The 259,379-nt window shown below is 48.8% G+C and overlaps 2 protein-coding genes and 1 non-coding gene across 9 annotated transcripts; all 3 read left to right on the forward strand.

Moving 5' to 3' along the window:
* The first annotated feature begins 35,925 nt into the window (after nt 1–35,925).
* CAPN5 (calpain 5) lies at nt 35,926–183,929 on the forward strand. 7 transcript variants are annotated; one of them, XM_073335238.1, is made up of 15 exons: nt 35,927–36,116; nt 50,473–50,673; nt 54,390–54,490; nt 84,500–84,676; nt 121,970–122,101; nt 147,757–147,965; nt 152,579–152,771; nt 154,996–155,189; nt 156,419–156,496; nt 158,973–159,168; nt 159,932–160,054; nt 161,089–161,285; nt 163,659–163,780; nt 180,215–180,351; nt 181,500–183,929. In XM_073335238.1, the coding sequence occupies exons 4-15, from the start codon at nt 84,515–84,517 to the stop codon at nt 181,680–181,682; spliced, it is 1,926 nt and encodes a 641-aa protein (XP_073191339.1). In that variant the 5' UTR covers nt 35,927–36,116; nt 50,473–50,673; nt 54,390–54,490; nt 84,500–84,514; the 3' UTR covers nt 181,683–183,929. The 7 variants fall into 7 exon arrangements, with proteins under 7 accessions (XP_073191359.1, XP_073191353.1, XP_073191369.1 ...); XM_073335258.1 differs by lacking the exons at nt 50,473–50,673; nt 181,500–183,929 and adding an exon at nt 180,881–181,490 and having other exon boundaries at nt 35,926–36,116; XM_073335229.1 differs by lacking the exon at nt 50,473–50,673.
* LOC140905658 (U1 spliceosomal RNA) lies at nt 130,316–130,479 on the forward strand. The gene has a single exon (XR_012156903.1). It is a non-coding gene; the product is annotated as a U1 spliceosomal RNA (small nuclear RNA).
* Nucleotides 134,085–135,929, forward strand: OMP (olfactory marker protein). Its single transcript, XM_073316501.1, has one exon. The coding sequence runs from the start codon at nt 134,196–134,198 to the stop codon at nt 134,673–134,675; it is 480 nt and encodes a 159-aa protein (XP_073172602.1). The 5' UTR covers nt 134,085–134,195; the 3' UTR covers nt 134,676–135,929.
* Nucleotides 183,930–259,379: the final 75,450 nt, after the last annotated feature.

A 259,379-nucleotide genomic window follows, 5' to 3' on the forward strand; every position in this document is an offset into this window, starting at 1 on the left:
CAGAGGAGTGGAGTGTTGGCTGTTGAACCTTTCCCTTCCCTCCGAGTGATTTCTGAGGGGTTATTCACAGGAACGGAGAATCCTGTTTCCTCTCTACCAGAAGGAGGAAATGGACCGAGGGAATCAGTATCAAATTCCCCCTTGGCCCTTGCTACATAGTGCATGCTGCTCTCTGTGACTGTGCCAAAGAAACTCACAACCATGTGCATTGCACAAAGGAAACAAACTGCCTTCCCCATAAGAAAATGAGGATGATCTTGTGCTTAAGGTACTGCACTGAGACTCAGGTGTACAGGATTCAATTTCTGACTCTGCCATAGACTTACTGTGTGACTTTGGGCAAATCACTTAGTCTCTCTGTGCCTCCCTTCCACTTCTTGAGGATAAATCAGTTTGTGAGGTGCTCAACTGCCCTACTGATGGGGCCACATAAGTACCTGGAGAAGAAATCCACAGGACTAGTTGTTTATGCCAGGTCGTCGACAACAATCTCTTCTGACACATTCTGATCTGTTCAGCAGACTAGTTAAGAAATGTGTGTTCTAAGGATTTTGGTGTAAATGATGAATGTGTCTGTGTTGCATTATCTGATGGCAGAAGCTGCCAGTCCGCAAACACTTTGAAAAGTGCCTCTTTTAGTAAATATCAGTGCTAAATGTATATAAAGTGAAGAAAGGCTAGTGGGTGCTAGGGAGGAAGGCTGCCATAGTGGTTAAAGGCACCATTCAGGGTGCAGCAGACCTGGGTTCAATTCCCTCTTCCACCATGGACTTTGTGTGACCTTGGGCAAGTCACTTAGGTCTGGTCTACTCTGCAGAACTGTATCGATATAACTGTGTTGCTCAGTAACAGGTGACCTATACTGACCCTAACCCCTCTGGTGTAGACAGGGTTATGTCGGCAGGAGAGCTTCTCCTGCCAACATAGCTACTGCCTCTTGGGAAAGTGGATTGGCACAGCTGCACTGATGCAGCATTTTCAGCATAGATGTGCCATTAGTCTTGCTGTACCACAGTTCCCCATCTGTCGGATGGGCATAACGGCACTGCCTTACCTCCCAGGGGTGTGGTGAGGATACATACATCACACAGTTGTAGAGCATTCAGATACTATAGACAAGGGGGCCATATCGCTACTTAGATAGAAGAATCCAAGTGTCCACAGAACTGAATCTCCTGTTGACAAGCCTGTTCGATAAGACGTTGTATACTGTAGTGTATTTAAAGAGAGATTCTGGAGCCAGCACTGTTTAATGGATGCCAGCACTGTTTTGTCTTCATTTTTTACTGCATTAAGAAGCAAAGCCAACTCTAGTCTGAAGCGGGTACGTGAACACAACTACTGCATTATGAATGACCTTGTTAAGAGATGACCATATTTTAGAGCAAAGTTCCAGGATTTATGCAACTGGACGAAGGAAGGGGGTGTGCCGGTGTCTCTGTATGCTTGATCAGTGGTTTATCTGTGAGCGGCAGAAGTCGAGATGAATTCTTCCCCTTCCCCTCTATACTCCATTCCAAGGCTCGAAGCATTCAGCAACCTGTATATCTTAGAAATTTTGATTATCTTCTTTCTGTGGATTGCATGATCAGTTCCTAAATTCACCACAGCAAGGTGAATTTTGCCTCCCAGCTGCAGCTTTATGACCTTAACTGGGTTGTGTTCTCCCTGCTTCCCTACCCCCACAATCTGCTGGGAGTTGAACAGATTAATTACTGGTAATGAATCCATGTGCTGCAGATGACTGATCCAATTGCTGGATAAACCTCACCCACCAGAAGAGCTGGGACAGACTTTCTACATCCAAGCCTTCAACCACATGATCTGAGCTCTTTAGCTTGTATAAAGAATAAGTCCCTTAGCCTCTCTGAGTATGTCTACAGAGTAATTATGAGAGTGATTCCCATCTTGTGCAGACATACAGGTGCAAGCTCTGCTCAAGTCAGTGGGCTAAAAATAGCAATGTGGCAACAACAGCATGGGCAGTGGCTTGGGCTAGCCACCTAAATCCATACCAGGGGATTGGGTGGGATTGTACTCTGCCAGCAAACCCAAGCAGCCACCTGTACTGTCTAGTCGTAAGGCTATTTTTTGCACACTGGCTCAAACGGAGCTAGCATGTGTATGTCTACCTGAGCTGGGAATCATTTTCCCAGCCGCTGTGTCGAGGTACCTTCTGTAGGCCTGCCAATAGAGGGTGAGCTGATCGCACACAAAACCAGAACATTTATTATCAAGGCCACATGTACCTGCAGCGAGGTCTCTGGATGCTGCAGCACTCCAGTGCAGAAGGCTGGGGATTCTGTGGAGGTTTCTGTTGGATGTTCAATGCGGAATTTTGTAGTGACCAAACATACCTGCCTTGCAGAAGTTTTCAGGGGAGAGTTTGACAGCTGGGGCTTTTGATACAGAGGAGGCAGCCTGAGACTGTGGGGATAAGCACATTTAAAGGGATGTTTCTGCTAAATTGAACTAACCTGCCTAAACCCCCTGTCCAATCCCCCAGAATGATGCAATTCCCCCCAGAGGTAATGAGCACTCACTGTTGGCACAAGCAGTCCTTCGTGGTTCCTGTAACTGACAGCGAGGTTTGAATCGGTCTGGGTCATGCCAACTCAGCACTCTTTGAGGCGGCCATCTTGTTATCTTCGGAGCCCAGCAGAGCATCCACAATTGTAGCTTGAGCATCTGCCCGAGGCGGAGGCCACCCAGAAGCCCAGGAAGGAGGGCACCGATGCCGAACCTTCCGCTTTGCCCACGAGTGTGTCCCATCCACTGGTGTCAGCCGGGAAAGACGTGGCAGCACGGGAGGGTAGTGTCTCCCCTCCACGGGAGACCCTCCCCTCCGAGACCCTTGAGGAAGCCTCTTCTGTCCTGACGCTACCCGAAGCCCCTGTGAACCCCGAGGCAACCGTTGTGGCGGGTGCTGGCGGGGAGAACCCCGGGGCGGCGGAAAGTGTCCTCTTCTCCATGTTTGAGGAGATCGAGGCCTTAGATCTGACCCCGGTCGCCTAGGGGGTGGACTACCTTTTGCCAGCAAAACTCGATCTGGGCGACCTCACTCCATCCCTCTTTTCCCCATGCTCCCTCCCTTTAACTGCTGCTTCCGCTCCCACCTCCGAGGAGCCCCTGGACTCCTCCACCAACCCAGCCACTGATGGCACCCCGCTGACGACCACCGAGCCTGCTCAGGTGACAACCAGTGCCACGTGGTCAGGGCACGAGTCGCCAGGGGCACCCCCCGTTGGTGCGGAGCAATCGACTTCCTTCACGGGCGGGGGCCCTACAGAAGATAATCCACCTCCTGATGCTGTGGCCGCTAAATCCACCACAGAGCGCGCGCCCAGTGTCACTGAGAGCTCCCTCCCCACCCTCTTAACCCTTGAGCCTGATCAGGAGGCACCACCATCTAGCTGCTTGCCTCCCGAAACCCAGAACCTCGCCTCTGCTCCTGCCCCTACCCCATCCAGTTTACCTCCTCCAATGTCATTGCCGCCCCTGGGGCTGTTTCCTTCCCTTTCCCAACTGATGGCCCCCAGGGAGCGGCCTTTGTGTTCTCTTGCCCCGACCCATTAGGAGCTGCTATTTTCCCTCCACCGCCCCTATCGCCCCAGAGCTTGAGGTGGACCTAGAAACTCCAGCCCATCAGGCACCCCGTCGGGGGTCCGCACCCTGCTTGTCCATTTTAGTGGACCACAGGGCTGCACCAAGGGCACCGCCGGGGAACAACCGGGAAACCGTAACCCCAACCCGCCCATGAGCTGCGAGAAGAGCTGCGGAAGTTTTTAGAGGATGTCCGTGGCTCCCGCAACAAGGTACAACTTGCTTTCCAGCGATGGGGGGGACTTTTCTTAAATCCTCCAGGCCACAAGGGCCCTCATGGGGGAAGGTAAAAGGACGGGGAAGCAGGATGCCACGGCCTACTGGCGGGTCCGTGTCTTCCGTGAACAATTACTCACCTGCAGAATGGGTCATGGACTGCTGCGCGGCCCGCTGGGAGATGTGAGCTTCCCTGCCAGTGAGGACCCCCCCCAACCCTCCCCATGACACCTCTCACCATTGCAACGTTGAACACCCGGCGTTGTAGGATGGCTCTCCGCAGGTCCCAGGTGCTCTCCTTCCTTCGGGAGGGAGGGTACTCTGTGGTTTTCCTGCAGGAGACCCATACGGACCCAACCGCCAAAGACAGTTGACGGCTGGAGTGGGGGGACAGGGTCTACTTTAGCCATGCCACAGTTCGACAGGCTGGAGTGGCGACCCTGTTCTCCCCTGACCTATGGCCCAAGGTGCTAGGGGTCACCGAGGCCATGCTGGGTCGCCTGCTGCATCTCCAGGTCCGTATGGAGGGGCTCGTGGTTAACCTCATTAACGTCTATGCCCTGACATCGGGCCTGGAGCGGCTGCAATTCTACCAGCGGGCGTCTGCCTTCCTCGGCACCTTAGATTTTCACGAGTTCCTGGTCCTGGGAGGGGACTTTAATACCACCCTTGAGGAACAGGACCGCTCGGGGACCGAGCAGAGCCCGGCCGCCGTGGACACCCTCCGGGAGATAGTCGAACATCGCTCCCTAGTGGACATCTGGCGCGACCACCACCCGGATGACACTTCCACGTTCACCTTTGTCCGGATGGAAGCCCATTGGTCGAGCCACTTCCGGTTGGACCGCATTTATTTATCACACTTCCATCTCTCACGAGCCCACTCCTCCAGCATTCGGCTGGCCCCATTTTCTGACCATCATCTAGCCACCATGACAGCCTCCCTCTGTGTGGAGAGGCCGGGGCTGGCCTACTGGCATTTTAACAACAGCCTGTTGGAAGATGAGGGCTTCGTGACGTCTTTCTGGGAATTCTGGCTGGCCTGGCGAGGGCAGCAGCGTGCCTTTCCCTCGGCGCAGGGATGGTGGGGAAGGTGCGCGCCCGGCTTTTCTGCTGCGACTACAACCGGGGCACCAGCCGACGGAGAAATGCGGTGATAGAGCTGGAGAGGTGTCTGGGAGCCAGCCCCGAGGACCCGCTCCTCTGTGGAGCGTGCCAAGAGAAGCGGGAGGAGCTCCGGGCCCATGAGCACCATCGGACCCGGGGCACCTTTGTTCGATCCCGCATCCTCCTCCTTCGGGAGATGGATTGCGGCTCCCGCTTCTTCTATGCCCTGGAGAAAATTAGGGGGACCAAGAAACACGTCACCTGCTTCCTGGCAGAAGATGGCACCCCCCTCACGGAACCAGTGGAGATGTGTGGGAGGGCCCAAGCCTTCTATGCAAGTCTTTTCTCCCCAGATCCAACTGACCCTGGTGCTTGCAGAGTGCTCTGGGAGGAGCTCCCTACGGTCAGCGCGAGCGACAGAGACCAGCTAGAGCTGCCTCTCACTCTGGCCGAGTTCTTGGAAGCCCTCCGTCGTATGCCCACTAATAAGTCTCCAGGCATGGACAGGCTGACCGTGGAGTTCTACTGCGTGGTTTGGGACGTCCTTGGCCCAGACCTAGTCACCCTCTGGGCCGAGTCTCTGCAGAGTGGGGTCCCCCTCTTTCGTGCAGGCGAGCAGTGCTCACCTTATTGCCAAAGAAGGGGGACCGCCGCGATTTACGAAATTGGCGTCCCATCTCGCTCCTCAGCACGGACTACAAAATCGTAGCGAAAGCAATCTCGCTGCGGCTAGGGACTGTGCTGGCGGACGTGATCCAACCAGACCAGACCTACACCATCCCGGACCGCAGTATCTTTGATAACCTATTTCTGGTTCGGGACCTTTTGGAACTCGGGCGTAGAGAAGGTCTGTCATTCGCCTTCCTGTCCCTAGATCAGGAGAAGGCGTTCGATAAGGTGGACCACGGGTACCTCCTGAACACTCTGTGAGCATTTGGCTTCAGACCCCAGTTTGTGGGTTTTCTCCGGGTGCTGTACGCCTCTGCAGAGTGTCTGGTTAAGCTCAACTGGACCCTGACCGAACCGGTCAGCTTCGGGCGAGGAGTACGGCAGGGGTGCCCCCTCTTGGGCCAGCTGTACGCTCTGGCAATCGAGCCCTTCCTCGGTCTCCTCCAAAGGAGGTTGACAGGGTTGGTGCTGCGGGAGCCGGAGCTGCGGCTGGTCCTGTCGGCGTACACCAATGACATGCTCCTCGTGGTCCAGGACTCGGGCGACTTAGCGCGGGTGGAGGCTTGCCAGGCCATTTATTCAGCAGCCTCCTCTGCCCGGGTCAACTGGGTCAAGAGCTCTGGCTTGGCGGTAGGAGACTGGTGGCAGGCGAGCTCCCTCCCACCCGCGCTTCAGACCATCCGGTGGAGTGCCGGTCCGCTGCTCTACCTCGGCGTTTATCTTTCTGCCACGCATCCCTCTCTGCCAGAGAACTGGGAAAATTTAGAGGGCGGGGTGATAAAGCAGCTCCGGAAATGGACGAGGCTACTCCGATGTCTCTCCCTTCATGGGAGAGCGCTGGTGCTTAATCAACTAGTCCTGTCCAAGCTCTGGTACCAGCTCAACACCCTGGTCCCGGCCCCAGGTTTCCTGACCAACCTCCGGACATCAATTCTGGGGTTCTTTTAGTCAGGACTGCACTGGGCCCCTGTAGGGGTTCTTCATCTATCCCTGAAGGAAGGAGGACAGGGCCTGAATTGTCTCCACACTCAGGTCTGCGTCTTCTGTCTCCAGGCCCTACAGAGGCTCCTTTATAGTGCAGGCAGTTCGGCGTGGAGCATACTGGTGCATACCTTCTTGCGCTGCATCCGAGGGCTCCGATATGACCGGCAGCTCTTTTATCTCTGTCCAGGAGGTCTTCCACGAGACTTCTCCAGGCTGCCGGTCTTCTACCAGGATCTCCTCTAGACTTGGAAATGGTTTTTAATGACCAGGTCCGTGGCGGCCACCGAGGGGGCAGATCTCCTCGCAGAGCCCCTGCTACACAACCCCCAGCTCTGTGTGCAGGTGGCGGAGTCCTGCTCGGTGTGCCAGAGCTTGATCCTGGCAGAAGTCACGAGAGTCGGAGACCTCCTGGACTACGACCAGGGAAACCGGCTGGATCCCCTGACGCTCACTCGGCGCATGGGGCTCTCCAGACCTCGTACCCCCCGGCGCGTACTTCAGGAGGTGAAGGCCGCTTTGCCGCCCGCTGCTAGAGCTTACCTCGATCTGGTCCTGCTCGAAGGCACGCCCCGCCCACCCTCTACCCCAGGCCTGCCGGACCTTTTAATCGGACCCCTGCCCCGTAGACCCAATCGACCCCCTCACCCCTTTACGGCGAGCCAGCTGCATGAACTGTAGCCGGTATGCTTCCAAACCGCGCCAAGGAAACATCTATACACGCTTGTCCTCCACACCCTTCACGCCCTCACCCTAGTGTCCCGCCCCGACACAAAGTGGCGAGACCTTCTGCCACCTTTGGAGGGTGAGCAGCCCCGGTGGGCCACCCTATATTCCACCTTGGTTCCGAGGCCCGTCGGGGACATCAGTTGACGGCTCCTTCACGGAGCTGTGAGCATGGGCACATCCTTGGCGCGGTTCACCCCCATCCCAGATACTTGTCCCTTTTGCAGTGTGAGGGAAACCCTGGCGCACGTATATTTGGAGTGCGCCAGGCTGCAGCCCCTGTTCCGGCTCCTCACAAATCTTTTATTATGTTTTTGGTTGCATTTTTCCCCTCACCTTTTTATTTATGCACTCCCCATCCGTGGCCTCACAAAGTCACGGGATCTCTTAGTTAACCTCCTCCTGGCCCTGGCTAAAACGGCCATCTATAAAACCAGAGAGAGGAGGTTGGCTGATGGAGTTTCCTCTGACTGTGGGGCCGTTTTCCGATCCTCGATCCGTTCACGTATCCGGGCGAAGTTCCTCTGGGTGGCGTCCACTGACTCCCTTGATGCTTTTGAGGAGCGGTGGGTGCTGTCCGAGGCTCTCTGCTCGGTGTCCCCATCCGGCTCCCTTTATTTTGACCCTTTGATTGGGGGAGAGAGTAAGGGGCCCCAGCCCCAGCCATTGTTGCTGCGGACACCACCACCTTAGAGGGGTCCTTTCACACGTGGGTGCACGTGCCCCCCCCCCGGGTTGTCCACCCCACAGCCTGCCCCTTTTGTTGGGTGCTTTCAGCGGAGGGAATGGTTGGTGACACTTGGGCGTGGCACCAGGTAACTCGAGGGGGTGGCAGACCTCGAGAGTCGATGAAGCCCCCTCGCTCTGGACCACCAGGTAACTCGGAAGGGTGGAAGACCACAAGAGTCGAGGAAGCCCCCCGCTCTGGGCCCAAGCAAGCTTGAACACTTCCCTCCCCTGAAGCTAATGAGAAAACAATTGTTATTGGTTGCTGTGTTACAAAACAAAACAGCATATGCAATGTGTAAGTGTGTTATGCAAATGAAAAAAACACCTTTTTTTGCTTCAAAAAAAAAAAATTTACTCTTATAGACATCTGGCCCGACCCTGTCACAATTGGTATAAATGCTTAATGCCAGGAGAGCTATTCCTGTGCAGGAAAAATCAACTCCTAACCAACAGAGCTATACCGGTGCAAAACTTGTGTGTAGACAAGGTCCAAAGTAAGAAGGCCCTCAAACACTGTTCAGGTCTTTTTTTGTCCACAGTAAAAAAAACAAGAAAGGACATAAACCCAATTTTTAAAATATCGCTGTAGGTTACTTTCTAAAAAGTGACCTGCAATGTTTCAACATAAGAGCGGCAATGTTTCAAAATAAGCCTTTCCACCCACCCCAAATGCTTGGATTCCAAGCTGACCTAAAGTCCATTTTTATATTGGGTAACAGCAGGACCCCAAATCCAGACTCCCCCAGAGTATGGATCTGAATCTGTCCCTCATCTTGCCATCTCTGTTTGAAATACACTATTTAACATACCGGATCAGTGAGTGAGAAACGAAGGGGCAGACTTTAAAATGACCAAAAATATTTGAAAACACAAAGTGTTAAGCCCTTGTGACCAGAGATGCCCGTATCACAAGAAGTTTCTCCTTTGCTTTACCTGCCTAACTGTATGACTACAACCCCGTTCTCTGAGTGCCCCCGTAACAGTCAGATACTGCTCCCCCCTTCCACGGCTTGAGGAGACTTTGTTGTCATCACCTCCACGTGGGGGACCCAGGACCCTGACCTCAGATGCAGAAGGGACGTGAGGGCAGGCGGTTTTCCACATTTTTTGGTAAAGAAAGTATTTGTAACTTTTCTGCATGCCCTTCATAGGCTGTACCAGCTGAGGGCATGGCCCGTACCCTGTAAGTAACTTGATTCAAAACCATGTAAGAGTGCTTTGCTCCCCACACAGGAAAAGGGGGAACCAGCGCTGGTTTATCTAGGACTTTGTATCCTGTTTGTGTTCCACAAGGAGTCTCTGCAATTCCCTCCCCGAACATTCTCACCTACTCCCATTAACTTTGCTTTCCATGGCCAGAAGGGACCCTACTGACCACCACATAGCACAGGCCAGAGAACTGCTCCCAGACATCCCTGCTTTGAGTTCAACAATTGCACTAGTGCTGGACTTTTATAAAAGACCCCAAGGGATTGCAGATTTCTCACATCCCTTGGGAAGCTGTTCCAATGGTTAATTACCCTCCCGGATAAAAATTTACATCTGTTTTCCACTTTGAATTTTGTTGAATCTACTCCCAGCCACTTTGGAATGGTGCTGCCACCTACTGCTAAAAAACAGGAATGCGCCACATAAAGCAATTCAATGGAACGTGTTTGCAATGAAGATAAAGACACTGCCCTCAGAGGGCTTTTACACACATTAACTGCCCCTGAGGAATCATAGAATCATAGAATATCAGGGTTGGAAGGGACCCCAGAAGGTCATCTAGTCCAACCCCCTGCTCGAAGCAGGACCAATTCCCAGTTAAATCATCCCAGCCAGGGCTTTGTCAAGCCTGACCTTAAAAACCTCTAAGGAAGGAGATTCTACCACCTCCCTAGGTAACGCATTCCAGTGTTTCACCACCCTCTTAGTGAAAAAGTTTTTCCTAATATCCAATCTAAACCTCCCCCACTGCAACTTGAGACCATTACTCCTCGTTCTGTCATCTGCTACCATTGAGAATAGTCTAGAGCCATCCTCCTTGGAACCCCCTTTCAGGTAGTTGAAAGCAGCTATCAAATCCCCCCTCATTCTTCTCTTCTGCAGGCTAAACAATCCCAGCTCCCTCAGCCTCTCCTCATAACTCATGTGTTCCAGATCCCTAATCATTTTTGTTGCCCTTCGCTGGACTCTCTCCAATTTATCCACATCCTTCTTGTAGTGTGGGGCCCAAAACTGGACACAGTACTCCAGATGAGGCCTCACCAATGTCGAATAGAGGGGAATGATCACGTCCCTCGATCTGCTCGCTATGCCCCTACTTATACATCCCAAAATGCCATTGGCCTTCTTGGCAACAAGGGCACACTGCTGACTCATATCCAGCTTCTCGTCCACTGTCACCCCTAGGTCCTTTTCCGCAGAACTGCTGCCTAGCCATTCGGTCCCTAGTCTGTAGCTGTGCATTGGGTTCTTCCGTCCTAAGTGCAGGACCCTGCACTTATCCTTATTGAACCTCATCAGATTTCTTTTGGCCCAATCCTCCAATTTGTCTAGGTCCTTCTGTATCCTATCCCTCCCCTCCAGCGTACCTACCACTCCTCCCAGTTTAGTATCATCCGCAAATTTGCTGAGAGTGCAATCCACACCATCCTCCAGATCATTTATGAAGATATTGAACAAAACCGGCCCCAGGACCGACCCTTGGGGCACTCCACTTGATACCGGCTGCCAACTAGACATGGAGCCATTGATCACTACCTGTTGAGCCCGACAATCTAGCCAGCTTTCTACCCACCTTATAGTGCATTCATCCAGCCCATACTTCCTTAACTTGCTGACAAGAATACTGTTGCCATTTAGTAGTGATCTGAACCGGTTAGCAGTTGATGGCTAATCAGAGGACTAAGTGAATGTAGTGAGTGGCAACCCAGTTCTTAGTGGGCAAATGTCACAAACCCACCACCACAATGAGCGCTATTTGTCACTCCTGCGGGGGCTGTTGGTAGAGAAACTAGGGGCTGAATGGAGTATGAAGGCCAAGCTGCCCTATCAGCCCTTCTCTTTGGGATTCAGGGATGGGGCAGGATGGCATTGCTACTGCCCATTCAGCTCCAAGGCTGTTGGTCCAGGACCTTCCATCAGCACTACAGTCAACTCAAAAACTCTGGGCACCTTGCTGAACTATGTGAAGAAAGGTATCTCATAACTGGTAAGGTCAGTTCCATATTCCTGTCAGTGCTATTTACCCCAAATAGCCAGGAGAGCCAGAAAAACAATTCCAAAGGTAGGGGAGAAAATGCATACCAGTGAGAGACTTCACAAGCTCAGTCGTTTTAGCTTATCAAAAAGAAGAGCGAGTGATGACTTGATTATGCTGTATAAGTACCATGTGGAGAGCCAATACCAGGTTATCAAAGGACTATTTTAATCTAGCAGAGAACAGTATAAGAAAAACCAATGGCTGGAAGCTGAAGCCAGACAAATTCAAATGATAAATAAGGCACAACTTTTTAAGAGTGAGGATGATTAACCACTGGAATAGACTACCAGGGGAAGTGGTGGGTTCTCAAGCTCTTGAAGTCTTCAGATCAAGACTGGATGCCTTTCTGCAAGAGATGATTTAGTCAAATACAGGTTCTTGGTCTCAAACAGTGAGTAACTTGACAGAATTCTATAATCTGTGAAATACAGGAAGTCAGAGTAGATGGTCCAATGGTCTCTTCTGGCCTTAAGGGCTATGAAATGTTGAGACGCCGGCATTAGCGCTATTAGTAAGCACACTATACTTGTAACGTGAGTGTAGTTTTGAGCACTGTCAATATATTTTCAATATCCGGATCTATTTCAGAAAGACTCCATGTAACTAACAGCTAGGATGTGGGTATGACTAGAAGGCAAGAATGCAGCTGGATCAGTAAATAGAACACACAAAGATAGGCTCCAATTGCTAGACTGACCAGCAGAAATCTCCCAGAAACAGGGTCATCCACACCTTTAAAAACCAGGGGGCTTGGTGCTAGCTAGCCCTACTGGATTGTCAGGCCTAGCTGGGAAGGGCTCAGATGTTTTATCCAAGGGTCTAAGAGATGTCAGATGGAGCAGGCTGCAGGAAGGTGGTTAGCTCCTATGGCAGGCCCTGGAGAAGAGACACCAGGGGAGAGGCCTCTGAGTCCCTGCAGCCTGCTTTATTTGTGAGGGGTTTTTGTTGTTGTAGAAGATTAAAACTGTGCCCTGATGGACGGGCTGGCCATCCTGTGGGCATAGTGTGACTCATCCCTAAGCTGGGGAGACAGGCCAGCAGCCCTTCAAGTGGTGGAGAACACGAGCACGTGACTGACCTCCAGAACTCAGGGGAAATTGAGGCAGCAGAAGAGAAAACAAAAGCAGCTATGGAAAAGACTGCTGCAGAAGTGACAGCTGAGCCGGGGCAGGGGAGAGGGAAACGTCTGGTGGGGTCCCCCTTTGTGTTTTTTTTTTTTCCCTAATGTGAAAGGGAAAAGATGGAGGATGTTCTCTGCCCAATGGAGGTGGTACAGCAGCACCAACAGGAACACCAGAATCAAAGCCCCAGGCAATTCTCCCAGAGGGCCAGCAACAGAAGCAGTTTCTGATGCACTTTGGAAGTGGGCTCCAGAGAGTCTTGTTGAGCCTAGACAGGGAAGCTCAGGTAGGCCTGGCCCTGGGTTGGTGAAGTTGGGTCTAGAAAGTGACCCTGAGGCTTTCCTCACTATCTTTGAGCAAATGGCCAGTGCTTCTGACTGGAAAGAGTTGACTTGGGTGGCCAGGTTGGCCCCTTTTCTGATGGGATAGGCCCAGGCAGCATAATGAGCCTTGAGCAACAAGCAATCTGGCTCGTGTCCTGAAAAACCCCCCAGCCATTTTAGACAGGCTGGGACTGACTCTGGAGGCGTATTGTCACCTGTCCCTGCTTGAGACATTTCCATGGGGAGCGCATCCATGTCTAGTAGCCCAGCAGCTGCGGGACCTCACTACCCGTCAGTTGTGTCCTGATGTGCTCTGTAGAGAGAACCATGGACCAGGTGGTTCTGGAACAATTTTTGCAGATCCTGTCTGTGGGAGCCCAAAGCTGGGTAAAGCATTTTTGGCCATTGTGTGTGGATGAAGTGGTGGAGAGAGCAGAGGCCTACAAAGGCGAAGGCAGCTGAGCAGCATGCTAGATTGGAAGTGTCAGAATAGGCCCAACCTGGGGAGGCTGGGGCAAATGCTCAATGGGAGAGGGTCCGGGGTAGCCCTAGATGTAGGGTTCAGAAGGGTTACCTCTCTCCTCCCCCAGTCAGCCTCACAATCTAGGGGAAATTCCCCTTGGGGTGACTGGGAATTCCTGGTAAGAGGTTACCAATATGGAAAACCTGGACATGGTGGGAGAATGCCCATTAATGGAGTGAAACTACGTGGAGTACTATTTCAGCCAAGGGGGGAGGCAGGGAACCCCTGCTCATTTTCTCCCCTGAGTGTATGTGAGGCTTGTCAGACCACCTTAGAGGAAGGACCACTCCTAGTGGGCTGGTGGGACAGGTATTCAAGCCGTGCCCTTCTGATGACTGGGAAGTGGGCGATGGCCCTGAGAAATGTGGGGCCCTGTGAATGAAGAGGAACAATCCCTGGGACAGAGAGTCAAAGAGGGGCGAATAGTGTGTGAATGGAACTGGGTGAGCTCTAGGCACCTGGAGTGAGGCAGGAGAGGAGAGGTGTTCTGTCCTGGACCAGGATACGGGGGAGGGATTGGACCCAAGGGCCATATACAGTGGGTCTAGCGAGCACCCTGAGGATTCTAGTGGCCAATAGGAGGCAGACACGACCTGATCCACACAGAAGTGTCAGCTTTCCAAGGGACTCCACTATTAGCAGCACACGGTCTAGGGCAGCTCTGATTTTCTTCCAGTAGAAGGCATGGGTACATATACACATTCTCTAGTTCAGTTGTTCTCAACCTGCATGGCTGAATGGGGATAATGGGTCCTTCTTCTTGCCTGAGCAGGTTCTGACTTCCAGCCCATTGCTCTAACCTCTAGACAGCAGCTGGAACTACTGAAAGCATGAAATACAAAATGGGCCAAATACTTCGCTAGTGTACATTGCCAATTTTTACCAGCTGAGTATCTGGCTCAAAATGTCCATGTGTGAGAGAGAAGGTATTTATGACACAACTTAAATTAGATGAGAGTCTGTTAATTACACTTCAAGCTGTTCATAAATTGTATCTTAATGCTGTGTGGACACTCCAAGGCATTAATGCAATATTAATGCAATGTTATATTTACATGCTGTAGACTTGGCTTATTGTTAGAGTGGGATGCAACTAAAAAAAAATGGATGGGCATTTTTTCAAAGCAATAGAGATACAGCGGAGCTCATAATTTCTAATAAGATTCACTCTAGAAAAACGGCCTTCCACAAGTCTTTATTATATCACGGGATAGTATTTTAAACTGTGACCTGTAACTTGAAGCAGAAGGAACTGGATAAAAGGCCAAATTCTGATCTCAGTTTCTCCGCTGTAAATTCAGTAATTCCATTGAAGTCAGCATTGATTAACACTGATATGAGATCAGAATTTGTCCCGTTGTCACAGAAATGCTTGTTCTCTGCAGTCAGATCTATGTGAAAAAGGCTCTAACTTATAGCTTTGCCTTCATCGATTCTCCTTAGATTCTGGGTTGGTGAATGGGTGGTGAAAATGAGATTTTAAAAGTCTATTTGCTGGAAACTGAAGTTTTTCAAAGAATGTTTTTCTGGAATCCCAGGGCAGTCCCTGTAGGAAAATCATCTGAAAGGCCCTTGGCATAACTGCATTTAGAGTCAGCATTTGTTAGGTCTGATTCTGATCCCTTGGTGACATAAATCAAGAGCAACTGAAAAAAGGACAAAATAAAGAATTGGGGTTTTTATCCCTGTCTCCCTAAGTCATGGGAGTGGAGTTAGTGATTTCTTTCATCTTGTTTGTTTATTATGGAAAACCCAGTGTTTGGCTATGATGGAAAACTTATGGAAAAAACAGGCACTGAGGAAATCTCTCCTGAAACTCTATGTACACCACAAGCAGAGGTGGATTTAAATCAAGGCTCCCCATGCTGATCCCTTTGTGATGGGAGGTCAGCTCAGTGAAGATGGGCTGATTTCCAGCACTAAATATGGCCTGTAGATGGAGCCAGTTACTAGATGCAGCAGTGAGATGCGTCCCTGATGTTGCCAGTCTCACTATAAATACATAGCAAATTAGAAGTTTTTTGTGCTTGTTGCTTTTAACCTGTTAAGCACTTACATACCACTGTAAAAGGTGGCTTTAAAATACCTTGGATAATCTTTCCTATCTGCTTTTTCCACATTCTTCAGTAGCCTGTAATTGTTATCTAGAGATCCCCAGTGCTTCAAACAGCTAAGGCTGAACCTAACCCATGATATTGACATATGTGCCTTACTCTGGCATGGAGCCTCACTAGTGTTTCAGGAAAGATTATTTTTATCATATGAATTGTCCTGAATTATTTAGTCAGGACAAACGTGCGCTCTGAGATCTTATCTGCTCACGTACCATGTTGGCCTCGTGTGAGGCTTATGACATGCCCACAGGACATTCAGTTGTACAGCTGACCATCTAGCATTGGTTATGTGTAATTCAGTCATTATATGTTGTTTCCAGGGATCCGCTGCTAATGTTTTCAAACCTGGAAACTTCTGTGACATGTTGTGAAGATCATTCCCAGCTCTCGAAGCTTTAATGTCCAAGTATAAAGATGCCACGTGGAGGCTCGGCTCATAGAACACATAAAGAACTGTGACTGAGATCTTTTCTCTTAAAGACTGCATAATTTTTCATCAGCTGGGTTGCCGGTGTGTATCCTTATTACAGTGTGGAGGCAACTATGACAGAAGAGGTATTTTGTTCCATGCTTCCTCTTCAAGATCACGGCGGCTCTGCCTCCAGAGAGGGTGGAATAACTCTAATCTTATGCTTGGGGTTCTCCTTCTGTCCAGACATGGCAGTGCTGTGCTGATGTAACCTTGGGGTGAGCTAGAGTTCATTCACTGCCCTTCTCCAATGCCTAAAAAACCACAACTCCCATAGAAAAGGAGCTGGAGACCCAGAGTTCAGGCTCTAAGGATTTTCAGCAAGGATTGCACAGGGTCAACCTCCTCACATTCAAGTCTGAAAAGGAACTAAAGAAATGAATTTAATTAAATAACTTTATAAAATCTTATGATAAAGAAACAATCTAATTTTTACAGCATGACATGGCTATTTTATAATCCACAGACATTATCTTCAGATTTTAATTTTTCTTTATTTATGTATAACTGAACAGTTCAGTCCCCACAGAAACACAGTGCGAAGAAACTGAAAGTTCCCAAAACCTTAGGTTTAGTTCATCTAAATCTCAGAGTGTTTGATCACCAAATCTATACAGTTCGCAGAGTCTAAAACATCTTCCCTCCATTTGCTTGCAGGAATCTTCAGTTGGAATCCATGCAGACTCTTCTTCTGCTGAAATCACTGCTAGCCAGTCAGCTAACTGATTAACCAACCACTCAGTTAAGGGTATAGATTTAAAGAAAACCCTGTTACAAGAAAATACAAAACTGAGAATAGCAAAATATAAATGACTCTTTCCCCATTACTGTACTACATTTACAGAAAAGTTGGTGAATTGCACGAGTTGAGACAATTTAACTAGAGAACGGTTTGGCTAAAATCAAAACAACATTCAAAGCATACAATTAAAATAGAAGAAGTTATTTTTCCCTTCCAGTTTCCCTTTGCTATAATTAATATTGCCCAGGCTTCCCTCTTAGAGAGTTAGCAATATCCCTAACCTGCTGCAAAATGCTTCAGAGTTAGGGACAACAGCTTGCTGCCTGCTCCTGGGCTCAGCTTCTCCCAACTCAGCCAGGGCGGCCCCCTGAAAGGCAGCTGTCCTGACCACTTGCCCTCCTGGAGTCTGACCCCAGCAACAGGGAACCTATTGGAGCAGACCCAAAACTACCACACCCAATTCCAGAAGCTTCTGGCTGTGGAGTGCTAAATCTGCCTAGCAACAATGACCCAGACACAGCTGACTTAGGGTTACCGTATTTGAACATTCAAAATAGAGGACACTCCACATTGGGGTGCTGTCGGTCCCGCCCATAGTCCACCCCCGCTCCTCCCATGCTCCACCCCCACTCTGCCCCAGGTCCTGCCCCCTCCCCACTCGGCCCCGCCACCGCCCCCCTCCTCACCCCCTGGCCCTCCTCAGTCCCCCACCCACCGCTCGCCTCCTCCCACCTGCCTCTCACCACCTCACTCCCCTGCCAGAAACCCCCATGCCCGCCCTGAGAACCCCCTCCTGCCGCTGGCTCGCTGCCCACCCACCCGCCGCTGGCTCCCTCGCTGCTCGCTTCTTCACCACCACCCCCCACTCGCCTACTGACCCCTCCTGCTGCAGGTCCCTCGGCTCCTAGGATCAAGGGCAGCCGAGGGGTCTCCACGTGCTGCGCCCGCCACAAGCGCGAGCTCCGTGGCTCCCATTGGCCGGGAAAAGCGCCAATGGGAGCTGCCGGAGCCGCAGGGCGGGGCTTGCAGGCGCTGGCAGTGCACAGAGAGCCCTCCGCCCCCCCCAACCCGACCCGACCCTAAGAGCCAGAGGGACCTGCTGGCGGGCAAGGTGGGGAGTCCCGGCGTTGCTTATCTGGGGCGGCTCCCAGGAAGCATCCGGCAGGTCCCTCTGGCTCCTAGGGTCGGGGCTTGCAGGCACCAGGAATGGGCAGAGAGCCACCCGACCCTACTCCGCGGCTCCGGCAGCTCCCATCTAGGGTTACCATACATCCCTATTTTCCCGGACTTTTTTAGATATTTAAAAATTCCTCCCAGACAGCGATTTAAGAACTAAAAAGCTGGACATATCTGGGAAAATATGGATGTATAGTAACCTTAAACTCACTCCTATCTCCCCCAAATGGGTCTCTTAAACAGATATCTCCCTATTAGGCACATGGGTTACACTGAGTTCACTCTACCATACAGCAGCGCTTCCTGCTAGTGAGAGGGTGCCCTGGACTCACAAGAGGCTGATCAGCATGGCCAAGAGCAACAGAAAGGCCTATTGGGTTTTGGTTCCTCACTAGCTCTTAAATAAGCAGGCGTGAGGTCCTGCTTTCTTTCCTGCACTTACCCAGTTATTTTTTCAGGGGCGTAGGGGGTCAACAGATCCACTTGTTCCAAAATTCCAATTCATCCACATGATCAGGTGCAGGGACATTAACTAGTCCCCAGTGAATAAGAGGCTAACTCCAGTTTACCTCCGTCTGTGAGATGAAGAAAGGGACTGAGTGACTGCTGGGAAGGTCAAGTTGTGAATAGGGGTCATGGACCTGACTGTGACGCATCCCCTTTGATATTATCCTGCCTGGCTGCATAGAGTTAAAGGCTGTTAGAGGAAATGAAACTATGCCCAAGAGAAGACACCTGGGGTTAACAACTTCAAGGGAGTTAAGATAGCAATAGCTGGGCCATGAAGTGGGAAGATGGGCAGCTGGGTGTCCAAGGCTCAAAGCCTAGAAAGCAAAAAGACCACAAACAATTAAAAGGACTCCCTGGAACAAGGAGAATGTGGGGAGCAAGGGGGGTCAAGGGGCCATGGAACTCCCACTTTTGCAAGTGGACAGGCCAGGCCCCCTGTCCCTCCTTCCCCCCGAGGCCCCATCCTCTGGCCAGGCCAGAAGCTGGAGCCCAACCCAGGTAAGAGTGGCCCGGGGAGCCTGGGCAGCTGCAGGGGAGCTGTGGACCCTCTACCTGGCTGGGGAAGGGACCAGAGCAGCCCCCGGCCCATGTCCCTGCCCCTGGGATTCCTGCTCAGGGCAGATGGAGGGTCCATGGCTCCCAACAGCTGCCTGGGCAGCTCTTACTATGGCCTGGCTCTGGCTTTTCAGCCCCTGAGGCCTGGTCCCAGGCCAGGCCAGAAGTCGGGTCAGGGTAAGAACCACGCAGGCAGCGGTGGGAAGCCATAGACCCTCACCTGCCAAGGGCGGGTACACAGGCTGGGGGCTGCTCTTAGGGAATCATAGAATATCAGGGTTGGAAGGGACCTCAGGAGATCATCTAGTCCAACCCCCTGCTCAAAGCAGGCACAATCCCCAATTTTTTTTTTTTTTTTTTTTTGCCCCAGATCCCTAAATGGCCCCCTCAAGGATTGAACTCACAACCGTGGGTTTAGCAGGCCAGTGCTCAAACCACTGAGCTATCCCCTTTTCTTGGGTCCCCCCACTCCGGGCAGGTGGAGGGGCCCAGGCTCCCTGGCCCAGGCCTGGCTTTCTGGCTTGGCCAGGGGGTGGGGCCTCGGGGGGAAGAGGAGGGGCAGGTGTGGGGCCTTGTACCCCCCGCTCCCACACACACACTTTTAGGAAGAATCCGTTGCCCCAGGGCGGGGAGTCACGGGCGAGCTGTGCTTGAACTAGTCCACTGAAAATAGCGGTGTAGCTGGGGTAGCCTGAGTAGAAACCCACCTGGATCCCGTGGGTACGTTCTTGGGGACTAACCTCAGCTGCGACCTGTGCTACCCTGGCTAAGCTGCTCTATTTAGCACGCTCACTCATGTGCACGCTAGCACATGTCTACCCACACTGGGAACCATGCTCCCAGCTGCAGCACAGATGTCAATAAAGATCAATTAGAAATGGAGAAAGTACAGAGAAGGGCAACAAAAATGATGAGGGGTATGGAACAGCTTCCACATGAGGAGGGATTAAAAAGACTGGGACTGTTCAGCATGGAAAAGAGATGACGAAGGGGGGATATGCTAGAGGTCTATAAAATCGTGATTGGTATTGGAGAAAGTGCATAAGGAAGTGTTATTTATCCCTTCACATAACACAGGAATCAGAGGTCACTCAATGAAATTAACAAGCGCTGCATTTAAAACAAAGGAAAGGAAGTACGTCTTCAGACAACGCATAGTCAATCTGTGGAACTCACTGCCAGATGACGATATGAAGGCCAAAAGTATAACTGGGTTCAAAAAAGAATTAGGTAAGTTCATGGAGGTCTGGTCCGTCAATGGCTATTAGCCAGGGTGGGTAGGGTTGCAAAACCATGCTCTGAAGGGTACCTAGCCTCTGTTTGCCAGAAGCTGGGAATGGGCGATGGGATGGATCACTTGATGATTACCTGTTCTGTTCATTCCCTCTGGGGCACCTGGCATTGGCCACTGGGCTAGATGGACCATTGGTCTGACCCAGTGTGGCCGTTCTGATGTACCCTGACACAGAGAGAGAGAGAAACTGGAGGGTCACTTTAGTCAACTGCTGTCCCAGGCTCCCCAAGGAAAAGGGCTTACAGGTGCCGAACATCGTTGGGCCTATCAGGTAAAGGAGGTTGGGAAGCAGGAGGGCTGCAGTGCAGAGCTCCAGGCAGGGTGGTAGGACCGTGTGGTTCCACCCACACAGGGGTGAAGGTAGCGAAACCTTTCCCCAAAGGGGTGCACACAGGAGGGACAAAAAGGGGGCTGAGGCGCAACTTGTTCTGTAACCGTGACATTGCTTCTCCCACTTCCTGAGGGCGTCAACTTGCTTGTGACCTGCCAGCCATTGTGGGCCAGACCCTGCCACTGTGACCGTGCTTATTCTTCTGAGTCATTCCACCAGCTCCGCTGAGCAGGGGTTGGGATGTTGCCAAACGCCTTTCCTTTTTCAGGAAAAAACAGAGGACTGCATGGTGCTGCCCATCCCTGTGTTTGTATGTGGTCTACCCAGGCTGTGAGCTTCTGGAGGCTGGGAGGGTGTCTGTGAAGTGCCCACAGCAAAACTGATGTGGTGTCCCTCCCATTGTCAGGAAAGTTGAGCCCGTGTTCCTCTCCAGTTCTTCTGCTTCACAAAGAGATCCTAGGCTCAGCAGAAGCCTCCTCCTTTCCCACAGCTGGGCTCTATGGTTGTGTGATGGGAGGCGAGCAATTCTGTAATGAGTTTTCCCATGCCTGGGCGTGGTACTGTCAATGGAAGAGAGCTATTCTGCTCCCTTGGTAGTATCTCCCCAGTCCCCCATGAATGGAGGGAATTCTGGCAGTGCTTTAAAATCTGGATCTCAATTCTGTGGGTTTGGCACATGTATTTTAAACATCTCTGAGTTCAGGACATTAGAATCTTGGGGGTGGCTTGGCTCATTGCAGAGCTAGCTGGAAAATCCTTATTTGGATAGAGAGCCTGCCCCTCGTGAAAACATCTAATTCCCACAGTCCAGCAGTGCTTGGATCTGATTTGGATTTGGGCCCATCCCTCCATTAAGGATTTTTATTTTGGGCTCAGACTGATTTCTGTGAGTGTAGTTTCCTGACTATTTCTGGATGAAATAACAGTCTGGTGGTCTATTGCAGATGCCCACCACGCCATCACCCTTGTTGCTTTCGCCTCTAAACTTAACCCAAACATAAGCGCCGACTCCGTGGGTGCTCTGGGGCTGGAGCACCCAAGGGGAAAAATTGGTGGATGCTCTGCACCCACCGGCAGTGCCCCCAGCCCCACTCCCCCCGGCTCACCTCCTCCTCCACTCTGCCTCTGCCTCCTCCCCTGAGCATGCCGCGGCCCCGCTTCTCCCCCTCACTCCCAGCTGTGTCGCGGCGGCAAGCGCTGGGAGGGAGGGGGGAGGAAGGGGAACGCGGCGCGCTCCGGGAAGAGGGGGTCTGGGTTGGGGATTTGGGGAAGGGGTCCAACAGGGGCCGGGAGGGGGCGGAGTTGGGGGCGGGGACTTTGGGGAAGGGGTGGGGATGGGGATGGGCAGGGGCGGAGTCAGGGCGGAGGCGAGCACCACCGGCACCTGGAAAAGTTGGCGCCTATGAACCCGAAGACTCTCAACAGGCTTTTCTCCAGTTTCATACTGGAGCTCTGCGCAGTCATATTGCTCCCTTACACACAATGCAACTCCTCCACCTTTCCTCCACTGCCTGTCCTTCCTGAACTGTTTATACCCATCCATGACAGTGCTCCAGTCATGTGAGTTACCCCCCCCCCCCCCCAAGTCTCTGTTATTCCAGTCATATTATAGGTTGTTACAAGGAGGAGGGAGAAAAATTGTTCTTCTTAACCCCTGAGGATAGGACAAGAAGCAATGGGCTTAAATTGCAGCAAGGACAGTTTAGCTTGGACATTAGGGAAAATCTTCTTAACTGTCAGAGTGGTTAAGCACTGGAATAAATTGCCTAGGGAGGCTGAGGAATCTCCATCATTGGGGATTTTTAAGAGCAGGTTGGACAAACACCTGCCAGGGATGGTCTAGATAATACTTAGTCCTGCCTTGAATGCAGGGGATTGGACTAGATGACCTCTCGAGGTCCCTGTCAGTTCTATGATTCTGTAGTTCCTTGACTGTGCCAGGACTTCCAATTCTTCCTGCTTGTTTCCCAGGCTTCTTGCGTTCGTATACAGGCACCTAAGATAACTAACCGATTGCCCTACTTTCTCTGTATGAATCAGGAGGCCTCCTCTGTTGCACCCTCCTCCTTGTGTTTCCTCCCAGTATCCCACTTCCCCACTTACCTCTGGGCTTAGGTCACCACCCCCTGGCTAACCTAGTATAAAGCCCTCCTCACTGGGTTAGCAAGCCTGCCTGCGAAGATGCTCTTCCCTCTCTTTGTTAGATGGATTCCATCTCTTCCTAGCAATCCTTCTTCCTGGAACAATATCCCATGGTCGAAGATCCAAAGCCCTCTCTCCGACACCACCTGCGTAACCACACATTTACCTCCACAATTTGATGGTCCCTATCTGGGCCTTATCCTTCAACAGGGAGGATGGACAAGAACACGACTTGTGCCTCAAACTCTTTTATCCTTCTTCCCAGAGCCACGTAGTCTGCAGTGACCACTCAAGGTCATTCTTGGCAGTATCACTGGTGCCCACATGGAGAAGTAGGAAGGGATAGCGGCCCAAGGCCTTGATCAGTCTCGGCAGACACTCCGTCACATCCTGAATTTTAGCTCCAGGCAAGCAGCACACTTCTCAACTGAATCCAGCTGGAATAGCCAAGATAAGTAGAAAAATATAATTACCCAATTAGAATTTAGCAAGGCTGTGACCTGCGGGATGTTTACACTGTACGCGAAGTTGTGATTTTAGCATGGGTAGGTAAACCCTGGATTTCAGGGTATTAGAAGGTCCCCTGTGTCTCAGTGGGCTGCAGCACTGTTTCCTTCCTTGGCCTCTGGCACGTTTCCTGTCCCTGACTGTCTGTTACCCTTTCATGCAAAGTAGCGCCTACCATCTGCCCTGGATGCCCAGGATCAGCGCTGACCCCCTGCAATGCCCCAGTTACTTATACACCAGAACTCCACCCTAAAGGTGAGACTCCTCTGGTTACAGTTTGACTCTCTCAGGGGCGTGCGGCTGTTGTGAAGCAACATGACCTCCCTCCTTAGCTCAGAATCTGACATACAAGCTGTTACACGGAGAGTGGTCTCTCCCTCATAGAGCCCTGCTTTTGTGACCTAGCTGTCTCCTGCCTCACCCTTCCTCTTCCTGTCCTGCTCAGTGCTCCTCCTGTTCTTGTGTAATTGGCTATTGAAATCCCCCTCTCCCTCGGCTTCCCTTGTTTTGTCTCTTGGAGAAATTTCCACGGCTCCTTCCTTCTCCCTCCTTTCAGAGGAGTCACCTAAACTGGTTTTCTCAGGACTCTTCCACACTGTATGCTGTTGGATTGTGAAACTCCCTGCCACAGGATGCTGCTGTAGCTGAGAACTTAGCCAGATTCAAAGAGGGACTGGATGTTTATGTGGATAACAAGACCTGTATGAGAGTAAATGATAAAGAAGCGGGTTTGGAAGGAATATTAAACCTCAAGTTCCAGGGTTTAAGGTGATTTCTAGCTATTATGATTTAGGATGAGACATTCATGTGGGTGGATGATCCCAAACATGGGTTCCTCTCACTTTCTTTCTCCTCTCACTTTTTCTTCAGAGATAAGACACTGGGCTAGATGAATCCAAGGTTCGATACGATCTGGCAGTCCCAGTTTTGAAAGCGCTCCCGTCACTAATGTGCAGTTATAATGAGAGCACCTAGGCTAGACAAAATATTGTAAAGCAGACACAGGCAGGGAATGATATTCATTCCTTCTGCTCTGAGACAGATACGTCACTGAGTCCTAAACCCCCCTCAGGTTATCTGTCTGGTGTGTACCTGCCATAGGACCTGTCCACAAGGGTGGATCCACATACATGTTAGGTACTCATGACACAGCAGTTTTCATAAATCAGCCTGACAACATCAACCAGACTGTATAAGTTGTACAGACATAGCCCGAATTCACCACATCCTGTAAAAAGTGACTGTGACATTAGGCCCCATATTCGTCATAGAAATATGTTTATGATATGAAATGGCATAATGAAGACGCATTTGATGCAAGATGGGTCATGTGAGGTATCATTGGAAAGGTTTTGATTTACTGAATGTGATTATCCAATTTGTGTGCATGTATCATTTCTGTATCTGAAGTCAGAAATATAGACTATATAATCATTACAATGGTGTTTTCACCTGGGGAAAGCCCACCAGACAGCAGGCAAACAGCCTAGATGGGCCATTAGGAAGGACAATAGGACTTTGCAAAGACTAATCTCCCCCTCAATCTTCTTTTTACAGACTAAACAAACCCAATTATTTCAATCATCCCTCATACGTCATGTTTTCGAGACCTTTAATCAGTTTATATCTTAGGTTCTGTCTACACTTAAAATGCTACAGCAGCACAGCTGAAGTGCTTCAGTGTAGACACTTAGGGCATGGCTACACTTGCAGATGTAGAGCGCTTTGAGTTAAACCAGCCTTTGTAAAGCGCATAGGGAAAGCGCTGCAGTCTGTCCACACTGACAGCTTCAAGTGCACTGGCGTGGCCACATTTGCAGCACTTGCAGCGGCATTGGGAGCGGTGCATTATGGGCATCTATCCCAGCATGCAAGTGACTGCAACGTGCTTTTCAAATGGGGGTGGGGTGGGGTTGAGTGTGACAGGGAGTGTGTTGTGTGTATGTGGGGGGAGAGAGAGTGGGGTTTTGGGGGGGCTGAGAGCATGTCAGCATGCTGTCTTGTAAGTTCAGACAGCAGCAGACTTCCCCTTCCTCCGCCTCTCTCTCTCACACAGTAATGGTTGCTTTGTCTCGGAGCAGATAAGAATACCAGCTGTCAGAAACAGAGCTTTGAAAGGGCATATCCGCATTCCTGCAGCGATTCCAAAACAATGACAAAAGTGGCCACTTGATTTAATGGGATTATGGGACGTTTCTGGAGGCTGATCAGAGCGCAGTAATGCAACACCTCGTTCACACTGACACCGGAGCATTGCAGCGGGGGTGCAGCAAACGTTATTCCACTTGCCGAGGTGGAGTACCAGGAGCGCTCTAGCCGTGGAGTCAGAGCACTCGACGTGCCTTGCCAGTGTGGACGGGTAGTGAGCTAGGGCACCCGGGGCTGCTTTAATGCACTCTAACTTGCAAGTGTAGCCAAGCCCTTTCTACAGTGACAGGAGGGTTTCTCTTGAAACTGTAAGTAATCCACCTCTTTGAGAAGCAGTAGAATTCTTCCATCAACCTAGTTCTGTCTACACCAGGGGTTAAATTGGCTTAGCTAAGGCTTTGTCTACACAACCCAGCTTTTCAGCGACACGGCCATGTTGCTAGAAGTTGGGCAATGTAACTGCCATTTGTCGGCACTTTTGCCAACAAAATACTTCCCCCCCCCACGAGTGGGGTTCGTGTCGTCGACAGGAGAGTGAACCGTTTACACTGCCACTTGCTGCAGCAAAACTTGTGTCTTTCGGGGGATTCTTTTTAAAGCAACCGTGAACAACAAAAGTTTTGTTGTTCAGTTGGCAGTGTAAACAAAGCCTAAGTCTCTGAAGGGTGTGGATTTTTCACACTCCTGAGAGACGGAGCTATGCCAATGTAACTTTTCAGAGTAGCCCAGCCCTTCGTTTGCAGTTGTTTTCTTTAATAAACTCTTCTGTTTAATATGGGCTGTGATTCCCTGTCATGACGGGCACTGTGTAATTCCTAACTCGTAATGCACGGAGAAGATTGCTGATACTAAACAGCTCTTAAGTCGACCAAAAAAAAAAAGGGGGGGGGGCAGAACAACATTCAAGAGCTGGGAATTGAAGTAATCACACCTGGAAATGAGATGCATGTTTTCAACAATCAGAGTAATTAATCTCTGGAACAGCTTCACAAGAGATGCGATAAATTCTCCATCATTGGGAGTCTTTAAATCAAGATTGGACGTCTTTCTGTAAGAGAGTCCGTTGTTCAGCCACAAGTTTCATGGGTTCGTTGCAGAAAGCACTGGGCGGAGATCCATTACTTGCATTACGCAGGAGGTCAGACTGATGAGCGTAACGGTCACATCTATGAATCTTTCTCTGCGCTGGTTGGGGGGCAGAAATTTCATTGCTCATCCAAGAGGTGCTTCTAACAAGATGCTTTCCTTGCTGCAGTTTTCCGGCATTTGAATGTAATGCTCTTGCTCTTTTTTGGTCTAGTGGCTTTGGTGGAGAAAGCAATTAATCCATTATCTTTGCCATGAGTGATGCATCATCACCTGGAATGACCTTGCCTAGCACTTAGTTTTCTTAAACATCTATTCTTGACCGGAAATAATTCAGAATCAGGCAAATGACAAGCTCTAGGGAGGGAGTCATTTAAATTATCAGCAATAAATACATAAATCCCTCTGCCTCAGTATATCTGAGTGCCTGCTTAAATAAATCAAGTGACTAGGGAACTGGGCTGCTACCTTTATAGGCAGAATAAAATAAATTCTGTACTTCCCCTGTTCTATAGCCTCCATCACCATAATTTTGGAGCACCTCACCATCTCCAATGGATTTATCCTCGCAACACCTTGGGAAGGTAGAGCAGTGCTATTATCCCCATTGTATGGGGAACTAAGGCACAGAGGCTCAGTGACTTGCCCAAGGTCACACAGGAAGTTTACAACAGAGCAGCGAATTGAACCCATATTTCCCAGGTCCCAGCCTAGTGCCCTAACCACTGGACCATCCCACCTCTTATTGATGTTCTATGGGGTTCTATTGAGGCAAATAGCCCAGTGAGCTTCAGAAGTATTTTTAACAGTGAGGATGATTAACCATTGGAACAAACTACCAAGGGAAATGGTGGATTCTCAATCTCTTGACGTCTTCTGATCAGAACTGGATGTCTTTCTGAAAGATGTGCTTTATTTCTTGGCCTGTGAAATGCCGACTGCCAAGACTGGAAAATCTGATAGTTCCCTCTGGCCTTAAAATCTACTAATGAAGACCAAATACTTGCGGCTGAATCATAGAATCATAGAATATCAAGGTTGGAAGGGACCTCAGGAGGTCATCTAGTCCAACCTCCTGCTCAAAGCAGGACCAATCCCCAACTAAATCATCCCAGCCAGGGCTTTGTCAAGCCTGACCTTAAAAACTTCTAAGGAAGGAGATTCCACCACCTCCCTAGGTAACGCATTCCAGTGCAGAATTCACCCCGTGCAGAAGGCCCTACTTTGAGAACTTAAATGGTGCACAGGTCTTGTGTTGGCCCTCTGCATGGGCAAATTTGATGACACATGAAGGCTAGAATAGCTACATAATTGCTAAGTGTTAGTATTATTTACTGGGTGTGTGGTTTTTGAGATGCGGACAGATGTCCACTGGGACCGGCTGGAAAAAGCAAACATGCTTAATCTTTACCTTAGCGGGATGCCAAAAAGGGCTGGAGATTTATATGGATAATAAAACCAGCCAGAGATACAATAGCAAGGGTTTAAACAAAACCAAAATACAAAACCAATTGGGCAGGATTTTCACAAGTGGCTGGTGAGTTTGGGTGCTCTGCTTGAGACTCCTTAAAGGGGCTTGATTTACAGAAAGAGCAGGGCTCTTGCCCTCAGAAAACCAGGCCCCTTTAAGGTGTGTGAAGTAGCATCAAGATACCCAAGATCACTAATCAGTCTTAGTCTTGTCCCAAGAGTTTTGGAAGACTATCAACCCATCAGGCATAAACCAACCTATAACTAATGTGGCGTAAGAAGAAACATCCCTTGTGCATACAAGTGACAGAATGAACTGTCACTGGGTGTTAAAAAACCCACAACCAAGGCCCAGATTCTCAAAATAATAATAATAATAATAAATTAATTAATTGATTTCAATAGACATTAGGAGTCCCAATACCTTTCAGGATCGGGTCCCAAGTACATCGAGAAGCAGTTGTAGTAGTGGACTACCCCAGGAAATCAGGAGTAGGGTATGGTTCAGTTGGCTGTCATTAACCACCAATGCTTGCAAAGGTTGCTGGGAGTGGGAGGGGTCTGGAACCTACATGTGGCCAGGTCTACACTAGAAACTTACATCGGTATAACGACGTCACTCGGGGCCCCTGAGCGACACAGTTATACCGACCCATCCCTCGGTATAGACAGTGTAACATCGGCGGGAGAGCTTCTCCCATCAGCATAGCTACCTCCTCTCGAGGACGTGGATTAACTACGCCGACGGGAGAACCTCTCGCGTCAACGTAGTAGCGTCTTCTCCGAAGCCCTACAGTGGCACCATTGCAGTGTTTTAAGTGTGACCTGCCCCAAGAAAGTCCCATCTTACGCTGCCAAGCTCCCTGGGCCGGTGAGGATCCTCTGGTTCACAATGGATTAGTCCATAGCTAACACTGCAGGGTACTGGCACCTCCATCTGTAGCCTCTGGTGCTGTCCCTGTCAGAGACGGGCTATCCGACGAGGTGGTCCCTTAACCTGATCCAGAATGCCAATTCCTATGGCAGTGCAGGGCCTGATTTTCCTGTCACACCAGTGTCGTTCAGAAATAACTCTCCTAAGCCAATGGAGTGACACAGCTCTCAGACAGCTGTGAGGAGACTCAGGCCTTTGGGGCTATTGCTATGACTCCAGAGCCAACAGGGACAGCAAATATTTATTCAGGGAAGGAAGAAGAAACCTGGTTCCTTGATTCTTTAAACTCCCTGAAATAACAGTGAAACGCCCTTGTATTTGCTGAATGAATCACTTGCTTACTACCACCCCTCTGCCTTATCTCATGTTTGGGCTTAACTCTGGTTTTTCCCTATTACTACAATTAACCCCTTTTATGGATTAGCGTTTAAGTGATCATATCTCTTCCCCTTTCCCTACTGAACAGCATCCCATCATCTTCACTTGGCCTCTTTGTAGGCACATTTGTACATTGCTCCGGAGCGACAGGACGTCACAATAATTTTCATTTATATGTTATTTGTATTGTCGTAGTGCCTAGGAGTCCCTTTCATGGACCTTTCAGGTTCCCAATGCACTAGGTGCTGTACAAACTACTCTTGGGGGAATTCTGTGCCACTGCGTGGGCACAGAATTCAGGTCCCTCCACAGATTTCTTTGCTTCCCTGCAGAAAATGACAGGGAAGCAAAGGGAAGCTGCAAGAGCCATCATGCACCCACGTGGTTTCCGGGGACCAGAGCAGTGGGGCTGGGGATGCCCACGGGTATAGTTTGGGGGGGGCATTGCCCCCCCCCATTCCAGCACCCCGGGCATGTGCCTATTTTCAAGCAGGGGAGATGTCTTATTGTCTTGGATGGGGCTGTTGTGTTGAATAGGGGCCTGAGTGCAGTTCCTGCTTTAAGATTGCTGGAGTAGGCTTCAGGGAGGCGCCAGCGGCTTTTCTCAGCCGGAAGCTCGTCCTTCTCAGCGGGCTATTCCTCTGAAAAGGAAAAAGGCTAAAAACAAATGACTTGAAATTTCAGAACAAAACCTCAGACGTGTGTGTATATCATTTTTATTTATTTGGTTTGCTGGTGGGGGACAGGGGGGACAGGGTGATGGAGGATCGTAGACTCTTCTTTACTTTCCAAACCATTTCTACAGTGGGCTAGTTTCCCATGAAAAGAGATGGACGCTCCATTGCTTGCCATCTTTAAAACTAGAGTGGACAAGACAAGATCAAGACTAAATCCCACTTCCACTTAACTCAACGGCAAAACTTCCATCGAGTCCTGGGTTGCTGATGTGCTGCACAGTATGTCTCCTTGGAACAGAAAGATCTCGGTTCTCTCCTCACCGTCATTGCAAAGATTTCACGTTGGATACCTCCTGAGGTAATAATCTCCATTAACTGTTAGCAGCACAGGACCCACGACATAGAGGAAACGATCTGATTTTATCCAGCAGAGGGCAGTGATAGCCTGTTCATCACAGTATGCCATTTGGAACAATCCTGCTCTGGCAGAGATCTAATCTCATGCACTTATAATTGTCTTACTGATGCTTTATTATAATAATTCATCATTAATAAAATAATTAATGGCTCTTATACAGGGCTGTTCATCAGCAGATCTCAAAGCACTAAGGGAGGGCGGTATCATTATCTCCATTTTATGGATGGGGAAACTGAGGCACAGAGCAGCAAAGCAACTTGCCCAAGGTCAGTGGCGGAGCTGGAAATAGAACCCAGACCTCATGAGTCACAGTCCAGTGCTCTATCCTCTAGGCTTCACTGCCACGCATATAATGCTATTCATTGGGCTACTTTTTGTAGATGTCCTAAAAGGGGTTCGTTTTCTGTTTCTCATTTCTCTGATCATTATGGTGGTAGCTGGAATCCATTTAGTACAGCTACCTGGGCTAGAAACTCCAGTCTAAGGCTCTGCCTTACAGCTAATGAAGCGGGAACCAGTGTCTGGCAAGAGGGTTGTGTGGGCAGAGTTGCCACCTGTTCCAGATGTTCTGGGATTGTCCCACAAGCACTAGTTGTGGCATTCATGGGGTGTCACGATCAATTTCAGGACCTGGATTCATCAGCCCAGTGTTGTTATGTGCTGCCATAAAGGGTGGGAATGTTGTTGCCTCGGTAATGCTGTTCAAACTGCCCAGGGAGCGGCAGTGCATCACTACTAACAGCAGATCAGGCAGCCTGCTCTCCAGCAGTCCTGGATGTTATTCATAAAGAAAGACCACAGACTTGATTCATGACATCTGTTTGTTACTTCCCCTTGTTCCTGATATCTTGGACAAAACACCCCTATTCGTTATTCCATCAGACCATCTTATCTTGTCCTAGATTGGGATGTATCTGTGCTGGAATATATGTACGTAAATATCTATCACCTAGTAGACTAGAGGCAACTTTGCCAAGTTCCTGTACTGAACAGTGAACTTATAAGCATTTGCTTTAATATGTGGCCTGACGTGGGTTCAAAGCCTCTTGTTCAGGCCTCAGATTTTGCACCAGGCCCCGTACTCCAGGCTCTGTCTACTATACCCTTTACAACGGTTGCAGCCTTACAAGATAGTATTAGCTCTTCTCTATTCTGTGGTGAGTGGGTGTGTTCTGATGGGTTGTATTCATTATCCCCCGCCATTGCGGTAGATTTGGGTTCTTGGGCTGTCCATTTTCACATCAGCTGTGCACGGCTGGTCTGGCTGTGCAAACATCCCGACACGACAGGCGAGTTTGTTAGCACTGGTTCATTTGCAAACACTTTGTCCGAGGAAGGTTGGTCTGGTGGCTAATACACTGGGCTGGGATCAATTTCTGTCTCTGCCACCCCTCACGGTTGGACTTTCTACAAGTCATTTAGTCTCTCTATGTTCAGTTCCCCAGCTCTAAAATTGGGGTGATAATCTTTCCTTCCTCCCACCCTTTGTAGGGCTTGTCTGTTTAGATTATAAACTCTGGGGGCAGGGAGTGGCACATGCTATCTGTTTATACAGCACAAAGCCAGCTGGAACCTGCAGTTGCTCCCATTATACCAATGCAAAAATAACTTTCCACTGCCAGTGAATCCCTGATGGGAATTTGCAGCTGGATCCCCAGTTACTCCCCTTCTTGTATGATCCTGGTTTAATATGAGATTTTGGGTTTCCCTCTTCTGTGTATCCTGCAGAGATCATCCTGTGTTGCCTCCTGGATGTGCTTTTCATAGAAATGTAGGGCTGCAAGGAACCTCAAGAAGTCAACAAGTCCAGCCCCCTGTGCTGAGGTAGGACCAAGTAAACCTAGACCATCCCTGACAGATGTTTGTCCAACCTGTTCTTAAAAACCTCCAATGATGGGTATTCCACAGCCTCCATTGGAATCCTATTCCAGAGCTTAACTACCCTGAGAGTTAGAAAGTTTTTCCTAATATCTACCCTAAATCTCCCTTGCTGCAGATTAAGCTCATTACTTTTTGTCCTATTTTCAGTGGCCATGGAGAACAATTGATCCCTGTCCTCTGTGTAACAGCCCTTCACAGATTTGAAGACTGTTATGAGATCCTCTCAGTCTCCTTTTCTCAAGACAAAACGTACCCAGGTTTTTAAGTTTTTCTCATAGGCCAGGTTTTCTAAACCTTTTATCATTTTGTGTTGCTTTCCTTAGGACGCTCTCCAATTTATCCACATCTTTTCTAAACTGTGATGCCCAGGATTGTACACAGTTCTCCAGCTGAGGCCTCCCCCATGCCAAGCATAGAAGAATCATAGAATCAGAGAAGATTAGGGTTGGAAGAGACCTCGAGGTCATTGAGTTCAACCCCCTGCTCAAAGCAGGACCAACATCAACTAAATCATCCCAGCCAGGGCTTTGTCGAGCCGGGCCTTAAAAACCTCAAAGGATGGAGATTCCACCACCTCCCTAGGTAACCAATTCCAATGCTTCACCGCCTTCCTAGTGAAATAGTGTTTCCTGCTATCCAACCTAGACCTCCCACACTGCAACTTAAGACCATTGCTCCTTGTTCTGTCACCTGCCACCACTGAGAACAGCCGAGCTCCATCCTCTTTGGAACCTCCCCTGCTATCAAATCCCTCCCCCCGCCCCCATCTCTTCTACAGACTAAATAAGCCCAGTTCCCTCAGCCTCTCCTCGTAAGTCTTGTGCCCCAGCCCGCTAATAATTTTTGTTGCCCTCCGCTGGATTCTCTCCAATTTGTCCACATCCTTTCTGTAGTGGGGGGCCCAAAACTGGACGCAATACTCCAGATGTGGCCTCACCATTGCTGAATAGAGGGGAATAATCACTTCCCTGGATTTGTTGGCAATGCTCCTACTAATGCAGCCCAATATGCTGTTGGCCTTCTTGGCAAGAAGGGCAAACTGTTGACTTTTATCCAGATTCTCGTCCACTGTAATCCCCAGGTCCTTTTCTGCAGAATTGCTGCTTAGCCAGTTGGTCCCCAGCAGTGCATGGGATTCTTCCATGCTAAGTGCAGGACTCTGCACTTGTCCTTGTTGGACCTCATCAGATTTCTTTTGGCCCAATCCTCCAATTTGTCTAGGTGACGCTATCCATACCCTCCAGTGTATCTACCTCTCTCCCCATCTTAGTGTCATCTGCAAACTTGCTGAGGGTGCAATCCATCCCATCATCCAGATCTTTAATGAAGATGTTGAACAAAACCGGCCCCCAGGACAGATCCCTTGATATCGGCTTGATACCAGCTGCCAACTAGACATCGAGCCGTTGATCACTACGCATTGAGCATGATGATCTAGCCAGCTTTCTATCCACCTTATAATCCGTTCATCCAATCCATACTTTTTTTAAGTTGCTGGCAAGAATACTGTGGGAGACCATATCAAAAGGTTTGGTAAAGTCAAGATATATCCTGTCCACTGCTTTCCCCATATCCACAGAGCCATTTATCTAATCATAGAAGGCAATTAGGTTAGTCAGGCATGACTTGCTCTTGGTGAATCCATGTTGACTGTTCCTGATCACCTTCCTCTCCTCCAAGCACTTCAAAATGGATTCTTTGAGGACTTCTCCATTATTTTTCTAGGGACTGAGGTAGGCTGACCTGTCTGTAGCTCCCTGGATTCTCCTTCTTCCCTTTTTTAAAGATGGGCACTATATTTGCCTTTCTCCAATCATCCGGGACCTCCCCCAATTGCCATGAGTTTTCAAAGATAATGGCCAATGGATCTACAATCACATCAGCCAACTCCCTCTGCACCCTCAGATGCATTAGATCTGGCCCCATGGACTGGTGCATGTCCAGTTTTTCTAAATAGTCCTTAACCTGGTCTTTCACCACTAAGGGCTGCTCACCTATTCCCCCATGCTGTATTGCCTAGTGCAGCAGTCTGGGAGCTGACCTTGTCTGTGAAGACCAAGGCAAAAAAAATCATTGAGTACTTCAGCTTTTGCCACATCATCTGTCACTATGTTGCCTCCCCCATTCAGTAAGGGTCCCATGCTTTCCCTGACATTCTTCTTGTTGCTAACATACCTGTAGAAACCCTTCTTGTTGCCCTTCACATCCCTTGCTAGCTGCAACTCCAGTTGTGTTTTGACTTTCCTGATTACACCCCTTCATGCTCAAGCAATATTTATTTTTATACTCCTCCCTAGTCATCTTTCCAAGTTTCCACTTCTTGTAAGTTTCCTTTTTGTGTTTAAGCTCACTGAAGATTTCTCTGTTAAGCCAAGCTGGTCGCCTGCCATATTTGCTCTTCTTTCTGCACATTGGGATGGTTTGTTCCTGCACCCTCAATAAGAGCAATGCAATTAACTCCTGTATCTTACGTGCACCCCACTCCTGTTAATACACCCCCAGTATATTAGCATTTTTTGCAACTCAGTTCAATTTGTGATCCACTGTAGCCCCTGCCCCCAATCCTTCTCAGCCCTGCTACCACCTCGCCAGGTATTCCCCATTTTGCAGGGTGGTTAAAAATCAATGATTTTTTTAAAAAAAAAATCAAAAAAATCAATTTTTTAAAATTTAAATTGGATTTTTTTGATAAAAGTTTTTTCCTCAAAAAGCATATCTTAAGATAGATACTTTATAGCTCAAAGATATCTCATCATGGAATAGGGATTATAAATTCTAATTCTATAGTATGAGACAATATAGTCATGGAATGTTTAAGAAAAGTTTTGTACATGAGTTCTAACAGTTCATGGATTAGGGACCCAATTTTATGGGGTTCTAGGGGCTTCTGTATAGATCATTTAGGTTAATCTTTCTATCTACCCAGTGGGACTCAGTGATCAGTCTCGACGATACCATCAGAGATGCTTCCTTTTGCAGTTCTCAAACTGTGGAGTTGTGTCTCCAGAGATAACATGCTTGTTAACGGCAAAAATGTTTTAACAGACCTCACCCCTGTTGTCCCTCTGCAAATTTTTGTACACCCAGTCAATCCCCTACCTCTCTCTAAAAGTGCAAAGTTTCAAAAAGTTCAATGAATAGAAGATGGGTGGGGGCAGAATAGATCTGGACAAGGAGAAGAAGGCGGGAGATAACTGTGAGAAGGGAGGGACAGGCAGTAGAAACAAAAGTGAAACTGCTGCAGCGGCATAGTCCAGAAGGCACTTTTATGTAGAAAATCGAGGATTAAATCGAGTCTTCCGGACTAGTGATTTCAATTAAATCCACGCTGCCATTTTGTAATTGTGCTTCTCATTTTATTCCTTCCTAAGTGCAGCGCTTTTCACTTGCCTTTACTGAATTTCATCGTTCAGACCCATTGTCCAGTTTCTCAAGGACACACTGAATTGCAACCCTCTCCGCCGGCAGGCCCGCAGCTCCCTCCTGTGCCCATTTTAGAAGTGTAGGCTCCCCCTAATTATCCAAGTCATTAATGAACACAGTGAACCGTCCCGCCCCAGGACAGACCCCCTGTGGGATCCCACCACCTCCTCCCAGTTTGGCAGCAAACCCACGGATCGCTACTCCTTGAGCCCGGTCCCGCAGCCTGCTGTGGAGATTGCACCTGGATCTCATCTCCCTAGGGTGCCCGCAGCCTGGCTGAAATCAAGTGTCAGGTCTTCTCCCCCACCTAAAAGCCCCAGGCGAGCGACCTTAAATCCCAGCTCAGAACAGCTGTAAAAGGGGGAAGTCACTGTCCCAGCCCCCCGCGCTGCACCTGATCCTCCCTGGACACACACACACACACGGCTCCCTCCCTGGGCATGAGTCTCAGCCAGCGCAGGCGCAAGCTGCCTGCCCCCCCGGCAGCCCCTCCCCGTGGAGGCCGGGCGGCGCTGCCGCCTGGAGCCGGCACACGGCGTTGCAGCTGCAGAGCGGAGGCAACATCTGGCCGCTCCGCCGCTGGCCGAGCCGCTCTCGGGACAAGCCCAGCCAGCAGGTGAGGGGCGCAGCGGGGGCGGGCCGGGCTCTGCTCTCGCAGGCTGCAGGGCCACCCGCTCTGGGCATCAGACCCAGGCACGGGCGCCCTGGCCATGCACCGGGCGCCCAGCTCGGCAAATGCACCGCCGCGGGGAAGTGGCGTGGAGCTGGAAGGGGCCGCTGCGGGAGCCAGCGTGTTGCCATTTGCATGGAGTGTCCCTCCCCCAGCCTAAAAATCCTCCTCCAGGTGCAGGGGCGGGGGTGCCTGGCTGCCTGGGGGGCGGGGGGGGGATGTTTTCCCACCAAAGAGCCAGCGTTCAAGGGCAACGACTAGAGAAATGCGGAGTCTGGTGCCTGCCTGGCTCCGAGGGGGGAGGGGAGCATCCCCCCCCCCCGTGTCTATTCTTCTGCGGCTGGTTGCGGGGTCTCCGGCTGGGTTTCCATGTGTTCCCAAGTTTGCGGCGTGCCTGTCAGGCCGCAGGAGCCGCAGAAGTGTTCTGCCTCCGCCCTGGGCTCGGGCAGGCTGGTGGGTGCTGGGTTAGGATCTTCCCTTGAACTCCCCGGTCAAAGGGCAGCTCGCCTCAGGCCATGAGACCCTCGGCACACGGCAGAGCAAGAGCTCTTGGAGTAAGTGGCCTTGCTGGTGTTTGCCCAGGGATTTCATGTGCGCCCCTCCCTGCAGCCTGTGGGAGCCTTTTCCAAATTTAAACACCCTATCCACTACCTAGGGGAGGCAACAGCCATCGCCATGCCAGCCCACCCAGCGCGAATGCAGAGCCTAAGGAGCTGATGCTTGGGGTAAAATGGCGAGGGGGAGCTGTTCTGGGTGACAAGGGGAGCGGTCCCAGAGCTGAGGGCCCTCTGCTGATGAGAATCCCCTGCCGCCAGAGGTCCCCAATTCAGGAACACTGCATAGCTAATTAAGTACCTAACTTTAGATAGGAGTATTCCCACTCAAGTCAACCGTGCTCCTGTGCTTCAAGTTAAGCATCTGCGTAGGTACGTTGCTGAACTGGGGCCTTAGCCTCCTGGGACCGTCTACACAGCAGAAACACCCCGAAAGGCAGGGAGTCTGAGGGCCTACAAATAGCAGTGCAGACGTTTGGACTCGGGCTGGAGCCCAGGCTCCGAGACCCTCCCCACTCGTTGGGTTTCCAGGCTGGAGCTGAAGCCCGAGCTTGGGCTCTGACACGGGCAGCAGCCGCTAGCAACAGGGGAACATTTTTGGCAAAAAAGCCTAATGTAGATACCCATCCGGAGACCTCCATGCACTGTCCTGTGTTAGGGCAACTATGGGTCCTGCTGCTGCCTGCTCTGACCAGGGGTCTGATTCACGGAGTTGCTGAGCACCCCCACCTCCAGCTGAAGTCAGTGGGAGCTGCACCCTGCAGTGTGTGACACCTCTGAAAGTCAGGCCCCGGTAGTTAAAATGCCCGCAACTACCAGCCCTGCTACTGCCAGAGGGAAACTTTTGGTAAAGAAGCCTCAGATAGACTTCCCCTTAGACAGCTAGGAGCCAGGTACGCTGCCCGCTCTGTAGGGATCACAGGTACAAATGCACACAACTAATTTACCTGCCTTGCATGTCCTGCAGGGTGTGGCTTACATGCTTGGCACTCAGATTTATCACCAAGAACAGAACTGCCTATTCGCTCCTCAGTGTTCTGAGCTTTGTGGTGAGGGAAAGTAAGCGGTTTGTTTGGGGATGGGGTGGGGGTGAATAATCAGACACGAACCAGAGGTAAAAGCAGGGCAGTGATCAGGAAACTTCCTGTTAAATTCTCTGGCTGCTTTTTCTTGCTGCATCTGTCTGGCTGGAGTAGGGAGGAGGACAGGGAAAGTGCTCGTGGACCACTCTGAAAAGAGGTATGTTTCTGGAAAGGGGCAGGGGCGTGTTTGTGTGTCGCCACATGGCCGAGCTGGTGTTTTATCTGGCAGGTGGCGGTGTTCCAGCTGCCTGATTTTTATGGCTACACAGTTGTGTAACCAATAGAGATTTCAGAGGGCCATGCTGTATGTGCTGGTGCTTGTTAGCATAGCAATCTTCCATGGGGCTGACTTTGTGCTTGAGTCAGCACAAGGCAATCCTCTCTCTAGGTAACCGATTACTCTGGCTGAAATCACATGCACAAGTAACATCTCCTGCTGCGAGCGTCTACAGCCAGATCATCCCAGGATTGGACCCTTGGTGGTGGTCATGATGGAAGGTCAAAGACAAAAGAGCTGGCACAGAGCTAAGAACCAGGGACCCTGGCCAGATGTGTGTCTGTCCAGCTGCGTGGCAGATCCACAGAGAAAGGCCACTGGCTGCTGTTCACAGCTAATGAATTTAGTCTTTCTGCTTAAGCTGTAGAATCTGTGCTTTGAAGCTAAAGACTGAGGGTTTGATTCCTGTTGACGGCCCCTCCAGAGAGCTGATTATCCTTGGAAGAGGTGCAGGTGGTGTACTTTGTAGCACTCAGCTGAGCGGAAGGAGAATCTCCATTAGCTGTTAGCAGTACAGGGTCTATGACCCAACATTGAATAATTATAAATATTTGTTGTAGAGGGGAGCAGTGTGCGTGCATGTGCATGGTTGCATGCACACACACACAACAGTATATTACATGTTTGCTCTCTAGCTATGCACATATTACATGCATGCTTCTTGTTTGCTTGACTCGTAGGGTAATAGTTATTCCTGCATGCATGGGATGTCTTTTGAAACGTGCTGTTTGTCCAGACTCCTTATCTCTGGCAGGAGAGAGTGGAGGAGTAGAGAACTACCTAGCTGAAGAGCACAGCAGAGGTGAAACTGAAAATACAGGGCTGGGTTATTCTTGAGGTAGCTCTTGTTACATCACCATCCAGAGAAACAGGCCATTTTGGTGACTTGTGTGAGGAAAAAGAAAAGGAGGACTTGTGGCACCTTAGAGACTAACCAATTTATTTGAGCATAAGCTTTTGTGAGCTACAGCTCACTTCATCAGATGCATTCAATGGAAAATACAGTGGGGAGATTTATGTACGTAGAGAACATGAAACAGTGGGTGTTACCATACACACCGTAACCAGAGTGATCACTTAAGGTGAGCTATTGCCAGCAGGAGAGCAGGGTGGGGGGAAAACCTTTTGTAGTGATAATCAAGGTGGGCCATTTCCAGCAGTGACAAGAACATCTGAGGAACAGTGGGGGGTGGTAAGGGGGAATAAACATGGGGAAATAGTTTTTACTTTGTGTAATGACCCATCCACTCCCAGTCTCTATTCAAGCCTAAGTTAATTGTATCCAGTTTGCAAATTAATTCCAATTCAGCAGTCTCTCCTTGGAGTCTGTTTTTTGTTGAAGAATTGCCACTTTTAGGTCTCAGAGTAACAGCCGTGTTAGTCTGTATTTGCAAAAAGAAAAGGAGTACTTGTGGCACCTTAGAGACTAACCAATTTATTTGAGCATGAGCTTTCGTGAAGAGCATGAGCTTTCGTGAAGTGAGCTGTAGCTCGCGAAAGCTCATGCTCAAATAAATTGGTTAGTCTCTAAGGTGCCACAAGTACTCCTTTTCTTTTCACTTTTAGGTGTGTAATTGAGTGACCAAAGAGATTGAAGTGTTCTCCGACTGGTTTTTCAATGTTATAATTCTTGATGTCTGATTTGTGTCCATTTATTCTTTTATGTAGAGACTGTCCAGTTTGACCAATGTACATGGCAGAGGGGCATTGCTGGCACATGATGGCATATATCACATTGGTGGATGTGCAGGTGAACAGCCTCTGATAGTGTGGCTGATGTGATTAGGCCCTAGGATGGTGTCCCCTGAATAGATATGTGGACACAGTTGGCAACGGGCTTTGTTGCAAGGATAGGTTCCTGGGTTAGTGGTTCTGTTGTGTGGTTGCTGGTGAGTATTTGCTTCAGGTTGGGGGGCTGCCTGTAAGCAAGGACTGGCCTGTCCCCCAAGATCTGTGAGAGTGATGAGTCATCCTTCAGGATAGGTTGTAGATCCTTGATGATGCGTTGGAGGGGTTTTAGTTGGGGGCTGAAGGTGGTGGCTAGTGGCGTTCTGTTATTTTCTTTGTTAGGCCTGTCCTGTAGTAGGTGACTTCTGGGTACTCTTCTGGCTCGCTCTGTCACGTTCACCTGCACATCTACCAATGTGATATATGCCATCAGGTGCCAGCAATGCCTCTCTGTATTTCTTCTGAGGTCCCTTTGCTAGATAAACCACTACCCTGCTGCTGCCCCAAATTATTTAGTCTGTGCCTGGCTTTTACAGTAGCAAGCTCAGTCAGAGGCGCTATGATACCAGAATTGAATATGGAGTCCCTGAACTGCCCATCTATCTAAGGTTCTTATATGGCTCCCATTACTGCGGTATCTGAGTGCCTCACAATCTTTCAATGCATTCATCCTCCCAACACCCCTGTGAGGTTATGAAAGTGCTGTTATCCCCATTTTACAGACTGGGAACTGCAGCAAAGACAGGCTAGGTGACATGCCCAGGCGCACACAGGAAGTTTGTAGCAGAGCAGGCAATCAACCCTGATCTCCCACGTTTCCGCTGCTGGTCCTGTGGGCCTGCCTGTGCATGCATGAAACGATTTAGGAGAAGACCCTGTACGTCTGAAGTCAGCAAAATTCACACTTTAGGAGCATAAAGGTTGGCATGGCCCATGAAGGGAAGGGCACCGTGGAAAGCTTTCTGCTCAAGGCATATTACATTTCTGACTTCACATTGTGCAAATATTATTTCACTTCTGGCACCCTTGTGATGTCCAGCCACATCACCTACCTAAGGGACGGCTTTGAATTTACCTCTTTATAAAACAATAGAAACACCTAGGAAATCAAAACCTCCTCACGTTAAGAGCCTGTTAGATTCCCAGGCTTTAGGTCGGGCCCTATGAGAATGTTCAGATTGTCCTTCCCTGACTTTTGAGTGCAACCATAGCTCTGGCCACTGGTGCATGTTGGTTACCAGACAATCTCTAGTTACAAAAAGAAAAGGAGGACTTGTGGCACGTTGGAGGCTAACAAGTTTATTTGAGCATAAGCTTTCGTGAGCTACAGCTCACTTCATTGAATGCATCTGATGAAGTGAGCTGTAGCTCACGAAAGCTTATGCTCAAATAAATTGGTTAGTCTCTAAGGTGCCACAAATACTCCTTTTCTTTTTGTGGATACAGACTAACACTGCTGCTACTCTGAAACCTGTCTCTAGTTACATGCTCACAGCTGGTTATTTCCAGGAGTCCCTGCCTCCTTCCCTGAGCACTGTCTACCCCAGGTTCTTTTCTGCAGAACTGCTGCCAAGCCATTCAGTCCGTAGTCTGTAGCAGTGAATGGGATTCTTCCATCCTAAGTGCAGGACTCTGCACTTGTCCTTTGTTGATCCTCATCAGATTTCTTTTGGCCCAATCCTCCAATTTGTCTAGGTCACTCTGGACCCTATCCCTACCCTCCAGCATATTCTCCCCCCCCACCCCCCCACCCACCCACAGCTTAGTGTCATCTGCAAACTTTCTAAGGGTGCAATCCCCAGAGTCAGCTCCTGTAACTCTGGCAGGGGGATAGCGGCCTCTTCCCTTCCCCCCTCAACTCTTTGGTGCTGTCAGCCCCTCCTCACATCTTACGACTATCTCAAGCAGAAGTCTCCTCTAACTGCATCCTATAAGATATGACCCTGGGGGTGAGGTCCTGAGCATCCTTATCTTGTGCTCTGGGGTCACAGGGCTAGTTTGGCAGGCTCTCTCTGCAGCATCCCAAAGCCTTGTGGGAAGTTCTAGGAGCATGGGCGGCCACAGGCCTGCTCTACAACACAGGGATAAAAGTCCTCCACCCTCGCTAGGTCCCAGAGCTCAGGCTGCAGCCCAAGCATCTACACAGTGATTTTTCAGCTCTGGTTGACCCAGGCCAGCCGCAGGTTTTATCCCTATGTAGACCTAGCTTTAGGGGCCTCGACAGTGCTTGGATGCAGCAGGGAGAGCTGCTCCCGCTACCCTGACTCAAGCACTTCCAGTTGATTAGAGACAATGGGCCAAGATTGCACCAGGGGAGAATGGGGGCAGCTCTATTGAGTTCTTTGGCACTCCCTTCATTTGCACCAGCTGAGATTCTGTGTGTGTGTGTCCCATCCCTCCCATTCCCCACTGCAGCAAAGTTAGCCCTTTCCTGCCTTTAGTTTTCTCATTCACCTCATTGCTATGTATGTAGCTGGGGCCACTTTAATACTGACCTTGTGCTAAATCTAAAGCAAACCTCTGCTGGAGTAGCGTCATTGTGTTAAACAGTAGGCCTGATTCTCCAGCCTTGGGATATGGGTAGCTCCCCTTGATTACAATGGAAACAGGAATTACTACCTTCATGCTTCTGACCTAACTCTTCTCCACCCTTTTTCTTTCAGCAGGGGTTTTTCTCCACCTGCCCCAAAAAGCAAGATTTTTCTTTATTGGGAAGAGACTAGGGGTTTTGTCTACACTGTGAAGTTGTCGACAAAACTTTTGTCTTTCACAAGTACTTAAAGCCCCCCCACGAAAGACAAGTTTTGCCAACACAAGTGGCAGTGTGAACACGGCTTTGTTGGCAGGAGCGCTCTTGCGGAGCTGGAAGTATTTGGTTGGCAAAAGTGCCGACAAAGTACTGACAAAGAGCATTTACATGCTGACTTTTAGCAACAAGGCTGTGGCAACACAGCCTTGTTGCTAAAAGCTGCATGGTGTAGACAAGCCCTAAGATATCCTTTTTTCTGTTTCTTTCCCTTTAGATGTAGCCTGTTAATCTCCCAGGCTTCCCCCTCGCGATGTGGATTGACACTTACCTTCTAATTTTTATTGAACTGCTGCTACAAATCACTGTACCTGTCTTGGAATTACTGTGGGGTGGGGAGCCTGCATCCTTAGGGCTAGAGAAGATACCTTTGCAAGGCATAGTCATACTGACCCAGGGGTCTAGCTGGATGATGATCTGAGCATGGGACCTGTTTGTTGAACCTGATCCAACTCCTGTTATCTTTAGTGGAAGTTGGACTGGGTCCTTGGTCTACTCTGGAGCAAACGTGCTATGTATATTTATGGTGCGTTATAGATGGTTTATGATACTCTGACTTTTTCCCCCTAGAAAGCATCATACAATGTAATGTCTTTTTCTATCCCCTGACATGCCCAGAGGTGGTGAATTTTTATTACTTGTGCCATTTATTATCCCACCATATAATTTTATCCTGCTCCCTTTAATCATTCCAGGCAGTGTAACTCTAAACCTATTTCTTCACCAAGTGTCCTAATGCTCTGGAGCAGGAGAGTGGGGTGGGGGGAGAGAACCTTTTGTAGTGATTTGTGTGCATAAAAACATCTTTATGCATCCGATGAAATGAGCTGTAGCTCACGAAAGCTTATGCTCAAATAAATTGGTTAGTGGAGTACCCAGACCAGGAGAGGGCATTCAGGTAATTTGGGAAAGCCCTTCCCTCTCCTTCGTAGTGTCAAGGGAGGAGATCCATGCATTTGTGACCTCCTGCTGAGGAACAGAGAGGGGGATTTGAGAGTTTGTATCAATAACTTAAGGGTGAACCAACATTAAAGGGATATTATCCCCAAACTAAGCATTATAAACACAGGTTTCAGAGTAACAGCCGTGTTAGTCTGTATTCGCAAAAACAAAAGGAGTACTTGTGGCACCTTAGAAACTAACCAGCTTATTTGAGCATAAGCTTTCGTGAGCTACAGCTCACTTCATCAGATGCATCCTGTGGAAAATACAGAAGATGTTTTTATACACACACAAAGCATGAAAAAATACCTCCCCCCACCCCACTCTCCTGCTGGTAAATAGCTTATCTAAAGTGATCACTCTCCTTCCAATGTGTATGATAATCAAGGTGGGCCATTTCCAGCACAAATCCAGGGTTTAACAAGAAAGTCTGAGGAACGGGAGGGGGGTTAGGAAAACAAGGGGAAACAACCTAACCCCCCTCCCGTTCCTCAGACGTTCTTGTTAAACTCTGGATTTGTGCTGGAAATGGCCCACCTTGATTATCATACACATTGTAAGGAGAGTGGTCACTTTAGATAAGCTATTTACCAGCAGGAGAGTGGGGTGTGGGGAGGTATTTTTTCATGCTTTGTGTGTGTATAAAAACATCTTCTGTATTTTCCACAGGATGCATCCGATGAAGTGAGCTGTAGCTCACGAAAGCTTATGCTCAAATAAGCTGGTTAGTTTCTAAGGTGCCACAAGTCCTCCTTTTCTTTTTGCGAATACAGACTAACATGGCTGTTACTCGGAAACCTATCTTATATATATATTCAGCCCCTCCAACCCTTCAACAGCAGCTTCTTGCCCCAGGAAAAACCCTCTGGCAGCTAAGGCCTTGCTAAGGAAGGCATGTCCCGGAAAGCCCAGCACAGTCAGTCTGTGCAGAGCTGGTTTTACCAGTTTTCTAGGGCTGTGTGAACAGTGCTCCAGGGGGTACCGGCTGGCTTACAAAGCAGCCAGTAAGCAATTAAGGGCTTGATCCTGCAGTTCTTACGCAAGTATAACTCTCATCAAAGTGAGTGGGACACTTGCTCAGGTGAAGGCTGCAAGATCAAGGCCTTATGCAAGGTGCCGAGGTGCCTTGCACCTGTTGCTGGGGTCTAGCGTCAGCCCGTGCGGCTATGAAGTCGCCCAGCTGATCATTTCCTAGGCCAGAAGTGGGTAAACTACGGCCCGTGGGCCACATCTGGCCCGCGGGACCGTCCTGCCCAGCCCATGAGCTCCTGGCCGGGGAGGCTAGCCCCTGGCCCCTCCGCCACTGTTCCCCCTTCACTGCAGCCACGTGGCCGCACGGGCAGGGCTCTGCGTAGCGGGGCTGCGTGGTCATGCAGGACAGTGCGTCTGGCTCCAGCTGTGCGGCTCCAGACATGCTGCTCTGAGTGGCATGGTAAGGGGGCCGGGACCAGGGGGTTGGATATGGGGCAGGGGGTCCCGGGGGGCAGACAGGGAGCAGGGGGCGGTTGGATGGGGCAGAGGATGGGGAACGGGGGGGTTGGATGGGGGTAGAGTCCTGGGGGGTGGTCGAGGCGGGGGGGTGTCCTGGGAGAGGACGGCCAGGGGACAAGGAGTAGGAGGGGTTGGATGGGTGGGGGGGTTCTGAGGGGGCAGGAAGTGAGAGGGGTCGGATGGGGGCGGGGGCCAGGCTGTTTGGGGAGGCACAGCCTTCCCTACCCGGCCCTCCATAGAGTTTTGCACCCCGATGTGGCCCTTGAGCCGAAAAGTTTGCCCACCCCTGTCCTAGGCTCTTCCTGGCGATGTCTCACAGCAGGGTGCTATTTATATTGGGGTGGGGTGAGGCGAGGCAGGGGAGTGAACAGAATTAGTGGTCATGAGAGAGTCTGATGTAATCCAAAGCAAACTTCTCCAGTGCCTAGGGAAGTGAAATTCTCTGACTTGTCATGGGTAAGTCTCAGGGGATCCTTGTGACATGCTTGTCTTCTGTAGGGTTGCTGCAGGCATGTGGGGTGCTTAGAGACACTCTCTGTCCTTTCTAGGCCCAGGTGGGACCCTGTCATAAATATAAAGGGAAGGGTAAACCCCTTTGAAATCCCTCCTGGCCAGGGGAAAGCTCCTCTCACCTGTAAAGGGTTAAGAAGCTAAAGGTAACCTCGCTGGCACCTGACCAAAATGACCAATGAGGAGACAAGATACTTTCAAAAGCTGGGAGGAGGGAGAGGAACAAAGGGTCTGTCTGTAGTCGTCTTGGCCGGGGACAGAACAGGAATGGAGTCTTAGAACTTTTAGTAAGTAATCTAGCTAGGTATGTGTTAGATTATGATTTCTTTAAATGGCTGAGAAAAGAATTGTGCTGAATAGAATAACTATTTCTGTCTGTGTATCTTTTTTGTAACTTAAGGTTTTGCCTAGAGGGGTTCTCTATGTTTTTTTAATCTAATTACCCTGTAAGATATATACCATCCTGATTTTACAGGGGGGATTTCTTTATTTCTATTTACTTCTATTTTTTATTAAAAGTCTTCTTGTAAAACACTGAATGCTTTTTCATTGTTCTCAGATCCAAGGGTTTGGGTTTGTGGTCACCTATGCAAATTGGTGAGGCTTTTTATCCAACATTTCCCAGGAAAGGGGGGGTGCAAGTGTTGGGAGGATTGTTCATTGTTCTTAAGATCCAAGGGTCTGGGTCTGTGGTCACCTATGCAAATTGGTGAGGCTTTTTACCAAACCTTGTCCAGGAAGTGGGGTGCAAGGTTTTGTGAAGTATTTTGGGGGGAAGGACGCGTCCAAACAGCTCTTCCCCAGTAACCAGTATTAGTTTGGTGGTGGTAGCGGCCATTCCAAGGATAACGGGGGTAATATTTTGTACCTTGGGGAAGTTTTGACCTAAGCTGGTAAAGATAAGCTTAGGAGGTTTTTCATGCAGGTCCCCACATCTGTACCCTAGAGTTCAGAGTGGGGGAGGAACCTTGACATGGTGGCACAGTGGTGGGATTAACCTGAAATCATTTTGAGATCCAGTTGAGATTTTTTGAACTAGAAATACAGATTTTAAAAAGGAATTTTTAGGAAGTCCAGAAGGCAGCTTTGAAACTGAAAGCAGCTTGGTTTCTCTCTGCTTTGTGGCCAAGCAGAGACAAAAGGGGATTATCTTGTGAATTGCAGGTTTTCTTTGCCTGGAGGCAGGGTACTTAACTCCTGCAGGGAAATTCACAGTCTTCCAACCCAGAGGTTTTTTTTTCTTTTCTTTTCTTCCTAAAAGTAAATAGGGGGTGTGTGCTCTACCCATTTGCCTGGAGACAAAAGTGGCAGGGTTTTTTTTAGGATTTTGATTTTTTTTTTTTTTGTTTTACAAGGAGCACAGGTTTGAAAAGAAATTTTTTTTCTTCTTTGGGCTGGGTAAGCAGGTTTCCAAGTAGTTGGAGGGTTTTTGCTTTAATTTGGGCCCAGAGCAGAGACAAGGGAATTGTCTTTTTCTGTAGGCTGACAATCACTATCAGAGAATAGGTATTCTATTCCAGCACAGCAAAATTTTACAGCCAAGTTTTGTTTGTTTATTTCTAAACCTCGGGTGTAAAGTTAGTTAAAAACAGAGAGGTTAGAATGGCCAAATCCTCAGCTCGACTACAGCTGGAATTAGCCAAATTTCAGGCTGAGGAAAAACAAAGGGAACATGAAAGACAGATAGAACTCATGCGGCTGAAGGAGGAGGAGAAGGAAAAAGAGAGGAAGCATGTGGAGGAGATGGAGAGGATAAAGGCCCAGCAGAATATACCAACAAACCCTAGCAATCCTTCTCCAGGTACCACTTCCCATCCCAGAAAGTTCCCCACCTACAAGGCAGGTGATGATACTGAGGCCTTCTTAGAAAACTTCGAAAGGGCCTGCCTTGGGTACAACATCTCTACTGACCAATACATGGTAGAGCTGAGGCCGCAGCTCAGTGGACCCTTAGCTGAGGTGGCAGCTGAAATGCCTAAAGAACACATGAACAAGTATGAACTGTTTAAATCCAAGGCGAGAGTCAGAATGGGGATAACACCCGAGCAGTCTCGTCGGAGGTTCAGAGCCCTAAGGTGGAAACCAGACATGTCATTTACCCGACATGCCTACCACATTGTAAAACATTGGGATGCCTGGATATCAGGAGCAAGTGTTGAATCTCCAGTAAATTTGCCCTTCCTAATGCAAATGGAACAATTCTTAGAGGGTGTTCCTGAGGAAATAGAAAGATACATCCTAGATGGGAAACCCAAAACTGTAATTGAGGCAGGAGAGATTGGAGCCAGATGGGTGGAGGTGGCAGAGAAGAAGAAAACTGGTCGCAGTTGGAGCGGAGACCAGTCTCGTCGGAGGTTCAGAGCCCTAAGGTGGAAACCAGACATGTCATTTACCCGACATGCCTACCACATTGTAAAACATTGGGATGCCTGGATATCAGGAGCAAGTGTTGAATCTCCAGTAAATTTGCCCTTCCTAATGCAAATGGAACAATTCTTAGAGGGTGTTCCTGAGGAAATAGAAAGATACATCCTAGATGGGAAACCCAAAACTGTAATTGAGGCAGGAGAGATTGGAGCCAGATGGGTGGAGGTGGCAGAGAAGAAGAAAACTGGTCGCAGTTGGAGCGGAGACCAGAAGGGACCACCCCAGACCACACCCTATTACCGGGGGCCGCCCAAAGCCCCACCTACCTCCCAAAGAACCCTCCAGACCCCTTATCGTCCCACCACCCCGTTCTCCAGCAACCCTCCTCGCCCCAGTGACCCGTCAGCTGGACGATGTTTTAAGTGTAACGAGCTGGGGCATGTAAAGGCCAACTGCCCCAAGAACCCCAACAGATTACAGTTCATTGCACCGGAATCACACCAGAGGTCCACAGGCCCAGATACCTCCCAGATACCCTTGGAGCGGAGGGAAACTGTGAGTGTGGGTGGGAAGAAGGTCACCGCGTGGAGGGACACCGGAGCACAAGTGTCAGCTATCCATGCTTCCTTAGTGGACCCCAATTTAATCAACCCAGAGATCCAAGTGACGATTCAACCCTTCAAGTCCAACTCTTTCAATTTGCCTACAGCCAAGTTGCCTGTCCAGTACAAGGGCTGGTCAGGAATGTGGACTTTTGCAGTCTATGATGATTATCCCATCCCCATGCTGTTGGGGGAAGACTTGGCCAATCATGTGAAGCAGGCCAAGAGGGTGGGAATGGTCACCCGCAACCAGGCTAAACAAGCCGTGAGGCCTAGCTCTGTTCCGGAAACTTCTATCAGGACCCAGTCAGAGGTGATGGACCTGGACCCCAGGCCAATGTCTGCAACAGCAGTAGTGGATCCAGTCCCAGAGACCCAGACGGAACCAGAACCGGAACCAGCCGAACAACCAACACCAGACCCCGTGTCAGCACTGAATCCAGTACTTGCAACCTCAACACCAGAGGGCCCCACCGAACCTGAACTGGCAGCAGCCGATAACCCTACACAAGAGGCTCAGCCGGAGCCTGAATCCCAACATAGTACACCAGCGGAGAGCGGTTCACAGTCAACAGAAACAGCTCCATCCCCTATATCGCTTCCAGAGGGACCAAGCCTAGGTCCACAATCCCATGAGGAACTGATGTCTCCAGCATCAAGGGAACAGTTCCAGACCGAACAGGAAGCAGATGAAAGCCTCCAGAGAGCTTGGACGGCGGCACGGAGCAACCCACCGCCTCTCAGCTCTTCTAATCGATCCAGGTTTGTTGTAGAAAGAGGACTTTTATACAAGGAAACTCTTTCTGGGGGACACCAGGAAGACTGGCATCCTCAGAGACAGTTGGTAGTTCCAACTAAATACCGGGCCAAGCTCTTGAGCTTAGCCCATGATCACCCTAGTGGCCATGCTGGGGTGAACAGGACCAAAGACCGTTTGGGGGGGTCATTCCACTGGGAGGGAATGGGCAAGGATGTTTCTACCTATGTCCAGTCTTGTGAGGTGTGCCAAAGAGTGGGAAAACCCCAAGACCAGGTCAAAGCTCCTCTCCAGCCACTCCCCATCATTGAAGTTCCATTTCAGCGAGTAGCTGTGGATATTCTGGGTCCTTTTCCGAAAAAGACACCCAGAGGAAAGCAGTACATACTGACTTTCATGGATTTTGCCACCCGATGGCCGGAAGCAGTAGCTCTAAGCAACACCAGGGCTAAAAGTGTGTGCCAGGCACTAGCAGACATTTTTGCCAGGGTAGGTTGGCCCTCTGACATCCTCACAGATGCAGGGACTAATTTCCTGGCAGGAACTATGAAAAACCTTTGGGAAGCTCATGGGGTAAATCACTTGGTTGCCACTCCTTACCATCATCAAACAAATGGCATGGTGGAGAAGTTTAATGGAACTTTGGGGGCCATGATACGTAAATTCGTAAATAAGCACTCCAATGATTGGGACCTAGTATTGCAGCAGTTGCTCTTTGCCTACAGAGCTGTACCACATCCCAGTTTAGGGTTTTCCCCATTTGAACTTGTATATGGCCGTGAGGTTAAGGGGCCATTGCAGTTGGTGAAGCAGCAATGGGAGGGATTTACACCTTCTCCAGGAACTAACATTCTGGACTTTGTAACCAACCTACAAAACACCCTCCGAACCTCTTTAGCCCTTGCTAGAGGAAACTTAAAGGATGCTCAAAAAGAGCAAAAAGCCTGGTATGATAAACATGCCAGAGAGCGTTCCTTCAAAGTAGGAGACCAGGTCATGGTCTTAAAGGCGCTCCAGGCCCATAAAATGGAAGCATCGTGGGAAGGGCCATTCGTGGTCCAGGAGCGCCTGGGAGCTGTTAATTATCTCATAGCATTCCCCACCTCCAACCGAAAGCCTAAGGTGTATCATATTAATTCTCTAAAGCCCTTTTATTCCAGAGAATTAAAGGTTTGTCAGTTTACAGCCCAGGGAGGAGACGACGCTGAGTGGCCTGAAGGTGTCTACTACGAAGGGAAATGTGCTGGTGGTGTGGAAGAGGTGAACCTCTCCATGACCCTTGGGCGTATGCAGCGACAGCAGATCCAGGAGCTGTGCACTAGCTACGCGCCAACGTTCTCAGCCACCCCAGGACTGACTGAACGGGCATACCACTCCATTGACACAGGTAATGCTCACCCAATTAGGGTCCAACCTTACCGGGTGTCTCCTCAAGCTAAAACTGCTATAGAACGGGAGATCCAGGATATGTTACAGATGGGTGTAATCCGCCCCTCTGAAAGTGCATGGGCATCTCCAGTGGTTCTAGTTCCCAAACCAGATGGGGAAATACGTTTTAGCGTGGACTACCGTAAGCTAAATGCTGTAACTTGCCCAGACAACTATCCCATGCCACGCACAGATGAACTATTAGAGAAACTGGGAAGGGCCCAGTTCATCTCTACCTTGGACTTAACCAAGGGGTACTGGCAGGTACCGCTAGATGAATCTGCCAAGGAAAGGTCAGCCTTCATCACACATCTCGGGCTGTATGAATTTAATGTACTCCCTTTCGGGCTGCGAAATGCACCCGCCACTTTCCAAAGACTTGTAGATGGTCTCCTAGCGGGATTAGGAGAATATGCAGTCGCCTACCTTGACGATGTGGCCATATTTTCGGATTCCTGGGCAGACCACCTGGAACATCTACAAAAAGTCCTTGAGCGCATAAGGGAGGCAGGACTAACTGTTAAGGCTAAGAAGTGTCAAATAGGCCTAAACAGAGTGACTTACCTTGGACACCAGGTGGGTCAAGGAACTATCAGCCCCCTACAGGCCAAAGTGGATGCTATCCAAAAGTGGCCTGTCCCAAAGTCAAAGAGACAGGTTCAATCCTTCTTAGGCTTGGCTGGTTATTTCAGACGATTTGTACCGCACTACAGCCAAATGGCTGCCCCACTGACAGACCTAACCAAAAAGAAACAGCCAAATGCTGTTCAGTGGACCGGAAAGTGTCAGAAGGCCTTTAACAAGCTTAAAGCGACACTCATGTCTGACCCTGTACTAAGGGCCCCAGACTTTGACAAACCGTTCCTAGTAACCACAGATGCATCCGAGCGTGGTGTGGGAGCAGTTTTAATGCAGAAAGGACCTGATCAAGAATTCCACCCTGTAGTGTTTCTCAGCAAAAAACTGTCTGAGAGGGAAAGCAACTGGTCAGTCACTGAAAAAGAATGTTATGCCATTGTCTACGCTCTGGAAAAGCTACGCCCATATGTTTGGGGACGGCGTTTCCACCTGCAAACCGACCATGCTGCACTAAAGTGGCTTCACACCGTCAAAGAAACTAACAAAAAACTTCTTCTGTGGAGTTTAGCTCTCCAAGATTTTGATTTCGACATCCAACACATCTCAGGAGCTTCTAACAAAGTGGCTGATGCACTCTCCCGTGAAAGTTTCCCAGAATCAACTGGTTAAAATCGTCCTTGAGATGTGGAAAATATTGTTAGTCTTTATGTACTTGGTAGTATATTTAGAGATGCATGTGTCTTATTAACTCTGTTTTCCTAGAGCTCCAGGAAGAAATCCCAGCCAGTGTTTCACCCTAGCTGAGATTTGGGGGGCGTGTCATAAATATAAAGGGAAGGGTAAACCCCTTTGAAATCCCTCCTGGCCAGGGGAAAGCTCCTCTCACCTGTAAAGGGTTAAGAAGCTAAAGGTAGCCTCGCTGGCACCTGACCAAAATGACCAATGAGGAGACAAGATACTTTCAAAAGCTGGGAGGAGGGAGAGGAACAAAGGGTCTGTCTGTAGTCGTCTTGGCCGGGGACAGAACAGGAATGGAGTCTTAGAACTTTTAGTAAGTAATCTAGCTAGGTATGTGTTAGATTATGATTTCTTTAAATGGCTGAGAAAAGAATTGTGCTGAATAGAATAACTATTTCTGTCTGTGTATCTTTTTTGTAACTTAAGGTTTTGCCTAGAGGGGTTCTCTATGTTTTTTTAATCTAATTACCCTGTAAGATATATACCATCCTGATTTTACAGGGGGGATTTCTTTATTTCTATTTACTTCTATTTTTTATTAAAAGTCTTCTTGTAAAACACTGAATGCTTTTTCATTGTTCTCAGATCCAAGGGTTTGGGTTTGTGGTCACCTATGCAAATTGGTGAGGCTTTTTATCCAACATTTCCCAGGAAAGGGGGGGTGCAAGTGTTGGGAGGATTGTTCATTGTTCTTAAGATCCAAGGGTCTGGGTCTGTGGTCACCTATGCAAATTGGTGAGGCTTTTTACCAAACCTTGTCCAGGAAGTGGGGTGCAAGGTTTTGTGAAGTATTTTGGGGGGAAGGACGCGTCCAAACAGCTCTTCCCCAGTAACCAGTATTAGTTTGGTGGTGGTAGCGGCCATTCCAAGGACAACGGGGGTAATATTTGTTACCTTGGGGAAGTTTTGACCTAAGCTGGTAAAGATAAGCTTAGGAGGTTTTTCATGCAGGTCCCCACATCTGTACCCTAGAGTTCAGAGTGGGGGAGGAACCTTGACAGACCCCCACTGAGAGAAGGTAAATTCCTGTCAGCATCCACTGAGCGTACCTTGGTTCCTTTGTTTAAAAGAGCCGTAGCTGGGGTTCTCCACGCCCCCGACAAGGGGAAGGTAACATAGCCTCACGCAGCCGGCTTGTGTTTATTTGTGTCACGGTAGCAGCAGGGGGCCCGGTCGGAGATCAGGGCCCCATTGTGCTAGGTGCATAAGTGCACATAGTAAGAGACAGACCTTGGGGAGGTCACCGTGCAAACAGACCCCAGACGTATTATCTCCTTTCTACAGGTGGGGAACAGAGGGTACCATCTACACTGTGCTAAAGTGATAAAGGAGCCCCGGTATGGCCCCCGGCTGGCCCAAGTCAGCTGATTTGGGCTCGTGGGGCTTGGGCTGGGAGGCTATAAACTTTCAGTGTGGACGTTTGGGCTTTAGGACCCTGTGAGGGGGGAGCCTGAATGTCTATACTGCATTTTTATAGCCCTGGAGCCCCCACCCTCCTGCCAGCCTGAGTCAGATGGCCAGGGCCACCCACAGGTCTTCTATTACAGTGCCGCCATGCCCTGAGGGTCTGAGGGCTTGTCTATACGAACTTGTGTTTGTGGCAAGCTGGGGTGTCAGTCTACCTCGCACTAGTGTGCCATACACTACGTGTCCATGTGGGTCCTGCTGCCATGCACTAAAAGCTCCCTCGTGCACTTTGATCCACTCTGCTTGGAAACAGGAGTGGACCAAACTGCACTAGGGAACTTGTAGTTTGCAGCAGAAGGGTCCGCACAGACACCCAGGGCAAGGCAGTTACACCTCAGCTTGCCGCGAGCTAAGAGATTGTACAGACAAGCCCCAAGACTGTGGGTACGTCTACTGCATTGTACACCCAGGTCTGTGGACTTGTACTTGTATACTTTGTGTTCCCAAATCCGAGCTTGAGTGTCCACGCTGCCTTGTAAATCAAGGTTTACAATTTCTGGACGAGGGTCACACAGCTGTACGAATACGTCCATACTTGACTATGCAGATCTTCTGACTCAGCTCTGTGGCGTGAGCTGTGTCCACACTGCAAAATGACCGGGTTTGGACCCAAGTCATAGTGGGACTTGAGCACTGATCCAAGCCCTAGCAGAGTTCTAGGACCCAGGACCTGAATGCTTGCTGGCCCGTGTTAGGCTCATTCATGTGTGGATGGAAAGGGGGCTTGGGCTCAAACCTGAGTTAGAGCCTGGGCTAAGTGTGGACATAACCTAAGTGACTTGCCCAAGGTCACACAGGGAATCTGTGGCAGAGCCAGGAATTTAACCCAGGTCTCCTGGACCGGGTCCAGTGCCTGAACTACAATACCCTCTTCCCCTCTCTCTCTCTTAGGGACTGTTGTGTGAGGAACTCCTGACCCCTAGGAACTATTGCTCAGATGTCAGCCTGACCCAAAATCCTTGATCCAAACCAACTCCCAAGCTTTATGACAGGTAGGTCCCAAGTTTGCAGCTCAGATCTCTCTCTCTCTCTCTCTCTCTCTCTCTCTGCTTTTGTTGTTTGTAGGTCGCTGTGGGTCTTTATGGATTCTGTAAAATGTCCTGCTGACTTCCCTAGGAGTGGGAGGAGGTGCTGGCCATGCTAAATTGCTGTAGATTAGCAGAAGTCTTTGAAATATGATGAGTTAAGCCCTCTTCACCCTGGCCCATGCAGGTGGCTGCTTCTTATCCACACAGGGATAAGACTTCTGTGGAGTCCTGGAGAAATCTTTTTAACACCGCCTACAACGTTTATTCACAATGGCAGGAGATGGGACACTAGATGGTGTGAGGGGGAGGGCTCTGAGTTACTGCAGAGAATTCTTTCCCCGGTATCTGGTTGCTGGGTCTTGCTCACATGCTCAGGGTCTAACTGGTCTCCATATTTGAGGTCCAAAAGGAATTTTCCCCCAGGCAGATTGGCAGAGACCCTGGGGGGTTTTCACCTTCCTGTGCAGCATGGGGTAGGAGTCACTTGCAGGTTTAAACTAGCGGAAATGGTGGATTCTCTGTGACTTAAAAAGAAAAGGAGGACTTGTGGCACCTTAGAGACTAACCAATTTATTTGAGCATAAGCTTTCGTGATGCATCTGATGAAGTGAGCTGTAGCTCACGAAAGCTTATGCTCAAATAAATTGGTTAGTCTCTAAGGTGCCACAAGTACTCCTTTTCTTTTTGCGAATACAGACTAACACGGCTGTTACTCTGATCTCTGTAACTTGATGTTTTAAAATCATGATCTGAGGATTTCAGTAACTCAGCCAGAGATTAGGGGTCTATCACAGGAATGGGTGGGTGAGGTTCTGGGGCCTGCAATGTGCAGGAGGTCAGACTCACTAGATCATCACAATAGTCAGTTCTGGCCTTAAAGTCTGTGAGAAGCAGCCCGTCACCTGAGTAACTGTTTGAGGCCTGATTCTCTCTCTAGTTACATGTGGGAGCAAGGTGCCGTGTGGCTGTCAGGGAGGTGGCTAGTGCACAAGGCCTGCAGGGGGGTTGCTGCTGTGTGGTTAAAGTCTCAGTACATGGAGTTACTGCCCCTTTATAAACCTTCCTCTGTTCACTCAGGTGACACCAGAACAGGTAGGTGACTTTTGCTCCACTAAAGTTGCCCCAGAGTTGCTGTAAAGTGAATGCCCGTCATTGGAAGGGGTGGTGAAAGGGAAGAGCTGGCCTGTACCCTGCAATGATGTACAGCTCAGATGAAGTGAGCTGTAGCTCACGAAAGCTTATGCTCAAATAAATTTGTTAGTCTCTAAGGTGCCACAAGTACTCCTTTTTCTTTTTGTGAATACAGACTAACACGGCTGCTACTCTGAAAGCTCAGGGTGGGTGTGCTTAGCAGCTAGCAAAGCCCACGCGTGCTGCTCTGGGCCGCCATGTTGAGGGGAAATGCTAAGGAGAAGCCTCAACAAACCCGTGCAGGAAAATGCCCTGCCACACTGCAGCCTGGGCAGGGGTACGGCATCCTGCCATGCCCACAAATCCTAGGCGAGGGCACACGGCCACGCCCACATGAGCTGTGCGTAGGTAAGGGGAACGGCTCCTTAGAGCTACGTAAAATGTGTCACGTGGGGGCAGGGACCTGGGCGGCCCATTCCCAAAGCAATGTGTCACCGCGTGCGGTGCGGCCCTTTGCCGTAGATGCCCCCCAGCCACAAACAAGGCTATGCCCCCGTTGTGTCCCATAGACAGAGCCTGGTGCACCTCCCGTGGCATGCCACTGCGCATATGGCCTTAACGTGATAGGTATGATCCTCAGACACTCTCCTCAGCCCGGTACGTTCTCCCTCCATCCTGGCTGGGGTGGCCAAAGAATAAATGCATGGATCCGTAGTGGGAATGCAGGCCCTGCTGTCCAGCATGGTGTGAGCTGTGGAGTGCAGAAAGGGCAGGAAGAACTTTTCAGCCCGGAAACTGCTGTAACATGGGCTGGGGCAATGTACGTTGCAGGCCCCCAGTGAGAGTCTACTATGTATGCATCTGATGAAGTGAGCTGTAGCTCACGAAAGCTTATGCTCAAATAAATTGATTAGTCTCTAAGGTGCCACAAGTCCTCCTTTTCTTTTTGCGAATACAAACTAACACGGCTGCTATTCTGAAACCTATGTACATAGTAGACTCTCACCGGGGGGCCTGGCTTGGGGAAGGTTTTACACTAGAGTTGTTGGGTTAGCCAGAACCATCCCCAAACACTGGGAGATGGTCTCACCTGGATCTGGACTTTGTGACTGGCCTACAAGGGTTGAGCTAAAACCCTGGATGCAGAGATCCTGGAACTCTGGGAATGTCCTGAACCAGAGGACACCTCCCTAGGTCTATAGTGCTGCATAATTTAACCAATGGGAAAAAAATTCATGGCCCTGCCACACCTGTGGGAGGAAAACAGCTGAGGGCGGTCCTGCAAGGATGCAGAGCTGGATAAACAGAGCATGTATCGCCATGGTGACTAAGCCAATTTAGATATCTATCAACTCTTAATTAGGGGAGTGCACCCATTGTAGTTACGCCAAGCCTGTGTTGGCATTGGGCAGTGAGTCACTACTAAAGGTTGAGCTGAGCAGATGCTTCCCCATGAGTCTGACAGCTTGGTCTTCGTTGGCTCTGTTTTCATTTGAAAGAAGAATGAAACTCTCTCTAGCCTTTGGAGTTGCAAGGAAAGTCTTCAAGATGTGACCTGCGGCAAGGATGTCTGCCTGAGTCTGCAGACAGCCTGGAACTTCCTTGTATCAGGAGCTGCCGTGGTGTGGTATATGTGTCAAATGCTGTCCATTGTAGTGGCTAGTAATGTGCCCTATCAACTCTTCAGTGTTGTGGTCCTAAAACAGTGACCTGTGATCTCTTTGGCACTGAGCTAGCAGCATGGATATTTACGGCTCTGTAAATGATTTTTACAATAGTGGGACCAAGGGTAATTGGAGGTTCAGCGTGGGCATAGCCATGTGCTATAGTTTATCTATGCTAGGAATTCTCTGGAACAGTGAAACTTCAGTTATCTGAACCCCAGACCTCTCAGTCCTGGTCCCCAAAGTCCATTATTTCCACTAAAAGCTCTTCTGCCTGACCTGAACCATTCCCCTTGCCCTCATGCCTCAATTATCTGAACAGTATATGTCGAATGTCTAGACCAGCGGCTCTCAACCTTTCCAGACTATTGTACCCCTTTCAGGAGGCTGATTTGCCTTGCATACCCGCACGTTTCACCTGATTTAAAACCTGCTTGCTGACAAAATCAGACACGAAAGTACAGAAGTGTCACAGCCCACTATTACTGAACAATGGCCGACATTCTCATTTTTACCATATAATTATAAAATAAATCAATTGGAATATAAATACTGTACTTACATGTCAGTGATCATATATAGAGCAGTATAAACTGGTCATTGGATGAAATTTTAGTTTGTGCTGACTTTGCTAGTGCTTATTATGGAGCCTGCTGATGTATCCCCTGGAAGACCTCTGAGTACCCCCAAGGGTATGCGTACCCCTGGTTGAGAACTACTGGTCCGGACTGGTGTCTGTAGGGGCCCAGTCCTGCTCCCTTTGTAGACAATGAGGCTCTTTCCATTAGCTTTAATGGGAGATTCTTTTGCAGTAGATAATACAAGTGTATGTTCAGTCCACACCTACAAAGACAACATCCCTGTATTGCCAAGGGTAACCCATATGGGTACTAACAGGGAGTTCCTGGGAAACCACCACAGCCAGGCTGGACATATCTAACAGCTTGTAAGTAACACAACTGGCCTGTATTCAAAGCAAAGCATAAGTCAGGGGATAGCTAGTGATTACAATAGGCTAATAAGTAATCAGGTCTGCTAGATGCCAAATGATCTAGACCATAAGCTCTTTAGGGCATGACCCTCAGGCTGAACTGAGACTCCGGGAATATCACAGTCCCATTACCCCAGCGCAGAAGAGAGACTCAAAGGCCTTTTCCTCTTGGGTGTCTTTAGGTGGTGAACGGGTGTGCGTGTCCACACAATCTGAATGTGGATGGGAAGAGATGTTTATATATAGGGGGTCTGAATATCCTCCAGGTCATAGTCCCCAGCCCCTTTTCCTCCCAGAATATAATTATCCAAATGCTCGTTTGTGACATTCCCTTGTGTCTTGTCTCAAGCCGGATTGAAAGCTCTCTGGGTATGGACTGTCTCTGTGTCTGTACAGTGAGGCCTGGAAGAAGATTCCTGTAATTTACCAGAGCTGTGATTTGTTACAAGCCCTGGGGAGTTACGGGCATGCTCAGAATGTGTGCTTCGTGGGCTCACTCTCTCTTTTACGGCTCCTGCTGCTGCTTGTAATTATTAACTGGCTTGTCATGAAGCAAGTGGGTCAGGGCTGCCAAGAGCACAGAGGGAGGAGATGAGGAATTGATACGCCAAGAAGTGTATTTTCCAAGGGAGGTTTATCCAGCTGCAGAGCTCAGTAATAGATGGTTCTTTACTGGTTGTATGCTGCATCTTGAGCTCTAGATCAAAAGTCATAGGGGTGAGGGGGAATCATAATAGCTTCTCCCAAATTCTGATATGTGCGTAGGGCTTTGGAGCAGCCCTCTAGGCCACGTGTGCTGTATATACAGCCTCTGTGCACAGCAAAGAGGAACGGTCCTCGGAGGTGGGCCATTATGGCCTCTCCGTTGGGGTGTGCGGGGTGGAGCCAGAAAGGAGAAGGAGCCTTCCCGTCACACCAGGCTTTAGGGGAGCTAGGCAGAGTGTTTGCTTCCTGGGCATTCAGGGGGAAGAGCTATGCTCCATGCCAAGCTCCCGCTGCAGATCCCTCTGATACCTGAGCAGGGTTAATGGGTTAGTTCCCACTGGGGCTACTGCCCGGCTGCTACCGCACAGACACAGCGGGTAGCTAATGCCAGCATTGTAGTGGGGGGTGGTTTGGGCATCTGGATGTGCAGAGATGTGTGAAGCACCCTGCTCCTACACAAGGCACAGGAGGAACTCCTTCCCCTTCCCCTGACAGAACAGCTGGGAAGGAAGGTATGGTAATTCCTGCCCTGCACAGGTTTCTCTTGTGTGGGGGAGAGGCTGTTGCCGACAGGCTTAGCTGATCCAGACAGGTTAACTGGGCTGGAAGGAGCTGGGAGTTTCGTGGAAACTTGTTTGCTGCTTTGAGCTTGGCTTTTGCCTCTTCCCAAGGGTTCCCCCTGAATTTCAGACTCAAAGAACCCCCAGATCTCCAAAGGGAAGGGGACTGGTCTTGCTTGGCGCAGTGTGGTCCAACAGGTACAGCACGGGGCGGGGTCTCTGCACTCCATGTTCTGCCACTCACCCCCTGGGTGTCCTTGGGCAAGTCACTTCACCTCTCTGGGCCACTGTTTCCCCTGCCAATTCCTTGCCTGTCTTGTCTAATTATATTGTGCGTGTGTGTACCTATGTATGTACAGCACCCAGCTTACTGGGTCTTGATCTCAGTTGGATAGATGGTAGATGCTACTGTATGGCAGATACATTTGCTCTGAACTCCCAACTTTCCCCCTCCTCACCCCTCGGCACATCTTCATCCCTCCCTTTTCTGCACCGTGCAGCCAGCTCTTCCACGGGAAGGTGGTTTTGCTGTTACAAATTGGATGGCGGCACAGAAAGGAAGCTGTGGCTTGAGCGTAGCAGATGCGGGCAGGGTGTGAGGCAAACGGCTACACTTCAGAGCGCAGGGGACCACATGGTCGATATCTCACTGCAGAGTTCTAGGACTTTATATTGTCCGAGCACCTCGCATACAGCTCGTTGGCGACAGTGTGGCGGGGGAGGCAGGTTTTATCCCCACTTCACAGGTTGGTGCTGTCAAACAAGAAGCCAGAGACCTACTTTTTCTGGCGTGCCGAGCAGACACAACTCCACTGCTATCCCTCCCATCCGGCACCAGGCAGGCAGACAACGAGTTGGGTTTTCCGCTTTTCTGCTAGATGTTTCTGTCCGTAGCCTTATTCTCCTGGCCGGCTCCCATTCCATGTGTGTTCTCGCTGATATGCAGATTGTGAGCTCTCTGGGTCCAGTCCAAGGGACTGTCTTCCTAGTGGCTTGTCTGTGCAGCATCTAGGACTACGGGGACCTGGTCTTTGCTCAGAGGATCCTTTCTCTACCACGGTGGAAAGCACCATAGTTTTCCCTGTCACTCAAGCCCATAATCTTGGCTTTGTCTTTGACTCTGCCATCATTCTCTCTCTCCCCCGCCCCCCACACATCCAGGTTGTGTCTCCAGCTGTCACTTCTTCCTGCACAACCACTCAGCAATCAGACAGCAGCTCTGTGCCCATGCTGCCAAAGGTCTTGTCCAAGCCTTCATCTCAGGGCTTGACCTCATCTCCTGCTGTTTAGCCTAGCTGGCTCCTGCCATCCCTCCAGCCCATTCACAATGCTGCAGCTAAGATCATCTTCTTGGCCTGTCGCTCTGATTGTCACTCCATCTTTAAATCCCTCCATTGCCCCCCTGCCCCTTCACCTTGTCAAACATACCTTGTCCTCACTTACAAAACCCTCTACAGTTTATCCCTACTTTCCCTCTGCATCCTATTATCTTGACTCCCGAGATTTGAGCCTCTATTGCCTGAGTCCGCTTTTCTTTGACAAGCACTTTCCTGCTTTCTCTCCCTTAGGAGTGCGAAAAGCTCCAAGTCACAATCCGTAAAACCACCACCATGCCCTAGTCCCAGTCCCAGAATACAGGCAGGAGACTGCAACTTGCTAAATAAATACGTTGCTCTTACTCAGCGCTTTTCATCAGTAGATCTCAAAGCACTTTACAAAGAAGGCCAGTATTGCGATCTCCATTTTACCAGATGGGGAAACTGAGGCACAGGGTGGGACATGACTTGCCCGAAGTCACCCAGCAGGCCAGTGGCTGAGCTGGAAGAGACTGAAAGCTCCTTGAGGCGCGGACCAGCTTTTTGTTCTGTGTTTGTACAGCACCTAGCACAATGGGGTCCTGGCCCTGACTAGAGCTCCTAGGGGGTGGTGATTATTTATTATTGTACTACTGTACCTCCTAAGTCTGCCGAGGTCCAGTCCAAGGGTCTGTCCATTAGCACACCTGCCTCTACTGCTAACTGCGGAAGCATTGCTGCTGAGCATTGTGCACATCCTGTCAGACTTGTTGTCTCTCTCACTCCGTTTGTTCATGTTCCCCTGTTCGGTCTTGTGGTTCACACTGTCAGCTCCGTGGGCCGGGGACCATCACTTACCATACCTTTGCACAGTACCTTGCACAACGGGGCTTCCCTGGTTGAGGCCTTCAGGCGCTGTTGCAACAGAAGGGTTAAACAACCATGAAAGCCCCTTGAAGTCAATGGGAGACTTTCTGCTGACTGTGGTGGGTTTCGGATCGGGGCCTAGGACTGCATCATTGCGATCACTTCCTCCTTCAGCATCTCTCGGAGAAATAGCAGCTCCCAGGAGATAGCAGCGCATTGCGGGGGGGTCTAGAACTGGGTGCCAGCCGTGTCCACGGGCTCTGCCTGTGCGCGGCTTGGCGGCTGGTGAGTGAATGCCAGGAATGTGCCCTCCAGTGACTCCCTAGGAGGAAGCGCTTCTTGGGCGGAGGATATCCTGCCATTGTCAGAGCTGTGCATGGAGCCCGGGTCCTGCTCTTTCCGCATATCCCGAGTGCTGGTAAGAGGAGGGGAGCGACACTCGTGGCAAGGCAGAGTGCCCCTGTGGAAATGCTTACGCCAGCTCTGTGTATGGCAGGGGAGGTGTAGCGCAAGGACAGAGAGGAGGTGCAAATGGCCTCCCCCATGCAGGGGTCACTGGGGCTGCACCAGCCCTGAAAGCTGCCCTAACTCATGCCCCTATTTCAAATCCCCCCGTGGGGACTTGTGTGATGCATCTCAGGGCTGAGAATCACTTTCTTGCTACCTGCCTCCAGCACAAAGGAGTCTTGTCTGTACAAGCTGGGTGTCAGCCCCCTAACACAGCCAACCTGTCAGCCACTCTCTTCTGTGCTCCACCAGCCCCCTCTTTGCCTTGCAGGTTGATAACAGATGCACCCCAGTCTCTGAGTCCCTTCAAAGTTTCCCCCGTGGTATCCAGCCCCGATCGCTGGATACCCACAGAAATCCCAGATCCTGTGATCCCAGTGGGACAGTGTACCCTGGCTTTACCTTAGATCACTGCTGCTGTGTTACACACAGCACTTGAGTTCAATTATAAAACAAAAGGAAATGAGGTTCAAATAATAACCCGTAGGAGAGATGGGAAAATGGTTACGGAGAAAGCAAAATCGTAACATGCGTTCTAGAGACCAATGATTAACCTCTCGGCTAAAGAAGTTGATCTTGCCCAAAGTTCTCTTTGGCATTTGCCACCAAGCCTGACTGAGATCCCTTTTTCCTGAAGCAAACTTGCTGTCAGTTTACTTACTAGGTGAAGGATGCCAGGATGTCTGTTTGCACACCTGAATATACCAGAACAGACCTTTGTTGCTCACCTCAAGATAGGTTCTCCCCCATCTCCCGCTGTTTATCTTGATAGGTTCCCCCACCCCTCACTGGTTACCTCCTCCTGTTAGGTTTCAGAGTAACAGCCGTGTTAGTCTGTATTCGCAAAAAGTATTCTGTATTCTGATCTCAAAGTGACTATCCTTCAACAAAAAATCCTCAAACAGACTCCAACGAGAGACTGCTGAATTGGAATTAATTTGCAAATTGGATACAATTAACTTAAGCTTGAATAGAGACTGGGAATGGTTGATTCATTATAAAAAGTAACCTATTTCCCCTTTTCCCCCTCCCCAGTGTTCCTCAGACATTCTTGTTAAACCCTGGATTTGTGCTGGAAATGGCCCACCTTGATTATCATACACATTGGAAGGAGAGTGATCACTTTAGATAAGCTATTACCAGCAGGAGAGTGGGGTGGGGGGAGAGAAAACCTTTTGTAGTGGTAAACACCCATTTTTTCATGCTTTGTGTGTATAAAAACATCTTCTGTATTTTCCACTTTATGCATCCGATGAAGTGAGCTGTAGCTCACGAAAGCTTATGCTCAAATAAATTGGTTGGTCTCTAAGGTGCCACAAGTACTCCTTTTCTTTTCTCCTCCTGTTAGCTTCCTTCTGAAGTCTCTGCCAGCTCTTTGTTAGCATTTGACTTAGAATGCTCAGAGACTTCGGTCTAATGCCATGCAATACACAGCGCCCGCCCAGATAAGTGTCTCCCATCCCCTGTCTGGAGGAGTTTGTATCAAGACGCGCTGCCTTTGCGTGGCCTGTTTTTTAACTACAGACCTAGGTATACACACACTTAAAATGATGTTCTCTAACTCCTCATCTGTTCCCACACATACAGCTTGCAGTGGGGATGAAGACACAAGGTTTCATTAGACACCTTTTACATGACCCGCTTTGGTGAACTAGAATGTAAATCCCAGGTGCAGGGGATTCCTGTAACCCTGATGCACCCCTTAGGCCCTCTGCTAGTTGCATTCAGAAGTTCCTGGGTCACAGCTTGGCATGGCATAGAATCACTGAGGAGCAAGTCTGCCTTTGCATGCCCCCTCCTGCCCCTCTGGTTCACCCGCGCCCTGCCCCAGAGCATCTCCCCGATGTGTGCCCCAGCTACAGAGACTTGTAAGCATGTCCTGCACCCCCTTTATGCCAGCCTAACTGGTGCACAGGGGGCTGCAGGGCCAGGATGGTTAGGACCCTAACTTGTCCAAACATGTCACGTAGGTGAAATTGGTGTCCCCACTTGCAATGTTAAAACTGCCTGATGAAACTGCCCCTCAGCAATAGCGAGTGTTGTGTCTCCATACGCTCTGTCTAGACAACGGGTCTGCAAGTGTCTAGCTGTGTGAGGTGCTAATGACACTGTTGTTAGTAACAGGATCTGATCCAAAGCCTCCTGAAGCCGGAGAGAGTTTTGCCATTGATCTCAGTGGGTTTTGGATCAGGCTCCTGGAAACTTTCATTAGAATATCTTAATGCGCTTCACAAACATTAGTTAATTACACTCCACTTGAGTCCAAATTGTAAGGTTTTGTGGTTTAAAAAAATCCGCTTATCACACCAAAGCCCACCATACATGATTCTGCAGGTATTTATTTATTTATTTGGTTTAAGATTCCATTGTCAACAGGTTTGAAGCGAAACCTGCCCCTGTGGTGTTAGGAACCCCAGCGCTGAATCATTGTGAGAGCACAGGAGAAACCGCTACTGAAACTGACTTGAGATGCCTGTGAAACAGACATACCCATTTTCATTTGTCTCATCTAGCCACTAGACTGGGACTCGGGTGATTTGGATTCTGATTCTGACATTTGGTTTGTGACTTGGGCAGTTAACCTCTTTGGGTACATCTTCACTACCTACTGCATTGACGGGTAGTGATCGATCTCTTGGGGATCGATTTATCGCGTCTCGTCTAGATGCGATAAATCGATCCCCGAATTAACGCCTGTACTCCGCCTCGGTAGGAGGAGTAAGCGGAGTTGATGGGGGAGCTGCCGCGGTCGACTCACCGCCGTGAGGAGGGCCAGGTAAGTCGAACTAAGATACTTGGACTTCAGCTATGCGAATAGCGTAGCTGTGTTGTACCAATAAAATAAAAACCAGCAGGATCTTATTAAAGGGAAAAAGGCAAAATACCACATTTATTGTGAATACAGAAAGAATCATAGTAAGCAGTTAGTTATAGCTATAACATTCCATTCAATCTCATATTTATTCACACATTCATTCATACAAACACACACACACACACATACACACCCACACACACAGGTTCTGCAAGGTTGTTATCATAGTTACCAGCCTTAGAGTTGCTCATGCCAAGCCACTGGCCAGGTGGCCTGGACATGAGGAGGGAGCAGGGCCTTGTCAGATGCTCATCTGATGCTCCTGGAAGTTGGTTTGCAGAATCAGACCCCAAAGTTCTCACTTTTTAGAGTCTATTTTTATAGGAATTTCTTCCTATGCCAGTCTATGGGAATTGCTTCATCATGCTGTTGCTGAATCAATCAGCAGATAGCACATTCCTGACGGCTCCAAGATGTTATCTTGTTCTTTGGTTCTCCCATCCTTGAGGCTGTTGGGTGGATTCCAGTCTGCCCTCCGGGGTGGGGGTCGTCTGGTTATTTCCAATTGACGCCTTCTTCAGCCGATGGACACTGGATTCTTAGGCTGGCACCTCCCTGATCATTCAGTTATTATCCACACCAAGCATCCATCCACATACATCCTCTATCTCTATTTTAATCACAATTGTTAATACAACAAAAGGGCGGGGAGTCTCTGGGTGTTGTTTCTGTTGTTAGAGTATTGCTTTGAGTCTCTCTCTGTGTGAACTGCTTTGAGAACAGACTCTGTCTTAGAATGTACTAACACGGTTAGCAGCTTGCAAGTTTCACACATAGAGGGAGAGAAAGAGTACCAAAAACCAAGAGACCTCTTAATTAGTAATACCCTGGAATTTAAACTCTGGGGAATCAAACTCATTTGTGATTTTAATACAGAACTTCTTTAATATGATCCAACATAATCCCCCTTTTGACACTAAGATTTATAATCGTCAGTGTCACTTTCTATGTAGCCTATTCAAGAGAAAGTACTGTGAGGCAATTTGAGTTTATGATTCCAATTCATGCCACATACATGATCCTAGTGATGTATCTTTACTACAAGGTTCTGGGGCAACAGGCAAGGTGAGGCACACCCACTTTTGAGGAGTCCATTCGGTACAACCTCTAGTGTCCAATAGCTTCCCTCCCTCCCCAGCCCACTGGCTCAAGGTCCAGGGTAGCCAAAAGGATCCCATGTGTAATATGGGGAGAGGGTTAACCTTCAATACCTTTGCCTCCAGGGACTGTTGGTGTGCAATTTTGACAACAATTTCTCCCATTAACAAGTCTGGTTTACAATAGTGGAAACATATTGCATCCATTCATATTGATAAGTGTCAAACAATGATCTCTTTCTTTTTTAACAAATGCATCAAACCCTTAATATTTCCCAATATGACCCAGAACATTTTGTGTTCCAAAGTAGCTAGTGCAAGTATCTGCATTTCAGTGCATCCCATAGCTATGGCTGTGTAGTTTCCTATTTCTAATATATTTTTTTTTCTTATGGATAAGCCATGTGGTAGTATTAAGCCATTACTAAAGATTCCATTGGCCTTTTAGGTTACCCAGACCAATTTGGACCAAGTCTACATTGGCATGTACTTGTTTTTGTATCAGGCTGTCCTGTAGCTGGGACAGAAAGCTTAATTTATTTTTAAGTTCCTGCAGGTCTTCAGTATATATTTTTTTTTTAAACACACAACAGTGCTAGCAACAACACAAAACACAAGACAAAACATAGAACACAGAACACAATTTCTATTGTGACAGTAGATTCATGGTATTGGGTTGCTTTTCAGCTGGCAGCTTTTCCTGATTTTCTGAAAGACAAAAAGAACATGTTTCTACCCCTTTTGGGGTGGCAGATTATTGCTTAAAGTATTTCTTTTACAAATACCCTTGCTGATTGCAGGCAAAACAGAGAAATTGCCTCCATATTTTCCTGTTTTTGTTCTATAGGCAGGCCAGGTTTCAAAGGCTTTTATCTTTTAAGGGTTATGGGGAAATTATCCCACTGTTTAGTCATTAAATCCCTGAGTTTTCCTTCTTATACAGCAGACCAAGTTTATAATGTTTTTCCTGCTGTGTTAAGCTTTAAGTTTTATTTACAGGTAATAACTGAGAAGCATCATTACCATACGACCTTAAAGGATTTTTCCAAAAATCATACACACTATACGTTGTTACAGGGATACTTATTATCATTAAATTTATTAAAATTATCTTGTTATCCCATGCCTTTTATTTAGACAATTTGTTTGCTGACCAGGTATGTCCTTTATCTGCAGCTCCTTTGTGCTGCTAGTTCTTTCCTTCCTTTATCATTTAGGTAATTTGCATTTTCACAGAAACTTCCTGCTTTTGGATTTAAAACCATCAGCAGCTCAGAGACTCTATCTTAAAAGGGACACAATCAACTTTCACCAGAGTTTTGATTACTTTTAACTTCTGCTTCCAAAACACACAGCAATCTGAAAAAGAAAACCCAACCTATTGTGGCTCCCTTTGGAGCCCTAATAGCATTTTAATTAAGTAGCATGGTATGTTTGCATTTCTTTTGCCCCTTCTACAATATACCCTGCACATGTTCTGGGGCAAATGCACATTCCTTCCATAGTTTAACTTCTATAACATTATCCAGATCCATTTTTACATAAGGTGTCACTATTTCTTTTTTTGCTTACAGAGTTTTCATGTACCTTTATCAAAGTGACAGTCTGATTACTCAGAGCCATTTTAAGACTCAGTGTTTCTAACATTGCTCCTTTTTGTTTTGTGCACCTCACCCCTGCTGTTGCTTCAGAGAGGCACTGTCTTTTTTAATTTTTTTTTTTACTACAACTCTCATCTGCTATTTTGTTACAAAAACAAACAAACAAAAAACAAACAAAAAGAATCCAAAAATTTTTTTTTTTATATTCTCCTGATTTTGACTGCCCTGCTGCAGCCACAACTTAAAAACATTTTAAATTTTGTAAAGCATTGAGTTACCTTTTAAGGGTTAAATGCCAAATCCCAAAGCCAAACAACACTAATTACCTGTGTCTAGCAAAAAGGTCTGTCAGTTTTGCAACTTTGAATTAAAGAGTCAAATGGATTTTTAGTGGCATTATTTAAAAAAAACCAAAACTAACTGGTCCTTAGAACTTTACATATTTACACACACACAGACAGATACATACACATTTTCTTTTCCTTAACATCCCTTCCACACTGCTCTGTTTTTTACATCTTACATTCCCTTTATACATTTGAGGCAGTTAAGTTCCAATAGAACCCTCTTATGTTCTTTTAGCAAATTTGACTAAATTGTCCAGTCAAATGATTTTAATCAGATAGTTTATTTTTGCCTGGCTAATTTACAGACATTCCTTTGGAAAAGGGCCCATTTTTCTTTCAGAATGGCTGCAAAGAAACCAAGAATGCTCTAACACTTTTCCTTTTTAACATTTTCGGTTAAAAGTTGTTTGGGTGAAATACAAAGTTTAACTGCTTAATTCCCTCCAGCCTCTGCAGAGTTAACTTTTTTTTTTTTTTTTTTTTTTTACTCTCTTTTCTCTTTGTAATTATGCCTGGGGGTGCCGTACATAGGACCTTCTCCCCCTTTACCTGCCTCCCTCCAGCCTCTGCAGAGTTAACTTTTTCACTCTTTTTGTATTCCTGGAGTGCCTCTTTCACTATTTTCAGCTGGCTTTGGATATTTGTAGCCAGCACCTTCCAATTGTCTGCTCCCTTTTCCATTTGTGCCTTTTCCTCTTTACATGAAGACAAGCAGAGGGAAGAATCCTTACATGCCTCCCACAACAACCAAATTGCTGCTGCATCTCTTTTGGCAGCACTAGAAGGTTTGTATATGAGGATATACTGAGCCAATCTATCCTCTAGGTCCGAAATAGTGCAGACATCAGCTAGGCCTTGTTTAGTCCAAGGACTGTGCCCAAATTTTTGAAGGATTTGTTTAAAAGGTGTAATTTCTTTAACAAAAGGTGAGGTTGGAGTTCCTTCTGACTCCATTTCTCCCTCTAGTACTGGCTTACCCTGTTTTCTTTTAAACATCTTAACATGGATATTTCAATCTCTTTGTCACTGCTGGTATTACTTAGCAAGTGACACAGCCTAGATTCTGAAATCATAGCTTAATCTATGCGTTTTTCCCCTGCTACCTTCCCGGAGGCCAGCAGGTCCCCTGCTACCTTCCCAGAGGCCAGCAGGTCCAGTTAACCTATTTCTCCCTGCTACCTTCTCGGAGGGCAACAGGTCTGGTTAACCTGTTTCTCCCTGCTACCTTCTCGGAGGCCAGCAGGTCCAGTTAACCTGTTCTTCCCTGCTACCTTCTCGGAGGCCAGCAGGTCCCCTGCTACCTTCTCGGAGGCCAGCAGGTCTGGTTTAATCTGTTTTCCCTACTACCTTCTCGGAGGCCAGCAGGTCCCCTGCTACCTTCTCGGAGGCCAGCAGGTCTGGTTTAATCTGTTTTTCCTGCTACCTTCTCGGAGGCCAGCAGGTCCCCTGCTACCTTCTCGGAGGCCAGCAGGTCTGGTTTAATCTGTTTTCCCTACTACCTTCTCGGAGGCCAGCAGGTCCCCTGCTACCTTCTCGGAGGCCAGCAGGTCTGGTTTAATCTGTTTTCCCTACTACCTTCTCGGAGGCCAGCAGGTCTCCTGCTACCTTCTCGGAGGCCAGCAGGTCTGGTTTAATCTGTTTTCCCTACTACCTTCTCGGAGGCCAGCAGGTCTCCTGCTACCTTCTCGGAGGCCAGCAGGTCTGGTTTAATCTGTTTTTCCTGCTACCTTCTCGGAGGCCAGCAGGTCCCCTGCTACCTTCTCGGAGGCCAGCAGGTCTGGTTTAATCTGTTTTTCCTGCTACCTTCTCGGAGGCCAGCAGGTTCCCTGCTACCTTCTTGGAGGCCAGCAGGTCTGGTTAACCTAATAGAGATGCCTAGCTCACTAGAGCTGGCGGTGTGCACACCAATATTTACAATAACTGAGGTTTTTTACCAATATTCCCCCTTTCGCAATTCTCCACCAAAATGTTGTACCAATAAAATAAAAACCAGCAGGATCTTATTAAAGGGAAAAAGGCAAAATACCACATTTATTGTGAATACAGAAAGAATCATAGTAAGCAGTTAGTTATAGCTATAACATTCCATTCAATCTCATATTTATTCACACATTCATTCATACAAACACACACACACACACACCCACACACACAGGTTCTGCAAGGTTGTTATCATAGTTACCAGCCTTAGAGTTGCTCATGCCAAGCCACTGGCCAGGTGGCCTGGACATGAGGAGGGAGCAGGGCCTTGTCAGATGCTCATCTGATGCTCCTGGAAGTTGGTTTGCAGAATCAGACCCCAAAGTTCTCACTTTTTAGAGTCTATTTTTATAGGAATTTCTTCCTATGCCAGTCTATGGGAATTGCTTCATCATGCTGTTGCTGAATCAATCAGCAGATAGCACATTCCTGACGGCTCCAAGATGTTATCTTGTTCTTTGGTTCTCCCATCCTTGAGGCTGTTGGGTGGATTCCAGTCTGCCCTCCGGGGTGGGGGTCGTCTGGTTATTTCCAATTGACGCCTTCTTCAGCCGATGGACACTGGATTCTTAGGCTGGCACCTCCCTGATCATTCAGTTATTATCCACACCAAGCATCCATCCACATACATCCTCTATCTCTATTTTAATCACAATTGTTAATACAACAAAAGGGCGGGGAGTCTCTGGGTGTTGTTTCTGTTGTTAGAGTATTGCTTTGAGTCTCTCTCTGTGTGAACTGCTTTGAGAACAGACTCTGTCTTAGAATGTACTAACACGGTTAGCAGCTTGCAAGTTTCACACATAGAGGGAGAGAAAGAGTACCAAAAACCAAGAGACCTCTTAATTAGTAATACCCTGGAATTTAAACTCTGGGGAATCAAACTCATTTGTGATTTTAATACAGAACTTCTTTAATATGATCCAACAGCTGAAGTTGGGTATCTTAGTTCGAACCCACCCCAGTGTAGCCCACGCCTTTGATCCTCAGCGTCCCCTCTCTGCAAACTGGGCACAATAGTATTTATTCACCTGATGGTGATGTGACGAGTCCTAACTAAGTAATGCTTGTAAAGTGCTATGTGTTTGCAAAATATTCTGCAGGCTAATTAGTATCGGAGCCTGACAGCATCAGGATTAGAACCCAGGGATTCTTGGTTCCCATCCCTGAGCTGCAATTTACGAGCTCGTTCCACCACTAGGATAATTCCTCACCCCATAAGCCAAGATTGGATATTTCTCTAAAAGATATGCTATGGCTCAAACAGAAGGGAGGGCTGGATGCAGGAATTACTAGGTGAAGTTCTGTGATCTGGGTTATGCAGGAGGTCAGATGAGATGATTGCAATGGTCCCTTCTGGCCTTGGTATCTCTGGATAGTTGAAATAATTTGTCTAAGAGGTGCTGCAGTAATGAAACAAGTGAATTTTGTGCACACAAATATTCTTATAAAGAATAGTTTCTCCCCAGCACTGTGTTGCTGGTTCCCTTTTGGAGCATAAGCAGGGGCTGGCCACATGCTCCTGTTCTGAGCTTTTGTGGTTTAAAACAAAACAAAACAAGAAAAAGGTTGACCACACAACGTTTCTGCAATTTTTTTTTTAAATTCCAGTGGAAACCGGGTTGAAAAGAAACTTGCCCCTGGGGTGTCAGGAAACCAAATGTTTAAGCATTGTGATGGCACAGGAGAAACTGAAAAGTGAAACTGATTCAAGACAGCTGTGTGTCACCAGCTGTGATGAAGGTGTAAGATCCAAGTGTGGAAGTGAAGTGAATTGAGATGGGGTTGAAAGGGCCCCACCACGGAGGCCTGTGGCCACCCCTCCCCCTGCAGGGGGGCTGTGTAGGGCACCAAAATGTCTAGGGATTCCCTGGTAGCAAACGTTGTTCTAGGCTGTTTGTTGTTGTTCGCTCTCTTCCCACTTCCTCAGAGTTGTTTGTATCCACAGCAACTGTCTGGTAATGGGCCAGTAATTCATATATGGTTCAGTGTGAGGAATGAGGAACTTCTAAGTATTTTGCAAAGGTGGCGCTAAGAAGTGGGAGGTCCCGTTGGTATTTGCATCAGTGAGGCGAAACCAGTGACTCTTAGGTTTAACCCCAACACTCCAGGCCAAAAGCCTTTTCAAGTGGAACCTTATTCAAATGAGATTTACAGACAGTTTCTTCACAATGTCTACACAAAAAGCTGTGTCCAGGCAGGGCATTGAGCTGGACTCAGGAGACCCTATTCCCTGCTCTGCAACAGGCCTCTTGTGTGATCATGGAGGGTATGTCTACACTGCCCTCTAAGCCTGGGCTCTGACTCAGGTTTGAGCCCAAGCTCCCCTTCCATCCACACACACATCAGTCTCCTCGGATTAGTGAGCACTCAGGACACGGGCCCTAGGACCTGCTGTGACTCAGATCCAACGCCTGTCACTTGGCAACGTGGATGCGGCTCAAGCCACAGACCTGAGTCAGAAGGTCTGTGCAATGCAGTATGGATGTTTTAACGTGGTCCAGCAATTGCAGAGTGGACCCGCAAGTGCTGGCTTGGAAACACCGAGTGTGCAAGCACAAGTCCCGCAGACCCAGATTTACAATGCAGTGCAGACACTCCCTTAGGGCTGGTCTACACTTGAAGCAAACACCTGTCAGGGATGGTTTAATTAGGAGATGTATGTAAACCCCCGGCAGTGTGGGGCGTGGGAGATGGACTCAGCTTCTTGAGGTCCTTTCCAGCCTAGATTTCTGTCAGTCCATGTTCTGTGTAGAAACTGGGTGAAGTAGTTTCTTTTGTGGTTCGGTGGATCTGGTAACACCCAAGCTGTTCTGAGTCTCCCAGGAACAGGTGGAAAAACAAGTTGGTTGACTCACTGCTTGTTTAGTGGGGCAAACCACGTGAGGGAGAGGGCACACAAAGCAGTATTGGCTTGCTGTGCGTGCGGTATGTTTCCAGCTTTGTTGAATGTATTTGTTTATAAGGAGGGAATCTGGCCACATGGGCTTTAATCAAGTGCAGTGTATCCGCTTCACTGCAGACCGCAAACCTTGAAAGAACTCGGGTACTGCTAGCAACATAATGTGAAGATTAGACATTATGGGTGAAATCTAGGCTCCATTGAAGTAAACGGCGAAACTCCCTCTCACTTCAATGGGACCAGGATTTCCCCCTATGATCAGAAGGCTAAAGACCTACTAGACACTTCCTACTGTACCGTGCTGGGATCAGACAACTGAATTCTAGAAGTTGCCCCAAGTGGCGTGTGTTGTCGTGCCAGATTGCATGCGGAGTCATGCCATTAAGCCCAGATGTTGAGCCGTAGGAGCCCCGGTTCTAGAGGGGTGGAATTTCTGCAGTGGGAAGAGAATAGCCTTTTAGTTTGCAATCGGACCCTACCTGTATAAGCGCTTTAAATAGTTATCCTGGTTTCAGCACTCATGAGCGTAATCACTACCAGCTGGCAGTGCTGGCTGGCTCCAATGCCCCAAAATCTCTGGAGGCAATAAAGGGAATTCCATCATATAGCTGAGTCATATGATTGACCTTCTCCTCCAAGAAACTTTCTCTCCCAGTTTAACCCTTTCAGCCTCTTAACAGCTGTGCCAGACATCTGGATTCAAGCTTTGTTTTAATCCACCAGTGTTTTAATCCACTGTCTGTGCATCCTATTTCCATTGTTGCTGTAACGTGATGGCCTTGATCTTTCTCGCCCAGGTTGTATTTATTTTGCAGCAGCCATGGAATTGTCTGTTTCTAATACTCCTTTGAGGTTTCTGAACTTGGTTCTCCTGGCTTTTGTGCAAGAGAAAAAAGCAATTAGGCTACCCAGAACATTTTAATGTGCCAGATCTAATGTGTAAATTGGAAGCAATGATGGATTTAACAGCAGGCAGTGTCAGAATTCTGCCTTTCTCTTTAATGGTTTTTAACAAATATTCTTTCTCGTTTCACTAGAGTCTCCTTTTGGAAACCAAATCGATTTCTGTGAGTGAGTCATTCGTTTATAATAATTAAAGGTATATTTGCATAGTGCCTACCATCCCAGGGGATCCCAAAGTACTTTCCAAACAGGAATCAAATCACCCTACATGCTGAAATGGAGCCCCTCTTGGGTGGAAAGTACCTGCTGTTTAATAGCTCTCAGCAGCTATGTAGACTCAGTGATCAGATTGTTGGGACCTCTGTTTTACATCTCACATGGATGGTGGTACATCCAGTAATAGTGTCCCCTAACACTATGTGGGTTCAGTACTGACTGAGAGGGAGAGTGCCACCTACTGAATTATAAGATTGTAGCTTAGCACAGTTCTCTGAGCACCATGGTGGAGACTGTAGGTGGGAAGAAACCTGTCAGAGTTCTCGTTTGCAAAAGAAACACATGCTTCTGCATTAAAAAGCAGAGCCTAAAGTGATTAGTTCACACCCAGAGCTCCTACGTTGGGAGATGTAATTACCATGTAGTCATAGATTTTAAAGCCAAGAGGGATCATTACAGTCCCTCTGGCCTGACCTCCTACAGACACCCACCATAGCATTTCACCAAGTGGTTTCTGCATCAGCTAAACTTTGAGTTAAGTTAAAGCATGTCTCTTAGAAAGATATCCAAGCTAGATTTAAATTTTGCTGATTCCTTCTACATAACCTCTCCAAGCTATGGCCTTTCCTAGCCATCTGCGCAGCTAAAATGCTCGTCCAGGCTCTCATCTCCCGTATCGATTGCTGCTCTATCCTTCTCTCTGCCCTTGACAAATGCAATCTTGCCTCGCGGATACCCAGTTTCTGTTGCTTTGACCATGTTACCCCTCTTTGCTTGCTTCCCCTGCCTCCCCCTTTTCTATCCTATCAAACATAGGCTGTGAAGGTCAAGATAAGTCGCATATCCCCCTTCCCATCCTCCCTCCTTCACTATCAAGATGTCGACTTCCGCCTCCAATTGCATTGATCCTAGCCTCCATTGGCCTCTTGTTAAATTTTCAAACAAGCACCTTCGTGCTTTCTCCCATGTTGCACCTCATGCTTGGGAGGTGCTTTCCGTAAACATCTGCAAAGCTACCTCATCCCTCCTTCAAAACTTTCCTTTGCCGTCTTGCCTAGAAAAAAATTGGCTTAATCTGAGGATGTGCTGAGACCACTGTCTGTCCTGCTGACAGCACTATCTGTGTTTTCTTGTATTTCCTCCTCTGTCTGTCATCTATCTGTTGTCTCTTGTCTTATAGTTAGATTGTAACTCTTTGGGGGCAGGGACCATCTCTTTGTTCTGTGTTTGTACAGCGCCTAGCACAGCAGGCTCTTGGTCCGTGACTAGGGCTCATAGGTGCTACGGTAATACAAACAACAATAATAATCACCAGTCTTTGCCCTCCACATCATCTATACCTGCTTGAGATCCTTGGGGGCCCTACAGTCGATGGATTGCTCATACCCAGATTCTCTTATGGGGCTCTTACAAGACCCTTTAGGAATTTCATTTTGGCATTTCTTTACCCCTCTTTCTTCCAGTGCCCCAGCTCTGCTCTGCATGTGCTCAGATGATGCTGGACAAATAACCATGCATAAAGAGCACTGTACAATAAATACAGGGAGCTGCTGTCCCAAGGGGCTTACAGCATAAGTGCCCAGTCCTGTTCCCACTGAGGTCAAGAGAGCAAATGCCTCGTTAGCATTAAGGCCCTGAAGTCGAAGGAATTCACCAGTTGTAAGTCTGGTCACGGAACAGTGCACAGTTAAAACACTCTGGTCACTCGATTTCTGATCTAAAAGGGACTATTCTTCAACAAAAAAACTTTGAAAACAGACTCCAATGAGAGACTGCTGAATTGGAATTAATCTGCAAATTGGATACAATTAACTTAGGCTTGAATAGAGACTGGGAGTGGTCGAGTCATTATACAAAGTAAAACTATTTCCCCTTGTTTATTCCTCCCCCCCCCCCACTGTTCCTCAGATGTTCTTGTAAACTCCTGGAAATGTGCTGGAAATGGCCCACCTTGATTATCACTTCAAAAGGTTTTCTCTCCCCCCACCCCACTCTCCTGTTGGTAATAGCTCATCTTAAGTGATCACTCTCCTTTCAATATGTATGATAAACACCCATTTTTTCATGGTCTGTGTATGTATATAAATCTCCTCACTGTATTTTCCACTTTATGCATCTGATGAAGTGAGCTGTAGCTCACGAAAGCTTATGCTCAAATAAATTGGTTAGTCTCTAAGGTGCCACAAGTCCTCCTTTTCTTAAAACAAAGTTTGGCACTTTCCATCTAAAGGATATGAAAGTACTTTCCAAACCCTCATGCCTTTACTCTCACAGCACTTCAAGGTAGTGGGTGAGTTTTATATTAGTCTCTTGGGGAAACTGAAGCAGGGATAAGTGAAGTTCCTCTCTGAAAGGAAGTGAACTGCAGAGCACAGAACCCAGGTCTCCTTGATTCCCAGGCTGTGCGTTGACCACGAGACCATGTGGTTTCCTCTCTCAAAATGTATCACTCTGTTGTATTGTCCATGCCAGACTGTGATGAGTCACCCAAAAGGTGTTCCAAACTGTACAGGGTGTGGCACAGAGAGTGATCAGGTAAGGTGAGCTATTACCAGCAGGAGAGCAGGGGGGCGGGGAGGAGTGGGGGCGGGGAGGAGACACCTTTTGTAGTGATAATCAAGGTGGGCCATTTCCAGCAGTTGACAAGAACTTCTGAGGAACAGTGGGGAGGAAATATATTGGGGAAATAGTTCCCCTTCCCCCCCCCCCCCCGCTCTCCTGCTGGTAATAGCTCACCTTACCTGATTACTCTTGTTACAGTGTGTATGGTAACACCCATTGTTTCATGTTCTCTATGTATATAAATCTCCCCACTGTATTTTCCACTGAATGCATCCAATGAAGTGAGCTGTAGCTCACGAAAGCTTATGCTCAAATAAATTTGTTAGTCTCTAAGGTGCCACAAGTCCTCCTTTTTCTTTTTGTGACTACAGACTAACACAGCTGCTACTCTGAAACTTACCTCCTGTTTGCCCCTAATTTATATAGTAATATTCTTAGCTATACCTTAACCAATCGTTCTACTGAAATTTACCTAACCAATCCTAACATATTGTAACATGATTAGCTAACCAATTATATCCCACCACCTTAATTAGTTTACATCCAGCAAAATTAATTATACAGCAGACAGAAACAATCACAGAACCAGACAGAGACCATGCAAATAAACAATAGCAAAGTGGGAACTATAATGACAAGACAATACAGAAGTGAGGATTTCACAGCTACATCTAAAAAGACATAAGGGTTTCCCAGCTGTGTCTATTGATAAGTGAGTTCTTACCAGACAGAAAACTATCAACCTAAATGTCCTTTTACATCTTCTAGGCTCTTCCCTTTCTCTGGAGGTGATAGGTCGGATCACCTTCCTAACAGCCCCATATTGACTAGTTTGGAATGTGAGGATGTGACCGGTCGCTTCCCAGCTTATGGCTGCCCCTGCTGCTTAGCCAAAGGCATTGGCCTAAGAACAGGGTCTCAGACTGTCACTGTGAGAGAAGGCCCTTACACAGATTCTTTCTTGTATACCTCTATTAATAGCTAAATGATAAACATATACCTACATTCTTAAAGTACAGGCCTTTACAGGCAGGCCTGAATATCTATATCCTAACAGGTTGCATTTCTCTGGTTTTGTTTATGAGAAGGTCACGCAGGACAGTATCAAAAGTCGTACAAAAGTGAAGATATCCCCCCCCCCCCCCAATGGCTTGTTACCCTGGCAAAGAAAGCTATCAGGCTGGTTTGACATGATTTGTTTTTGACAAATCCGTGCTTACTGTTACTTATCACCTTATTATCTTCTAGATGTTTGCAAATTGCTTGCTTGATTATTTGCCCCATTATTTTTCTGAGTGACTGACGTGTCCGGTGTCGTCATGCTGGTTGATGTCAAGCCGTTTTAATTTTTAAAAGCTGCCCCAGCTGGGCATCTCCGTGGTGCTTGTGTGTGGGTGCTGACACCCATGGCAGGATTTTAGGGCCAGTGGGAGAGTCTTTGGGTATCCTTAAGGACAGTGGAACTGGTGCTGGATTGCCAGCTGCAGGGAGGGAGAGAGTCCTTTGTGCACCATGGAGCACCGACTGTCCCCAAGTCACTATCCAGGAGGGACTTGACAGGAGGGCAGAGGCAGGATGGGAGAGGCACATGGGGAGCTCAGGGGCAGCCAGTGCAGAAGCTCTATTAGTGGCTGTGCGGTGACTCCACTGGATGCCCTGCAAACGTGCCCCCCTTTCTCCCCCTGGCCTCATCCCTGCATGGGGTACGATTTCCACAGGACTCAAGTCTCTCCCTGACTGACATTCCAGGATCCACCCCCAGTGCAGTGCAGCTGATTTTTGCGCTCTGCTTTGGGGGTTGCTTTGTGTCTGGCTGGAGGGTTTATTTTCCCCTAGGCTCTGCACATGAGGACAGGCTCAGCATGATGTCCAAATCAGCACTCAGTCTGTGTGTCTTAGGTAATTGCATGGTCCCCATCACCACCATATCTGGGTGCCTCACAATCTCATTGTACTTCTCACAAAACCCGTGTGCGGCAGGGAAGTACTGTATCCCCGTTGCAGAGGTGGGCAAGTGAAGCTCAGAGGGGCTAAGTGACTTGCCCAAGGTCACAGAGGAAGTGACTGGCAGAACAGAGAATTAAGCCCAAGTCTCCCCAATCCCAGGCTAATGCTCTGACCACCAGACCACCTTCCTCTGCCTGCTGGCCTGACAGTGGGTTAATCCCGTGACCAGGACCTTTGAGGAACAGGGACACATTTGGTTTCCAGGTGCAAGTGTGTGCTCACTGTATAAAAAGCCAAACAGTGCAGGCTCCTGTGATGTGGGATTCCCAGCTTGTTTTCCCCTTAGCAGCAGGATTTGGATGGCTGGTGGTGCCTAAAACAGGTGTTTTGTTCAGACTTGTACAAGAACCTGGTTTAACCGGTGTTTCTTGATTGTTTCTCCTGCCAGACCGGAGCAGACCTGAGGTCCAGTTAGTCCTGTATCCTGTCTCTGGAAGGTTGCTAGTAACAGGTGTTAATCCCACCCTCCCCTAAAGTAGGGTTCTCTCTGCCCCCTGTGTGTGTCTCCTCCTGATCTCTGAGAGTGTGTCTACACAGCAAACCCCCCTATGGCAGTGAGTCTGAGAGCCTGGGTCAACTGATGAGGGCCCAGGGGCTCACACTGCAGGGCTAAACATAGCAGTGTAGACGCCTGGGCTTTGAGACCTTCCCAACTCAGAGCCCGGGCTCCGGCCTGCAAGTCTCTACTGCTCTTCTTACCCCCGCCGCGATAGCCCCGCCAGCCTGCTGACCTGGGCTCTGAGACTCACCGGCTGCCGGGTGGGTTTTTGTTGTTTTGTTCTGCTGTGTAGATGCCCCCTCAGAGTATTTAATCCCTCAGGCTACGTCTACACGACAAGCCGGAGCTGCAGCAGTGAGTGTCAGAGCCTGGGTCTGCAGGCTTGGGCTTGCTCTGCAGCACTAAAAGTAGCTGTGGAAGCATTTGGGCTCAGGCTCTGAAGCCTGGGGAGAGGGGTGGATTCAAAGCCCAAGCTCCAGCCCAAGCCCGAACGTCTATCAGTATTTTTAGAGCTGTAATACAAGCCCAAATCTGCAGGCCCTGGCTCTGAGGCTCCCTGCCGTGATTCCTGCTTTCTGGGTAGATTGGCTTCAGACCCAAAGCACAAGGTTTAATGTCCCTTCCAAAGTTTTTATTGTTAGTTGTAACTCTGGATAGCCTTGCTATCCACAGAAACAGCCAATCCCTCTTTGAATCCCGTTTAGTTCATGGCTGCAATGAGCCCCTCGGTTTAATCACATGTGGTGAGACAGAATATTTTCTCTTAGAGCTTTTGTATAAGTGGTTTACAGTTCCCTCTCTCCTTGGCATTTATCAGCATTCAGTTTCATCTGCCTGAATGTTGCCCATTCCCGCAGTTTGGGAAGGTCTCCCTGAAGTTCCTCGTAGACCACTCGGATCCTGGCTAAACTAAATAACTTTGTGTCATCTGCAAATTTTGCTACCTCACTGCTCACCCCCCCCTTCCCAATTGTTGTTAAATACATTTAAACAACCCAGGACTTAGTATGGAACCTTCAGGCCTGCTGTTTTGTAATGATGGGAATTGACCATTTAATCCTACTCTTGACTGTCTGCTAGTTTTTGATCCATGACAGTACTTGGTCTCTTATCCATGACTGCTTAGCTTCTTTAGTAGCCTCTTGTCCGGGACCTTATCTGGGGTATTTTGTAAGGGAAAATCAATTGTCGTCAGGTTCTCCTTTATATCCACTGCATTACTGACACGTTTAAAGAATTTGGAGAGATTAGTGAGACACTATTCTCCATTGCTGAAACCAGGTTGGTCATATCCTGATCTTCCAGGTGTTTCATTATTCTGGTTTTAATGATCACTTCATGCAGTTTGCCAGGTACAGATACAAGGTTGGCTGGCATGCAATTTCTCAGATCACCCATAGAACCCATTTCAAATCTAAGAACATTTTGCTGCCCTCCACTCTTCTGGATCATTGGCTGTGCTACATTCAGAAATATGCTTTGAAGAGAGCCCAGCGGAGGGCAACGAAAATTATTAGTGGGCTGGGGCACATGACTTAGGAGGAGAGGCTGAGGGAATTGGAGTTATTTAGTCTGCAGAAGAGAAGAATGAGGGGGGATTTGATAGCAGCCTTCAACTACCTGAAGAAGGGGGGTTCCAAAGAGGATGGAGCTAGGCTGTTCTCAGTGTTGGCAGGTGACAGAACAAGAAGCAGTGGTCTCAAGTTGCAGGTGGGGAGGTCAAGATTGGATATTAGGAAACACTATTTCACGGGGAGGGTGGTGAAGCACTGGGATGGGTTACCTAGGGAGGTGGTGGAATCTCCATCCTTAGAGGTTTTTAAGGCCTGGCTTGACAAAGCCCTGGCTGGGATGATTTAGTTGGTGTTGGCCCTGCTTTGAGCAGGGGATTGGACTAGATGACCTCCTGAGGTCTCTTCCAACCCGAATCTTCTATGATTCTGTGCTTCTCACCAAGGGAATGGAAATCAGTTTGGATACAAAGAGTAAAAAGCTGAATATCCTCAAGGTTCAGAAATACTGTTGGTTAAAAAAGAAAAACGGGTCACATTTTATATTAAGGTTTTATTTATAAAGGGTTAATAAATAATCAGATGTTATACACTTGCTACAAACGTAAGTAACGTGTTGAAGATGGTTAAAAGTCACTTATTGACCTGTTTGGATTGTGTACCAATTGATTAACCATTTATTAAAACCTCTACTAATCCTTTATTAATCCTTCATAAACTATTTGTCAGTGGATTCTTAATATAAAGTGTGACCAAAGGCTGCAAAAAGTGCTGTAGAATTTGATAAAGAAGAAGAATCTTTCTATGCAGTTTTCAAAGAAACCCATAAAATGCTATGTAGCAGGGGTATACATCTGAGATTCACTATTAGATGGCTTCAAAATGCCACAGAATGGTTCGCATGCTGTTGTTTCTATTACAGGAACGCTCAGTGTTAATTGGGGCTCCATTGCACGAGGCACTGTACAAAGACATAGGGCTTGTCTTCACGTACTGCGCTCCGACGGTGCAGCTGAGCTGCTGTAACGCTTTAGTGAAAACGCCCGAGAGGGTTTCTCCTGTCGGAGTAGTTCATCCACCTCCCTGAGAGGCAGTAGCTGTATTGATGGGAGAAGCTCTCTCATCAACATAGCGTATTTACACAGGAGGGTTAAAGCAGTATAACTGCATTGTTTGGGGGTGTGAATTTTTCACACCCTTGAGCGACGTGGTTATACAAATGTGAGTATGTAGTGTAGACCTGGCCATAGTAACATACAATCCCTGCTTTGGAGAGGGATTTAGAATCCAAGGGTAGGCTTCACCAAGGTATTTAGGCACCTAATGCCCATTAATTTGAAATCAGTAGGTGTTAGGTGTCTAAATACCCTGGTGAATTCCACCCAAATAGATCAGGCAGACCAAGGAAGGAGGGGAAATGGAGGTAGTGACTTGCCCAAGGTCACGTAGCAGGTCGGTGACAGAGCTGGGAATAGAATACAGGTCTCCTGAGCTACCGTGCCCTGTCTACTAGCCGTGTCTAGTACCCGTGCCCTGTCTACTAGCCCACATGTCTCCCCATCCATAGAATTAAATTTTCTATTCAATTTATTGGCCTAGCCCAGCGAACGGAAGGTCTGCTTGAGGTTCGTGCCATTAGCAGCGGCAGCCTTCTCCAGTGGGCACAAGGCTTCTTGCTCCACACCAGTCACCAAAGCTGGCTCGGAGCAGAGGAGATGCTGCACCTTGGAATGTCCCAGGCTCCTGCTGGAGATACTGATACCACTTCCACACACACCCCTGCTACTTCGAGGCGTGATCTAAGCCCTATATTCTCAGGTCGCATTGCAGTAAAGAACAGAATTGCCCATCCACAAAGCCTTTTGCTGTTCCTGGCTCCCAGGAGAGTCCACATCACTTGAGATGACTCAGGACCATGGAGAGTGACTGGGATGAAGCAGAAGAAAATGAATATTTCGGTAAATGAGTCGTAACAGTGGCAGAACCTGGGTAGTGTCATCCAGTGCAATCAGCATGGATGTTGTTTTGGTTTCATTTAGGCACTGAGTAATGAGCATTTTTGCTGCTGATCAGATTGATAACTAAGGCAAACTAAAATATTTGGTTTGCTCTCAGCAGAAGTCTCCTAAATTAAGAGTTTTCATCTCACCCAGGTAAGAGTAGGCAGATTTGCCTAGCAGTCGTCATGAATAATTACCCTGGTTAGGATGGGGGTGGGTTAGAAGCCAGGTTTTTTTTTCTCCATACTAATCCTAATCATTTAACTAAATTAATTGCTTCCAAACAGATGTCCAAATGTGTCCATCGCCTAGTCCCCTGGACACTCGTCACCAATCCTTATGCAGTTACTTGTTCTAACTTTCTAGCCATTGAGCAGTGATTCCCAATGTCTTTGGGCGATGCCTATTTACCAGAATAATACCTTGGCTCAATTGGTGCCCATCACCGAGATCGCTGCATATTCTATCAGGTGGTGCAGACAGCCCGGTGTAAGGACACTCTCTTACCCTATGGGAGGCAGGCATAGATGGGGGTGTCTAGAATGCCAATCAAAGGAGCTGGTATGCAGTTTGTGGGAGCCACCATGCTGGTGGAGAACTAGCGTGGACAGGTTCAGGTGCGACTGTATCTCGTGGGTGTACATGGGACATGATTTCCTCGTCTCCTCTGGGTTGATAAAATCACGCCTGCTCCCAGGATGCCAGCGGCTTGTTGAAAGAGCGCAATTAATCGAGAAAGACATGGCTCTGTGCCAGGAGGCCTTTTTAATTAAAAGAGGTTGGGACATCTGAGAATCTCTATTAAACCTGGCGTCGCCACTGAAGTCATGGAGCGTGTGTGTGTCTGAATTTGGATGGCGGGGAGGGTAGAGCATCCTCTTGCTTGCTAACGTCTCTGGAGGGGTAGGGGGGTGTCCTGTGTCACAGACCTCTGGGGCCACGTACGCTTCCCCATTGCAATCGTGTGACTTCTCCGGTGTTCCTGCTGACTTTGAAGGGATGGAGCTGGCTGCTCCCACAGCTCAGGCATAGCTTGTTACAGTTCATACTAACAGGGCAATGGGAGCCCGTGCCTTTAACAATGCTGGTGGAATGCTCCTGCCCTGCCTGGCCCTAAGCTTGGGGCATAGGTCCTGCATGCCAGGTGGAAAGAGGAGCAGCTGAGCCAGCCTTTTGGGCTGGGTACCAACGTTCCTTATTGCCTGGCTTAGAGGCGCATGTTTGCTCACAGGGTGTGGGAGGCTGGGCGGGTGGGTGGGTGTGGCTGGTTCTCTGCCACTGGGGCATAAATGGGGGGTGCGGGGCCGCTGTCCTTCCTCAACGCAAACTTCCCCGCTCATCAAAGCCCTGGTAAACTCTGGTACGCACCTGCTTCTTTATTGGAACCATGCACGGCAGCATCTTCCCTGTGGTTTGCTTGAAGGGCTGCACCCTTCCTACATGGACTTCGTTATTTCACTAGGACATCAGAGGCTGCAGGCATAGCGCTATTTGGGTTTTTTACTGCGCCCGTCACCATGGTATCTGAGCACCTGAGGTGTCATGGAGGGGGGCAAATGGGATCTATCCCGTCACGCTGTTTGGTGGCCTGTTAGATGAGCTTTAACCTAGTGGAAGCATCTGTTTCCTGTCATTCAGGTGGCCTCTTTTCCTCTCTGTATCTGAATGTTTTTGCTGGGCACTACGGAGCGGGAAGAGTGAGCCTGGTTCTAGGCAGGGCTCTGTGTCTCATCCATGTTGCTTTGTCCCCTAGCGGCTGGGGTGAAGGATGTTCTCCTCAGTGAAGCCCTACGAGAATCAGGACTTCTCGGCCCTGAAGAAACACTGCCAGCGGCAGAAGGTGCTCTTCGAGGACCCGCTCTTCCCCGCCAATGACGACTCCCTCTTCTACAAGTCACGCGTTCAAGGCGTCCAGTGGAAACGTCCGAACGTAAGTGAGGCTTGAATGTCCTCCCTGTGCACATCCTTGTGCCGCTCCCCTGGGGTCACACCTTAAAAATCAAGTAACTGCTCCCCAGCACGCTATCTACCGTAGGTACCCTGTTACCGTAGTATCTGAGCTCCTCGCCATCTCTAATATATCAGGTGGGTAGCCGTGTTTAGTCTGTATCCACAAAAACTATGAGGAGTCCGGTGGCACCTTAAAGACTAACAGATTTATTTGGGCATAAGCTTTCGTGGGTAAAAACCCCATTTCTTCAGATGCATTACCCATGAAAGTTTATGCCCAAATAAATCTGTTAGTCTTTAAGGTGCCACCGGACTCCTTGTTGTTTTTCATCTCTAATGTATCGATCCTCCCACCAATTCATAGAATCCTAGACTATCAGGGTTGGAAGGGACCTCAGGAGGTCATCTAGTCCAACCCCCTGCTCAAAGAAGGATCAATCCCCAACTAAATCAAATTCTGGGAAGTAGGGCTGTGCTATTATCCCCATTGTAGAGATGGGGAAACTGAGGCACAGAGAGACTTGTCCAAGGTCACAGAGGAGGTCTGTAGCACAGCAGGGAACTGAACCTGGGTCCCTTGATTCTCAAGATGGCCTGCTAATCACTGGATTATCTTTCCTTTACCTTCGCCCTCTGCAAGAGCCCCTGTTCTTGTGTGTGCTCAAAGCAAGGGAGCTGTCTGAAGGGAAGCATGACCTGTCGGACATGTGACACGACAGTGTGTTTAGTGTTGGAACAGGAATCTGGGAATTGGGACTCCTGAGTTTCTACAGGCCACATCCCGGATACCAGCAGCTCCCGTTGGGACCGGTCCTGCTCCTCTGAAGTCAGTGGGAGTTCTGGCATTGTCTTCAATGGCAGTCCCTTCTGGCTCATTGAAGCCAATTGGAGTTGCAGGTGTTCAAGATGTTTGTTTGCTCCTTCCTCTGCCACTAACTCAGCACATGACCTTGGGCTTGTCCCTCAACGGTGACTTGTAACCATAATTCAACTGTGTTTGTAAAGTGAATATAACAATAGACCTAAGCTATAGGAGGGCTAGATGTTGTTGCTAATCCTCTCAGGGACTAACTGATGTTTGCAAAGTGCTGCTACGATCCTAGTGGCTGAGTTTTATTTATTTGGTTTTGGATGATTATCACGCAGTTCTAACCCATTATTTAATGGCTTGTCAGCTGCAGCAGCCTCTGTCCCAAAGGTCTCCCAGAGATTTCTGTAGCTCTGGACCTCTGTTACTTGCTGGTCCCCCTTCAGGTGCTGTTTTTCCTCTTTGCTCTGCATGCGGCGATAGCCCCAGAGATGCCTACACACCGCAGAGATGGATGCATCGGAAATACACAAAGAGACGAAGTGGGGGTGCTGGGAATTGAGGTGAATGCTGCCGGGGTGGAGGGGGGCCAGCAGCACAGTTCATCCTTGATCGCACGTGGAAAGGACGGGGCTGTGACCTGTGGTCCTGTGTCTCTGTCTGTCCGTGTCTCCTCGGCACAAGGAAATGCACCTGACGACGTTCTCTTTGGCTGGGAGGGAGGTCATGCAGGGCACTGCGATCGGCTGCCAACAGTTTGATGCACCTGGCATTTGCTCCCTGGGGTGCTCCCTGTGTTCCCAGTGCTGCATGCAGGGCCTGACTGAGGCGGTCACTTCAGCTTCCGTCGGTGATTAACCTCTGGGAATCCGGGCACTGCCTGCTCTAGCAGGCTGGACACTGGAGGTATTGGGGGTGGGCCCCATGCTGCCTGTGGGGGCGATGGGTCATGGATCTGTGTCCTGATTGATCTGAGGTCTAGCCCCACCCTGCCTCTCAGAGGGTGCTAGCCATGGGGGAGCCGCTGGGGACCTAGAGCTCCCTCTTCTGGAGGCCTGGGGCAGGGAGGCCGTGAGGGTGGGAGCAGTGCGTGAGGAGCTGCTGAGGTAGCCTGAGTGGAGCTGAGCTCTGGCTCTGGGCTCCCACCCAGCACTGCCTCAGGTCATGTGAGCCAGCAGAGCCGGGGAGCTGGGACTCTTGGCTGGGGGGACTGCGGGGCCACCTCTGCTTGGTGACAGGGGCTGCAGTGTGCGGGCAGCGTACTGGGTCAGCCGTCCTTGGGGTTGGGAGGAGGAGAGGGGTGGTCCTGCTCTCCCTCCCCCCCTCCCCCCCCCCAGCTGGGGCTTTACTCTGTAGCTCGTTACGCCCAACCTCACCCCGTCACTCCTTTACTCCTTTCTAACCAAGCCTGTAACACACCTTAGGTCCTCCCAGAGCAACCCCCTGGCTCCAGCGCTGCCTTAGTCTCCCTGCAGGGCACACCAGCTATCTGCCAAGATTTCTCAGAGCTGCTCTGAGCAACCATGGTGCCTCTCTCTGCCCCAGCTGGGAGTCTCTAGAAAGCCAGCTTGTCTTTCCAGAGTGACAGTGGAGCCTTTATCCAGGAGGGAGTGGGGGAGGGAATAAAAAGGCTTTGTGGAAAGGGAGGGTATGGGCTGAATTGATTCTTTGTGTGCCGTGCGTGGCAGGAGGGGCAGCTTTGGGCTGGGCCACCACCGAAGCGGGCGTGCTGCCTTGCTGAAAATGGACTGGCTACACCAGCACAGTACCTCTATAGCAGTGGTCCCCAAACTTTTTTCCTCGCCCTCCCCCACCCCTGTCCACACCCCAACCCCAGAGCTGGGAACGGAGGGCCATGGAAAGGGGGCCAAGGCTGGGGCCACAGCTGGGGTCAGGGGGCGGGTCTGGGAGCTGAGCCTTGGGTGGATGGCTGGGCCGGCAACTGGGGCCAGGAGTGGAGCTGGGTGGTGCTCCCTCCCCACCCCCCGTGGGGGCTGGCCCGTGCTCCAGCCGTGCCCCCCTGAATGTTCCTCCGTGCCTCTGTTGCAGGGCACGCCCCACAGTTTGGGGACCTCTGCTCTATGGGAAGCTCCCGTGTAACGTTAAGGATGCGTTGGGGTATCTTTTCAGTCAGTTTTCCTATGGGAACTGGCGGGAGCCCCATTGCTTCCAGCCTGCACTATGAGACTAGTCTGTACCAAGCACTAAAAACATGCACGATGGGGACAAACCTGGGCTGGCCCCAGGGAATGGACTGGTTGGTCCAATAGGCCTTTTTTCTGTGTCTAGCATCTTAAAGCGTGTGTGGGTGTGGCCACACTATAGTGATGGGCACTATATAAAAACATAGCTGGATGGATAGGCCAGAGCAAGCGGCTGGCTGAGTTCCTGGGGAGCTGATGACTTTAATGCTGAGGCTTAATTGAATGGTATTTATTGTATAATTAATGATCAAGTTCCTATAGCCATAGACAGGCATCTTCATTACTCTAAATCTAAATAAATACATAATGGACTCAAGGGAACACTTGGGCAGGGCCTGGCCAGCTGGCCTAGTGGGTCTCTCCCATCGCCAGGTGTTATGGTTCCATGACAATGAGATATCCAGCCCTGTGATACTTTGGGCTTTACCCAGGCCAGTAAGGGGCTCAGGGTGCCTAGAATACAGTTCTGCTGTGGCTCTCTGCACATGAGCATGGAGGTCTCACCCAGGCTTCCATTGCCCAGTTACTCCTTGCAGAGGGACCCCAACAACCTTTCCAGCCCCAGCTCTTCCCCCTGAAATGTCTTTGTGCAGTGCACAGCCCCTCTCACTGTAGCACTCCCAACACTGTAACAAGTTCACTGCTGCCTTAAAGAGACAATACACAGCAGCCTGTAAGCTCAGCTGGGGTTAATACAGTCTCCCCTTCCATCACTGCATGGAGTTGTTGTATAGTACAAGTAGAACACATTTATAAGCAAAAGGATCCAGGTTTCCAGGATGTCAGGTAGAGGTAATAGAGATAGAAATGGCCACCCACAAAATTGAAAATTTACTACTAAGAGTGAAACTCAACTTAACGAACTAGAGTCCTTTGCTCAAAGTTTTCTCACCATAGTCATTCTTCTGGCATGGCTGGCTAGTCCTCAGCCAGGACCCAATCCCAGACCTCAAAGCACTGAGTGTTTTATGTCTCCTCAAGTGAAGGATAACTTAAGGGTTCTCTCCCCTCTCTTTATAGTCCATTAAACTTTGAAATGTATTCTTCTGAAATGTAGCCCCAGATAAGGCTCCCTCCACCTCCTGGGTGTAGACGCTGTGCTGTATGGGAGCAGTCGCCAAGCTGGCTTCTCCCCCACTTGTGATTTTTACAATGCAGATGATCTTCCTGCAATCTCTGATACAAACCAGTAGCTCACTGGCCTTGCCACACCTGGCTTGAGGTGTCAGCCCCCCTTCCCTATATCTGGAAAAACCCATTTATCAACTTCCCCTGACGTACCTAGTTTTAAGTCCCATATTTCCAGCCTGTCTGTGTAGGTTAGCTCTACATACACCACACACAGATATCAGTGAGTTATTAGTTTTCCAGTTATATATTACATGCCACCTTTGGATAAATACCATGACATCAGTGTGTGAGGTGCACTGAGTTGGTCAGGCCAGCTGGGACTCACTGGGACATTTCAGGGAACTCCATGCCATCTGGCATTGGAGTGCTTAAAGGGTCACACACCTTCACCCTTTCATCAATCTGGGCACAAGAGTACAGCAGACACTGATTGGCTTGCTCTGGCGATCCTGTGAATTACAGGAACAGCCCTAGCAGGTTCACCACAAACAATATCCCCCTGGCCACCGCTGGTCCCAGGGAAGAATTGGGCTATGCTGAGGAAGCTCTGGGCCCTCTTTCTGGCAGGGAAGGGCTTACCTCCTGAGGCACGGTGCCAGGCCAAAGTGGGTGACTCCTTATAGTTCCATTAGGGGGCTGCTCCCTGTACTGCAGGTTTGAGAAAAGCAATTCCAAAAGCTGACTTCAGTAGTTGGTGGTGCAGGGCTCTTCCCTGCTGTCTTCCTGCTCTTGCAGAGGAACTCTGTGGGACTCAGTTCTCCCCTGAGTGGCACCTAGACTGGGAATCTTCTCGCAATGGTGGCAGCTTGTGATTGCCTTTTTATTGTGTTCCTCTTCCCTAGCTAGACATGGTTCCATTCATCACACTGGCCCATAAATCTGTGTTTAGCTAATGAAATACGTTCATGGGAAATCCCAAGGATCCAGAGCTGGCCAGTTCTGTGCACAAAATGAGGCAGGGGTCCTGTGGAAAAACTGGTACGTGATCATCCAATTAAAGATCGTATCATAAATAAGGCTCTGTTTTAGTCACGGGTATTTTTAGTAAAAGTCAAAACAAAAATTCACGGTCCATGACTTGTACTATATGGACTAAATCTAGGGGCAAGGCGGCCCGGGGGATGCCGCGGGTGCTTGGGTGGGGGGTGGTGGGGGAGTTTGATGTAGGCAAAAGGTAATTGGCCAAACTGCAGGAGGCAGGGATTAGTACTACAAGGAGTCAGCAGCTCAGTCTCATCTGCAAGACAGCACCTCCCGCAGCACTGTGCCTGTACGGCCTTAATGAGATACTGCTTCAGAAGCGCCTCGGGGTCCTGTTCTGTGCATTGGCGGGTGCCTTGGCTGTCACTGGGGGGTTCAGGGGGTTCAACGCTTTGCAGGACGAAATGCTACGCGTATGATCAGTAGCACGCATCCACATGCTGCATTGCAGCTGCTGCCGACATCCAGTTACGACGCTGGGAGAGGAAGGGGGTTGAAGGACTTCCCATCTCGTTAGCTTGCCTCCTGCAGTGAGGGGCCCATCCAGCTCCCAGCGCCTGGCGTGATTTGCCGGGGTGAACGCTAGGAAGTCGTGTGGGTCGGAGGAAGAATCCTTCCCCTGTGGCAATGGAGTGGCTACCAAGCCTTGCTCTTCCTGCCCACTGTGCGCTGCTGCTCAGGGGACTTGCGGGGAGCACCTGTGCTCTCCCTCTGCGGAGCAGAGCCAGACTGGTTCCACTGCAAAGAGGCCATAAGGGTGGCAGGGCCAGGATTTGTCTCCCAAGAGGTTCGCTTTCCTCATTCTTCACTGCAGGGGAGCTGGGCCCATTCTCTGTATGTGTTTGTCCATTTTCGGTGTTGACAGAGAAGGCAGCTGTTCGTTTGTTTGCTTCCCTAGAACAGTGTGGGCCCTGGGCTGTCGCGTGGCATGTGGAAAACCCTGTTAAACCTGCACCGGAATGACACACACAGGGCCGGACAACAGAAACTGACCTTTCCAGAGCTCGCCAAAGCTTTCCCACCAGGCCTCATTTCTGCAGGCACAATGTAGCACCTACTAATCCATGCAGATGCTGTTCATTACAGTACTTTGTTATTATCAGTGTCTGGTTCATTAGTCTGTAGTTCTTTATTTTAATAAAGATATATTTGTATATATTATTCATAATGCGTGTGTGTGTGTGTATATATATATATAGCAGTATTTATATATTAGGATTTAGTTAATATTTCTATTGTGGTATTATATTCTATGCATGGGTATTAGGTCTATGATAGTATGTATACATTAATGATTAGTATTTAGTTATTAGTGTTTATTTCTATTATGATAGCACCAAGGGGCCCCCGTGGGGGTCAGGCGCTTTTGCTATAGTAATGTACACTCATAGAATAAGAAGACGATCACTGCACCAAAGAGCAGACAGTCAAAACACGCAACAGGAGCCACCAGGAGGAGAAAGCAAGTAAATGGGAAGTGGACAATGTGAATTAGTTGTGATCACCTTACTGTGGGGCTATCATAAGCCAGTTTTACCCTCCTTTTCTTTATGGCTGGATGGGAAAGGGGGTCCCAATTTTTTTCTCAAGTCATGAGAACGGAAGTTGTTGAGCGTCACTGACCAAATAGTAATCTCTCTCCATAACACTTTTCATCAGTAGAATAACCTACATTTCATCCAAATGTCTAACCGTTATTGTGTGAATAGTTGCCTATTTGCTGGCGTGTAATTGTAGCCATAAAACCAGAGGTCAGCGCTGACAATTTGGCCCTAACTGTTTATAGAGTCGTCACTGCTTCTGAAGAAAGAAAAGGGTCGTTATCTGAAGGGGTTACAGGGGAGGATTTTTTTTCTAGCTCTTCTGAAAATATTTCTCCAATATGCAATCTACCCGAAAGACACCGGTGACTTATTGCACACCACACTCCTGATCAAGTATGAGGGTGACTGCAATCTGCTCTATTTCATGTTTATTACATTCAGCTGTCTGACGTTTGGCAAGTTTATGCTGCTTGCAGTTGGGCAAAGTTTGGCTGTACCTGCTCTTGAGCATCTGTGCCCCCATACCTCTGTGGAAATCAGAAGGGTAGCTACCGTCCTTTCCTATCCTGTTCATGTGTTTGCAAACCTCCCTTAGAATCATAGAATCATAGAATATCAGGGTTGGAAGGGACCCCAGAAGGTCATCTAGTCCAACCCCCTGCTCAAAGCAGGACCAATTCCCAATTAAATCATCCCAGCCAGGGCTTTGTCAAGCCTGACCTTAAAAACCTCTAAGGAAGGAGATTCTACCACCTCCCTAGGTAACGCATTCCAGTGTTTCACCACCCTCTTAGTGAAAAAGTTTTTCCTAATATCCAATCTAAACCTCCCCCACTGCAACTTGAGACCATTACTCCTCGTTCTGTCATCTGCTACCATTGAGAACAGTCTAGAGCCATCCTCTTTAGAACCCCCTTTCAGGTAGTTGAAAGCAGCTATCAAATCCCCCCTCATTCTTCTCTTCTGCAGGCTAAACAATCCCAGCTCCCTCAGCCTCTCCTCATAACTCATGTGTTCCAGACCCCTAATCATTTTTGTTGCCCTTCGCTGGACTCTCTCCAATTTATCCACATCCTTCTTGTAGTGTGGGGCCCAAAACTGGACACAGTACTCCAGATGAGGCCTCACCAATGTCGAATAGAGGGGAACGATCACTGCTCGCTATGCCCCTACTTATACATCCCAAAATGCCATTGGCCTTCTTGGCAACAAGGGCACACTGCTGACTCATATCCAGCTTCTCGTCCACTGTCACCCCTAGGTCCTTTTTCTGCAGAACTGCTGCCTAGCCATTCGGTCCCTAGTCTGTAGCTGTGCATTGGGTTCTTCCGTCCTAAGTGCAGGACCCTGCACTTATCCTTATTGAACCTCATCAGATTTCTTTTGGCCCAATCCTCCAATTTGTCTAGGTCCTTCTGTATCCTATCCCTCCCCTCCAGCGTATCTACCACTCCTCCCAGTTTAGTATCATCCGCAAATTTGCTGAGAGTGCAATCCACACCATCCTCTAGATCATTTATGAAGATATTGAACAAAACCCAGGACCGACCCTTGGGGCACTCCACTTGATACCGGCTGCCAACTAGATATGGAGCCATTGATCACTACCCGTTGAGCCCGACAATCTAGCCAGCTTTCTACCCACCTTGTAGTGCATTCATGGAGAAGACTCGGAATCCAAGCTGTGACAGTTCTTGCTCTTAGCCTTTGTCCTTTGCTGACCCAAGGGGCCCCCTTGCTAGATGAAAGGTATTGTGTGTGTGTGGTTTCTGCAGGGAGGGAGTTTGAAATGGGAAATCCCTGGGTGTCATACCATGGTCTCTGTCTTGGGAGGTCATCTAATCAACAGCATTAGAGCCAGATGTGACTGGGAGGTAATCCAGCAGCTGTGACAGTAAACAATGCTAATGTCATTGTTGATAACTCAGTCTGAGCATGGACAACTTTGACCCAGTTATAGCTCTCAGGGCAGTATATATGCTTTAGGGCCTGATCCTAGAACCCTTCCTCACATGAGTAGAAAGTCAGTAGTACTAATTGCATGAGTTGGGCTTACTGATGTGAGAGAAGCTTGCAAGAATTGGGCCTTGAATTTCGTAATCTTGCCTGCAAACTACGTGGAGACAGCTGGAAAGTGGCTAGATCTGGCTGGCTGAGAATTCCCCCTGAGGGTCCAGGTGCATCAGGGGTGGGGAGGAGTGGTCAAAACATACTGCACTTTGGCTATGCTCAGATGGCAGATGATCCAGAGGAATCGCTGCCAGATGGTGTAAATCAGAGCAGCTCCAGGGCAGACCCTGCTGTGCGGAGCAGAAATTCAGCAAAGAAGGGAATCTGGCCCTAAATTCTTTCTTTGCTGCCACTTTAATCCATGAGGCTGTTTTGCAGGTGGAAACAAAGATCAGCCTCATTTGCAGCTTTCATTCGCTTGTTTGTTAACAGAAGGCAAACCTTCTGAAGGTCAGGAAGCCTCCACAAGTGATTTCACAGGTTTTTTCATAAAGCCCCAGTGGGTTTCCTTCCTGTCAGTCACCCCAGCAAAGCCCTTGGGATTTAGTGGGGAGAATAACTACTTTCTGCTGTCTGATGCAAAAGATGAAATTCTTAATTACAGGTCCAGATTCTGTCTGAATTCTTACAACGGGGTGTGTGTGTGTGTATTTAAACTTCATAAAGTGGGGCCTAATCTTGCTCCTGTTGAAGTTGTTAATAACCATACCTGGTTCTTACGCAGTGTTTTTAATCGGATCTCAAAGTATTCTACCAAGGAGGTCAGTATCTCTATCCCTATATTACAGATAGGGAAACTGAGGCACAGAGTCACCCAGTAGGTCAGTGGCAGAGCTGGGACTAGAACCTGGATCTCCTGAGTCCCAACCAGTGCTCTGTCCACTAGGGTGAGGCAATATCTTTGATGGGACCAACTTCTGTTAATGAGAGAGAAGTTTTTGAGCTGCACAGAGCTCTTCTTCAGGTCTGGGAAAGGTACCCAGAGTGTCACAGCTACATGCAAAATCAGATAGTTTAGCAGAAGTAGTTACCACATATTCTATGTGACCAGTCACGGTGAAGTGGCCTGTTTACACCCCTGTAGTCACAGGACAAAAAGGGGAGTCAGTGGGTTACAGATTGTTGTAATAAGGCATAAATCCCATGTCTTTATTACAACCATGATTTTTAGTGTCCAGCAAGGTTAGGAATTTAAGTTTGTCTCTCTTATCCACAGAAGTTGGTCCAAAGATATTATCTCCCCCACCTTGTGTGGCTAACATCCAAGGATCGCCTTGGCTACAACAACATTTCAAAGTGTCTGTACACGTGTAAACATTATACGCTGGCTATTTGGTTGTCTCCCTTGCCTTCACCTTGATGTTGCTCATCGTTTTAGATTGTAAACTCTTTGGGCGGGCCCTGTAGGTGAAATCATGGCCCCACTGAAGGTCAATGGGAGTTTTGACAGTGGCTTCAGGAGGGATCGGATTTCACCCCATGTGTGTGTTCAGCACCCGTGGAAGAGGTCCCTGGTCTGGATAGGCATCTGTGTGCTACCATACTACGGCTATTCAGTATTCTTCTTCCAAGTGCCCCCTGGAGCTGTTGCAGGGCATGTATTGGAGAGCTTCTCCTCTCATCCCTCCCACTGCAGTCTCCAGCCTCAGATCTGCAGGGGAAACGTTTACCGCGGTGTCTTTGCTATAGAGCGAGCCGCCTTCTCATTGCTCAGGCAGCTGGATTCTGTGAGCTGTGCTGATGGAATCCAGGAAAGAGGCTTGAGTTTCTCCTTGGCTTTTGCCCCAGAAGGTTTTTTTTGCTATTAAGCTTTCACGAAAATGATGCAAGCCCTCCCCAGCCCCCACTCCTGCACATGATCTCCGAGCCTGAGGCTACTCTGCTGCCATTCAGGGAACTTTCCAAGCTGCTCTCCCTATTGATCGAGGAATTGCAGGTGGCTAAGGGGAAGAGCTAGAGGATGTTGCTAGAAAAGCCACTACCTTGTGGGAAGCTGCAGAGGGAGGCATCTTGCACCTCGTGCTTTCAGTAACCAGCTTGCATGCCTCTGTTAATTCAGACCATTGGGTGTCAGAGCCGTGCAGATTAAGGGCTTGCTAGCTCTCTGCCGCGGTCTCCGGTTAGAGTCAATTCTGAAGGCAGAATCAGGTACCCATGTGGCTGAGATTCTTGGAGGGAGGAATTGTGTGCGCACATGGAAATAAAACGAATTACACCTAGAGCACAGCCAGACTGCATGTCCCTGACTTCTCCACTGGGGAGCCAACCTGCAGGGCCCCAGACACCTGCTACCACTCAGCAGAGGGTGTCAGGAGGAGCGCCGCTGTCAGAAGACAGCAGCATTAATAGAAACTGAGTGTGGAACTTAGGCTATGTCTACACTATGGACCTTGCAGTGGCATGGCTGTACCACGGGAAGGTCTTCCATGTAGCCGTCTTTGCCAGCAGGAGAGAGCTCTCCTGCCGGCCTAATGAAACCACCCCCCAACGAGTGGGTTTTTTCACGCCCCTTCCTGACCGAAGTTTTACCGACAAAAGTGGGTGTGTAGACAAATCCTAAGTTACTCTGAATCTTGAGGCTAGGAACATTCTAGCAAATGTGACCGTACCCCCGGGCTCCAGCAGACTGGACAGTGCACACAGCCGGCCTCCCAGCCTAATCGTCACTGGGAACCGTCACTGCTATCCTGAGCCCCTGCTAGTGATTGCGCTTCACTCCATCCCGCCCTTCTCGGAAACAGTAACGCAAGGCAAGCCATGCAGCTGTGTGGACCAGCACGCGCCGTGGCTCCCTGCTGAGGCACTGCGGTCCGCCGGAAACATGCTACGGAAAGGTTCTGAAGTGTGTTTAGTTTCATTTGTAAAGTAGTCTCTGAAAAATACAGTGGGGACAGGGTCCCTGCCCTGAAGAGAGATGCACAGGTGAGAGTGGGCTTGTTGTAGTCTATGGGAGTTTGGAAGTACCTGTGTTAGGGTGCGGAAGTACTGACTCGCTGCTTGCCCTCAGCTTCTATTGACCTCGTTAGGGTTTGGTGGTACTCGGCCCCATATCAGACTGGGCCCTTGTGTAACGAGGGAACCCTTTCAGATTCATGGGGTCTGATCCTTCTCTTGCTTATGCTGGTGTAAATCAGCAGTAGCCTCGCTGACGTCAGTAGGATTACACTGGCGTATAGGTGGTGTGCAAGGAGAATCAGGCCCAGTTCTTGGAGTCCCTTTTGCCTGGCTTGTGCGGCTGGTTTAAATCTAGACCTTCAGTAAAGCCACATCTGATCAAACCGCAGGGACAAAGATCATGACCTACAGGCCAGCGCCTGCCCCCCCGTTGTGTTGCAGTTTTGTTGGCCTTTCTCCCACATCTGGTGTGGTAGCGTTTCCTGGAACTGATTAACATTATTCCTTCCAGTGCAACTCTCACCCCCTCCCTGCTCTTCCTTCTGACTTGGAGTTTCGCTGTGGATGCCAAAACTTCGCAGAGGCAACAGCTGTTTAATTCTGTAATTGGTCTTGGCGTCGTTTACCATTTGTCTTTGCGTTAATCTGCGAGATGGCACAGCGTGGCCAGAAGGTTCATTCTTAGGAAATGTATTCGGGGAGAAAACAAATCCAGTGGCTGGCTTGTTCCTGGCAGGGACTGGGGAAGAGCTTTGCTTTTAGCAGTATCCACTTAGAAATATGATTAGATACGCAAAAAGCTGGGGCTCATTTTTCTCCTCACTGAGCCAAAGTAGATCAGAGCTGACTGGAGTGGAGTTTGTGGCTCTTTCTAAAACTTCATGGTATTGGCACTTAGCTATTGCAGTGAAAGGCAGCATGGTCCAGTGGCTAGTGCGCTGGTGCAGGCCTTGGGAGCCTGGGGTTCTTATTCCTCTGCTGAGTGACCTTGGATAAGTCACTTAATCTCTCTGGGTCTCTTTCCTCTCCTACTCTTTGCCAGTCTTGCTGATTTAGATTGTAAGCTCTTTGGAGGAGGGAGTGTCTCTCATGAGTTTTGTACAGCACCAAGCACAATGGGAATTTGAGTTGGGGCCTGTACACTAACACTACTAGTGCTACCAATAAAGGAAATCCTACATGGAGTGACTGCGGTCAGATGCTGCTGAATTAGGGGCAGAGAAATGTCAAGTGATGCTAATCTCAACTGTGCAAGTCATTGGCAGTTTTAGTCCAGTATTACTATGAACCGCTCTGGGCTTTTGGGCATATGAGACTTGTGGTCCGAATGGATACCAGCGTGGCATTCCACATGGGTATTGTACGTTCTGCCCATGCATTGAAAGCAAAGCCAGGGCCTTACTGAGTACAGCCTGGAATGTGCAAAGACTCGGGGAACCCATATGAGAGATGAAAAATCTGCCTTTCTAACTATTATGGGCCAAATTCTGCCTTCAGGTGCATGCAGGCAACTCCCAGTGGGAGCTGGGCTTGGGTGCATTAAGCCAGTATCCTTAGACCCTTATGACCCTGGCCTGTGCCCGACGAAGACTAGTATGTCGACTGGATGTCTTTTACTAGCATGTTCTGATTAAACCCTGAGTGTATTTTGCCTACCCACAACGCACTATGCTTTAGTGATCCAGTGTGCTGCTGTATGGATGTAGACATACACAAACAGCACCGTGCGAACTCACTCCAGCCAAATAGTTTCTTTCAGCAGCCAGAAAATCTTACACGGGTGCAACTTCTGTCATAGCCCAGTGCCAACTCTGCTCTTGTTCAGTTGCAGTATTGTTTTCCGTTTAAATGTAGACTGTTCTAAGTGGTCTAAAATCCACAGGCTGAAGTAGATTATCTTGAAATTTGCTGTCTCTCATGGGACTGCTGGGCAGTGTCAGTGTTTCAAATGTTGGGTCATTTGAGTAAGGGGTTCCCAAGATACAGCTACCCTAAACCCCCACCATTTTACAAAGTCCCCTCAGTCTTCTAACTCTTTGTGCACAGTACAAAGGTACAGTCAGTCTATGGGTCTGATCTTTCCTAAACTGATCTATTACTCGGGATTTATCTCAGCTTGTGTCTGGCGTCCGCTGCCCCTTCGGGGAACCAGTACTGAAAAAGTTATTAAGTAAAGTTTGGAACTGCAGGTCGGCACGTGGCAAAGTGATGGGCCTCAAAGGGTAAAATGTGCGAGTGCAGCAGACTAGGGCTCTGTTGAACCCAGTGGTTGCCAGAAAATCTGTGTCAGTCATTGGGTGGCTCAAGATGACCTGCCGTGGTCATTAGGCCTGGGCTGCACCCACACACTGTGGGTTCAAGCCCTAAGCTTGGGAGCTTTCAGCAAATGTCCGTTTGTGTGTTCCTTGCCTTGTAAGGGGGGGAGGGGGGTGATTTTGAAAGGTCTGCCACGAGACCAAAGTTTCTGGTTTGAGTGATATTTTAAAGTGCCTAAAACCCACCTGCCGACTCTGATTTTACTTCAGAAGAATTATCAAGGGAAATTAGCACTGATTAAATAGAGGGATGAAGGAAAACTCAAGTACGCAGTTGAGATAATGTAATCATAAGCGGGGAAGAGAATGTGGGGGATGCTGGGGGCTGGGAAGTGGAATCAGAGGTGGAGAAGTGTCGGGAACAGGTGGAGAAGAGTTTGGGGCTATGGCCAGGGAAGTGGGATGGGTGATAGGGGAGATGGGTTGGTGAAGCTGAGGCCAGGGGGAGGCAGTGAGGTTAGGCTGGGGGAGGTGTGGGAGGCTGAGGGAGAGATATGGGGAAGGGTGGCAGGGATTAGGGGCAGAGAGGCCTAACAGCCCCACATACTCTCCTCCTCTTGTGAAGCTACGACCTCTCCTCTCCCCACTCCCCTTGTTTGGGCTGAACAAGGCAGTGGGGATGGTGTTAGCAGCTGTTTAGATGTTCAGTGTTATCCCTGTCTCTTGCAACGATCCGGAGGGATTGATTTAAATCAAGGTTTCTTGTTTGCTGATTTAAAGCATCAATTTTTAATTGTATTTTGCAGTTGTGCTTTAATTATTTCCCTAAAGAAATGTTGATTCTCATTGGTTGGTAACCACTAAAACATGTTGATTTGTAACGAAATATACCCTTTTCACCACATTTGGTGCTTTTTTTGTTCGTTTTTTGTTAACCAGGAGGATACACTATATCTGTACACATTTATTTAAGCAATTATATAGGTTAGCTTATATTTATTAATTTTTATGAGGGCTGTCATTTGCAGTTAATGCAAGCGATTCATGCAAAACAAATTAACTAGCTTAAAAAAATAGTCTCGATTAATCACAGTTTTAATTGCACTGTTTAACAATAATAGAATAGCAATTTAATTTGATTATAAATATTTTTGGATTTTTTTCTACATTTTTCAAATATATGGATTTCAATTACAACACAGAATACAAAGTGTATGGTGCTCACTTCATATTATTATTTTTTGTTATAAATATTTGCACTGTAAAAAAGAAACAAAAGAATTTAGTATCTTTCAATTCACCTCAGACAAATACTGTAGTGCAATCTCTTTATCATTAAAGTGCAACTTACAAATGTAGAATTATTATTTTTTAATATTAATTAATTAATAGAACTGCACTCAAAACCAAAACAATGTAAAATGTTAGAGCCTACAAGTCCACTTAGTCCTACTTCTTGTTCAGCCAATCTCTCAGACAAACAAGTTTGTTTACATTTATGGGAGATAATGCTGCCCACTTCTTATTTACAATGTCACAAGTGAGAACACACGTTCACATGGCACTGTTGTAGCTGGTATTGCATGCCAGGTCATCATGTCCTTCAAGATTACAGAACTAGTAGATCTCATCCTCACATTTTTATTTTTATTCATAAATTGGAAAAGGAAAACAAGCTTTTCTGCTTTTTTCAACTGTCAATTGGGTTTCTTTGAAGAACTAGTTGAATAAACTGAAATGAAGAAGATATTCTCTCTGCACCTCAGAGGAGGTTACTGCTATCAAAAGCTGGTTTAGCACTTCCACAGACTCTGGTTCCAGGTGCTTAGCCAGTGATTTCCACCAATTCCATGGTTTGAATTCTTTAAAACTTAGCAGCAAACACGTATTGCTTCATATTATTTTTGTAGTTAAATTTAAATGATTTTAATAGATCATAATAAATTTAGGCCTTAACATAGGTTGTCAATTTAAAATACATTTATTTTTGAGTAAGCCGATATTTAATTTAAATTAAAAAAATCAGATTCTTTTTTAATTTGAATATCATCAATTTTTATCCACCCTGGTAACCATTGGGGAATAATTCTCTTCTGTTTTCGCTTCACATAAACCTAGCCTGGCTGATGTGAATGGGTGGAATTCCGAGGCATTCTCCCATGCGCCCCCCCGCCCACACACACACACCCCCAGCTCCTCCCAGGACCAGTGCCTCCATGTCTTGGTTTGCCTTTATAACTGGAGTGACAAAGCCCGAAGGCAGAACTGAATCACTGATACCCTTTTCCATTTTACTGAGGTTTTGCAGTAACCTGGGATTTATCTCCGCTTGTGTCTGGCACCCGCTGCCCCTTCGGGGAACCAGTACTGAAAAAGTTATTAAGGGTAAAGTCTGGAACTGCAGGTCAGCACGTGGCAAACTGATGGGCCTCAAAGGGTGAAATGTGCAAATGCGGCAAAGACTAGGGTGCCAACCTGCTTGCTCTTTTGGCAATTGATGTTTTAGAGAGCATTATGCCGTCATCGTTATTACAGCAGGGCTAGAATGTTTGGCTTTGCTCACTGTCAAAAGCACCATCTTCTCCTGGCTGAATCAGACTTACTGCTAACGATTGACTAAGCCTCTGCCGTGGTACTGTAATGCATGGTACGCATATTCTGTAGATTTCTCATCTACACCAAGTGGTGTCAGCTCTCTGTACATCTCTGTATTCAGAGATTCCAGATGCTTGTCGGGGTCACAAACCTGCCCAGAAATTCAGGAGCCTTCAGAAGACTCCCGGGGAGCAGAAATCCGTTTCAATAGTTTTTATTTCAATGTCTTGCAGTGGTTTCAGTGTCCCATAGCAGCTGCAGATACTGATCAAGATACCGCTTCCTCCCTCTGCTTCCCCTCCTGCTTCCTCCATTCCCCTCCTTTCTGTTGTTCCGCAGGAATTCGCTATGGCCAGCGTATGAATTTCCTTTCACCTTTGCAGCTCCTGGGATCGGGAGCGTCGTCGTCCTCACCAGTTTCTCCATCTCAGTTCAGGACTCTGCCAAAATATATCTTGCTCCCCTTAGTGGTTTTTTCCCTTATGCATCCCTTCATTATTCTCTCTGTCTGATATTATTTAATTTTGTAAAGACACATGGACGCTGCTATGCAAAGTGCAGTTTTATCACTCAGAGGTTGACCTATTGTGGCTGGCGTTGTTCTGGGCCAGGTGCTTTTCTCCCATTATATCCAGTCCTCTTTACTTCCTCCTAATTTTAGTGTCCCCTTTTTTGACTGCTAAGAGGTGCTCCAAGATCAGAGCATGTTACTTTGTTCTAACCCTACCACGTTATGGAATAAGGCTTCATGTTAGTAAGCACTTCCTCATGTGAGTAGCTCCATTCCCTTCAGCACCTGGGGGGTTAGTAAGGGATGCACAATTAGAGCTAGGGTGTCCCAAGAGTGTTTTTCCTGTGAGGGAACTGATTCACTCAAAGCAGGATCTGGTATTCTCCCATCTGGATGCACCTGCATTGAAGATCAGAGGGTGCTACATACAGGGAAAAGGAGCAGGCAGAGGCTGGAGGGTAAAGATAATGGAAGAGTCAGTGGTTAAGTTCCTCCTGTTCTTCACTTTGCTAGAAGAAGGTAACTCGAGAAAGTGAAGCAGCGCTTTCCCATTCTAACCATCCAGGCCAACCGATGTAACAAATCCGTGGCTGCCTAGGACTTCATAATTGCCACTGTGCTGCACACCATAGGACCATGAAATATCAGATTGGAAGGGACCTCAGGAGGTCATCTAGTCCAACCCCCTGCTCAAAGCAGGACCAACCCCCAATTTTTGCCCCAGATCCCTAAATGGCCCCCTTAAGGATTGAACTCACAACCCTGGGTTTATCAGGCCAATGCTCAAACCGCTGAGCTATCCCTCCCCCTTCACAGTCATGACCCAAACCTCATGGCAATATCTGGATTACAATTTAGATCCTCATGCTCCAGAAGTATAGACCTCTAGCACTTGAGCTAAAGGAGAATCTTCTTTTATCTGAGTGCAGGATAGATTCTCCGACACATAGCAGAACAGTTCTCATTCTCTCCAGAAGAGGTCAGTGGTGCTCATCCAGAACTGTAGTTTCCTTCTATAGCCCAGCAAAATATCCCCTACCCAGGAAGCTGTAATTAAGGAACAGCATTCCCTTCAGCCCTTTTCATTTCTGAGCTATGATGTTTACAAACCGTTTGGCTGTTAACGTATTTGTGGCATGCAATAAAATGTGCAGCTGGATGCACATCCAAAAGCTATGCTTCTTGCCAGCAAAGGGGCTGGTTGTCATTTAACTTGCTTCTTTAATCTACCTTGTTTTGAGGCCTATGAAATGTATTGACTTTATTGTCACCTCTCAGTCTCTCTCTGTTGTTCTTATTTAAATAGCTTTTGGGTCTTGACAAACCATCCTGCTTTTATGGGTCCTTATTTGTACTCCAGCAGAGCCCAGGGCCTCAGTCTGACTTAGGGCCCCTGTTGCACAGATAACAGCCGCCAGATAACATTCACCATTGCCCCCACAGGGGAACTGTTCTGATAAGATTCAGAGCATCAGAAGCTCAGAACAGCAATGAAAGCTTCTGATAAGAAATTAGCAAAAGAGCCTGTTATCTTACAGGCACCAGAAGGATGGGATCAATCCTGCAGAACGTATTCAGGCAAAACTCCCATTGAAGTCAGCAGGCTCAGACTCTTTCCCCATCTTAATGTAGCTGTGTTAAAAGCAGGGGGGAAAGCCCTCTCCAGCAATTACTTACAGCAGTGTTAATATACAGCAGTTACGGTAATAAATAGGGCTGAATTCTGAGCACTGCTGAAGGCCTTCAATTCCATTTCATCTCAGTGGGAACTGACTGAACTCAGCACCACGCAGGATTGGCCCCATGCTTTGTGAGAGCGTAGCCCGTAGATATTGATTTAGGCCCTGATTCAGCAAGGTACATAAGTACATGTGTGGGCCATGGAAGACAATGGAGGAAAAAATGGGCCAGTGGTTAGGGCCCTAGCCTAGGATCTGGGAGTTCTGGGTTCAATTTCCTGCTCTGCCACAAACTTCCTGTGTGACCTTGGGCAAGATACTTACCCTTTTTGTGCCTCAGTTCCCTATCTGTAAAACAGCATTTCCCTACCCCAGGGGATGTTGTGTGAATGAATGCATTGGAGATTATGCGATGCTCACATACTATGGTAATGGAAGCTGCAGAAGTACCTAAGCTAGCAGGGAGGACTCTCATGCATGTGCGTATGTACCTTCCTGAACTGGGGCCTTGACTGCAGTGACATGTGCTGGCCTCTGCTGTAGAATCTCTTGGGTGCTACATTGCTGTATGGCTTGAAAACTCCCACTACGAACCCAAACATGACACCCCTTTAGTCAGACCCTCTGCAGCAGTGCCCATGAGCATGCAGATAAACAATATATACCGTGTGGAGTTCTGTAGAGCAGTGCATCCACTCTGACACTGCTTTATTCCACTTCTGAGACGTTCATACTCCAGGGAGAGAACTTGAATGTGGCCACTAATTTGCTTCTGGTCTATTATCCCTTCATTTTCAGCCAGGCATGAAAGCTCTCAGATTAACACTCTGCACTGTGCTCTGCAGCACCTTGTGGGCTGCTGATAAAGTAGCTTCGGAGGCTGGAGCGCCAATTTGATGCCTGAGTTAATCTTGACCTTACTTCTGCAGCAAGCCTGACAGTAAAAGAAGAGCTTAAAACCAGCTGATCTGTAGCGTAGCTGCCGCGGTTTGGATCTGATAATGACTTTAATGTTGGGGAACTGGCCCTTTTGCCATCCATACTCACAGTCTGCATGGGGCTTTTGGGAACACAGGGGACCAGCACATATGTTCGCTTGCTTATGTCAAGTTCAGATTAGCTCTGGGCAGGATCCTCTGGGGTGCTTGCACTTAGCCCTCAGGTCCAGTGGCGGATTAATGATTTTGCTGCCCCTAGGCCGTGAAATAATTGCGCCCCCACCACCCCAGCTCACCTCTGCATCCTCCCCGAGCGCGCCGCCGGGTCCTGCTTCTCCCCGCTCCCTGTCAGGTTCGTGAAGGAAGGGGGAAAAGGGAGGAACAGGGCACGCTCAGGAGAGGAGGTGGGGCTGGGGTGGGGATTTGGGGAAGGGGAGCAATAGGGGCAGGGAGGGGGCGGAGAAGGGGTGGAGGGTATGAACTAGCGCCGGGGGAAGCAGCCTCTGGCTGCTATTATAAATTTGCCGCCCTAGGCCTAGGCCTTGTCTGCCTAGGCGTTAATATGACGCTGCTCAGGTCCCACTGAAGTCAATGGGATTTGAGGCCACTCAACACCGGGATGGTCAGGTTTGAGCCTGCTAATGCAAGATGTTCTGTTGACGTCAATGGCGTTGCCTGCATGCCTGCACCAGTGCCCAGAGAAGTCAGTGGAAAGTCTCCCATGGACTTTGCAGGGCTTTGGATCAGGCCCTGTGAATCAGGGTTGCTCATGTGAGGCTTTGCAGGGTCCACCTTTGCTGGTCATCTACTTGTCCGAGTTTCCTATAGCAAAGTCTAGTTCAGTAGCAAATCAAATGCCTTCCAGAAGTCTAAGCATATTACATCGACATGATTAACTTTATCAAACTTGTAATCTCACCCCCTAATGATTGTTATTTTGACAGGATGTATTCTTCATAAAAATTGGCTTTATTTATGTTACCTTCCTTTAATTCTTTATTAAGAGAGTCCTGAATCAGCCTTTCCATTATTTTGCCTGGGATTATGGGCTGACAGGTTTATAATTACCTGGGTCATCCCATTTACTCTTTTAAATTATAGGCACAATATTAACTTTTTTCCAGTCCTCTGGAATTTCCACAGTGTCTTAAGACTCATTGAAAATCAACATTAGCAGTCCAGAGGCTCCTTGGCCAGATCTTTTAATACTCTTGGGTGCAAGTTATCTGGACTTGATTTTTTAAAAATGTCTAACTTTAGGAACTGCTGTTTAACATCCTTCTTAGTTACTGAAATGGAAAGTATTTCATCATCCTCATATGATGAGTATATCATCTGGATTTTCCCACATACATAATTTCCATCTAGTAATAGACCAATACCATTGTTAGGGTTCCTTTTGTTCCTAATGTATTTAAGCTCTTCCTTAATGTCCTTAACTCTGCTGGCTATAGATTTCTTGTTGTGTCCTTTTGCTTCATTTATCAATTTTCTAATATTCCTAGCTGCCAACTTATATGCATTGCTGTCAACTTTCCTTTTTTCTCCAAATGCAGATGTGTCTTCATAAGTGTTCTTCAGTGCAAGCAGAATGAGCTAGGCCAGTAAGATCCAGCCCTTGGGAAGGGGAAGGGTGCAGCTGCTCTGCCCAATAAACAACCCAGGAGAAAGGGATTTTATGTATCTTGTCTGCTTATGTGGCTCTCACCACCATAGTATCTGGGCACCTCACACTCTTTTATGTATTTATCCTCTCAACACCCCTGTGAGGTAGGGCAGTCTATTATCCTGATTTAACAGGCACGAAGAGCCTTAAGTGACTTGCCCAGGGTCAGACAGGAAGTGTGTGACGGAGTAGAGCATTGATCCTGTATCTCGCAAGTACCAGGCTAGCACAGTAACTACTCAACCATCCTTCCTCATGGAGCCAGTTTCTTCCTTGCTTCTCCCTTGCTCCAGGAGGAGGTGTAATCTGCTCCTGGCTTACTGGAGCAGCACATCACTACCCTGTCCTGTGCTGGCCAGCAGGTTGGGTGATGGAGACAAGACTCTGCCCAGGAGGGAAGAAGTGAGTGTACAGCCCTGGCTTACTCCTGTACACTTGTTTCCATGTCCTGAATAGCCTGCAGAGAAGTGAAAGGAGAGTTCATAGCCATTGATCCATCTCAATGCCAGTCTAGCCCTGTTTTATTTTGATTTCAACATTGCCCCTGTAGCATTTGGAACCCGGACCCGAAGACTGCAGGAAGTGCTAAGAGAACAGCGAAACTGCCATGAAACTGTCTAGAGACAACCATTTAAGAGCCTTGCTGAGATGTAAACAAGATCTTTAGAGTTCAGCTCCATCCTTAAGAATGCTTGCAGGAACACGGGGAAGAAATTTTAATGATTTTGAACTTGACAGCATCCCCTGAAATGCCCTCAGTGTGATATGATTACGGTAGAATACCTCCTGTTGTAAGGAGATGTGTACATAACACAATCCAATCTCATGAACTTTCATACTTGTCCTCTCCCCATTTTTGTAATCCCAAAATTCAGTATCGGCTAGATTAATTCCTGTGTTAACTTCACTGATGTAGCGGACTTAAATCAGAGATGAATGGGGCCTAATGCCGATCTTAAATTGTAAACTTCTCAGGTCATGGATGTGTCTTTTTAACATACTGTAAAGCACCGTGTACCCTTGTGATGTTGTATGAATAGCTTACATTGAGCACAATAACATTCTAGCCTTCAAACAAAATTTCAACACATCAGCACAGTGTTAACTTGTATTTAAGTGAAATACCGCAAACTGTTACCCCGTCACACTCCCATTGTGGCTCTTTGCACCCGCCTGGCCTGCATGTAAACAGAGACACACTGATCATCCCTGATCTGTCCTTGCCCCAAACAGAAGCATGGCCAGGTGGTCAGAGCACAGGCCTGGGAGCCAGACACTCCTTTAGGGCTAAAGCTTGCTCCCATTGACTCAAGTGAAAGCAGGATTGGGCCCTATGCCTCAGCTCCACCCTCTCTGTAAAATGGGGAGGGGAAGGGATGCTTCTCTAACAGGGCTGTAGTGAGGGTTAGGTAGGGTTTGTAAAGGCACAGTGGCGTTTTACAGTTTCTGGGCCACTGGGACATCACTGGAATGTCACTTTCCTGTTTTGTTCCTGCACCCCTGTGACCACCTCTACGCTGCCGGGGCGTATGTCAGACAGCACAAGGACTAGGTGTGCCCCCACCTCAATTCTACACTGATGGTGCTTATGCACATCTAATTCAGTAGTGATCCTGAATGGCAATACCTAAGTTAGGGAGTCTTGTTCTCAACTTCCTGCCAAGTCACTTTGCAGGTGACCGTCCATGATTCATTGGTGCTGCTCTGTGTCGCCGTGTAGCCAGATATGTTCCTGAGTCAGGGGCCCTTTAACAATTTCAACACCATTCTCTACAAGACGGTTGGATTGACTGAGGATACCTGGGACTTGAAGCTACATGCTTAAACCCCGTGCTCTCTAGCCAATCTTTTAAATTCACATCCATCAAACTGTGGACTGTTACCAGACATGATCACTTCAGGGATTCCGTGCCTGGAAAATATAGTTTTCATGCCCATTATTACATGTTTTGATGTGGTATTTTTTAATAAAACAACCTCTGGATAATGAGACTAATAATCCAAAACATAGTCTTTACTTGCATATGTAAATAAATCCACACCAACTTTAGACCATGCCCTTAACAGTTTGTTGTTTATCAAAATAGGCTCTTTTTTCTGTTTAGGTTGGTATTCTTGACGTTTGACCCATTTTAACAGCTTTCTGTATCTCATTGTTTGCTTGTGGCCAACACAGTAACTCTCAGGCCCTGTGTTTACATTTCTACAGGCCCAAGTGACCTTCCTGTATTCTTGTGAGCATGTCAGCGTGTAACATTTTCGACACTACTGTTCTATTTCCTCTAAACAATATGTCATCACTAACCGTTCTGCTTTGAACTGGAAATACGGAGTTGGTATGTAATGTCCTGGCCATCCTGAGGTAATTAGCCTTAATTACCCTCCATTAAGTTTCATCATTAGCAGTAGCTGCAGCAAATTCATTGCACTTCCTTTCTGAGACTGGACAATTCTTTTTTAGCTAGTTGACTTGCACTATGTCTGACTCCACCTCTGTTTTGACTAGTTTTATCAAATGTTCTGGACAATATGTCCCTTTTCTCCTCTATCTTTGGACTAGCCCAGGGCCTTGGTGTGTTTTAGACCCAATATAGGTGGTTTATTCCTTTGAACTATCACAAAGTTGATCTATTCTATTTGATCTTTTACCTTCGCTTCTAGTACTCATGTACCTCATAGGAATGTGTTCTCCTTTATAAGCTTTCGCTTTGTCCTGTTTGCTCACCATGTTCCCTGGTTTTTAATTCAGCCGTTTAACACTAATATCTGAAACAACATTTACCTGAGTACTGGTGTCCAATCTGTAGCTTGTAAGAGCCCATTAGTCTCTAAAGAAATTGTCCATTCATCTGTTCCTTCCACTTCAGATACAGCTCCTAGATAGAGCTCCTTTCTGTGTTGCTGTGTCAGCTTCCTGGATTACTGTATCAGCATACCTGCCTTGCTTCCTCTTCTGATCCTGGTTGCAGACTTTGGCAAAACGATTGTATTTCTTACAAATATTGCAGTGCTTACCAACAGCTGGGCACTGTTGAAGTCGGTGTTTGTGTCCACATTTCATGCAGTCCTTGAAACTGTTCCTTGCAAACTCGTGTGCATTGCTCCTCTGTATTTTTTGTACTGACTTAGTGTTTGCCAGGGTTTTTTTTTTTTCCCCTCTTGTCACTCTATCGAGAGTAACCATGTCCTATTTTCCTTCCATTATTTTTATTCTGTTGCGAGTGATTTCTGCTGCCTGACACAGGTCGTGCTCCTTTCTCCAAAGTGAGATCCATATCTTCCATTAGTCTTTTTTGCAGCTTTGGATCTCTGATTCCTATTACAATTGGATCCCTTATAACTGCGTCAGTTAACTGGTCATAGTTGCAGGTTTGGCTCATTAGCTTCAGCTCTGTTAGGAATTCTTCAATGGACTCTCCTTCCTTTGTCTTCTAAGGTGAAACTTAGACCTTTCAAATGTTTCATTCTTTTTAGGTATACAGTACTCTTCAACTTTCTGCAAAATTGTGTCATAACTTGACCTCTCTGCCTGACTTTGTTGCATGCTATTGAAGACATCAACTGCCTCAAGTCCTGCAATGTTTAAGAAGATTGCTATTTTGTGCTCCTACCCGTGTATCTGGCTAAGCTGACTCTAGCCTGCTTCCAACTGTTTCTTCCTGGGCACAGTACACACACTTCTCCAGGCCTAGTGCGGAGGGGAGGTCCCAGTTAGGAGTATGTTTGCCTGGTTTCATGATTTCTCTGGGTGCAAATGATCCCACGCTAAAACCATGCCTGGTCAATAGGCATCGTTCACAAGTGCTAAATTCACAAAGTGAGGGGAAAAGATGTTCTAGGAATCAGTAAAAATGTACCATTTTCTATGAATTGGTGGGCTCAGCTCAGGGATAGAAGTAGGAAAAGATGGCTCTAAGCCACCTTTTATGCCTCCCTCAATCCACAGTCCAATCGAAATGGTGGCCCCCAGTGTAACATAGAGCAACCTAAGGGCTGCTCTAAATTGTACCAGCTGGCGGTTCCCTAGGGACCATTTCACTGGCTGAGGATCAAATGGAGAACAGAATGGGCCTGCTTTCCAATGTTGAAGAGGGCAGAGAGAAGGATTTGTGCCATTGGAGGGTTCCCCTAGGGTGTAACAATGCAAAGGGCACTTTATGAGGACTGGGGATCAAGCTGTGTTTTGTCAGTATGAAACCTGGCGTCAGGAAAGTCCTGCAGTGAATTAATGAGGCAGCTATAGCCAGTGGTCAGAGTACTAGACTGGGACTCAAGATACCTGGATTCTATTCCGGGCTCTGCCAATGCCCTGGTGGGGATAGGAAGGGGAGGGGGGTGATGATGACACTTCCTTGCTTTTTAAAGCACTTTGAGATCTATAGCTGAAAAGTGTTAATGATATCTATGTAGCATTGTTATTAATGGGTCTGTGGTTGCAAATATCAAAACAACTAACCTTCAGAAATGTGGCTTAGAGGCAGCTGGTGTTCGGTGTATATCCTCAGAGCCTGATCTCAGCCCCAGGAAGTCAATTAGAGTCTTTCCATTGCTGGGCTTTGGAACAGCCCCCAAAGCACTTGGCATTGGCCTCGGCCGTAAATAATGCATGTGCTTTCCAAATGCAGGTCTGTGGAGAGTGTGGGTGGGAGGAAGTGGACACCAGTGTCAAGAGAGGCTTTGCTGTCAGAGGGACCTTTCTTCTTCTTGCTTCTTTTTTCCTTCCCTTGTTCTCTGCTTGACCAGCAGCTGGTCTCAGTGGAGCGCGGTGCGCTCATAGCACGTAGGCGGTTGTGGCTCTCTCTCTGGTTAATTGCTTTGACCAAGATTTCTGCGTTGTTTCTTTGTACATCGGATACCAACGACAGAAACCTTTAGGGACGTTGTTGAGGTTGCTAAGCCCGAAAAATGACCTTTTAGACGGCAAAAAGAAAAGGAGTACTTGTGGCACCTTAGAGACTAACCAATTTATTTGAGCATGAGCTTTCGTGAGCTACAGCTCACTTCATCCATTTGCCAACTCTAGTGTCCTCTCTCCACGATTTTCTTCTGAGGTACACAAGCAAAGTACCACGCAGTTCACTGTGAGTGTGTTTTTCTAAAGTGACCTTAAAAACAGGTCCTGTTTGCACTGGGTGGGCTGGGCTGCACGGAACTTGCAGGTCTTCATGTAGAGGGTCGGAATCAGTAGCAGATCCAAATGTATCTAGGCCAAGATTTTCAAAAGTGACTAGCAATTTTGGATGCCTCCGTTTCTGGATGCCTGACTTCAGACGCCGTACAGGGCCCTGATTTTCAGAGGGGAGGTGCTCAACACTTTCTGAAAACCACACCTCCCTAAAGTGCATCACGCTGGGGCCCTCAGAAATACTATCACTTGGAAAACATTAGCCCAGACGTTTCTGATCCCTCCATCTGACCCTTTCCCATCTCCTTTTGGAGCTGAAATTTGTATTTGCTCACCTAGTTGAGTAACTTTTATTTATACAGGTTGTTTTGTCCTTGTTGGGGTAAGGACAGGCAAGTTTATCTTGTGCCTGGGCTATTAAGTTTTCTTGATGATTTTGCTAGCCTGAATTAAACCAATATGTCCCTGAAATGGCCAGTCATGAGCCTGCCAGCCCTTAAGCACACACTGCACTTTGTGCGTATGGTTGGACCCACTGAACTCAATGGGATTAGTCACTGGCTTAAAGTTTAGTTTGTACTTATGTGTTTGCAAGATTAGGATCTAAATCATTTCACTAGTCTAGAAATAAAGATGACAACACCCCCTCTCCCATGGATCGTGGACTGAATCCAAAGGAATTCACAAATTCGTCAACACCCCATGAATAAGGGTGAATGGTTTCAAAACACACCAGAGAACTCCAGCCTCTGAGCAGATTGCAAAGCAAACAGGTGTCGCCCTTCAGCCAGGGAATCTCATAGAGCTAGAGAGGGCAGGGAAAGGAACCATCAGACAGAGGAAAAAATGAACCAACAAGGGCCCAGGGATGGAGGGGTTCATCAGTTAAAGCCAGTTGCAGAAGCCTCTCAGACCTGGCCTCCATTCCCTTAGGAAGAGCTACTAAGAACTGCTCCCTGTCCATCGGGCAAAGGCTGTGGTGCAGAGACAGCAGCGGTGTCTGCCCCAGCTGGAGCAGAGTTGTATGGACTCCCCACAACTGTAACTTTAGGGGCAGCAATGGCTCAGTGAGAGCCGCTGTGGATGGAGTGGGGTGGAGCTGGGCTTTATGGGCTCCCAGGCAGAGATACCAGGCTGGAGTTGCAGTAGGAAGGTGCAGCAGCTGAAACTGGGGCTTGTGAGGTTTATGGGCTCTTCCTCTAGTGACTTCAGGAAGGGGCAACAGTGAAGAGATAGCAAGTGCAGGGAGGTTACCTATAAGCAAATGGTCCAGACAGAGGTTGGAATTAGGGCTACTAGTTCAGTGGGATGCTAAGTGATTAGAGCCATCAGGTAGAGGCTGTGATAGAGAGAGAGAGACAACATTGTGTGGTAGAGCGCGCACTGGATTAGGAATTGAGATCTGGGTTTTAATCCTATCTCTGCCACTGACCTGCTGGTGAATCTTGGGCAAGTCACGTCCCTGCTCTGTGCCTCAGTTTCCCCTCCCACCGTTTGTCTATGTAGATTGTAATTCTGTGAGGCAGGGAGTATTTCTTGCTGTGGTCTGTACTGTGCCTAGCACAGTGGGGCCCTGATGCCAGTTGGGGCCAAGTAATAATGAATGCTGCTAAGGGGTGGTATTCAGGAGCTATACGGGCTTCTCTTTGGTGGTATTGGGCAGGGACCACTGCGAAAGAGGAGCAGCCGCCTTTCCCATGTGTATAATGGATCCTCGTGTGTTATCAGTCACCGGGTGTGTGGTCCCTGCAGCATTATCTGGGATGATAGGTGGGAGCAGCCCCCCTGCGAAGCCCTACCCAAGTTACTGTGCTCACCAATACTGCACTCCCCGCCCCCCCCCCCCCCCCCCGGGTCCCTAGGATGCCTGCGGGTATATCCCAGGGTCTTGGTGCTGCAGTTTGCGGAGTCGCTTTCCCAGTGAATTGTCGAGGACTCGTCTGTCCTTCAAGGGGGAACGGTGGGAAGGCATTGGAGGGCTATCGGCACTCACGTGATTTAGCCTGCGTCCTCACCGCACAGTGGGTGGGTTACCGGCCGGAGTGAAAGCAGCACCTGAGCTGTGGCCTATACCCTCCCCCAGGCCAGCTCGCCTGGGTCAAAGCACCACCAACCTCAGGTGAGAGGGGGTTTTGCGTGGGCAGAACAGGGGCTTGGGGTGACCCCTGCGTAAACTACAGTGGAGAGACACCCTGACAGTTCTGCCTTAGCAGCATAGGAGGCTTCTTCCCATCTCCCCTTCCCGCAGCAGAGGGCTTGGTGCTCGGGGGCCAGAGAAGGATCCGCCTGTCTGACAGCCTGAGATACTGCCGCTGCTTTACCCAGGGCTCCCTGAGCTGGACCCTTCTGGGATGATCCAGCTTGGCAGAGGAACTGGAATGGTCTGTTTCTTGTAACACCTTGTTGGTGGAAAGCGGTCTTGGCATGCAGTCTGCGCTGAACCTTGCCCGGTTATTTCCCCCTCCCCTCCCCCCCGCAGACAGATGGCTTTGAAGCAGACCCCTGCTTGAATCCAGGGCAATACTCCGCTTCGGGATATATTTACAAGGGGACAGTAACCAATTGAGAAGCCAGTTTCGTAGGGTGGTTTGCTGAGCGCATCCCGATATCAGACTGGCAGAAAAACTCAAGGAGGATGGTTTCTGGCTTAATTGTCATTGAAATAATGGTGGGAGGAAAAACCACCGCTCAGCACCGGGGAAAGAAGAGGAATCGTGCAGATGCTTTTCTGTAGGAAACAGTCATGCCACGAAGCACTAAATATAGCACATCCGTTTGCTCCGATAAGTTTGTTTTTCATAATGGACTTGAAAGGCCAAGGGCCAGGCACTCACCGGGCATACAGTGGCATGGCTCCATTGAAGACAGTTGCTTCTAGGGTGTGGCTCTGTCACTATAAATAGTTCCTTCTTTTACCTCTTCTCATGGGGCGTGTCATTCACTGCTAGTCCGGCATCTCCTGATCTCTCTGGGTATTCGCTCAAGGCCAGCACCCCCTGTCCACAGCTTGCACACCGTCGCTGCATCTGCCTGCGGTCCCTCTCGCAGCCTCAGGAACTGCAGCATCCTCTTTGTGGCTCAGCCTTCTGGCTATGTCACTATTAATGTGTCCCCCCACCCCCCTCTTCTGGGAGAAGTTTTAGCTCCTAGTCCAGCTACTTCCCCAGTGGCGAGTGCAGGGGACCTGGGCCCACCCACCCAGCCCAGGGACACTCCGAACTGCAATTACTTACTGCGTTCCTTTGCCTCTGCTATCACTGCATTTCCCTGGGTCACTTCCCCACGGCCACAGCACCCTCCTCAGTCTCAGCAGCCTGGCCGGAGCTCCTTCTCTTTTCCCCAGACTCCTGTCTGCACTGCTCTGTCCAAGGTGCTACAGGGTTACAGCCCACTCCAGACATAGTCCACCCTCCTCAAGCTCCAGACAGCTACTGACCCTGCTGTGCCCTGAGACTTTTTTTATATGGGACCTGATTGGACATTCCTCACAGCCCCTCTCCTATTGGCTGCTTTTCATGCAGGCTCCCTAGGGCTGTATTAACCCTTTACTGGCCAGCGTGGGGCAGATGCCCCATCGCACCAGTACGTAGCACCTTTCATCCAGAAGGACCCAAAATGCTTTAAAGGCTCTGGGCCTGATTCTTAGCTCTGCCCAAGTTCCACTTAATACAGAAATGGAGGGGAGGGGAGGGGAGCAAATATGACTTTAAGTCAACTTTTTGCCTCCCTGTGTTCTGAGGTCACACACCCCCTCCCGGCGTAAATTAGAGCAGTCTCAGGGCTGCTCTAACTTACACTTAGTTGCCATTGGCCCAGGGTCTGTTTGACGTAGCCAATAATAGCCAAAGCACTGTAGCAGTTTGGGCATGCTCCTTTGCCGCATCCACAACATGCTCCCTACACTGGAGACTACAACGGGGAAGCTGTAGAACTGTCCAGGGAATCCCCCTATCCCCCTATCCCTGTCCTGGGGTAAGCCAGCCCAGCTCCATTGACCTCAGTTGAATTGAGACCCAGGTTGCTCAGTGCCCACAAGTGTCCACATGTCCTGATGGAGACATTTTCTCTTTCCCCAGCACCCTGACTCTGGGCTCTGTTTCCCTCCCATATTCTTTATTGGTTATTTGTAGTGCAGTAGCACCCAGCAGCCCTCGTCACGGACCAGGAGCCCATTCTGCTGGGCACTGTGCAAACACAGAACAAAAGGACAGTCCCTGCCCCCAGGAGCTAGTTTCTGAGACATGATCCTACGTACACTTGTAGCTGAGAAGGGAATGCTACAAAATCTTACTTTATTTTGAAATCTTGACCTGTAGGATTCTCTGATGCCACCCAGACTTGTCAACCCTTGAAAGCAGAGGTCCCCAAACTGTGGGGCATCCCCCCACCCCAGGAGAGCACAGAGGAACATTTTGGGGGTGCCGCAGAGCCCAGTCCAGGCACGGGGTAGGGAAGGCGCTCCACCCAGCCCCGCTCTGCTCCACTCTCTCCCCAAGTCGTGGCCCTGGCCCTGGCCCTGCCCCCAGCCTCAGTTCCGTTCCTGGCCCCACCCCCCAGCCTTGGCTCCTGGTCGGGACTCCACTCCCAACCCCAGCTGCGGCTCTGTTCCTGCCTCGCCCCCAGCCTCAACTCCTTTACCCCTGTCCGCATCCGCATCCCCCTCCCCTCCACCAGAGCCGCGTCCCTGCTCCCAGCCCTGGCTGGAGGGGGGGGGGCACGACGCTGTAAAGTTTGGGGACCACTGCTTTAAAGGGAAGCGCAATTGGGGACTGTGCTCCCAGCGAGCTGTTTGCACGTGGACACATCTAAAGTGGCGGGTAGAAAGGGATTTTAAAAGACAGCCGGGGACAGCGTGCGATCCCTGCTCCATAGCGAAAGCTGTGCCTGGGCTCTTCTCGCTTTCCTTTGCCACTCTTGTCTGTTCTGTGCATCCAATGAAGTGAGCTGTAGCTCACAAAAGCTTATGCTCAAATAAATTGGTTAGTCTCTAAGGTGCCACAAGTCCTCCTTTTCTTTTTGCGAATACAGACTAACACGGCTGTTACTCTGAAACCTGACTCTTGTCTGTGTAGCTCTCTGGTGCAGGGACTGGCTCTTCCTGTCTGGCTGTACAGCACCGAGCGCACTGCAGCCCTGTCTCAGCTGAAGCCCTAGGCATCACTGTAATATAAATCACCGCAGATCAGAGCTCTGGTGCACCATGGGATTTTGTTACTTGGCGGGTTTGGTGGCTGCGCTGAGCTGATGGAGGCAGGGTGGTCCGCTGTGTCGCGTATGGGACCAGGACACATGAGTTCTGGGTTCTGCTACCAGTGCTGCCGTTGACTCTGCTGGGCTAGATCCCAAGAAGCCCGTTGCATAGGGTGGCGCCAGGTGGTGCAAAGGTAGCATATCCTGAGCCTCATTCTGGAGTAGCCGTGTGTGGAGCTGGACCCCATGAAATGTGCTGCCAACAAGCTGAAATGGTAGCTGGGGATCGGCACGGCGCAGGGCACATGCCAGGCCCCCTTAGCTCTGTCCTTGCCCTCTCACTGGCAGCAGGGAGTGTAGGTGGGTAGGAGCCGGGACATTGGCTCTGTGCTGCTGGAGGATCCTCTGCACTGGGGCTGGTTCTGCTGGCTCCATGGCCAGTTTCCAGCAGCAGCTGTATGGTACTCCAGGGTTAAAATCCCAGCCCCCACCAAAGTCAATGACAAAACTTCCATTGATTTTAATGGGGCCAAGATTTCACCCCACCACCTGTCCTTGAAGGAGTCACTTAAACTGTCTCACTTTGCTCGCCGGTGCAATGGGGTTGACTGTGATGGGGTGAAAAGTGCTATATGAGCAGTGCGGGGGATGATCGTTATGAAGATGATGGGCCAGAGTCACCAGCATGCCTCGCCTGCTTTGTGCTGCTCTGGCAGAAACAGCTACGCCAAGTTGATGCCCCTCCGGTTCAAAGGAACCCGTGAGTGCTGGTGAATCTGGCCCAGTGCATGATGGGTGCATCCTGCTGGCCTTCCTCATGTGCATGTTTCCACCGGAGTCAGTGGGACTGCTCACGTGAGTCAGAAGGGCAGGACAGGCCCCGTGGGTTCGTTTATTCTCCATACACCGTGTCTCTTTCTACAAGGGTATTCAACAGAGTATAAGATCGACACTTTCTCCTTCTCCAAGTAGCTCACTGGCATTCTAACATTAACCTGGAATTTGTCACTGCTGTTCAATAATGGCTGTGTTGTAAACGGTTGTAGAGAGGAGGCCTTGATTGATTGAAAACCCACCTTCTTGCCCAGGTAGAGGCAGGTTAGCACCTTGAGGATTATTTGAGCTCGTTGCCTGGGAGCCTGTGCTCCCCCCCTTTTAGGTGTGACCCATAAGGCTTAACACAGCCCTGGGTGCATGTGTTTGTGTCTGACTCTCCTGATCTCACACAGCCTGACGGGAGAGAGACTGACTCACTGTTTGCCTTTCAGGTGGGGCTGTGTTAATGTTAGAGTTCACCTGGCTTCCCTCGGTCAGAGCCACGCTGTGTGTGTGTGTGAGATAAACCATCCTTGTGGGGAATGCCTGCTCTGGGCCTTCCAGGGTCAGTGACCATGTTGCTGCTTCCTCCCTTCCCCTTTCCCTCTGAAATTAAAAACATTGCGGTGACATAAACTTCTGCATCTGTAACGTGCCCTCTTCCAGAAATCCATCTACAGAAAAAAAAAAAGGGGGGGGGGAGGGGGGTCCTTGGTGTTTTTCATGGCTTTTCCTAGCCATTTTCCTTCAGCCTTTACATCTCACCCTCCTGCTTCAGCGCTTCGGCTGCCCCTGCTGGTGTCATCTCAAGAGCATGGGGACGGACCTTCATTGGGGTGACTAGGAGGTGAGAGCAGATGATCGCAATCTTCTTGGCTAGCCTAGGAACCTACGACTCTTCCCCCTGAGTACGTGCCAAAGTCTCCCCCGAGGCAAATCAAAACCATGTATTTATTGGTGTGTTGCGGCAGTGCCTAGAAGCGCTAGTTGAGCAGGGACCCCGTTGTGCTGGGTACTGTACAAAGACATAACCCCCCCTCCCCCCCCAGAGAGCTTGGAGTCAAAGGAAAAGGGGCCTTTCCCCACAATCCCTATGTGCCCAGACCTCCCCTGCACTTCAGGCCATAAAAGCTGCTGGGCAGAACCCTCGCTTAAGACTTTCAAAGCAGTCTAGGGGATTTAGGATGTTTCTTCACGGCAGAGTGAACTCAGGTTAGCCTAGCCCGGGCCGGAGCAGTCACACTGCAAAGTCATACACCAGTAACTGTGTCCTCACTGGTGCTGTGCTACCCGGGGGTGACTGGGGCCACATCCCGGGGGTTTTGTGCTGCAGTACTCTGAGCTGCTCCGTGGTTCTTCCCCAGTGAAGTAACTTGGTCCCATGGGGGAATTGTGGGAAGGGATTGGAGGACCATTGGCATTCGAAGGATTTAGCCTGCATCCTCACTGCAAAGTGGGCAGGTTACCAGCCCTAGTGAAAGCATCACCCAGGCTCCAGATCCTCAGTTGGGCCAGCTAACCCAGGTAGAAAGCACCACCAAATGCAGGTCGGGAGGCTTTATTGTGTCCAGAGGGGGTTGGGACAACCCCTGCATAAGAGCCTGAGTTAACTCTGCAGTGAAGACAGCCCTTAGACACACGTGTTCCTTGAGTTTGGATAGAAGATATGACTCAATCCCCTGGGCTGCCTTGCAGGTCTCACTCCTGGAAAGGCAACACTGTTCTCTCAGGGAGATCCAGGCCCCGATCTCCTACAGGCCTGTGTTCTCTGTTGCCTCCTCCCCTGTTATATGCAATGGTCTGGTGCGGGGGGGGGGGGGCGGGGGGACTCAGTTTGAGGGAGATGCCAGCTGGCTCCAGCTCAGGTCTCCTGCCCTCTCATCCCCACCTCCACCAGATCTGTGGCTTCATACCATCCACTTCCCTGTGCTAGCCTGTCACAGAGTGGGATTCCCTCTCCCTGGATTCTTGCTGCCAGCAGTCCTCTGGCACACCAGTACCCAGCGCTTTTTGTGCAACGTGCTTTAGAAACGTTTGTTCCCCTTAGCATAAGGCTTTTCCCCAAGCCTTTACCTATTACCGGGGGAGGGGGATCTCACTTCTCTGGCCTCCCCCTCCCTCTTCCTGCCTCTCCTTTAAGTGTTTCCAGCTAATGAGCTGAATCACCCCACTAATAAGTTAATCCCTTAGTACTTAAACTATTACCCCCTCAAAGTGGGGATGCTTTCTAAGTCCACACTCAGCCCTTGGCTGCTCACCCTCTGTCCTGTTGCCCCATAAGAAAAGAGCTGGTGGGAACGTGCTTTTCGTGTGTTTCATGCCTATTTTCTGTTTATCACGCCACAAGCTCCATTGTTTATGAAATCCACAACAGCCATGGAAATTAAATAGAGGTTTATTGACTGCTCTAACTGAGAGTTAAACAAATGGCTTGATTTCTGATGGTAGAAGACTCTTTAATCTAGCAGGAGAGAGAGCCAGCCATTGGAAACTGAAGCTAGACAAATTCAGACTAGAAATGAGGCACACTGTTTTGAACCGTAAGGGGATGAACCATAGGAGCAGTTTACCTAGCAACATGGTGGATTCGCCATCAGTTGAACTCCTTAAGTGAAGACTGGAGATCTCTCTGAAAGATGTGCTCTAGCTCAACCACAAGTTATGGGCTTGATGTAGAAATCACTGGGTGAGGTCCCCTGGCTTTTTGTTACGTAGGAGGTCAGACTAGATGGCCTTTAATTCTATAAATCTGGGGCAGGCTGCTCCTGTTGGGCGGTGGCAAGACCATGGCTGGCATATTGCATTACCGGGAAGATGTCAAAAAATAGAAAGATGGGGGGAGTTGTGCCGAAACCAAAGCGGTCCCTGTCCATGACAGGCTCTTGGGTGCCACTGCAATACAAATAATAACCAATAATAATACTAGCCAAAGCCAGGAAGGAGCTGGAGGGGTTGACTAGTTAGGAAAGGCTAAAAGAGGAAAATGTCTGCCACTCGGCTACGTGAAGCCTGAGGTTAGGAGCGGAGGGATACAATCCATTTATCTGAAGAGCGCAAAGAGCAAGGCAGGAGAAAAGGGTGCAGTTAGGATCATAGAATCATAGAATATCAGGGTTGGAAGGGACCCCAGAAGGTCATCTAGTCTAACCCCCTGCTCAAAGCAGGACCAATTCCCAGTTAAATCATCCCAGCCAGGGCTTTGTCAAGCCTGACCTTAAAAACCTCTAAGGAAGGAGATTCTACCACCTCCCTAGGTAACGCATTCCAGTGTTTCACCACCCTCTTAGTGAAAAAGTTTTTCCTAATATCCAATCTAAACCTCCCCCACTGCAACTTGATCAGTGGAATGCATCCGAATAGCAGGGAAAGCCCCTTCCGAGCACTGAAGTCTGTTAGACCTTGTCTGCTCTGTGGCTGTCAAGGTTCCTCCCCCACTCTGAACTCTAGGGTACAGATGTGGGGACCTGCATGAAAAACCTCGTAAGCTTATCTTTACCAGCTTAGGTCAAAACTTCCCCAAGGTACAAAATATTCCACCCGTTGTCCTTGGACTGGTCGCTACCACCACCAAACTAATACTGGTTACTGGGGAAGAGCTGTTTGGACGCGTCCTTCCCCCCAAAATACTTCCCAAAACCTTGCACCCCACTTCCTGGACAAGGTTTGGTAAAAAGCCTCACCAATTTGCCTAGGTGACTACAGACCCAGACCCTTGGATCTTAAGAACAATGAACAATCCTCCCAACACTTGCACCCCCCCTTTCCTGGGAAATGTTGGATAAAAAGCCTCACCAATTTGCATAGGTGACCACAGACCCAAACCCTTGGATCTGAGAACAATGAAAAAGCATTCAGTTTTTTACAAGAAGACTTTTAATAAAAAATAGAAGTAAATAGAAATAAAGAAATCCCCCCTGTAAAATCAGGATGGTAGATATCTTACAGGGTAATTAGATTCAAAAACATAGAGAACCCCTCTAGGCAAAACCTTAAGTTACAAAAAAGATACACAGACAGAAATAGTTATTCTATTCAGCACAATTTTCTCAGCCATTTAAAGAAATCATAATCTAACACATACCTAGCTAGATTACTTACTAAAAGTTCTAAGACTCCATTCCTGGTCTATCCCCGGTAAAGACCAGCATATAGACAGACCCAGACCCTTTGTTTCTCTCCCTCCTCCCAGCTTTTGAAAGTATCTTGTCTCCTCATTGGTCATTTTGGTCAGGTGCCAGCGAGGTTACCTTTAGCTTTTTAACCCTTTACAGGTGAGAGGAGCTTTCCCCTGGCCAGGAGGGATTTCAAAGGGGTTTACCCTTCCCTTTATATTTATGACAGTGGCTTTTTAGCATTTCTCCCATTAATGATCTAGTAGTCCTGGTTCAGCTGCACCCATTACTAAGAGGTACAGAATCATTTCTTTGTATTCTTTGTATCACAGTGGCAGCTAGAGGGCCCAGCTGAGATAAGGGCTCTGCTGTGCCAAGCACAATGCTGTACATGTGTTGTAGACAAGAGACTAGAGTCTGCCTTGTTTCGCTGCAGATCTAACACGCTTTCTGCAAAAGGTGTGTTGTAAATGGTTTGACCCTTTCAGCTCGAGCAGCCCCCAGGCGGTGGTGCTTGGCACCAAGGAGCAGTTTCTGCTCTCAGTTGCACCTGGGGATGGCCCTGATCCCGCGTGGTCCTCAAGCGCATGAGTTGTCTTGTAAAAGTATTGGGGCTGCTCATGAGCAAGTCACACGTGGGCTCGGATACCTTGCTAAATTAGGGAGGGAGGGAGGGAGGGAGTGTGTGCATGCATGCACGCTGTGGGAGGGGTACGCCATGCCATTAGTGAAGACAAGGGTAATCCCAATTCTCAAGCCTAACCCTGCTTCCCATTCACCTTTTGTGGGGTTTTTTTTTCTCTCTTCCTCTAGGAGATCTGTGACGACCCCTATCTCTTTGTGGATGGAATCAGTTCCCATGACTTGCACCAAGGCCATGTTGGGAACTGCTGGTTCGTAGCAGCCTGCTCCTCTCTGGCTTCCCGGGAATCTCTGTGGCAGAAGGTAGGGAAGTCCTTGCGCTTGGTGAAGGCACCTTTGCAAAGCTTTGGTGTCACCGTGTTCAGGAAGTTAACAGGTCGTCTCCTGAATAATGTCTCCTGTTAGAAAACGGTTTACAATTATACAGGCCTGATTCTCCTCACACTTAAATTGGTGTAAATCAGAAGTGACTCCACTGATCTCTGTGTCACCACACCAGATCTGATTCTTTGGGTCAGATGCTTAACTAGTGTAAATCGGTGTTTACATCACCTGAGGATTTTGGCCCTTTCTTTGTTTTAATGAATTAACACCAGAACAAGCTCAGGTTGTACATTTAGGATCCAGATTTTACGCACACCAAATTTCAGGATGTTTGGATCCAGAGGTTTGATTTGGCCCCATCTTTGTTTATATCTAATCTCTCTCTTGTTATTTAAATTGCACCCATCTCTGTAATATCTGAATTAACGCAGCTCAGACCCTGTGGCCCTGGGCAGAATGCAGAGGTTCTCATGACCGTTTTAATTACATATGGGGATTCTGTCCCCTGAGTTGTTGTCAGGCACCCCATGGCCTGGAGCTGGGTTGGAGAAGATGGGAATCTAACCCACAGTATGGTTAATGTTACACAATCGCCTGTTGCTATATTTGAGCATCTACAAAGGATATGTGAGAGGAAGGTAAATCAGGGCTGAAGCTTGACTTAGGCTTTGTCTACACTAGCACTTTTGTTGGTAAAACTTCTGGTGGTCGGGGAGTGGAACCCCCCCCCAACTGACACAAGTTTCACCGACAAAAGTGCGGTGTAAATGCAGCTTACAGAAGGCTTTCCCAGATGCCAGCGGCAGTAGGCAGCCAGTGGTGCCCTCTAGAGGTGTCAGACAGTAATGCCTGCCTTCCCCTTGTCTCCGTGTGCTGTAATGCAATGCAACGCATTCCTGCCGCTCCTGTAGAATATTCCCACCTTGCAGCACTGTTTGCGAAAGCAGCCCCTGCTCTGTGGGCAGGATGGGTTGCTGCTGCTGGGTGGCAGAGGGACCGCGGTGGCAAGCACAAGAATTTCGTGAGAGGCAGTTACATTAATATGAGAAAAATGGTATAACAGGAATGCTATGATGGAGGGAGTGAGGCATCTAATGGCTTTTAAAAACTACAAAACTTATAGAAAATAATGAGTCCCCTCTGTCCACAGTTCTGCAGCCTCTGCCATCTCCAAAACACATGCTCACATCATCTCTGGGCACGTTCCTCTCTCTGCATCTCCTGTCCTGTAAAGTTGCCTGGAAGAGAAACTTGGGGCAGGCTATACACTGAGGGCCAGATTGTTAATCGATGCCAACAGAGTGATGCTGATATACATCAGTTGAGGATCTGGTCTCAAATCTTGAGCTTCAATCAAGAAGCTAACTGAGGGCCCCAGACTGACTCTAGGCTGGTTGGTTCAAGGAATGCAAGCAGCTACGTAGCATGGGCCCTTTGTGGTTGTGTGTGATTTACACCCTGGATTCTTATCTTAGCTAGTTCCTGTATTACAGGCAGAGACGGATTAAGGTCTCCTGGGGCCCTGGGCCGGAGCAAGTGGGGCGGCCCCAGCACCAGAACCATGGTCCTGCCCCACCCCTTCAGCCTGAGGTCCCACTCCTGTTCTCCCCATTCCGCCCCTTCCCCTGTGGCCCCGCCCACGGCCCCACCCTGTTGTGCCCACGGCCCACCCCATTCCGCCCCTTCCCCTGAGGCCCTACCCATGGCCCCACCCATTCCACCCCTTACCCGTGGCCCCACACCCCCGTTCGCTCTTTTCCAGACCCTGCCTCCCCACTGTGGCCCTGAGACTGGAGAAGCTCTGTGCCCTCAATGTGGTCCCAGGGCCCTGGCAGGAAGCGAGAGCTCCTCTAGCCCTGGGGCCGTGGAGGGGGAGGATTTTTCTGGGGGCCCTAAATTGGTTAGGGCCCCTGGGCACCAGCCCCGTTGGCCCGTGCAGTAGTCTGCCACTGATTACAGGAGGGCTGGTTGTGCTAAGAAGCTCATTAGCTGTGTTGCCTTCAGGAAGCCCTATGCTGCTGCACTCTGCATTGCTGTGCTGTCTAAGGGCCTCATCCAGTGCCCATTGAAGTCAAATATTCCCATCAGCTTCTTCGGGATCTTTGGATCAGGCCCCATGTTGCAGGTGAATAAGCTGCAATGTTCCTGTCTTCCCTTTTGTGCAGCTAGTAACCAAGAAGCTGTACGACTCTGATATTTAGCTTTTAAAGCCTGGTTAGCCTAATCAAACCTCCCTATGCCTGTGGGCTGTGACCCTAACCATCCAGTGGATTAAAGCTCCATATTGGGGATGTTTATTTCTTAAAGCATCCCTGCTTCCCCTCAGTGGGAGCTCTGGCTCTCTAACAGACCCAGTCACTCTCTGGGTAATCAATGAGGCTTTTCTACGCTTTCCCCCTCATTGCAGTGACAGTTCACTGCCTCTCAGGGATTCTGTCTGTGTGATGTAAGATGAGACTTTTTTTAAACTTTGAGGCTATTAAATGCAATATACAAATTGTGTTCGCCACTCACCATTCGCTTCCGGCCCTGCCCTAAGAGCCTCCAATCTAGCAGAAGTGGTGACCATTAGAGAGCTAATTATTTCTGCTTGCCTCTCTCATGGCTGTTTCTCCCCTGGCAGTTCTGTTCTGTTTGTTCATGATTTTCCAAGCCGTAATTCTCAGGGGCTCCTTCCTGCCTGCCTGTTGTATCCTTTTTTTTTTCCCCCTTCCTTTCTTTTTTTGTTTTTTTAAGAGGAGTTGTGTTCAGATCTGGGGCAAAGGCTAGAATCTTCTCCCACCACTCCTCTTTCTAGTAATCTGGAAAATGCAGCAGCATTGTACAGCACCGGCCAAGAGCACACTGCAGCATTGCTACTGATTCATAGATTTTTAAGGCCAGAAGGGAGCATTAGATTAGGCTGACCTGTATAGCACAGGGCAAAGCCTTTCATCCAGCCAGTCACGTATGGAGCCCAGTAACTTGCGTCTGAATAAGCAGATCTTCCAGAAAGACATCTAGTCTTGATCTGAAGACATCAAGAGATGGGGAATCCACCCCTTCCCTTGGTAGTTTGCTCCAATGGTTAATCACCCCCACTGTTAAAAATGTGTGCCTTGTTTACTACTGTCAATTGAAGCTGTATTGTTTAGACCCGTACTGTAGTGCAGGGGTGGCCAACCTGAGCAGGAGCCAGAATTTACCAATGTACCAAAGAGCCCCAGTAATATGTCAGCAGCCCCCCATCAGCTCCCCGTCCTACTCCCAGCGCTTCCCCCCCACCGGCAGCCCCACCCATCAGTGACTCCCCCCACTCCCCTCACCTCCTGATCAGCTGTTTTGTGGGGTGCAGAAGGCTCTGGGTGGAGGGAGGAAGCAAGGGCACTGCAGGCTCAGGGGAGGGGGCGGGAAGGGGTGGAGTGGGGGCAGGGCCTGTGGCAGAGCCAGGGGTTGAGCCGTGAGCCCCCCCCGGCACGTTAGAACGTTGACGCCTGTAGCTCCAGCCCCAGAGTCGGTGCCTAGACAAGGAGCCGCGTATTAACTTCTGAAGAGCCGCAGGGGGCTCCGGAGCCCCAGGTCGGCCACTCCTAGTGTAGAGTATTAGAATAGAAAAGGGAACAGATCAAACATTTGCTGAGGGCTCAGTGGGACACTCCATAAATAGAGATGCTAACCCAAGCCATGAGTTGTTATATGAGGGGTCCTTGCCAAAATAATTTTCATGAGAGCTCTAAAGTCCTTTGGTCCTTCGAGTCAAGGGGCCAGCTTGCCTTGGCGTCGGTCCCAGTATTGGGAGAGAGGTTCTGGAGACCCATGGTGCTTTTCCTTCTCTGCCCCCTGGCAGCGTCTTTTTACAGTTGGGCCTGCTGCGCGGAGCTGTCAGCACCCTCTGTCTCCAAACCGCGGCAAGAGGCACATCCCAGGCTTGCAGCTCAAACAGCCCTGGCCAGAGGAACTGGCTGTGAAGGTGAGGGGAGGGAGGAAGGTGCTGCAGCTTGATAGAGGAGTAGAAGAGCTGCGTTTTAAAACTAGCTCTGCCTGGCCAGGGCCGGCTCCAGTGTTTTTGCCACCCCAAGCAGCAAATCAAAAAAGAAGCAGGGCCCGCCGCCGAATTGCCGCTGAAGAGGGAGAGATGGATCCGCTGCCAAATTGCCGCCGAAGATGCGGACGTGCCGCCCCAATCACGGACAGAGTGCCGGCCCTCTCTATTGGCCGCCCCAGGCACCTGCTTCCTTCGCTGGTGCCTGGAGCTGGCCCTGTGCCTGGCCTGCTGTGTGACTTCAGACAAATCAATTCACTTTTCTGTGCCTTAGTTTCCCCATCTGTAAACTGGCTTAGTAATTTGGGTCTTTCACGGCAGCACAGAGCACTAACTACAGAGGTACCAGGCCAGGTAGCATGTGACTTTTAAATGAGAAATTCAGATGGGTCCAAACTGAAACACTGGATCTAATCCCTGCCCCCCAAACCTTGGGGCAGTTTCCTGTCCACACCCAGGTCTGACCACCATAACTCTATCTGCCTCCTGAATGGCCTGACCCAAACCCTGAATCGTAACACCACCCAAACTTTGAGACAGGTCAGATCAGACTCCAAACTGGGATCCAACTATTGCAATTTGTTCCTTCTCTACTAGTAAAGATCATTCTCGTTTAGTACTTCCAAAGGGATCAAGATCTTCATCGCAATGCACACATGTGAAAGGCTGTGATCAGCCCCCCTTACTTATGCTGAAACTCCAGGCTTCTATTGAAATCAGTGCGGCTACAAGGTGCTGTTCAGCATGGATAAAGGGAATGGTTGTGTCTTCAGCTCTTTACACAGCGATAACAATGTGAACAAACCACACAAGTTCAGTTGGATACCCAGTAATAGTGTTTGTTTAATATACACAACCATGCCAGGCCTAGCTACATACATTCAGATTGGCTTCTAACTGCTTCTAAAATATAAAACGCAGTGAGCGCCACTAGAGGGTTCACAGGCCATTTAAAGGGATACTGTTCCTGTATACTTCAGTAGCAGAATCTGTTTCTAACTGATTAATAAATACATGAGTGCAAATATCAGAAAGGAAAGCATAGCCCAGGCTTCTTCAGGCTCTTCCCTTCTTTGGTTTAGAAAGAGACCAGCCTCTGATTCAGACTCTCGGATAAGAGGATAAAGCCGATAAAGCTCACTGAAAGAATGGGGAAGGGATCTTGGGCCAGGTTCTGCATTTACAGTGATGTGACTCCATTGACTAACACCAGAGTGAGATCAGAACTGGGCCCAGCAGTAGTGTAGTTGAGGGTAAACCCACTTCTCATTTGAGGATTATGGAGTTTAGGTTAGGTTAGTTCATCCACTTTTTTTTTTTTAACCTCTACACCACTGTGGTCCAGGGTGTCCAGGGCTATATTTGAGATAGGACCAAATGCTTCTATATTTTACCTGGCTTTGACAAGAGCATTAGCTGGTGTTTTTCCACCAGGGCAAAGCTGGGGACAAATTCCTCGAAATTCCTCTGAGTGACACTGTACATGTCCCAGGAGACTGGCTTTTCATGTTTTCCCCTTCCTCGCAGCCCTTATCCCAGCCACCTGAGAGGCCTGTTATGGATGTAATTGGGAAGCAGCTTCCGACTCATGCTGATCTGCCTTGGGGGTTCACGTGCGTCATGGGCAAAGTGCCAGAAATCCCCCTGGGTTTCCTCCTAGCAGCGGATATGGCACTGCAGTGGCTAGGGCAGGCAGCAGCCTTTGGTCTTCCCTGGGCTGTGTACTGGGCACATCGCCTGCTGCCTCAACTCGTCGGAAGGCTGCCATGATGAGCATTCAGTACCTCAGTGACCTCCCACAGCACCTGTGGTAGTGGGTGAGATGACAATGGGGCAGTTTGCTCAGACCAGGACTTTAGATCATACAGTTTGGAGGTCCTGTCTGTAACTCTCCCAGTGTCTTTCTGTCTAGAGCAAGGAATGCTGCATTTCTCTCCATCACAATGACTTCTACCCTACAGCTCATACGCAGGCAAAACTCACGCTAAAGCCCGTGGGGCCAGATCACTAGTAGGGGCACCTAGGGGGCCTGTCCCACTCTCCTTAGACCTCAGAGAGCCCCCTCCTTGGGGTCAGGAATCTGCAGCTGGCCTGGGGCAGGCTGCCGGCATCATGAGGAGAATCAGTGCGGGCTGGAGATGTAGGATGCACATCTTCTCCGGAAGCCCTGCCATGTTGCCTGACCCATGGGTTGGGTGTTATTTAGCATTTCCAGTTTAACCTGATGGGGGTTGCCTCCAGATTGGCCACAGCCTGGCAGTTTGTTTGAGAGCGAGGCTCTCTGCGCATGCGGGAGTGACATTTGCTTTTTGGGAAGGCCACCTGAATTTGTCAGGGTTGTATTAGCACAATTAGCTGATCACAAACACTGTCACCTAGGAGAGCAGCCCGAGGTAATCCAGCGCTCAGAAACTCACATCAGCCTTAGCGGGGAGCCCTGCAGTAAGTGAATAACCCACAAGTGGTCCTTGGCCCGGTGGGTTCCCAGAAATCTCCCTGGGGTTCATTGGCCAAGTACCCTGTAGCGATGTGACGACTCACCGGTGCGGCGCCTCCTGCTGGTCGTCTTGGGAATTAGCTCTTCACCAGCTCCGGAGCGCCCTCTGCAGGCTGGTGGCTCACCTGCTGCTGGCCCCATATCCCTCCGGGACCCTGGTGCCCCAGCAGTACCCCCCTTACTCTGGGTTTCCCCTCCCAGGGGAACCCCCAACCCTCTATCCCCACCTTGTCTCAGTGGCTACTGCCAGTCCTCATCTAGCCCCTGCCACTGTTCCCTCTAAGCTGTGTGCATGTACACACAGATCCTAAACCCCACACACACAGTGAAACACTGCGTGCACAAAAATTTGCACAGAAGAAATTTTTTGCGCACACGGCCTGTCAAAAATTAGAGGGAACGTTGGCCCCCGCTCACTGGGGCTGACTGCAGTCTGTTATGGCCAGTCATCATTGTCAAGGGGTTAGGACCTGCTGCCTTTGCCTATCCTTTGGCTGCCCCAGTACCTTTGGTAGACCTTCAACAAGGCCTGCAGTCTGGGGATTTACCAGGCTCGAGCTCCCCAGCTCCCTTTGCCCTTCCCCAGCACTGCTCTGGTTCAGGTACCTTGCTCCCAGGCAGCTAGCCCTTTCCACTCCAGGGCTAGTGTGAGACTCCCTCAACTCCTGGCCCCCAGCCCTCTTATATGGGCCAGCTGGGCCCGGATTGAGCTGGCCACAGCTGTGGCTGCTTCCCCCAATCAGCCTAGCTTTTCCTAGCTGCAGCCCTCTCCAGGGCTGCTTTTAGCCCCTTCAGGGCCTGAGTGGAGTGACCACCCCACTACATACCCACTTTTATAATGGGTTACGCTAACGCCCCCTATACCTCATGCATATGCAATAGAGATTTCAGCCTCTTTTCCTTATCTACTGTGACAAAGTTCCTCTTCTGCCCTGGTGGGTCCTGTGCTTATTGGCAGATTTGCTTACCTCAGAGGTTCACGGCAGCTTTGAGTTTGGCTGCTTCTGCTAGTGGCTCAAACCTGCCGTTCACTCAGCTAACCTCATCACTGGCCAACATGGGAAAAAGGAAGAAGAACAATCCCCGCAGTCTCTGCTAATCCATCATGTGTGTTGGGGATCAGCCCAGAGACCTTCCCCTTTGGTGGAACCCACAGTCCAGGTTGACTCCTCCTGTGTCTGATCAGGAGGTTTGGGGGGAATCCGGGCCCGCCCTCTACTCCGGGTTCCAGCCCAGGGCCCTGTGGACTGCGCTGTCTAGAGTGCCTCCTGGAACAGCTCCATGACAGCTACAACTCCCTGGGCTACTTCCCCATGGCCTCCTGCCAACACCTTCTGTACCTCATCATAGGACCATCCTCCTGGTGTCTGATAATGCTTGTACTCCTCAGTCCTCCAGCAGTACACCTTCTCACTCTCAGCTCCTAGTGCCTCTTGCTCCCAGCTCCTCACACGCACACCACAAACTGAAGTGAGGTCCTTTTTAAACTCAGGTGCCCTGATTAGCCAGCCTGCCCTAATTGATTCTAGCAGCTTCTTAATTGGCTCCAGGTGTCCCAATTAGCCTGCCTGCCTGCATTTGTTCCAGCAAGTTCCTTCTTGTTCTGGAACTGCCCCGTTACCTTACCCTGGGAAAATGGACCTGCTTAATCTGGGGCTAATATATCTGCCTTCTAATACTTACCTGGCAGGGGAGATACCAGGATCACAAAGGCGGTTTTCCCAGGGTGAGGCTCATCCATTGCACTGCAGGTGTGCTGACCCCTGCAATTTCCCCAACTGCGGGAAACTCGACTGCATAATTTGTGGTAGTGGGGGACTGCATTCGTGCTGTCCCCTGGGAAACAAAACAAAACAAAACAAAACACTCTCCTGTAGCTATTTGTCCTGACCCTGTCACACCACCCTGCCTCACCCTACTAATATTGGGGGGCTCTTCTCCCATAGGTTACTAGGCCATTAACTTCAAGCTTAGTAGCATGTGCGTTAGTTAGTTACTGTGGCATTATTTTGTGGCTGAACGTCTGCTGATGCTCCTACCATAAAATATCCAAAGCTGGTACAAACTGTTGTCTTGTGATTACCTGTCAGCAGTTCAGCAGCACTGAATGGAGCATTCTGACTGGTGACATCTGTGATACAGGATCACTGCTGTCTTGTGGCACCTTATGATAGACGGTCACTTCCTGGTTAGTTGCTTATGTTAAGTCTTTAGGCCTTAGGGCTCAGTTAGCTTAGTTAAGCTATTGTCCGACAGACTTAAGGCCTGCTAGAAAAACTCCACGGCCCACCTGTGCCACAATAACTGGTTTTCTGCATATAAAAGCCAGGGACGGCATTAGGGGGTAGCGAGCAGGACAATTGTCTGGGGCCCCATGCCACAGGGGCCCCCGCGAAGCTACATTGCTCCCACCAAATTTTCCCCTTGGGTGCTCCAGCCCCGGAGCACCCAAGGAGTCGGCGCCTAAGGCGCCACTTTTGGCCAGTTAAATTTAGAAGGCCCTCGTGGAACAACCGGTTCTAAAAGGGCTTCTAAATTTCACAACTGGTTCTAGCGAACTGGTGTGAACCAGCTCCAGCTCACCATTGCCTCTTCCCCCAATATAACGCGGTCCTCGGGAGACAAAAAATCTCACCGCGTTATAGGTTATATCAAACTTGCGTTGGCCCCCCCATTCCTTGTTCCCTGACCGCCCCCTCCAGAGACCCTTGTCCCTAATCACCCCCAGGATCCGACCCCTATCAGCACCCCCCGCCCCCTGACAGGCACTCGCTGGCAGCAGCGGGAGGTGGAGCAAGGCGGCCCCAGCCCGCTCCACTCTGCCACCTCCCAGCCGCGGCGCTCCGCTTCCACCGCCGGTGACTGCAGGGAGGTTGGGGAAAGGACACACTCCGCACTCACCGGCAGCGGGAAGCAGAGCGACGCGGCCCCAGCCCGCTCCGCTTTCCTTGCCCGGGCCCCAGCCGTGTCGCTGGGGTGGGGGGGTTGGGGAAAGATCCCGCACTCGCCTGCGGCGGGAAGCGGAACGCCGCGGCTGGGAGCTGGCGGAGCGGAGCAGGCCGGGGCCAGGCTGCTCCGCTTCCACCGCTGCCGGTGAGTGCGGGGGGGATCCCTTCCCCCAAGCCCCCTCCCCTGAGCGACAGGGCTGGGGACGGGGTGAGGGAAGCGGAGCGGGTTGCTCCTGGTCTCCCGCTAATCCCCCGGGCCACTCTGGGACTGCAGGTCCCCCAAAAGTGCCTCCCCACCACTCCTGCCTCCCAGAGCCTGGGGAGGGGGGGGGGCGGCTACATCGGAAACATCAGCCTGTGGCTACATTCACTCTTCTGTTGATTCTGTCTGTGCCTTCCAAGGGAGTGTGTTCAGGGGCAGATGCCGCTGGGGAAAACCTTGGTAGAGTGGCTCCAATGAAGCTGTGCTGAGGAGCCAGGGATCCCAGAGCTGGTACTGGGCTCCCCGGCGTCTGGGCTAAGAACCACTGTCCGTGCCATGAGGAGGAATTGGGGGCAAATCCGGCGCCCCAGTGGAATAATCCAAGTTAAAACTCCACGAGGGGATGCTGTGGAATCTCTGCCCTCCGAATCCTCTCCCCAGCTGCCATATCCCCAGGAGTGGTAATCCAGACTCATGAAGGTTGCATCCACATAGGTAGCTGAGAGCAGAACTTGACTTCATGGAAGTTCTGACTGTGTAATGACCACAGGATTCGGCCCCACCTCACTTCCCGAGCTAGAGGCAAGTGATGCAAACCACTCTCTCGTGGGCAGGGGCCTGTGGGCAAAGAGCCGGGGGTTCAGGCCACGTGGCTGCAGAAATGGGCTGCACTCTCCCTCTGCCTCTGCTGCGTAGTTTAAACGTTGCTTGGATTTTTAAGCTTTGCCAACATTTCAAAGTCCTGCAGGGGAACCCCTCCTCCACCCTGTGTACTAGCGTGGCTGCTCCGGTCCTCCTGGCCTTGCCACGCGTGTTGGACTGACGGGTTAGTAGGTAAAAGATCCATTGCCATTCAGAACATGCCCCGCTAGGTCCCTGTGACTAGCACCGGGAGCTCAGCTACTGAACGGTCACTGAATATGTTTAACTTTAAAGCCCCTGGGCAGGATGGAAAGTTGTTCCTAAAGGTGCTTGTGAGCCAGTAAACAAGCCTAGGACAGCGGGAAGGCGTGGGGCTATTATTAGACCTCACTTGTTCCCTGCTGTGGTGCTATCACCCTGTCCCTCTGTGCAGCCATTAGCAACCTCGGTGCTGATCTCCCCAAGCTTGAGAAATAGGGGCAGGCAGGTCAATCCCCGGCATTCACAGTAAAATGACTCTGATGGAGTTCCTGGCCCCTGTCGCTTTTTGCACTGAGCTGAGCTCTCGATACTTTTTCAGGAGCCCGTTGCTTCAGGACATGACCTGAGCACATGTGTGTCCTGTAGGGCGACACACTGGTTACCCCGTGAAATCATGCCCTCGAGGGATGACGTTGCGTGGCTGTGTGTCCCTGCTGGGCTGTTGCGAGTTGATGCAACAGTGCAGCCTGGTGCTGTGTTTTCCAAGGATAATAACTATACCTCATGTTTATACAGCACCTTTTATTTCATGCTCCCAAAGTAATTTCCAAACGTTAAGTCCCACAACACCCCTATAAGCAGAGGCCACAGTGAGTCAGCGGCAGAGCTGGGAATAGAAGAACCCAGGAGTCCTGACCCCCAGTCCAGTGCTGCAACCATTACACACACACGCTCGGATCATCTAAACGCAGGACCCCATGATTGTCCTCCAAGGTGGCAGGACAGACCCATGGAAATCAGGCCTATCCCATGCTACTTCTAGAGCTGTGGATGTAAATACTTCCAGCCCAGTTGTAGCTTTTAGCCATTGCTCAATGTTGTGGGATGGTTCTGAGTTGTCCCACCTTAGCAGGGGCCCTGGCAGGTTTTACCTCTCACAGGGAGCCACTGCCTTCAAGACCTCCACAGCAGCTGTAAGGGGGAGTCTGCCCACCCCACCGCTAGACCCCTTCAGTACCATAATGCCTCTGGGCAGAGCCACTTCCTCTGCCCCCTTAGGTGGGGCTAGCAGGAAGTAGCCTTTGTGCTCAGGACGGGATCCTTGCAGAGAGGTTCCCTGTGGCCATCTGCCTCTGCAGCGGCTGGGCACAGCCTGGCCCCTAAGATGGTATCTCTGAGAGAGCAGGTGGCCCATGGAGCTATGTCCCTGTGTGTCCTGCTGCCCAGTGCTGTAACTTGGTGGCCTCATTTAAATACAAACAACTGTGCTCTGGCTTGCATGGGAGCGGTTGTCAAGGAGGTTGTCAGGGAGGCTGACATCAGAGATCCCGTCCCTATAGATTATTGTACAGTGGCAGGATCTGTTCCTCATCTGCAAATGAGACAAGAGGGCACCCAGAGGAAACCCTGAGGGCACTTTGCGTCATTGACCCAGGTTGCCTAGCACCGCTGGGACCGGGGAGGGAGGGCCGATTGGCTTCGGATTTGCATTTTCCTAGGATGGCCTGTTGGAGAGTCAAACAGTGCTGAGAACTGAGCCGGGGAGGAGAGAGGCAGAGGCGATGGCTGGCCACGCTTCGGAGCTTGAGTTCCCCTTCGTCCAGGATGTCCAGCTCACCAAGTGTATGCGGCTGCGGGCACAGAGTCTCCAGCAGAGGAACGAGCGGCCGCAGGATGGCGAGAAGCTGCTGCGGCCCAACGAGTACATCTACAGGGTGGATTTCGTCCAGCAGCACAATCTGTACTTTCTGCGCTGGAAGATCCAGATGGAGAAAGCGGGGAAGGTGACGGTGATGGGCACCTCCCAGCACTGGACGCCCGACCTCACCAACCTCATGAACAGGCAGCTGCTGGAGCCAGTGGGCATCTTCTGGAAGCAGCCAGGGACCAAGGAAGTGGAGTGTAATGAGGCAGATGCCCAGGAGTTCGGGGAGAGGCTGATGGAGCTGGCCAAGATCCGCAAGGTGATGTACTTCCTCCTCTCCTTCACCGATGGCCTCGACCCAGCCCACCTCAAGTGCTCTGTAGTGTTCAAAGCCTGATCGATCCCATCCTGGGCAGATCCCAAACCTCTTGCCCCCAACCTCTTCATGTTTCCTTCTCTTCGCTTCGATTCAGTGATTGGTCATTTCTTTTAAAGGGACAGCATGACAAAAAATGTGCCGTGTTGATTCGCAGCCGGCAGTCATGGTTTGAGAATAGGCAGGTGACTATAACGCTGCCCCGGCTGCTCCCCACTGTGCCGGGAGACTTTCCCCAGCAGGTTGTGTCTTGTGGCTGGCTGGATGGAGAGGACGGTTGCTTTAGTAGCCTAGAATGCAGTATTGCATGCTAGTTAATTCAGCTGTGCAAGGTGAGCTGTTTGACTGGCAGCCTGCTGAGATGGGGACGAGCTGACTTGAAAGCTGTGGGCCTGCCCTGATCAAACCTGACCGACTGCCTTACATAGAAGTTAAAGGTCTCGTGGAAATATTAAGGATCTCTACTGCATGTCGTCGTGTGGAGTAAGGAAGGTGATGCAGACCAGTGCTCTGAGCTCCAGTCTCAAGGCCATCATTTTCAAACGTGTCAGGTGACTTTGGATACCCAGCTTTCCAGAGACTTGTTTTCAGAGGAGCTGAACGTCTGCAGCTCACGTTGACCTCAGCTGGATCTGTGGAGCTCAGTACCTCTGAAGATCATGCCCCAGGGAGTCTCGGGGTGCCCCTCACGCCCTCACCTAATGCATCGGAAATCAATGGCTACTTTTGCAAATTTCAGGCCTGCTGGTCAAACCCCAGTGAGGACTTCAGGCTTTGGACCCATGTTAACGTCAGCAGCTCATCTGTTCCCTAGTGCACAGAGAGTAACGCTCATGGTGCATTTGCCTTGCTGTGGTACAAATTGAACTCGGTGACAATGTGCTGCCTGAGGATGTTATGTATTGAAAACAGTTGGAAGATCAATCTGCTGCAGTGTGCCGAGCAAAGAAAGTTATAGGGGCAGAGCAAAGGTTTCTGAGAAGAGTTTAACCCTGTGTAGCTCTGAGCCAGATGTGGGTCTTCTGCAGTGTTCTTCCTTTGTAGAGTACAGTACAGGTGTGTGATCTCTCCAAGCTCACATAGAAATATATTGGTTATTAGTTATTTACCTAGGGCTGTAAGCTTGCCTAGTGCTTTACAAGTGGTAGAATAAGAAACTTCCCTTGCACCAAAGAGCTTACCACCTAAGGGACTGATACTGCTAACGCTTCCTGCCAGGCATAGAGCTTTGTAGGGGGTGTCATCACATGCACCATGGTCTGGTGTATAGGCTATGTGGGTGGAAGCTGGAGACCTGGGTTCTCTTCACAGCACTACCATTATGCGGGTTGGTGTGTGAACTTGGGCAAGTCACTGAACTGCTCTGTGCCTTAGTTTCCCCTCTGTGAAAGAGGTGATGATATGGACCCTCTTTTGTAAAGCAGTTTAAGAACCACCACTGAAAAGTGCTATGGAAATGCTAAGTACATGCTACTCTTTGTCCCATCGTCCTGAACAGGATTACACCTGAGCGTGTTTGCAGGACAAAGCACTAAGAGTTGTTCCGGGGTATATATTATGTCATTGCATGAAAAACAAACCCACCTCAGCTCAGTTCTCATGCTTTGATCTTACCCAAAGTTCATCCTTATTTTTATAGCTGATATATACAAGCTTCCCTGTGCAGGGGATGGGGAAAGCTCATTTCTTTGCCAAAGAGAGACTCTGAACTGCAAGGCGACCGTGGAAGCAGCTGGTGTGGCAGCCACTACGTACGCAGCAAAGGTATGGGGCCGGAAGGCAGGCAAATGTGCCTGAGAGTCACGCAAGCTGGAGAGACAACATCAGACACGTGCAGAAGAGAGCTCCCTTAACTGTGGTACCAGAGGAACATGGGTCTTTTCAGGAGAAAACAACAACATGGCCGGTGCATTCTTCTGTGCTGTCACTTTTATTTGTTTGGCTCTCTCTGTCTCTGTTTAGAGCCGTTGCCTGAAGAAACGAGGCACCGGGTGATCAGGAATAGCAGTTTTTCCTATTCCCTTTTGTCACAAAACGTAGCAACTTTGGGCCAGATTTTGCTCTGGTATTTTAACAGGAACCTTCCACCGAAACCACCCACACACACCCCAGAGCAGAGTTTGGCTCCTGGCCTGAAATGCCACATGGGCCAATCAGACTGTCCCAGCACTAGCCATTACCGAAATCGCTGTTATGAGTCGTCAGGACACTTGAACAGTAATTCATTGTTTGTGTCTCACCGCCTGTGTCGAGTTCATGCTGCGCTTATCCTGCTGGGTATGTATTTGTGTACAATGGAAAATAAAAGCCCTTAAGGAATGAGGTTGGATGTGTCTCCCTCTGACCTAAAATGCCCTGGTTTTACACACAATAAAGGAGAACCCACACATCTTCACCCCATTTTTAGGTGTCTTCCTCTCCTCCCCTCCCCCCCCCACACACTGAAGAGCTTAAGATCTGTAAAATGTAATAACTTCATTCCTGGAGTGAGCTGTGTTGCTGGATATTTAACTGCTCATGTAGCTGTTGGGTGAGAGAGAGAATGTTCTGATTCCTCGGTGTATCTCAGATCGACATCACCGTTTGGGGGGAAGGGACATTAGCCAACCTCCATGCCCCTGGAGCAGTACCAGCGTACAGTAGCCGAGGGTCTGGCCTCATTACTGAAACTGACCTTCTGCACAGGGGTGAGCAGAAAGTCCTGAGCGCTCCTTTATCCTCAGAAAATGGCTTAAGTGATGCACCAGCCTTTCTGCACAGAGATGGGCTTCACCTGGTTTGTATGTAGGTCTCATGACAGGCACAGCTTGGGTCTCCCTCCTTGGGAGTCGGGGAGGTCCCCAGAGAGAACCCCACTCTTTGCCTCCTGTTAAGGAAATGATGTCTCTGAGTTCTCCCCCCCACAGGACCATTCTTCCCAGTCACAGATGCCTCGTTTCTTAATTGGCATTTACTGTTTAAAAAAAAAAAAACAATTCCCCAAGCTCTCCTGAAAATCAGACTCGGAGCTGTGTGGTTATTGTGCCTCTGCTTTCCTTCGTTGGAGCCCTTTGTCAGTCATCCCCCCCACACTGAGTGTTGCGTCCTTGGAGTCTGGGGGCTCCTTGAATCGAGGCACAGAGATGAGCTCCCACAGCACCCACTCATTCCCACAGTCCTGTCCCAGCCTGCCCTGGGCTCAATGGAAAACCTGGGGTGGATTCTCTGGGGCTGTCTCTTCTCGTGGTTGTTCCAAAGTCGTGGTTAGGAAGAGATGTTACAAGGGCATGAATGGGACCTGGTGGATCAGTGGTGTGTACCCACCATGTTGTGTCCTCCCATGGGATTCTTGTGGGCTATGAGATAAATCAAATCACTTCACAATGTACAAACGCCGTGCAGCCCTGCCCGCACTACATACACCACTGTGCTTTTGTGACCATTGTGTGACTCGCTCACTTGACCCTCTTGCAGCAAATATGGCCTGGGCTGGGCCTTCTCCGCTGTCACTGAGCTGTTTGCACACACCTGCCACCCTGTGCTTGGAGCAGTGCCTCCTGGGAATTCCAGGGGGCTATCCCATGGAGTGGCTTGCATTCTGGGCTGGTATATGACACAGTGAGCCAGGAGGGCTGGCTAAACATGTCTACAACGCACAAAGTAAATGGTGAGCGGGGTGGTGGCCATGTGTCCACGCCTCTGTCAGGATGAACCAGGGCTAGCTGCCCTGGTTACTAAGGAAGTAGAAACCCGGTGGTCTGCAGATCATGGAGGTGTTTGTAGCGACTCCATGGTTCTGGTTCTCCTGGGATTTGCTCTGAAATCCCTCTGAGCTGCGCTTTAATGACTGAAGTTAGGCTCCAGGTTTGGCATCACAATCTGTGCTGTTTTGTTAGTGAAGTAGCTACCGGTGCTTGCAAGAGGCAACGTTTTAAAATGCTCCTTTTTGAAAGTTTGCCTTATTTCGGTAGCTTTCTCTGGCTGAATAGCTCCAGTCCCCATGAACGCCATGCGTCAAATGCCGGTGCTTATTCTGATAACATCGCACACAGAGACCGTGGAGGCAAAACCGGGCAGCTGGGTGCATGGAGGTGGGTTGTGGGGAGAGATGGGACTCTGTGGAGAGGGGGATGAGCAGGGATGGGGGGCACAGCAGGGGTGAGGTACCCGGCAAGTGGGGGCAGTGACAAGGTTAGCGGGGCACAGTGGGGAAACAGGCTTGTGTGTGGGTGAGGCTGGAGAAGCGGGGGGAGGGTCTGTGGCTGGGCAAGGAGCCTGGAGCAGAGGGAAGGCCAGGGGCCCTGCACCAAACGCCTTGGCGCAGCGCCATAGGAACCAACCAGGCATTGACACGTCAAGAGCCACCGACGCCCCTACTTCCTCGATGCACTGAGGAGATAAGGAAGGGATCCCCATTGTGCTACTTCAAGTGGAAATGCCTTGGCACAGAAGTGCTGGGCTTCCCTCGCTGCCTGCATAACACTGATTTACCCCAACAATCCCTCCTCCCCCCACCTCTGATCATCGCACCGTTCTCCCCTCTGTCCTCCTGTGACGGGGTGGGACTCACCACTGCGGTGCCCCCTGCTGGCTGTCCTGGGATCAGCTTTACTAGCCAGTGCGCCCTCTTCTGGTGGCATCTTGCCACCATCACATCTGCTCCAGGGACCCAGGTCACTCCTAGGACCGCAGCATCCTCTTCGTGACACAGCCCTCTGGCTGCACCGCACTCTGTGCTCCCCCTTTCTGGGGGAATGTCGCAGTCCCTTAGTCCAGCCACTCCTCAATGGCAAGTGGGGACAGCGGGCAGGAGGGAATCCAGGCCAGTCCACTACTCCAGGTCCCAGCCTAGGGACCCTGTAGATAGCTGCTACTTGCAGCACCCTCTCCAACTCCTCAGTAGATTTCCCTGGGCCACTTCCTCACGGCCCCAGCACCCTCTTTGCCCCTTACCTCAGGGCCTAAGCCAGCAAATCCCTGCAGCCCCCCAGGAGCTGCCTTTAGCTCCTTTGGTGTCTGCCTACAGCACTGCTCTGTCCAGGGTGCTTGCTGCCTTTAGCCTGCAAAGCAGCCAGTTCTCCTCCATTCTCAAGCTCCAGGGAGTGACTGAAGCTGCAACCCTTCTTATATGGGCCAGCCAAGCCCTGATTGGCTGCTCCTTGTAGCCCCTCTCTGATTGGCTGCCTCCTGTGCAGCCTCCCGAGGGCTCTATTAACCCCGTAGAGCCCAGAGTGGGACAGGTGCCCCATCACACCCCCATACACACCCAGCTTTCCCAACAGCTCCACTTCACCCAATCTCCATTCCCCCAGCACAACAAGTAGACATATTGGGTCCCAGTTCAGCCTGCTAGCTTTTCTCAGCCTTGTTCGTATTATTATTATTATTTATTTTTATTATCGTAGCGCCTAGGAGCCCCAATCATGGACCAGAACTCCATTGTGCCAGGTGCTGTACAAACACAGAACACAGAGACAGCCCCTGCCCCAAAAAGTGGACAGTCTAAGAATAAGGCAAATGTCAACAGATGGGGGGAACAAGGAAACAATGAGACAATACCGGTCAACAAGGCACTATTTCACTACTCCCCTGTATGTAAGTAATGGGCTAAACTAGGAGCCCATCTCCAGTCAGAAATCTCAGCCCCTTGTCGACCATGACGAAGCCCTCTCCACAGTGACCTTTAGATTTGCTGCCCTGCATGAGGAATGGTCACATTTTCTAATCTATATTCACTATTATTAATCTTTTAAAAATAATTAAAACATTTTTCCCTCCAAACTTCTTCTTTAGTATAGCTGTTACAGTTGTAGCTAGGAACCTCTGTCATAGAATCGTAGACTATCAGGGTTGGAAGGGACCCTAGAAGGTCATCTAGTCCAACCCCCTGCTCGAAGCAGGACCAATTCCCAGTTAAATCATCCCAGCCAGGGCTTTGTCAAGCCTGACCTTAAAAACCTCTAAGGAAGGAGATTCTACCACCTCCCTAGGTAACGCATTCCAGGGTTTCACCGCCCTCCTAGTGAAAAAGTTTTTCCTAATATCCAACCTAAACCTCCCCCACTGCAACTTGAGACCATTGCTCCTTGTCCTGTCATCAGCTACCACTGAGAACAGTCTAGAGCCATCCTCTCGGGAGCCCCCTTTCAGGTAGTTGAAAGCAGCTATCAAATCCCCCCTCATTCTTCTCTTCCGCAGACTAAACAATCCCAGTTCCCTCAGCCTTTCTTCATAAGTCATGTGTTCCAGTCCGCTAATCATTTTTATTGCCCTCTGCTGGACTCTTTCCAATTTTTCCACATCCTTCTTGTAGTGTGGGGCCCAAAACTGGACACAGTACTCAAGATGAGGCCACAACCAATGTCGAATAGAGGGGAACAATCACGTCCCTCGATCTGCTGGCAATGCCCCTACATATATATCCTAAAATGCCATTGGCCTTCTTGGCAACAAGGGCACACTGTTGACTCATATCCAGCTTCTCGTCCACTGTCACCCCTAGGTCCTTTTCTGCCGAACTGCTGCCGAGCCATTCGGTCCCTAGTCTGTAGCGGTGCATGGGGTTCTTCCATCCTAAGTGCAGGACTCTGCACTTATCCTTGTTGAACCTCATCAGATTTCTTTTGGCCCAATCGTGTAATTTGTCTAGGGCCCTCTGTATCCTATCTCTACCCTCCAGCGTATCTACCACTCCTCCCAGTTTAGTGTCATCTGCAAACTTGCTGAGGGTGCAATCCACACCATTCTCAAGATCATTTATAAAGATATTAAACAAAACTGGCCCAAGGACCGACCCTTGGGGCACTCCACTTGATACCAGCTGCCAACTAGACATGGAGCCATTGATCACTACCCGTTGAGCCCTACAATCTAGCCAACTTTCTGTCCACCTTATAGTCCATTCATCCAGCCCATACTACTTTAACTTGCTGGCAAGAATACTGTGGGAGACCGTGTCAAAAGCTTTGCTAAAGTCAAGGAACAACACGTCCACGGCTTTCCCCTCATCCACAGAGCCAGTTATCTCATCATAGAAGGCAATTAGATTAATCAGGCATGACTTGCCCTTGGTGAATCCATGCTGACTGTTCCTGATCACTTTTCTCTCCTCTAAGTGCTTCAGAATTGATTCCTTGAGGAACTGCTCCATAATTTTTCCAGGGACTGAGGTGAGGCTGACTGGCCTGTAGTTCCCCGGATCCTCCTCCTTCCCTTTTTTAAAGATGGACACTACATTAGCCTTTTTCCAGTCGTCCGGAACTTCCCCCGATCGCCATGAGTTTTCAAAGATAATGGCCAATGGCTCTGCAATCACATCCGCCAACTCCTTTAGCACTCTCGGATGCAGCGCATCCGGCCCCATGGACTTTTGCTCGTCCAGCTTTTCTAAAGAGATCAGGACTCCATTCTGCTAGGTGTGTATAGACAGGTAACAAAGAAGACAGTCTTCTGAAGACAGCTTATGCTCTCCGTGTCAGACAGGAAGCATCAGGTGGAAAGGGGAGAGACAGGAAAGAGGCAAGCAAGGATTGGGTGAAGAGGAGGATGAAGAGACACTAGAACTGGAATTAGCCAAAAAGCAGAAGTCTCAGCTGGCTGCTTTCCTGCCCAGTACCAGCTGGGAATAATCTGTGGTATTAGGACAGAGAGAGGTTTTAAGGCCCCAGTTCAGGACTTGCTTAAATTTATGGACATGTTTGAATCGGTTTTGGGACCAATCTTATTTAATCTTTTTATTACTGACCTTGGCACAAAAAGTGGGAGTGTGCTAATAAAGTTTGTGGATGATACAAAGCTGGGAGGTATTGCCAATTTAGAGAAGGACAGGGATATTCTACAGGAGGATCTGGATGACCTTGTACACTGGAGTAATAGTAATAGGATGAAATTTAATAGTGAGAAGTGTAAGGTCACGCATTTAGGGATTAATAACAAGAATTTTAGTTATAAGCTAGGGACGCATCAATTAGAAGTAACAGAGAAGGAAAAGGACCTTGGAGTATTGGTTGATCATAGGATGACTATGAGCTGCCAATGTGATATGGCAGTGAAAAAAGCTAATGCGGTCTTGGGATGCCTCAGGAGAGGTATTTCCAGTAGGGATAAGGAGGTTTTAGTACCGTTTTACAAGGCACTGGTGAGACCTCACCTGGAATACTGTGTGCAGGTCTGGTCTCCCATGTTTAAGAAGGATGAATTCAAACTGGAACAGGTACAGAGAAGGGCTACTAGGATTTGATCCGAGGAATGGAAAACTTGTCTTATGAAAGGAGACTCGAGGAGCTTGGCTTGTTTAGCCTAACTAAAAGAAGGTTGAGGGGAGATATGATTGCTCTCTATAAATATATCAGAGGGATAAATACCGGAGAGGGAGAAGAATTATTTAAGCTCGGTACCAATGTGGACACAAGAACAAATGGATATAAACTGGCCACCAGGAAATTTAGAGTAGAAATTAGATGAAGGTTTCTAACCATCAGAGGAGTGAAGTTTTGGAATAGCCTTCCAAGGGAAGCCGTGGGGGCAAAAGATCTATCTGGCTTTAAGATTAAACTGGATAAGTTTATGGAGGAGATGGTATGATGGGATAACATGGTTTTGGTAATTAAATATTCATGGTAAATAGGCCCAATGGCCTGTGATGGGCTATTAGATGGGGTGAGATCCGAGTTACCCAGGAAAGAATTTTCTGTAGTATCTGGCTGATGAATCTTGCCCATATGCTCAGGGTTTAGCTGATCGCCATATTTGGAGTTGGGAAGGAATTTTCCTCCAGGGCAGATTGGAAGAGGCCCTGGAGATTTTTCGCCTTCCTCTGTAGCATGGGGCACGGGTCACTTGCTGGAGGATTCTCTGCTCCTTGAAGTCTTTAAACTACGATTTGAGGACTTCAATAGCACAGATATGGGTGTGAGGTTTTTTGCAGGAGTTGGTGGGTAAAATTTTGTGGCCTGCGTTGTGCAGGAGGTCACACTAGATGATCATAATGGTCCCTTCTGACCTAAATATCTATGAATCTATGAATGCGGTCCTTAATAGGGATGCTTTTCTGAATCAAGGCTTAAAAGGAGTAAAGGCAGTGGCTCCATTTACAGTTCCTGTGGCTGTTCCCCCATCTTAATCTGTTTGATGCTTAAATTACGGCTGCTGTGCCCTCATTAGTACTTGTCCCTCTTGCACCCATGGCAGCTAATGGTGCAAATATCGCTGTGTTTCTGACCCTACTTAGCTGTAGCTTCATTAGCTGTGTGTCAATTTCCCCTCTCACTCTCTGTTTCTGTCTGATTGGTTGCTAATGGGCTTTCAAGGTGATATTGAATGACTTTGCCCTTTTCCAGGTTTCAGAGTAGCAGCCGTGCTAGTCTGAATTCGCAAAAAGAAAAGGAGTACTTGTGGCACCTTAGAGACTAACCAATTTATTTGAGCATAAGCTTTCATGAGCTACAGCTCACTTCATCGGATGCATGTATCTCACGAAAGCTCATGCTCAAATAAATTGGTTAGTCTCTAAGGTGCCACAAGTCCTCCTTTTCTTTTTGCCCTTTTCCGTGACCACAACTAGTCATTTCTGGTGTTGTTTCTGCCTTCATTTGGTGTTTGCCAGAGGAACTCCTGGGGATTCTCTACAGCAAAGTGAAATTGAAGTCAGCTCCTTGAAGCTTTGTGATTACAGGCTAGAGTTGCTCAGAGTGAATCTACTATAGCTCAGTGTATCCTGTCGCGAGTGATCCTTAACTTTGGTTTGGGCCTCTGTTCCTCCTGAGGAATTGGGGCTATGGGAGCACCCACTTATCGTCTGGAAGAGAGGAAGGCAGTGTGGCCTAATGAGAAGAGCACTGGCCTGGGACTTGGTTGAGCTGGGTGCTAGTCCATCTCTGCCACTGGCCTGCTGGGTGGTCTTGGATAGGACATGTCACCGCCCTGTGCCTCAGTTTCTCCATCTACATATGGGGACAGTGGTGCTGACCTCCTTTGTAAAGTGCTTTGAAATCTATGGATCAGAAGCCCTATATATGGGATTGGTATTTTCATTATTATAATGGCACATTGCAGCACCCCTTCTGTGGAAGGTGTAACCCACAAACTACTTCTAGGTTCATTGCTGGTGCTGCTCTGAGAGGAGGCATGAGCTGGCGCTCTAAGGCATTGGGCGGAGACTTAGGAGATCTAAGTTTTTCTCCCTGCTCTGCCACAGGCTTCCTGTGTGACTTTGGGCAAGTCACATCACCTCTCTGTGCCTCAGTTTCCCCTCCCATCCTTCATCGTATCCGCTCTTTAGGGCAGGGTCTGTCTCCCACTGTGTGTATGTACAGCACCTAGCACAAGGGGGATCTTGATTGGAGCCTCTAGGGGACACCACAGTGCTCGAGCTTCTGTCCAGCTAAGCACTGTTCTCTGTGGTTCAGAGCCTGTATCTCAGGTCAAGCCCAGCCCAAGTCAGTTGTGGGCAACAGCCCTCATCACTTAACAGTGGTTCTGGGCCCTGGGTGAAAGGAGTTGGTGGTGTCAGCCTAGGATCCACCTCGCTAACCACTCGGGAATCCATGCAGTGAGACCGAGGACCGAACAGGCTGGGGAGACTTAGCTTAGGGCAGTGCGGAGGCACGTTGGTGAGGCTGCGAGGAGCTGATCTCTGCAGCTCTGATGCTGCTCCTGTTGACGTCTGTGGTGCTGGCCATTTTCACCAGCCTTTCAGAGTAAAGGGCTGTCAGTGGAGATGTTGGGCTCCTGAGATTTCTCGGCAGCTCTTGGACTACGGGCAGGTCTCCTGCTGGGCATGGCTGCTTTAAACTCTGGCTGGGAAGTCACCTGTAAGAAATGGTTTAATGACTCACAGGCCTGCATGAAAAGTGAGTTGATTAACACAATGACCCAATATGACGGTTAATTAGTGTGATCTGCAGTCAGGAGCGAATCGATGGGGAGGTGGGTTTGAGTGCTGTATACTCCGTTGCTGGCAGCTTCCCAGAGGGAGCGCAGATGTCTTCATTGACACAAACTGTTCCTGGAAATCTCAAATCCCTCATTCTCAGGGCTCTCTCTGTTCAGTCTATTGATCAGAACCACTTCAGGGAGCGAGCTGGCTTTTGAAAGGAGTTTATGGAAATTAGGCAGGACGTGGTACTGCAGCGAGCTATGCTGGCAGGGTGTTGTACGGCAGTCAGCTATACTCCTCGGGGATGGTACTGCGGCAGTAGCTCGTGGGGTATGGTACTGCAGCGCGGGATGCTGGCGGGGTGTTGAACTGCAGCCAGCTGCGCTGGCGGGGTGCGGCACGAAAGGCATAATGAATATCTTGATGTATCTTTAACTATCAGGAATGGTAAAGGCCAAGATATGGATGGCACCCGCAGTAGCATGGAAAATAAAATGAATTCTGTGGAGAGGGTCGTTGCTAAGGGCCACGGCTTCAGGCTGGCACCTGGAGCAAATAGCTAGGCTGAGTCGATGCCCGGGGCGAGGGAGGAATCTTCCCACACAAGCACCCAGTGTGTGCTGTGGCTGCGGGCTGCTCTGTGGAGGCTTTGGTGCTACTTAGGTTCCTCCCTTCCCTGCCACAAAGGGAGAGCCCAGCTTTCCCAGGGCATAACTAGAGAACATCCTTATTTAGGGCATGTCTCCATGGGACATTATGCAGGTTGTGAGCTCCCTTTGTAAGTCGTCTGTGAGGTAAGGGGTGAATGTGAACGGGGACATTCTCGTTCAGACCTGGGGCGCCTTTTTCCAGTTTAGCTGATGTGACTTTGGAAGAGGGTTAAGTAAATAAATCCACAAAACAAGGCTCTTGCTGGGTTTAGCTTCCAAGAGAAGGTTTGATGCCGCACTGGAGTTTTGTGGGGGGTATTTTCCAGCCCGCCTGCTGGGCTGTTTGGGCTTCAGCTGAATCGTCACATGGGGGTTCAGTTCAGAGTAGGTCACCCTCTCTTTCTCCCAGGCCAACTCAGAGGCGCGTTGGGTGCCTGCCTGGCCAGGCCCATCCACTCTCTTTAGCAATTCCTGTGCTACATGCATAAGCGTCACTAACAATCTTGTTTCGGGCCTGGTGATGATCAGAGGAAATTGTACTTCAAACTGGGGGGTTCTGAGGTCTCCTCTAGTGCTGTACCTTATTAAGAGGTTGCCTGCAGCAACACTGTTTCCTCGCAGAGTATTTTCTGCCTCTTTGTTGGCAGCAAAACCAGTGGAATTACACTGGATGCTGGGGGCTTCAGTGTTTGTCCCCTCAGTGACCTCAGATCACATATGATCAGGGTACAAGTCGGAGCTGCCTGCACCACAAGGCCTAGCTGGGGTCTGAACTCCAGACAGGCCATCACCAACTCAAATGTCATCACCAGTTGGAAGGATTTTGCATTTGGAATTGAGCCGACAGGTAACATCTGCCTCTGCTGTAGCAGTGCTACAGGGGCTTCAGGGCTAATGGCAGTCGGAGCTGGTGGAATTCACCCAATCAAGTCAGTCTGTTGTCCAGATTTACCCTATGCTTGGGCTCGGCTTAACTGACAGTACAAATAATAATGCCTCGGCCTAAGCTTTCTCCCCTATCTTGACTGTCCCCTACAGAATCTCTTCTGGCCTAGTGCCCACAGCCCCCACTTCTCCAATGCCTGGTGGGTGAATAAGCCGACCGCGGGGTCCTGACCGCTGTCAGGGTGGATCATGAGATGAATTCTGCTGCTCTGTTGCAGCCAGTAATGTCCGCGCCTAGGACTCGGACACAGAGGGTCCGATTCTCCTCTCACCTCCCCTAACGTAAATCGGCACTAAAGTCAACAGCTCACACCAGAGTCATGCCCAGCGGGACCTAAGGAGGTGCCATTTTTTTTACAGCCACCTGTGTCAATGTAACTGCATTTCAATCCGTTTCGTGTTAAACTGCTGCAGGCCCCGTACGCCAGTCAGGCGTGTTTGCCGGGTGCTTTGCCCTTCCTCTGAAGCCACTGTCACTGGCCAGTAGCGGAGATGGGATATTGGGATAGGAGAACCATTGAAGCAGACTCCCCTCCCCCTTCCCAATTTCTAACAGGCTCCACGACACTCTAATATTCCCTGATTAGTGCTGGAGGCAGGAGTTTCTTTTCCAGGACAAGTGAATAAGCCATTGTTCCCCCAACTCACACAGGTCATCCCAGACTGGAAGGAACAGGAGTGGAATGTCGAAAAACCAGAGAACTACGCCGGGATTTTCCACTTCCAGTTCTGGCGATTCGGTGACTTGGTGGACGTGGTGATAGACGACCGCCTGCCAACACTTCACAATCAGCTCATCTACTGCCACTCCAACTCCAAGAACGAGTTCTGGTGCGCACTGGTGGAGAAGGCCTATGCCAAGTAGGTATACGAGCCGGAGCCATCGAAGCTGAACTGCAGCCCTGCCTGGTGCTCTGTGTACTTAGCTCTGTGGGAAGCAGTATGGCCTAGTGGACAGAGCACTGGCCTGGGACTTGGAAGCCCTAGGTTTGAGTCCTGGCTCTGCCACAGGCCTGTTGGTGGACTTTGGTAAGTCCTTTTCTGTGCCCCTGTTTGTCCCATCAGGAAAATGGGAATGATAATACTGACCTGATTTGTCAAGTGCTTTGAGATCTGCAGATGACAAATGCCGTATAAATAGGGTAGCCAACTTTCTAATTTCTGAAAACCAGACTGCCCTGCCCCACCTAGTCCCCTGAGGCCCCATCCACTGCCCCGCCTCTTCCCCTGAGGTCCACCCCTTTGCCCACCTCTTCCCCCGAGGCCCTGCCCCGGCTTGCTCCTGTCGCATCACTCACTGCTCTCCTCCCTCCTGCTCTCCTGTGACTAGAGCCTCTCCACCTTCCTTCTTCCTGCTTTCTCCCCCAGGTGGGCTCCCTCTGCTCCGGGGCTGGGACAGGAGCTGCAGCCAGATGAGGAGCCTGCAGCCTGCCCGCCCGCCCATGAGATGCAGATAGGAGGCAGCCCCGGCTGAGCAGGGATTGGCACGGGTTGATGAGCCAACGCCTCCCCCACAATGCCTGCAGCCCGCAGTAATCAGACTTTTGGTGTCCAGTCAGTACATCTGACCGGACACTGCCAGGTCCCCTTTTGACCTGCCTTTCCGGTCAAAAACTGGACACCTGAAAACCCTATGTATAAAAGCTAGGCATGGTTATTATTGATCATGAGTCCTTACTTTGTAAAGTTCTGTATCTATCCCTGGCGAAGGGAGGCACTGGCAAACTTTTCCTTACAGGTCAAGGGTGATTGTCATCTTCCCTGGAGTGGATGAGCTTGCTAAAAGTTTGGAACTATTTTAATGGACCATCACATTTAGTGGAACCTAGTAGAGTCCCTCTGAATTTCAGAAAGGGGTGGGGAGCATTTTGCAGTCAAGCCCCCACCCTTCCCAGTTCTGGTTCCAGGTTAGATCTAAAAAAGTGAGCAGGGGGTTGTTTGCCGTGATAGCCTTGAATGCAGCCAAAATCTCAGGAGAACTGCTGATCTCATGACACTGTCAAGATGGCAGCATCCTCGTAGGCTCCGCTGTGACAAATCCAAACCTGGGAACTAGCCCTAACGTGGCCTTGCACTGAATCCGAGCCGCATGCTAATTCTGATCGGGACCCACTGCAGGCACCCCTCCTGCAGTGAATATGGGGGCTCCCAGCACTCAGAGGGAGTCTGGATGGTGCTGAAAGCAGCTGGTGCAGGATGTGTGCTACTGCTCCCCGTCCTGCTCTCCCCACCTCCCGGAAATCACCTTGAAGCTCCTGCAACTGCTGATTGTGCCTGCTGACCCCAAGTGGCCCAAGGCCTAGAGATGCTTTTTACTATTCAATCCTTTTCCCCACTGCTGCTGGCTCCATCTGTCTCTCCCAGCATGGACTCCCATCCTCCCCGCCCCCCTGCTCCTCATCTCAGTCTCCTGATGCCCTCTCCACCTGGCCATCCAACCTCTCCCTGCCAGTTCTTGTCCCCCCATGTCATGTAGGGAGCTTACAAGGTGAATCGAGGAGGATTTGCAGCATCTGAGAAGGCAGGACTCCTAAGCAAGCGCACCGGCTCGACTCTCCACCCAGAAGCCCTTTCTCTGGCCACCCTGCTCCTGACCCCACCTCTAAAGCCTTAAAACAGCCCCATTCCAGGCAACGCCCAACTAGAAATGTTTCCAGAGGGTAAAACTCACTTTGTTCTTCCTGCCATAACGATGGGGTCTCTGTGTAAATGCAATTGGCAGCTAGCTAATCACTGCAGCTGGTTGATTCCTGCCTGTTGGAACATGTATATAAAACACCCCCGTAGGTGCATGGCGGTGGAGAGTACAGGTGAGGCCTCCATGCAAGGTTGCAAACCAGAGCAGAGCCTTTACATCCCCTGGAGTTTGCCCAAACACACTTAGCCCAAAGTTTTTGCCCCTAATTTTTGCCGTCAGTGTAATGGTTTCTCCCTTGAATAGAGAGTGAGTTCATCATAGCAGAGGCCTCAGTTCTGTCCACATCTGCACTCTGCATCGGTATCACTCCTTTGGCTTCGGCCATTACTCCTGCTGCACACCAGTGTAAGTGAGATCAAACTCAGGCCCAGAAGCTCCAGTTTCCTGGGCTCTAACAGCTCCTTTTAGCTGGGAGGCATGACACTAGCCCAGGGACCTGGAGGCTTCGGGCTTAGACACAAGATGAAAACTACTGTCTCCGCACCACACCCACTCCCATTTCCCAGACATAGATGGTTACCAGCCTCTTCATTCTGGCTAAGAAGGAAACAGCAGCCCACTCTCCCAATAGCCTCCTGGCTCTCCCATTAGGGAACTTGTTAATATAGAGGCCGGGAAGTCTATTCTTCTTACTGCCACCTTAAGTTAACGTCATCTCCGCCATCTGCTCAAAACTTGCCCAGCTACAGGATCCAAGTCATTTGGGGGCTGGAGCGTCCTGGAGTGCCCCAGCACTGTGAATTCTGACGCTGTCACCTGTCCACTGGCCCCGCCACTGAATATTTCCCACCTTGGTATCAGTGGCGTAGCTAGGACAGGAAAACTGGGTGGGCGGCAGTGACATGGGGGCTACCTCCCCCCATGGTACCGGAGGTGGATTACGAATTTGTGGGGCCCTGGGCCAGGACAAGTGGGGGCCCCTCCCCACCCCTTCCGCCTGCAGTGGCCCCCGCGCTCCTGTCGGGAAATGAGGCCAGGCGTGAGGGCTTGCCCTGCTTCACCTGCCTGGCGCTCCTGCCAGGGAGCAGGGTCTGGGCGCGGGGGCTTGCCTCACTCCTCAGCAGGGGCGGTAGGTGGAGTGGGGCAAGCCGCTGCACCCCCGCCCTGCTCCCCTGGCGCGGGGCGCCCATTTTTCCAGGGCCCCACAATTGGCCAGGGCCCTGGGGCATGGCCCGTTGGCCCAGTGGCTAATCTACCACCGGCTCAGACCCCTAGCTGGGGCTGGAGATCGGGGCAGCAGCGTGTGACACCGGCAGGAGCGGGACCCGACTGGACACTCAGCCAGGGTCCAGGAGTCCCAGCCTGTGGATTTGGGGGGCTCCGGCCCTGATTTGGGTGGGCCTGGATGCTAAGTGGGCGGGCCACGGCTCACTCATGGCTACGCCCCTGCTTGGTATGAAAACGAAATGCTTCCCCCGGGGCCTGTTGAAATGCTAGCAGTAAACCTCCTCTAGCAGCGTGCCTCATCGCAAGCTCAGAACTGAGGACTGGTTCATCCCACTGCTTTGTCATTATGTCCAGATTGTTCTTAACGCACCCTGCGCGATTTTAAGGTTTTGTGTCCAAATGGGGCAAAATTTGTGGTTTACCCAAGTTTTCTGCATGGAAGCAGGGGATGCGCAGCAGTTCTGTGTGATATTTCATTGCCGTTTTGGCTAGAGAAGTTCAGATGGGACATATATCCGTCTGGATCAAAACCAGGCAGCATTTGGGGGAGCCCCTAGGAAGTAAAATGGACACCTTTCAGTCCGCTCCAGCTGTTACTAGCTTTTGATCAAGATTCCTTGCGAGGGGAGAAAACGCTCCCGTAGAACTGAACGTGTTGAACAGCCCTGTGCTGTGTTTGACAACAGCAAACATGATAATTGTGCTTTGCAACTTCCGTCCCGAGGTCTCAAAGCGATGAACAAGTGAAAACTCACCAAACCCCCCTGCAATGTAGGTTTTAGTGTCTTCATTTTGGCCTGGGTGACTTGCTGGGTAGTTCAAGGAAGTTTGAGGCAGAGCTTGGGATAGAGCCTCGGTCTAGGGACCCCACTCCTGTACCTTACACCCCACAACCATTTGCTGCTATTAATTACAGGGGAATGGTTGCTAGGAGGAGAATCTTGGCCCATGGCTTCAGTTCAGATGAAGACCAAACACTGCTGCTTATCCAAACTTGTGCAGGGCTGGCCACACAGAGAGACTTCTCATACTCCTCACTTCTGCTTGAGCCAGAAATGGAGTGGAAACAATCATTCAGCATTTTCTGCCCCAGCTCATGAGAAATCCAAGGGAAGGGAAGTCGATCAAACCTCTTTGAAACTCAGGAAAGTTTTGGCCGGAGATTTTCACGAAGATTTGGTGGTGGTTGGTAGCTGAGTTATTATTTTAGTAAGGTAGCATCCTTGGGATCAGGGCCCCATTGGAGAAGACAGTCCTTGCAAAGGGGAGTGGGTAGGGAAACAACATGCAAGTAAACAAATCTGATGAAGGATGGGCCCAGCTTTGTTAGCTACGTGTGTGTGGTTTGGGGTTTGGTTTGTCTTTTTAACTGGGGGCAGAGGCAAGGAGGAGGGAAGACGGACAGTCGCAGTGAAAAGCTGCTTGACCACCCCTGTTTAATACACAAACCAGTCGAGGCTCACCCAGTCCTGGAAATGCTGACAGAGCCCAGCCTGGGAGGCATTATTGGGCATGTACCATGCTCTGTACCATGCTCCAACCCTCTCCTAGAGCCCCGTGACTGCTGCTAACCTCCACACGTGCTGTCTTCGTTCCTCCCCTCTTGCAGGCTGGCCGGGTGTTACGAGGCGCTAGACGGAGGCAACACGGCGGATGCACTAGTAGATTTTACTGGCGGCGTCTCTGAGCCCATCGACCTGATGGAAGGGAACTATGTTAACGATGAAGTCAAACGAAATCTCCTCTTTGAGCAAGTGCTGAAGGTCCACAACAGGGGAGGGCTCATCAGCTGCTCCATCAAAGTAAGACGTGTTGCTGTTGTGGTTTGTCTGGTAGCCACACTGAGAGGTCCCAGTCAGGGATCAGCTCGGCTCTCCACACACACACACACACACACGAGTGCAGTGAAAGGATGGTCACTGCCTCAAAGAGCTGACAATCCGGGTAGATGGTGTGAGCCTGCCGTAGATCTCTCTGCCGCCAGAGCGACGCCTGATCTTCCCCTGGGAGATCAGAATTGGGCCCCTTGGTGATGCAGACACGTAAGGGAGAATTTTATTTTCGGAGTTCCTATGGCAGTGCGTCTGGGCTGGTTTACACAAGGATGGGCTGATTTGCCGTGCGTCTGGGCTGGTTTACACAAGGATGGGCTGATTTGCCGTGCATCTGGGCTGGTTTGCTTTCAACCCGCTATGGATGTGGTCACTCGGTCACTTGCGATGCTAGTGCTTCCTGGGTTCGCCCGTGATAACGGAGCCCCTCTCCCGACGTCCCGTGCACGTGTGTCGTAACAGATTGTAGAGCCTGGAGAAGGGACAGTCTGTGTACGGGATCTGGCCCACCCCCCTGCTTTTTTGCAAACGAATGCTTGTTCCCTACAGTGTATTCTCCAGCCTGGGTGCTATTTTAACTGTCTCGGGTGCTGAGCATCCAGCATGTCCCTCGGGAGACTGTGTCACAGTCGGACTGCGTCAGGGTTCCCTGATAGCCAGCACTCACCTCCCTTCGCTCGCTTTCCCCCCGCAGGACATTCGGCTTTCCCACTCCCCTCCTTCTGGAGCTGCAGATTGTAATGGGGCAGCTCTTCCACCGGGGATCCACATGCAGTGGGAGCCCTTTGCTCGGTGCAGAAGGAGACCCCCAGCTGCCTCTTTGGCACCGTCCCTCCCTACCTTCCTGGGGTTCCATGGAGGGGCTCGCCCTGGGTTTGGGGATCTGCACAGGGAGGCGACAGGGGCAGAACTAAGGAAGTAAAATCTCCCCTGCCCCACAGCCACACGCAGCCTGCTAGGAAAAGTTCTTACAGCCCCAAGCTGAGTTACCTTCCACAAGCACCTCCGTGCTGGGAGAAAACCCTTGATGTGGGGGGGAGGGGTGGGCTGGGAGGCAGCCATAGCTAGGGAGACCCTGGTAATGCAGGTCCCAGAGTGAGTTCAGAGGCCTCTTGCCTTCTGGAGACCCCCAGAGCTGTGAGGATCTGTTGGTTCATCTCCGGCTGGGGTGCAGGAGACAGCAAGTCTGTGGGGATGTGAACTTCCAGCTGCTTCTTTGCCAAGATGTAAATTTCTCATTCACACCCTTTTTCCCACCAAAGAATGGCCACGTGACCAGGTGATAGTCCATCTGATTTTGTTGACACCTGGCTGAGCCGTCAGTTTGCCTTTTGTCTATGAGGAACTGGTTTGTACCTGCTTTTCTAAACTTAGAATATGTCTCAATAATGTTATACAGTAGAATCTCATAACTTTACGTACAATGTAAAGGGTGACAAAAATGACTAGGGATATGGAGCAGCTTCCATATGAGAAGAGATTGATAAGTCTGGGACTTTTCAGCTTGGAAAAGAGATGACTAAGGGGCGATATGATAGAGGTCTATAAAATCATGATTAGTGTGGAGAAAGTAAATAAGGAAGTGTTATTTACTCCTCATAACACAAGAACTAGGGGTCACCAAATGAAATTAATAGGCAGCAGGTTTAAAACAAACAAAAGTAAGTATTTCTTCACACAACGCACAGTCAACCTGTGCAACTCTTTGTCACAGGACCTTTTGAAGGCCAAGACTGTAACAGGGTTCAAGAAAGAACTAGATAAATTCATGGAGGATAGGTCCATTAATGGCTATTAGCAAGAATGGGCAGGGATGGTATCCCTAGCCTCTGTTTGCCGGAAGCTGGGAATGGGCGACAGGATGGGTCACTTGATGATTACCTGTTCTGTTCATTCCCTCGGGAGCACCTGGCATTGGTCAGTGTCAGAAGACTGGATACTGGGCAAGATGGACCTTTGGTCTGACCCCGTATGGCCGTTCTTATGTTAATGTTGCTACTCATATTTTACCAGGACAATAATGAACAGCATATTATGAGTTTTCAAATGATACTTCACAAGGCTTACTTTGTGCAAAATCCATTATAGTTTTGTAAACAGGGTGAACATAGTGATACGGACCATCACAGGAATATAACCTTCCTGGAGCTGAAAGCCCCGGCCCTGGGGCTCTGCTTTGTGTTTCCCTGGCCAGGCCACCACAGCAGCTGACATGGAAGCCCGCCTGGACTGCGGTCTTGTCAAAGGACACGCCTACGCCGTGACGGATGTGCGGAAAGTCCGTCTGGGCCACGGCCTGCTGGCCTTCTTCAAGTCGGAGAAGCTGGATATGATCCGGATGCGGAACCCCTGGGGGGAGAGGGAGTGGAACGGCCCATGGAGCGACACGTGAGTAAAGCTGGGGCAAGGGGGCCTGGAGGGGGTCGCCAGCCAGCCACCCACCAGCGTTCCTCAGCCGAGATCCTGTGTGTTTGTGGGGTCTGTGGTGTGACGAGGGGTGTTATGGGCAGATGGGATGGACTGTCTGGTGAAACTCGGGGCCCTTCGCTATTCGAAAATGTTTCTGATGCCACTTGATGTCTCAGCCAAGCAATGGGCAGTTTGGCTTCTCCAATACTCATGTACACAGGCCCTTTCCTGAGCAGGCCGGGCGCTGGCTTCGGGGGCTGTTTGCGATGGGATTGCGAAGAGCTGAACGCTCTCCCTGGGGCCCAGCAGACTTTATATGGTTCATCAAGGGTCTAGTGGATGTTATGGGCCAGATCCTCAGCCTGTTTACACCCAGCGCTGCTGAAGAGGGAGTAGAGGGTGGCTTGAAGTCACCTTTTGGCTCCCCCAGTCCAGGGCTAGGCAAGGTGGCCCCCAGTAGGACTCCACCTACGGCACCTTAGAGCTGGCGAGAATTGTGGGAGAATTGCATGCTCTGCCCTGGCACACCCCACCCCGATGCCCCCTCTGTGGAGGTAGGGGGCGCAAGTGATGTAGAGACAGCATAGATCTATCCCCCCCACACACATTGTGTCATGGGGAAACCTCAGCTGCCCCTTTCTGGGCGGCTTTCCAGCTGCTTTGTGCTGCTGAGGCTGGTGCTGGAGCCTCGGATCTGGCCCTGCTGGGTTAGCCAAGCAGCTGGGCCGTGCTGCTCGTGGAATCTGTTCGCCCCACTGGTGGAGCCTGAGGTGGTTGCTCTATTTGCAGCAGCCAGACAGCGCAAGTTCAATTTTGCAAGCTCGTCTGGCACAGCTGGGGGGGTTTGCAAACTCTGGGGGCCAGATCCCCAGTCTGGCCAATGTGCGCTCTGCTCAGGGCACAGGGAGGGGAGGGAAATGTTAGATCTAAGCCACTTACCCACTCCCCTGATCCTTGGGGATTGAACTAGCCCCCAGTATAATCTAGAGCAGCCCAGGGGCTATACAAGCTTTATGCCATCCAGCTGTCTATCCCCTTTGCTGCACTGGAGGGCTCAAATGTGGCTAAAGTCATGCACAGGCCTCGTTCCGCTCTCCCCCCCCTTCCCCCCAATTGGGGCAGATCCCCCAGGCTGAATAAAGAGCTGAACCCCCGGCATGTCTCCCCTTTTTCTCGCAGTAACGATTCCCTTCTGTTCCCCTCGGCAGCTCTGAAGAGTGGCAGAAGGTGAGCAAGAGCGAGAGAGAGAAGCTGGGGATGACGGTGGAAGACGATGGGGAGTTCTGGTGAGTCCCTGCTGGGTTTTCTACAATGTCAAGGGGAAGCTGTGTGGATTGATTACTCCCACCCAACCATTTCCCACTGAACTGGCATAGGACTCGCAGCACGTAACAAAGGGCGGTCTGAAAATAATCCAAGCCAGACAAGCTTCAGTGAAGGATCCAGTTCACAGCCTTGGGGGAACGCGTCAGACCACGTGGAGTTAGCTCTTTGTGACTGGAACCCTAGGCGAGCATGGCTCTTTGTCTCCCCCTAGTGGCTGGTCCGCATTCAGGGGTTTTCACTTGTCCTTCACTCAAGCCATAGAAGCACGGGCTTTTAAGTAGGGCTGTCAATTAATAGCAGTTAACTCACGCGATTAACTCAAAAAAATTAATTGTGATTCATCATGGTTTTAATCGCACTGTTAGTCGACAGCATACCAATTCAAATTTACTCCGTATTTTTGAATGTGTTTCTACATTTTCAAATATATTGATTTCAATTACAACACAGAATACAAAAGTGTGCATTATTCACTTTATCATTTTTACAGTGCAAACATTTGTAATAAAAATAATAATATAAACAAAAGAAATAGTATTTTTCAGTTCACCTCATACAAGTACTGTACTGCAATCTCTTTATCGTGAAAGTGTACCTTACAAATGTAGATTTTTTTTTTTTGTTACATAACTGCACTGAAAAACAAAACAATGTAAAATTTTAGAGCCTGCAAAGTCCTACTTCTTGTTCAGCCAGTCACTAAGACAAAAATGTTTGTTTGTATTTACGGGAGGTAATGCTGCCTGCTTCCGGTGTACAATGTCACCTGAAAGTGAGAACAGGCGTTTGCATGGCACTGCTGTAGCTGGCATCACAAGACATTTACTTGACAGATGTGCTAAAGATTCACATGTCTCTTCATGCTTCAGCCATCGTTCCAGAGGACCATGCTTCCGTGCTGATAACGCTCATTAAAAAAACAATGTGTTAATTAAATTTGTGACTGAACTCCTTGGGGGACAATGAGCAGGGTATGTCTCCTGCTCTGTTTTACCTGCATGCTGGCATATAGTTCATCTTAGAGCAGTCTCGGATGAAGACCCAGCACATGTTGTTCGTCTTAAGAACACTTTCACTGCAGATTTGACAAAATGCAAAGAAGGTACCAATGTGAGATTTCTAAAGATAGCTACAGCACTCGACCCAGGGTTTAAGAATCTGAAGTGCCTTCCAAAATCTGAGAGGGATGAGTGTTGCGGTCCAAATACAAGACAAAACAAGCTTTAAGCAAGCAAGCAGGCTGGTCTGCCGACGGGCTCATCCGCCTGTCAGCTTTTCCACCCTCTCCTTTATTTCTCTCTCTCCCCCCGCGCATTACATACTCCAACAGATAAAAGGAATACATTGGCTTTGTATAATATTCTTATTGACCAATATCTATCTACCGCATTCCTTGCTCTGGGGTTTTGAGCCCAGTCCTGGGAGGCTTCCCACGGTTCATGTCATCTGGGCGAGATTCCAAGGTTCATGCTCTTGAGAGGAGCCGTGTGTGCACTGCTCCTACACAACACTCCGGGTGTGCCCTGAATGTTGCCAAGTGCATGAACCTTGTATGAATGCTACCGATGAGGTGTGCAACATGCTTTCAGAAGTCTTAAAAGAGCAACACTCCGATGTGGAAACTATAGAACCCGAACCACCAAAAAAGAAAATCAACCTTCTGCTGGTGGCATCTGACTCAGATGATGAAAGTGAACATGCACCGGTCCTCACTCCTTTGGGTTGTTATCGAGCAGAACCCATCATCAGCATGGACACGTTCTCTGGAATGGTGGTTGAGGCATGAAGGACCATACCAATCTTTAGCGCATCTGGCACGTAAATATCTTGCAACGCTGGCTACAACAGTGCAATGCAAACGCCTATTCTCACTTTGTATTCTATGTTGTAATTGAAATCAATATATTTGAAAATGTAGAAAACATCCAAAAATATTTAAATAAATGGTATTCTATTATTGTTTAACAGTGCAATTAATCGCAATTATTTTTTTTAATCACTTGACAGCCCTACTTTTAAGTAGAGATTTTCAAAGGAGTCTTTCAATGGGATTTGGGTGCCTAACTCCTTAAGCACCTTTGGAAATCCAGCCTTAGCTCTGTAAGTGCTGGGTTCAAATCCTTCTGGTGTTCCACCTATAACAGACACAAGTAGTAGATAAATCATCCATACATGCGTGGGAAGACAGGACTAGAACTCTGCTCCTTCAGCTCCAAAAACCGCAAGTCTCTGCCACTCGAGCTAAAGGATTGTTCTCATTGCTTTCTCTGAGAGCATGTCCCGTAGCCACTCTGTGGAGCACCAGCCACTAGAGGGCAGCATCACACACCCAGTACATAACAGCTGATCCCTGGCTGCTTGCCCGGTATTGGCCACACAACGTGAGCTGTGGGCACACGAGGCTCAGCCCTGCCAATAACCCCTTTCCTGTTGTAGGATGACATTTGAAGACTTCTGCAAATATTTCACCGACATCGTCAAGTGCCGTCTCATAAACACCTCCTACCTGAGCATCCACAAGACGTGGGAGGAGGCGGTGATGCGCGGGGCGTGGACGAGACACGACGAGCCCCTCAAGAACCGCTCCGGAGGCTGTATCAACCACAAAGCCACCTTCTTGCAGAACCCCCAGGTGAGACAGCAGAGAGGCGTGGAGAAGAGGACCTGCCAGGAATGGCCCGAGGCCTGGCAGGGTAATAAGGAGCCTGGTTGGGCCATTGGAGGCCAAAGTCTGGAGTGGCTTCCAGACTCCTAAACAGAGCAGCCAGCCATGGTGCTGTTCTGGGGTTAACCCCCTGCAATGTGCTTTTCTGTGCTTTTTGTCTCTGGCGCTGAGAGCTAGCCATTGGATTTTTGGCTAAGTGCATCAAAACCAAAGGAAACACGTCTGTGCACAACAAAGCCACTGCCTTTTGGAAACAAGAGGAAGCATGGTCCAGTGGTTAGAGCACTCGCACAAGACCTGGGTTCAAGTCCCTGCTCCGCCCAACTCCTTTGTACCTCAGTTCCCCATCTGTACAATGGGATAATAGCACAGGGGTGTTGTGAGGATAAAAACATTACAAATTGTGAGGGGCTCAGATCCGAGAGTGATAGGATGCATAGATGAGATAAATCCTGTGCAACCCATGCTTGGGCCTTCCCAGACAGAGCCAGGTCAGACTGGGTGCTGAACTTCAGACACAAGTGCAAGTCCCCTTGGCATCAGGCTTAGTCCACTGAACACAGGTTCACTTGCTGGATTTGGACCCAGGTTATATCCAGAAGTAAGAAAGCTCATGCACCCCTCTTTGCACCACTCACCCCTTCTCTCCCTGCTCCTCCTCGCCATCAGCATGCCTTACAGAACAGGAGGCCTCTCACCTTTCCTCTCTCGGTTGTGTCATTACTTCTAGTACGCGTTTGATGTAAAAAAGGCAGAAGACGAAGTGCTAATCAGCATCCAGCAGAAACCAAAGAGGACCAGCCGCAGAGAGGGCAAAGGAGAGAACTTGGCCATTGGGTTTGAGATCCACAAGGTAAGCTGGGGTATGTACACTGTTGGCCTGAATGCTTGTTGCCTGGGTGCATTAGAGTGGGCAGATGGCTCAGGAAGCTTCCCCAGCAAACCCAAGCAGGACCCAGAATGCTGCTGTTGGTAGCACTCCCCTGTGCATAAGTAAGGGATAGATGGAAAGTCCAGCTGCCCCATGACATTAGGGGGCATGGTCACCTGAGTTGAAGGTGTTACTAGGCTCCTCCCCTCTCTGCAGCTGGTAGCACAGGGGGAGAGGAGGATTGCACCCTACACATGGTGTCACTGCTCTCGAATGTGGGGTTCTCAGGCACAGATTGCTGATGTCAGCAACTCACACACATGGGAAGACAGTGCATTGCACAGACAGGGTCTGTGGTCACCAGATCTCTGGCCTGTCCTTGTAACTGAGGTCGGAGGAACCGAAGACCTGTAGTAGAAAAAGCGTTGTGGGAAGACATGATAGAGGAGGGAGGATCCTAGAGAGAACAAGGCCAGGGATAATTGAAATCACTTTCTCCCAGAAACTGAAGGTACCTACACTTTAAGCCTGGCCTGGGTCATGTGGCAGTGGCCGGGAAATGACTAGTATTCCTGGGTGCCACTGGCTTAGTCATACCTGTCAGCATGAAAGCGGTAGGAGGGGGCACCAAGGGTGTTAGTATCAGAAAGATTGGGACACTGGGAGAGCTTTCAGAGAGGTAGGGCAGTAAATACACACACACACACACACAGCAAAGCAGAAGGGATAGCCCCTGCTAAATAGGAATGGTTGATCTGTTACCCTGAGCACTCAACCTCCCTTTAACCTACCTGGCGTGGTGCTCCATCTCTCGCTAGTAGCTAGACCACACAGAGCGGTTTATGAGTCTGCTCCTGTCTCTGCTGGAGCTGATGTTTTAGCTCAAGCTGCAGAGGCTTCTGCTTCTAGACCCGGACACCGTGGTTTCAGTCCCTGCAGATGCACCCACACGAGGGGCCATCATTCCATGGGTATTGAAAAGAGGGGCTGAGTATCCTGTTGTGATCTGTGCCCAGGTTGAACTGAACCGGAATTACAGGATGCACACCTTGCAGCAGCAAGTGGCCACCTCCATCTACATTAACTCCCGGAGCATCTTCCTGAGGACAGACCTGAAGGAAGGCCGCTATGTCATCATTCCAACTACCTTCGACCCGGGTCACATGGGAGAGTTTCTTCTCCGGGTTTTCACAGACGTGCCTGCAGATTGCAGGTAAGGAGCCCATCTTCTTATCCTCAGTGTCACGTGGCGAACTGGAACAGGGTAAACTCTCTGGGCTCCCATAAATGATCTGGAGGATGGTGTGGATTGCACCCTCAGCAAGTTTGCAGATGACACTAAACTGGGAGGAGAGGTAGATACACTGGAGGGTAGGGATAGGATACAGAGGGCCCTAGACAAATTACACGATTGGGCCAAAAGAAATCTGATGAGGTTCAACAAGGACAAGTGCAGAGTCCTGCACTTAGGACGGAAGAATCCCATGCACCGCTACAGACTAGGGACCGAATGGCTCGGCAGCAGTTCTGCAGCAAAGGACCTAGGGGTTACAGTGGACGAGAAGGTGGATATGAATCAACAGTGTGCCCTTGTTGCCAAGAAGGCCAATGGCATTTGGGGCTGTATAAGTAGGGGCATTGCCAGCAGATCGAGGGACGTGATCGTTCCCCTCTATTCGGCATTGGTGAGGCCTCATCTTGAGTACTGTGTCCAGTTTTGGGCCCCACACTACAAGAAGGATGTGGAAAAATTGGAAAGAGTCCAGCGGAGGACAACAAAAGTGATTAGAGGACTGGAACACATGACTTATGAGGAGAGGCTGAGGGAACTGGGATTGTTTAGTCTGCGGAAGAGAAGAATGAGGGGGGATCTGATAGCTGCTTTCAACTACCTGAAAGGGGGTTCCAAAGAGGATGGCTCTAGACTGTTCTCAGTGGTAGCTGATGACAGAACGAGGAGTAATGGTCTCAAGTTACAGTGCAGGAGGTTTAGGTTGGATATTAGGAAATACTTTTTCACTAGGAAGGTGGTGAAACACTATAATGTGTTACCTAGGGAGGTGGTGGAATCTCCTTCCTTTGAGGTTTTTAAGGTCAGGCTTGCAAAGCCCTGGCTGGGATGATTTAGTTGGGGATTGGTCCTGCTTTGAGCAGGGGGTTGGACTAGATGACCTCCTGAGGTCCCTTCCAACCCTGATATTCTATGATTCTATGAACCCCTGCCCTGTCCCGAAGGAAGCTCTCAGTAAGGGCCTGTTGCAGGAGTGTTCTGGCACAATGTGACTTAGCAGGTGAATTTGCAGATCACAAGCTGCTTAAGAACCTGATAGATGTTCGTGATCACAGGGCGACCTAGTGGGTTAATGACCCAGTGTGCAAACTAAGGTGTTTCTTAGTAAAACAAATGAGGAAGGGAAGGATGGCCCAGTGGTTAGGGCACTAACTGGGGACTTGGGAGATTCCTAGGATTCCAATTTCAGTTCCCTGCTCTGCCACAGACTTCCTGTGCGACCTTGAGCCAGTCGCTTGGTCTCTCTGTGCCTCAGTGTCCCATCTGTAAAATGGGGATAAAAGCACCTCCCTACCTCACTGAGAGGATAATACGTTAAAGATGGGGAGGTGCTCACATGCTCGGGTGAGGGGCACCATGTCAGTACAATAGCTAGCTCGGTAGAAGGAGCTTGCTCCTTATGTGAGGAATAAATCCATGCTCCACAACTAACATGTGCCCTGTCCTAGAATTTGCACTTTCTTTCGCCCTTATTTTTATTCTCTGCAAGAAAGAAAGAAAATGGCAAGGAAGGTAGGGCGGGAGTGAGGTGTAAATTCTGCCAGACTCATTGCAGGCTGTACAGGAATTGGGGGATTCCTGGGGGTATTTTCTTTTCTCTCCCCATTTCCCAACTGCTAAGTTGCAAAGCAACGCGTGTTTAATGTGGTGTGGAAACAAAGTGACCTCACTTGGCCTTCCCCATCCTCTGCCCTTCCAGTCACCAAACCCGCACAGAGTTTGCAGTGGGCTTCCTTTCAGTGGGGACCCAACTGGCCAGCCAGCCGTGTGTACCTCACTCCCTCCTCCAGAAGCATCTGGAGCAATATCCAGATCTGCCTCAGAATGCCACGCAACAGGGCTCTGCTCAGAGGCACCAACTTCTACTGTGCCGGGGAGAGCTCAACCCCCGCTTTGCCCCAGGCCCTGCCCCCACTCCACTCCTTCCCCAAGGCCCCACCCCTGCCCCACCTCCTCTCCACCCCCACCCTGCCTCTTCCCGCCCTGTTCCACCCCCTCCCCCGAGTGCACCCTGCCCTTGCTTCTCCCGAGGAACAGCTGATTGCGGGTGGCACTGGGATAGAGGGGGAGGTGCTGATTGGTGCTGATTGGGGAGGTGCTGATTGGGGCCGCCAGCGGGCAGGAGGCGCTGTGGGGAGGGGGAGGCGCAGATCAGGGTGGCTGTGGGTGGGTGCTCCAGCCCCGGAGCACCCACGGAATCGGTGCCAACGGCTCTGCTGTTAAAAAGAGCCATTAGCTCTGAGAGCCCAGGCGTGTCTGACATGACATCTCCCTTGCTGTTGATTCCCCACGCAGAGAGCTGACCTTGGACGAGCCTCCTCGCACCTGCTGGAGTGGAATGTGTGGCTATCCACAAGTGGTGTCCCAGGTCCATGTCCTGGCAGCAGCTGGGCTGAAGAATCAGGATTTCCAAGGAGGTACTGGCCGTTTTATTGCTTGTTCTGTGCTCACTGAGGGACTGGGAACCAATGCTGAGCTTTGGTTTTGTTCGAAGGAGAGTAGGACCAAGTCCTTTGTTTTCAGATCATGTTCCATGATGATCCAACAGGGGCTAAGGCAGAGTACCATGGGGACAGGTGCCTTCAAAATACAAGAGATGGATCGGATTTGGCCCAGTGGTTTATTTCACAGAGACCCATTTGGAAGACAGGATGGAGAGGGACCTTCTGGGTCAATGATCCCAGTCCCCTGCCATTGCAGGCATCATTCATAATACTCCTGCAGGATCGGTTCTCCACAGCCCTGCATCTTACGTGGTCACATACCCCTGTGCAGCATGGGTGTATGATTACCCGAGGTGCCAGGCAATGGAGAATCAGACCCACGACCTCCCCTGGAGATATGGGTCAGGGAGCCAGAGGGTTCCAATGATACAGTGAAGTCGCTGTTAGAAAATCAGCAGAAGAGGAGCATCTTGTGAGACTCACTCTAGACACTCGCAAGGGCTCCGTAAAGATCAAAAGGCCTCTATGGGTGTCAAGGCTTTCACAGGTGATAGCCGTGCTGAGATCCTGGGACACTAACAGAATGGCTCTGCATAGATTTAGAGCCACCGCATCACCCTGCCCTGTAAGGCACGATCACGGAAAGGACATTGCAGAAGGCTGGAGGCGTACGAGAGATAACAGGCAGCACATTACACAGTGCATAATCACACTCAAAATCACGGGCTGCAAGGCGTTACGGAGACCGATGGTTTAGCGAGATAGAAACAAAGGGTCAGACGCTGTTCGTCACTAAGCCTGGCCTTTGCAATTCCAGAAGGGAAGTTACACAGGCTCAAAGTGGTTACAGGGTTACAGAGCATGTATCTCTGCATAGCTGGCAGGTGCATGGTGGGGAGGGTGCTGGGAGGTTCATGTGGCTTTTTTAAAGCATCAGGTCTAGGCCCTTGCCAGGGTACTGAACTGCTTGCCTCCCCCCTCCTCTATCCTTTGGGGATGGGCAGTGGATTCTCCAGAGGCGTGCACCTTCTCTTGGCACTTTGCCATTTTCAGGGCCTCTCATCAGGAAGACAGCAGTACTGCCCCCCCCCCCCCCCCCGAGTTGTGCTGGTGAGTCCTAGCTCCTTTCTTGGCTGCTAAAGAGAGAGACCTTGCAAGGGGCCTCCACCCCTCCACTCAGTTTCACCACTTACATCTGGATCAAGAAACCCTAGGATAATAGTGGCTGGGCGGGGGGAGAGGGGTGGCTTTTGCTAGTTCTGCTTTTAAAAGAAACACGGGAGCTGCTGTGGACGTTCATGACTTTTCCAGATTGGAACTCATCCTATCACAGCCCTTCTCACCACCTCTCTTGCCCTGACCGGTAATGAGTTCCCAGGCAATTTGCATCAAGGGCGTCCCTTGCAGGGCCTTGAGAAGGATCCTTGTGGCAAACCGGCTGTTCCAAGACTAACACGGCTCCTTCCTTGTGCTGTGAATGCTGCAAACAGCGCCCTTCTGGGCTCTCCAGCAGGGGCATAGAGGGGTTTATCCGAGGCAGGTTTCTCCTCAGGGGAGAGCCAAAGATTTGATGGCTCCCTACTCATAGAACCCATCAGCCTGAGTCGTCTCTCACTTACTCTGGTGTAAGCCAGGAGCAGTTCCACTTCACTGGCAGATGGAGTCAGTGGGCTGACTAGGGGGCTGGTCTGAGACGACGGAGAGCTGGGTTCTAGTCCCAGCTCTGCTCCTGGGCAAGTCACATCATCTCCGGGCTATTGCTTCCCCTTCCAGCCTTTTTCAGGCACTCCGCTACTGTGGCGATGAGCATGGTTATGAACCTTTAGAAATCAGGGGGATCAAGTCAGTGATGTGAACGGGGAATCCAGCCTGACATCTGGATCGTATGGTGTAGGGCTCCTTCGTCCTCATTCCCACCTGTGCTCTGGTTTTCATGGATAACCAGTTTCCTGGGATTCCATGCTGCTGTTCTAAAGACGTGCTCTGTTGGAGAAGGAAATCAACCAACAGAGCCTCTTCTACACGCTCCGAGATCTTGGCTCTGAAGAACTGGGTCCCGGGTACAGTGTGATTAGGCGGCTGCAAGGTGGAGACTTTTACACCAAGATGCCACCTGCAGCCTCTGGAATGGCATTTCCCTGCTGTATTCCAGCTGTTCCACTGCTTCAAGCCGCAAAGCATGCTGCCCTCTGAGTAGATGTGAGATCACTGAGATCAGGGCAGAGCAATACCAGCAGCAGCGTGTCCTCCACACTCAGCAATTCGTGTGCATTGGTGGTTCCCAGGGCAGTTGTGTGTCTCCTGTCTCCCAACCCTTCCCAGACATTTGGGGTCAGTGATTTATGGGTGGAATTTGGCTCTGGCTGGTGGAAAATGAGGCTTTCATGGATCTTCCCAAAGAAGCGTTTGGAAAGCATGGCTGCGAAATCCTGCAGCTGTTTCTAATCCTGGAAGCAAGGAGCCCTGGGAAGTGGAAAGTTACGGAGTAGGGGGGCAGTAAATCACTGCCAAGTTTTCTCTGGGAACAAGAGATGAGGAAGTTCAGTCTCTGGCCTTGGGAAGTGGATTGGTTTGTTCCTCAGCATTCCCAGTGTGCACTTGGATGGAACATTGACACCTGGCTGTGTTTCCTTGGCAGTTACCAAAGGCTCTTGTGAGAGCATTAGCCTTGCAGCCTGCTCTGCTCCTCAAACAATGATTCATTCTCCACGACAAACACAGGGACATGGGCCTGCTTCCTAACGGGGAAATGTTGGTTATGGTGGGATCCTTCTTCTCTGGCCCTGCAGCTCACGCAGTCACCCGGGCCCTGACTTGATTGCTTCACCCTGTGTCTGGCCTGCCCTCAGCCCCCGTGACACCTCCTTCCAGTCCAGCCAGTGCACAGCTGCTACAATGAACTGCCTTGCCTGGCAGGCTGACTCTGTAACATGCCCATCCTTGAGCCTCCCCCTGGTCCCCCTGCCACCCATCACGTCTAGCTTCAATTCTTCTCAGCCTCAAGACTCCACACCATCCTGCTCCCTCCCTCCCTCCTCCACCCGTGCTCATCCCACCTCCCACTCCAACCTGCAGCCTCTTCTCTTTGTTGCCCCCTAGTGTACAGAGTGCCTGCCCCAAGTCGAGTGACCAGGTAGCAAATGTGAAAAATTGGGACAGGGTGAAGCGTAATAGGCACCTATATGAGAACAAGCCCCGAATATCGGCACTGTCCCTATAAAATTGGGACATCTTTGCCTTGCTCCAACAAGCCACCACCTTCTCTGCCCTCAAGCCCCTCCCTGAGACACATGTTGCCCCCAAGAAATAATCCAACTATCCTGTAATTCTCATTTCTTCTTCGAGTGCTTGCTCATGTTGATTCCAAGGAGGTGTGTGTGTGCACAGTCATCGGAAGGTTGTTTCCTAGGGGTACCCATTGGGTCGGCTGTGGAGACCCCTGGAGTCACGCCTTCCTGGCGGTGTATATAGGTCCCTGCCAACCCGTTGCCTCTTCAGTTCCTTCTTATCGCCAGTGACAGTCGTTGGAGCAGCTCTTCTCTTGCAATGGCAAGCGATCCCCTAGTGGCCTCTTTCTTGTTATACCTGTAAATAGTTGAAAACTTAGTATTAGTTCAAGTAGTTCCTAGTTAGTTTAGATAAGTTTCAGTTGGAGGTTCCCCCCACCACATTCTCCTCCTGGGGATCGGGGCATGCCTCGGTCTCAAGGGTTCAAACTGTGCGGGTCCTGTCTGAAGCCTATGCCAAAGGGAGACCCACACAACTCCTGCTTCAAGTGTCTGGGGGAAGCCCATCAGACTGAGAAGTGCAAAATCTGTAGAGGCTTCTTCCCAAGGACTAAAAAGGAGAGGGAATTTAGGCTGACGTGGCTCCTCATGGAGTCAGCCCTTCGACCCCAGTCAGCACAGGTGCATCCAACCCCAAGCCCAGCACTTTGGTGTGGAGTGCACCGGCCTCCGTAAGAGAGGCTGTGGTTCTGAGAAAGGACCTGGGCTCCAGGGACCCTAGGCACCGCCACTCCCTGGCGCCAAAGACCTCCTCCGGTATGAGTGCCCAGCACCACTCCCATTCGCCGATGCCACACAAAAGAAAGAAGGCCGACAGAGGTCGCTCTCCCTCTAAAGCAGTGGAACGAGGAGGTGCCAGTGGGGTGTGTCCCACTCCAGGACACCCTGCTCCAGCTCCCACTCAGCCGGCACTGTTGACTCTGGCCTTGCAGGGAGGTCCGTCGAGTCTGGTTCTAGTGGACTCCCCAGTGCAGAAGTGTCAGAAGGAGGATTTAGACTTTCCTGCCATGCCGGACACCTTTGAGGCGGCAAGGGACCTCGTAGCGATGATGGCGAAGTGTATTCTATTGGGGGTGGGGATGTTTCCAGCTTCACATTGCCAACTAGCAGGCAGTCCTTGGCCGCTATAGTTTTAATTCTTGGAATATGTTCAAATTTAAGGAGCTCCTTCTGGCAGACTCCCGCTCAGAGTTTGCTGCTGTCCTTGAGGAAGGCAAGGTCATCATGAGGATCTCCTTACAGGCCTCCCTAGATTCAGCGGACTCTGCAATCCATACCAGGGCGACAGCCATAGCCATGAGAAGGAGCTCATGGTTTCAGTTGTCGGGACTCCCACACGAGGTCCTGCAGACCATTCAGGACTTGCCTTTCGACTGCATAGGGCTCTTCTCGGAGCAAACAGACACTAAGCTCCGCAGCCTGAAGGACTCACGGGCAACTCTGAAGTCCTTGGGGCTTCATATGCCAGCCCCCCGGAGGAAGCATTTTAAACCGCAGACTGCCCCTCACTTCTACCCAGCTCCTCCTAGACAGGACTATAGCAGAAAGCGGTGCAGGAGAAAAAGACAGAGACCTTCTCAGTCCTCCTCTAGCCAGGGCCAGGGCTCAGCAAAGCAGCCCTCAGCCTCGAAGCCAAACTTTTGAAGGTGCACCTGAGGGCAACGCACCAGTTCAGATCCCAGATCCTTCCCCTCCTTTTGTGAATCGTCTATCCCATTTCTACCATGCCTGGGCACAAATCACCTCAGACCAATGGGTCTTGAGCACAGTAGAATTGGGATATTCTCTCCAATTCTGTTCCCTCCTGCTTTCCCACCCTCCTTCCCCATCCCTCTTCAGGGACCCTTCTCACGAGTAACTTCTCATGCAGGAGGTGCAAACGCTCCTACAACTTGGGGTGGTGGAGGAGGTCCCTCTAGAATTCAGGGGCAGGAGATTCTATTCCCGATATTTCCTAATCCTGAAGGCCAAGGGTGAGCTCAGACCTATTTTAGACCTGTGAAACCTCAACAAACTCATGAAGAAGATAAAGTTCTGCATGGTCTCCCTGGCTTCCATTGTCCCCTTCCTGGATCCGGGGGACTGGTACGCTGCCCTCAACTTGAAGGACACTTACTTTCACATGTCCATGATCCTGTCCCACAGATAGTTCCTCTGCTTTGTGGTCAATAATACCCACTGACAGTTCACAGCCCAACCCTTCACCTTTTCGGCAGCCCCTCGGGTGTTCACCAAGTCCATGTTGGTCGTGGCAGCCTTCCTGCGGAAACGGCAGGTGCAAGTATTCCCGTACCTCAATGACTGGCTAATCAAAGGCCGCTCCAGGGCCCAGGTGGAGGTCCATGTGAGCCTAATTCAAACGACATTCCACAGGTTCGGCCTGATACTGAATCTGGCAAAGTCGACCTTAACCCCAACTCAGAGAATAGAGTTCATCGGAGCTCTCCTAGACTCCGGTCAAGAAAATAAGAACATACATAAGAACGGCCATACTGGCTCAGACCAAAGGTCCATCTAGTACAGTATCCTGTCTTCCAACAGTGGCCAATGCCAGGTGCCCCAGAGGGAATGAACAGAACAGTAATCAAGTGTTCCATCTCATCAGCCATTCCCAGCTTCTGACAAACAGAGGCTAGGGACACCATCCCTGTCCATTCTGGCTAATAACCATTGATGGATGTATCCTCCATGAACTTATCTAGTTTGTTTTTGAACCCTGTTATAGTCTTGGCCTTCACAATATCCTCTGTCAAGGAGTTCCACAGGTTGACTGTGCATTGTGTGAAAAAATACTTCCTTTTGTTTGTTTTAAATCTTCTTCCTATTAATTTCATTTGGTGACCCTTAGTTCTTGAGTTATGAGAAGGAGTAAATAACACTTCCTTATTTACTTTCTTCACACCAGTCATTATTTTATAAACCTCTATCATATCACCCCTTAGTCATCTCTTTTCCAAGCTGAAACGTCCCAGTCTTATTAATCTCTCCTCATATGGCAGCCGTTCCATACCCCTAATAATTTTTGTTGCCCTTTTCTGAACCTTTTCCAATTCCAATATATCTTTTTTGAGATGGGGCAACCACATCTGCATGCAGTATTCAAGATGTGGGCCTACCATGGATTTATATAGAGGCAATATGATATTTTCTGCTTTATTATCTATCCCTTTCTTAATAATTCCCAACATTCTGTTTGCTTTTTTGACTGCCGCTGCACATTGAGTGGATGTTTTCAGAGAACTATCCACAATGACTCCAAGATCTTTCTTGAGTGGTAACAGCTAATTTAGACCCCATCATTTTATATGTATAGTTGGGATTATGTTTTCCCGTGTGAATTACTTTGCATTTATCAACATTGAATTTCATTTGCCATTTTGTTGCCCAGTCACCCAGTTCTGAGAGATCCTTTTGTAGCTCTTCACAGTCTGCCTGGGACTTAACTATCTTGAGTAGTTTTGTATCATCTGCAAATTTTGCCACCTCACAGTTTACCCCTTTTTCCAGATCATTTATGAATATGTTGAATAGGACTGGGCCCCGTACAGACCCTTTGGGGACACCACTATTTACCTCTCTCCATTCTGAAAACTGACCATTTATTCCTACCCTTTGTTTCCTATCCTTTAACCAGTTATCAATCTGTAAGAGGACTTTCCCTCTTATCCCATGACAGCTTACCTTGCTTAACAGCCTTTGGTGAGGGACTTTGTCAAAGGCTTTCTGAAAATTCAAGAAATATCCACTGGATCCCCCTTGCCACATGCTTGTTGACCCCCTCAAAGAATTCTAGTAGATTAGTGAGGCATGATTTACAAAAACCATGTTGACTCTTCCCCAACAAATTATGTTCATCTATATGTCTGACAATTTTGTTCTTTACTATAGTTTCAACTAGTTTGCTCGGTACTGAAATCAGCCTGTAATTGCCGGGATCACCTCTGGAGCCCTTTTTAAAAATTGGCGTCACATTAGCTATCCTCCAGTCATCTGGTACAGAAGCTGATTTAAATGATAGGTTACAGACTACAGTTAGTAGTTCTGCAATTTCACATTTGAGTTCCTTCAGAACTCTTGGGTGAATACCATCTGGTCCTGGTGGCTTATTACTATTTAGTTTATCAATTTGTTCCAAAACCTCCTCTAATGACCCCTCAATCTGGGACAGTTCCTAAGATTTGTCACCTAAAAAGAATGGCTCAGGTTTGGGAATCTCCCTCACATCCTCAGCCGTGAAGACTGATGCAAGGCACCAAGCCAGGGCATTCCTTCTGGAAACTCGCTTTCTCTACATGGGAGCCATCATAGAGGAACTCAAGCGATACCTGACCACTTTGGCATGAAATTGCCTGAGGCTGCTTGGCCATATGGCCGCTTGTACGTATGTAGTACAGCACGCCAGGCTGCGACTCCAACCCCTTGAGGCTTGGCTAGCCTCGGTGTACAGGCCGAACCGAGACCACCTAGACAAGTTGAGGGTCACAACCCTCAAGGTGGTGGCCCTCAGGTGGTAGCTCGACCCACAAGGGGTGTATACGGGAGTCCCCTACTCAAGGCCCCATCCCTCGCTGTATCTAGTAACGGACGCATCAGTGATGGGCTGGCACTTAGGAAGACTCAGGACTCTGGGCCTCTGGTTCCAGGCAGAACTTTCACTTCACATCAATGTCAGGGAGCTAAGAGTGGTCCCCCTTGCTTGCCAGACGTTCCAGGCCCATCTGGAGGGCGTATGTATATCAGTATTGAGCGACAACACAACAGCAACGTTCTATATAAACAGGCAGGATGGTGCTCGCTTCTCTCCCCTGTGCCAGGAAGCCCTCCAGCTGTGGGACTTCTGCATCACCCATTCGATACATCTAGAGGCATCGTATCTCCCAGGTTCCCAGAACGAACTGGCCGATCATCTCAGCAGGTCATTTCACAATCATGAGTGGTCCCTCCGCCTGGAGGTTGTGATCAACATCTTCCGTCGGTGGGGGTTTCCCCAAATAGACTTGTTTGCAACAAAGTACAACAGGAAGTGTCACCAGTTTTGCTCCTTCCTGAATCACAGCCCGGGCTCATTCACAGATGCTTTTCTCCTCCCTTGGAAGGACCACCTACTATATGCTATCCCACCCTTCCTGCTTGTACACAAGGTCCTGCTGAAGGTCAGACAGGAGGGAGCATCAATGATCTTAATAGCACCAGTGTGGCCACACCAATGTTGGTTCACCATGCTTCTAGACCTGTCAGTGGACTTGCCGATAACCCTGTCCCTGGTCCCGGACTTGATCACGCAGGACCACGGCCGCCTCCAGCATCCTGATCTGCAGTCTCTCAATCTTGTGGCATGGAAACTCTATGGCTAAACCCTTTGGAGCTCACATGCTCAGACCCTGTTTGAGAGGTCCTCCTTGGCAGCAGAAAGCCATCCACCAGGGCCACTTATCTGGCCAAGTGGAAAAGATTCTCCATTTGGGCATTACAAAAAGACACTCCGCCCTTACAGTCACTGATTCCCTTTATCCTGCACTATTTGCTGCATCTGAAACAATAAGATCTGTCGGTGTCATTAGTAAAGGTTCACCTGGCCACCATCTCAGCTTTCCAGCCCTGTTCAGCCGGTCGCTCAGTTTTCGCGAACCGCATGGTGGGCCACTTCCTCAAAGGATTAGATAGGCTGTACCCTCAGACAGCCAATTCCCCCATGGGATCTCAACCTGGTGTTCTGTAGGCTGAAGGGACCTCCTTTAGAGCCCTTAGCAACATGCTGCCTCCTCTGCCTTTCCTGGAAAGTAGCATTCTTGCTGGCAGCCAAGAGGGTGTCTGAGCTTAAGGCCTTAACTTTGGAACCCCTATATACGGACTTCGATAAGGACAGGGTGCAGCTGTGACTGCACTCGGCCTTTCTCCCAAATGTATAATAGAATCATAGAATATCAGGGTTGGAAGGGACCTCAGGAGGTCATCTAGTCCAACCCCCTGCTCAAAGCAGGACCAATCCCCAACTAAATCATCCCAGCCAGGGCTTTGTCAAGCCTGACCTTAAAAACTTCTAAGGAAGGAGATTCCACCACCTCCCTAGGTAACGCATTCCAGTGCTTCACCGCCTTCCTAGTGAAAAAGTTTTTCCTAATATCCAATCTAAACCTCCCCCACTGCAACTTGAGACCATTACTCCTCGTTCTGTCATCTGCTACCACTGAGAACAGTCTAGATCCATCCTCTTTGGAACCCCCTTTCAGGTAGTTGAAAGCAGCTATCAAATCCCCCCTCATTCTTCTCTTCCGCAGACTAAACAATCCCAGTTCCCTCAGCCTCTCCTCATAACTCATGTGTTCCAGACTCCTAATCATTTTTGTTGCCCTCCGCTGGATGCTTTCCAATGTTTTCACATCCTTCTTGTAGTGTGGGGCCCAAAACTGGACACAGTACTCAAGATGAAGCCTCGTCAGTGTCGAATAGAGGGGAACGATCATGTCCCTCGATCTGCTGGCAATGCCCCTACTTATACATCTCAAAATGCCATTGGCCTTCTTGGCAACAAGGGCACACTGTTGACTCATGTCCAGCTTCTCTGTATGAGGGAAATGAAGGGTTTGGGCCTAGAGCGAGATAAATGTGATTCTCTCAGGCGGGTGGTTTGGGATCCACTTAATGAACTTGGGATGTTTACACTACAGAAGTAAGAGAGGGCAGAAGCAGGCTTGGAATTCAACATACCAGGTGGAGAACTGTGATCTCAAGGGAACAATACATGGTTTAATTTTTATGTTCTTCCCTACTTGTGTAGCTGCTATTCTAGGTTCACAAACACAGTCCCTCATTAATATGGACACTGATCTAGATTAGAGTGACTACAACTGGTGGTGAATCTACCGCATGGGGTCATATAATGAAAGGAAATATAATTATATTGTCCATATCCAAACTCCTTAGGCTTCCAGTCCATGAAGGCCTTGATTATGGAGTGTTACTTTGGGTATATCTGCCAAACTTTAGAGTACAGAGTCTCTGAATTACATTGCAGTTCATTCTCAGTTGCTCATTTATAGAATAAGCTCCTGGAATGTATATGTAAAATGCAATGAAGAAAATGGAAATGAAGGGTGACTAACCACTGGGACAAACTACCAATGGAAGTAGTAGATTTTTCCATCTTTTGAGCTCAGTGGTTTGAGCATTGGCCTGCTAAACCCAGGGTTGTGAGTTCAATCCTTGAGGGGGCCATTTAGGGATCTGGGGCAAAAATTGGGGATTGGTCCTGCTTCTAGCAGGGGGTTGGACTAGATGACCTCCTGAGGTCCCTTCCAACCCTAGCCTTCTATGATTCTATGATTCTCGTCCACTGTAACCCGTAGGTCCTTTTCTGCAGAACTGCTGCCTAGCCATTTGGTCCCTAGTCTGTAGCAGTGCATGGGATTCTTCTGTCCTAAGTGCAAGACTCTGCACTTGTCCTTGTTGAACCTCATCAGATTTCTTTTGGCCCAATCCTCTAATTTGTTTAGGTCCCTCTGTATCCTATCCCTACCCTCCAGCGTATCTACCTCTCCTCCCAGTTTAGTGCCATCTGCAAACTTGCTGAGGGTGCAATCCACGCCATCCTCCAGATCATTTATGAAGATATTGAACAAAACCGACCCCAGGACCGATCCTTGGGGCACTGCGCTTAATACTGGCTGCCAACTAGACTTGGAGCCATTGATCACTACCTGTTGAACCCAATAATCTAGCCAGCTTTCTATCCACCTTATCATCCATTCATCCAGCCCATACTTCTTTAACTTGCTGGCAAGAATACTGTGGGAGACCGTGTCAAAAGCTTTGCTAAAGTCAGGGAATAACATGTCCACTGCTTTCCCCTCATCCACAGAGCCAGTTATCTCATCATAGAAGGCAATTAGATTAGTCAGGCATGACTTGCCCTTGGTGAATCCATGCTGACTGTTCCTGATCACTTTCCTCTCCTCTAAGTGCTTCAGAATTGATTCCTTGAGGACCTGCTCCATGATTTTTCCAGGGACTTAGGTGAGGTTGACTGGCCTGTAGTTCCCCGGATCCTCCTCCTTCCCTTTTTTAAAGATGGGCACTACATTAGCCTTTTTCCAGTTGTCCGGGACCTCCACCGATCGCCATGAGTTTTCAAAGATAATGGCCAATGGCTCTGCAATCACATCCGCCAACTCCTTTAGCACTCTCGGATGCAGCGCATCCGGCCCCATGGACTTTTGCTCGTCCAGCTTTTCTAAATAGTCCCAAACCACCTCTTTCTCCACAGAGGGTGGTCACCTCCTCCCCATGCTGTGCTGTCCAGTGCAGTAGTCTGGGAGCTGACCTTGTTCGTGAAGACAGAGGCAAAAAAGCATTGAGTACATTAGCTTTTTCCACATCCTCTGTCACTAGGTTGCCTCCCTCATTCAGTCAGTTGCCCACACTTTCCTTGACTTTCTTCTTGTTGCTAACATGCCTGAAGAAACCCTTCTTGTTACTCTTAACATCTCTTGCTAGCTGCAACTCCAAGTGTGATTTGGCCTTCCTGATTTCACTCCTGCATGCCTGAGCAATATTTTTATACTCCTCCCTGGTCATTTGTCCAATCTTTCACTTCTTGTAAGCTTCTTTTTTGTGTTTAAGATCGGCAAGGATTTCACTGTTAAGCCAAGCTGGTCGCCTGCCATATTTACTATTCTTTCTACACATCGGGATTTCTACACATTGAGGTTATCCCTGTAACCTCAATAAGGATTCTTTAAAATACAGCCAGCTGTCCTGGACTCCTTTCCCCGTCATGTTATTCTCCCAGGGGATCCTGCCCATCAGTTCCCTGAGGGAGTCAAAGTCTGCTTTTCTGAAGTCCAGGGTCCGTATTCTGCTGCTCTCCTTTCTTCCTTGTGTCAGGATTCTGAACTCGACCGTCTCATGGTCACTGCCTCCCAGGTTCCCATCCACTTTTGCTTCCCCTGCTAATTCTTCCCGGTTTGTGAGCAGCAGGTCAAGAAGAGCTCTGCCCCTAGTTGGTTCCTCCAGCACTTGCACCAGGAAATTGTCCCCTACACTTTCCAAAAACTTCCTGGATTGTCTGTGCACCGCTGTATTCCTCTCCCAGCAGATATCAGGGTGATTGAAGTCTCCCATGAGAACCAGGGCCTGCGATCTAGTAACTTCCGTTAGTTGCCGGAAGAAAGCCTTGTCCACCTCATCCCCTTGGTCTGGTGGTCTGTAGCAGACTCCCACCACGACATCACCCTTATTGCTCACACTTCTAAACTTAATCCAGAGACACTCAGGTTTTTCTGCAGTTTCATACCGGAGCTCTGAGCAGTCATACTGCTCTCTTACATACAATACAACTTCCCCACCTTTTCTACCCTGCCTGTCCTTCCTGAACAGTTTATATCCATCCATGACAGTACTCCAGTCATGTGAGTTATCCCACCAATCATATTCCAATCACATCATAATTCCTTGACTGTGCCAGGACTTCCAATTCTCCCTGCCTGTTTCCCAGGCTTCTTGCATTTGTGTATAGGCACTTGAGATAACTCGCTGATCGTCCCCCTTTCTCAGTATGAGGCAGGAGCCCTCCCCTCTCACGTTCTCCTGCTCGTGCTTCCTCCCGGTATCCCACTTCCCCACTTACCTCAAGGCTTTGGTCTCCTTCCCCCGGTGAACCTAGTTTAAAGCCCTCCTCACTAGGTTAGCCAGCCTGCTTGCGAAGATACTCTTCCCTCTCTTTGTTAGGTGGAGCCCATCTCTGCCCAGCACTCCTCCTTCATGGAACACCATCTCATGGTCAAAGAATCCAAAGCCTTCTCTCTGACACCACCTGCATAGCTATTCGTTGACTTCCACGATTCGACGGTCTCTACCTGGGCCTTTTCCTTCCACAGGGAGGATGGACGAGAACACCACTTGTGCCTCAATTCTCAATTCCACGCGATATTCCACGCGAATTCCACGCAATATTTTTCTTCCTGTGTTCTTTCCTAAGCTGCACGCTAACAACAGGGAATGAATGCTTCACTCCCTGGATGTCAGATAAGCATTAGCCTTCTACATTGGAAGAACGAAGCCATTTCGAAAATCATTGCAACTCTTCATTGCAATTGTAGAGCGGATGAAAGGGCTTCCAGTCTGGTCCCAAAGGATCTCTTCTTGGATCATGTCCTGTATCCTGGCATGCTATGACTTGGCAGAGATACCTTCCCCCGTGCTGACGGCACACTCCACAAGGGCACAGGCATCCTCAGGTGCGTTCCTGGCACAAGTTCCTATTCAAGACATCTGCAAGGCAGCGATGTGGCCGTCGATCCACACCTTTACGTCTCACACTGCCATTATGCCGCAGGCTAGAGACGATGCAGCATTCAGCAGAACAGTGCTACAATCAGCGATTCCGTGAACTCTGACCTCGCCTCCTAGGTAAGACTTGGGAGTCACCTACTTGGAATCGACATGAGCAAGCACTTCAGGAAGAAAAAACGGTTACCTACCTCTTGTCATTGTTGATCGAGATGTGTTGTTCATGTCCATTCCACAAGCCACCCGCCTCCCCGCTGTCAGAGTATCCGGCAAGAAGGAGCTGAAGAGGTGGGGGGTTGACAGGGACCTATATACACCGCCATGAAAGCGCGACTCCAGGGGGCTCCACAGCTGACCCGATGGGTACCGCTAGGGGGAAACCTTCCGACGACAGTGCACACGGCATGCACACACCTACTTGGATTGGACACGAGCAACACATCTTGAAGAACAACAGTTACGAGAGGTAGGTAACCGTTTTTTTCTAAAGCCCCTCCGAATGTATTCCTTTTCCGGGGGCCCTACTGTGTCCTGTCTGCTCTGCTGGATTGGAAACTCTTCAAGGCAGAGCCCGTCTCCTTTCTGGATCTTGTCCAATGCTGAGTGCACACACGCCTGGTTACTTAACAAACCTGGCCTTACCCTCTAACCATACCTCGCACGTGAAGCGTTCCCCCGTCCCATTATTGTTACCGATCCTGGGTGGAATTCACCCCGTGGCCTCCCCAGTCCCATGGCGCCGAGGTGGGATTTGGGACTTGAGCGATGGAGTGAATGTCGTTTGCTCTCAGTCTCGAGTAAAATCGAGCTTTTCCTTACCCAAAGCCCACAAGCCACCAAAGTAGTGAGAGCAAATGAGTCACTTTTGGCCGGTGTTAGCAACCAGCTGTCCGCGAGTCTCACAAGTTGCTCCAAGAAGGCTGTGTCTACGTGGGACAGGCCAAGGACCCGAGTCTCCTCTCGCACTGCCTCGACGCCAGTGCAGTTCCATTGGCTTCACTGGCATTCCTCTTGATGGGCACCTGTGAGAGCGGAACCCAGAGCTCGGTTTTAGCCAGGGTTCATCCCAAAGGCAAGTGGGGGTTGTGAGATAAACTACAATCAATGAGCAGATGTGTGGGAAGCACTGCAGGGATCGAACACAGCTTGGTCCATCTCCAAAGGCCCTCACTGTGACGAAGCCTTGTACCTAGACGAGACTGAGAACAAGTAATGAGCTGGGATAATTTGTCCCTTGATTGTCCCGCAAGCAATAAAAGCATATTATGCAGTGATCCAGCACAAGGCTGGGACTCCACATTACACTGCACTTGCAAGTCAAAGGTAGCCTTTGGCCCTCTGCATTTAGGGCTAGATTGTGCAAGTTGGTGGACTGTGGGGTAGAAACCTGGGTACCTCTTTCCCTTACAAAGTTCCTATAGGTGGCAGCATGGTCCAGTGGTTAAGGCATGTCCTGGGAGGTAGGAGACTTGAGTTCTTTCCCCAGGTCTGCCTATAACTTTTGGGTAAGTCAGTTGCCCAATCTATAGAATGGGGCAGTGATCCTTCATCTTAGAAAAGAGATGACTAAGCGAGGATAGGATTGAGGTTTATAAAATCATGGCTGGTGTGGAGAAAGGAAATAAGGAAGTGTTATTTACTCCTTCTCATAACACGAGAACTAGGGGGCACCAAATGAAATTAATAGGCAGTAGGTTTAAAACAAACAAAAGGAAGTATTTTTTCACACAATGCACAGGCAACCTGTGGAACTCCTTGCCAGAGGATGTTGTGAAGGCCAAGACTACAACAGGGTTCAAAAAAGAATTAGATAAGTTCATAGAGGATAGGTCCATCATTAGCTATTAGCCAGGATGGACAGGGATGGTGTCCCTAGCCTTTGTTTGCCAGAAGCTTGGAATGGGCAACACTTGAGATTACCTGTTCATTCCTTCTGGGGCACCTGGCATTGGCCACTGTCAGAAGACAGGATACTGGACTAGATGGACCTTTGGTCTGACCCAGTATGGACGTTCTTATGTTCTTACCTCCTTTTATAAAGTGTCTTGAGATCTACGGATGAAAAATGCTCTGTGGGCTCAATTCAGCAAGGTGTTGAGTGCCCTCAACTGCACCGACGTCAGTGGGCATTGAGGGTGCTCAGCCCCTCTCAGAAAGTGCCTGCCACTTTGTAGGGTCTTGCCTTCTAAGAGCTAAATAGCTCTGGTGGTATCATGCAGAGTGTAACTAGACAGCAAACACTCACTGAGTAGTGAAGCGAGGTCCTTGCACTGGTAACAATTGCACTGCAATGTGGCCGTGGTGTGTTTTCTTCTGTTCATGTTTATGGGGCTATTTTTTGCAACGGCCTGCAGCTAAGATGCTCCGAAGCAGCTAGTGATTTTGAGGGCCCAGCAGGAGACACCTGCAAGAGCTCTGATTTTCAGAATGTGCTGAGCATCCGTTGTCTGAAAATCAGGCCTCTTCAGAGTGTTTCAAGCTGGGCACCCAAAATCACTAGTCAGTTCGGAACATCTGGGCTTGTATGTTACAGTGATGTTGTCACTTCACTGTTTGGGAACCACCTCCAGCTGGTTTGCTCAGCCGCTAGCCCACATCCGAGGTGACACCATGCATAATGCAAATGAACCTTGACCCCTGACATCTGTAGATCTCAAAGGACATTGCGTAGGTGGGTGAGCATCACTGTCCCCATTTTACGGAGTTCACTTGATTTCCTGCTGCCATTTGTGGGTTATAGACTATAATACCCACTGTCAGGAGTGACCCAAGCAAGGGCTAAGAGGAACAATGTTAGCTGCAGCAGGAGGTAAATTCTCTTTCCTCTCCCCAGGAGCAGACCCGTACGTGATCATAAAGTGCGAAGGGAAAAAAATTCGATCTCCAGTGCAGAAAAACACCCTGGCTCCAGAGTTTGATGTGAAAGGTCTCTTCTATCGCAAGAAGGCAGGACAACCCATCATTGTGCAGGTGACTAGAAGGCCAGTCTGTGGGGAGCCAGCAGGACTCAGGTTCTATTCCCTGATCTGCAGGGCAGCATTGGCTATTTCATCTTAATACTTTGTGACTCAGTTTTCCTGTCTAACAGTGATACTCATACTTGCTTCCTGGGGGATTGTGAGGCTCAATTATTTAACGTGTTAAGTGGAAAGTATTAATTTGTCAAGGTCTTAAGCAGAAATGTGGGCTTAAGAAGGTCTGGTGCTTTAGACAATGCGTAGGTACTAGTGGCCAAATTGTCAAGCCTTTTTACTAAGCTCTTCACTGATCTAATTCCCACTAAAGTCAATGGGAGTTTGCCCAAGTTTGGATTCCGTAATAAGAACTCAGTAAGGGCTTCAGGAGTTGGCTCATTATGAGGTACTACAGATACTTTTCACATCAAGTATAGCCTCTTCAGGGAGCCCTAAAAACAAAAGGAATGTGGGGTCTGGTTCTTCACTGCCTTTCAGCTCCTGTAGTCACTAACAACGCTTCCATGCTGTCGTTCCGACCCCAGCCTGCAGTGATCAGAGGAGGTGTGTATCTAATCCTGGGAGAGGCAAGGACACAAGTCATCACATCATTATTAAAATACCCTCTGTATGGCCAGTGACAAGGATTAAAAAGTCCACTCATCCACCCAGGAAAATGATTAGCCCAGTGACCATTTCGAAAGTGGAGGAAGATCAAGATTCACCAGCTGCAGAGGTGGAGAGAGAGGCTGGTCTAGAGATTAAGTTCCAGGAGATCTGGTCCCCACAGGTTTCCTGTGCGCCCTTGGGCAAGTCACTTAGTCACTTTGTCTCTTTGTGTCCCAAGTCCCCATTTGTAAAACGGAGATAACTATACTTCCTTTCTTCCACCCTTTGTCCGTTTTGTCTATTTAGACTGTAAGCTGTTCAGCTCAGGGACTGTCTTGCTTCTCGTATGTACAGCACCCAGCACAATATGGCCCTGATCTGATCTGGGGCCTCTCGGTGCTACTGCAAGAGAACTAATCAATAACAGCAAGAATAGAATGATAAAGGCATCCCATATACCCTGTACAGATGTTTGTACATGCAGAATAGGTTGCAGCAGAAAGCCTGCATGTGGCCCAACAGGAACAGCACCCATTTTGTGTTTTGTTTCTCTAGGTCTGGAACCATAACATTATAAGTGACGAGTTCCTGGGCCAGGTGGCCCTAACTGGTGACCCTGATGACCATCTGTCACAGCAAACCCTTCATCTCCAAGACAAGGGGAACAAAAAATCCAGTGGCATTTCAGGAAGTATTGCTGTGAGACTACTCAGCAGTAGCAAACTCACCAATGTCTAGCTTCTCAAGGAGTCTTCTTCTGGAGCCATATATGTGAATATAAAATATATATAGTATACATACCATCTGAAAGAGTGTATGAACTATGCATGCATCACACTTGAAGGGGCCAGTCTTATGTTTTCAATGTTAAACAAGGTGCCTTTTTGGGAACCAAAATGATTCTTTTCCTCACACGAGGCATCATTTGTAGCCAATACTAAAGTGGTTTGTGCCGGTGTGAAAGCACTGGGCATATGGTACATTCTGTGACAGCCAGAGTGGGATGCCCTGATGCTGTTTGTTTACATGGGGATGTTGCGCACCCCCAGAGATGGGCAGATTGGTCCCACCAAGCAATATGCCTCTTCGATTTACTTGCTTGGTTTTAGAAATTCATCATCACTGAAGTCTCCTTTAATCACATATCTGTGGTGGCATCTCAGAAAAGTGGATAACAGGGGGGGAGGGATAGCTCAGTGGTTTGAGCATTGGCCTGCTAAACCCAGGGTTGTGAGTTCAATCCTTGAGGGGGCCATTTAGGGATGTGGGGCAAAAACTGGGGGTTGGTCCTGCTTTGAGCAGGGGATTGGACTAGATGACCTCCTGAGGTCCCTTCCAACGCTGACATTCTATGATTCTAAGTGGTGTAAATGTACATGGTCGTTTGTATGCACAGTGGGCCCAGGTTTGTACACTGGCTGTAGAGCAGCTGGAAGGAGAAAATGTCCAGTCTTTCCAAAACAGCGAATCCCATCCTCCTTGGGCAGGCGGAGATTATGGCTGCACCACCCAGTGCCTGCTGTCTCACTTCCAGCTGGGTGTAGTCTACGTTGCCAAGTATCAACCCCAGTCTTTCATTGATAATTGGGAGAGGGGGAAATGGAAAAGCCAATCTGGCCCCTTTAACTAGTTCAGTAGTCCCCAAACTGTGGTGCGTGCCCCCCAGGGGGGTGCAGAGGAACATCTGGGGGGGTAGGGGGGAGCACCATCCAGCCTCGCTCTGCCCCCAGCTCTGCTCCAGCCCAGGTCCAACCGCCCAGACTCTGTCTGGTTTGTCGCAGTAACTGGCCTCTGCCACCGGGGGCAGGAAGAGCAGCAGGTGCTGCTGCTGCTGGAGCCCGGAGGAGCACTCAGGGATGGCTCCCTGCCCCCCCGCCCCACCTCTGAAGCACAGCTCCCCCTCCCGGTCCTGCCCCAGTCACCTCCCCCCACCTCCAGAGCACGGCTTCCCCTCCCACTCCTACCCTAGTCACCCCCCTACCTCCGGAGTGCAGTTGCCCCTCCCCCTCATGCCCCACTCACCTCCCCCCACCTCCGGAGTGTGGCTCCCCCTCCCCTGCCCAGCCCCATTCACCCCCCCCACCTCTGGAGCGCAGCTCCCTCTCCCCTGTCCTGCCCCACTTACCTCCTGCCCCTCCCGGGGTGGGGGCGGGGGAGTGCAAGTGAAAAAGTTTGGGGACCACTGAACTAGCTCCTAGGGAAAGTTACACAATACACAAACTATCTTGTCTATTTCTTACAGACAAGCAAGCCATAATGACAGGAAAGATGAGTTTTTACGGCCTTTTTAATTTCATCATATTATATCAGGACCAAAATGTCTTAATATTTGTAATCCTTTTAGGTCAATTTTTCTTTCTCTTAAGAAACAAAATTATAGAAGTAGGCTTTATTCCTCATCCACAGAAGAATCTTTTCTTACATCATTTATTTGGATCTCTTTTACTTTTAAAGCAGATTTGGGAGTGGAGCTATTGACATTCCATTGTAAATGTTGCTGTCTTTTCCACTTCAGTAACATGAATAGAAGTTTTAAGTTAAATTTGTTTGTTTGTTTTTTGGGGGGACAGATCAGCACTTTACAGTCAGCCTCGTTGGTCTAGGAGCTGTCTTTGATTTAATGCCTGCTATTTCCATCAATCATTTCATTCCTCACAAAGAATCCAGTATTGCACTTTATTACATAAAACTTTGTGGTGTGTTATGTGTTAAAATGGGCTGGGAAAATGTCTTTGTATACCAAAAGCATCCAAGTGTCATGCTGTACCAGATCAAAGAGCAGTCCAAACATGCAGTTAAAAAAAAAAAAAAAGCCAAAATTGTACAGATTGTACCTTCTATAAATAAATTGCATATATTTTATTTGAACGCCCTCAGTTCCAAATATCGTGGTCTTCCATAACCCTTTCACAAACCCAAGGGCTACTGTATGGATTGGGTTATTCAGTTTTAGATTCTTTTCAATAAACTTCCATTTCGAATTGATTTCTCTGCAAGCTTTTAATTCAAGCCAAGTCATGGGCATGATCTTAAGGTGAAGTCAGTAAACAGCTACCGGTATGCACACCCGATTACACTAATAAACGTTCACTCAATGGGGAAAGGGAATGTGCGGGGAGGACTAGATTTGGGGAGCATCCTTCTCATCTGAGAGCAAACCCTTACACTGTGTACCTGGCCATGAGCCACACAGTGTCAAGGTCTAACTTTCCAGTCCCCAGAACTCTTCTCCTCCTGAAAGACAGTCGGCCATGGCACAGATAGACCTGCTGGAGAATGTGGATCGGGTCCAGGTAAGAGCTGCGGTGGTTAAAGGTTACTCCTTTTCTCAAGCCAGAAAAGCAGCATTCCAGTGACAGTGGATCCCTGCCCCCACACTATGTGTGAGGCTCTGTTCTATGCACCCCTTTTGTGCCCTAATTCTGGGCTGCTCGAGGGGCAGGAGAGGCCACCAGTGTAATTCATGTGCCCCTGGGGGGGTTTCCCCGGCAGCCTCTGAATCTGTGCAGTGCTACATTCTGCGGCCCTATTACTACCAGCGAGCTGCATGGTAGCCCTGACAGGAGTAGCTGCAGCTCCAGGTGATTTCATCCTTCTACCCCCCCACAAATTTTTATTTACGTGCCGAAGAGGCGGTCACAGAGGAAGAAGCAGGGACAGCATGCTGTGGGGACCTTCTGAAAGCCATGAGACTTTGGGCATTTTCCTTTAGGTGTTGGTGGCATCGCTGTACTGGAGGAATTGCCTGGACTACCTGATGAGCTTACAGCCAGCAAACTCTCATGACGGTACTGTATGCTTCCATCGCACTGCTGGGCCCCCACGCCACACTCCCTCCCACTTTGCCTCCATTGCAGGAGAGTCACAGGAGGAAACCGAGTGCCCTCGTGTTGCGGCCCCTCTGCCCCATAGGGAAGGGGAGCAAACAGGAGAAAGAAGTCTCCCTCCCCACATGGGGGAAAAAAACAGGTAAAGTCCTTCAAGGCAAAGGCCCTGGTCATACTCATGGAGGCAGAAGAAAGGGGGTGGCAGAAAAGCCCCTGCATCCCTCCCAGACAGAATGGAGCTCTGAGATGGGGAGTGGGCAGGAAGGGACCCTCACCACCCCTACACCTGCAGGAGTGAGTGAGGTGGAAATACCCCAGAAGGTGCAGCGGGGGAGCTGCTCTGCTGCCTGTTCCCCTGAAGCCACCAGAGATGGGGAAATGGGCTGCTTGCCCTCCGACCCCTGAAGCTATTTCAAGGGGACACTCAAAAAGGGCAGCAAATCCATCTAGCAGAGAAAGTGAAATCAGCTCAGGCATCACGGCCTGCCCTGTGGGCAGCAGCGTCGACATTTTCATTGGGGGCCCATGGTTAGGCACAGGAACTAAAGCGGTCCAACTTTCCGAGGTGCTGAGCAAACCAGGGTGGATTTGATTTAAATCACTAGTCAGGAAGACTCGAGTTTATCATGGATTTCTACATAAAAGTGCATTCTTATTGGTTGTTATAACCTCAATACATATTCTTCACAACTCAGAGATAGATGTAGGTTTCATTTTTAGAAGGTACACACTATACATTTTTAAAGTGATTTATTTTGAAAACTTTTCAGATTCGTTTTACAGCTATATCTGAAAATGAATGATTGTTTGGTTATTTCATTTACCAAAGGTAATTGAAGCAGATATTTATGAAGTCACTGGGAGGTGAACTATCTCCAATTCAACAGGTTAATCATTAATATTGGAAGGATTTTCTTGCCATGCTGCATTAGGAGGAGAACATCACCAGACAGACATTTAAATTGTTTTATTTAACTAAAACAACAACGTTATGTATTTTTTTCTTCAACAGCAAAACTAAGCATCTCTAATGGTATCTTCTAGACTGAGCACTGAGTCCCACAGCGTAGATAGAAAGATTAACCTAAATAATCTATACAGAAGCCTCTGGAACCTCATAAAATTGGGTCCCTAATCCATGAACTGTTGGAACTCATTTACAAAACTTTCCTTAAACATTCCATGAATATGTTGTCTCATACCATAGAATTAGAATTAATAATCCCTATTCCATGATGAGATATCTTTGAGCTATAATGTATCTTAATTAAAACGATCTTTAGATAGGTTTTTTTCCCTCAAAAAGCATTTTATCAAAAAAATCCGATTTAAATTTTAAAAATCCGATTTTTTTTTAAATTGATTTTTATCCACCCTGGAGCAAACCCGACTATCTTTACAGTCAGTGGAAGATAGACATGCTTAGCACCTCTGACAGCCAGGCCACTTCCAGTCAGGCGCTTAAATATAGACTAATAGCTGAAAACCCATGCTGTCACCCGGGTGTACTTTGTAACGTCTTGTGTGTACACAACACCAATAATGGGGGGCTCGTGTCCATGTGGTGGGCTGCAGGGACAGTGTTGCTGTTCACACTTGTGCCCTGAAGTTTTTGCACGGGGCTGCCCCCAGCACACCTTCTGATACCCCACATGGCTGTTACCCCACTTTGTCTGATCAACTGCCAGGGACCCTTTGGACGCCAACGCTCCGCTGAAGTCTCCCAGTGGTGTTTGGACCTGGTGATACTGTAACCAAAAGAGCTCTCAGCCCGGCCGGTGGCTGTTTGCATCGCTTCATGCTGACTCCGCTGACATGCTGGGCATCAGCGTGACATCCAAACAGAGTGACACCCTTGGAAGATTTGTGTAGGTGGCAAATTGGGAGGGGGTGGGTACATGCTGCAATGAGGGGCTGTGTGTGTGTTTGGGCTTCTTGTCTATGCTATGCTGAATGGGCAGTTGGGCCAGGTAATCCACCCTCTCTGCAGTCTCCCTCATGCGACCAATGAAATTATTGCATGCAGATTAGCTGTACATTAAGGGTGGTGATTGGCTGAGTTACCTTGGATATCATAGTGGTCTAGAACTCTTGGCATGGCATAGACCAGAGGTCCCCAAACTGTGGGGTGCATCCCCTGGGGGGGTGGGCACCCCAGCTCTGCTCTGGTCCCACCTCCAGCCATGTTCTCAGCTCCTGGCCCCTTCCCCAGCCTCAGTGCGGTTCCACTCACAGCCCAGCCTCAGCCGCTGGCTGCACCCAGCTACAGCCCCAGCCTCGGCCCCTTAGCCCTGGCTGCATTCCTGGAGGGGTGGGGGAGGCACGGACAGTGTCAGGGGAGTGCAACCCTCAAATGTTTGGGGACCGTTGGCATAGACGCATGCCTTACTGTCGCAGCAAAACACACAGGTGTAATTCATAAAGAGGGCTGAGAATTTACAAATTGGATGGTAGCAGACCACAAAACCCAGTGATGATGCAACCTGGTGATAGTGTGAACTAAAACCACACCTCTTTAATTCCAGGAAAGTGCCTTCATCAAGTTAGAGACCCAAATTCTGCACTCACGCATGCCGCTGAGGTTGATGCAGTTACCGCAGATTTACAGCGGTGTAACTGAGAATCAAATCAGGCCCCTATGTCCGTTTCCCATAGTTGAGCTTTCAGCCTAAGACTACATTTCCCAGAAAGCCCTCTCCCTTTGAGCCTCAATTCCCCTCTTCCCCAATTAAGCCACCTTCGCAAAGCAGGCCTTTCCCAGCGGGTGCCTCCACAAAAGAGGAAGGAAACTGCCACCAGAGGAATCCCTGCAAACAGACAAAGAGGTGAGTGAAGTGAGTCCCACACCAATAGCACACACTCTGTGGATTATTGATTATTATATCACGGTAAGTATGTATAACCCTTCAGCCAGGTGGAGCCAGCAGCAACCAGGGCCAAGTTCAACATCTAGAGGTTCCTTTTCAACAATACGACATGGAACCGGCTTGAGCCCCCACCCAGTAACCTGGGAAAATTACACACCGCCTCCGGGCCCCTCTGAGAGGCAATGCTTCCCCACTCGCAAGCACGGAGTCTGAAGGTAGAAAAGAAATTTTTAATGAAAGGAGGGAAGTCACCCGACATTAATTAGGGAAAATGCCACAAGCAGGATTCCTAAACCTAAAACTGTGAGCAAGACCCCCACCCCAGAATGCGTGGGGCAGAGTCTTCTGCCTCATGTTCTTGAGTTCTACAACCAAAAATTCCCCTACTGTGCCCCCCTCTGCTCCCTCACCCCGCCCCACTCACAGTGGTTGTCCTTGGTCAGAGAGCGTTTGGAGGTGCATCTGTGTGAGTTCACTTCCCACCCGAGGAAGAGGGCACCTTGCCTGCTCCACCCTCTGAGCACTTGCTCTGGCTGGCTGCCCTGCCAGCTGCTCATTCCACTGGCTGCCCCTCAGTCACCTTCTGCTGCTGCCTGTTTCTCTGCTGTAACCTCTGCAGGTCAGTCTCCTTGTGATGTTTAGCTCTTAGCAGGCTGGGCAGAAACAGGGTCCTACCATGAGTGATTTCAGCTCTCATTAAGCATTTTAAAATAACAAAGAGGCTCCCAATGAAGCCTATTTAGTTCTTTCTTTGAACAGCAGGCAGGAACAGGTTAAACCAGACCAGGGACCCTACAGACTAACACGGCTGTTACTCTGAAACCTCCTAGCTGGGACATTCGTCCTTACCTATCTTACTTTCACACAGCTCTGGTTTTCGAGCCCCTGGCTTAATGAGGTCCTTTCAGCTGAGTGTGGCCCCCTCAATTGGGACAGGTTAATCTCAGTTCTGCTCCCCTTTATTCATACAATAAAGACAACAACATGGATAACAGCATTTCACTACCCCTGCATTCAATACTAACTATTTGTAACCCATCACCAGCCAAAGTTGATTACTTTGAGCAACACCGCTCTATCTGCTGGATAACTAAGCAGAGTAGGTGTAAATACAGTTTGTACCTGAAGTCTCTCCCCCTCCCAGCTAGCTGTCAGGGGGAAATTCATTCAGACCCTGCTTACATATGTAATGGACAAATTGTGGCTAACTATTCCCTGCCCTATCCAGTTTACAATAGAATCAAGGGGAATGTAAAGTCATACTATAAAGAGACTTTAAAACATGAAGGAGCAGGAGGGGCCCAATACAAGAAATGGTTCCAGTCCCTCCTTGCTAAGCCCCTGGTTTCCCCTGGCTCAAACACTAACATTTCTATGTATGCGCAGAGCCCTGCTGTGTGCCTGGTACTGTATAAAACCACCAGAAAAGCCCTGAAGAGCTACAGAGGGAGGGAGAGGGATTAAAACAGCCAAACAATCAGCAATGTTAGAGCCTCCACTATTCATGCTGGAAGGGCCTGATGGAAGGCGGAAGGCAGAAGGCTGGGGGCGTTGTGGGGGGGCTGCTGCTGGAGGGGGGCAGCTCCGTGGGAGTTGGATCTGGGGCTTTAAGGCCACTCTCGGAACTCTGTCTGCAGTAAGGGGAGGGTTGGGGAGGCTGCTGGGATCAGGCACTAAACTCCTCTAGCAGACTGGCTGGCCAGCCCTTTATGGGACGAGTGGGAAAGGAGGAAACTGAAGGGAGCAGCCGTGTCTAGCCACACTCCTCCTCACCCCTGGGCCTGCAGGGGAGACTTCTCCCACTCCTGAGAACAATGGGCTTGGGCACATCCTCAGTCCCCCTCCAGAAGAGGGACTCAAGCTTCCTAATTCACCCCAGAGGCTCCATCCCTCAAAAAGGCCACACAGTCATGGCCGGTGAGACGTGTGTGCACGTCCACGGTGGGAGCGCTGAAAATAAATGCCCCTGTGAGATGCCTTTGGCAATTCAGAGCTGCCAGGGGCCCTGCTCGGGCAGAGGCTGGCCCCCTTTGCACTTGCTGCTCTTCTCCTTTTGCAAACGCTGGGACCCGCAAAGGCTCATCTCTGAGCTGAGGTTTCTGTGGCTGAGCCTTCGCGTGATACCTGGTCAGTTCTGTCCCACCCCTGCACAGCTGCAGGAGGGCTTCCGCCAGGAGTCCTGCATGGATCCTGCAGCAGTATGGTTCTTCTTGGCCAGCACATGGGGGGAGGGGGAGGAGCCCTGTATGCACTTTCACCTTCTTGGGGGGGTGCCTCATGCCAGAGTTGGCATCACACTAGCACAGTCTGTGCATTCACCAACCTGCTTGGTGCTGGGACCTACGCAGGGACACAAGGGAGGGGAAAGTCGCTTGAGGGCCCACGTCTTACCTGTGCACAGTGCAGCCCTGTGCTTCTAATGGTTTAAACCATCAGAACAGAGCGAGTTGGGACAGGGCTGTAACTGCACGAATGCCTGTGATCTGGGAGCCTGGAGTTCAGCAGCTAACATTAGACTTTTCCCAGCCCATTGTCAGTTTCCTAGCTGAATATTTCCTTGTCGTTTAACTCGGTGCAGTATTCTTCCCTGCCTGCCCTGAACAGTTGTGCATTGTTGCTGTGTGCTGTTGAAGAGCTGCTGCGTTCCGCCCCAGAGGTGGCTGCATTTCAGTGGCAGGCAAAATGATCCCTATGACACTTGGTAACACTTTGCTTGTAATCATTCTGTAAAGTGTGTGTTGTGCTTAGGCGTCTTTGGATAACGTGTCGTATTACAGATATATAGGACATTTCTTTCCGAAGGGTCCCACAGCACTTTACGACTATGCACATAGGGATGGCATTACCAAGCACTGAAAGGCACCCCTTCTGGAGTGAAACATGCATCAGATCATGGGACGAGGTAGAAAACAAGGACGGATCCATTTTCTCGTCTCCTTCCTGCCACAGCTGCTGTCCCTTCTACCTCCCTAGCCTTCCCCACACCTGCTGATTACGCTAATCTTTGGCTGGGATTTCAGGGTGAAATTCACTCCAGTGCAGAGCCACCATGAGCCCCGGGCACCATTTATCCCCTCCTCAACCCTTTCAAATAGGTCTTAAGAGACATTTAACTATTGCAAAGGTCTCTCTGCACAGTGGGGAATTTCACCAATGAGGAGGGAGAGGGCAGATCAGTTAGACAGCTGGGCAACAGCCACTTAGGACCTTGCTTGTGAGTTAAAAGAACCCGCTGAGGATCACAGCTCACTTATATTTAACAAGAGGTAAACGGATTGGTGTTTCCTTGATGTGTGCAAAACTCCTACTGTGATCTGCATGAGCAACTGCATGGAGGGAAGGATTGTAGCCCATGTCCACAAGGTGGCGCTGTTGTGCCTCCTGTTTGTGGGGCTCTCCGCGGCCAGCCAGCAATACTGCTCTTGGCCTGAGACCCTGGTTCCCCTGCCTCCCGCTCTGGCCCCCAGTACAAGGGAGTGAGTGAGCAGGAACTGCCAGAGGGGGAGGTGAACGCGTCATCAGAGCCAGGCCTGGCTTAACCCATCCCTGGGGCTAGGCACACAGTTAATCGAGATGCTCCCGCACTGTGGATGCATTTATATTCCCTGCCTGCCCTGAAGAGTTGTGCATTGTTGCTGTGTGCTGTTGAAGAGCTACTGTGTTCTGCCCCAGAAGTGGCTGCATTTCAGTGGCAGGCAAAATGATCCCTATGTCCTGACCAGCGCAGCTACACAAGTGATCTGTTAACCCAGGGCCTGCTCCTGCTGCTCGGCTGTTGCTTAGTTAACCCTCTCCTATCCAGGCTATTCAACCACTGGCATAGGTGCTGGAACTTGGGGATGCTGGGGGTGCTGCTGCACCCCCTGGCTTGAAGTGGTTTCCATCATACACAGGGTTTACAATTTGGTTCAATGGCTCTCAGCACCCCCACTATAAAAATTGTTCCAGCACCCCTGGCTACTGGCTCCTGCTGCACAGACACTGCCCTGTTATCCACCTTGTGTCCACCTCCCACCCCCGCAGTGCTCCCCACTGCCGCTCTCCTGGCCGGCTCCTCCCCACCCCCCGCAGGAACTCTCCACAGCTTCCCATCCCTGGTGCAGGCCTTGAGGCTGTCGCCGAGCGAGGCAGCGCAGAAGGGACAGGCTGCTAGAAGTGGGGCAAGGCTGATCAGGCCACTGGGGGGAGCCGCGCCGCTCAGGTTGGGCTCCCTGCATGAATTTGGGCCCGAGGCACATGCTTAAGCATTAATCCAGCCCGGAGCAGAGCCAGGCTGCAGGAATCGAGGGGCTCCTGACAAACAGACAGGGCCTGTTGAAATTAATTGATGGCAAGAATCTCAGTCAGGTCCCTGGTCCTAGTACCGCACCTTCTCGCGGCCCAGTTGGAACCCTGGTTTGGCCAGTGCCCAAGGCATTAAATAGTTGGGGGTTAGCTAGTGATCCAAGGGTTGCGGGAGGCTGTGCTGAGTGGTTGCTGTCCAAGGCAGAGGATCCTCGGGCTGCTTCTCTCCAGCCACACATGTACGCTAGGCTCTAGATGCTGGAGTGCACACAGGGGAAATCGGTGGTAGGTCCGTGGGAGAGCTCCAGCTGCTGGCTTCACGCACACTGCAAGCAAGTTGGATGCTACTGACTAATTCCCCCAGCAAGGTGGGGCCTTTTCCCTCGGGGCTGATCACGCTGTGTATTGTCGTCAGCAATCCATTCCACGGTGGCTCACTTCAGATCAGAGCATAGGCAGGACCCTGTATCCTCAGCCTGAGCCAGAGGGGGTCTGGGTACTCCCAGCCATCATTGGGTTTGCTATCCCCAAGCCCTCTTTCCAAATCCATCACCTCCCCCATTGCCCTCCCTGCAGGTGTTACGCATTCAGGCCAAAGTTCACAAAAAGTCCCGAGTGATTTGGGGAATCTGGGTTCTTGGGTCCCTGGAGAGACACCATGAAGGGGGCTGATTTCCAGCGGGCAGCGCTTCAGCACTTTCTGACAAGCAGGTTCCTTTACAGGATCTCAGGCTGGGGAACCAAAATCACTTGTGGCCTGGCCTCATTCTTCAAGCGTTGCCACTATATCATAGAGTTTTACGGCCCACTAGATCATCTTGTGTGACACAGGGCAGAGAGCACCATCCCATTTCTCCTGCATTGCCCTCCAACTTTGCCTGCTCCCCTCCGCCCACAACGGAGAGCGGGCAAAAAATGCAAAACTCGTTTTGAGACCGTTTCAAAATGTCGATGTCGTTTTGTTCCCAAAGGGTTCAAAAATAGGCCCAGCTGCTTTCCCAAAGGGTTCAAACCTTTAAAAAAAATTTTGGATAAGCTGGTTTGGTCCCCAAAAACCCAGGTGTGGCATAACCAAAAATATCTTGCTAACCGTGCCACTGATGGTTTTGATAACTTTTTTTAAAACATCCCATTTTTCAGGAAAAACCGAACCATTGCTTTTTGGATTGTTATTGAGCAGCACCCATCATCAGCAGGGACACACATCCTCTGGAAAGATGGTTGAAGCATGAAGGGACATATGAATCTTTACCGCATCTGGCACATAAATATCTTGCCACACCAGCTCCAACCGTGCCATGTGAATGCCTGTTCTCACTTTCAGGTGACGTTGTAAATAAGAAGCGGGCAGCATTCTCTCCTGCAAATGTAAACAGACTTGTTTGTCTGAGCGACTGGCTGAACAAGAGGTAGGACTGAGTGGACCTGTAGGCTCTAAAGTTTTACATTGTTTTATTTTTGAGTGCAGTTATTTTTTTGTACAATTTGTAAGTTCAACTTTCACGATAAAGAGATTGCACAGCAGTACTTGTATGAGGTGAATTGAAAAATACTATTTATTACAGTGCAAATATTTGTAATAAAAAATAAATATAAAGTGAGCACTGTACACTGTGTATTCTGTGTTGTAATTGAAATCCAGCTATTTGAAAATGTAGAAAACATCCACAAATATTTAAATAACCGGTATTCTGTTATTGTTTAACAGATTAATTTTTTAAATCGCTTGACAGCCCTAGTTTCTATGTATTGAATTCATTCATATGCATTTACAAGCTGAGGCCAAAATGTTCAAACCCAGGTGCCTGAGGTTAAGCTCCTAAACCCCGCTACTGAGGCATCTAAATATACATGGCTTGATCTGTACAATGCTGAGCACCTAGTGCCCCCAGTGTTTTCTGGGCACTGGGCATTCCTTTGTAAATGAAGCCCCTACCGTTTAGGTTGCTCAATTTGTGTTTGGAAGTCCAACCCTAGGTGCTCTGGTTTGGAAATATTGGCCTTGCAGTAACTCGGTCATAACAAAGTTGATTGTCTTAAAATTCTGTAGCAGGTTGGAGCTTCTTCACTTGCAGATAAATGGGATAAGCTGCGGTACCACCCCCAGGGGGTCTGGCAGTGCCTCTGGGTGGATTGGTGCCTGCTTTTTAGACTGTAAACTTCACCGGCTTGGGACAGCTGAGCAGGTGCAATCCTGCACAGGTATCTAGAGTGGGGATCTGTCCTGCCTTCTTTGCACATTCCTTGCATTAGTGTCTCCTTTTAAGGCTCACTGTGGCCTGTAATTGGATTAGGTCCCTCCTACTAATGGGCCCCCGACCTTGACTGGATACTGTGATGCTACTGCAAAGCAAGCAAACAATCATCCAAACCTCCCAGTGAGCTCAGGAAAACAGGATCGGGTCCTGGGGCTGGAGACATGTCGCTGTCACCTTGCCCTTTAAAATCCAGGCCTCCTGCTGCGCCCTGTGTCAGTGCGATCCCGAGCATCACTTCTCTAATCACTCCTCGGCTCCTCCCCTCAGTAAGAAGGATCAGCGAGTGTGAATGGGGAGGCAACTCCGCGGTACCAGGTACTGTGGGCAAAGTAGGCACAGGGAGAGAGAGGCAGGCAGGCAAGGAGAAGGGTCCGTGCTTTAACTCTTTCCAGGCGGGGGCTGTTCGTTTACCTGGGACGTTAATCTCTTCGCCAGGCAGACTGGGCTTCCCTGGAGCCTGGACTATTCACTGAGCACTCAAGGAGACAGTGGTTCGATGTACTGCTAAGGTAAGTCAGTAACCAGTGCCGGTCTGGGGCTGTACAGCACAGGATGTCTGGATTGTTTGATTCTTAAGGATTTGCTGGAAAGCCTCTTAGAGCTGTGGGTTCTCTGGGCGGTAAATACATTAACACTTTACTGGGTGGTTTGCTTGCTTTTTTGTGTCCCAGCCCTGACTGAGTCGGCAGTTGCTACCATTTAAATAGTTATTTGCATGGTGGAGTTTTCTGCCTGGCTTTGCTGGCGTCATTATGGGCTTTGAATCCCACTAAAATGCTTTGTTTAAAATGTAGCTTCTCGCAGGTTATTAACAACAAAGCTGTCAGTGCACTTGCCAATCCTGTCAAATTGCGCATTCAGGCTCTCTCATCGTAGCTGTTAATATCAGAGCGTTTGCTGATTTTGATTACACCAGGATCATGCCCGTGAATCCTCTGCTCTTCTTTTAGACGTATCAGTGTCCATAATCTCCTTAGCCGTTTCCACCGTTTGAGGAAAATGAAGGGTTCAGCTGGAGTATTTGTGGAAGGGTTGGGCTGCGAGACACCGCATACCTAAAGAGTTCACTGATACGTGAATCAGATCTGGTGTCCTAGTCTAAATCAACTCTGCCTAAAAGTAAAAACTTCCCAGAAATGTTCAGAGCCATATTTGTCCAGGACTCATTGTCCTGCTTTGCCTCCATAGCAAGGATTAAAGAGCTCTGTACTTTCCGTGCATCTACTTAATTTAGCTTGGGTCACTTCATAACAACAAGGAGGCTGAATTCATTTGCGGAGAAGAATGTTGCTTTTCGGGCCATGCTCCCCACCTGCTGTGCGTGGGTGTGAGAAGGGGAGCACCAGCACCGGCCTCCGAAGGATGATCACCAAAGATTCTGCAAATGATGACACGACAGAGAAAATGGCCTCAGATCCCAAATCATGAACAGACTTGCCAACATCAACGCTTCTGTAGAACGTAGGAATTGCCAGAGTGGATCAGACCAGTGGGTCCATCTCTGTATCCTGTCTCTGGTCGTGGCCAGTTACAGTGTTTCCCATGGGCAATTATAGAACAATCTACCATTCGGGGGAACCTCTTCCTAACCCTGGGCAGTTAGTGGTTAGCTTCTGAGCTAAGTAAAAGGCACAGATGGCAAGGCAATTCCAGTTACACTGAGTCTCTTAGGGGGTAAAATCCTTTGTCGTCTTGGCCCTGTGGCCATTTCAGGCCCTATGTGCCATGGAAGTAGTGTGGCTGTAATGCATGGTGGGCAGGCTGTGGAGAAACCGCATAGGAGTGCTCTACATCCCCCTCTCCGCTGTGCAGCAATGCTCCCTCCAAAGCCATGTGGACAGAGAGTTTAGAGTTGAGATGGGCCAGTGGATTTGTGACTTCCTGGTTCCCCCTGGCCAAAACCCTCCACAGAGGGAGCTGGCAGAGGCCCAGGCCACTCCTGCAGCCTCCAAGGTGCCATGCTCATGCAGGAGTGGCTCCATGTTCCAGTGGGGAGGATTCCGATCTCACCCCATGAAAGAGCCCTACCAGGTCAGTCAGGCTTTGGCCGTTTAGTGAAGCTGTTCCATGAAAATGTGGCTTCATTCTGGCAAGCCCAGCTGTGTTGGATTACAGTTCCAGCTCCGATCCTGCAGTGAGGGCCCCATGGGTTCCCTGGAACAGCTGGGGTGCTCTTGGTCACAACACAGCTCTGAAGAGGCAGCATGGTCTTGTGCTTAATGCACTGGATGGGGACTTAAGAGAGCTGGGGTCTGCTCCTGGCTGTGCCACTGACTCTCTGGGAACTTGGACAAGTCACTTAGTGTGTCTACCTTTCAGAGTAGCAGCCGTGTTAGTCTGTATTCGCAAAAAGAAAAGGAGGACGTGTGGCACCTTAGAGACTAACCAATGTATCTGAGCATAAGCTTTCGTGAGCTACAGCTCACTTGGTTAGTCTCTAAGGTGCCACAAGTCCTCCTTTTCTTTTTGTGTCTACCTTGTGCCTCAATTCCCCATTTGCAAAATGGGGATAATACTTCCCTACCGGTAAGGAAAAACCCTTTAATGATTAAGCGGTGCTTAGGTACTGTGGTAATGAGGGCCACTTCAGGACCTAGGTAGATGGGCGGTAAGGATTGGAATGTTATCACCTGTTGCATGGCAAACTCTGAATTCCTCTGATTTCCAAATAGCTTTATCTGAATTGCATTTATTAGTCATTGTGAGTCCATAATGATAGACTGCTGGCGATGCGGGCTTTTCAGCGGAGGTTATTGACTTTGTTATTGAAAGCTTTTCATTTCACTGTTAGAACAATTGTGCTGTGCCAGGAGCAATTCAGTGAGTGCAGAATGAGTTCAATATATAGGATGAGATTTCTGATCTCAGTTCCACAGGGGTAAGTTTGGAGGAATTGCCTCTATCTTCAGTTATTCCAGATTTACACCAGCGGAGCTGCAATCAGAATCTGCCCCATACGTACAACACCCCATCCCTGCCCACCCCAGCCCCAGTCGTCTTATTTCTAATTAATTTGCCCCTTGTAGCTCTGGGCAAGATATATCGATCACTTTTTGTTTTCCCTGGACCAGCTGTTTGCGTCCAGTGTCTCTGTCTCATGCTTGCTAACTTGTGACTTCACAATCCTTGGGTTACCATGGAAAGGATTATTTTGTGATTAATGAAGGTATTGCCAGCTCACAGGTTAGCAAAGCCTTTCCTGGAGCTGCGGAGAATGGCTGCAGAGCTCAGCAGAAGGAGGCGGAAGGGGTGGGGGTGGGGAGGCGATCAGGAGAAACTACATCTGGCTCTCTTAGGTGTAAGCACATCTTATTTGTCTTCCTTGACATAGCATCGTCAGATTGTAACTGCTGGGCATTAATGGGACTGGTTCCCTTTGACTGTGGTAGGAGAGAGCCATATGCAATGATCTGTTTGTGGGCGAGCCAGGGTGTGCTCACTGCTTTCCAGGTAGACAAGCTGGAACGGTCCCTGCCCTTTGGCTGAGCCCTTTGCGGACGTGCACATGGTTTGGGAGATGGAACAGGGCAATTAGAGGCAATCCGAGGCACCCAGTGAGGAAGGAGACAGGACCTTAGTTGCTCTTAAAGGTGGGCAAGGATTCAGGAGCAGATCTTAACTCCCGAGGAGCGACCAGTGGCGCAAGCAGGGAGCATGGACCACCGAAGCCCAGAGCGAGACGTTAGTGAGCCTGTCTCTGTGCTGTGTCTCCAGGAGGTCAAGCCCAGGGGATGTAAAGGTGGCTTTTATGCCACCTTTGTGCCCTCCAGATTCTGGGCTGCTCTGCGGAGCCCAAACGATCCCTGGAGTAAGTTAGAGCAACCCTCTAGCAGCTCCGATTTACAGCAGTTCACCCCGAGCTGCATGTAGACTGATGCCCACCTCTACTGAGCTCCCCGGCACCCTCTGCCAGCCTTGTGAGGGGTCTGCTCCGCTGCTTCCAGTGGCCCTACGCTGTGCCTATCATGGGGGACTTCCCCCCCAGCCTGTTGTGGCTCCTTTCCAGTCTTCGTATGCTCCTCCAGGGGCCAGAGCGAGAGACAGAGTCTGTCCCAGAAGCTCCCTCTGTGGCTGTGTGTCCAGCCTGGCCCGAGGCTGCCCTTTATGGCAGGGGCTGACAGATCATTCATGTAATTTGGTAAAGGCGCATGCAGAAGCTTATAAACAAAGAATGCAAAGCTAAGCCCCATCCGCCATCGGGTCGGGAACAGCTGATGGGTGCTCTGTCAAGGCAGGTGTAATGCGAGGATATAATTTCCTTCCTGACACACGCTTGATTGCCAAGTCCTGCCAAAGAGGACATGTAAGGAGGTGCAGTAATCCAGCCTGTGGGCTATGTAGACCAGCCTGCTGAGTGAGCCTTTGTCACAGCTGAAGATGAGCCTCGGAGGAGAAGAGGCGTTTGGGATACAGCAGTACAAATCTATTTGTTTGTTTCTCAAGCCAGACCCTGACAACTACCAGCGTTCGCTTCCCCGGCTAAATCTGAGGCCTCCACCCAAAGGGGAGATGGAATGTGGAAGAGAGCTGCCAGGGATGTGGGCTCATGTGGTTGCGTTTAGCTTTTTAAAAAATGTTGGAGAGTCAGATCTCAGGGAAGGGAGGAGTTGAGTCATGAGCAGGGAGACCAGATGAATGGACTGGTGGGCATTTTGGTGGTGGCCCGTAGGCTCTGGCTGCACTAAAAATGTAACAGCTGCACAGTGGCAACGAAGACACCCCCTGCAGCGACAGGAGGGGTTCTCCCATCATTCAGTGGTTCCCAGCCTCTGGCCCCCGGGCCAACTGTGGCCCAATCAGCACACAGCTGCGGCCCCTGTGATATCCCGAGGGCCATCCAGGTAGTATATATATTGTGTGGATGTGGCCCACGTCACACGGAGAGACGCATATGAGGCCCACAATGGTAAATAGGTGAAGAATCCCTGCAGTTAATCCACCTCCCTGAGAGGGGGCAGCTAGGTTGACCGGAGAATACTTCCGTCAACCTAGCGCTGTCTCCACTGGGGGGTTAGGTTGGCTCAGCTACGTCTCTGGGGGGCAGGCGGTGGATGTACACCCCTAAGAGATGAAGCTAGGCCAGTGTATGTTTCCAGTGTAGATAAGATCTACACGAAGGGGAGACCGCCGAGATCCCAATCCGGAGCGGAGTTAAGCAGGGCTGTCCCCTCAGCCCCATCATCTTTAACCTCACCAGGGAGCTGTCGCTGCGAGCGATCTCCAGTGGTGCAGATGGCTTCAACCTCCACGGTGAGAGAGTGAGAGTCCTGGCTTACGCGGATGACTTGGTCCTGACCGCGGATGACCCATAGAGCCTCCAAGGTATGCTAGACGCCACCAGTCGAGCTGCCGATTGGATGGGGCTCCGCTTCAATGCAAAGAAGTGCGCAACTCTCCATATTGATGACAGCAAAAGGGACTCGGTGCAGACGACGGGGTTCCGGATCCAGGGCGAGCCCGTCATCCCCCTGGCAGAGGGGCAGGCATACGGGCACCTTGGCACGCCGACAGGTTTCCGTGTCTGGCAGACACCCGAGGACACCATCCAGGAGATCTTGCATGACGCCGCCAAGATTGACGCCTCCCTGCTAGCACCATGGCAGAAGATAAATGCCCTGAACACCTTCCTGATCCGCATCTCGTTCGTCTTAAGGGGATCCGCTGTGGCGAAGATACCCCTCAACAAGGCAGACAAGATTGTCCGGCAGCGGGTGAAGAAGTGGCTGTTCCATCCCCAGAGATCCAGCAATGAGCTGGTCTGCATTGCTCACAGGCATGGCAGTGCCAACGTCCCCCGCATGGGTGACCTGTGTGACATCACGGTGATCACCCATGCCTTCTGCCTGCCGACGTGTCCCGACACCATGGTAAGGAACATCACAGCAAACGCCCTTCCTGATGCGACAAAGAAGCGGATCGGCAGAGCCCCCTCCAAGCAAGACACTGCCACCTTCTTGAGTGGTTCCCTGGATGGCGAATTCGGACGGGACGGGCGCGACGTCGCTTCACTGTGGTCCCGCTCTCGCAGTGCCACGTGTCGCCTGGGGAAGTGCATCGGCTGCCGCTGGGAGTGGTGTGAGGAGCGCGAGGAGCTGGGAGTCCTGGTGCCACAGATCAGGTCAACACCATCATCACGCTGAGCGCCAGGGGCATGCTGGAGAGGACCCTGAAGGCAGCCATCCACTCGCTGTACATGGAAGCCCTGAAGTGTAAACCGGACCAGGGTAAAGCCTTCGAACTGACCAGCAAGTGGGATGCCAGCAACCACTTCCTCGCTGGGGGCGGCTTCACCCGTTTTGCCGACTGGCAGTTCATCCACCGCACCCGGCTCAACTGCGTCCCGCTCAACGGAGCCGTCCGCCATGGGAACCGAGAAAAGTGTTGCAGGAAGTGCGGCTACTCCAACGAGACCCTGCCCCACGTCCTGTGCAGCTGCAAGCCCCACTCCAGAGCCTGGCAGCTGCGCCACAATGCCATCCAGAACCGCCTGGTGAAAGCCATCGCACCACGCCTGGGGGAGGTCGCCATGAACTGCGCCATCCCCGGTACCGACAGCCAGTTGCGACCTGACGTGGTAGTCACCGACGAGGCCCAGAAAAAGATCATCCTCGTCGACATTGGTGAGGCCTCATCTGGAGTACTGTGTCCAGTTTTGGGCCCCACACTTCAAGAAGGATGTGGATAAATTGGAGAGAGTCCAGCGAAGGGCAACAAAAATGATTAGGGGACTGGAACACATGAGTTATGAGGAGAGGCTGAGGGAACTGGGATTGTTTAGCCTGCAGAAGAGAAGAATGAGGGGGGATTTGATAGCTGCTTTCAACTACCTGAAAGGGGGTTCCAAAGAGGATGGCTCTAGACTGTTCTCAATGGTAGCAGATGACAGAATGAGGAGTAATGGTCTCAAGTTGCAGTGGGGGAGGTTTAGATTGGATATTAGGAAAAACTTTTTCACTAAGAGAGTGGTGAAACACTGGAATGCGTTACCTAGGGAGGTGGTAGAATCTCCTTCCTTAGAGGTTTTTAAGGTCAGGCTTGACAAAGCCCTGGCTGGGATGATTTAACTGGGAATTGGTCCTGCTTTGAGCAGGGGGTTGGACTAGATGACCTTCAGGGGTCCCTTCCAACCCTGATATTCTATGATTCTATGACATCACAGTCTCCTTTGAGAACAGGACCCCAGCCTTCAGCGAAGCCTGAGCTGGTAAGCTGGAAAAATACGCCCCCCTGGCCGACACCCCAAGAGCGAAGGGCTACGAGGTGCAGATAGACGCCCTGATCGTCGGAGCCCTGGTGCTTGGGACCCATGCAATGAGCGTGTGCTGCGGACCTGTGGGATCGGCCAATGCTACGCACGGCTCATGCGGCGCCTTATGGTCTCGGACACCATCCGATGGTCCAGGGACATCTACACCGAACACGTCACCGGCCACTGACAGTACCAGGAGGCATGAGCCGGAATGACATCGTGCTTCAACTAGGAGAAAGGGACTGAGAGACTTTTTTCCATTGGACCGTATGAACTGGAACCATAAACTCACTGAACCTTAAATCTCACCAAATGAGGGTAAATCCATTCTCATCATCGTATCCACTCATTATACTCCACATCCGAACATAGCCATTATATGAACAAGATACCCCCATATCTCAATGTCTGTACTTTGACCCGTTAACCTTTTACCCCCAATCAGGGATATTGCAGATTATGTATTCCTTACGCCACCCGTTCCTGAACCGAACTTCGCGCCCCTTGATAATCTGTATCTTATTCCCTAATAACCAGAAACTTCTATGCTTAAACTCTGTACAGTTTTCCTTTTTATTTTAACATCCTCTTAATAAAATTATTAAGATCTCAGTGGAGAGGTCAAGGGCTGATGGGGCCATGGGGACTGAACTACCCTCTCACCCTTGGAGATCATCCCTCCAGGTCAAGACTGAGGGGAAAACTGTTCTGCCACCAACCTTGTTGTGTCTGTTCTGTGTGGGGAGAGGATGTCAGCAAACTGAGCATCTCTCACCAGGACTAAATTCACTAGTAAGAAAAGTGTAACCTTACCGCTCAGTTTAGCAACAGGGCAGTGGAAAAGTGGGAGGAGCAACCGTGGGTGTCGCAGGCGCAAATGGGATGTTCACCTCCCATTTAGAAATTAGATTGTAAGGTCTGCAGGGCAGGGACTGTCTCTCCCTGTCTCACTAGACCACAGTGCAAATCATTATTAAGGGTGCTAATAAAACCTACCCTTTAGGGGGAATCTTTGAATGTTGGAAAGAACAGGGCTTGGAACAGAGCAGGTACTTAAAACGGGTCTGATTTAAGCACCTAATTTAAGCTTGGCTTGGTTTTGTTTTTTTTTTACTTTCTGTCTCTTCCACTGACCTGCTGCATGACTTGTGACAAATCACCATGTGTCCGATTCCCCTCCCACCCTTGACATTAGACTATATGCTCATCAGGGCATGGACTGTCTCTTACTGTGTATCCCTTCGGCACCTAGCACGTTGGGGCCTTTGGGTGCTATCATAATACAAATAATAAACTGAATAAGAACTTTTTTATGCTTCTGAGCCCCTGCAGCTCCTGTTCAAATCAGAGGAAAAATCAGACCACACTTATATAGGCTCCTGAATATGGATGTGAGTTCTTAAAGTTAGGCACCTAAGTTTGGAAATTTTGGTTGTAATTTCTCTGTGTCTCGACTTGTACACAGATCACAAATAATAATAATATCTGCCAGGAGTCACATGAGGATCCGTTCATTCATGTTAGCAAAGGGCTTGAAATGAAGGGTACGTAGAAAAGCAAAGTCTTCATTATTACCGTTGGGCTAAATCTGAGATCCTTGGTTTTTACAGACACTTTGGCTCAAGCCAAAGTCCTACTGAAGTCACTAGGGTCTTGACTGAGGAAACACTGAGTAGGTCTTCAAGTTGTGACCCATTATTAATCCTGATCCGTTCTTTTCACCTGGGGGTGGATCCAAAGCCCATTGAAAGCAGGGACAAGACTCCCGTTAATTTCAGTGGGCTTTGGATAGAGTTGCCAGCTGTCCAGCTTTTCCCAGGATCCTTCTGTTTTGAGGGTGGCTGTCTGGGAAGTCTGTGCACGTGCTCAGTACACACTGCCAGCTGCCCAGATTTGTGGGGTCAGGAGGTCCTGGGTTTTTGTCCCTTAGAGGTAGCAACCCTGGCTTTGGATCAGGCCCTTGAAGATGAGAGAAGTCAGGGAGATGGATTGGATTGCACTGACGAGTTAGGCAAAGATTTTCACACTGGGGAAAACCGTTCAGGATGAAACATTATCTGCTAAGGGCTTGATTCTGACACTGATACCCAGGCCGAAATCAGTGGGGCTACACGGAGTCTGGTGCTACTCAGTGTAAAGGTGGCAAAGTCAGGACTCTTAGTGATAGAGTTAGCTATCTATTGTGACAGGGTCTGGCCGGATGGCTACAGGAGAGTAATAGAAGGAAGATATATTAGCCCCAGGTTAAGTAGGTCCCTTTTCCCTGGGTAAGGTAACAGGGAAGGTTCCAGAACAATCAAGAGCCTTCTGGAGACAATTAAGACAGGCTGATTAGAACACCTGCAGCCAATCAAGAAGCTGCTAGAATCAATTAAGGCAGGCTAATCAGGGCACCTGGGATTAAAAAGGAGCTCACTTCAGTTTGTGGTATGTGTGCGAGGAGCTGGGAGCAAGAGGCGCTAGGAGCTGAGAGTGAGAAGGTGTACTGTTGGAGGACTGAGGAGTACAAGCATTATCAGACACCAGGAGGATGGTCCTATGATGAGGTACAGAAGGTGTTGGGAGGAGGCCATGGGGAAGTAGCCCAGGGAGTTGTAGCTGTCACACAGCTGTTCCAGGAGGCACTCTAGACAGCTGCATTCCACAGGGCCCTAGGCTGGAACCTGGAGTAGAGGGCGGGCCCGGGTTCCCCCCAAATCCTCCCAACTCCTGGTCAGACACAGGAGGAGTTGACCTGGACTGTGGGTTCACGAAAATGGCCAAGCTGAGGGCTGCCGTGAAGCTCCAAGGTGAGCAAATCCGCCAATAAGCGCAAGACCCACCAAGGTAGAGAAGGAACTTTGTCACACTATCTATTAGTCTGCTGCTGGATGAAGCAGAAAGAGAAGCTAGGCTGCAATTGACTCCTTACTGAATGCATTGTGGTCCAGGGCACAGGCTGGGGAGTCAACAAGAGACATGGGTTCTCTGATGCAGCTGTGAAAAAGACCAATATCATTTTGGGGTGTATTAACAGGAGTGTTGTAGGTAAGACACGGGAGGTAATTGTCCTACTCTGCTCTGCACTGGGGAGGCCTCAGCTGGAGTACTGCGTCCAGTTTTGGGTGCTACACTTCAGGAAAGATGTGGACAAATTGGAGAGAGTCCAGGGGAGAGCAACAAAAATGATAAAAGGTTTGGAAAATCTGACCAATAAGGAAAGGTTAAAAAACTGGACATGTTGAGAAAAGAAGACTGAGGGGGTACCTGATAACAGTCTTCAAACGTTCAGGGCTGTTATAAAGGGGATGGTTATAAAGATCAATTGTTCTCCATGTCCATGGACGGTAGGACAAGACATAAGGGGCTTAATCTGTAGCAAGGGGGCTTTAGGTTAGATACTAGGAAAAACAGTCTAACTATGAGGGTAGTTAAGCTCTGGAATAGGCTTCCAAGGGAGGTTGTGAAATCCCCGTCCTTGGAAGTTTTTAACAACAGGTTGGACTAACACCTGTCAGGGATGGTCTATGTATACATGGTCCTGCCTCAGTGTAGGTGGCTGGATTTCTCTTTCCCCTCTACATTTTAATTATTCTATTCCTGGCTCTGCCACTGATATCCTGTGTGACCGTGGCTATGTCACTTATCCCAGCTGTGATCCGATCTAAGAAATGGGGCTAATACTATTTACCTCCCCTGTAAAGTGTTTTGAGATTTACAAATGAAAAGCACGACCTATAAGCAAGGTGGTGTTATTGTTAAAACACAAATAGAGTTGCGTGCAAGACCCTCTCTGTAACAAATGACAAACTGAATTGCAGCAGAAAGAGGAATTATGATCTTGTGGTTAAGACACTGATGTGAGGCTAAGATCTGGGTTCAGTTCCTAGTTCTGGCATACACTTTCTGAGTGACTTTGGGCAAGACAGCTGATCTCTCTGTGCCTCAATCCTCTCTCTGCAATGAGGACCATATGCCTTTAGCTCTCCCACTCCTCATCTGTTTAGATCCTGCTCCACAGAGCTTACAATCTAGTCTCTTACTATGTGTTCATAGATTTTAAGGCCGTATGGGACCACTAGATCAGCTAGTCTGACCTCCTGTATGTTACAGGCCACTATACTTAATCTTCTCACTCCTGTACTGAGCCCAAGGAATTGTGTTTGAAGCACATGGCCCAGAAAGGCATCCCGTCTAGATCTGAAGACATCAAAGGATGGAGAATCCACCACTTCCCTGGGTGGTTTGTTCCTATGGATCATCATCCTCACTGTTAAAAATGTGTGTATTAGTTTTAATTTGAATTTATCTGGCTTTTACTTCCATCCACTGGTTCTTGTTTTCCCTTTCTCCGCTAGGCTACAGAGCCCTTTAGTACCCTCTTGCCTGCATAGTGCCTAGCACAACGGGGCCTTGATCTAAGTTGGGATCTTTAAATTCTGCCATAAATAACAGGTGAAACAGATCAGAAATACCAGCTGGCTCCAACAGCAAGGGAAGCATATTGCTCAGATTGGTTCAGCCTCCTGGACTACTTATGCTGAAATAAGGCCTGGCTGCATTGTGAAATGATATGTAATTCGATTAATTTTGTTGCTGTTGCAAAGACACGGTTGCTGTCAGAGGTCTGAGTACAAAAGGCAATTACCCTCCTTTTGAGGCTCTGCCTATTTCAGGGCAATAAGCCTGTATCGGATGGCCCAGCAGCGCATTGTTATGCTCTGGCTATGCAGAAGCACGGGAACGGAGGAAAGGTTGGGGCTTTTGTTCTGGCCCTTTGTCTGCCATGGCCTGTCAAATAGATTGAATGCAGGGCAAGTCGACTGACCTTACTGGAGGTGGTTTAAATATTGATGTTGGTTTCCTGATGAGTCTCAGATGATGAATACATGCCTGTGAACCATTGATTTTTTGTTTGTGTTTCCAAAGGGGGTTTTGCCCTGTCTTATTTGCTGCTGGACCTACTGTAGCAGACCTGGGGGATCCATCCATCTGTCTGCATTGTGCTTTGCACTGCTACTCATCACCATGATATCTGAGCCCCTTCCACAGCTTGATAAAAGTAATCGCCTACTGGAGAGCACAACTAGACTGCCTTTTAGGAGACCTGGATTTAAGTCCCACCTCAGCTACAGACTTCTGGGGCTCATCTTGGGAATGACACTTACATTAATCTGTTCCTCAGTTTCCCAACCTGCAAAATGGGGATAATAGTAAATCCATTAATGATTGTGGGGTGCCCAGAAATTACAGTGATAAGGGCCATGTAAGTACATAAATAATGGAGTTTCTGCTCCTTTTGTGGACTACAGAAAGCTCTTTTGGGGTTAGGTATTCTGGGTCTGTGCTTGTTGTTAATGTCAAACTTCTGCTACAGCCCTGAGTTGTCTCTTTGGGCCAAACTCAGTGCAGGTGTAAGAGGTTGCAACTCCATTGACTCTGATGGGAACTGTCTTTCATTAGCTCAACACTACTGAAAATCAGGCCCCTTTTGGCTAGGGTCTGAGATCTGGATTGAAGGGCCTAATTTTCAGATTTTAGCCATTTTCACCCGGTCTGAGAAGTCCCCAGATCTGCCAGTGTGCACCCCAAAAGCACTGTGTGTTCAAAATACAACCCAGAGCCCTGGCTTACTGCTTTGGGACTTCCTAAATGAACCAACAATGGACTGGGTGAGCCATCACGGTCTAAAGTAAAAGCACAGAGAATACGCTTAAGAAAAGCACAAACACAAATCAACAACAATATACATAACATGACACTAACACTTAGGGCACAGCCGAGGTGGGGAAACCACAAAGGAGCCAGTTGTGGCTCCTTGATCCTAGGGGTGCAGTTTAGAGCTGCCTCAAGATGGCTCTAAACCATGAGCTGGCTGAATTAGCACACAAGGGTCCAGCCACCAGCCAGTGATCGCTGGAATACAGCGAACTCTGGCAATGCCTCTAATACTTTTGGCTTCTTGGGGGTACCCCAGTTGGCCATTTAACATGGCTCTGCACAGTTGCCGGCTTCCTCATTTCCCCAGGGGTGGTCGATCCCTGCTCTGCACCAGGCCCTGCCCCCACTCCACCCCTTCCCCCAAGGCCCCACTCTGCCCTGCCTCTGCCCACCCCTGCTCCATCCTGCCCCACCTCTTCCCTTCCCGTTCTGCCCCCTCTCCCAAGCACACCCCCCCCCCCCCCGGTCCTTCCCCCAGTGCCTCCTGCCCGCTGCTGAACAGCTGATCACAGTGGGAGAGAGGCGCTGGGAGGGCGGGGGAGGAGCTGATTGGCAGGGCCTGCCGGCAGGCAGGAGGCCCTGGAGGGGAGGGGGAGGATCTGATCAGCGGGGCTGCCGGTGGGTGCTGAGTGCTTTTTTCCTGTAGGGCTCAGGATCGAGCCTTCAGAATCATTGCTATTATTATTTTAAAATAAGCAATAGCTGATGACACAGGCGCACACATGCTGAAGCCTGGACTGCAGTATAATTTACAAGCACTGTGCCCAGGACTCGATACAGCTGGTGGATGGAGGTATCTGCACCTAGAGCAATGGGGAAAATTGCATTTACTCAGTTACAAATAAACTGTTTTACTGGAGGTGCTCAGATGCCATGGCGATACAGACCACATGAGAACTGGCTAGCTCAACAGAGAGCAGAAGGAAGCTGTATACACATTTATCATAAAAATAACGGCACCCACCAGAGTGCAGACAAGAGCTGGGCTCTGACAGGAGCTACGTGCTATTCAGTTGAGCTAGGGCCTGTCCTGTCATCACCTCTCTTGCTCTCCTCCTGCTGCTGGGTGCACTCCTGCCAAGCTGGCAGTGTGTGGCTGGAAACGGAGGTTTTCAGAGCATTTCTCTAGCCCCATGCCTGTATTGCTGGCTTTCTGTCTGGCCATCAGAATTTCCTTTCAGGTGTCCACTATGGGCCACCCTCCCTGCAGCTCTTGGCTGAAGCCAAGACTCAGGTGGGCTGAGACTCCTCTCTGCCTGGCTGCTGGGGGAGAACTGGTAGAGCATGCTTCAAATGGCCTGGAGAAAGTAGTGCTGATCAGGAGCTGGGCCATTAATCGACCCCACTTGGGCTGGTGTGAGAAAAGGGGCACCAGTGGACTTTGAGGGAACCCCATATGTTCACTGGCATTGTTCCTTTGTTTTTTATTCCTTTACATCCTATCTCCAAAAGGGTCACCGACCCACTCTTCTTAGCTTCCTAGGTTCACAGGGCCAGATGTTCAAGGGGGGTAAATCAGTGGAGCTCCATTGGAACTATGCCAGTTTACAGATCCTTGAGGATCTGGCCCAATGACTTTAAGGTCATTATGTTCACGGGGTTTAGTTGAAGTGTCTCTCATTGGTGCTTCAGTATATCTGACTTGTGGGGCCCACTCTTCAATAGAGCGCAGGGCCAGACTTTCAAGTGCTCAGCACCCACAACTTGGGGCCAGACTTTCAAATGAACTCAGTTCTCATTTAGGCATCTAAATGAAAAACAGATTTTCAAAAGATCTCAGCACCCCCCGTGTACCCAGTGCCTTGAGCGCTTTGAAAATCTGGCCCCAGTTTTGAGTGCTGAGCTCTTCTGGAAATCCTAGCTGTCCTGTAACTCAGGCCTACTTGGTGTGCAGCTCTGTCCCCCTCTAATTGCACCGAGACCATCTAGAGATGGATGAGTCTGCTACAGCCTTGCTAAGTGCCACATCACTTTTAGTTCATGCAGTAGAGGCTCATACACTAAGCTTCAGAGGTCATAGGTTCGATCCCACCCCCCCAATGACTAGGGTCTGTCGGCATTACAATAGCCTCACCCCTACATCTCTTGGTCACTTCCTAGCTCTCCAGGACACTGCACTCATCTATACTGACGTTCCAGTTATGAGACTCACTCCACTGCGTTTCAGCATCAACACCACATCAGAGCCTCCCTGGTGCCCCTGCTTCTGTTCTTCCTTCCCTAGCGCTATTGCAGCGACAAGCATGGCTGTTTCGCAATGCGGAGCGTTAGTGTCTGTATGACATTTCATTCTTGCTAGCTGCATCAAAGCCTTACTGGTCATAAGGTCAGGAGCATGTTAAATCACCTAGATTTTAAAACTCATGGTAAATATAATTTGTTTGCTTGGTGCATCACCTGCAGCATTTGTTCTTGAGAGCCTAGCAACCCTGACAGTGGCCACAATATAACTCCCCTACGTTTGAGTGGCATTCACACTCACGGCAGTAATGTGCCGTGTTTATATCTGTTTGCTACCACGGGACTTCTGCCTAGACTGCATGATGGGTGTAGCCTTATTCACTGGCATTTTCTTGAGTCTTGTCAGTATCATGGCCCCTTGCAATATCTATGGCCTTGTCTGCACGCACAAGTTGTCCTGGTTGAACTAAAATCCGTTTAGATGTCAGACGCACATTGCAATTTGGGTTTTAAATTAACCCTGGTGGGGGAAGGGCGAGCAGCAATTTCCCCAGCTTTCTTGCGGCACTGTGCATGTGTGTCGTGTGCGTCACTTGTGTGCATGTGTCGGGTGTGTGCCTGTAGGGGGTGTGTGTGTGTAATAAGAATAGAAATATCTGTCTTTGAAAGTGTATGTGCAACCCCATCCGCCTGACGCTTGAACGTGCACTTGGGATGTGGCAGAGCTGCTACTCCACTCTGCCTGCTCCACTGTAATTAGAGCAGGGCAAAATATTGCAGCCCAAACTCCCCGCACCCCCCTCCAATGCAGATTCAGGTCACCTGAAATGGTTCACGAATTCATGTGGATTTTGGTGAATTGCTTCGGTTGAAGAAAAACATCAGAAATGTCAAACCGGTTCCTTTCAAACGTTTCCGTAATGCGGTGTGTTGATTTTGGGGGCTAGATTCACAACGCGACTTACGTGCCAGTCACAAAATTATGGCGGTCATGTTGCCACCCTTATGCCCACTAGCCCTGCAGGCTGGCCACTCACCTGGGAGGTGGAAGACCCAGGTTCAGATCCTCACACTGGACCAGGGACTTGTCCCCAGGTCTCCTGTATCCCAGGTGACTGCCCTACCCACAGGGCTGTTGGTTATTCTGGACTGGGGGTGCTCTCAATCTCTCCTGTGGAAGCTGGCCCACTTTGTATTAATAATTAAATAGTCACTGGGCCAGAGAATGAGGATGACCCTCTAGTCTAGTGATTAGAGCAGTAACCTGAGAGGAGGGACATCTGGGTAGAAGGGGGACACCCCCATTCTTGTTTTGTGAATGGTGCCTAAGTCCCCTTGTGAATCTAGCCCTTTATTACCTTTGCTCTTATTTTAAAAACATTTAACCATGTCCAAAAATGAAACAAATGACCCCAAACTATTTTTTTTCTGACATTTTGAGGTGCCAAAAATTTCTGTTTTGGCTTGATCGAAAATCATTTGTTTTTTCCCCCAGTTTTTCAAAACTGCCAGCGAACCGGAAAATCAGTTGTTTTCACAGCTCTAATTGCAACATATGGGCTTGGGGCCTGTGATCATGTCTCCCTCTAGTGGTTTGCCTGATTGGTTAGCAGCCCGTTCCTTTCTCCCTGGCAAAGGATGTCTCCTTCCGTTCTCATGGCAGAGGTCTATGCTTCTTGTGCTGGGGAACCTGGATTTAATTCCTGCGAGACAACCGCGGTGTCTATGTTGTAGCCAGGCATGGGCCCTTCATTCCCTCCGCCCCTTTCCAGCCCAGGTGCTGCAGGAGTGAGAGGGGAAAAACAGAGGAGCTGCCCTGAGCTGCTGGGCTCTTAGCTTCTCTCTCTGCTCCTGTGAGAATGGCTTCAAGTTGCTGAAGAGAGAGAGAGAGGGAGGAAGAGCTCTTCCTACACCACCTCTGATTGGTTTCTTAGTCCTAGCGGGGGAGCAAATGAGGCAAGCGGCCAATCAGAAGACTCAAATTCAGAAAGACCTGGAGCTTCTTCCATCATCATGACACTGGCTCCAGCCCAGACAAAATCCCGACACTCATGAAAATATCCTGAGGGTTGGAGTCTCTGAGAGCTCAAAGGGTGTGAGTGTTTTGGGAACCCACCACAGGACAGCGCCTGTGTTTGTGGTCCTGGAGGTACCAGATCAGTTCCCTGCAAGATGATTGTGGTGTCTGTAATGATGCGGCCTCAGTGAAATGTAGCATACAACACATTAGCCTGTGCACAGAGTGAGCAAGACTCTGAATAAGCCCATGCCTCATTGAGGGGCATTGACTGCAAAGGGCTTTGGTTGAGGTCTTTGGTGCTCATCTAGCAAATAGTTCCATCGGAAGAAGAGGCTTTGTTTTATTGTTTTTTTTAAAAACCTAGGAAATTATATTTTAAAAAACGATGTTAAAAACATTAAGGTTGCAAAGGGAAGCACTTGGAAGGCAGCCAATGCCCACGTTACGGTTCCCCTTGTGTGTATGTGGGGCTAGGGAAGCTTCAGGGCCCTTGTGAAGCTGCAAATTACTTAGTGGAAGCTTGTTTCTGTGTCACTGGTTTGCTTTCTCATTGCATCTGTGACTTTTAGAGCATAATTCTTTTGGGGCAGGATCTGTGTCTGGTCTTTCTATGGGTCAGCATAGCACATATTTGGGTACTCAGTGAATAAGTAGTGAGTAATAATAACAATTAATAATGGGTTTGATTTTGTTCCTGCAATAATTTTATATATATAAAAACCCTCCCCCCCAGCCCAGGTGCTGCTGTAGGGAGAGACAGCTGGGGGGAGTTTTCTCTCCCCGCCGTAGCCCCAGGGCAGCCTGCACCCCAAACACCTCACCCACAGCTCCACCCCAGAGCCAGCACCCCCATCCAGAGCCCTCACCCCCCACCCGCACCCCAACCCTCTGCCTGAGCCCCTCATCTCCGGCCCCACTCCGGAGCCCTCATCCCCCACACCCCAACCCTCTGCCCCAGCCCTGAGCCCCTCATCCCCATCCCCACCCCACACCCAGAGCCCGCTTCCCCAGCTGGAGTCCTCACCCCCCCGCACCCCAACCCTCTGCCTGAGCCCCCTTCCACACTCCAAACACCTCAGCCCCACCGCCCGCCACATGAATTTTGTTATGTGCACCAATATGAAGGTGATGTGTCACACATCACCTCCATATGGGTGCACGTAACAACATTTATTCCGCACGTGGGTGGGAAAAATTAGAGGGAACACTGGTGTAGATCAAGATTTAGGCTATGTCTACACTAGCACTTTTGTCGGCAAAACTTTTGTCAGCCCCGGGGTGTGAAAAAATACACCCCTGACTGACATATGTTTCACTGACAAAAGCACTGGTGTGGACAGCACTATGTCAGTGGGAGAGCGTCACCCGCCGGCACAGAACGGCTACACAGGAGACCTTACGGTCGCACATCTGCAGTGGTACACCTGTGCCACTGGAAGATCCATAGTGTAAACATGGCCTTAGTAATCTTTGCCCCTCTGAATCAAAGAAACATAAAGACCCAATTTCTTCTGTCAGGGATTTTTATTCCCTTCCCTCAGAGTTGAAGCTGATGGGACCAGTCCTTGCGCACATTTCTTCCTGGGTGTGGGGGGAGCAATCGACAAAGTCTTTGTCCTTTGATGTTTCACAATGGCTCATTTGGTTTCAGTGGACCTTCTTGTGTTCAAGACCTAACACCTTCTGAAGGAAGCCAGCCTTCACATTAATTAATGCTTCTTTCCTGTTTGGTGAGTTACAGTTACAGAGGTTTACAATGCAAACACTTAGGGCTTGGCTACACTTGCAAGTTAGAGCGCATTAAAGCAGCCCCGGGCGTGCTAACTCCCGATGTGTCCACACTGGCCAGGCACATACGGCGCCTGGACTCTGCAGCTGGAGCACTCCTGGTAATCCACCTCCAAGAGACGCATAGAGCTTGCTGCGCCCCGCCCAGGCATCAGTGTGAATGAGGTGTTGCATTCCTACACTGTGACTGGCCTCTGGAAACATCCCATAATCCCCTGAAGTCAAGTGGCCACTCTTCTCATTGTTTTGAAAGCTCCGTTTGACAGCCGGCATGCTTACCTGCTCAGGGACAAAGCAAGCCGTTAGTGTGGAATGCTGCTGTTGTGAGTATGTGTGAGAGAGACTGTGGGAGGGTGTTCTGCTACTGTCTGAACTTACAAGACAGCATGCTGACATGCTCTCTGCCCCCCAAAACACACTCCCTGTCACACTCCACCCCCCCCCCCCCATTTGAAAAGCACGATGCAGCCACTTGGTTTAGCTCCCAGCTACTTACACCTGCAAGTGTAGCCATGCCCTTAGGCCAGGTCTACCCTACACACTTACTTCGGTATAACTGTGTCGCTCAGGGATGTGAAGAATCCACACCCTGAGCGATGTCGTTATACTGACCTTAACCCCCGTGTACACAGCGCTGTGTCAGCGACCACCTCTCCTGCCCCCTTAGGGTGTCTTCTTTAAAGTACGACTGCGGTGCAGCTGTGCCGATGCAGCATGTGTTATGGAGACCTGCCCTAAATAGAACCTTATAACATGGGGTACTGGTGCTAAATTGGATTAATACATGCAGCATCCGACAAGCCTTTCAGAAAATCTAAAGAGTAAACACATTTTTGTAAATCTAATACCTATTTTAATACACAGACGAGCCAGACTGGTTTCCAGCCATGCATTCATTCGTGTTCAGTTGTGGTCTAGGAGCCTTGGCATGAGCTGGTACCGGGTGGGCCAGCAGCACAACCCAATCTAAATTTCACCTACTTTGGGGCCATACAAGCTTCCTGTACAAACTTGATCCACTTCCCCTTGGTCTTTCTCAACTATATATTCTCTTGCAAGTATTTGTATAGCTGGAGCCATAATTGAACAGTCAATAACTATGCACCAACAGCAAATTATACCCCCCTAGCACTTACCAGTGTTTGTCAAAAATGGCCATTCCTCCTCGTGCCCTGAGTACCATAGTCCAGATGTTCATCATATTTATGAAGAATATTCTACTTGGCAAAGCCAAGAACCCAACCTCAGTCACTAAAGATCTGATCAAAAGGCTACTGAAGTCAATGTAAAGACTCCCATTTACTTCCATGGGCTTGGGATCAAGCCCCTAAAGTGAAAGATACCCTAAGCTAATCAATGCCCCTTGGTATGTTAAAAGTCTACCAATAGTCTGTGTCATGGGCATTCAGATCATGAGTAGTGATTAATTCTAGCATTTTCTGCATGTTACTGGTGTCACATACTCTTATGTTGGGGTGGTGTTCTCGTCTCATTCCAAGTGTAACCTATCTTCATGACCTCAAGCTGATCCATTAGTGTAAAGACACCTAGTGAGTTATAAACAGATAGCTTTCTCAGCGAGAGAGCACCGGCGAAGTCAAAGATAGAGACTGCCTTGTTAAAGTACAGTGTGATGACCTACCTGGCCAAGAGTATATAATTATAAAAAGTAAATTTTAAAGACACTTTTAAAAACTTTCCTACTGGAAAAAAACAAACAAACCACCACTCCATCACAAAATATTCTGGATGAAATCCTACACCCATTGGAGTCAATGGCAAAAATCCTATTGCCTTCAGTCTTGTGGGGATTTCACCCTTTTCCCCTTTCCCCCATAAACTGAGATCAGAGCTGGAAAGTAGTCAGATGAATAATTAAAGGTGGAACTTTGCTGTCCATGAAATCAACAGTCAGCTTTGTTGGGAGAATTAGAAAGAATGGACAGTTTTACTGTTAATCAGAAATTGTGATTATTATACTAACTGGTCAAGGATTACACACCCAACTAGTCTGTGCTAAAGCATCCTTTTATTGTTGTTTTCCTGGCCCAGCTGGGATCATCCACTTATTCTGGCCTGTCTTTTAGATCGTAGGCTCTCTGGGGCAGGGGCTGCCTTTGACTATGTCAGTACAATGCCTAGCACAATGGGGCTCCAACCTAATAGAAGCCTCTAGGGTATTACCCTAATGTATGTGTTCTAATATATTTAAGAGAAATAGGAGGGTAGTGCTCTACTTGACCCACATGTCTGTTATATGGATACCTCAAAAAGACTTTAGGACAGTGGTGGGCAACCTGCAGCCCATCAGGGTAATCCGCTGGCGGGCCGAGGGACAGTTTGTTTACATTGACCGTCCGCAGGCATGGCTGCCTGCAGCTCCCAGGGGCTACCATAGGTTTCCTGTGTGGTATTGGGCAAGTCAGTTAGCCTCTCTGTGCCTCAGTTCCCTCTCTGTACAATGGAATGATAACACTGCCCTACCTCACAGGGGTGGTATGAGGATAAATACGTTAAAGATTGTAAGATGCTCAGATACTATGGTAACAGAGGACCATTAAAGTGCCTTAGTGAGACAGACTGAGCAAAGGAACATTTAGGCTGTATGTCAGAGAAGACTTCTCAACTGGGGTGACTACTGGATAGAAGAATACCTTTTCCAAGGATGTGGTGAAAGCCCAATCTCTTGAATGATAGGAATCGGGATGGGTAAAAAGCACAGGAGAATATACATGCATAGGCAGGGAAATGTACTTCATGGCTCAATCGGTGTCCTCTCCCTCTCTAATTCCTGTGATTCCATGCACCATTACTATCATCCATATCGTGTCAATAGTGTGTTAGTTGTTTTACAGGCATGTCTGAAGGCAGAATCCTTGCCCTGAGATCTACTATCTAGGTAGACAAAGTGCAAACGAGGGATGGGGCAATGACAACGCAGTCTGAAAAATGGCCTAGTTAAACAATTTCTTCTTTGTCCCACAATTTTTTGTATCCTTTTCAATCCGTAGAATGTAGTGAGTGTGACTTTTCCAGTCACCCAAGAGGTAACACTACTCTGTGGAGAGGGCTAAGCTTGGAAGGGGTTGGACACACGACCTACCTACAGATGCATATCCAGTAATTGTCCCTTGTATGGTATTCAGAGCTGGGATGTTTTACTACTGGGTGTTTGCACAATGCCTCATGCCATGGGCCCTCCTTCTTGGGAACTACTATAATAAATATGATTAATAATGATAGTGTACTATTGAAGATATCCTTTGCACTGTGTGTGGTTACCTCTTTCAAGATGGTGCCACTTGGTAGTTTGGATTATCTAAATATTTTAAAAATATTTAGATAATCCTCCAAAAATGCAGATCCTAAGCCAAACCTTTCTGAGTCCTTTGGAGATTTGACATCTCCGTCCATCCCTAAGTCCTACCTCTACCGGCCCAAGCCCAGATCTTCCACCATCCCAGTCACTTTACATAACCTCTGTTTCTTCATATGTAAAAACAGGATGAATAATCCCCTAATTCACAAGGGCATTGTGAGTGAAAAATCCCTTTGAGGCAGAGAAGAATTAATTTCATTGAATGAAGGAAGGATGATCCTGTGATTAAGACATTGCCCATCTGCGTACAATTCTCAAGCTTCCTGTGGCCTTGGCCAAGTACTTAACCTCTTTGTGCCTCAGTTCCCACTCTGAAATTAAGGAGTCAATTATACTTCCTTAGTCCCATCCATTGTTTGTCTTTTCTATGTAGACTGTAAGGGGGACTGTTTTCTACTATGTTTTTGTACAGCACCTAGCGCAGTGGGCCCCCAATCTCCACTGGGGCCTGTCAGTGTCACTGCAATGCAGGTAATAAATAGTAATAATACTTTCCTACTTCACAAGGTTGTTGTGACACTGAATTCAGTATGTTTGCAAGTATCTATGATCCTGTCTTCACGCGGCTTTTGATGGACAGAATAACCTCTCTTTCCTAGTCTCCAGAACCACCAGCCTGGCTTTCAATAGCTCTTAAGCACATGCCTGTTCTGTGATACACACAATACACAAGTCAAAGAGACTCACTCTCTGAGAGCAATCTTATACTTATAAATATATATGTTCAGAGAAAAGAAATCTTAATCGAAGTCCCATAATGTGCCTCAGTATCTATGTAACAGTATTACCACAACCTTCATCCTTTGTTCCCACCACTCCCTGCTGTATGCCACGACCACTCACTGTGTCACGCCTACAGTGTAGCTTGTAAGTGCTTTCAGGCAGGGACAGTGTCATTCTTTGTCCTCTGAAGTGCCTGGCTATCTTTGCGACGTATACAATAAGCAATAACCATTCATCATAATATAACGATGCTAGTAAAACACATTAAGATCTTTGGATGGGAGATGTTAACTGTTGACAATAGGTGTCTGACTGCCAGTCCTGCAAGGTTTGGTCCTTCTTTCTCAGGACCACCAGCAATATAGATCCTGAGAGCCAAAATAAGTCCTTGGGGACACCTCTGCAGCCCTGTTGCCTTCCTTGACTTTGCACTGGTGTGACTGATTGAAAATTAGTAAACCAGAAGGCATACGATCCAGCTCACTCTCTCTGGGGTGTATTGACTTTGCAGGGTGAAGTGGACTGAAATGCAGTGAAATCGGACCTTTGTCATGTAGTGGGCAGATGCGACTGAACTCACGCAGGGAGCAGATCTGCTGCACATGAAGGTGTCTTTTTCCATATAGACACTTTTGAGAGCAGAACTGGACTTTAGGGTAACTTTTTTTCCAAGCGCATTATTATTCATTATTATTGCAGTAGCGCAAAAGAACCCCAGTTGCGAACCAGGATCCTGTACCAGCACTGTACAAACACAGCATAGTTAATGAACTTAGTGAGTTGTATTTGCAGGTGCTAAAGATAAGCAAGAGAAAATATTGTGCTCTAGATAAAGGTCCACATTTTCAAAATCAGGCACCTAAAAAAGTCTCCTCATTTTCAAAGATGACAAGCACCAGCAGCTCCCATTGAATTAATAGGAACTGTCTGGCTGAGGTACTTATAAAGTTTGCATTATCTGAGAGGTTTATAATCTTTTAATGGATTTATCTGCACAATATCCTTGAGAGTTAAGGCAGTACTGTTATTCCTGCTTTGCAGATGGGAAACTGAGGCACTGAGAGACTCATAGATTCATAGATATTTAGGTCAGAAGGGACCATTATGATCATCTAGTCTGACCTCCTGCACAATGCAGGCCACAGAATCTCACCTACCACTCCTACAAAAAAAAAAACCCTCACACCTATATCTGTGCTATTGAAGTCCTCAAATCGTAATTTAAAGACTTCAAGGAGCAGAGAATCCTCCAGCAAGTGACCTGTGCCCCATGCTACAGAAGAAAGCGAAAAACCTCCAGGGCCTAACTGACTTGCCTAACTGACTCACACAGGAGGTCTGTGGCAGAGGAGGGAGTTGAACCTGGGTGTCCCAGGCTAACTCCCTAACCACTGGACCATCTGTCCTCTCATCTGCAGGTGATCAGCTCCTTTGAAAATCAAGCCGCTTAGGTGACAAATATGGATGTAGGTACCTAAATTTAGGCACGTGAGTTTAAACGTGTTAGCCTAAGCACTTTAATGGTTAGGCAGTTGGTGTGCTGTGACGACTGGATCAGCCTGAAGGCAGTTCCCCCAGCTGCCTAGCCTTTAAAATGCGTTGGTTAAAATGTTCAAAGTCATGTGCCTAACATTAGGCACCTCCATCCATATTCCACTCTATGCTACAGCCACTCATCTCACTGCTGCCTTAAAACCCGATCTGTTTGTCACACCCACCTAGTGACTCTCATCTTAAACTGAGATTGTAAATTCATGTGGGCAGGGGCTGACTTTCTGTTCTGTGTTTGTACACCGCCTAGCACCAGGGGGTCCTGGCCTCCAGGCACTTCTGTGATAACAAGAAATAAGCATTATAGTTATTGTTGGTTTGGCGATGTTCCTGTCTGGGTGGTTCGGACTTCAAACACGCACACAAAACCCCACCCCCGATAGATGCTTTTACCATGAGAATGGATACAAGTTGCACCTGTAGCTACTGGCGTAAGGGAGTATGTATGTGGATCACATTACTGCAGTAACAGCACTTCACAGGCGTTAGTGTATTTATCCTCACAACCCCCCTGTGAGGGAGGGCAGTGCTTTTATCCCCATTTTGAACTGGGGCACAGGGAGGCTAAATGACTTGCCCAAGGTCACACAGGAAGCCTGTGATGGCAAAAGAGAATTGAACCTACATCTTGCAAGTCCCCAGCTAGTCCTTTAGCCACTAGGCCGTTCTTCCTCTCTAATGAGGGCTCCTCTTATCAAATGCTAGAATTAACCAGTATGAATTGCTGCTTTGCTCCTCTGTGAAATTACCCTGCATCCCCAGTGTGCAGTGGGGGAATGGGAACAGTCTCTGACAGGCTGCTACCACCAGCTGCATTACTCATCATAGATGCCCACTGAGAGAGGGAGTGTCACAGGCTGGCTCGCCCCTTAAGCACTGGAGGGCTGGGGCAAGCCAGCCCAGATCACAGAATGAGCCTCACCTGAGAGGAGTCAGGAGATTCCAATAGGGAAGCTGCAGAAAAAGGAGAAAGCCTTGGAATCTGTGGCAATGTCTGCTGGGCCCTGACTCAGCAGAGGGGAAAGCACCCATAGGGAAGGCCTGTGGAGAAGGACAGACTCCAGCTGGGAGGCAGAAAAAGAAGATTGTCAGGGAGGAGGGCCTATGCCCAGCTGAAACTGGGAGGAGGACTGTGTGAGTTTGTGTTGTGTTTTGAAAGACTTTGTGTTATTCTGGATTATTAGCGGACAGACACTGAATTGGGGTTGGGCCCTGAGGGCTGAATAAATTGGGCCTCCAGCTGGGGAATGTTTAATTTCCTTCCGACTGTGTGGAGTTTGTTTAAGGAGCCCTGAAGAAGGAGAAAATGGAGTCAAGGCTTGGCAGAGACAACCCTGGCCATGAGGGGGTGCTCTGGGAGTGGTTGTCTCTACTACTGGGGGGAATGGGCAGAGCCTTGCCTCCACCTCTGTCCCATAATGCTAGTGCAGCTGAGTTGCAATGGGAGAGAAGTAACCTGCTCTAGGTATGGGCCAGTAGCAGATTATTTCTGGCTAGGAGTAAGATGGGAACTGTTTCCCTAAATTTAAGGGGTGTACATCCCCCAGAATGTAATCAAGCCAATTGCAACCATATTATGTGCATTTAGCCACCATAAATTAATAAAGTAAAACACCACATAGTATAGGGTTAATTTAAAAGTAGGCTTTTAGAGGCAAAATTTATTCCTGACATTGCTGAAAGTAAAACAGTTAAGTTATCACTGCTATGGGTTCTGAAAACACTGGGTAACAGGAACCAGGGGGCAAACTATGTCTGAGGCACAGATCTGTCCCTGGGTGGCATTGCAATGCTCCATCGCTTGTTCGTGTTTCCTGGTAAACTCAAAATCTGTCCCTTACAGGGTGTGCAAGCCCCTTGGGGGCAGGGACTGTCCTCAGTTACATGTTTGTACAGCTCCCTTCAGAATGAGACCCTGAGGGCGGTCATACAGAATAATCTGGATTGCTTGGTAAAATGGGCCCATTCACACCAAATGTTTATATACAGCCGACTGCAAGGTCATGTACCTAGAAACCAGGAATGAGGCCACACCTCCAGAATGGGGGACTGTTTGCCAGAAAGCAGTGACTCTGAGAAGGCTTTAGGGATCACAGTGGGCAAACAACTCAATTTGAGCTCCCAAGGCGACACTGTTGCAAAAAGGGCCAGGGAAGGCCCTTGGATGTATTAACAGGGGAGTAGTGAACAAGACTAGGGAGGTAATTTCACCTCTGTGTACGGCATTCCAGAGACTGATGCTAGAATAGTGAATCCTGCTCTGATGCCCAAACTTTAAAAAGGATGTTGAATCATTTTTGTGGCTCTTTACTGCACCCTCTGCAATTTTTCAAGGGCTGGAGGGAATGCCTTGCAGGGAGAGACTTAGGCTTTGTCTACATTACACAGCTTTTAGCGACACGTCCGTGTCGCTAAAAGTCAGGCTGTGTAAATGCTGTTTGTTGGCACTTTTGCCGAGAGCGCTCCTGCCGACAACGAGCCATTTACACTGCCACTTGCCGCGGCAAAACTTTTGTCTTTCGGGAGAGGGGCTTTTTCAAGCACCTGTGAACGACAAGTTTTGTCGTTAATTGGCAGCGTAGACAAAGCCTTAAAGAGTTCAATCTGTTTAGGTTATCAAAACAAACAAAACAATGTGGGGATTGTCTACACTTGAACCCCACAGTGTCAGTTCTCCAGCTGGGCCGCTGTCACGCTTCAGTGTAGATAGTACTTATCTCAATAGGAGGCAGGGGTGAAAGTAAAATGCAGATCTTATCGGTAGGGGGCTGCTCTGCCCCGCCCCCCCCGAAGGGGCGTGGCCTCGGGCAGAAGGGGTGGGGCTGAGGGGTCAGCATCCCCCAGCCAGTCCATCTGTGCTCCTTGGCCCGCGCCGCCCGGGGCTCCAGCCGCGATTTAAAGGGCCTGGGGTGCCGGCCAGCGGAGCCGCAGCAGCGGCAGCCGGAGCCTCAGACCCTTTTAAATCGCGGCCCCGGGGGCAGCTACTTCTTTTGCCCCCCCTCCGTCAGCGGCTGGGGGGTGGGCAAAAGAGGCGGCGATATTAAAGCGTTGCCGTGCCCTTTCGGCGCCCTCCATCAGCGGCCCTGCCGGGTCGTCGCTGCCCCTTTTGTGCCCCCCTCCCCCATTGGCAACCCTGCTGGTAGGGACCCAGCAGGGCCACCAATCGGGGGTGCAAAAGGGGCAGCTATGGCAGCACTTTAAAGTCAGTGGTACGGGCCGGTACTGGCGGCTACCTTTTACTGCTACGCTGTACCAGCCCGTACCCCCTTACTTTCACCCCTGATAGGAGGGGTTCTCTGTAGGTAATCCACCTCCCCTAGAACCTAGGGCTGTCTACACCAGGGCTTAGCTCAGCTTAATTATATTGCTTAGGGGTGTGGGTTGACCTGACTATAGTGTAAACCAGGCCTGAGAGCTGACTTGATTAGTGTGTCAGTATCTTCCTTGGGAGGAAAAACTGGATACTAAAGACCTCTTTAATCTAGCAGAAAGAGGCTTAACAAGAACCAATGCCTGGAAGCTGAAGATAGACAAATTCAAATTAGAAATAAGGCACACTTTTTAACAGTGAGCGTGATCATCCATTGGAACAAACTACCAAGGGAAGGGAAGGATTTTCCATCTCTTGGTGTCTTCAAATCAAGGCCGCCTTTCTGGAAGGTATGGTTTAGTCAAACGTAAGTTACTGGGCTCTATGGAAGGGTAACAGGGTGAATTTTACTGACCTGTGATGTGCAGCAGATCAGACTACAGTCCCTTCAAGGGCGGTTGTTATGCTTCCTGAACCTAATCCTGTTCCTATTAAAGTCAATGGCAAAACTCATCGTTGACTTGGTGTAGATCAGGCTCCTTATACATACAGTAGAACTTCAGACTTACAAACACCAGAGTTACAAACTGACCAGTCAACCGCACCCCTCGGTTGGAACTGGAAGTAATCACTGAGCCCTGGTCTACACTAGGAGTTGAGGTCGAATTTAGCAGCGTTAAATTGATTTAACCCTGCACACGTCCACATGACGAAGCCCTTTTTTTCCGACTTAAAGGGCTCTTAAAATCGATTTCCTTACTGCACCCCTGACAAGGGAATTAGCTCTGAAATCGGCCTTGCTGGGTCGAATTTGGGGTACTGTGGACACAATTAGATGGTATTGGCCTCTGGGAGCTATCCCAGAGTGCTCCACTGTGACCACTCTGGACAGCACTCTCAGCTCAGATGCACTGGCCAGCTAGACAGGAAAAGGCCTGCGAACTTTTGAATTTCAATTTCCTGTTTGGCCAGCGTGGCAAGCTGCAGGTGACCATGCAGAGCTCATCAGCAGAGGTGACAATGATGGAGTCCCAGGATCGCAAAAGAGCTCCAGCATGGACTGAATGGGAGGTAGGGGATCTGATTGCTGTATGGGGAGATGAATCCATGCTATCAGAACTACGTTACAGTTTTCGAAATGCCAAAACATTTGTCAAAATCTCCCAGGGCATGAAGGACAGAGGCCATAACAGGGACCCGAAGCAGTGCCGCGTGAAACTTAAGGAGCTGAGGCAAGCCTACCAGAAAACCAGAGAGGCGAACGGCTGCTCTGGGTCAGAGCCCCAAACATGCCGCTTCTATGATGAGCTGCATGCCATTTTAGGGGGTTCAGCCACCACTACCCCAGCTGTGTTGTTTGACTCCTTCAATGGAGATGGAGGCAACACGGCAGGTTTTGGGGAAGAGGAAGATGATAGCTCACAGCAAGCAAGCGGAGAAACTGGTTTTCCCGACAGCCACAAACTGTTTCTCACCCTGGACCTGGAGCCAGTACCCCCAGAACCCACCCAAGGCTGCCTCCCGGACCCGCCAGGTGGAGAAGGGACCTCTGGTGAGTGTACCTTTTAAAATACTATACATGGTTTAAAAGCAAGCATGTTTCATGATTAATTTGCCATGGCATTTGCAGCTCTCCTGGACGTACTCCCAAAGTCTTTGCAAAAGGTTTCTGGGGAGGGCAGCCTTATTCTGTCCACCATGGTAGGACACTTTACCACTCCAGGCCAGTAACACGTACTGTAGAACAAACCATTGCAGTGTATGTTTGCTGGCGTTCAAACAACATCCGTTCTTTATCTCTCTGTGTTATCCTCAGGAGAGTGATATCATTCATGGTCACCTGGTTGAAATAGGGTGCTTTTCTTAAGGGGACATTCAGAGGTGCCCATTCCTGCTGGGCTGTTTGCCTGTGGCTGAACAGAAATGTTCCCTGCTGTTAGCCATGGGGAGGGGTTAGCCACGCGGTGGGGGGAGGCAAAATGCGACCTTGGAACGAAAGCACATGTGCTATGTATATAATGTTAACAGCAAGGTTTACCATGAAAGAGTGTACCCATTGTTCTATAAAATGTGTCTTTTAAAATACCACTGTCCCTTTTTTTTTCTCCACCAGCTGCATGTGTTTCAAGGATCACAGGATCTTCTCCTTCCCAGAGGCTAGCGAAGATTAGAAGGTGAAAAAAACGCACTCGTGATGAAATGTTCTCTGAGCTCATGCTGTCCTCCCACACTGACAGAGCACAGACGAATGCGTGGAGGCAAATAATGTCAGAGTGCAGGAAAGCACAAAATGACCGGGAGGAGAGGTGGCAGGCTGAAGAGAGGGCTGAAGTTGAAAGGTGGCGGCAGCGTGATGAGAGGAGGCAGGATTCAATGCTGAGGCTGCTGGAGGATCAAACTAATATGCTCCAGCGTATGGTTGAGCTGCAGGAAAGGCAGCAGGAGCACAGACCGCCGCTACCGCCCCTGTGTAACCAACCGCCCCCCTCCCCAAGTTCCATAGCCTCCTCACCCAGACGCCCAAGAACACGATGGGGGGGCCTCCGGCAAACCAGCCACTCCACCCCAGAGGATTGCCCAAGCAACAGAAGGCTGGCATTCAATAAGTTTTAAAGTTTTAAACTTTTAAAATGCTGTGTGGCCTTGTCCTTCCCTCTTCCACCACCCCTCCTGGGCTACCTTGGTAGTTATCCCCCTATTTGTGTGATGAATTAATAAAGAATATATGAATGTGTGAAGCAACAATGACTTTATTGCCTCTGCAAGCGGTGATCGAAGGGAGGAGGAGGGGGTGGGTAGCTTACAGGGAAGTAGAGTGAACCAAGGGGCGGGAGGTTTCATCAAGGAGAAACAAACAGAACTTTTACACCGTAGCCTGGCCAGTCATGAAACTGGTTTTCAAAGCTTCTCTGATGCGTACTGCGCCCTCCTGTGCTCTTCTAACCGCCCTGGTGTCTGGCTGTGCGTAACCAGCTGCCAGGCGATTTGCCTCAAACTCCCACCCTGCTATAAACATCTCCCCCTTGCTCTCACAGATATTGTGGAGAGCACAGCAAGCAGTAATAACGGTGGGAATATTCGTTTTGCTGAGGTCTAACCGAGTGAGTAATCTGCACCAGCATGCTTTTAAACATCCAAATGCACATTCTACCACCATTCTGCACTTGCTCGGCCTGCAGTTGAAAAGCTCCTGCCTACTGTCCAGGGTGCCTGTGTAGGGCTTCATGAGCCATGGCATTAAGGGGTAGGCTGGGTCCCCAAGGATAACTATAGGCATTTCAACATCCCCAACGGTTATTTTCTGGTCTGGGAAGAAAGTCCCTTCCTGCAGCTTTTGAAACAGACTAGAGTTCCTGAAGATGTGAGCGTCATGTACCTTTCCCAGCCATCCCACGCTGATCATAGAATATCAGGGTTGGAAGGGACCCCTGAAGGTCATCTAGTCCAACCCCCTGCTCGAAGCAGGACCAATTCCCAGTTAAATCATCCCAGCCAGGGCTTTGTCAAGCCTGACCTTAAAAACCTCTAAGGAAGGAGATTCTACCACCTCCCTAGGTAACGCATTCCAGTGTTTCACCACCCTCTTAGTGAAAAAGTTTTTCCTAATATCCAATCTAAACCTCCCCCACTGCAACTTGAGACCATTACTCCTCGTTCTGTCATCTGCTACCATTGAAAACAGTCTAGAACCATCCTCTTTGGAACCCCCTTTCAGGTAGTTGAAAGCAGCTATCAAATCCCCCCTCATTCTTCTCTTCTGCAGGCTAAACAATCCCAGCTCCCTCAGCCTCTCCTCATAAGTCATGTGTTCTAGACCCCTAATCATTTTTGTTGCCCTTCGCTGGACTCTCCAATTTATCCACATCCTTCTTGTAGTGTGGGGCCCAAAACTGGACACAGTACTCCAGATGAGGCCTCACCAATGTCGAATAGAGGGGAACGATCACGTCCCTCGATCTGCTCGCTATGCCCCTACTTATACATCCCAAAATGCCATTGGCCTTCTTGGCAACAAGGGCACACTGCTGACTCATATCCAGCTTCTCGTCCACTGTCACCCCTAGGTCCTTTTCCGCAGAACTGCTGCCTAGCCATTCGGTCCCTAGTCTGTAGCGGTGCATTGGATTCTTCCATCCTAAGTGCAGGACCCTGCACTTATCCTTATTGAACCTCATCAGATTTCTTTTGGCCCAATCCTCCAATTTGTCTAGGTCCTTCTGTATCCTATCCCTCCCCTCCAGCGTATCTACCACTCCTCCCAGTTTAGTATCATCCGCAAATTTGCTGAGAGTGCAATCCACACCATCCTCCAGATCATTTATGAAGATATTGAACAAAACCGGCCCCAGGACCGACCCTTGGGGCACTCCACTTGATACCGGCTGCCAACTAGACATGGAGCCATTGATCACTACCCGTTGAGCCCGACAATCTAGCCAGCTTTCTACCCACCTTATAGTGCATTCATCCAGCCCATACTTCCTTAACTTGCTGACAAGAATACTGTGGGAGACCGTGTCAAAAGCTTTGCTAAAGTCAAGAAACAATACATCCACTGCTTTCCCTTCATCCACAGAACCAGTAATCTCATCATAAAAGGCAATTAGATTAGTCAGGCATGACCTTCCCTTGGTGAATCCATGCTGGCTGTTCCTGATCACTTTCCTCTCATGCAAGTGCTTCAGGATTGATTCTTTGAGCACCTGCTCCATGATTTTTCCAGGGACTGAGGTGAGGCTGACTGGCCTGTAGTTTCCTGGATCCTCCTTCTTCCCTTTTTTAAAGATTGGCACTACATTAGCCTTTTTCTAGTCTTCCGGGACTTCCCCCGTTCGCCACGAGTTTTCAAAGATAATGGCCAATGGCTCTGCAATCACAGCCGCCAATTCCTTCAGCACTCTCGGACGCAACTCGTCCGGCCCCATGGACTTGTGCACGTCCAGCTTTTCTAAATAGTCCCTAACCACCTCTATCTCCACAGAGGGCTGGCCATCTCTTCCCCATTTTGTGATGCCCAGCGCAGCAGTCTGGGAGCTGACCTTGTTAGTGAAAACAGAGGCAAAAAAAGCATTGAGTACATTAGCTTTTTCCACATCCTCCGTCACTAGGTTGCCTCCCTCATTCAGTAAGGGGCCCACACATTCCTTGGCTTTCTTCTTGTTGCCAACATACCTGAAGAAACCCTTCTTGTTACTCTTGACATCTCTTGCTAGCTGCAGCCCCAGGTGCGATTTGGCCCTCCTGATATCATTCCTACATGCCCGAGCAATATTTTTATACTCTTCCCTGGTCATATGTCCAACCTTCCACTTCTTGTAAGCTTCTTTTTTATGTTTAAGATCCGCTAGGATTTCACCATTAAGCCAAGCTGGTCGCCTGCCATATTTACTATTCTTTTGACTCATCGGGATGGTTTGTCCCTGTAACCTCAACAGGGATTCCTTGAAATACAGCCAGCTCTCCTGGACTCCTTTCCCCTTTGATGTTGGTGAAACGTCCCTTGTGATCCACCAGTGCTTGCAGCACTATTGAAAAGTACCCCTTGCGGTTTATGTACTCGCCGGCTTGGTGCTCCGGTGCCAAGATAGGGATATGGGTTCCGTCTATGGCCCCACCACAGTTAGGGAATCCCATTGCAGCAAAGCCATCCACTATGACCTGCACATTTCCCAGGGTCACTACCCTTGATATCAGCAGATCTTTGATTGCGTTGGCTACTTGCATCACAGCAGCCCCCACAGTAGATTTGCCCACTCCAAATTGATTCCTGACTGACCGGTAGCTGTCTGGCATTGCAAGCTTCCACAGGGCTATCGCCACTCGCTTCTCAACTGTGAGGGCTGTGAGGGTATTCTTGCGCCTCAGGGCAGGGGAAAGCAAGTCACAAAGTTCCATGAAAGTGGCCTTAAGCATGCAAAAGTTTCGCAGCCACTGGGAATCGTCCCAGACCTGCAACACTATGCGGTCCCACCAGTCTGTGCTTGTTTCCTGGGCCCAGAATCAGCGTTCCACAGCATGAACCTGCCCCATTAGCACCATGATGCTCACATTGCCGGGGCCCGTGCTTTGAGAGAAGTCTGTGTCCATGTCCTCATCACTCTCGTCACCGTGCTGACGTCGCCTCCTCGCCCGGTATCGCTTTGCCAGGTTCTGGTGCTGCATATGCTGCTGGATAATGCGTGTGGTGTTTAATGTGCTCCTAACTGCCAAAGTGAGCTGAGTGGCCTCCATGCTTGCCGTAGTATGGCGTCCGCACAGAAAAAAGGCGAGGAACGATTGTCTGCCGTTGCTCTGACGGAGGGAGGGGCGACTGACGACATGGCTTACAGGGTTGGCTTACAGGGAATTAAAATCAACAAAGGGGGTGGCTTTGCAAGAAACAGAATGGCCCCCTCAAGGATAGAACTCAAAACCTCAAGGATAGAACTCAAAACCGGGTTTAGCAGGCCATTGATTTCACAGAGGGAGGGAGGAGAAAATGAATACAAAACAAATCTGGTCTATTTCTTGTTTTGAGCCACTTCATCTATCTTTATACATCTTGCTGGCCTCAGACTGTGCAGTACGACCGCTAGCCATCGTCATCTCCTGGGTGCTCGGCAGAAGACGGTGCAGTATGACTGCTGGCCATCGTCTTCTGCTGGCTGCTGATTAAAAGACTGTGCACTGCCGGTAGGACTCAATTGCCATGAGATGAAAATTAAAAGGGAAATGACCTGGCTGAGTCACTCCCATGTTTGCCCAGGTGCTCCTGACCTCATCGAGGTAGGTTAAAAGAGCACCCAGGACTACATCGATGATGACTACCAGTCATACTGCACTGTCTGCTGCCAAAAGGCAATGAGCTGCTGCTGTGTAGCAATGCAGTACCACATCTGCCAGCACCCAGGAGACATACGGTGACGGTGAACTGAGCAGGCTCCATGCTTGCCGTGGTATGGCATCTGCACAGGTAACTCAAGAAGAAAGGTGCAAAACGATTGTCTGCCGTTGCTTTCACGGAAGGAGGGAGGGAAGGGGGGCCTGACAATATGTACCCAGAACCACCCACGACAATGTTTTAGCCCCATCAGGCACTGGGATTTCTACCCAGAATTCAAATGGGCGGTGGAGACTGCGGGAACTGTGGGATAGTTACCCACAGTGCAACGCTCCGGAAGTCGACGGTTGCCTCGGTACTGTGGACGCACTCCGCCGACTACATGCACTCCGAGCGTTTGTGTGGGGACACACACAATCGACTGTATAAAAACGCTTTCTACAAAACTGACTTCTATAAATTCGACCTAATTTCATAGTGTAGACATACCCTCAGGCAGCAGCAGAGACCAAAAAAAAAAAAGAAGAAGAAGCAAATACAGTATAGTACTGTGTTAAACGTAAACTACTAAAACAATAAAAGGGAAGGCCATTTTTCTTCTGCATAGTAAAGTTTCAAAGCTGTATTTTAAGTCAATGTTCAGCTGTGAACTTTTGAAAGAACCACTGTAATGTTTTGTTCAGCGTTACGGACATTGCAGAGTTACGAACAACCTCCATTTCTGAGGTTTCCTAATGTAGTTTTTCAGGTAAACACTAAAATACATTGGAAACCCTCTAACCACAGCCCAATCTCTCCTTTTGAGGATACTGGGTGAGTGTGATAATGTGCAGAGAGCGTCAGTGTATTTAATCTCTCTCTGCTAGACTGTTTTGGGGCTATATCTAAGATGGTGAATATGCTGATTGACCGTTCACAGCTTGTTAGGTCACCAAGAATGCCATCCAAAGGATGTTCTGTATGCTGTGCTATATTAAGTATAATTACACTTTTAATGAATGCCCTTGTATGAAAATGCAACTCCTCCTTAAGATAATCGGATTCTTCAAATTCATTTTTAGATGAGAAATTAGTTGAAACTTGAAGCCTCAGGAGAGAAGAATAGAATTTGTGCTTAGAATTAAAGACTGGAATTTCTCCTAACCAGTGGTTAATTAGCATGTGCTCCTGAGCATTAGCTTGCTGGAGTGATTCCAGAAGCAGTATGGCCTGTCAGGTGATTGTTCTCCATCTGTCTTTCATGAACTGATTTCAGAGACTGCCAGCTGAGAGAGATTACAGTAGAAAACCCATGCTTTTCACACCCAGTGTAGAGCTTTGTCCATGTTTCTTATGTTTTCTGTATTTGCACTACAGCCCTGTTGGTTTTTAATCGGTCATTATGTTTTAAGAACCAATAAGGTAAACATGCCCAGCTGTCACTCTCGAGTCTAACTCAGCTGAAGAGTCATTGGGGTAGCCTCCCGTTCTCCCCCCCAGCTGCAATATAAATGAGTGCTAGGAGCGCTGGGACAGTGAAGGTATCAAGAGGTTGACACATGTACGTGACCACAAGTTGCAAGGAGGTGGAGGATCAAACCAATGGAGAGTACGTATATCAAAGGACTGATCACGCCTTGGTCCCAGGATATGTATTTTCAGCTGCAGACAGTTGAGAGGATTTAGTGCTGGTGAAAAACGCCAAGTTGTCAGCCTTAGAGACTAAAGGGCGGAGAACAGGTTCAGCATGGGCAGTGGCAGTGTGAGCTTCTCAGCATGGCCCTGCTAATGTGCCTCTGTCTTGACCTAGGAGTTGAGAGGATAGATACCAAGGCAAGAAGGTAGCGCTGTGATCAGCTTGTCTGACCTCCTATATAGCACAGGCCACAGAACTGTCCCAAAGTAATTCCTACAGCAGATCTTCTAGAAAAACATCCGATCTTGATTTCCAAATTGTCAGTGTTGGAGAATCTGCCAACAATTGGTAAATTGTTCCAACGGTTAATTACCCTCACTGTTAAAAAAATTGACCTCTTATTTCCAGTCTGAATTTGTCTAGCTTCAACCTCCAGTCATTGGATCGTGTTATATCTTTGTCTGCTAGATTGAAGAGCCCATTATTAAATATTTGCTCCCCATGTAGATACTTATAGACTGTAATCACCACCTCTTAACCTTCTCTTTATTAAGCTAAATAGATTGAGCTCCTTGAGTCTATTGCTAGAAGGCAGGTTTCTAATCCTTTAATCACTTTCAGAGCTTTTCTCTGGTCCCTCTCCAATTTATCAGCATCCTTTCTGAATTGTGGACACCAGAACTGGACGCAGGATTCCAGCAGTTACACAAGTGCCAAATACAGAGGTGAAATAACCTCTCTGCTCCTACTCGAGATTCCCCTGTTTATGCATCCCAGGATGGCATTAGGTCTTTTGACCAGCATCACACCGGGAGCTCATGTTCAGCTGATTATCCACCACAACCCCCAAATCTTTTTCAGAGTCACTGCTTCCCAGAATAGAGTCCCACATTCTGTAAGTATGGCCTACAATCTTTGTTCTGGATGTAGACATTTACATTTAGTCATATTAAAACACACATTGTTTGCTTGCACCCCATTTACCAAGGGACCCAGATCGCTCTGAATCAGTTCCCTGTCCTCTTTGTTACTTACCACTCCCCCAATTTTTATGTCATCTGCAGACTTTATAAGTGAAAAGTCTAGGTTTTCTTCTTGGTCATTGATTAAACATGTTAAATAGAGTAGGGCCAAGAACTGATTCCTGTGGGACCCCACTAGAAACACACCCACTTGATGACAACTCCCTATTTACAAATACATTTTGAGACCTATCAGTTAGCCAGTTTTTAATCTATTTAATGTGTGCCAGGTTAAGTTCATACTGTTCTAGTTTTTTAATCAAAATGTTGTATGGTACAAAGTTGGATGCCTTTATATACTTAGATTTCTTGAAGGTAATAGTGTTGACATAATCAACCAAACTTGTAATCTCATAAAAGGTATCAGTGTAGTTTGACAGGCTCTATTTTCCATAATGATTTGCATTAATTACACCCCCCTCCTTTCATCAGCTGCTCCATTATCTTGCCTGAGATCAATGTCAGGCTGACATGTAGTAATCCCGTCCCAGTACTTGTTCACAGCCTGATCCCCATAGCCTTTCCGCTTGTGTGATCATTTACACCTCTACAAATTGGAGTTTATAACACTACCTAGCCTCTGTACACCCACTTTGTCCAGCTGTAAATAACTGTACAAGGTGCAAGGCAATGCAGAATCAAGTCCTCACTCCTCAGCCTCCCTGTTTTATCCTGCCTACAAGAGGTGTGCAGGATACACCTGTCCCAAAGGAACTGTAACAAATCAGTGAGCTGAATATCTACTTGCCTACCACAGTGAACAATTGTCGTGATGATTACAAAACCTCTCTCTCTGTAGCTCACTGGCACTTCCTACTAAGCAGCACCTTGCCCTGTTGTCTGCCTCCAGGCCAGTTGTCAATAAATCTGGACATTTGTGCATCATTAGCACTCCAGCTACCTGATAACATTCAAAAGTTGGTGAATGGAGCAGAGCTTGACTTTGTACTCTGCGTCCTTCCTGCTGGGGTGTGGCTGTGTAATTTGTACACCCCACCCCACTCTGCAGGAGTGGATCTGGCCTATTGGCTTCCTGTTTTGAATGCACACCAAGCTTTACCTGATCCTCAGTCAATGTTTCTCTCCAGGAGCAATAAATCAGTGTCTGATTCTCCCCACTCCACACCAGGATTCTAGAAGAGTAGCGATGAGGAGGATGCTGCCAGGAGACGATCAGGGAAAGTGAGCTGGAATTTATGGAAAAACCTGGGCATATAGATGAATCTTACAGGGCTTCCCGAAGACAGCTGGGCTCTTTGGTCCTGGGCTCCACGGGTAGGAGGGGGCTGGAGCAAGTGGCATTATCAATGAACTGGGACAGGGCAACAATGGGCAAGGAGCCAGTACATAGGCATGGACTCTTCCCATGGATGGGTTTGTGTATTGACAAATCCCTTATCCATGTGGGGTTGCGCAGTGCAATCTCAATCCTTTCCCCACTCCCTCTCCCCCCTCCCCCAGGAAGCCCACAAGGGTTCCTGTCCCTCCCCACTCAGGTTTTCTCATTGTAGGAGGCACAGTCAGATCCTACATACATAAGCCAGCTGTCTCGCAGCACACTGAATAAGAGTGGGAGCAGCAGAATTTCTGGCCAAGGACAATGGGGATGGGGGCCACCAAAACTAGCAACAAGCACTATATGACATGCTGAGTGGAGAGAATCGCTGTGTACGGTATCGTCTGAAAGGACATCACAGAGTGACCTGCATGGGACTCACTTTGTCTGCTTTGGAAGGGATGAAAGACTGAAGCAACTTTACTGATCTCTGAGCCTATGGATCTAGGAGTGTTCTGGAAACTGTGTTCCGAGCCTGTTGCTTATACCACGAAGGCTGTGTCTCTGTCGGCACTGTGCCAGACCCTTATCATGTAACAATGAGCATGGTGTGATGAGGCAAGATAATGCAAGCAATCTGACTGGTTAATGAGCTGGGCAATAATCATCCTATGTAGCACTTTTCATCTGTGCAACTTAGTCATTCTGTAAATGTGAGTGTCACTATCCTCATTTTATGGACGGGGAAACTGAGGCACAGAAAGGTGAACTGACTTGTCACAGCAGGCCAGTGGCAGAGCCAGGACAGCACTGCCTCCCATCATAGCTCTCTTGAGCTGCTCTGTACACAACTGAAACTGGCCTGACCCATTACAAAAATGCCTCCAGTTATGGATTTTTCCACTGTCTGTTCATATTTATGACGATTTTGGCTGCAATCATTTCCTGAAGGTGTCTGGGATCCCTTCGCTGCTCTTAGAATGCCAGCTGCTCACAGCTGTTCATTTATGCCCAGGAAGTGCCCTGCATTAATGCTTAAGGAATGGCACAGTACCTATCTGCTGTTAACAAATCCAGCCCAGGATCCCTTAAAGCAGAATGAGTTGCATTTAAAGGACCAGATCTTCAGCCCCAAATATGGGCTGGCTGTTGGCAGCTGGATGCAACTGTTCCAGGTCATGCAGTGGGCTGAACTGGTCCTTCCCGAATCCCAGAATTAGGGATGTGTAAGGTGTCCTATTCCACTCCATTGGCTCTTATGCCAAGTGCTACAAACCTGAAAATTGGGCCTAAAATGTCTATGGATTTAAAGCTCTTACTGGTTTGAAAGACATCTCCTATGAGCATACTGGTAGAACTGTTTAAAAAGCTTTTGAATGAGGGCACTTACTGGACCTGGTCTGTGGCTTGGTCTATACTGGGGATTTCAGCCATAGTTAGCCAGGCATCAGTGCAAACTCCAAGTGTAGATAGGGACAACTAATGCCCACTCTTTAAAAAGACTTTGACACATTGGAAAGGGCTCACTACAGAGCTATCACAAGGAATTGAGGTCAAGTGACCAAAGAAGTGGAATAAGAACATAAGAACAGCCATACTGGGTCAGACTAATGGGTATCCTGTCTTCCAACAGTGGCTTGTGCCGGATGCTTCAGAGGGAGTGAACAGAACAGGGCAATTTACAAAGTGATCCATCCCCTGTCATTCAGTCCCAGCTTCTAGCAGACAGAGGTTTAGGGACACGAAGGCATGGGGTTGAGTCCCTTACCATCTTGGATAATAGCCACTGATGGACCTATCCTTCATGAACTCATTTAATTCTTTTTTTTAACCTAGTTATATTTTTCACCTTCACAACACCTTCTGGCAATGAGTTCCCCAGGTTGACTGTGCATTGTACGAAGAAATGCTTCCTTATGCTTGTTTTAAACCTGCTGCCTATTAATTTCACCCCATGACCCATAGTTCATTTAACCCTTATTCACTTTCTCCACACCGTTCAGATTTTATAGACCTCTCTCATTTCCCCTTCTGTCGTGTCTTTTCCAAGCTGAACGGTCCCTGGCTTTTTAATCTCTCCTCATATGGAAGCTGTTCCATACTCATAATCATTTTTGTTGCCCTTCTCTGTACTTTTTCTTAGTTTATCAACATAAGGTTAAAAGGGGACTTGATCATGGTCTATAGAGGGAAAACATTTCTGGTAGTGGAGGGCTCTTTAATCTAGCAGACAAAAGTATAACAAAATCCAGTTGTTAGAAGCTGAAACTAAACAAATGCAGACTAGAAATAAGGCACATATTTTTAACAGTAAGGGTAATTAACTACTGGGACAAATTACCTAGGAATTCTCTTTCACTTGAAGTCTTTAAATCCAGACTGGGTGTCTTTCTAAAAGATACACTTTAGCTGAACCAGAAATTATAGGTTTTGTGCAGGAGTTACTGGGTGAAATTTTGTGGTCTGTGTTTTGTCGGAGGTCAGACTAGATGATCATAATGGTCCCTTCAGGCTTTTAAAATCTATGAATGTGAAAACCATGATTTATATAATTTGAGTTAATCTCAGTTTCAGACTCCACTAGTTCAAATGGCAGCTTTCTTTGTCTACACTAGGATTGTTAAACTTCATAGATTGCTACCGCCAATGGCTAAAATTGGTGCTAATCCCGGTGTAGACAAGACCTAAATCATGAGCTACTGAACTTCTTATTTTAGTCGTGTGATGATTGCTGTAGAAGCAAATGATTGTTTGAGGTATCCAGAGAAAATTATATTAGATACACATACAACAGTATATGCCTTACTGTTTTAAGGCTGAATCCCCCACCGCTAGTTTCTGTATCCTTCTATAACATCATGATCACAGCTAGTTGGAAAAGAAGAAAAAATATTATTATTGTCTAAAACTTTCCTGGAAAATGTCTTTTTATTGAAAACTCAAACGCTGAAAAACTTCATCTGAAAACTGAAAGTTTCCATGAGGAAAATTGAAACAAAATGTTTGGTTTTGGGTCGGATTGCCCGGAATCAAAATAGTTTGGTTTGACAAACCAAATTTAAATGTTTTGTGTCAATTTCAGATTAAACTGTGTCTGCTTGTACTTCTTCAGTTCCTCATGGGAGTTGTAGTTCACATGTCGCATGCCCCTGTTCTCCCTGATGGTCCAGGTTCCCTGGCCAGCCTACATCTCCCATGATGCACCATGACCTCCCCTCTTGTGGACCCATCTCAGTGTGTCATGTGAGTCATATGGCTGTGGTGCATCATGGGAGATGTAGTCTAACCAGTGAGCCCTGCCCATAAAGGAGAATGGGGGCATGAGGCACCAAAACTACAACTTCCGTTAGGCACTGTGACGATCATCATCGGCGTATGCACAATGTGCCCAGCCATTTAATGGTGACTTCATCAGCTAGGTGGAGAGCCGGTAGCCTACCATCAAAATAAGTCAGTGGGTACTCAACAAGGAAATGTGACATAGTCTGAAGTTGACCGGGTCATTAGAAAAACTCCTTTTAAAGAGATTGGCCACACAGCTGCCCTGTCCTGTTCCAAACCGGTTCAGTGATGACCACAGGTGCCTTGGCAAATCAAAACCTGGTGGACAGATGGTTGGGTCAGTGATGAGAGAGTGATTAATGACTGTTATTACTGACCACTCGTTGCGCCAACCAGATTCCACCATCATGTCCTATGGTGGTATAAGTAACCACAAAGAACATCTAGAAGACAGGCGAGCTGGTGGGTGGTAGAAGAGGTCTGCGTACAATGGCAGGTCACTATTCTCACAAATCTTAGCCACCAACTTGACAGAGGCCTTTCCATGGTGAATGAGGGGCAGAGCTATGGTACCAAGTATCAGTAGCCATGGCAACGGAGTTGCCCGTAAAGTTCTGGTAACAATATGCATAGCTTTGTTAAGCTCTACATTGACCAGCTTCGTGTGAGACGAGCAACACCAGGCAGGAGCACAGTACTCTGCTGTTGAATAACAGAGGGCACGGGCTGATGATCTAAGTGTCTGGACGCCTGCACCCCAGGTTGAACCGGCCAATTTTCTGAGCAGGTTGCTCTGAGTGCTGACTTTGGCTGCCCTCTTCCTCAAGTGGTTGCGGTACGTTAACGACCCACCTAATGTCACACCAGAGGAAAGATGGGTTTGGATTATGCTGCAGGCGTTGGCTGTTGAGGAAAATGTTTAACTCGTGGCTTGCGCTTGCATTGTGCAGATGGAATACACTGGAAACGGTCAGCTGCAGGCACTATTGACTGCAATAGTCTGCCAGGAGCTTCTTTGTTCAAGACCATGTCAATTTCTGAGAAGGACTGAGCTTGGTCTCATCGGCATAGATAAACTTGCGTGAGAGTGTAGCTGGTAGGTCATTGACGTACACACTGAATGGTATTGGCCTTGACCACCTTTATCAAAAATGGTTTTCAAAAAATCTAAAGATGGCAGCCATCTTCTTGGATTTGACTGCTGCCTGTGACACAGTTTGGCACAGAGGCCTTTTGTTTAAACTCTTTTGAGTTTCCCTGCATTGGGTGGTTGAAGTAGTAGAGCTCTTTCTCCAAAACATAAGAACGGCCATACTGGGTCAGACCAAAGGTCCATCTAGCCCAGAATCCTGTCTTCCAACAGTGGCCAATGTCAGGTGCCCCAGAGGGAATGAACAGAACAAGTAATCATCAAGTGATCCATCCCCTGTCGCCCATTCCCAGCTTCTGGCAAAAAGAGGCTAGGGACACCATCCCCACCCATCCTGGCTAATAGCCATTGATGGACCTATCCTCCATTAACTTATCTAGTTCTTTTTTGAACCCTGTTATAGTCTTGGCCTTCACAACATCCTCTGGCAAACAGTTCCACAGGTTGACTGTGCGTTGTGTGAAAAAATACTTCCTTTTGTTTGTTTTAAACCTTCTGCCAATTAATTTCATTTGGTGACCCCTAGTTCTTGTGTTATGAGAAGGAGTAACTAACACTTCCTTATTTACTGTCTCCACACCAGTCATGATTTTATAAACCTCTATCATATCCCCCCTTAGTCATCTCTTTTCCAAGCTGAAAAGTCCCAGTCTTACTAATCTCACCTCATATGGCAGCCGTTCCATAAAAAACATGTGAGTACTTACACAATTCCCATCACAACAGTATCTGAACACCTAATTATTTCTATGTATTTATCCTCACAGTGCCTCTGTGAAGTAGGAAAATGCTATAATTATCATCATTTTACAGATGGCCTCAGGGACAAAGAGACCTACTGAAGATCACACAGGAAGTTTGTGGTGGAGCAAGGAATTGAACCCAGAACTCCCCTGCTATCACCCTACCACTAGACCATCCTTTCTTTCTGCAGGTGATTTAGAGTATACATGGGCAACTGCTGTAGCTCTTGGAAGTGTCAGATCAGCCATCTCCCTCAAGGCCCTGTGATGTCTCAGGAGGATATGGTTTAATGTCAAGCAGACCCAAAATAAAATATTTCATCTTGATCAAAAATATCATGAAGAAATATTTTGACATTTCTGAATTAAAAGTTTTGGTTTTCAGCTGTTTGTTTTTACAACAAAAAGTCAACATTTTCTAAGAAAAGCAAATAATTTTTGCAAAGTATTTTAAGCCAAAAATGCAAATTTCCATTGAAAAACTGTTTCAGTGGAAAACTTTCAAGCAGCCCTCACCTTGGCCTAAATTCTTTGGGTTCTATGGGGATGGGATCGTCTTTCTTCTGCTGGTTTGGATCGCAGCTTGCACAACGGGGCCCCATTCAAATAAATAATAAATCATAATGTCTTTATTCAGTTATTCTTTGGCTAACTTTATAAGATTCAGTTTACAAATGTTCAAATGTTCTGCAAAAAAGATCAACAAAAAGAATCTGTTCTTATCACCCTATGAGGCCAGCTTGTCTAATTCAGCAATGTGTCGGTATTAATGTGGATGTATTAGAGGATTATCTTTCGCTGTCTGGAACTAATGGTATAAAGCCATTAACTTTACAGTCCCATCTATTGTTTGTAAGTGCTCCCAAAACCCACCTTTGAAGAGTTATATCTCTTAAGCCATCACATCATTCCTGAGATCAGGCTATGAGTGAGAGAATTTGTCAATCATCTCAATGCTCAATTTCTTTTCTGTTTCAGGGCTACTAGTGGCAATTGCTGATGTGTTTACGTAGGAACCATGGTCATTCTACGCCAGGTAAGATAGTTGTTCCCTGTACTTTAGAGCTGCTCATTTTAAAATGCCACTTTGTTAGCTACAAAAGGCCTGTTTTGGGGTTGGGTTATTTTTAGCCTATTCTATCGCTTTATAAGGGACAGTCGAAAGATACACATCTTGTGCCCGTTAGCCTGAGTCCTTGATTGGCTTAGTGGAAATCATTGCACTGTATAGCCCAGATTAACTGGAAAGAGTTTTACCTCATGTAATGCACTACTTATATTTTCTTGTCCAGGGCAAAACAGGAATGCATGGTGAGAGCTGCTTGCAGATGTTTGATATGGACATTTTTAAAATAGTCTTTCTTCGAGGGATAATCCACTCTATGTTTGATCTTGATATTCACTTAAGTTCTGCTTTAGCTGTGTATAATGGAACCATGGGTGTCTTTAAAAAGAATCAATGAAGTTCCTGAAACAGAGACTGTCAAAATCTGCTCTCATTTAGGACGTGGCCCCGAAAGTTGCTCTCTCACTTGGGCAAAGCACTGAAGCACGTGTTTAACTTTCAGCACAGCGTCATTCTGGCCCTGCCCCAGCAAAGCATGTGCTCTGTCTGGCTCAGGAGCAGGATTCTCAGTGCCTTGCAGAATCAAGCCCTTATCCCGGTGGCCATGTGGAGTGACTCCAGTGAAGTCTTTTTACACCAGAGCAGAATCTGGCACGCTGGGCACTATTGACTAGGTATTTCTAAAATTGGCTTGTCAGGAACACCCAAGATCGAACGGAGCAGCAGACATATCCAGCAGTCTTCAACTGAGCTGCCAAGAGCATCACCCATGAGATAAACAGACTGCGCCTCACCAGATTAGATAAGGGATTAATTTCCTTTTTCATCAGCATCAAACGCTGCAAACTTGCCTTTGACTGGTTTATTAGTGACGCTAAAGAAAATGACAGCGGAAATAAAAACAACACTGGGCGCTGATTTTAAAGAACAGTGCATTTCAGATCAGAATATCCCTGCTTCAGACTATAATGCTGAAAGCTTTTGTGGTCGTATATTGGTAGAAACACACATAGTCATTGTACAGAAGTAGTCAGACTGTATCAAAGTTTACTCTGAGGTCCATAGTGAGCCAGATCTTCAGCCCCATTCAGTCTGTCTGTGCTTCTCCAATGGTGCAAAGCAGATTTAAAGTGGCCTTAGAGTGGACTGAGGAATCCTCCTGTGGTGGCAGTTTAGGTTGGACATTAGGAAAAGCTTCCTGTCAGCGTGGTTAAGCAGTGGAATAAATTGCCTAGGGAGGTAGTAGAATCTCCGTCATTGGTAATTATTCAGAACAGGTTGGACAAACACCTGTCAGGGATGGTCTAGATAATACTTAGTCCTGCCATGAGTGCAGGGGAATGGACTAGATGATCTTTCGAGGCCTACAATGATATGATTCTATGATCATTTAATAATTCAAATACCATCAGCCTATGGCAAACCTTACAAAATCTCTAGTGTAAAAATAATTTTTAACAGTCCCACTGCCTGCTCTGGTATAAGCCTTTGTAAAGCTTCCATTCATTTCAAGTGTTACTGTAAAGTAGCTAGAGATCAAAAAATAAGATTAAAAAAAAAAAAAGCCTGAAGTCCTTACTCAGTTATTATTCAGTCCTTCTTTAAGCAAATCTCTCCATGGGCAAGGAGTGGGTGCACTCCTTATGAAAAGAAATTAGAGCTGGTTGAATGTTTTCTGTTGAAATATATTTTTATGAAAAATGACCCTTTTTAAAAAAAACTGACAGTTTTGTTTTGTTGAAAAAATTTCCATTTTTTTCAGTGGAAAACAAAAAAACATTTAAACTTTGTTTTCAAAAATCTAACATTTCTCAGTTTAATTTTTTTCAAGAGAACCTCCACAAAATATGTGGAGAAACATTTTATTTACATTCTCTCCAAAGTTCTTGAAACCTAAACGTAACACTTGAGAACCACACAGTGTGTAATTGACTACAGACACAGGGATACTTATTTTGATTTTTACTCTTTATTATAAGTGAAGTACAATAAAACCCACAAATAGTTTAAATCCTTTCCATTGTGATAAGCTAAAAGGGCATTGGTAACATGAGCATGCATCTTTATTGTTACATGTATGGGGCCAGATCCTCAACCTGATGTAAACTGGTGCAGCTCCACTGAAATTAAGGGAAGTATGTCAGTTTACACCAGCTGAGGTTCTGGCCAATGGTTTACATCTGAACAGTTTCCATTTTAATATCTGGCTCTGAAGAGTTGCAGGTTATGGCTGGTTGCTTATTGCCAGCAAGAATAAGTTGCGTGTGATCAAAGTTTTTTAGAAATATACCTGTGCACTTCTTGATGCTCCTTGAAAAGTTAGTGTTTGGACATTTCTGCTTTTCAGAGTTGTTTCTCGTGTGTGTGTGTTTTTCCCTTGAATGCAGACAATTTGTGTATGGCATTCCCTCCCCCTCATCTTCAATGCACAAAAAGTCTCAGATCCCCAGCTGGTGTCAGTCAGTACAGCTCCTTTCATTTTAACGGCCTGATTCTCCTCTGACTTACACTAGTGTGAATCAAGGAATTACGTTGGTGCAAATCTGATACAGGTAAGAAACGGGCCCATTCTTGGATCTTTCTTGGCGGAACTGATCCTTGAGAGCTGAGTTCTTGGTGGGAAGAAGTAGCTCTGAGAAATGAGGAGAAACTGCATTGGGCTCATATGTAGCTCTCTGTGCCTTCCACTCAGCAAATTAGAAGAAAAGGAAATATTGTTCAGCAGCAGAGCCTGCTGGGAGCCTCACTTGTCAGCTTTAGTCACTGGCAAATTGGTCCTGGCAACTCCTTTTTGGTACACAAAGGGGGGAAAAAAGAGAGGGGACTTTCCAGATTCTTGGCTGGTAACCTAATGAGCTTGTTTGGCTGCACAGAACATCAGTGACTCATCATCAGTGTGTACTGTTTCAGTTCAAGCAGTTACATTTTTAGATCTGGAAATAAAACCAAAGGGATGCAAGCCTACACAACACACACACACACACACCCCATATAGTGGTAAGTGGTTAACTCCCAGAGCATTGCCTTGCATTGAGACTGTTGCCTAATCATCCCAAAGGATCCCCGCTGACCTATAGATGATCACACCATGAAGCTGGGTCCAGGCACCATTTAACTCCCATTCTTGTGCCGGACCAACGAACAAGGAAACATTAAAAAACCCACACATGCAACAAAATCAGCGCTCGCTCAGGAGCATTATTTTTCTTTCCCCAGGACCAAAAATTCAGGCCTGATGTAAGCCTCTGCCACCCTCTTAGATGTCAATGAGAGTTGAACCTACCTCTCATGCCCTTGTTTTCAGACTGTTCAGAGCTAAATAGAAGCCGCTCCTCTTTGTTAAGGCCTTCTCCTAGTGCTGGCCCCAGTTTGCAGAAGGAAAGAAGAAAGCAGAAAACCAAGCTGACCAGACACAGGAAATCAAGTACATATGCCAGAACCAAGGGAGGCTGTGAGAAAACAGCCATGCAGGGCACACACACAGTGCTGTACCTTTAATTTTTGCATGGTCATTGGTTACCAGGGTGATAGGCACTTAAGATTAGATGGAAAGATTCTGCTCTCAGTTACATAGATTTAAATCCAGACATAGAGCTAAGCCCTGGAAATCTGGGCCTTTCTTCAAGAGTCCTGTGTTTTGAGAGGCCTGTGCTTCTGTCTCATACTGTTTTAAGCGTAAAGGACAGCACGGGGCCCTAAATGTCGATCTCTCTCCGTGGCTCTCTCCTTTTGTACACAGTGAAGAACAAGGCTGGGAATTTTGTACTGGGCACCTACTAAATAGACCCTAACTACATAGCTACAGATTCTCCACCAGATTGTCCTTTCTTGACAAGCCAGCTACATCAACCTCTTCCCCTTTGCCCTACATATGCATACCAAAGCCAAGGGTCTGGGATTGAATGGTGTTCTCATCCCTGGCTTTTGGCATAAAATGGATTAGTGAAATAGAGGCAGATTGGAGCTTTCAGTTTATCATCAAGGACTATTCACACACATATTGTCTTCAGTACACAATGATACGTCAGTCACAATCTCCTACCAATCTCCCACACTCAGCAGTAACCGTAAGACACTCCTTTTACCTGCTGATCACTAGTTTCCTGTTATAAGTAACTTGCTCCCATGCCCTCTGGTCCTGTGAAGCGTTACAAAAAAAGCAGGATGAAGCTATATCCATGCTTCCTGAGGAGACTTCCAAGAAACATCTAGACACCTCAGGAAGAGGTGGTGTAATTCAGCTAGTGCCACTCTTTCCTTTCAGTCAGTACCGCACCAATGCAATCTCAGGTCGTTTTATCTGGTACAGAGAAATGGAACACATCCTCCCATCCCAGGCCTTTTGCATTTCAGTGAGTCTACGTTTGGGTCTCTGGATCTGGGGTCCTCCCTGTGGTTTTGGTTCTGGGTCAGATCCAAAACCAAACAGAGCTTGTTGGGGTTTTTTTGCTGATGTTTCAGATGTAGCTGAAATCGCACAAAAAGGCAGTTCCCATGCTCAGATGGTTAGAATATATGGAATGTCTGATCCCACAAGATTTTTTCCATTCATTCTGTTTCACCGTTATGGAGAGGTTTCTGGCCTTTGAGGTCAAACTCTCATGACAACAGCTTTTGAGCACATAGGGGCCCCAAATCAAAGTCCAAGGCCTCACTGTACTAATTAATAACAAGAAAACAGTCTGTGGCTCAGAGAGCCCACAGATTAGATGTACAACAAAACAGATAGTTTCATCAACAGACTGGTTGGGGGATAGGGAGCAGAAAATGGGCATGAACAGAAAGCGAGCAATAGTTTCAGCCTCTAACCCATGCATTAGCACTGGTTCAGCCTCAAACCCCAGCCTACCCCTGATCCTTATCCAAACACTATCTCTCTGGCCCATCCCTGTTTTTATATATTATACAGGCAGGAATAGTTCTGTGCTCTTGTTTTTATCCCCTTTCCTCCTCTGAGATGGAAGTAGGAGAGACCTATATCAAAATCTCACAATCCATTTATAAACGTCCCCAAGCCATGCTCAGCAATCATCATCTTCACTCATAGCTGACGTGGATTATGCGGTTCCTGGATAATATTGGATGATGTGTGTTCGACTTTGTATCTTTAAGTGATCGACTGCTGTGTATATTTTGATAGCAGGGAGGAAAAAATAAAGCAAGCATTATTGTAGGCCTTCCTGGGGCTGATTTGTGATCATGGTATTCTAAAAACAAAAGCATAAGCCCACATCTTATATTCACTTCCTCATAAATACAGAATCATTTAAGTCTTCTCCCATTTATGTCTTGTACCTGTGTGATCTATGAGTCTGAGGCTTCCCTGGATAGCAGTAATACCATGATGAAAAGTCCAGCATGAACCAAGCAGAGGGCACATTTGCATATAGATTGAAATGTGAATCATTGGGAGCCATTCATTAACTGCAGTGCTTGAGATGTGGCATTTTAAGAGCACCCGGCATCAAATCTTTCCCACCAAATTTATGGGACAATTAAAATGCTGGGGTAGCTGTGCACAGAAAATGAAGCCGTGGGCTGGGGAGATGTTCTTACTGAGGATTATAAATTGTGCGATGCATGAGACAGACATGGTGAGCACTCTCAGGCCGGGTTTGAATGTCTTCTGCCTTTTCATATAGGGCTGCCTGTAACTTGGTTTATGGAAGATCATCCTACAGGAAATATATAGGATTCCATCTGTCCGTGAGTTCTGCGTCCTGGGATCATTTATTCTTCTTAGAGCCTAGAAAACAAGTGCTTTGGGCAGGGACTGTCTTTTAAATAAGTGTCTGTACAGCACCTAGCACATTGGGCCTGGATTCTCAGTCAATACTCTAATATACATAATAATAAATCGGCCAGGCCTAAGATATGCCTAACAGTGCAAACTTTCTATCTAAAGTACTTCTGTGGCTCCCATTACCATAACATCTGAGCACTGCACCATCTTTACTGTGTTTACCTTCCCTGTGAGGTAAAGCACTGTTATTATCCTCATTTCACAGGTGGGAAACTCTCAGGGCTTGTCTACACTTACCGGGGGATTGAGGAGCGGTGATTGATGCATTGGTGGTCAATTTAGCGGGTCTAGTGAAGACCTGCTAAATAGACCGTTGATCGCTCTCCCATCTGTCGACTCCTGGACTCCACTGGATTGAGAAGAGTAGGGTCATGTAGCGTGGACCCCACGGTAAGTAGATCTAAACTACATCAATTTTGAGTTATGCTATTCACATAACTCAAATTGCGTAGCTTAGATTGAGATTTCCCTTTAGTGTAGACAAGGCCTAAGCGTCCGTCTGCACTGCCCCAAAAAAATACCCACCCCAGTGAGTCTCAGAGCCCAGATCAACTGACTCGGGCTCATGCTTTGGGACTAAAAATATCAGTGTAGATATTCCTGCTTGTTCTGGAGCCCAGGCTCTGAGATCTGGCAACGGGGGAAGGTCTCAGAGCCCAGGCGGCAGCCTAAGCAATAATGGCTACACTGCTATGTGTAGCCTTGCAGTGTGAGCCCCACAAGCCCAAGTTAGTTGACCCAGGCTTGGAGAGTCACTGCTCCGGGATTTTTTTTTTTCACAGAGAGGGTAAGTGACTTGCCCAAGGTCACACAGGAAGTCTGTGGCAGAGCAGGGAATTGTGGCTCCCAAGGGCCAGGCTAGCTCCCTAACCATGGAACCATCTTTCTTCTTTCTCTTGGTGCTTTCAGGCACTCCCTGACAATACTCTGTAACCCGCCATCCATTTGCAGGATGGTGGAGTAAAGGAAAAGCCTGTGGTGAATTTTGAATCTCACAGGACCATAGTGCAACACCAGGTGTCATGGAGCAGTGGAAGCACCCTAAAAGCGGGGGGGCCATAGGCTCCCGAACTGTGGCCCCCCAGCCCTCGCCCCTGCACCACTCCTTCTCCCTGAGCCCCCACCCCCATGCTGCCTCTTCCCCCAAGACCCCACCCCTCGCTTGCTCCTCTCTGCCCCCTTCCCCACATCACTTATCCTTAAGGCTGGTAAAAAGTGGGAGGGCCATGGCGGGCTCCCTGACCCCCCCACATTCTGGCATCCCCTTCAGGTGTCACAAGCAAGGCTCATATGGAGCCAGATGAATGCTCTAATGTCAAGAACTGTCTTGCTGGGGGTGAGGTTTGGCAAAGGACAGAAGATCCGTAATCCCTCTTCTGTTTCCTCATGATCTCCTAGTACGAAGAGCTCTGCTCACCGTGTCTATCAACGTTAGGGTTTATTTCCGTTCATTCTAATTGCATCCAGCTATGGGCTATCATACTGTTAATGATACCCACTACTTAGACAGCACTTCGGTACTTCCCTGGGATGGGGACGCATCAGTATCCCAAATTTATGGATAAAGGGCACCGAGACAGGGAAGTTAAGTGGCTTGCCCGTGGTGAACCAGCTCGTCTGTATCAGAGCCAGGGGAATAATGCAGGGGCCTGATTGTCCTTTGCCTTGCACAGTGTACACTCACTCAGACAGTGCAAAGGGGGCATGCAACACTGCTATCCTGATGTGATAGTGTTTCACACCCACATCGCGTCAGGGTAAATGGCTACACAAGGTATAGAGCAACAACAAATCAGGTCTCTGTTTCCTTGGTGTAGCCTATCTCACCACTGCCTCACAGACTAAAACATCTTTCCTTTTTGCAATGAATCATACATGGGGATGAGTACTTCTGTCTTTTATTTACTCCATTGTGAATAATATAATAAAGTCTGGAAGCGGTTCTTTGTTGGTTTTTGTATGTGCTCTTTTCTTAGATCTCCAGCTGTTGTATAGTAGTCTCAGCAGCCACTAAAACTAGAGTCATACACACAAGCCAGTTAGCCTGGGAGTAGTTCCAGAATTCGCAACAGATTGCACTTTGCAAATGTTCAACATGGAAACATTTAAAAAATATCTTGCAGTTTCATGAATTTTGCAAAATATTTGGAGCCAGATCCTCAGCCTGTCTAAATCGGCATAGATTTCAATGCGAATACAGACTAACACGGCTGTTACTCTGAAACCTGTCAAATGGAGAGACACTAATTTACACATGTTGGAGACCTGGCTTTGGCAAAATTTCGTTCACATTCAACAAGCATCATAATTTTGTCAGCAGAGTCTGGATTTCACAGCAGATTTCCCAGGATAAACCCTTCACTTTATCTTTCCCACAAGAAGCTCTTCACACAATTGTATAATCCCTGGGGCAGGGAAGGGAAGGGGAAGGAAGGGGAAAGTATATCTACCATGTAAATGGGGCTGATCAGAAAATGGCATTTGTCCTACAGGAAATTTCTGACATTTTGAAAAATGTTTTCATCCTGGATCGGTACAAGGAGTTATCTTGAAATATTTTGTGGACCAGAAATTCCAAAATATTTTGATTCAGAAACATCAAAATGATCTTATTGAAACATTTTGATAATGCCACGACACTATAATATGAAATAATATTAAACATGAAAGGTCTAAACTAAACAACAGAACAAAACAAGAAAATCAAAACAAAATAACCTTTTTAATTTTGAAATTTTTCCATCCAACATTTGTTCGAAATCTACATGTTCCAGCAAAACATTTTGATTTTGACAAAACAGCATTTTCCGACTGTTCTATCAAAAAATTTTTCAGTCAGAACTACTCTGAAGCTATTCTTGCATGCAGAGAAAGGACAGAGAGTTTTGTAAGATGATTCTTGTTCTTAGGAGATGCCCAGCTGTCATGGTGAAGAAGGCCATACAAGAACCGAGACAATTAGATGGAGATGGATACATTTTAAAAAAAGAAAAGGAGTACTTGTGGCACCTTAGAGACTAACCAATTTATTTGAGCATAAGCTTTCGTGAGCTACAGCTCACTTCGTCGGATGCAACAGGAAGTGAGCTGTAGCTCACGAAAGCTTATGCTCAAATAAATTGGTTAGTCTCTAAGGTGCCACAAGTCCTCCTTTTCTTTTTGCGAATACAGACTAACACGGCTGTTACCCTGAAACCTGACATTTTAAAAAATCACTCAATTGTTCTGTCAAACCAGTGGCGCAATACATGATAATAACTGCTGCAAATCTGGTTAATGTTCTGGACTGTTACAATAGGGGGCCCACTTACAAGTTGTTTTTTTGTTTTTTTTTAACAAACCTGACAGTGAGATATTTGGGGCATATCCTGCCTCTTCCTCTGTTGTTGATATGAGTCTTCTTTGTCCCGGCAACTGCTCTTAGAAGACAGCAAGATTGAGAAGTCAGCATGATGGGAGACATTGACTTCAGTGAGACCTGGCTTAAATCTGGGTTTGTGACCTCTTGTGTACATAGAGTTCAGATCCACAAAGGGATCCCTTCCTGCTGTTGAGGAGGGAGGCATCTGGGTAAGATGGGGTGGGAGAAGGGACTGCGAAATCCATTCCTACGCAGATCTTCCGCTATTTCTTCTGCTTGCAGAAAGAGGATGGCAAGTCTGTGGAGGCTACTCCGAATGTTCAACTGGACTCGTGCTCCACTTCTGTTCTTCAGCCTGGGGGTGGAGGATCCTTGCCTCCCTTCCCCCACAGTCACTTGGGCTGGGCCTGGAGGAAAAGAATATTTGCTTTTTTGTGCGAAAGCGGAGAGAGCCAAACACTGCTCCCATTGAAGTCAATGTCTAGGCTCCCATTGACTTCAGCAGGGACAGGATCCAGCCAGTGTTTTGCATATCTCTGCTCAGGAGCCTTTCCTGCAGCCAGAGGGAAGGGAATGTGAACAATTTATGTGCTTCTCTGAGGATGGGCCAATTCATTTAATTACCAGTGCCATCGCTGGCAAGCGGCTCTGAAGGTCACATGCTGCAATTTCATGATCTGCAAATCACTCTGTAAAGACATTTTATTGCACGGCAAGCCTGTAAAATGGCTAGAGTCTGGGCCAGGCAAACAGGTTGTTGCATTTAACTAGACATTTACAGTTGTACAATGCTCATGTCCAGTGAGGAAGTAAGGGAGGCACTTAACCATGTTTATGTGCTGCTGGTCTATTGTGTGCTTAGAGCTATCGGCAAACTCCTTATGGAAACAGACCAAGACGTGTATTTGTAATGAGTATCTGTATATGATACCACGCGTGCATTGGCAGGCCTTCAGGACGGAGTTAAGCCCATTTTTATATACGACCTGGCCCCGCACTTACAATGCTGTAGACAAGGGGCATCTGGCACTGGAATAAGTCTTACCTTACATATTATTTATTCATTTATTTCAGTAGCAGGTAAGAGCCCCAGTCATGGGACTATACACTGTGCTATACAAAAGAGAGTCTGCGCCCCAAAGCATTTCCATAGCAACACAGGAATTGCTATACCAGATTAGATCCATTGTCCACCTGGTCTGATCTCCTGTCTCCAACAGTGACCGCTACCCGATCCTTTAGAAAACCGTATAAAGCCTGCGTAATGGCAGCTACACAGTAAAATATCCATGGGGAAATAGCGAAACAGCTAGCAGTTGGCTTCTGTCCTGAGGCCATGAGGGCTTATACTTCTTATAGGTTTTTCTTCTAGCTAGTGTAACTCTTGATGATAGTCAGATGAATCTCCAATCCTTTTTAGATTCCTACCAAGTTCTTGTCCTGTTCTTGTCCTATTTAGGCCAAGATTTTCAAACATGGCTAGTGTTGTTGGGAGGGTCTCTGTTTTTAGGTGTGCAATTTAAGACTCCCTTAAAAGCCCGATTTTCAGTGTTTGGGTGCTTAGCAATTTCTGAAAATTGGTGCACCCGAAACCACTAGTTATTTGAAAATCAGCCTTAATTTGTAAGCTCTTTGGGGCAGGGACAGTCTCCTCCTTTGTGTATATATATGTCCTGTACACGGAGGCACCCATCTTGGTTGGGACCTCTAGGTGCTACTGTAATACAAATAGTAGTAATTACTCCTCTCTATACCCTCTTGCACCACTCTAAACAATTCCACTCCCTTGTATGTCCTCTCCACCCCCTGTGGCCATTAGCTAGCCAGCCTATCTATTTAATTCTTTCAATCTTTCCTTGTAAGTCCCCATCTCCTGTCCCCTTGCTCTTTTCTGAGTTCCCTACAGTCTGTCAAAGCCTTTCTGCCAGGTTATGATAGTGTGAACATTTGGGATTAAATTCATGCTCATTTCTCCTTCACTCTCTTTTCTTTAAGGCACCATTACTTTGAGAGCTGAATTAAAGTCCAATGAGAAATCTCCAAGAAACAGTATCTTGGACTTATTATTGCATTCTGTAATTTTAAATATATACAACAGAGGGTGCTGCTGGTATTCGATTGCAGAATAAATCATAGAACTGATTGGCTGTTTTCCATCCCCTGCCTCCAGGGGGTGAATGGCAAATAATTTGGGGAGATTCTCCAAGCAAAATGAGAGAGGGGGCTTCCATGGCAGAGTTTTGGCAACTGGCAAAAAGCTCTTAATTGGGAGCTCTTCTCTTTGCTTCTTTCTTCTATTTTGAAGACCTTTTGGATTGTTTTCTCACAGTCCTCGTAAGTTAGCATGTATTACCAGCCCTAACAGTTCAACAACCATGAGGCAAAAATCGTGAGATTGGGTTTAAAATCATGGTATTTAAAAAAAAAAAAAATACATTTTGCGTTCTCCCTTGCATTTATTTGTCTTCAGGTTTCCGAGTTCTAACGGTGCACACACACTTCATATTTTCAAGCTTTTAAGAAAACACCAAATATCATGCGGCTTACAGTAATATTGCAAACGTTAGCAGCACTGTGTTTTTAAGTGTTCCTAATAATTTTTTTAAGCCCTTTCTTCTTTTATCCCTCTTGGAATTTTCCTTTTGGACACACCATTTTGGTCTCAGCAGGCCATGTAGCTTCATGTTTGTGAAGCAGTGACACTACTAACCCCATAGACATGTTAATTACTGAGCTGTAATCTGACCTTTGGCTAGTCTGTGAGAGTTTTCCCCTCCCATACTCAGCAGTAACCATGACAATACATCATTGTCTAAGTAAAGAGAATGTGATAGAGAAGACGGCTCTGTTTGTATCAACTTGGCATGCAGATAATAGTTATGTTACCAAGGGGCAGAGCTTTACTTCTTTTCATGCAAGGTTTTCCATAAAATGGAGCTGGTATTTTCAATTTTAGTCCTTGTCTACACGTATAAGTTCTTCTGCTTTAACTGTAGCGGTGTAGTTAAAGTGATACAACTTCCTGTAGCTTGGACATAGTTATACCGGTAAAAATGTGCTTATAGCTTACTGATATAAGATACCTTTATACCTTCAAAAAAGAATTAGATAAATTTATGGACATTAGGTCTATTACTGGCTATTAGCCAATATGGTCAGGAACATCTGGGTGTCCCTAAACATCTGATGGCTAGAAACTGGTACTAAGCGATGGGGGATGGATCACTCGATAAATTGCTGTGTACTGTTGATTCCCTCTGAAGCATCTGGCATTGGCCACTGTCGGAAGACAGGACACTGGGCTAGACGGACAATTGGTCTGACCCAGTTCTTATGTTCTACACCAGTATAACTTGTTAGTATATGGGCTTGTTTGTCAGCCTGAGATAGACTTTTGGGCTTGATTACTCTTATATCCTTACTAACATGTGTGAACAAAGACACTGTGTGTTGTTTCTGCCCAGCCAGATGGGTTTGTTAGTACAATGAGATGAGGAATAAAGTTTAGCCACTGGGTATGGTGGGCATGTAGGAGGCAGAGCTTTCTCAAGGGCCAGTCTGAGGCTGTGGAACGAACTCCCATTAAAATTTAGCACCATCACAAATCTCATCTAAGTTGCCAATTGTCTAAACACACAAATCCAAATACCCTTGCTCTGCCCCACCCCTTCTCTGAGGCCCCGCCTCACTCACTCCATCCCCCCTCCCACTGTCATTTGCTTTCCCCCACCCTCACTCACTTTCACCAGGCAGGGGTTGGGGTGTGGGAGTGGGGCAGCCTCTGGGCTGGGGCAGAGGGGTTCAGAATGTGGGAGGGGGCTCTGGGCTGAACTTGGGACAGGGGGTTGGGGTGCAGGAGGTGGTATAGGGTACAAGCTCCGGGAGGGAGTTCGGGTGCAGGAGGGGGTTCCAGGCTGGGGCAGGGGGTTGGGAAGCAGGAGGGGGTGTGGGCTCCAGGAGGGAATTTGGGTGCAGGAGGGGGCTCTGGGCTGGGGCAGGGAGTTGGGGTACAGGAGGAGGTACGGGGTGCAGGTTCTGGGAGAGAGTTTGGGTGTGGGAGGAGGCTCAGGACTGGGCCAGGGGATTGGGGTGTGGGAGGGAGTGAGGGGTGCAGGCTCCTGCCAGGTGGTGCTTACCTCAGGTGGCTCCCATTTGGCGGCACAGCAGGGCCAAGGCAGGCTTCCTCCCTGCCGTGGCCCCATGCCACTCCTGAAAAAGGCTGGCAAGTACCTGCGGCCCCAGGAAGGAGTGGGGGGGCACCACCCCTGCAGCTTCCATTGGCCACAGTTCCTGGCCAATGGGAGCTGCGCAGTCGGTGCTCGGGGCAGAGGCAGTGCGTGGAGACCCCCTGTTCTCCCTCCAGAGGCTGCAGAGACGTGCCAGCCTCTTCCGGGAGCGGCACAGAGCCAGGGCAGGCAAGGAGCCTGCCTTAGCCCCACTGTGCTGCTGGACTTTCAGTGGCCTAAAATCTCCTGGTTTGGCTTCAGTAGCCTCCAGGAGATGGAGCCTGATTCTGGGAGACTCCCGGCGAAACCGGGACGGTTGGCAACCTTAATCTCATCACCTTCCCTTCCAAGTGCAAGATGCACTTCTTCAATCTGCCTTCTCTGCCATAAACCATAGCCATCGTCTGTGTGGTGGCACATCGTAGGGAGATATCCCAACTAAATGCTTCAGGGTTGGTACAGTTTTCTCCAGATCTCAGAAAGGATCACAAAGTTGTCGGCCTTCACCTCAGAACAATGAGATTCAAACGGCCTACAGAGAGAGAAAATCAGATTAAACTGAATGTTATCCCTTTTTGACCTAAGCGGTTGGTCAAAATTTGGTGTCTTGTGGGTTGTTTCTGTTAGGAGGACAAATGGATGATGGAGTCAAGTATTTCTTTGATGCAATCTGTTTATTTATAGAACAAAGAACACAGTAGGAATCAAACAGCCGGAGCCAGTTTCTTTGCTTACAGTTGCAAGTCTCTTTTTATGCAGTACTTTACCCAAAGATCTCTCTCTCTCTTTCTTTCTCTTAGCTTTTCTCAGGGTCAAGCAACAAGTGTATCTCTGGCTATCTTGGCTTTCTTGCTGCCTTCTCTGGTGTTTCATTCTGCTGCTTCTCTCCCCCACACACAGAGACAGAGCGGGAATCAAATCAGTCCCCTATCCCTGCATTGGTTAGGAAACACCCCAGGATCTCCCTTGGAATGCATGGCTCAGCCACTGCTCAGGCTTCCATGATGTCTAGTCCTTGGGCGGTGGCTTTCCAGTGTGTCAGTGATCACTAACCATTATTGTTCCTCCTTGTTGGTTTCCTCCTGTCTTTATCTCTCATAGTCATGATACAGCTCCCAGGTTTCTCTGATGTGCTGTTGTATTGTGCTGTGTATTTCTCTGATGTGCTGTTGTATTGTGCTGTTGTATTGTGTGTTGTATTGTCATACCCCGCTACCCCCCTAAACGTGATGTTTCCCTGGTTCTGTCTCCACTTTCATTCAGGGCTGTGGCTAACTAGTTTCATCTCCTAATTTCCTGTCCCACCTTTGCCCTGATCAGCCCTAACCATCGAGCCCTGCTCCATCTACCTTTTGTGCTGGACTTAATGAACATACTTGGGCATCATGGTTGCCTTGATTGGAGATGCCACTGTGAAACCTGCTTAATCTGCTTATAAAGACACGGGGCTTTCCAGGATTCAGTCGCTCAGTAATTCTGCTCTCCACCAAATAGGAGTTGTGGGCGAATTAACAGATCAGTCGCAGCATACTTCTGTACTCCTAGCATACAAAGTCAGCCACTGAGTCCCAAAATCCAAAGCAGTCAACAATAAGCTCCTGTGAATAGACCTGAGACCTAATTCCGAGCTGAATGGGAGTTGAACCTGCTTAAGGGAGGCTGAATTAGCCCCCCAAACTCTGCTCCATCTGGGAGGGATCCTGATCATTATTTCGGTCCCCCACAGTAGTGACTGTACCTTTTTGCCAAGAGGGAAATCTCTAGGCTTGTGCATGACTTTTTGCTTTCCCGTTTCAGCAGTTGCTCAGGTATCAGAGTTACAGGATGAACTAACAGTGCATTGATTACTGAATTATTTAAAGGTCCCTTCACTGCGATCCCTTTGTTTCTGACAGCACTTGCCTGTAGCCCAGTACCTTGGCTTACAGCTGGTGTCTGATATGCCATCAGAAGTCAAGAAGAAAATCTCATTTATTCATGAAATGGGACCAGCAGAATTCTTTTGGTGTCAACTCTCTGTTGGGGTCTCCATTGATTATTAGTGTGCAATTCCTTGGCATAGGGTGCCATCTTGTCCAGTCAAAACTCAAGGCTTTCCCCCCCTTACTTCCCATGGACTAAGAGCAGTCATGCAGCTAAAGATGGGCGTATAGAATAGCGATACACAGTCCTGATTTTTCTCTCGGGATAAATCAGGAGTAACTCTGTTAAAGTCAATGGACATATACTAGTGTAAATGAGGAGAATTGGACCTTAGCAGCGTTTAGTAGTGGTGATATAAGTTCAATGATATATGTATTTTATGTCTCTCCAGCGGGTCTAAGGGGTGAATGATGCTGCACCTGTGTGTAAGCAGGGGTTTGAATAGCAATCTGCTCTGTAAATAGCATTTCCATGTGCCTGATGTGTCTGTGTGTCATGTTGCCCTGTAGTGCATGGCCCATAGGGCACACGAGAAACGTGCTACCACGATCAACGAAGAAAGTTCTGCTTTCTGACAGGCAGTAAAGATCTTTGGTTTGGGACATGAAGGACCAGAGTTCTAGCTTTCTAGCTAGCCATGTGTGTGACGTAGGGTATGTCTACGCTAGAAACACTGCAGGGCTGCAGCTGCACTGCTGTAGCACTGTAGGGGAGATATTTCCTACAGTGGTGAAAGGCCTTCTTCCATTGCTGTAGTAGATCCACCCCTCTGAGAGGTGGCAGTTAGTTTGACAGAAGAATTCTTCCATCAACCTAGCAGTGTCTACACTAGGGCTTGGCTCAACTTAATGACATCACACAGGGTGTGAAATTTTTCAGACCCCCTGAGCGACTTAATTAAGCCGTTTTGTAGTGTAGACCAGCCCTTAGATAGTAATTGTGTCCATGGCCTACATGCATGGATTGTATATGCCCCAGTGAATTCCAAGCAAAATACCAATGTGTGATTACGTGTTGACAGCAGCACCTGAAGTGGCTGGTGTCTTCAGATGGCAGCAAGTTCTGAAAGTGCATTGCATGGATTGCACATCCAGAACTAAAGATTTAAATTGTAGCTTTCAACATAAACCTCCGATCCTGTTGCTGGGCTGAAGCCAAGAGGATGCATGTAAAACATTTGCATCCACCCCCAATTGTTATAATGCTATAAAAAAGATTTTCAGGAATGTTATGTTCTTCACCAGGAGTATCAGAAATCTAGCCTGCATGGTGAGAACCTTCCAGACACAAACCAACTGTAACTGATGCAGTGACACCTACCTGAGTCTGCAGGCAGCCTGAGACAATGACTCAGAGCGGTGAACAACCCTGCCTCGCCATTACTCTGATTGGAGTATTAATTTTAAATGGCATGTCAGTGTCAACACTGATCATTCTAGTGGATGGACTGGGGAAGGGGCTGGGATTGCAGCCCTCTGGGAGTTGCTGCAAGGAAGGAAATGCAGAGAAAAGGACAGAGCAGGAAGAGGGAGAGAAACAGAGAAAGGAGGATGGGGAAGGAAGAGAAATAAAGGGCAGGAAGAGCAATGGCCTAAAGGGGACAGATGTTCTTACCGTTGACTGCAGCAGCAAGGCCTGGAACAAATAATAAACAACAGCTAAACATTTAGGTTCAGATTACAGAGGTGCGTGGGCAGCTGGAGATGCAGATAGGCACCTCGTGGCGTTTACAGAATGCAGGTTAGGCGCCTAACTCCCACTTGGAGAATTACACTGGGAATTCAGTGCTTAATCTGCGTAGGCACTTTTCTGAATCTCACTGGGTGCCAATCTGCATCTCTCGTTGCCTTTGTAAATCTGACCTTCTAATAGTTGCATGCGGGCCGTACGCTGCCCCTGATCTCTGCAGAGACCTACTGAGCTCGGTGGGCCTGCACTCTGCACCCTGGGGAGTATATGGCTCTGAGTTTATACCCTGGCCTACACGCCAAAATTAAACCTGGAACTAGGCCCTCTCCCTAGGGTGAGTGTGACACAGACACACACACACGGTAACACTAAAGGCATTTGCTTACTTGTCTGTATGGTCTTGGTGCAGTGGCAGATGGACCCCCATTGAATGTGCCTGACGCCTGGACTGAGTGCCAGGCCCGCCCCCCTCCCTCACCGCCCCTTATTAGAACGTTGGAGGCCCGATTAAAGCAGCAGCCCTAAAATGGTTCTACTGCAGGGAGGAGGAGGAGGCCATGGGAGGAGGCCATGAAAAGGCTACACAGTAGGGACACCCTGTAACCTGCAAGCCAAAGAGGCTGGCTGTGCTGCAGTGCATAAGCAAGATGTGGGACGGATGGGGGGAAGGGTGAACTGGGAACAGGGTGGGCATATTGCAAATAGATTGGTGAACTACTGTGCAAAACCTCTGTAGGGGCTGTGGTCACTACTACAGTCTGCCGTAGTGACTGCTCCATGACTTGGCTCGGGGGAGAGGATTCCACCCACGCACGCCTGCATTGGTCCCATGCACAAAACACATTGAGCTTGGGCTGTTTACCATTGCGATGGCTGTACCCTCCACCCCAGAGTAGGCAAGAAAGTTTTGTGAGGGCTCTTGAATGCACTGTGTACTTCTCCAGGGGCTAGAGATGAAATTATTGAGTACAGGTTTTGCTGTAATTTTGAGACACAGGGAAGAGAGCAGAGATCGTCTTGCGGTTAAGGCACTGGCCTGGGACTCAGGAGACGAAGGTTCAATTCCTGGCTTTGAAATAGATCCCCTATGTGAGCTGTGACAAGCTGCTTAGGGTACATCTACGCTGCAAAAGGAACAGAACAAAAACCAACATGTGGCAGCAGGTCTCAGAGCCCTGGGCTTGCACCACGTGGCTAAAAACAGCAGTATAGACATTTGGGCTTGAGCCTGGGCTCTGAAACCATCCCACCTTGTGGGGTTCAGAGCCTGGGCTTCTGTTATTTGGTGACCCCGTTCTGAGACTCACTGCAGGTCTTTCTTTGCAGTATAGATGTACCCTTACTCACTTCGTGTCTGTTTCCTCCCTGTGAAACAGGGGCAGTAATACTCTCTTTAGAGCAGTGGTGGGCAACCCACGGCCCGTCAGGGTAATGCGCTGGTGGGCCGCAAGACAGTTTGTTTACATTGACCGTCCCCAGGCATGGCCGCCCGCAGCTCCCATTGGCTGGGAACAGCAAACCACGGCCACTGGGAGCTGCTGGCAGCCGGGCCTGCGCATGGCCAGTGTAAACAAACTGTCTTGTGGCCCGCCAGCAGATTACCCTGACGGGCTGCATGAGGCCCGCAGGTTGCTCACCACTGATTTAGAGGGTCATTTCTTCAGGGCCGATACTGTCTCTTGCGGTGTGGATGCAGTATGTATATGTGCAGCACCTACCACACCGTGGGCCTCTAGATGCTACTGAAACACAGATAATAAATAATATCTGCAGTGTTAGTGGCCCTCTAGCACACACATCTATTTTGTGTCGGTGGTCTAGTGTTACCACAATGAGCTGTAATATAAAACGGGTGGCGATGCTGACTGGCTGACTGACTCCATTCCTTTTGTTCCCTTATTCCTCTAGGTCTATTCCTGTATTACCCACTCTACATATATGACACTCCGTTAGGAAGAGCAGTATAGGTCCGTCCGGTGGCTCCATGGTATTGCTCTGTACCTTGAGGCCGGAGATAGGGGCTTAATTTCCAGGCTCAGTTGGATGGAATTGTCACAGAGGCAGTGCACTCAGGCTGCTGCTAAGGGAAAGAAGTGTGTCCTATGACCCAGATACAAGCGCCTCTGGCTGATTGAGATGTGTGATGATCTCCAAAGAAGTCCAGGCTAGTTCTCTTCCCCCAGAAGGACAAAGAGTGCAAACATGCATAGAAGGGGAGAGGAGCAGCTCCTCGGCCTTTCAGCTACACAGCAAAGGTTCCTCTTATTCCCTGGGGTTATTGCTCTGAAAAATTCTGCCGTTGCTAAATGCAGAGATTATATTTAAGTGAGAAGCTGCAACACAGCACAGATAAGAAAAGAAAAGTCCATAAACTGCAGTGGACCAAGTTAGAAGGTGATTGGGAAAGATGCAGAGAGGGGTGACGTTTCTGTGTCCATACACATTCATCCAAAGGGAAAGACAGAATGGTCTAGTGATTAGATCAAAGGGACTGGGTTCAAGACTGCTGGGGTCTATTCCTGACTTTGCCACTGACTCTGTCTGTGTGATCTTGGACAAATCATATTTCTTCTCCGTGCCTCCATTTATTCTTCTGTAAAATAGATTTAAGAACACCTACTTGACAGGAGTGGTGTGAGGGGTGATTTGTTAATGACCATAACTTGCCTTGATATGCTCTGATGACAGGTGTTAGATGGGGTAAATCTCCTCTGCCCCACAGGCCGAATGGGAAGTTGGTGGAATCATGATGTCAATGGAAGCTTTGACTAAGGAAGGGTAATCACTGAGTAAGGACGTAGGGTTTTGTTCCTGTGCTTGGGTCTTTGTACACTGTATTACAGGTCTGGTCTGTACTCTCACTGTCTAATTAGATTCTGATCTCCCCAGGGCAGGGACTAGGGATCAGATCCTACTCCTAGCTAGAGTCATTTAGTGTTGCTTTAAACAGTTAGTGTGCGGCATGCTGGGGTGTCAATCTACAGTGCACTGGCCTGCCACACACTGACTGTCCATGTGGACCCTGCTACCACTCACTCAAAGTTTCCTAGTGAGCACTGACCTGCTCCCATTTCAAAGCAGAGGAGGTGGAAGTCTGCACAGCAGCAGGGCCCACTCGGATGCAGCGTGTGGCAGGCTAGTGCACTGTAGACGTACACTCCAGCTTGCCATGCACTCACTGTTTGTCTAGACAAGCCTTAGTGGTGCAAAATGACCTTACATTGCCTTAAACGGGCAACTGATGATTTCCCAGGTTGGGGGGAATCCTGAACTGGTCACCTGGAGGTGTGGGGGAGGTGTTCTAGGGTGTGTAGCAGGAGCT

This window comes from Lepidochelys kempii, chromosome 1, assembly GCF_965140265.1.
Source record: "Lepidochelys kempii isolate rLepKem1 chromosome 1, rLepKem1.hap2, whole genome shotgun sequence".
NCBI lineage: Eukaryota > Metazoa > Chordata > Testudines > Cheloniidae > Lepidochelys > Lepidochelys kempii.

Excerpts from the sequence above, each read along its gene's own strand:
- CAPN5 (XM_073335252.1), top strand. The coding sequence starts at position 84,515 with ATGTTCTCCTCAGTGAAGCCCTACGAGAATCAGGACTTCTCGGCCCTG. Across the intron at positions 159,169-159,931 it reads CCTTCTTGCAGAACCCCCAG|TACGCGTTTGATGTAAAAAA; the intron begins GTGAGACAGCAG and ends CATTACTTCTAG. Across the intron at positions 163,781-180,214 it reads GAATCAGGATTTCCAAGGAG|GAGCAGACCCGTACGTGATC; the intron begins GTACTGGCCGTT and ends TCCTCTCCCCAG.
- OMP (XM_073316501.1), top strand. The coding sequence starts at position 134,196 with ATGGCTGGCCACGCTTCGGAGCTTGAGTTCCCCTTCGTCCAGGATGTC.